At 38.3% G+C, this 288,358-nt stretch overlaps 14 protein-coding genes and 1 long non-coding RNA gene across 17 annotated transcripts in view; 8 read left to right on the top strand and 7 right to left on the bottom strand.

The window, feature by feature from the left end:
- Nucleotides 1–278, top strand: part of adra2db (adrenergic, alpha-2D-, receptor b) — a 1,571-nt gene extending 1,293 nt beyond the window's left edge. The window contains exon 1 of the mRNA XM_084386395.1: nucleotides 1–278. This exon is cut by the window's left edge and continues 1,293 nt beyond it. Within this exon, the coding sequence (XP_084242521.1) occupies nucleotides 1–244 (244 nt within the window). The 3' untranslated portion in view covers nucleotides 245–278.
- A 46,250-nt stretch (nucleotides 279–46,528) lies between these two features.
- Nucleotides 46,529–57,205, bottom strand: slc34a1b (solute carrier family 34 member 1b; the record flags this gene model as incomplete). Its single annotated transcript, XM_084386243.1, has 10 exons — nucleotides 46,529–47,095; nucleotides 48,398–48,522; nucleotides 50,568–50,684; nucleotides 51,719–51,886; nucleotides 52,631–52,709; nucleotides 52,790–52,882; nucleotides 54,958–55,153; nucleotides 55,251–55,362; nucleotides 56,744–56,887; nucleotides 57,085–57,205. 10 exons carry the CDS (start codon nucleotides 57,203–57,205, stop codon nucleotides 46,529–46,531), a joined length of 1,722 nt encoding a protein of 573 aa, XP_084242369.1.
- Nucleotides 57,206–70,544: 13,339 nt separating this feature from the next.
- Nucleotides 70,545–79,989, bottom strand: LOC311277504. The gene is made up of 5 exons (XR_014625269.1): nucleotides 79,637–79,989; nucleotides 72,076–72,153; nucleotides 71,863–71,940; nucleotides 70,984–71,040; nucleotides 70,545–70,799 (listed from the first exon to the last, which is right to left on the bottom strand). It is a non-coding gene; the product is annotated as an uncharacterized lncRNA (long non-coding RNA).
- A 2,089-nt stretch (nucleotides 79,990–82,078) lies between these two features.
- On the bottom strand, nucleotides 82,079–93,930 carry rgs14b (regulator of G protein signaling 14b). The gene is made up of 15 exons (XM_084387506.1): nucleotides 93,768–93,930; nucleotides 93,115–93,136; nucleotides 88,449–88,618; nucleotides 87,403–87,495; nucleotides 87,156–87,299; nucleotides 85,216–85,407; nucleotides 85,021–85,138; nucleotides 84,866–84,909; nucleotides 84,592–84,783; nucleotides 84,396–84,472; nucleotides 83,854–83,980; nucleotides 83,292–83,367; nucleotides 82,885–82,937; nucleotides 82,691–82,793; nucleotides 82,079–82,596 (listed from the first exon to the last, which is right to left on the bottom strand). Exons 1-15 carry the CDS (start codon nucleotides 93,810–93,812, stop codon nucleotides 82,340–82,342), a joined length of 1,713 nt encoding a protein of 570 aa, XP_084243632.1. The 5' UTR covers nucleotides 93,813–93,930; the 3' UTR covers nucleotides 82,079–82,339.
- A 6,684-nt stretch (nucleotides 93,931–100,614) lies between these two features.
- On the top strand, nucleotides 100,615–108,934 carry arl3l1 (ADP ribosylation factor like GTPase 3, like 1). The gene is made up of 6 exons (XM_084387342.1): nucleotides 100,615–100,837; nucleotides 100,988–101,131; nucleotides 104,228–104,344; nucleotides 104,471–104,521; nucleotides 106,314–106,499; nucleotides 106,742–108,934. Exons 1-6 carry the CDS (start codon nucleotides 100,820–100,822, stop codon nucleotides 106,787–106,789), a joined length of 564 nt encoding a protein of 187 aa, XP_084243468.1. The 5' UTR covers nucleotides 100,615–100,819; the 3' UTR covers nucleotides 106,790–108,934.
- A 1,996-nt stretch (nucleotides 108,935–110,930) lies between these two features.
- Nucleotides 110,931–114,417, top strand: LOC311276919 (myozenin-2). Of its 2 annotated transcripts, none has more exons than XM_084386933.1 (6): nucleotides 110,931–111,174; nucleotides 111,368–111,459; nucleotides 112,055–112,209; nucleotides 113,114–113,276; nucleotides 113,364–113,547; nucleotides 114,001–114,417. In XM_084386933.1, exons 2-6 carry the CDS (start codon nucleotides 111,390–111,392, stop codon nucleotides 114,182–114,184), a joined length of 756 nt encoding a protein of 251 aa, XP_084243059.1. In that variant the 5' UTR covers nucleotides 110,931–111,174; nucleotides 111,368–111,389; the 3' UTR covers nucleotides 114,185–114,417. The 2 variants fall into 2 exon arrangements, with proteins under 2 accessions (XP_084243059.1, XP_084243060.1); XM_084386934.1 differs by having other exon boundaries at nucleotides 111,104–111,174; nucleotides 111,318–111,459.
- Nucleotides 114,347–123,648, bottom strand: rbm22 (RNA binding motif protein 22). Its single transcript, XM_084386932.1, has 11 exons — nucleotides 123,532–123,648; nucleotides 122,898–122,951; nucleotides 122,757–122,786; nucleotides 122,191–122,323; nucleotides 119,972–120,072; nucleotides 119,634–119,806; nucleotides 119,189–119,389; nucleotides 116,207–116,371; nucleotides 116,039–116,121; nucleotides 115,124–115,255; nucleotides 114,347–115,018 (listed from the first exon to the last, which is right to left on the bottom strand). Exons 1-11 carry the CDS (start codon nucleotides 123,583–123,585, stop codon nucleotides 114,870–114,872), a joined length of 1,275 nt encoding a protein of 424 aa, XP_084243058.1. The 5' UTR covers nucleotides 123,586–123,648; the 3' UTR covers nucleotides 114,347–114,869.
- Nucleotides 123,649–126,074: 2,426 nt separating this feature from the next.
- Nucleotides 126,075–224,859, top strand: ndst1b (N-deacetylase/N-sulfotransferase (heparan glucosaminyl) 1b). The gene is made up of 16 exons (XM_084386931.1): nucleotides 126,075–126,332; nucleotides 164,493–164,594; nucleotides 194,588–195,536; nucleotides 198,280–198,753; nucleotides 200,321–200,408; nucleotides 200,624–200,778; nucleotides 202,607–202,792; nucleotides 203,799–203,927; nucleotides 204,861–205,043; nucleotides 207,792–207,888; nucleotides 211,144–211,267; nucleotides 215,420–215,594; nucleotides 219,135–219,305; nucleotides 219,396–219,505; nucleotides 220,003–220,105; nucleotides 222,095–224,859. Exons 3-16 carry the CDS (start codon nucleotides 194,991–194,993, stop codon nucleotides 222,212–222,214), a joined length of 2,661 nt encoding a protein of 886 aa, XP_084243057.1. The 5' UTR covers nucleotides 126,075–126,332; nucleotides 164,493–164,594; nucleotides 194,588–194,990; the 3' UTR covers nucleotides 222,215–224,859.
- Nucleotides 224,860–231,197: 6,338 nt separating this feature from the next.
- On the top strand, nucleotides 231,198–235,076 carry rps14 (ribosomal protein S14). Its single transcript, XM_084386930.1, has 5 exons — nucleotides 231,198–231,303; nucleotides 231,921–232,071; nucleotides 234,520–234,681; nucleotides 234,802–234,878; nucleotides 234,972–235,076. Exons 2-5 carry the CDS (start codon nucleotides 231,923–231,925, stop codon nucleotides 235,037–235,039), a joined length of 456 nt encoding a protein of 151 aa, XP_084243056.1. The 5' UTR covers nucleotides 231,198–231,303; nucleotides 231,921–231,922; the 3' UTR covers nucleotides 235,040–235,076.
- Nucleotides 235,077–236,343: 1,267 nt separating this feature from the next.
- On the top strand, nucleotides 236,344–239,600 carry cd74b (CD74 molecule, major histocompatibility complex, class II invariant chain b). 2 transcript variants are annotated; one of them, XM_084386717.1, is made up of 6 exons: nucleotides 236,344–236,580; nucleotides 237,344–237,504; nucleotides 237,620–237,705; nucleotides 238,627–238,654; nucleotides 238,767–238,967; nucleotides 239,147–239,600. In XM_084386717.1, exons 1-6 carry the CDS (start codon nucleotides 236,501–236,503, stop codon nucleotides 239,191–239,193), a joined length of 603 nt encoding a protein of 200 aa, XP_084242843.1. In that variant the 5' UTR covers nucleotides 236,344–236,500; the 3' UTR covers nucleotides 239,194–239,600. The 2 variants fall into 2 exon arrangements, with proteins under 2 accessions (XP_084242843.1, XP_084242842.1); XM_084386716.1 differs by having other exon boundaries at nucleotides 236,394–236,580; nucleotides 237,341–237,504.
- A 1,104-nt stretch (nucleotides 239,601–240,704) lies between these two features.
- On the bottom strand, nucleotides 240,705–243,264 carry LOC311276761 (SLC35A4 upstream microprotein). Its single transcript, XM_084386643.1, has 3 exons — nucleotides 243,071–243,264; nucleotides 242,543–242,641; nucleotides 240,705–241,595 (listed from the first exon to the last, which is right to left on the bottom strand). The coding sequence occupies exons 1-3, from the start codon at nucleotides 243,080–243,082 to the stop codon at nucleotides 241,404–241,406; spliced, it is 303 nt and encodes a 100-aa protein (XP_084242769.1). The 5' UTR covers nucleotides 243,083–243,264; the 3' UTR covers nucleotides 240,705–241,403.
- A 1,624-nt stretch (nucleotides 243,265–244,888) lies between these two features.
- On the top strand, nucleotides 244,889–273,387 carry apbb3 (amyloid beta (A4) precursor protein-binding, family B, member 3). Its single transcript, XM_084386442.1, has 12 exons — nucleotides 244,889–245,306; nucleotides 255,760–255,947; nucleotides 256,620–256,690; nucleotides 259,106–259,157; nucleotides 261,262–261,408; nucleotides 261,648–261,775; nucleotides 266,018–266,132; nucleotides 266,257–266,344; nucleotides 266,454–266,537; nucleotides 268,388–268,503; nucleotides 268,836–269,015; nucleotides 269,164–273,387. The coding sequence occupies exons 1-12, from the start codon at nucleotides 245,258–245,260 to the stop codon at nucleotides 269,386–269,388; spliced, it is 1,443 nt and encodes a 480-aa protein (XP_084242568.1). The 5' UTR covers nucleotides 244,889–245,257; the 3' UTR covers nucleotides 269,389–273,387.
- Nucleotides 273,388–276,487: 3,100 nt separating this feature from the next.
- Nucleotides 276,488–278,774, top strand: pomp (proteasome maturation protein). Its single transcript, XM_084388084.1, has 6 exons — nucleotides 276,488–276,541; nucleotides 277,053–277,153; nucleotides 277,236–277,296; nucleotides 278,163–278,264; nucleotides 278,356–278,449; nucleotides 278,615–278,774. The coding sequence occupies exons 1-6, from the start codon at nucleotides 276,539–276,541 to the stop codon at nucleotides 278,680–278,682; spliced, it is 429 nt and encodes a 142-aa protein (XP_084244210.1). The 5' UTR covers nucleotides 276,488–276,538; the 3' UTR covers nucleotides 278,683–278,774.
- A 37-nt stretch (nucleotides 278,775–278,811) lies between these two features.
- ccdc82 (coiled-coil domain containing 82) lies at nucleotides 278,812–284,454 on the bottom strand. Its single transcript, XM_084388082.1, has 7 exons — nucleotides 283,561–284,454; nucleotides 282,722–282,995; nucleotides 282,521–282,613; nucleotides 281,430–281,554; nucleotides 281,114–281,284; nucleotides 280,782–280,991; nucleotides 278,812–279,305 (listed from the first exon to the last, which is right to left on the bottom strand). Exons 1-7 carry the CDS (start codon nucleotides 284,113–284,115, stop codon nucleotides 279,240–279,242), a joined length of 1,494 nt encoding a protein of 497 aa, XP_084244208.1. The 5' UTR covers nucleotides 284,116–284,454; the 3' UTR covers nucleotides 278,812–279,239.
- A 3,666-nt stretch (nucleotides 284,455–288,120) lies between these two features.
- spag16 (sperm associated antigen 16) overlaps nucleotides 288,121–288,358 on the bottom strand; it is a 2,576-nt gene continuing 2,338 nt past the window's right edge. The window contains exon 1 of the mRNA XM_084386408.1: nucleotides 288,121–288,358. This exon is cut by the window's right edge and continues 2,338 nt beyond it. The gene's annotated coding sequence lies outside the window, so the exon portion shown is untranslated.

The following is a 288,358-nucleotide window of genomic DNA, read 5'->3' as shown; positions in this document are numbered from 1 at the left end:
CTTTACCTTCGTGCTGGCTGTGGTCATGGGGGTGTTCGTGCTCTGCTGGTTTCCATTCTTCTTCACGTACAGCCTTCATGCAGTATGTCGAGAAAGTTGCACGATACCGGATTCTCTATTCAATCTCTTTTTCTGGATTGGTTACTGCAACAGCTCTGTGAACCCCATTATTTATACCATTTTCAACAGAGACTTTAGGAAAGCGTTCAAGAAGATAATGTGTCAGCATTCTACACGCACGTAAATGTACATGTATATGGGTCAGTGACAAATAAGAGTCAGAGGGGCAATCTTTTGTAAATATAATACAATTGGTTATAATATAATATAATATAATATAATATAATATAATATAATATAATATAATATAATATAATATAACACATCTGCCTTAATGTCTTAAATTCTTTCCTTCACCAGTTTTCAAACAATATGTTATTATCATATCATGAATTGTGATTCATGAATATCAAGAAGTTTTCTTTGGCTGAACAAAACATGCCCTTTAATAACAAGCATTTTTTTATTTTTTAAACACACACACAGTAATATGGTTTAATGGCTTGTCACATGAAAACAAAATGGCTTTCTGCTTGTTAGTCACAATGATTTTGATTTGGTGGACTTTCTTCTTCAAATATTAATAATATTTTAAACCAAATTGCTTTACTGCATGTTTTGTAGTGAAAGATATAACGAATGCCAACTTTTCTCTTTTTTTATTTTACAAAAATGTAAGCCCAGTTTACAATCTCCAGCTATTACACTACCATGACATTTTTTTCCTTTATGCCACACAAAAGTGGCCTATTTTAGTAATCAAAAACCATTTCATCATAGAAAAGCTGTAGTTAAGTATAAATTGCTTTTTTGTTGTATATTTTTGATGAAGTACCTCAAAAATGAGCGTCATGTCATTGACCCATATATCGTCTGTGTTGCCTTGTGTTTGTTTGAGTTTGTCTGTGCTTTGCAAATAGTTTTACAGGATCTCTAAGCATTTCTCTTGCTCTTTGTGCACATATTTTGGAATGTAGTGTATTCATATTTGAGATTTTAATTTAAAATATACAGTATGTTTATTTCCTCCGAAAAACACAAGTGACCAGGTCAAATGTAAAAACTCCTTTAAAGACCATGCATAATGTGGCAGTCCACTTGAATTATGTATAATTCAGGAGTACATGTTCAAAATACTGCACAACTGGATCAAAAAATCTTAGATATGACAGACACTTTCCTGAAATTGTTTCCGTGTACAAAGACATTAATGTGAGACGTTTTAATAAAGTTTTTGAACCCGTGTTTATGAAATGAACTTACAAAAACGTTCAGCTGTTAAAATCTCTGAATATTTAATAGCCAATTACCAGATAGAACGATGCAACTGTTTGTTGATTAGAAGCACATGTTTTCCAGTCTTGTGATGACACTGCATACCTGACTTCTTGCCCCTGTCCTCGGTCCTGATGGGCTTCAAAGGCCTGCAAAGCAAACCTGGCTGTGAATTTGTCATCCAAAGGCCATTAAATACATGCAATATTATTTTTTTTCTCCCCCCAATCTGATGATGTAAAATTAACTAGATCAGTCAAAGGCTGTATAAGATGACAGGGATAACTGGGTTTTAAAGTATAAATTTGATTATCCTCATTTAAATGTAATTTATATGTTAATGCCACCCTAATTATGTAATGAAATGTCCATAGCGTTTACATCTCAGTTGGACAGATTATCTCAGTTAGAGTAGCTTATTCATATTATCATGTTTAAAATCAAAGATTAGGCTATATGCCAAGGCTGATAAGTCTGGGCCAAATAAGAATGATTCATTTATTATTTAGCTTGTTTCTCCTTATTTGGCAAATAATCATATCCTTATTGTTCCAAATCTTAACATTGTGATGTTAACTTATCATCACTATGTACAGGATCCGGTTACACTTTATTTTAAGGTGTCATTGTTACAGTGTAATTATATATTTAAGTACTGAGTGATATTAACTACATGTACTTACTATAGGGTTAGGGTAGGATTTGGTTGAGGGTTAGTTGCATGTAATTGTACATAATGTACTGTTATTACTATGGTAAGTACATGTAACTTATGTAACAAGGACACTGTAAAATAAAGTGTTACCCAGGATTCTATTTACAATGCACTCATGTAAAATCTCAGATCTGGATCAAAGGACAACAAGACCCTGTGGCACAAAAGCCACAGGTATAAAAAAGGAATATTAGGGATATTTTCAGGGTTATTATCATAAAACTAAAAGTCGAAACTATTATTTTTGTAATAAGTAATAATCAACAAAAATGGATAATCATTTGGTTAGTTGTCTTATCACAATATAAGAGCAGGTTAAGCAGGTTAATAGACCCTGGAGGATGTGTGAAAATTCTGCAGATGATGAAAGGATCCTGTTGTGATTTTAAGTTATTTGATGCATACTGTTTGTGATTGTGAATTGTTCAAGTCCAGGTGCCCCTGATTACACATTGGGCTCCAGTTCAGTTCATATGGATACTCTCTGCTTCGGGCCGCAGTGAGTCTGGGGCCCCAGGGCATGTACTCCACAAACCCATTCGGGTTATATTCTGGAACTAAAACCAAGTTCCCTAATAAGAGCGCTGACAGAACTGGTAGTTATAGCTAAAGCAATCCCGCTCTCCTACTTGAAAGCTATTGAAAAACTTCTCTGCAATTGGCTTCTGAGAACAGATACATCGTTTTCAATGACCAGAGACACACTTCAAAGAGAATAAAACAGAATAGCAAAAAGCAGAAGAGGAAAATCTTGCCGATCATGTGCACCACATTCCGCTCTTGACACACCTAACACAGAGGATGCAGCTGTTTTACAACAAATAGTGTGATGCTGTGGTGGACACAGTGTTTACAAGCTTTTAAGATGTCACTTTGGGAATGGTTAAACCATAAAAAAAAACCCGCTTAGAACTGCCTTTGGCAGAGATCCCCATCAGGACTCAAGCGAGAAGCTTAATACATGATTGCAGTCGGTTGTCAAAGAACGAAACAAGCCCTAAATGAACAGAGCTTTTGGTGAAGTGACTAAAAGCTGGGAGGCGTACACTTTGCATGCTCATTGATTACTGTTAGGAAAATGAGAGAAAGGAGTCACATGAGTCCTGCTTTCCCTGTGAGAGATGGAACAGGGTCAGATCGGGGGGAAACCGGGGGCGGATGGGCACTAATCTGATGAGGGGCAGCATTGTGTGCTGTGGCACAGAGGGAAACGATGAGAAGATGAAGCATTAAGTCCTTACTGGAATGTGTGCAACCTCTGAGCAAAACAACTCACGTCGTTGCAATAAAAAAAATTACACAGGGCAGGACATATCACATGACAACAAAGTGTTTCACTTAAAGAAATCATTGCATTATGTACGGTGGAGTCTAAAGTCTGAGATCACATTTAAAAAAAAAAAAAAACTAAAATCTTATTTAAGGTTTCAGAAGTTTGAAAAATGATAAACAAAGAAAAGTAAAATGTTAAAATGTTAAGATGTTATCTGATCTAATAAAAAATATACAAGACAAACTAAAATATTTTCTCCAAAAAAAAAAAAAAATTGCATGGCATTTTTTAATAATTAAAAATAAAAATTGTTTTGAGTTTGACAACAAACACACCACAAAATACAACTATACAGAATAGTTCAAAATACACTCACCTAAAGGATTATCAGGAACACCTGTTCAATTTCTCATTAATGCAATTATCTAATCAACCAATCACATGGCAGTTGCTTCAATGCATTTAGGGGTGTGGTCCTGGTCAAGACAATCTCCTGAACTCCAAACTGAATGTCAGAATGGGAAAGAAATGTGATTTAAGCAATTTTGAGCGTGGCATGGTTGTTGGTGCCAGACGGGCCGGTCTGAGTATTTCACAATCTGCTCAGTTACTGGGATTTTCACGCACAACCATTTCTAGGGTTTACAAAGAATGGTGTGAAAAGGAAAAAACATCCAGTATGCGGCAGTCCTGTGGGCGAAAATGCCTTGTTGATGCTAGAGGTCAGAGGAGAATGGGCCGACTGATTCAAGCTGATAGAAGAGCAACTTTGACTGAAATAACCACTCGTTACAACCGAGGTATGCAGCAAAGCATTTGTGAAGCCACAACACGCACAACCTTGAGGCGGATGGGCTACAACAGCAGAAGACTCCATCGGGTACCACTCATCTCCACTACAAATAGGAAAAAGAGGCTACAATTTGCACGAGCTCACCAAAATTGGACAGTTGAAGACTGGAAAAATGTTGCCTGGTCTGATGAGTCTCGATTTCTGTTGAGACATTCAGATGGTAGAGTCAGAATTTGGCGTAAACAGAATGAGAACATGGATCCATCATGCCTTGTTACCACTGTGCAGGCTGGTGGTGGTGGTGTAATGGTGTGGGGGATGTTTTCTTGGGACACTTTAGGCCCCTTAGTGCCAATTGGGCATCGTTTAAATGCCACGGCCTACCTGAGCATTGTTTCTGACCATGTCCATCCCTTTATGACCACCATACCCATCCTCTGATGGCTACTTCCAGCAGGATAATGCACCATGTCACAAAGCTCGAATCATTTCAAATTGGTTTCTTGAACATGACAATGAGTTCACTGTACTAAAATGGCCCCCACAGTCACCAGATCTCAACCCAATAGAGCATCTTTGGGATGTGGTGGAACGGAAGCTTCGTGCCCTGGATGTGCATCCCACAAATCTCCATCAACTGTAAGATGCTATCCTATCAATATGGGCCAACATTTCTAAAGAATGCTTTCAGCACCTTGTTGAATCAATGCCACGTAGAATTAAGGCAGTTCTGAAGGCGAAAGGGGGTCAAACACAGTATTAGTATGGTGTTCCTAATAATCCTTTAGGTGAGTGTATAATAATAATGAATAATTCCTGATCATTGACTCAGTCTTTATTCACCTTTTTCTCAATGGAATTCATAAAAGTAATAGAATAGCATATAGTTCTAATAGGCGCACATTGTAATGCAGTGTTACAATGTGGCCCACCTGCGTTTGGGATTTAACTGTTCAATAACAGATATAAGGTTAAAATAATATCAGATTTGACTAATTTTAAATAAACACAAAAAACAGTGATGAAAAAAATTACCATAAGTAAGAAATTTACTTTTGATGAAGTAAATGTTCAGTGATATCTTTCAAAGATTTCTGAATTTTGGTGCAATTTCTTCTCCATTGTTGATATGGCAACTAGTAAAAACTCTAAGTTTCTTCATGCTGGCATGTGTGGAAGTATTTAAAACAAGTGTGTTACAACTAGCCCTGCGTTAGGTTGTGCCCCGCTTACCCTTACTTTACAACCTTTAAGAAGTAAAAAACAAAAAAACAACAAAAAACAGTACCAAGTAAAAAATATATATATATCAAATTAAGTGCACATTACATATCTTTTTTGAGCATACTCTACAATATGGAGCTCAAAGAGTGAAAAGAATAATTTTGACTACTTCAGTTACGCAGCAATTTGAAGCTTTTGAAAGCTTTTGAAGTGGGTTGACATTGTGTACAGTGAGAAAGTATGTATCGGAAGAAAAAAGCTTTGAAGCACATGTGAGATAAACATATTCCTTATGAACTTTCATTTATGTTGAAAAGACTACCTGAGCAGATGTGTGCTACTTAAATCTAAATTGGCAGTTTTCCTCAGGGCAATCAGTTTTCCTTCTCTATAGGGCAATCACAAGTGTCAATGGGTTTGATGTATGAATTTCTCAGGGGTGAAATCAAGAAACATTTTATGCAGTTGCATATTCATTCAGAGTATGATTGTCTTTGTAGAAACCCTGTGGTCACCCATCACAGGTGTCAGCTGTTTGAGAAAGAGGTAAACACCAATAGCTTTGAGAGCTACTTGAGACATCATAAAAAGGCCGCACAGAAATAACATCTCTCCTCAGCTTTAATTAACTATTTTAAATAACAATTTAATTCACTCAAATCTCATGGAGATTTTATATTTATACTGTAGCGTCTGGACCAATCTATTATCCAAGTTGACAGTGTATTAAGGATATAAAATATTGGATGACCTGTCATTTTCTTCTATTAAATTCAGATAAGACTGATGTATTACTTATTGGACCAAAAGCCTGTACACAGAATCTCTTACAGTTTGCATTTAGAAGGATGTACTGTTACTTCATCCTCTACAGTAAAAAACCTGGGTGTTATATTAGACAGCAACTTCGAAAATCATATTTCATATGTTACAAAAACAGCCTTCTCCCACCTCATAAACACTGCTAAGCTACGGAACATGCTATCTGTTTCTGATGCATAGTTCACGCACTCATGACCTCTGGAGATTACTGTAATGCATTATAGCTGGTTGTCCTGCATCCTCAATAAACAAAGCTACATTTAGTGCAAAATGCAGCTGCTAGAGGTCTTACCAGGTCAAGAAAATATGATCAAATAATTCCAATTTTAGCATCTTTACACTGGTCTGTATCGATTACAAAGTATTTCTACTGACCTATAAGGCCCTAAATGGTTTAGCTCCTGTTTAGCCAATCTTCTATCGTCCTACAATCCAGAACGCTCTTTAAGGTCACAAAACTCTGGACTTCTGGTTGTAGCTAAGACCACTAAAGGAGGGAGAGCGTTTTTGCATTTGGCATCTAAACTCTGGAATAGCCTTCCTGATGATGTTCTGAGCTCGGACTCACTCTCCCAGCTTAAATCTAGACTAAAACACATCCAAGCATTCACATAATTGATCTCATATCCTTGTACTCCAGTTATATGAGATCAAATGCACAAGATTGTCTTAATCAGTGTTATGAACAGCAACTACGCTTATTATTTTCCATTTGCTTTTCTGCTTTATCTCAAGATGCCCATCCCTATAGGTAAATAGAAAGTACCTCAGCTTCAGTTTGGATCCAGTCTCTTAAAAGGTTAGTTCACCCAAAAAGGTCATTCTATTTAAAGGTCAATTTTTCTGTCCCTAGCCTTTACAGAAATATTACACCTAAAAAAAACACTTTAGGATTACAATTTCTTTACATTTTAAAATAAAACAATATGTTATTTGAACAATTACACCTTCTTGAGCCATCAATGTGGCAATATTAGATTTTTTTATTAATTATATAGAATTCCAAGCACCACAGAAGTGCTCGTCCCCACAGTCATGAAAATGCTTTATTTTGAGGGCAATAACAGGTTTTTACACCATTCAAAATACAATTATATATACATAACTATCAAATATATTATGTAAATGACATAAAAAAAACAAAATGCAGAATAAATATTGTAAAATTTATAATGAAAGTAGTGGTCCCCTGGAGTTGTGTCACTGGTGTTACCATTAAACAAAAATCTCTTATTTTGAAATAAAAGTCACACTGATGACATCACTTGACTTCCTTCTTCCAATTTCCTGAATATCTATGAAGAAAGGCCCATAGTGAATCCACTGTCTATTTTCAGTTATCAGAAATGTTCCCATTTATCTTATAATTTCGTATGAAGCTTTAGTTGAACTACTTTATTGTTAGGGAATTGTAAAAAAAAAAAAAAAAAAAAAAAAACCTGGGATACAAATGGATTAAACTAGGCTATATAATTTAGTTAGTATACCATGATTGACACCATGTGGTTTGATACCTTGCAGCAGCCATTTTGTAAAATGAATTTTTTCATGAAAATTGCCACTGGTGTTACTGTCACTGGTGTCACCTTTCTTATGGGTAACACCAGTAACACCAGTGACTCCCATTTATAGATACAATTTATTCAAAGCTATTCATTTAGATTGTGTGCCAAATGTAACAATTTAGTCTCATCTACTTAAATATAATTGAAGAATAATGATCTTTGGTCTTATGCATGTCATTGGTGATTCACTGTGTCACCGGTGTTTTCTGTCACATTAAATACAATGTCACATGTGACATTATAGTAATTGCATCATTACTTGATTTTAACTGGTTTTCAAATATTTTCATTGTTTTAGCAAATACATGAACTAACCTCATTCAAGCACACTTTTAACAAACCTGATTAAAATAAATAAAACATAATCTCCTTATTTGTTGCATTATTATTATTTTTTTGGTAACTCTGACTTCACGTAGTGTAACAGCAGCGCTTCTGTATTGTACGCCACTATTGGCCGACACGTTATTTTTGGGGGGGTTTGCGCACAAAAAGTATTCTCGTCGCTTGATAAACTTAAGGTTGAGCCACTGTAGTCACTTGGACTATTTTAACGATGTTTTTACTAACTATTCTGGGCCGGCAAGTTTCAATTACATAGAAGCTTATGGAGGAGAGATCCAGCTCTCAGATTTAATCAAAAGTATCTTAATTTGTGTTCCGAAGATCTTACGGGGTTGGAACAACATGAGGGTGAATAATTACTAACAGAATTTTCATTTTTGGGTGAACTAACCCTTTCGGAAGACTTCAGATGCCCCAACACCTGTGAAGAGATGACTCGAGAGGACTCCAAGTGCTGTGAGGACTTCAGATGATGCAAACTCTGAACCAACATGCACCAATGCAAAATTTTATGCAAAAACAATTAAATATATATATATTTGATAAAAAACCCTAAACAAAAAAATTGGAAATGTGAACACCCCAAAAAGGAAGAACAGGCCTCTGGTTACCATGGTTATCATCTGATAAGTTGTATTGCTCAAAAGAATGTGGACGTTGACCACATAAAAAAGCACAGGCCATAGAAAGACACATAAAGCCCATTAAAACAGACTTTTCTTCATTAATTTACAGACAAAATGAACATGCATATCCCCAGGACAGTGTATCCATTATTACTGTTTTGTATATTGTCTCTTGCATTGTATTTTGTTTTAGGCATGCTTTGTGATTGAAGCACTAGATAATGGAACCTGATTGGTATCATGCTTCCTATCAAATGAATCGTTGTGTGACGCCCTGCATATTGGTGTATATCACCTCCTTAGCATGCACTTTATGCTTGTTATATTAATGAGAGCATAAAGGGACAAAAACTGCTCCAATCATACAAATGAGTCAGCTTCCAAATAAAGGAACTTTTCCCGCTTGAAAATTACACCTTTCTCATTTTTCTTACACTTGAATGGCGATTTACACCTTTACAAATCTTCTCTTGGCAATGCAAATTTAATTTATGCTTGCAATCTTATGTACACTTTCACACATCTTGCCCTGCCATGCAATTCTATATGACATCATATTACCTTGTTATTTTCCTGTTCCACTGAAAATATTCTTTCTGAGAGTTGATAGACGATCTATGTGTTCAATGGTCGAACAGATTAATTGATTTTAACATTTATTTAGCTACTTCAAATTAATTCTATTAACTGATCCAAATATTTTTTATTTATTATAACAAGTAATGATTAATTTCCCTTTTGAGCTACTTTGCTACAACTCTTGAAAATATGAAATGATCTCGATAACCTAAGCCAGAGAATACAGCAGCCTTAGTTTGAAATATTTATTCACCAGCTTATATTTCATATTCTGCTCTCTGGTAATAAGGTATTCTGAGTAGCCGGAAAAGCTTCTGAGGTCTCTGAGCTCTTCTCAGCCTCAGAATCATCAATGGTGAATGAGTTAGGTGAAAAAATTTGCTGGAGATAACCTATGCACAAAAGCACCTGAAACCTTATCAAAAGAGAGTTTCTTTTCTTAGTCCTCTTGTTTCATTCTTTAAAAGACTCGGGCATCTGCAAATTATTGTCCTTTAAGATTTCAGAGGATGTGTCAAGACGAAATTGGAGTATCTCTGATATCCTCAAGCTTTGAAACACAGATGTAAGGAATGAATGCCGAGTGATGCAAGATGGCGTAATGTATGCACAGGAAGTGACTGGCTTAATTGCTCTGCTTGACAACATATAATGATGCTCACTAGTCTTAATTTTAGAACATTTAAGTTAATTTCCTCTTTTAAAGGTTTGAAAAAGATTCTTTTTGTAAAGGAATCAAACAGCAAATCAGACATCAAAATGACCAAGATGAAATACAAGTTCTTAAGACATTTCTGAATCGATAAAATTGTTCATCCAGGGTAGTGACTTAAAAACACCTTCTTAGTGGCCAATTGTTGTTTCTTATGTAGTCTGATTGGTGCATGTTTTGTGATCATTACCGGCCAGTAGGCCTACAGCCCGATCTCATGAGAAAACATAATTTTACAAGGTGCCAATTCAGTATGAATTTGTATGATGTGATTTGTACGGAAACTTACAATGTTTACAAAAATGCATGAAGGTCAACCCCTGAACCGTCAAAATTGTCTAAACCCCTAAACAGTCAAATGGGCATAAGCAGATCGCACAAAAACAGGAATAAGATCAGTTATCTGTATATCAACCTATTATCTGTTTCAATGAAAAAAGTATTTGAACACCACCGGGTATGCATAGGGCTTAAACCTAGTGTTTCATGTCTTTGTTTCTCATTTTGGTTTTCTAGTCACTTTGCAGTCCTATTGTTTCAATGGTTCCCTTTGATTGTATCCCCAGGTGTGTCTTGTTACCATGTTATCTTGCCTTTGCATAAATAGCCCCGTGTTTCAGTCAGTGTTTGTCAGTCATTGTCTTCGCATTGTAAAGCTGTTGCGTTCGTGTTTGCCTTGTTTTTCCCCCAAATGGGTTACTTTTTGTTTCTTTAATAAACACGGTTGTGAATAGATCCAAGCCTCTATTCTTCCCTGCTACAACTATGACAGAACAACTGACCATACAATGGATCTAGCAGCAGTCCGCTTCCTTCTGGAACAGATGGATCGATCCCTCAAGGACCATACGAGGGACTCTTAAAATCTGGCGTGCCTACCCAGACGACTCCCTCGGTGCATTCGTCCATGCAGAACTAAATTGGTTATCAAAGGCACGCTTGCCCAATGGAGGTCCTCGAGCCTTTGCTGAGTATGTGGAGTGGGAGCTCTGTCCGTACAGAGCCCATGCCCACCATGGACCTTGCGCATGAGCCCACTTCCACTACGGCGCTAGAGCCAGCCTTCATGTCCATCACAAGGCCAGAGCCTACAGCCAGATCCATCCTGGAGTCAGCGTCAGCTACCCAGCCCCTCCCAGAGCCAGGGAAGTTTCTTCTCTGTCGGTTTCATCTGGCTTTATGGATGATCCAATCCTATCCCTATCCCTATCCGCTGGTGCCAAATATCTAGCCCCTTGACCCTGCTCTCTTCACTGGTGACATCCAATACTTTGTCTCTGCCTTCTCCGCTGATCTGGCACAGCTCCTCGGCTCCACCTTCACTGCCGAATCCATCCAGTTCTTTGGTTCCGCCTCAGGCTTCTCCACCACCAGGACAGTTTTGTGACACAAATCCCCTGGCTGTACCTCGTGCCTCAGAGCACATAATTCTAACTCGGCCTGTCAGACCTGTCGGCTCCACGCTCCCTCTTCTCCACTGTGGTCCATCATCCCTTAGGCTCCACTGGGCTCCGTCGTTCCTCCACCTCCGCCTTGGTCCATTGTTGCATTGGTCTGCCTCACCCTGGAGGTCCTTTGCTCCACCGTGGAGATCCCTGGCTTTGTCTACTCCACCATGGGGATCTACGGTGTGTCTGCGTATAAATAGCCCAGTGTTCAGTCAGTGTTTGTCAGTAAAGCTGCTGCGCTCGTATTTGCCTTGATTTTCTACTGAATGGATTAAAGATGGGAGAAATGAAGCTTTTCAAAACTTTGAATCATTTAAACCAATTGCTTAGCGAAATGATTCACTGATTTAAAGTGTTCAAAATGCCACAAATTGGTGACTCCTGGTGTTCAGAACAGTGTAAATGCAGTGAAAATTCAACCCAAACATGCTTAAAGAACACTAAGCCACTTGCAAATATTTTGTAGGCCTAAGATGTAGGCTCAGTCTATTAAATACAATGAACAAATCATCTGAAGCTATTAAATATGAAGAGTTTTTATAACATGTTATTTTATTAAATTGTAGGGCTTGTTTTGATAGCTTGGTTAATCAGAGACTTCTAACCACAACTCTTTGTATTATACATGTGTCATTAAATCAATGTATAATTATAACTGATCCAAAATCAGACACCGGTTCAGGGGTTCACAGATCACCCCTAGCGGTGACCCATTGAAATTTCAAAACATTTCAAAACAGTTATGACTTCAGAAAGCATGTTTGAAAAGCGCCCGTCATTAGAATAGATTTTCTTTTTTCTTTGTAATAAATTCTGTTGCAAATAGATCCAAGCCTCTGCCCTTCCTTGCAACAACTGTGACAGAAGACTTATTTGCTGATGCTTTTTTGCTGTCATGTGTTTCAAATCACTCTCTTATGAGGTTTTATTTAAATTAGAATGCTGCCATAGAAGACGTATGGCAGTAGACAGTGAGGCAGCTGAGGACGTATTGTAAAGGAACCGGAGATATGCGAGAAAAGAGACCAAAGCAAAGAGAAGAAGAGCGAGGGGAAAAAAAAGACTTATGGCTGAACTTTCCCTCAAGTCTTCATTATGTGTATTGTAAGCAGACAACCCAGCACTGCCTCTTAGCATCTGAAAGTCTCATCAACAACATAAATAATATATTTGGCTTGCAGGACAACACATCTCCGATGAAACCTCAAACTGCTCATGATGAATAGACCTATATGCACACCTGCATTCAAATGAACAGAGGGGAAACAAGATGACAATGATTTGTCGGCACTTGCAAGATGCTTCTTAACAAGCCTTTGATGTAAGAGTAGCTTCTGAATGCAGCCTCTGTAAAATAGATGCAGGATTAGTTAACTTCAATGAAACGTGTTATGGACTGGCCATCCGTCCAGGTTGCCCAAGACACTGGGATAGCACTGGGAAAGTCTCCAGCATTCCCATTCCCGCCCTAACATGATAGGATAAACTGTTTACTGGTCAAATCTTTGGTAACATTATAAATGTGTTTTAAAATACATGTTGTTCATTTTTCACCATAAAGTTTTTATCTCTAAAAAGGAAAAATTTGACAGCATTGACAGTAAAACTTGACTACGTTTGATAGTAAAATGAAATATAATGCTATGTTAAACCATTTACCTTTTTTATTCAATTTACAAACCATTTAAAACATTTTTAGTGTGTACTCAAGGAATGTAGCATAGGATTATAAAAACAACTGCAAATCATTCTTTTATGACAAATCTGGTCAGCGGCAAATGCATGAAATTTCAGTGGTCTGAGGGGAATCGCTGACTGAAATTCGTTCACACTCAGGGCTAACAGGATATTTAGAAGCACAATTATATCTGATGACAATGAAAAGGGCTCAGCAGCAAACAATATTAGAAAAGTCAGAGGTGCTTGTGGGTCTTTGATGGGATCAGCAACAGAAGGAAGATTCATTTTTGTCTAAGAATTCAATCTAGAACAGCACAAAGACTATTGACAAACATTTACATACAGAGGTTTACCAGCAAAACGCTAAGAAAAACAGTTTACCATTTTTTATATGCTGACGTATTGCATACTAAAGTGCCATAGCCATTTTGGGGATTTGCCCCTTGATATGTTAAAATGCCCCTTGTAGGCCATTTCAAAGATTTTTTATTTTGTTTTGGAGGTTTTCTAGAGGTCATCAACTCTTTTCTCACAGTGTCTGAGTTTGATCAAGAATTCTGTCTCTCTAAGGCCTCATTAACACTTGATGCCCAGTTCTGATTTGTTGCCTGTATCCGAATTTTTTTGACCGTCCGTTTACACGTTCTTTCAATTGTGACCCATATCCGATTCATGTGTTTACACTTGACATACTATCTGAAACATCGCGCATGCTTAAAGGGGGTTCTTGCACAGATGGACGAACGCAAAATATGATTGATGCTGGCTTTGCGATATAGCTATGCGAAGTTCGCCAAACATTACCATCATTTTGAGGCGGAGGAGGATGGAAAGGGCCATCATTGCAGCCTGCGCATATTATTGTGTGCGAGAGAGATCTCAGGACTGGTGGGAACATACAACACGATCTCATGAAAATGCGTATATATACCACAAATTTTATTTCTCGTGCCATTTATATGCCAAAAAATAGTTTTTGCGTGCATGATATGCACTGTAAACCCCTTGGGTAGGATTAGGGGTGTGGAGTGCGTGTGTATTACTCGCCATTAAGTGCATATCATATGCACGCGAAAACAGCGTATCATATGCACGGAAAAACTATTTTGGGCGTAAATGGCACAAGAAATAAAATTTGTGCTATAGATACGCACTTTCATGAGATCGTGGCAGGAAAATCCGATCTGCCTGTTTACATGACAGTCGCATTGGCACATATCTGATTTATTTCCACATATGAACATAGCCTGACTACGTCAGACTTCCTACTTCCGCTCAATTTCATTTCGCTTCTGTACTCAGTCTGAGACAGCGTAATAGCTTTCCGTTTTCTCCGGCCTGAAAACAGCCGGCCAATCAACGAACAGAGGGCGGGCTGAGAGCCGTGACGTAGACACTGATTGGACCGTGGATGCGTAGATTTACTTCACATAATCTGCAAAAGTCGTTCACAGCCATGTTCACTCCGGTATTTCGCTTGATGGTTTTGTTTTCGCATCATACATGTTTTTACAGTGGAAGTTAGATGCGGCTAAGCATGCGCATAACACACGCCATAACCAAACGTTATGTGATTGGCTTACGGGAATCCCCCCCCCCCCCCCCCCCCCCCGCGAGAAAGAAAACGCTTTTCAATTATGATATGCCAGACTCTGTCTACGAAGCAAAGCGAAGTAGCAGAGTTTGGTATTACCAGGCTAATATGAACAAGGCCTGAAACCGATTTCGAAATATCCGAATGCATGCGTTTTTTTCCTGTTTACACTGTCACAGAACACATCCAATCTGTGTCACATATGAGCAAAAAATTGGAATTGGGTCACATTTCACTGACAGTGTAAACGAGGCCTAAAAGGCCCTGACACACCAAGCCCAGTTAGCCCATGTCAGGCTGTCGTTGAGCGTTCTGCACCTTCGGCACTACCTGGACATTGTAGGGGGTATTTTGGCCGTTTTCATGGTCCACACTGCAAATGCAAAACGGCATTTTCAAATGTATCCACTTGGGAACGTGTTTTCAAACAGCTCAGTTTTCGCAGGACAAAAACTTCAAACGCAAACATTAGTGTGGACAAGGCCTCAGTTCATTCATGTCTTTGTTTCGGGTTGTCTTTAGATGTTATGTAAAACTGTTGCGCATGATATTTGGATTATCTCTTTTGTAGATTACTCATGTTTGATTTGCTTGTTAAATTAAATTCGGAAGTCTGCTGCAGTGATCCTTCTGACTCACCAAATGTGATTCCCATCAATGTGATCAATCGCCAGAAAACATTCTATTTTGTGTCTAACTCTCCACAACAACTCAAATGTTCTCTAAATCACACTAGTTAAATGCAAGCATGCCCTATCCATTTGCACCACTCACCCCCTCACTGCTATTTTGAGTGGGGAAGAAATGCTCTAGATTACATATAGATTGCCAAAGAACAATGCTTCTGAAGATGGTTACTACAAAAAGTTGAAGTTAATTAGAGAAGCCATAGCCTGCAGAAAACTGCTTTAGCAAAAAAAAAAAAAAAGGCAGTTTCTGTGGGTGCGTTTTAATCTTGAAGCTGAGTCATTTAAGGCTAAATGAGATCAGCTCACTGTGTCCTCTTATGAAAAACAAAACAAAAAAACAGTTTTTTTGACTGCCTCTCTTTCGTAATATTTTATATGAGGGCAACATGACTGAGAACAGTGGATCTCAGCTATCAACATTATTGGAAGGTTGTCATTGAACAGAAGATTGCTAACACAGGTCAAATATGAAAGGAGTTTATCAAATGACCCAGCTGATTAGCAGGCGAGTCTCTTGATTTCAGATAGTTCTGGTAATACTGGCATATGAATGAAAGTCTTATCTTGTTGCAGGTAGTGAAGAGAAGTGGCTGGTGGGCTGAAGACTGGCAGAAGATGGGACTGGACTGGACTGGACTGAGGATTGTGACAAAGGTGTAGTGTCAGTGCAGTCCGCAGAGAGACCAGTAAATCAGACCAGTGTGTGTAAATGGGCCAATGACGTTATTTTTATTTTGTGTTATATATATATTTCTAGTAATCCTGCAGACCTGGATCAGATCTGTTTATTTAGTGTTGAAGCTAAACTCTGCAGGGCAGTTTGAGACCACTAGAAGGACGCTTTGACACGATTGCAGAGTACCAAATGAGTTCAGGTTTCGAGTTTTAATGAACAAAAATCAATGTGCCCACAAAGTGTGATTTTCAACCTTTCTGAGAGTTTATGATTAACTTTTCTCCACCTGTAGCATTCATGGATTTCATACCCTAATCTCTTATTTCTTACAGCCTTTATGTCTTTCATACCTGCAGAATCTCACACAAAGGGCCTTGACTCAGAAAAGCCCAAGTCAACCAGAGAATATGTTCCAGTTATTTTACCAGCCATATGAAATATTAATGGCTGCATTTGGCATCTGTCATCTTGGTTCTCACGGTCCTTCAGATGTGAGTTTTGAGTGGAGATGTGAATTTATGGCTTGAAATTCACACAAAACCACACAGCTTTAAAAAAAAATCTATTTATAACTGACTAGCAAGGCTGAATTTGAGGAGTTTTCTGTGAGTGCGATGCAATTCAACAACTTTTTATGTCCTAAGTAACAAACAATGTTTGTGTACTATTTAAAAGTGCAAAAATATCTCTGAACTGTCACACTTTTATTATGAGCCTACTGGAAAACTTAAAACCCTTAAAAAAAAAAAAAAAGCTTAAACTAGCCTAGGATGGTTATTTGGTCTCCCAGCAGCTTGCTGATTTTAGAAGGGTTTTGGACATTTGACCAGGCTTGAACAGAATAGCTAGACTAGCAAACTACCTTTTAGACTGGTTTATACTGGATTTTTAGTAGTATTATAAAAAATGTAAGAAAAAAATTAACTAACACTTAAACACATACCTCAAGTCTTTAGTGACCAGGGACGTCATTCACTACCCTTCTCCTCATTCATTTTTTAAAGTTAGACATCAACCTTATAGTATTCCTCAATCAATTAATTATAAACAATATCACAAGAAAGAAATAATGAAATTAAAAACGAATGCCTGTTTTCATTACATTTTTTGTACAAATTGTATAGGGTCGCTTACGACCCAAAGTGTGTAACAGTGTAAGTATATTTTTCTGCACAATAATAATTGAATCTTTGATGACTGAATAAGTGCAATTCACCTTTATTCCACAAGGTGTCAATGTCTGATACACAATGATGAAGTGACGTTTCACTCATAGTTACCGCAGGCAGAAAACAAAAGAATAGGAAGAATCATCAGCAAAACTTGAAATGGCTCAGCGATTTACTGCAAAGCAAGAACTGAACACAATCAGATATTAGTGTCACTGATGGTGGATCTGTTGAAGAATCTGTCAGCGATCAAAATATTGATTTTAAAGATGAATATTTGAAGTTGAAATATGAATGATAGTTTTGAGAATATGTTTGAGATCGTGAATATGAGCCAGATGCTGACTAAGACAGTAGTGATGGCATAAAACATCAAACTGAACATCTGCCCTTCCAAGCTCCAAAAGGTAACAAAATATGCTTTTTTTTTAAAATTCATCTGTAATTGTTACTCTAATATAAGGAGAGTTTTATATTATCGCAACAGGTAGAGATCCATCCGTGTTAGATATAGATCTGTGTCGCTAAATATTCTGTACCCGAATATGAAATAATGATTGGCAAAACATTCATGAATTTAAGGGTTAATCATCATTTAAAAATATGATTATGAACATGGAAAACAAATTCATGTATATATAACCTGTATGAATTTCTTTCTTCTGCTGAACACAAAGGAAGATATTTTGAAGAATGTCGGTAACCAGACAGTTGATGGACTCAATTTTCCATAGCAGGGAAATTAAATTATATGGAAGTCAGTGGGGTTTGGTTACAGACTTATTCTATATCTTCTTTTGTGTTCAGCAGAAGAAAGAAATGTATACAGGTTTGAAACAACTTGAGGGTGAGTAAATGATGACAGAATTTTATTTTTTTAAGTGAACTATTCCTTTAATTGCAATTCATCTAACTATCGTTTAACAGTGAACAATTAATTTTTCAATTGATTCTCTGTTTCATTTGTTCTACTGAGCCATCGTCAGTATTACATTCATACTTGTTACTCCAAATATTCATTAAAGGGTCGAATAAACATTGTCATTAATGAAAGGGCAAAAGTGCAAACGCTAGACTGAGGCTAAATGTCTGTGTTTTGCCAGCTAATTAATTCTGGAATAATTTAATAATTTAAGTTTCCATTAAAGCAGAGAAATCACTTGCTCTCACACAAATACACACTCAGGGACACAGATAAAAGTATTTTCAGCTAGGGCAGGGTGTGTGTGTGTGTGTGTGTGTGTGTGTGTGTGTGTGTGTGTGTGTGTGTGTGTGTGTGTGTGTGTGTGTGTGTGTGTGTGCATGTTTGTGTGAGCATATTTAGCTATATGTGCTGTGCAGTGTAGGTCTGTCTGTCCTATAGTGTAGGAAATACAAATAGGTATCATTAGTATAGTGAACACATGCACTCTGTTATGTATGTACCGACAGGAGGTGGGATGCTAGAAGGAATTTAATGTTCTGCTTGGACAGGGTTTCATGAAGAGACACATGAGACACTCTGAAAACCTGTTTGTGAGAGGAGGTGACTGAATTAGATTGAGAAACTCTCTCACGGACAGAGATGTTATTGAGCACAGGTTTCGCTTTTTTTAACAACAAATTGATTTTAGATACAGCGGGGGAAATAAGTATTGAACACGTCATCATTTTTCTCAGTAAATATATTTCCAAAGGTGCCATTGACATGAAATATTCACCAGATGTTGGTAACAACCCAAGTAAGCCATACAAAGAAACAAACAAAAATAAGTTCAGAAATTAAGTTATGTGTAATAATGTGAAATGACACAGGGAAAAAGTATTGAACACATGAAGAAAGGGAGGCGCAAAAAGGCATGGAAAGCCAAGACAACTGCTGAAAACTTACAGTAATTAAAAAGCAATCCAGCCCCCTGTCAGTGGAAATTAATAACAGCTGGTTCAGTCCCAAATGATGGCCTACAAAAAGGTCTCATTGCCAAGGTGTCACACAAGACACATCTCATGATGGGTAAAAGCAAAGAGCTGTCTCAAGACATTCGCAACCTAATTGTTGCAAAACATAATGATGGCATTGGTTATAGGCGCCATTCTAAGCTTCTGAATGGTCCAGTGAGCACTTTTGGGGCCATAATACGGAAGTGGAAAGACAATAATTTCACCATAAATGTGCCTCGACCAGTGCTCCTCGCAAGGTTTCTGATAGAGGAGTGAAAAGAATAATCAGAAGAGTTGTCCAAGAGCCAACACCAAGTTGTATGGTGTTTTTAGGGTAATGTGCACTGCCATTTCTCCTCCATATATGGTGTGTATTATGGCATCCAAACAGTTCAATTTTGCTCTCATGTGACCACACTAAATTCTCCCAGTATTTCCCTGGGTTTTCCAAATGTTGTGCAGCAAACTTTAAATGAGCTTCAACATGCTTTTTTTTTCAGTAATGGAGTCTTGCGTGGTGAGCGTGCATACAGGCCATGGCGGTGGAGTGCATTACTTACTGTTTTCTTTGAGACAACAGTACCTGCTATCTGCAGGTCTTTTTGAAGCCCTCCACAAGTGATCCTTGGCTCTTGGACAACTCTTCTGATTATTCTTTTCACTCCTCTATCAGAAATCTTGCGAGGAGCACTGGTCGAGGCAAATTTATGGTGAAATTATTGTCTTTCCACTTCCGTATTATGGCCCCAAAAGTGCTCACTGGACCATTCAGAAGCTTAGAATGGCGCCTATAACCAATGCCATCATTATGTTTTGCAACAATTAGGTTGCGAAGGTCTTGAGACAGCTCTTTGCTTTTACCCATCATGAGATGTGTCTTGTGTGACACCTTGGCAATGAGACCTTTTTGTAGGCCATCATTTGGGACTGAACCAGCTGTTATTAATTTCCACTGACAGGGGGCTGGATTGCTTTTTAATTACTGTAAGTTTTCAGCAGTTGTCTTGGCTTTCCATGCCTTTTTGCGCCTCCCTTTCTTCATGTGTTCAATACTTTTTTCCCTGTGTCATTTCACATTATTACACATAACTTAATTTCTGAACTTATTTTTGTTTGTTTCTTTGTATGTATGGCTTACTTGGGTTGTTACCAACATCTGGTGAATATTTCATGTCAATAGCACCTTTGGAAATATATTTACTGAGAAAAATGATGACGTGTTCAATACTTATTTCCCCCGCTGTATATATATTTTTTTAATATAAGTATCAGCTTAGATGTTTCTCTTGAAGATTCCCATAAAGAAATAATAAAAACAGACAACAGACAAATTTGGCAATTGGTCATTTTAGATTTTTTTTTTTCTCTCTTTTTTTCTGACTTACAAAATTCAGTTCAGTAAATGTGTAAATTAATTTCAAAATGGTGGGGAAATCATTGTGTGCATTTTCGACATCCTCTTCTTTCTCCGAACTTTGACCTTGCAAGCACTTTATCTTAAAAAAAAAAAAAAAAAATTATATTTGTAATATTTTATATGTATTCTGATTAACCCTGGAAAACAAATAATTAAAAAAATTATATATTTATTCAAACAAATAAATAACTCTAAATGACCTGAAGCAGTGTAACCTACAAGATGAATACTTAACAAAAAAAAAAAAAAAAGGAGGAGGACACAGTCTTTAGATTAATATCATTCAATGCAAGCTCTGTTATCAATTTGCGGTTATTAACTTAAGAAGTTATTGCCTGTCATTGAATGTTTGAAGATCTGTTTCTGATAATACCGTCTCTGTGAATTATGATACTGAATGCTCTCTGACACAATCTCTCTTTCTATTTAAGTAAATGTCGTTGTTTGAGAGCAGATGATTGGTGAGCGTTTGGCAGACTAGGTCTGAGTGATTTTCAATTCTCTGAGAGAAAGCAGACGGCTATGAGAATGCTTCACCACCTTGGTTTGTTTTCAATTTCCTGTTGGCAAATATAGATGATTGTCTCTGAACCAAACTAGATTTGAGCGGTAATTTAACACACATTCATTTTTATCAATTGGTGTAAGTGTATCAATTGTGTCGTTAAACCTCCATATAACAGACTACAGATCACAGGACATCAGCTGGAGGGACACAACCAGGAATGAATGCAGATGCAACACAATCTTACTCAATATTATATTGGTATGGTATAATAATCTATCCTTAGGACAAGAAAATCAACACATGATTAATCCGTCTGCGCTTATGGTGCCCTTCTTCCAACTTTAAGAATCACTTGATAAATAAATCTTTATCAGAACACTGATCACACTGCATCTGAAGTCTTTTAAAAACACACTTGAGTCAAATATATGATGCTGGTTTCTATTGTCTGTATCTATTAATTTATTTTAAAAAATGCAATTCATATTTTAATTTAGATATGAGGATTTCTGTTTTCTATGTAATGTATTTTTTTCTTTTCTTCTTTAACTTTTCTGTTTTGATATTGTTGATTGCAGTTCCCTTTCAAAGCCATTCTCCACCCTAGGTTTGTAGGCCTTCCAGAAGCTTTACTTGCCTATGGTATCTTTTAAAGCCCTGTTTTCAGGGATTTCCCTGCAGGAAGTCTGTGATGCGGCAGGCTGTGCTTGCGCACAAACGTTCATCAGATTTGACAGTCTGAATCTTCCATCCACACCCGGATCACAAGTGCTTTCGTCCTGAGTTGTGCCTGGACATCTTCAGGGCAGGCCAGGGCAGGCATATAGTGTGGTCATTCCCCATAGTGTCGTCTTTGACGCTGCACGGGTTCCCTCGAAAGGGAACGTCTCAGGTTACGACTGTAGAAGGGAACAAGAAGCTGCGTCACTTTGACACACCTCCTGAATGTCTGAGAGCGTCTTGCTTCATCTTATCAGAAGCTAACGCTGTTGTGTTCTGCTGTGCCTTTGTAAGCTTCCATGTAGACCGTCACACGCTACGTTACGACGTAGCACCAATCAGGATTGGTCTAGTTTCACACGTTCTTCAGGCGCTATAGTGTCTTCCCCATAGTGTCATCTTCGACGCAGCATCTTGTTACCTTCTCAAGGATCAAGGGTTACGTTTTTCTTTAATCATTGGGGAAAAAACATCTTCAAGGCTTATAAATACTTTAAAAACTTTTATCCGCGCATCAAAGTCATGTGGTGGCACCAATTTGCAGAAATAAGCAAATAATCATAAAACAGGAAAATATATCTCAACCTCTGCAGAGCCTCATGACTGTGAGCCAAGGTCAAAAAGTCTCTTAAAACATCATTTTCATTGAGCCACCTGCCACTAAACAATCCATGACACATACTGAAACATTCTTCAAGCAAGAATCACATCAAGCAAATCACTTTATTCACAGAGTTGTCGTCTTGTCAGGATAAGCTAGTGAACATGCCACATGGCTAATTCCCTTGACGCCTATTGCATACTGCAGTTATAGATAATTCATGTCAGCCTTGTGCAAAGCTCGGCTCTATAATTACTTCCCCACAATGCTTTATGTGTCAATGTTGTTGAATTAGGGTGAGAATTACCTCTTATCTGTATTCTGACTCTACAGCACCATTACTTTACATCTGGCAACTAATTCATGACCTCATTATGCACATGAGTGCATAGGATATGTTCAAATATTAAGTGGGCAGTATAACCAGGTTTATAGTCCCTCATGGTATCTGACATTGTGCAGCCAGTACATTTCTTTTACAAACAGCCGCTCCACTGCTACACTTTCAGGTTCTTTTGGCACCTTTGAAAAGAGCAGTTTTATATTAGAGCTTCATTCAAATTGAGTTAAAAGTGGCCAAAAAGAACTGTGGGGGGATATAAATGCTCCATCATTAACTCAAGATTTGATGCAAATTATGATTCAAGTTCACAGACCCTAGTTCACCATGCCCGCCTCTGCTTTAATGAGATTGAATGCTCTGTGGCTGCTGTTGGTAGAAACGTCTTGAAGCATCACACAATTCCCTCTTTAGCTTCCAAAGTGCAACTGCGGTAACAAATACAATATCATTGATTATCTACAGTGTATATTGGATCTTTATGAAAGAATATGCCAGTAAAAATCTTTCAATATAGACCAAAATCACCCTTGAATATATTTTGAATGCAGTAACTTGTGCTATTAAAACCACCTGTGATCAATGTTAAATATTTTCACTATTTTTATGCTGTAAAACTCTCAAAAACTCTCTTTTTAGAAGTAAAATAAAACCCAAAAATGAAACGTCATCATGCCGTTCCAAACCTGTATGACTTTCTTTCTTTTGTGGAAGACAAAGGAGATATTTTTAACAATTTACGATGAAAGTCACTGGGGTCCAAAACAACACACGTTTTTCAAAATATATATTTATGTTCCACAGAAGAGACAAAGTCATACAGGTTTGGAAATAAAGGTGAGTAAATGATACCATTTTAATTTTTGGATGCATACGCTTTCAAGACTGTATTTAGCAACTTGTTATACATCTTTCAAATTTGAATCAATGTTATTTTAGTATTATTTACATACTTTTATACAAGTTTTACCATTTTTTATTATATAAATTATATACTATTATATTGTCTTTATTAATATATTAATCTCATAATATATTCTTACATTTCTTTTTAATCACAGTTTTAGTTTAAAAAAAAAGGTGTGCTTTCATCATTTTTATTATTATTATTGATTTAATTTTTACTATCTGGGTTTAAATTATTTCAATTTTAGTTCAGTTTTAGTTAGTAATTTTTAGCGATTCAAGTCATCTTTATCTCAAGTAACAACAATTTTTAACTTTTGAGTTTACACTGATAGCCTACTAAATAATAGCCTACTAAATAAAGTTGAAAACGTATTTTGTCTGTAGTTCAAACGTTATAAATCATAACCGTCATTAACAGATGTTACATTATGCTATGAGATCATTTGAACTGCTCATATCCACCACTCAAAGCTCAAAGCTGAAGAACCACAGCTTTTGGTATCATTTCACACTGATGGCTTGTGGTGAACTTAGTCAAATATTTGTTAATTACTATAACAAGTTGGCTTTTTTGTAACTTCAATTAAAATGAACATAGGAGGAGGACACAGAAACAAAACTGGGATTTACTACAAACCAGATAGTAAACCAGAAACAGTAGAAACACGGTAAAAAGTCGCATTAAGATACATGAAATGTCATCGCCGAGATATCTTACAGATTGAATCGCATCCCTCTCGAAAAGAATCAGAGTGTATCATTATCTAGCAGATGACAGTAAGATGGAGCCAAAGCAGGCACAAGCCCATCCGTTTAGATGTGCATTCTAGTGGATGTGGATCGCTCTAGAATACCAAAACCGCTGCCTCTTATGATCTGCGGAGATAAGTACTTTACCAGAAGTTCTTCTTCAACTTCTGCTTCACATGGTCACTTGCATATATATTGCCCACTCATTTTTTATATGAGTCGCAGATATGAAAGACATATAAATCAAGGGAGCGATCCAGCACGAAGAAAAATAGTCCTCTTTTCAGACAAGATGGATTAGGCGGTGTTCCTGATGGATACCAATCTGCTGGTGACCATGGAAACTGCCGTGTTCCCTGTCCTGGCTTTCAGATCAGAGAGCAGCCGCCTTTACATACATCAGGATTTTACTTACGGAATGGAAGCCTTTTTCAGAATGAAAGTCTTAATAAGAGGAAAATGGTTCGAATTGGTACTAAACTTCTGTGGAAGTCACGGCTCCAGACCAACACTTGAGAGCAGTTGCACCGCTGTCACCAAGTTTTACAGATGTGGCAACAGCACCTGATCTGGCAGATGAAGGATAGCAGGCAGACTTTAATAATCCAAAGGTGAATCCATACACAGAGAACAGAAATCCAACACACGAGACACGACAGCAATTAATAGAAATAAAGGAACTTAACTACAGGCAAACAAGAATAATTAATCACACACACATGACGAACCAATCTAGCCAAAATAACCATGACAACAAACACAACAAACCAGGCTTTACGGCTGCGACACGGCTACCGGAGCTGATCGCGCCCATAATAGTCAATGCTTGTGTTTACACCGGCCGCGACGCGGCGCGTTTCAGAAGCTTCCCAGAAACGGCTCTCCGCACCGCTTCGCTAAATATAGGCGCCTAGTCTATTTTTGACGGACGCGCGTCCAAGTCGCACCGGAAATACAAAAGAAAAGTAAAAAAACACTGTCAATTTCAAAATAAACACCATGTGCAGACTCCCAATTGTATTGCACACCAATATATCCTTGGTAGAAAGCATAGACTGTAAGGTAGAAACCCCCAAAATCAAGAAAAACCACGTCGGACAGGCAAATCACGTGGTCTCGCGCATCCAGTCGCTCCGCTTCTGAAATGCTCCTGGTGTGAGTTGGCACCGCGTGGAGGACGGATTAAAACCTTGTCGCAGACGTAATGCACCGCACACGTGTGCAGTGTAAATGAGGGGTTAGGGAAACAGTGTGACTTAGTCCAAACAGTGTGAGATTGTGACAACATGGCACTTATGATGGTAAAAAGTAACAATTTAGTTTCTATGGTTTTTGTTATGAAATTACTGTAGTCTAAACACATTTACTATAAATACAAATGCACAAACACTGCTAAATCTAAAAAAAAACACTGTAGGCTAATCCCAGATAGCATGGTGACATTGAAACAATGTTGAGTTTTGATCCAAACTATAATTTTGGTTGAGATTGACATTTCAATGTTTAAAGTGTGTTGGATCAGCATTGAAATTTTGATGAAAGTCAACAGCACACATGGGTGGAGACAGTGACATTGAACTAACAGTGATTTGTAGTTGATGAGCACAAGATCGTTCAGGGATGTATCTCTGCAGAACACTAGTGGTGTTTCTCAATCAGTGGGGCGTTTTCAAACCACAATGGGCATTTTCAACCGCTTTACCCAATTTGCTCTAATCCACTGGGGGCTTGGTTTAGGGGTGGGCCTTCATTATTTTAGCAAGTCTGTTGAAAAATGGTTGAAAAACATTTATTAGGGGTTCAAGCATGAAATGCTGAAACCCTATTGTAATTGTAAGGATTCGTAAAACGCATCGTGCAGGCCAAACCGTAAGGCCTAGAGACGTGAAACCTGGCCAGATGGTAGGCCTCAATTTGGGGACAACCTATCAGAGTATGACCCCGATTGGCCCATAGGTGGCGCTACAGCAACCAAAAGTACAAAATCGATCATAACTCTTAGGCCGTTTGACCTAGACTCAAGTGCCTTACACCACTGTGATCCCTGGCTCAAGGCGGACAGAATTTTCTGCTATGTCGCATTTTGTCCAAAACCTACTTTTGCGAACTAGTCCCTGGTTTTTCGCTCGATCGGAACTAGACCAGTCTAGGACAATTCTCTGGACTCTCTAGATCAATAATTATCGAAAAAAAGTTGAACTTTTGCATTTGGGTGGCTGTAACAGGGTCATTTAGAAAAGGGGCGTGGCAAAATACACTAAAAAGCCTATAAATCCCAAATGAAAACTCAGAACTTCACCAAAATTGATGAGCATATGTGTCATAACATGGTGAAGAAGCATGCCAAGTTCCATGCAGACCGGACCAAAAGTGGCGCTATAAATGGCAAAAAGCTTCCATTCTTATTAGGGGTTCAAGCATGAAATGCTAAAACCCTATTGTAATTGTAAGGATTCGTAAAACGCATCGTGCAGGCCAAACCGTAAGGCCTAGAGACGTGAAACCTGGCCAGATGGTAGGCCTCAATTTGGGGACAACCTATCAGAGTATGACCCCGATTGGCCCATAGGTGGCGCTACAGCAACCAAAAGTACAAAATCGCTCATAACTCTTAGGCCGTTTGACCTAGACTCAAGTGCCTTACACCACTGTGATCCCTGTGAGAAATGGTCTTTTTCATCTATTATGTCAGTGGTTACATGCTTGCTAAATAAAACTTAATAACTTGTGATGCTTTTGTGCTTAAAGGCCTTAATTGCTTGAACCCCGATAAATGCTGCTTGCAGCTTTAATTGTAGTTTGAAATTGGCCACTGATTGGTAAACGCCCATTTTGGTTTTGCATGTGCACTTCTCAGTAATCTAATGCTTCCTCATTAGAGAGAAAACATAGGTGCATCCTATACAGAAGTCTTGTTTGTTGAAGCACCTGACATACTTACATGACTTCTCTAGCACGGTTTCGAACAATGGTGCATCTACCTTATTTCTCTGTTCCTTTGTTTTGCGTGCTTATTTGCTTTTGATTTGTGTTGTTACTCACTGTAATTAGATTAAAGTGTTTGAATAAAGCATCTATTTTTCTACATTCTTAATAAATGCACCTTGCTTTAGTAAAGTTTATTAGGAATTTCCTGAATAAAGTTCTAACGTCATTTAACAGATTTCTTGAAGTGCAGGAGACATGACCATGAGCAAGAATGTTACACTGCAAACATGTCTTGCATCCGTCAGTGCTTGCATGCAAAACACATTGCTCCTTTTGTAGGAGTGAAGCCAGATGAAGATGGACAAAAAAAAAGAAAAAAAAAGAGAAGCACCCTCCTGATAATGCTGACATTGATTATACACTGAGCTGTTGTCGACAGCATAATCACCTGACCTGGGACTTGATGATATCCTGTGCCTCATCACTGCTTAATCAGGTAATCATTCATATTCCTGAATCTGTATTAAATTTGAGACAAGTAGCCTAACTGATTTCCATTCAGTTTAGCTTGTTTCCACTGAAACACAATAACAAAAAACATCTTGTGTTTATTAAGAGTCAAGTCAAGTGACTGACATGGCTATTTTGTGATATTTAAAGAGATTAAGGTCTACATAAGGCGAATCTGCAGCTTCAAAGGGATAGTTCAGCCCGAAATAAAAAAAATTATGTCATCATTTATTCACCCTCAAGTTGTTCCAAACCTGTATGAATTTCTTTCTTCTGCTGCACACAAAAGAAGATAGAGTGAATAATGTTGGTAACCAGACAGTTGATGGTAGCCTTTGACTTCCATGGTATGTCCTACTCATACAGGCTTGGAACAACTTGAGAGTGAGTAAATGATGACTGAATTTTAATTTCGGGCTGAACCATCCCTTTAAAGAAGTTTCCATTGAAAAAACCTAAGCTCTTTTATTCTACAAGATAAACTTGTTACTTGAATGCTATGTAGTTTCACAGCAAATGAACTGAGATGTAGTTAATGGCTATAGCTCAGAGGTGTTTGTTCCTCTTCATGAAGAGTTTAGCTCCAACACCTGTCTGGAAGATTTCATTGATCCTAATGACCTTGATTAGCTGCTTCAGGTGTGTTTAATTAGGGCTGGAGATAAAATCAGACAGCCCTGCCATAGTGCTTTCTTTTGATGTTGAAGCATTAGTAGACTTTAGAAAAATAAATTAAATAAACAGAATTTAATGATTCTATAATCGTAGTTAAAATATTTTGTGTTCAGCGACTTTTTTAAAAAGTGAATGATATTGTGTTTAGTATATTAACATTCTTGAATGTGACTACAGGTGCTGGTCATAAAATTAGAATATCATCAAAAAGTTGATTTATTTCAAGAATTCAACTTAACAGGTGAAACTAATATATTATATAGACTTATTACATGCAAAGTGAGATATTTCAAGCCTTTATTTGTTATAATTTTGATGATTATGGCTTACAGCTTATGAAACCCACGAAATCAAAATCCCAGAAAATTAGAATATTACATGAAATCACACAGTAATTACACAGTAATACCATGGTCATTGAACCAGGTTTTGGTTATTTTGGCAGTGTGGGCAGGTGCAAATCCTGCTGGAAAATGAAGGAAGCATGAAGTGCTCTGAAAATGTCCTGGTAGACGGCTGCGTTGACTCTGGATTTAATAAAGCACAGTGGACCAAAGTCCTCTTTTCTGATGAGAGCAAATTTTGCATCGACCGGATTGCTTTCGGATTGTAAACGCTCATGTGGTCAAATGTATTCGAACAGCCACAAAAGACCGTCTTCTCTCCGTCTACTGACCTAATGTGTAAACATTATGGGAAGCACGCTAGCCAGACAGGATTTAATCTTTGTCGGCTGGAGCCCCAAGTTTGTTTTGAAGATGAGAAATGTGTATGTAAATTGTGCAAGCTTATTTTGTTCATTAGATCAAAACATCTGAGAAACGCCCATACATTTACTCGCCCATAGACCCTCCCCTCGAAGAAATCAGGACAGAAGGAGTTGAAAGTGGACAAAAGAGACGGATTAAAACACCAGGCATAAACGGGTATGTGTCTCCCTCATCAACTTGTGATCCGATCGACCAAAACGCATCTTAATAGCAGATGTGAACTTTTTTTTTAAACAATCTGAAGGGTTTGGGGTTTGACTATTGACTGTCGAGACATTCGACAAAGGCAGAGAGTAATGCTGAAAGCAAATCAATAAGTATACAAAGCTCAAGATGACGCAAGTATGCTCTAACCCGCTATCTGGAAAATAATTGAATATATAGATAAATAAATCAAATCAAATAAATGCTATGTAGCTCTTGTTCGTAAATTCAATCTTGCAATACGCAAGGGCATAAAAGCATGCATGATGTGTTTACATATGAGAGGTCTGTTGACTGCATGCTCTGGCATTTGTCAAACTATGAACTTAATGTGCCTTTGGAGGCTTTTATTAAGAGATACATGTTTTTTTTTTGTTAACTCTGATTACCCTGTGTGGAGGGTTATATCCTGAATATAGCCTGACAGTGTACAACCCCCTGGCAACAGATGAGAGGAATTACATATCCTATGGGTTGTTTATTGGCCGCTGGGAGCAGAAGTTGATCTGGGGGTCGGCGTCTAATAAGTGTGTTGACGTCTGTTCCTGCACACCACGCTCCGGCAATGTTAAGTGTGAGCCTGAAAGGACTGAGGAGCTCAACATATGACATTTGACGATTCGTTGGTCCCGACCTCTTAAAAGCACCAGAGAAATGTGAAGGGCCAAAGGGAGACACTGGAAAAAATGAAGAACTGTCCACAGGGGAAATTTAAGTCACAAAGCTCTGATTCCTCTTTTGTATGTCGCTTTGGATAAAGTGTCTGCTAAATGCATGAATGTAAATGTAAATAAAACAGCATTTTGTAATAGATTATTATGGTATGTGTGATACAGTTTATGATACTTTATGACACATATGGATTTGAAATGATCATTTTAGAATTTAAATAAAATTAAATAAATTAAAACATGAAACATAAAAAAAAAAAATCCAGCATCATGATGTCTTCAAGTGCACTTATAAAAATCATACTCATACCTCACAATTCATGTAACATCTAGAATTTCCCACACCTAAATATGACTCGGAACTCATAATTGCAATATTTACGATTCCACTTGAAGGGCACATAAATTACTCATAAACATTATCATAATTACAACATATGAAGCATGTCCAGAGACATTAGAAGATTATATATTAAATAATCGGTTTCAAAGTTCATTTGGACATGCTGTATTTCATTATATTTTATAAATTGACATTCATTTAATGGACCATGGTGAACAGACGCATCACTTACCAGAATCATTAGGTGGTTATAACTCACTATATAGGGTTACAACTCAAACCCAATTTCATTAATATTATATTGTGATTGATTTTGTGGTGCTGTTTTGGCAGTATTGGATTTAGATTAATCAAATGAATCAGCTGAGGAAGAATGTTAATGAATAAATAGATATAATTAGCCAACAGTGTTTGTGTACAGTAATTATTTATGTTTTTTGCAACACTTGTATTGGACTAATGAAGGGAACTGGTTAATTCAGGCAAATTCTGAACTGAAAACTGAACTGAAAGCCAATTCTTAAACTGAATATTGAACCCTATACTCAAGAAGACTACTGACACACATATTCATTCATTTGTTCGTTTAGCTTCATTTTCATGGACTTTTAGTTTTCTTTTCATTATTTATCAGATCATCACACCTGTTAGTCTTTACTTACATAGCGTAAGGATATTCTCAGTTTATTCTTTTATTAAATACCTTTGGATTAGAACTTTTGACTCATCTTTGTCTTTGGACTCTTTGAACTGTGACAACTACAACCTGTTCTCGGTTTAGTGTAAGTTTGCGATATTCAAATTTGACAGAATTAAGCATGACCCAACAGTTAATCCAAACAACAAGAAGCGTTCATCCTTCAGTAAGGAGGATGACAGTTCTCCCACTCGAGGGGGATTTCTGAGAGAGGCTGGTTCAACAGACTATGATTTCAGCAAAGAAATCCAGAAAAATGACAGCTTAGTGGCAGTAGTGGACACTCAAGACCATCCTAACAAAACATGAGTGCTTTATTTACACGCTGTCTCGCATTTTTCTGTCCGCCTTTCTAATTATCAGTGTTACAAGGAGAGTAATTAACAGCCCAGTGTAAAACTCATAAGAGTCTCACGAGTGTTGTTCTGCCTGTGTGGTGCAATCAAGATTTTACAGTCCATCAGAAATGTAGGTCCTGTATGGAAACCGTAAAAGGTGATAAAAATTGATGATCCTTAATTTTGCATGCTGGCATGTTTATCATTTTCATTTTCTAAGGGGAAATAATATGCTCCTGCAAGTGCTCTCAGGGAAGGACCAGGTGTGTTTGCTTGAGGAGAGAGGAGCACCTGGATTCTCTGGAGGAATGAATGTCTTAACATGAAAAGGAAGAGCACACGCTTTCTTCAATCTTTAATGCTACTCCAGAAGTGCATGTAATTATGAACATTTCAGAAAAACCTGAAATCTCCTGATGTCTACCTGTAAGTGTCTCATAATCATTTGTGTTATCGAATGGGATCTCAAATCAAGTAGCTTTTTGAAGAGAAGTAAATTACTTTTCCAAATGACTGCACGTACGATTTGTTTTGTCGATGGACGATGAAGCAGGCAGAAAAATGTATCTGATTTTTTTACTTGGTCTAAGCATCGCCCTATAGCAACCATGGGAAAAATCAACCAGAGTGCCTTAGCAACCGCATACCACTGCCCTAGCAACCACCCACAAGATCCTAAAGCACAGTGGGAATGACTTTTACACAGGGAAACACTGCTGACATTTTCACAAGCTTGTGGTCTTAAAAAATGAATCCCTCAGACTATTAGGCCAACAATGCAATCAATAATCATTTTCAGACCTCTAACCATTTTGTCCATGTATGTTCTAAGAAATATTTAAATAGATTTGTGACATATATATATATAATAAAATAAACATTTCTATAATACAACTCTGTAGCACAATGGAAAATGGTTCAAAAATAGTTTTTCTTTAAAAAAAAAAAAATCTCCTTGCAATTAATTTCTTTCATTTATTTTAATGAATGATTTATACACTTGGAGGTTCTACAAGGGTATGTTCGTCACCGTTTTCTACAAAAAAACGTAAAAATCTCTTACGCGTTTTGGCCGTTCATTTACATGACAACGGCTTTTGTCACGGTTTTGAAAACGGTCCCCATGTAAACAACAAAAACGTGAATTTCTGAAGACGATGACGTCATGCACATGCGTATTACGTGTTCAGTCTAATGTTTCAAACAAATCATAATAGAGTTAATTATACATAAATTTAATTATATAATGGTAAAGACTTCCAAACAATTGTGTAAATGTAATAATATAATTGATCACATTTGCGGAGCACTTAAGCATTGAAAATGTAAAGGTCGTGTGTAGCTTAAAAACAGCATTAAAGTCTGTCCTTTTATTTCCAGCATGAAAGCACAACGTGAGCCTGCTGAAATTATATTGAAGTGCCACTGACACGCTACTAATGTGTGAGCATGCGTGAAATCAACTTCACAAAGAGCTGATGTTCATTTACATCTTTTGTAAATGAAGTTGCTCATTAACTCGAGCTGAGAAACTTTGGTAAAGGCATATGTGATCTGCTGTTTACAAACATCACAATCTCTTTATTAACATCAATGGTTAAGAACTGGAATGCAAATTGTAAGGCTTCAACTTTATGAAGTGCTTTCAAGGTTGTTTGTTGTAAAGTATGTATCACTGAGTTTTTAGTGAGTCAGAAGGTCTTTCATAAAGTTTACTTAATAGCACTGTTTGCAGCACGGTAATTTAACTGTCATATTCAATAGTACAAAAGATCACAGTATCGTGATGAGAAGTGATAACACGTTCTTTAGACTGAACTAACTGAGGCTCAATTCCTGCTCATCAGGTGCGATGAATGAAGCAATGATAAATTAACAGAGCATATCTGATGGCTTTAATTCACTCACACTCAAGAAAAAGTCCCCATGGAGAAACCGACCTCAAGTGCCCTTCCTGTGAGAAATGAGTGGGAAGCACATCCTGAAGTTTAGGTTTCTCATAAACCATAACCTATAGCTGCCCATGTTCAGTTCACTTACATAAAAAACTTTAGTAAACCTGTTGCCTTAAAATTATTAAGTAAAAAATTAAGTTATGTGTAATTGAAAAAATTAAGTTATGTGAACTTCACAATTCCACATTATTATTATTATTATTATTATTATTTTTAAAAAATTGATTAAGCATGAAGTTTATTTACTTAATAATTTTAAGGCAACAGGTTTTTTAAGTTAAGTCAACTGATCACTTTTTACAGTGTACATACAATGTACGTAACAGGGAGGACCAAAAACCATTGTAAAGTGTGAACATTTAAAATTACATGTAACTTGCAGGGGCTTAACTTGCAGCAGGACACAGGCAGACCCTTCTCCTTTAATATATTATTTAATATAGTTATAACAAATAATTTATCAGGAGCGTTTGTGCTGGGGTGTGTGTGTTACTAGGCGATGCAACTATTTCATGACATTCTATTTAAATGTGTTTTTAATGAGGAAGTGTATCTAACCTTAACCAGGATTTGGTTCACCCTCCTACGCCTTTAAAGACGCCTTGTTTTTCTTTTCCAAAAGTTAGGCAGCACAGTTATGTTGCTCTCTAAGATACTTCATTTTGACTAAAATCTATGGTATCATCACATACATCCTCCAGATCAATTGTTTTGTTGCATTGTTTTAGGCTCAGAGAAATCATTCATCAAAGATAATAGACGTAGCCAAAAGCAATGCCAATTATAAACAGATTTTAACTATTTAACTCAATATATGTGTATATTATATATATTTTTTACTTATTAAAGGTGCAATAAGCAATAACCCAAACAAAAAAAACCTCCCTCCATTGCTTCGCCCCTCAAAATGCATGAACACGCAATGCAAGAGTGGATATCTCTTAATCACAGCAGAAACGAAGCAAAATAAAGCAAGGAAGAACAAAAAATGAACATACTGTACACAAGTATATACAAGCAAGAGTTCGTTGCTAGTCGTCAGCAGCACACACTCAAAACCAATGTTACTCACGTATGGAGCAGATACATCGCAACCTCAACATTCGTTTTCAGGCCTTCTGAAAACATATTAACGCGGGTCCTAAAGTGTTAATCCTCTGACCTTTTCTCTTTTGTATTGTCTCTTAGCCATCTCTCTTTCTACACAGACTTTCTTCAAATCTCTCTATTGCTCGCTCACTCTCCTTCCCCATCATGAGTGGACACCACTGTCCGACTCACTTTCAACAGCATTTTTTTTCAGAAATTGCTTACTGCACCTTTAATCATGCCATTATGCACTAATGCCAAACTATTGGTATCAATTGCCTGTTTTCTTCCTTCTAAAGTGTCCTGTGGAGTTTTCCCATAATGATTTTCTAACATGTAAGATTTGAAATTATAAATTTTTTAATATTGTGCGTAGCCTACGTTTGCTTTCACAGTCTCCCATGGGCTCTTTGGGGTCTGACACATGTATCGAGTCGGCTCTCTGCTCTCCCTTCAAGAAACACACTGGTCATTAGCTGCTATTATTTCTCAGATTAAATTTCAAATTGACATAGTCTGCCTGCTGTTTGTTTAAGGGCTGCCAGGATCGCACAGATATGAAGTTCATTAAATTTAATCCCTGTAGTAAACTCCATATGCGCCTATACTGTATTCATTAATTCCAGGAAGATTTGAGTGTATAGACTTTACATAGTGTTAGCAAAATAAAGCACGATCAGGTTGCTAGTACTGCAAACAAACATAGTCTGCATTTTTCTTTCAGGGTCGTAAACAATGGCCACATTTTACTGAGAAAAGCGCTCAGCTGCTACATTGTGGGTTTTTCTTAACACCTCTGAAATCACAATCTAAACTAAATGGAAGGCAAGCACAATGGAACAGGTGGACGCTGATTACAACACAGTAAGATGTGCACGACAACGTGCTTTGGAGATGAAAAGTTTTTTATTCAGTTTTATTTGTCTTTATGTATCCATCAAGATAGAAACACATTTGCACAGCATTGCTTAATCTTTAATGATATCATGGGCAGTACATGTTTTATTTCTTATTTCACCCTATAAGGGAAAACATTATTGGAAGTATGCTTTGAAAACATGCCAGATTTAAGTCAGGCTCAAAGTAATCACTGAGCAGAGGTGTAATTTCATTCATAGTCAGTCAAAATATCAGGTATATGTTATCAGGTATGATGTTTTAGTACTATAAAAAAAATAAAAAAATAAATTCTTAGAGATCATAATTTACTTGTGGGTTTTAAACCTTTCTTCCGTAGAGCACAAAAGAAGACATTTTCAGTATTGTCCTGGTTGCTCTTTTCCATGCAGTGGCAATGAATGAGTGTGGAGGTTTTCAAAAAGGTTAAAAAAGGATGCAAAAACACAATAAAAATCATTCCAAGTTTTCTGAAATCATATGAGGAACAGACCGTAATTCACAGATAATCTTGACATTTCCTTGCAAAGCAGCGATGTTTGATTCATGGACAAATTCATTCTTTTGAGTCAGATCATTTGATCCAGTACACACAACCAGTAATTCACAATTTATTTCTGACATACTTCAAGTCCTCGTGCTACTTCTCACACAAAGAACAAATGGATTTGCAATGGTCACTTTAGTGTAGACAGCCTCAAGCTGTTGCGGACAGTGTAGACATTGATATTACAGTTCTTCAAAACGTCAACCTTCAAAAGAGCATCATACGGGTTTGGAACATCATAAAGCTGATTAAATCATAATAGAACAGTCAATTTTAGGTCAATTATCCCTTTATTTAAATATTTTGTCAGCATCTCAACAGGAAGGGCTAACTGAGGTGTTAGAGACATTATGTAAAACAAAATAAATACTCTTTAAACATTGACATTCTCAAACTTATGAATATTCCCTGTTTAACTATCAGAACCTCAGGGGGGTTTCAAAACAAATTACTGTATGGTTAATGTTACCACATGTCTGGCAAATGACCTTCAGGGTGTTTCTAAAACCAGCAAAAAAAAAAAAAAAAAAGAGGCTTAATGTGCAATTCATGATCTTGCCAGTGTGGCTAAACACTTCCATACTCTCAACAATCAGTCACCGGGCCTTCTCATAAATAAGAAATGTGACATTTTCAGTATACATTTCTATTTCTCTGGGTGTATGAAAAACTCCAGGTGTGGGTGAATTATAAATGTGCAAGCAGGTTCGTTTGTTTAGTATCACAGGCAGCAGATTTCACTGTGTAGGCTGAAATGGTTTCTAGGTCCATTACACGTCTTGTAGTCCGATATGCATCCCCTAATGAAAAAACTTTCAATGACAACACAGTAGAAACTTTATGACTTAATGCTTTTTGAAATCAAATCAATGAGGTTTTCTAGAACATAGAAGTGCATCAAACCTGCAAACGGTTCTGCCCAGCCTCAGTGTATCAAAGCCACAATGTTGTGTGATGTGGAGCAGTTTGCTTCTTTCCCTATGGGCCTGCTGGTAACATACTCAGTGTAGGTGGCTGGAACACACGCTGCACTTTACATAAAAGTGAGGGGGAGGTGACTAGGATTGCAGCTCATTTAACTGTGTAGGTGACTCCATCAGTGAATTCACTGTCATAAGGACAGCAGTATGTTATTAAGATGCAGTAACGTATCTTCTAACACAAGGGAAGGATCTAATGTGGCTACTGTAATCAGGTTCGAACATAAAAGGTTGCTAACTAAATTTTGAGACACAAAATCACAAAGCTTACAGAAAGCCAAAAGAGATCAAGACGGGATACTGTGAATTTAGTGACTTTGCAACGCTGGGTGAATATGAACCTTCAATCTGAATGTTTAATGTTGCTACTGTACGTTGGCATAAACATGGAAATAAAAATAAAAGTGTATGCAGAGTTTAATCAAAGCGGATACTCTGTGATTTTTTCTTAATACTCTGTGACTGCAGTGTAGAGTGGTGAAAAGCCTTCAAACTAAATCAACTCATATGCCAACTCCTTGATGTTTCTTATGACTTTAGGGAAAGTTCACCCAAAAGTGAAAATTCTGTCCTCATTTCCTCACCCTCGTGTCAATCCAAACCATGACTTACTTTTTCTATCTTCTGTGGAACATAAAAGAAGACATTTTGAGAATTTTTATTTTTGTCCATACAATGGATATCAAAATATCTTCTTTTGTGTTCCATAAGTAAGTCAAACAGGTTTAGAACAATATGAGGGTGAGCAAACAATGACCAAATATTGATTTTTGTGTGAACCACCATTGTTCAGTTCATGGTTTATACTTGAGGCGACCACTTTAGTAACTTCAAGTTTAGTTGTGTCTTTGCAAGAATGGCTTTTATCTTTCTTACTAGTGGAAACTGAATTACTGTACTTTGAATAAAATAACACATGAGCAAGATTTGTCATGGACCCATTGAGACAAAATGCAAGCACAATGGGATAATTGTTAACTGTTGTTCGAACAAAAATCATGATTCTTTTACATCTTTAGTGCACTTACATAACCTCTTACATAATTTAATATTTTTTTGCTCCTCATGGTAAACGTGTTAAAGTGTCTAAAGCCATTTTTCAATCATGTCTCACCATAGGCTAGCCGTAAAAACAATTTCCCAGCTGTCACCTAAAAGCAACGCTCAATAATTTTTGACACTTTAATCATAAACTGAAATAAACCTCTACCACAGAGACACAGGGTACAACACATGGTACAACACGGCTAAACAAGACCCTGAGGTAAAATGTCTTCTTGATTTGAATTGCTCCTAAAACACCAAATAAAAACAAAAAATATCACCACAGGACTTTCCTAAACAAACTTTTTTCTTTTTTTATTAAATATCATGGAATGTAGAATCCACATGTCACAACTTGTATATGAGGTGAGGATCTAGTTGCAGCAGCTTATCCTTTATGTTCAAGAACACAGAAGAAACAAAACACTTATGAACAGAACAACCAAGCTAATACGCTACGACGACAGTCAACTGCTCTTAATTTGACTGCTTCATTAATTTGTGAAAAATGCCTGTACTAATATGCTATAGTATTTTCAAGACACTTTGCACTTACTAAAGGCAGAATAATGCTGGAGTTCTTATAATACATTTTGGTTCACTTGCAAAAAGGGCAGTATGAAAGCAAACCACACCAAACAAAAAAAATCAACATTGTATTTGGTCCGGACCAAAGCAAGTGAACTAGTGGACTTTCCTGGTGTGAATACGCTCTTACTCAAAAGAAAAGGCCTCCCTCTATCATCCACTGACAAATGAGATGCAAACAGGAGCTCTCTGAATATTCAACACTGTGATGAATTAACCATGAATTGGTTTTATGAGATTTTTATGAGAAAGTTTCCACTCCATTACCTCTTAAACTTATTTAAAAAAAAAAACCATACAATATTAATTATTATAACTTTATTTAAATCTGTGTAGAATAAATTACCATAGGGCACATCATGATCCCCTATATATAATTTTGTCACAAAAAGAACAGTCTTGACACAAGACTGCTAATGCTTTAAGGGTCCTATGACATGCTGCTTTTTGGATGCTTTTATATAGGCCTTAGTGGTCCCCTAATACTGTATCTGAAGTCTCTTTCCCAAAATTCAGCCTTGGTGCAGAATAACAGCCACTCACAATGAGGACGTGCCATTTCGTGCCATCACCACAAAACATTTTTTGGTTTCTGTCAAAAAACAAACAAACAAACAAAAAAACGGCATGTTATCCAAGGAAAATACACATCCACATATTTGGTACTAAGTAAGGTTGAGGTTCACAACTGTGGTAAATGTAATAATTGCCTTCCGGATATTTTAAAAAAGTGACAGCCTATGATATCTGAACTAAAAATTCTTCAAAGACAGGGTAGTAAAGACTTCATATTAATTAACTGCTGTGCTGCTTGATCTTCTCCAGTTTCTTCCATGCCGTGTTGCCCGTGGAACTTGTCACAGATACCCCTTTTCCACCGTCACTGTTCCAGTGTGGGTTCCCGGCCTTTATTCGTACCATTCTAACCATTCTGCTCATTTCCACTGCAGAAAAGGGGTTCCGGGCCGGAAAGATCGGTTCAACTCAGACCCTAAATCTTCCTGGGCTGTGTTCGAAATCACCCCCTTACACATTCACTATTCCCTACATTACTCCGTTGATATAGTTCACTTGAAGGAGTGAATGAAAACGAGTGAGTGAATTCGGACACTGAGTGTGCCGGAAGGGCTGCCGGTTTTTGCATAGTTTGTGCTTGCTGTTTAATGATAAAATAAATTTGAAACTTAGAAAACTAGCAGCCCTAGTAGTAATGAAAAGATTTATCTTGAACTCTGTCATGGAAACTAGCACGTATAAACCTTAAAGGGATAGTTCACCCAAAAATGAAAATAATCCCATGATTTACTCACCCTCAAGCCATAAGTGTATTGTGTATATGACTGTCTTCTTTCAGACGAACACAATAGAAGATATATGAAAAAATACCCTGGCTCTTCTAAGCTTTATAGTGAATGGGATCCAATATTTTGAAGCCCCCAAAAAATGCATGCCTTCATCATAAAAGTAATCCACACAGCTCCGGTGTGTTAATAAAGACCTTCTGAAGTGAAGCATAGGTTTTTGTAAGAAAAATGAACATATTTATAACTTGCATTTTTGGGTGAACTAACCCTTCAATTAAACAATGTAATAATCAATGAAAAAGGACTTTATACCTGTGTGATATTAAGCTGTAGCCCCGTTGGACCAGCGTTTTGGAAAATGGATGGATGGATGGATGATTCAGCTGCGGCCGGCATCTTCTAGAATTCATTTGGCGCGACCCTCACAGTGCATTATGGGTATTCTCCAGCTGTTGAGCGTACATAGGTTGTACACTCGTTATTGCGGTGCATTGTGGGATTGAATGAGTGCACTCGATAACATCCACTATGGTTCCAGGCACCACTACAAATGGCTGTCCCCTAAAATTTAAGGGTATGGGGGCGATTTCCGACATAGCCCTGGTCTCGAAGAGAGCCAGTTTGAGAAAAATACTGGTGCTGTCTCGTTGAACAATGTAATAATTCTGTGGAAAAACGCATCCGGTTCGCAACAGGCTGCAGTTTCCGCTTGGTCGAAAACGGGCTCTGGCTCCAGAACACGAACCATTCTTTTCCGGTTGTAAGCTCACGCTCGATCGGCCCAATGGAGGCATCCGACCAGTGCGGAAGGTCTTTACGTGTTACTGTCCTTTTCTCGAGGCAAAGTATTTTTTGATTAAATGCAATACATTTGAATATGTATTATCTCGTTATTTCATCTGACTCCATAAATGAAAAGGTTTTAATGATATCTGTGCATCATTAAATGTGAGCAAATGTTTGACTATTCCTTTTAACTCTTTAATGAAAATAATGCCAAAGTCGGTTAGAATAATCAAATGTAACAATTTATTATGCCAGGTAAATGTATCATGCCAATTTCATAATCAATTCAAAGATAATCGATACAAAACATCAAATGCTCTGGAATAGAGAGAATATGCAAACCCAACATTAAGATATACATGAGGCTGAGAGGTCTCACTCTCAGCCTCACAGGCTAATCTGAGGTACAGAAAGGCCCCGAATCCCCTGCTGCATTTCATTATATAGTCAGGACCTCTTTTACTTGGAAACATATTTTAACAATGGAAATTTGCATTCAGAAGTTACACCTTCCTTTGTGTGCCAGTTATCCCTAAACTCTTAAAAACCTTATTACCTTTTGTTTTACTTATTTGGAAATGAGACATTTGTACCAGTCGCACTGTGACATTTTAAATGATACCAAACATGAAAAATACTCTGTGATAATCATTCACATTACACTATACATTTTCTTGGGTGAATTCAGGTGATCTGAGTATGAGAAAGGGGGTGAGGGAAAAGGGAAAGAGATGTAGATTAGGATGACTCGGAGGTGAGACTTCCGTCTCGATAGTGCACGAGGGCTAGTTCAAATGTTAATTTCCAGAGAGACCTTTGTCCTATCAGGGTCTGGTCGCTCTTCAACCAGACTGTCCGCCATCTCCTAATTTCTCAATTCTTACACAGTTCTATGCCAGTTCCGCAAGGTCAACCAAGGTTAACCCTTCACCTGATAGGACAGCCAGGACCTGCCTGTTCCCATCAGTCCCTTTTAGAACACACTCTAGATTGCAAAGGCAGCAAACATTTGACAACATTTGACATTCTACACCTGAAGAAAATGGTTCAAATGCCAAATCTGACAACAAACATAATTAAAGCTGCAGTAAGGAACTTTTGCCTGTCTATCACCATCTCTGTTTGAACCATTCAATGGCAAGTTATTTGTGGAGTTATTTTTTATGACCCCTTATTTACACTGCACACGTCTGTGGTGCATCATGGCTCTGACACGGCCACCAGAGCTGATCACGGCCACACTAGTCAATGCTTGTGTTTACACCAGTTGCGCCGAAGCACGTTTCAGAAGCGGCTCTCTGCGCTGCTTCGCTAAAGATAGGTGTTTAGTCTAGACACCGCGTCCAAGCCATCCAAGCCAAGCACGGTTCAAATACAATATAAAGTCAAAATAAACACCCTGTCCAGATGATCGTATTTCACATCACTATATCCTTGGCAGGAGGCCAGAAATGGACGAGAGGTTCATTCTCGAAGATGAAAAACACACGGCCAACTTACCCATGGTTGAACCCCAAAAATCAAGAAAAACACAAAAAATCAGGAAAAACAACATTGGACAGGCAAATCTTGTGGTCTGGCGACCCTAGTTGCTTCTCTTCTGAAATGCTCCTGGTCTGAGTTGGAGCCGCTTGGAGGACGGAGCAAAACCTTGTCGGAGCCGTAATGCACCGCAGATGTGTGCAGTGTGAATAAGGGGTAAGGGTTGTGCTTCAGCACTGCTCCTCTGCACGGATTAATCTGTGATCAACACATCAGAGCAGACTCTTTCATTGTACATCGACATGACAATAAGAAGTACATCCTAGGCTCAAGTAAGTAACATATCTGCCACTTTTGTTCTGACCAAATGAAAACTTAAATGTTTTAAAAGAAATCACATTATGGAGTTGCAAAGACGATTTACCTCAAACTGGACTGACCTCAACATTTGAGAGTAGTTTAAAAATTTTTTTTTTTTTTTACAGCACCTTGTTTGTGTGGGTGGTCCTCAAAGCTCACACATACTTGCTGTCCATGGAATCATGGAACGTGACCAATACGCAACATCACATAATGAGACCACACAACATCATGTACAGTAGGCCTATCTTTCATTCAAATATTTTCCAGCTCTTTTAATGAGAACTGTCACTGAGAGGCTCTCAGTGAAGTCAGTCAGTTTAATTCCATGTGAAAATTACCGTTGTGAAAAGCATGTTGAAATTAGTCATATGCTTGACTATGCGTGTCATTGCTTCTGAGGACTGAATCTGAGCATTTTAAAATTGACTTGTCAGTAAAGTCACAGGATCCACTCAAGGAAGTCAATTTAAAAGTGTTCATTTATATAGCCGGACTGAGCTGGACTGAAAATGAGTCTTCAATTTATGACAGGCCATTAATTCAACCTTATTCATATTTGCAATGAAAATATATTATTTGCGGAATTCTCTGTCACATGCACCCAAATGTGTGGTGTTCCATGAAAATTGGGCCTATTTTTATTTTATTTTTTTCTTACATTTTGTCTGTTTTGTTTTTGATGTTTATTCTTTAAAAAAATTTAAATAAATGATAAAAAAAAAGATGTTTCAACAGCAGTTTCAGTTACTGCTAAGCATTCTTCAAGCCCAGACAATCTCATTTCTCTAATTAATTGTTCTTACTCAGATATCTTGGACTCTGTAGCACCTCTTAAATACAAATGTCCCAAATTTACTTCTCTGGAATAATCAGTAAATATTCTCATACCCTTAAAATCCTGTTCAGCACTATACATTCGATAATTAAACCTCATCTCTAATTAAGTAGAACCATCACTTTATATTTGTGAGAGATTTTTGAGTTTTTTTATTGAAAAGATTGATGGCGTTCGATCCTTCCTTATTCCTTCTCACTCTAATCAGTCCCTCCAGTTTTTTTGCGATTCCGCGATCGCTGAATACAACGCAAAAATTTTTTGCGATCCTGCATAATTCCTAATTTAACCGCAAAATAATCTCAAAAATGAAAAAGACCTCACAAAACATTAAATTATAATCACCCAATTGAAATATCTCTAGTTTAATTAAAGTTTCAATGCATTTTTACGTGGATACAGATGTTGCGGGAAAAGGGGAAACTCCTTTTCCTCGATTTACTGAAGCCTATAATGTAAAACGCATTTTGCAGCTGCACAGCTACCACAGTGAGTGTCTGGCTCACTCATTGGCTGTGCTGCGGCAACTGCACATCCATTGGCGCGGGCGCCTCTGACGTGTGCGCCAATGAGCTCGGCCCTTATCCTATATTAGTCCCCGAAAAACGCCGTTTTAGCAGGTTTAACGACTGAAGCGACAACTTGTCAGGTTACTATAGTGCGGCCGGCTACGCAATACTCGTTCCCTACTCTCAGGGAACTGAGGTTACGATAGTAACCGAGTAGTTCCCTTTCGAACGGTCACGTCGTATTGCGTAGCTATGCGCAGTGGGGACGCCATGTAAAACGCTGCACTATGTAACCGGTTGCCTACTGCAGCTCAGGACCCCTCAACTCAGGATTTACACACAGTTCTACAGTATAAATTACTACACCTGCTGTTAATATTTACATAGGTCAGGTAGAAAAATTGCCCATAGGTTGTTTTAAAAGTTAATTTGATTAGAATTTGATTAGACCAAAATAAACAGGCTTTATGCATTTTGTTTGTGATTTGTGTCATGTATGACTTGTGCATCTGACATAATACTATTATGGTAAATGTGATGTCCTAATTATAAAATATAAAAACCGCAAATTTTTTCACAAATTTCTGGAAATCTTGAAATCCTGGAGGGACTGTCTAATACTCTGGTTGACTGTTCAGGTAATACAACCAACTTGAACAGCTTTCAGCCGGTGTCTTTCTCTGACCTGAGGAACTTAGTGATGCAGATGAAATCTACAACTTCGCCCCACGATGTTGTTCCCTCTGACATCGTAAGTTACTTTGATACAAATGGTTCTAGCATTCAAGTAATTATTAATTCTTAGTCACTTGTACTGTCTCGATAGATCACAATATCCTTCTGATGTCATGCTTTGAACAGTGGGTAGGCATTAAGGACTGGTTTGAGTCATTTCTTAAATCTAGAACATTCTCAGTGGCTATTGGCCAGTTTTTCTCATCATCTGTCTCATTCTCTCATGTGGGGTTCCTCGAGGGTCCATTTTGGGGCCATAACTCTTGCTGCTCTGCAATATCATTAGGAAATATACAATTTCTTTTCATTTCTATGCCGATGAATCATAGCTGTTCCTTCCATTAAAATCTAGAGATTCCCTGCAGCCTCTCATGGACTGTCTTGGGGATATTACATGCTGGATGGCAAATCATTTTGAATAATAACAGGTAATAATTATACAGGTCTGCCAGTAAAGCACTCTTACATGTCCCACGGTCACGTCTTAAATCAAAAGGTGACAGAGCCTTTGTAGTTGCTGTTCCACGGTTATGGATTCAGTTGAGAGCTCCTTCTATTTCTGTTTTTCAATCTAGACTGAAGACTCATCTTTACTCTCTAAACTGTAGTTTTAAACTGTATTTAGACATGGTCACAGGGTTGAAAAAAATGGCCAACTTGATATAAAAGCTTATGTAATTCACTCAAGCTGATGATCAGCATTTTATTTGAATGTTACGCATCTCCTTTCACTGAACAAAGGGGGATTTTTTTTTTTACCCCATTGTTTGAATGAATTTCTGTGGCTGTGTCGAGTAGCTTTTGTTAGGGGTTAACAGTTTAGGACCCATGGACCAGATGTTTGAAAAGAAGACCCAGAGTCAGAATTATAAAAAATTGAAGAAAAGTTTTACTGAAGATAGTTTGCAGTTTCATCAGCAGAAGTCAGCTTCAAGACTCACACAGGAGCTCGTAGGCCGCCCCGCTTACAGTTACAAAGATCACAGCAGTTATACCATTTCCAAGGTCTAAGCTACGTCATTGCTTACAGGCTGAATGATTCTTATTGGCCAAGAAATTGATAAACATAGTAATTTTCCACACATATACAGATAGACAGAAGCATATCTCCATAGATTATGCCGCTGACACTCGGACCCTGAAGTTAGGCACGTCGTGACCTTCCAGGTCGCAAATTTGGGTTGCTGGGTGCCAGCATGTCTCGAACAACAACTCAGTCAATCTCCAACAATGCCAGTGGTTCCTTAACCTGTAAGCAAGAAGACTAACACACACACTTGGCACACATCTTTTCCAAGGTTGGATTTGGCCAGGCTCTAACTATAAACAGGAGTCCCGTCTCAAAACATCAAGATAACAAGTTCTTTCTCTCAGGATAGGACACTTTATCCTAAATGGAAACTATAGGCTTTAACTGACAAATGGTACCTTAAACTATAGACTTAAATGACCCCTATGTGTTTTAACATGTTGAAGACCTTTCTCAAACACAAAACAAGTCCCTATTTAATTTCTGGAAGCTGGGATAAATAGGCAAGCAATGTTACTGCATTCAAATATCAAATACTGACATTAATGAATACATGAAAAGAACATTTCAGTAATCACACTGGTAACTTCTATAACAAAGTAAAATCTCCAGAGAAGTCATTCAACTCATTTGATATTTAGAAGGAAAAGTATTGATTAATACCTTGATTATAATCACTCATTACATATACATTGAAGCAGCAGTGGATTCCAATCCACTCCCTTCACTTTGCTTCAGAAAAACTCACAGAAAGTGCAGAGAGGAAACCTGTTTAATCACAATATGAAAAGAGCAACTATTTTAAGAGCCAAAAAGCATTTAATGGACCACATGAAGTCTACAGCCTGCTGCTCTTGCCATCCAACGAGTCAAAAACAGCCCCCGTCTCAGTCTCATAATCATAAATCAAAGTTGGGCAATTTTGTGCCAGAGGGGCATGATTTTTTTCAGCTTCATATTGTGTCAATTGTGGCAGATCCTCGGGTGACGTGCGGCTCTGATCACTGTTCCGGGCTTTCCTGCAGCACAATGTGACTCTTGTGATGATGGTATCCAATGGTTTGAGTGAGTGCATCCAGAGAGGTAGGTGGTCCCAGGTTTGCAGCCACCCAGGCAGGAGGTGAGGCTTTTGCAATTGCAGTCTATTCACAACAACAATGCAGAGGAGGAGAGCAACACATGGCACACAGATCCCCAGCAGAACCTGCCATCCAGCCATGGAGAGGGCAAAGACAATGGATGGCAGAAGGAGGAAGCACAGAATCAGGTACAGCACAGCAAACCACCTATATTTTGCTGTCCGCTCACCCAAATATCGCGCCATGCGAATAGGGAGACGGCTAAGAGGAACTGGGTACCAAAGCAATATTCCCAGAATGTTGAAGATGAAATGACATAGAGCAACCTGAGAGAGACAATGTGCAGAGCATCATGAGGGATGGAACATGGTTTTATTTGCTTTACAAACAGACTATCTGAATAATAGGTCTCTAGGAATGAGCAATACAACTTATTTTCAAATTCCTTAAGGCCAATATCGCCTACTGATGCCAATATCTCTATTAAATATACAGTATATCTGTATTTTTTAAGGATGAAATGAATACAATTTTACCATTTATCAACTTAAAGAGATAATTTAGGATAAATTTGCAAGCCTGTTTCTCAGTTTTGTTTTGTATTTTCAAATACATTTAGTCTATTTAATGCTGATTCCTTGAAAATAACAAAATCAAGAATTTTTTTTGTGTAATTTTAGACAATTATCATTAAATTAGAAAGCCATCATTCATTATCAACATTAAAATAAAGTTTTATCATTTGGTAAAGGGATAGTTCACCCAAAAATGAAAATTCTTTCATCATTTACTCACCCTCAAGTTGTTCCAAACCTGTATGAATTTCTTTCATCTGCTGAACACACACACACACACACACACAAATATATATTTTGAAGAATATGGGTAACCAAACAGTTGATGGACCCCATTGACTTCCATAGTATGAAAAAAAGTCAATGGAGCTCATCAACTGTCTGGTTACCGACATTCTTCAGTTCAAAATATATTCTTTTGTGTTCAGCAGAAGAAAGAAATTCATACAGTTTGGAACAACTTGAGGTTGAGTAAATGATTACAGAATTATATCCCTTTTAAGACATGCTTTTTTTTTCGGTGGTAAAATAATGGCCCGAAGCAGTAAATTGGCCAGTGCAAACCTTAGTAAATCACCTTGCATAATTCATTTAAATACTTCTGAAAGGGAAACTCCTACAAAGGCATATGCAATAAGGTCAGCCGCAAAAAAATAACCCTGTCCATGCCTTTTCAGCACAAATTTTTCACTGCATGTCTATAGTAAATCCTGACAGTAGTTTTTTTAACGCCACAAAGAGGGTTTGCGCTGGCGCAATCTGGCCCAAAGGCTTCGATCGTCTTTTCTTCCCTATTGTGACATATATCTGAGTGACCTTCTTGAATGAGGAAATAAATGTAGGGTAGGACTTGATTTTGCCCATCAGGAATTGATTGAAAAGTTAGATTAACGTTGTTTGCTAATTACTATAATCTTATGTGAGTGACAGGATCTATACAACATTAAGTATTATCGGAAGCATCAATATTCTAAGATCAATCCACCATTCCTAGAGTGCTCTAACTCAGTCACTGATTAATCGAGACAATGTTCAGGTCTCAAATGTCATCACCTGAAAGGCCGCAGCTAGCTTGTCTCCTGGGCTGGCTAATGCAGCTAAGATGGCTGTAGTGGTTGTTCCGATATTGGAGCCTAGGGTCAGAGGGTAGGCCCGCTCGATACTTATAACACCAATACCTGAAAGCACATTGAACGTGAGAGACACCAGAGCAGATGATTTCTGTTACTAATGAGACCTTCCAGTAAGGTGAATCTAGCCTAATTAAGAGAAAATTGGATGACCGTATGACCATGATGGAACTGACATTTACCTTATGAAAATGGCCCTGTTCTAAATAGCACACTCAGCCCTCAGAGTCTTGAATGAAATTATTATATTATAATAAAGTAATATACTGTATGTATATACACTACCGTTCAAAAGTTTGGATCAGTAAGATTTTTTTTTTTTTAAGAAATTGATCATTTTATTCAGCAAGGACTCATTAAAGGTGCAGTATGTAATATTGATAGCTAGTGGTTGAAATGGGTACTGCAGTCTAAATTCTAAATATTTGAGAGGGTTTCCATACAGAGGGCACGCAACACTTTTTAGATGGATGCTGAGGCTTTTTTGGTCGGGTAGAATCTGCGATCTCTGACCTACTTTGTTTGCTGGCTTCTATGGCTAAAATACGCCAAATGGCAACCCTGGGTGTCGAAAATAATATTGGGTAAATTGTCAGCGGGTGGGATCTCACATACCAAAACAAAAACAGACATTCCGACACGGAAAGCACATTTCAAGGTAGAAAACCTGGCTGTAGCATTGTTTATTCAGAGAAACAAGTATGTGAACATGTTATGCTATTTTTGTGCTTTAGTACAGTCAAAAAGAATTACATACAGCACCTTTAAATTGATCAAAAGTGACAGTGAAGACTTTTGAAGATATTGCTACAAAAGATTTATATTTCAAGTAAATGCAGTTTCTTTGAGCCTTCTATTCATCTAAGCATCCTAGAAAAATAATTATTAGGATTTCCAAAAAAAACAAAAAAAAAACTATATAATAGCTAAAAAATGTCAGCATCAAGTCAGCATTTTAGAATGATTTCTGAAGGATCATGTGACACTGAAGACTGGGGTAATGATGCTGAAAATTCAGCTTTGCGTCACAGGAATAAATGTGTAAAATTACACGTTTAAAATTTAACTTGAAGTTACGTTTCTTGAAAATGGTATGAACGTTTTTTTTCTGTAAAAAAAAAATACAAAAAGTATGTTTCTAAGAAATTGGCACATGTATTTTAAACAAAATTTTGAAAAGATTTTTCCTTTTATCAATCATGACACTCTCTTTTATCATTAACCCCTAAAAGTCTTCACATTGTGAAAAATTATATGATCAATAAGTTATGACGACACGTTTTAAATTGCTTAAACTCATCAAAATAAGTTAAGCAATTTTCAAACTTTTTATACAAAGTTATAAAAGGATTCAACTTATTTTTTTTTTACAGTGCAGATGTTTGAAAAGACTACCTGAGTTTGCCTTTGAGAAGAAGAAATAATGTTTGGAAAAATATAGTCACTCTGCACACATTATGGCTTGTGTGGCAGCTCTAAAGCTCTGTGGGATTAGTGGTCTCCCAGGCAGTGTAATTAGGATGCTGTGGATCCATAATATGTCATGCCTCACTAGAAAGTCTAATCACTGTGTGGCTAATTACAATAAATCCAGGAACACAGTTAGACAATCACTCGTCTTTCAATCAGAAGGCCAGGTGGATTAGAGAGGGTTGAGATCTCTCTTCACTTGGCACTGTTTCTCCCATCCTCTAAATTTCATTTCTCTCTCCCTCGCTCTTATTTGTTGAAGCACAACAACTTATGTCTGTCATTTCTCTGGGAAATCGAGTGCATGAGTTACTGCATTGAGTAAAACCTTCACATTATTCATCGACCTGAACACACCATTTATTCCCAGAGCACAAAGCTCATAGTGAATACGAATGAGTGGAAGTCAACAGTCAACCCTGTGAGGGCTAAAGATTAACTCCTCTGAGGCTCAGTGGTGTCTAAATGCAAATACTAGTGCATTACTCAGAGGTGATCTTGGGTGAAATGAATTTCTCGGGTTATGTTGATGCACAGCTAAATTATACCGAAGAAATTCAAACTCTTTGCTGATATTCTTGGCCATAGGTTCAGCCTGGTCATCTTAGGGAGGAAGGACTCACCTATCAAAGGAGTGATGGCAGAAGTGAACACCGAACTGCTCTGAACAACAAACGTCATGCCGGCACCAACCAGAATGGCCAGGTAGCCAGTCAACCAGCCAAATGGAAAAGGAAAGTCTGCAAGAAAGTGATTTGTTTATCTCCTGAAAATGCTGGAAAAATGACAAGATAATTGAGGCTCCCTTCAGGGTTTCTCAGACTGAAACACTGGATGAACTTTGTAGCATGCTTTCGAAAAGGGAATCTGACAAAGTGCTTATTGGAGCCGATAAATTCTTTCAAAAACTCAATTTAGACACGTTCTTGGGTCAACATATTCTGTGTAATCTAATGTAATAAAATGCAATCCTACCCCTACTTTATCCCTAAAATCAGAGGGAAATGATAGGTGAATAACGCTGATAAGCACCTAACCCTGGTTGTAAGCCTAAAATTGGCATAAACTTGTCTCTCAAATCTGATTGGTTGATTGGAATGTTTTTCCAGGATCAACAGAGATTTTGATCCAGGAACATGTTGCTCTTGGTGAAATCAGGTTCTGCGTCAGGGGTGGTTCTGCCATTAACCCCATCATGATGGAAGTGTTTCAATAGGGCAGTGTGCATTTACTTGTACTGTAAATTATAACATATTTCGAGAGGAGTTAGTATGTACAGGATAATTATGCAGCATTCAATTATTAAGGGAAATAAACAGAAATATTTGCTAAAAGTTGCCAAGTTAAATTTACCCCAGGGTAAACTAATCCCAACTTTTATCTGAGTTTTATATATAGGCCTATATATATATATATATATATATATATTGCAAATAAGTGAATTATAATATTAATATGTGAGGATAATGTGTGAGCAGTATTATGAGAGTCTTAAAAATAAAAGTCACTAATGAATAAAAAGATTTTTTTTTTAAACAGACATCTTTTAATATCCGATAGATATATTATGACAATATAAAAAAATCTAAATTGTTCAGAATAAATCTCATAAATGTGCTGATCGGACCATCAAGATTCATAAGACTATATCAATGTGTTGAGATGCAATACAGTGACATATGTGGTCAAATAAGAAAAATAATATCTGAGAAATCTTTTAAAGCATTTCACACGGCTCCTGACAATCACATTAACTGTATAAACTGGCAGTTACCTGTGTTGATGATTTTCTGGATAGCTTTGGCCACTTGTCCCTGGAGGAGGGAGTTGAGAAGCTTAACCAGCAGCAGGAGGCAGGTGCAAAGCACCAGCAGTGAAGAAGACAGCAGAATCAAGCCCACAGCCAGATCAGACAATCCCGTCTCCACAAATAGATGAGTGCCTGCTCCAATACACACATGCATTTACATCTTCACTCTCCTGTGGAAATGTGCCCGTCAGTCACGCATTGACAGGCATGTGTTCATCTTAACAGTGATTAGCCCATCAGCTGCTGATTATGGGATGTGTTAGTAGAAAAAGGATTTCAGATTCTTACAAAAAAAGTGGCTTCTAGAAATGAGGCCCACGTTTATAATTAAGGGCTTGAGTCATAGACTGTCCCCTGATAAATATTACCTATTTTTTCTCATTATGATGGCTCATGAGATTATAAAATTTGATTGTCTCAAAGTCAATATGTGAGGCAGGATGACTCAAAAGCTCATTGAAAGTTTAAAAACATCTTGCTTCCTAAAGCAGCATGGACGCTGTTTGTTACTGTTGTTGATGTTGAATGTGTAATTAGTCTTTTACACAAGCATCTGACTCAGAGGCTTTCTATCGCAGGATGTGCTAATACAAAATAAATGACAGTTATTAGCCCAGACGGAGCTCTGATTAAATGCAGAAGAGCCAAACAGTCAACAGAGGGACTCAGAAATGAGTTTTTCTTCACATAAAAAAAAGGGTGCGTTGTTTGAATAAGGCATTTCTCTGTATTAAAGTTTGAAGCCAGATAGAATGGATAACAATACTGTTTTATTTAAAAAAAAGTATGCATGAAATGACTAAAGGCCGAGTGATCAAAGGAAGGCTCTTTGCTGTGTTCACTATCCCTTTGGAATTTTGAAGAGTTTTGACTCACATTTTTCGGCATTCATGTGTAGTGATGTGGTTGATACAGCTGAGGCTTCTGAATGCGCAAAAGAAACATTCTCTTGGATCTGTGGATACATTTTTTTTAGATAACATCATGTGCTGCATCAAAAATCTTCATCTGTAGGCAAACAGAAACATTGCTCACCGTGATCCGTGTCTGACACCAAACTTTTATCAGGCTCTTATTGCGCAGCACCTCTTGCCCTGTGGCTATACCTACGATTACAGTCTTATCCAGCTGAAAGGGAAAAATAACATTTTCTTTTAACTCTAAACTCTAAGATTAATGACAGACTGAAGAGTACCAGAGGGCGAACAGTGTGATATTTAATTAGGCTACACAAGTTTTAACAAGCTCCAAAGTATTTAACAAGAAAACTAATGACCAGTTTTCTTTTTATTTATAATGACACCCAATTGGCCACATACTTTAATAAATAAATCACCAAAAATTAAAAATCTTTCATTATTTAATTATACTCATTCCAACCTTTCTTCCTTCCATTGAAAACAAAAAGAGATGTTTTGAAGAACTTCGTCACGCTGCTCTTTTCCATACAATGAAAGTGGATGATTATGAAGGGCTGTCAAGCTCCAAAAAGGTAAAAAAACTAAATAAGAGCACAATAAAAGTTGCGAATAAGACTTGCGTGCCACATTCTAAAGGTGATGTCACAAAAAAGGTCCATTGTCTGTTGTCAATACTGAAGTCACTTTCAAACTGTAACAAGGTTTGTGTTAAGGGAAGGAGGAGGCGGGAACCAGCGAATGTTAAATGCAACTTTAATCACAAAATAAACAAAAAGAACAAAATGGAAGTAAAGCGTCAGCCTCTCACGGAAGACTGCAGCATAAACTAAAATAAAACCACTAAAATAAATGTCCCAGGCCTGGTCCTCTCTCATCCTTCACTGTCATCACTCCTCAGTGGGACTCGAGACCATTGTGGTTCTCATTAGCATTCGCGCCACTGGCCTCCCTCAGTTCCCACTGCTCTCTGCCCCGCCCCGCTTGCTACACAAACCAAGCAGCTTTATATTTATATTTACATATTATATTTATTTATATATATTTATATTACAATATAATATACATGAATTACCCATAGCAGATATATACAGGTGGAGCTGGGGAAGGTGGAGGGTTTCTGAAAGCTCGCTGCACTACTAATGCAATGCTAAACAAGTATTTGAGGGTTGAGAAGCGAGATCATTGGCTACTGATACTGCAGGAACCAATCAGCTGCTCCCTACAGATAATGATGTGATTGAAAGCAAGTTGAGCTAAGGCTCTATTAGCCTGTACCATCTAGAGTTCCACGACAGAACTTTGTATTAGAGTCCACACCAACACACTATAACATTCTGTTCTGCTTTGTGGTTTATGTTGTCTGCTGCTTTAAATGCTTAAGCTCTATATATTTGTGTGGATTCTGACTGTAAATGTTTTTTATCATTCATCATCTGGAAAATATAATTCTGAAAGTGATTGCAACTATGTTGTTCCTCTGTGTCTTTATAGTTATAGTTTTAGTGTGGACTTTCGTATTGTCATATAATTAGAATGATTATTAAACTTAATAAAGGTGCATTGCGCAAGTCTCTGAGTTTTTGCAGAACTATGCCCCCTTCTGGCGACACGCGAAACTGCAACCAGAGTTGTGCACGCGGTTACGTGGAGTTTGCGTTGGGGTTTGGGATGAACTAGAAGCCGGTCTCTTTGAATCCATCTTCTACTTTTGCAAAAGTCGCTTGAGTTGTCTTCGCTGATGCGGATAATGGCGGCGAATACACAAACCTGCTAGACATAGCCAGGTGAGCGTGAACGCGGATGACGTCACGCCCAGTCGATTCCGTCCCGAATCCCTCTTATTTATTTTACTGTACAGGATTATAGAGGCAATCGCAGTGATCATAGTGGGCATCATTCAGCCCATCAGGCAATTGTTTAAGCATGTATGGGTTAGAAAAACGGGTATTTTTAACATGAAAAGTTGCTTAATGCACCTTTAATAATTATAGTCATCGTCTTTTGGTGTGAATGGCCCTTAAGTCTTCTGAAGCCAGATTTATGTGAGGAACAGACCAAAATGTAGAACAATATTCTCTGAAACATTTATTGCATAGCTTGAGAAAAATTTTATATAAAGCATGAGTCACATGGCCCTCTTTTATGAGATGGTGATTTTGTCATTTTCAACTGTGTACTAAAACTTTTCTTTTGTTTTTCAGAAAAGAAAGAAAGGCATCCTGTTTGTCCTGGAACAAATATTTCTATCAACCAATCAGATTGTATTACAGAATAATGCTGCACCTGTATAATACTTTTGGTGAGGGGTTCTGTGATGACTTTCAGGAGCTCTGGACCATCCTCTCCGGTCACGATGTTGAAACTTTCAACCACCGCCTCCGACGCGAGCCTCATCACGCCAGTGACGGCTTCCAGCGGCAACAACACCAACACTGACAGCCAGTTAAAGCAATCGTGCACTGTGGCACCCGCAAAGGCTCTGAAACAGTCCCACGCAGAAAGTGTCATTAAAGAGCTCCAAACTTTTTATTGATGGTTGAATGCTGACAGTGTGAGGTAATGTATGCTCTCTCTACCGTTTGAACTCCTCTCTCTCCCCTGCCTGCATCAGAGCCACAATGGTATTGGTGACAGATGTGCCAATGTTTGAACCCATGATGATGGGAATGGCAGATCCAACATCCAACACTGCATGAAACACAGAATGTAGATACAAACCCGGTCGATAGATGTGAGTCACGTTTCAGTAACAATCATCCTTGGGCAGTTGAGAGAGAAAAAAACATCAGGAGGCTGCTATTGTGCACAAAATGTTAATTATCAGGAAGTGAGTAGGCCTATTAGACTGCTTTCCTCCAAATAAATAAAAATCGTAATTTATGTTAAATTATTTTATAATTTTACCTGTATACATAATCCTAAAGCTTCCACTAAAGAGAAAAATATGCCGCGTTCTCGCCATGTCGTAATTGCTGTAATTATGAGATGACAACATGTGACATTGTACTCTGAGTTGTTCGGAATTATATACTGTGGCAACAATATCAATGTCAAAATGAATCTGCGGTGCACAGGTGGTACAGTGTTCTCACATGGTACAAGTTGGAGCAGTTTACAAGTTGCAATTAAAAGTTCTACGAGAATGTGAACGCTTTTTTCAAGTCGTAATCTCGTAATTATGATAACTATGACATGCCGTGAACGCACATTGTCCAGTGCAATATAAATATAAAACAATCAGCATAGCAACAAGAAAAACATTAGGTTATAATAATACAATAATAGCCTATTAATCATTGTCACTGCAATCGATAACTGGGACACAAGAATAAGATGCCGCCATTTGTATGAAATAAGAGAGAACAATTTCACAGTGTGATATGAGAGACACGAAAGTAGCGAGAGTTGAGTGAGGCAGGATGCGATGCCATAAACGACACTGTCTTGACTGTCTTGACACTTACCGACCAATTTAAAAATACATTCTATATAGTATGAATGCGTGTATGAATGAAATTCAGACATACATTTAGAAGGGTCTATCTGCGTTCCTCAGTATTGCAAAACCCAACCTACAAGTTAGGCCTTCAAGTTATGCCTATTGATGAAATATAGGATGCCCCCCTTAAGAAAATTGTGGATTTACTTTTAAACGGTAACATATTTTGATATAAGTTTAGCATGTGCTGGATGATTATGCATCAGCCAATGTGTTATTACAGGAAATAAATAGTAGCCTAGCATTTAGCTAAATTAGTTGCTATAGCACAAAATGTCAAATATTAAAAGAGGGGAAAGATTGCCCCTACTGGGGTAAGAAGCCACGGATAAACTTTTACAGAATGTATAAATTCAATTTGATATAATTCCTATTTATATAAGTAAGCATATTCAATGCACAAACTGAATATTAAGAAATATCAGCCCGCTAGCAATTAACCAATGAGAATCGAGTATTCCAGAGTGCTGTGCTGTGCTGTGCTGTGCTGTGCTTTAGGAATGTTAATATTCTATATGGGTTTTTGGATTATGCAGAGTACTGGGTTTGTAACGACTGCATCTGACTTACATCCAGAGGAGACCAAACTGACAACAATGGAGGTGGAAGTGCTGGAACTTTGGACCAGGACAGTAACCAGTATTCCGACCACCAGTCCCGCCACAGGGTTAGAAAACACTTTGTTGTTTTTGAATATGTCCCCTGCAACCTTACCTATCCAAAAATACAACACATGCCAATCAAAGCTTTTTTTTCTCTCTCTCTCTCTGAGGATGTGATGTTGAGATTAGTAGTTAGTGGTCACAAAGTAACCAGCTTTTCACATTTCATTTGGAAGTATGGTGTTTACAATATAGTTACTATATCAGTGAACAGTGGAAAATGTAAAACAAAAAGATGTTAAAGTTTACCTCCAGCTAACTGAAAGGCTGAGCTCAGGATGTCCAGAGAACAGATGAACATGTACAACAAGAAGAGAAGAAGAGGTATCTTGCAAATATTGATGAAGATGTGTTTTCCCATCATCCCCATCATATATGGTTCTGGATAAAAAGTTTGTTTTAAAGAATTTTTTAGGGATTACAGTCTAATCAAGAATGTTTTATTTGTTTTATCATACTCACCTACTATTTAATGGACTGATCTGAGATCTTTGTTGTAAGACAGGTAAAATAGTCCTACTTTTATTCTTCTATAGCTCAGATGATGTTATGGGGCCCAGATCACCGCTGGGAAAAAAATATTTTATTGATTTATATTTATCTTAATAAAACATTTTTAATCTTATAATGAAGAAGCAAGAGAGTCAGTACAATGTGCACAATGTGACTTGTGAATTCAGTGAAAATATAAATCAGCTTTAATTTCATCCCTCCTCAGTGAGATCCATTTTCACTTATCCAGGATTCAGAAAGCAGAAACACATTTGATTTAATTCTCCTAATACAGTCATTCAACAAAAGCATCATTGTAAGAAAATGTCTCGGGTTTGCTTTATTACCATTCTGATGCATTTTACCACCATTTCATGTAGTGTCTGTTTATGTGTTACCAATTAGCAAGTTAGCATTTGTATGTATCTCACTCAGATCGTCATGACCGTTTGAAAACTGAACATTAATAACTATAAAGTTCAATCTGTTCCTGAACATTAAAAGCTCTAAAACGGTAAGTTGCTTAATTCTTTCTTAATTCTTCTTTTTGATTTAAGTATAATTCTGTTGATAACTACAATCTTGATTGTGAAGCAATTACGCACAACATATATAAGATAAAAAGAAAACGGCATGCTCAATACATACCTCATCATATAATGATGCTCTGCGCACCTGGCTGCATGTGTATTCATTTATCAGCCAGCATTTATACATGCTATCTCAGTTTGGGGGACAAAGTCACTCATTATGCAGTGCATAGTTAAAAAGTAAATAGAAAAACATGGGGAAATAAAAGTTGTACATTTACTAAAGCCTCAAATGATTTTATTCAGAATGATTTAGCTGTGACAGAGCACTTTGATAAGCAGAGCAATAACTGTGTTTCTCTGAGGGGACAAAGAATGGACAGTGGGACACCAAGTGGTGAGACACTGATGAATGGTTTGTATATTTCCAGACGCGCTATGCTTTCCAATTATTATCGTCTGATTGCAGTTACTAAAAATGACCTGTGCATAAAGCATAAAGAGACAAATTATTAATGTTCAGATTTATAGAAGGCATGCACAGTTAAGTGTCAAATAATAATTTACACAATAATTCACTGCATACTCTAAGATGCATGAATGAATAACATGCCTTCAAACTCTCATGAACTATAAAATCCCTGATGTATTCAATCCGGCCACTCACTGTTCTGGAATGAGCGACCCCGCAAATAAAATGATCTCACAGGTCATATTTAAACAGTACCATTAGTTAACATTAGTTAATGCATTACCTGACACTAACCCTTAAATGCATGAATTTTTCGCCAATCATTATTACATATTTCACACTGTCTTTAGTGACCCGGAAATATCTTACACGAATGGACTTCTACCTGTCGCAATAATATTGTGGCACTGACACTGTTTATTCTCCATTATAAATATGCTTACTTGATTCACCTGCTATTGGGGGGAGGTGTCCGGGAGGGAAATGGTTAAGAGGGAGGGGCTAAAGACGGAAGGGCAAAAAGAGAGGGGGCGGTGAAAAGTTAGTCTAACGTTACATCTCTTCTTGGGGCGTTCTTGTTGTTTTTGGGGACAGCCAAGAAACCTCCTGATACCCGTGTTTAGGTTGTACACATTCAGGAAATAAACCTCAGCCATTTGGTGCTTGTAAACCGGATCCTCGTCTCCTTTCTATTTCTCTGGGAAAGTGCATGATGTCACACTGGTGTCAGAAGTGGGATCTTAAAACCACAGTTTTCTAGTCGTGATTCCTAGAAGAAGATGGAGAATAAGCTGGTAAGATCGCTTCAATTATCTGCTGAGACGTTAAAGCAAAACAGGGGAGAGCCCCGGCATGGGAGTAATCCAGAGGGAGAGCGTGCACGAGAGGGAAGAAATGTGCTGATTAGCGCCCAATAATCATTTTCTGCCGCTTTTGCTGAACGAATATGATCAAGAATATTCCCTTAAAGCTAGACCACAGTCCCCCGCACCCTGTTTTAGCATGTTTCATGCTTTTGGTGAACATGATTTCATCGCGAGCACTCCGGTCTGGAACGCGGATCGCAACTAGAAACGCTGGTAAACAGAGATAATACTGTACATGGGTCAAGGCGGATGAAACCTTTTCTTTCTGTCCTGAAGATTCAAGCTACAGTTATAATCATACTCAAACGAGCCATATGCATGTCGAAGAGGGGCTTTTTGGCGAGCTGTACAGCTCCGTTGGCAGCCGAGCTAATCCATTTGTCTCACCAGAACAGATTAATAAACCTTATTCAATCGCCCCCTCTTACAACGTTCAGTGGCCAACTGCACTGCCATATAACTCCCCCCACCAAATGAGCTGTGTCCACAAGCACTCTGACTTACCAATGATGAGTAATATGAGACAAACAATGGAAACTCAGCCAGTGTGGGGCATGTGTCCGACCTTATCAGCTAAACATTCAGCGAAAGCGTGAGGGATGCCTTGGTTCTGGACTCGTTCGTACGGGGATTGACCCCAGGTTGGTTACGGCAGCAAGTACGAATAGCTCAGCCATCTAACTTTGATGAAGCCCTTGATCAAGCGCAGGTTATGGAAGGGATATTGGATTAACGGCTCAGCAGAATGTTAAGCAACAATAATATTGGCCGCCCCAGGGTTTTTGCTGCATACTCCGGGGAGCAGACTTAGTCGTAAACTGTTAAGGCGAGTACGTCCCAGAGGGAGCTTGTGGTTTGTTGGCGCTGTGGAAAAACAGGTGCAACCCTGGATGTGGCTCTGTCCACTCCGCCGTCGGGATATGGACAGGGGCCTGAGTAGAGGGAGAGGTAGCAGCCATTCGAGAACCTCCCTGTGGATCGTCTGTTGCTTTGGTTAGTCCAGTAGAGTGCTACCGAATAGAGGCCAAAGTGGATGGACAACTGGTGCGGGCCTTGTTGGATACTGGCTCTACAGTCACCATTATTCATCCTAAATTATTGACAAGGAGGGTCCTTCAGACCACTTGTTTTCCCCTGGTCACTGTCATGGGTGAGAAAGCAACTTTGATGGGCCGTGTGAGGTGGAAATCTGTGTGGAGGGACACAGTACAGTTATGTGGGTTTGGGCCGCTAAGATTCCAGAATATTGTCTCCTGGGTATCGACTTCCTACACCAGGCAGCTGCGGTTTTGGACTTGGGGGCAGTGACCCTAACGCTAGCTGGAAAATGTTCGGTGCAAAATCACTTTAATTCTATATGGCCGAGTCGTCTATATGGTCGTCTGAATCCTAGCTCACAAGCCCAGGGGGTTCCAGGTCTAAACTCTTCCATTTTGTCACCAACGTTACAGTCTGTAGAGACACCATTTTCTGGCTCTGAGGTCGGGCTTTCCACCGTTCCACCACAGGCCGTCTCTGATAGTGGGAACTGCAGTCAAGTTGGGGAGAGCCCAGTTTTGATGCAAGCGCGCAAAAGCTGTTTGGGAGAGAAGTAGTGAGGGTTTGGAGGAACTCCAGAAGCAGAAATTATGGCGAGTGATGGAAAGCCATGATAACCTCTTTGCCGCCTCAGCCAGTGATGTCAGGCAGACGAAGTTGGTACAGCATTGTGTAAACACGGGGGATGCACCACCCATCCGGCAACGTGCAGGTTACCTCCCATAAGGCAGTCGGCTGCAGATCACTGCCTAGAAGAGATGAATGCTTCGGGAATTATACAGCTTTTGGAAAGCCCGTGTGCCTCGCCAATGGTATTGGTCCTTAAGAAGGATGGCCGCTGGCGTTTCTGTGTCAACTTCAGACGCCTGAATGAGGTGACTGTCAAGGACTCCTACCCACTTCCGCGGGTTGATTAGTCTCTGGATCGGATCGCTGGGTCCAGGTGGTTCTCTTCGCTAGATCTGCGTAGCGGGTATTGGCAGGTCCCTCTCAGTGCTGACGTGAGACGAAATACTGCCTTCACGACAGGGACAGGCCTCTGGCAATTCAAGACCATGCCCTTTGGTCTGTGCAACGCTCCGGCAACCTTTGAGCGGCTGATGGAGCGGGTGCTCCAGGGTATTCCGAGAGAGGTGTGCCTGGTCTATTTGGACGACATTTTATTGCATGGAAAAGACATTGAATCGGCCCTGAGAGCTCTCGACCTTGTCATTACCAGAATAGCCCAGGCTGGTCTGAAATTGCATTTGGAGAAGTGCCAGTTGATGCAGAAAGCCGTGACCTTTTTGGGCCCCTACGTGAGCACGGCAGGGGTGGCCACTGATGAGCAGAAGATGGCAGCTGTTCGCGATTGGCCGGTCCCATGCAGGCTAAGGCAGTTGCGTGCGGGCTTTCCTAGGACTAGCATCGTATTATCGGAAATTCGTCCCTGGGTTCGCCACTGTTGCTGCTCCCCTCCATGAGTTGACAAAGAAACCACAGCGGTTCCAGTGGGGGCAAGAACAGCAGCAGGCTTTTGAAAGCCTGAAGGAGGCTTTGTGTCATACGCCAGTCTTGGCCACCCCAGACCCTAGATTGCTATTCATCCTGGACACAGATGCCAGCAATGTAGGTCTGGGTGCGGTTCTCTCCCAGGAGGGGGAAAAGGGAGAGAGGGTGATTGCCTACTACAGTCAGGCCTTCAACAGGGCAGAGCGTAATTACTGTGTGACCCGACGAGAACTCATAGCCGTGGTGGAGGCAGTCAGCCATTTCAGGCATCACCTCTGTGGGTCTTAATTTTGTGATCCGAACAGATCATGCCTCCCTATGTTGGTTGTTGTCTTTCCGGGAGCCAGAGGGACAGGTGCGCGGTGGATAGAACGCCTGCAGGAGTTTCAATTCACCATTCAGCATCGCAAGGGGGAAAGTCACCAGAATGCGGACGGGTTGTCAAGGCGCACCTGTATGGCATCCTGCCCACAATGTGAGCAACTGGCTGTATATGTGATGCAGGGACTGGCTGAAATGACCCCGGAGATGGGGATGGAGGCGTCTTGTTGTGCAGTGCTGCCTGATTCAAATGTAGCATGGGCCGTTGAGCAGCGCAAGGACCCTGAGCTCCAGGTAGTCATCGACTGGGTGGAAGCCGGGGGTAGGACATTTTGGAGTAAACAAAACATTAAAACGAGTTCGGCAAGAGTTCTATTGGCACACCTGCCGTAGGGATGTGGAGTCATTCTGTCATCGGTGTGCTGCTGCACTGCTAAAAAAACGGCCAACGGGCCGGTCTTATGCCCCGCTACAACAACGGCTGGTAGGGCTTTCCCATGGATCGTGTGGCCGTAGATGTACTAGGACCGTTCCCACAGACCCCTCGAGGAAATCGGTTTGTGGTGGTCGCGATGGACTACTTTACAAAATGGCCAGAGGCCTATGCTGTTCCCAACCAGGAGGCAGGGAGTGTGGCGGATGTCCTGTTGGAAGGTATGTTTTGCCTGCTTTGGGTTTACCTCTGAGATGCATACTGATCAGGGGAGGAACTTTGAGTCACATGTGTTCTCTGAGTTCTGCCGGCAGTTGGGCATCCGAAAGACAAGGACAACTCCCCTACACCCCCAGAGAGGTACAATCGAACACTGGCCACCCAGCTAACCCTGTGTGTGAGCCAGGATCAAAAGGACTGGGATCTTCAGTTGCCGATAGTCCTTGCTTGCAAGTCGGAGTGCGGTGCAGGAGACAAATGGATGTACGCCAGCTCTCCTCATGCTGGGCAGAGAACTACGAACCCCACCCTCCCTGTTGATGGGTCAACCGCCAGATGCACCAAAGGCCCCACCTGGGTTGGTGTATGCCCATCAGCTACAGGACCGGCTGCAGTCAGCCCATTAGTTTGCTCGTCATCAGGCTTTGCAGGCGAGTATACGCCAAAAACGGTCATATAACCATCATTGTACAGGACATGATTTTAATGCCGGAGAGCTGGTATGGGTATAGTATAGTCCGAAAAGGGAAAATGGGACGTTCACCTAAGCTGGATTGTGCCTGGGTAGGACCCTGTTACATAGTGAAGAGGCTTGGAGAGTCTGTTTATCGTGTTCGGAAGAGGCCTGGGGGACAGGCTGTGGTTTTACACCGGGACAGGATGGCTCCATATTTGGGAGAACGGCAACCCTTCAAGAGCAGAGGACAATGGCAGACCACTGGGACGACACACCCTGCAGACGGAGGAGCTGGAGACGCAGCGTCGGACAAAGGGTGGGAAACCTCAGCGGGCTGTGAAGAGGGTGACCCTTTGACCCAGACTCCTGGGGGCACTCTGGATACTCTCGGAGGAGCTGGAGACACAGCGCCGGGAGGGTCTGGGGGTCTTCTGGGTCGGTCTGGGTTGGGGGCGCCTGAAGATCGCACCATGAGCCCTGATCATTGTTCAACTGGCAACAGACATCGCAGTGGAGGCTGTCGTATCAGCCCGGAGGTGGAGTACCGGCCAACTACCCCCTTGAGGCATGGGCTGCCTGCCATTGGGCTGCAGCAGACCCCAAGAGCGAAAACTGGATCACGGTTTCAGCCCAGAGAGGCACTTCGGGTGCCCCGGCATTTCATGGATTTCACCTTTCCTCTGGGACGAGGGGGCAATTCGTCACTTATACTGTTTATTCTCTGTTATAAGTATGCTTACTTGATTCACCTGCTGGGGGCGGAAAGAGAGGAGACGGTGAGCAGTGCAGAGGAAAGTTAGTCTTACGTTACATCTCTTCTTGGGGCGTTCTTGTTGTTTTTGGGGACAGTTAAGACACCTCCTGATACCCGTGTTTAGGTTGTATAATAAACCTTAGCCATTTGGTGCTTGTAAACCGGATCCTCGTCTCCTGTCTGTTTCTCTGGGAAAGTGCACAACGTCACAATAACTCTCCTTATATTTGTCACGGTTCTAACCCAGCCATTAGGGAGGCACAAGCCAGTGCACTCTTAGTGCCGGTCCCAAGCCCGGATAAATGGGGAGGGTTGCGTTAGGAAGGGCATCCAGCGTAAAACATGTGCCAAATCAAATATGCGGGTCACGAATAAGAATTTCATACCGGATCGGTCGAGGCCCGGGTTAACAACGACCGCCTCAGGTATCGTTAGCCAACAGGGTACCGGTGGAAATTGGGCTACTGTCGGCCGAAGGAGGAGGAGGAGAGGAGGAAGACGTCTACAGAGGCGACGGGGAAAGGAGATGTGTAGGAGAGTGGAGGTTCGGGTTGGTACTTTAAATGTTGGCACTATGACTGGTAAAGGGAGAGAGTTAGCTGATATGATGGAGAGGAGAAGGGTAGATATGTTGTGTGTTCAGGAGACCAAGTGGAAAGGGAGTAAGGCCAGAAACATTGGAGGTGGGTTTAAACTGTTCTATCATGGTGTGGATGGAAAGAGAAATGGTGTAGGGGTGATTATGAAGGAAGAGTACAGTAAGAGTGTAGTGGAGGTGAAGAGAGTTTCTGATAGGGTGATGATCGTGAAGGTGGAAGTTGAAGGGATGATGATAAATGTCACCAGTGCCTATGCTCCACAAGTCGGCTGTGAGATGGAGGAGAAGGAAAGATTCTGGAGTGAATTAGATGAAGTGGTAGATGGTGTACCTAGAAATGAACGATTGGTGATTGGGGCAGACTTTAATGGACATGTAGGTGAGGGGAACAGAGGTGATGAGAAGGTTATGGGTAGGTATGGCCTAAAGGAGAGAAATGTGGAAGGGCAGATGGTGGTAGATTTTGCTAAAAGGATGGAAATGGCAGTGGTGAATACGTATTTTAAGAAGAAGGAGGATCATAGGGTGACCTATAAGAGTGGAGGAAGGTGCACACAGGTGGACTATGTTCTATGTAGGAGATGCAACCTGAAGGAGATTGGAGACTGTAAGGTGTTGGCAGGGGACAGTGTAGCTAGACAGCATCGGATGGTGGTCTGTAGGATGGTTTTAGAGACGAAGAAGAAGAGGAGGAGAGTAAGGACTGAAAGAAGAATAAGATGGTGGAAACTGAAGGAGGAAGACTGTAGTGTGAGGTTCAGGGAAGAGGTCAGACAGAGGCTAGGTGGTGGTGAAGAGGTGCTGGATGATTGGGAAACTTCCGCAGGAGTGATGAGGGAGGCAGCTAGAAAGGTACTTGGTGTGACATCTGGAAATAGAAAGGAAGACAAGGAGACGTGGTGGTGGAATGAGGAAGTGCAGGGGAGCATAAGGGGAAAGAGGTTAGCAAAACAGAAGTGGGATCGACAGGGTGATGAGAAAAGTAGGCAGGAGTACAAGGAGATGCGGCAACAGGTAAAGAGGGATGTGGCGAAAGCCAAGGAAAAGGCATACGAGGAGCTGTATGAGAGGTTGAACACTAAGGAAGGAGAAAAGGATTTGTACCGATTGGCCAGGCAGAGAGATCGAGCTGGGAAGGATGTGTTGCAAGTTAGAGCAATAAAGGATGGAGATGGAAATGTGTTGACTAGTGAGGAGAGTTTGTTGAGAAGATGGAGGGAGTATTTTGAGCAGCTGATGAACGAGGAAAATGAGAGAGAGAGAAGGTTGGATGATGTGGTGTTAGTAAAGCAGGAAGTGGATAGGATTAGTAAGGAGGAAGTGAGAGCAGCAATTAAGAGGATGAAGAGTGGAAAGTCAGTTGGACCAGATGACATACCGGTAGAAGCATTGAGATGTTTAGGAGAGATGGCAGTGGAGTTTTTAACCAGATTGTTTAACAAGATTTTGGAAGGTGAGAGGATGCCTGAGGAATGGAGAAGGAGTGTGCTGGTACCGATCTTTAAGCATAAGGGAGATGTGCAGAACTGCAGTAACTACAGGGGAATTAAGTTGATCAGTCACACCATGAAGTTATGGGAAAGAGTAGTGGAAGCCAGGCTGAGAGAAGAGGTGACCATCTGTGAGCAACAGTATGGTTTCATGCCGAGGAAGAGCACCACAGATGCCATATTTGCTTTGAGAACGTTGATGGAGAAGTATAGAGAAGGACAGAAGGAGCTGCATTGTGTATTTGTGGATCTAGAGAAAGCGTACGACAGAGTGCCAAGAGAGGAGTTGTGGTATTGTATGAGGAAGTCAGGTGTGTCAGAGAAGTATGTGAGGGTGGTGCAGGACATGTATGAGGACAGTGTGACTGCAGTGAAGTGTACAGTAGGAACGACAGACTGGTTCAAGGTGAAGGTTGGACTGCATCAAGGATCGGCCCTGAGCCCTTTCCTGTTTGCAGTGGTGATGGACAGGTTGACGGACGAGGTCAGACAAGAGTCTCCCTGGACTATGATGTTTGCGGATGATATTGTGATTTGTGGTGAGAGTAGTGAGCAGGTTGAGAAGAGCCTGGAGAGGTGGAGGTACGTGCTGGAGAGGAGGGGAATGAAAGTCAGTAGGAGTAAGACAGAGTACATGTGCGTAAATGAGAGGGAGGGCAGTGGAGTGGTGCGGTTACAGGGTGAAGAGGTGAAGAAGGTGGAGGAGTTCAGGTACCTGGGGTCAACAGTGCAAAGTAATGGTGAGTGTGTTAGGGAAGTGAAGAAAAGAGTGCAGGCAGGGTGGAGTGGGTGGAGAAGAGTGACAGGAGTGATTTGTGATAGTAAAGTATCTGCAAGAATGAAAGGAAAAGTTTATAGGACTGTGGTGAGACCTGCGATGTTGTATGGGTTAGAGACAGTGGCATTGAGTAAAAGGCAGGAGGCGGAGCTGGAGGTAGCAGAGCTGAAGATGTTAAGGTTTTCGTTGGGAGTGACGAGGATGGACAAGATTAGAAATGAGTTTATTAGAGGGACAGCGCATGTTGGACGTTTTGGTGACAAGGTGAGGGAGGCGAGATTGAGATGGTTTGGACATGTGCAGAGGAGGGACATGAATTATATTGGTAGGAGAATGCTGAGGATGGAGCCACCAGGAAGGAGGAAAAGAGGAAGACCAAGGAGGAGGTTCATGGATGTGGTGAGGGAAGACATGCAGGTAGTTGGTGTAAAAGAGGCAGATGTAGAGGACAAGGTGGTATGGAGACGGATGATCCGCTGTGGCGACCCCTAATGGGAGCAGCCGAAAGAAAAAGAAGAAGATATTTGTCACGGTTCTGTTAGTTTGGACTTTTTGTGTTTCACCACCTTCTGCCTGAGTTGGTCGTTTGTTGTCTTGATCACTCATTATGTTCAGCTGTGCACTCATTATCTACCTCGTTATCACATGTACTTAAGTTCAGTTCTGTTTGTGTTCATTGTCGGGTATTGTCTATGTTACGTGTGTGTGAGTGAGTAGCTCTCTCTCTGTTTTGGATTTATGACTGGATTAATTAAAGAGACTTTCCTCTTCATCATCTTGTTTATGTCGATCATCTACACAGCATATGTGACAATATTAGAGTAACAATTACAGAAGAATAAAATAAAAAGAAGGAGGGGGGTTCAGTTTAAGCAGATGTTTTATACCATCATCACTGTTCTTATCAGAGCTCATTTCCCAGTACATTCAGCATCTGGCTCATATTCACGATCTCAAACATATTCTCAAAACTATCATTTTCAACATCTTCAAAATCAATATTTTGATCGCTGACAGCTTTTTAGTTCATGACCTTTTGTATAAGAGCCAATTTAATATTTCAGTAATTTGTATATTAGTATTGTTTGTTTGGAGTGTTGAGTTTGCAATCACTAACTAAGGTATCATATTTGTATCTTTCTTTGAGAGGCAATTCTGATATTTCCTATGTTTATTTTTATATATGTATGTGTGTGTATGTATGTATATATATAACTCTCATTAGAATATTAGTTGACTGTCTGCTTAACACTAGAACTACCAAGGCAGTCATTTTGACTGTTTTAAAATTTTGCAATGTAATAACTTTGTTGAAATAAAACCCATGTAACTATAGGACCCTGACTTTTCCTAAATGTGTCTATATTTTATTCTATCATTGTTATTTTATTAAAATTACAAGACACAAAAGAGTTTTGAGTATTTCTACCTTGAATGGCCATAACAGGCATTTGCATACGACCGTATGACCGTATGCATACAATTTTCTTTGTAATTTTACAGCATGATATTTTTGCTCACTAAAACAAATATTGGTTACTAAATCAGTTCGTTTTCTCGCAGTTTTTCCCGTGACGGTCAGAATGACTGTTTTGGCCAGTTTGGGGCATATGCGTTTCATATGTGCCCATAAAGGTTTTACCTACGCATTGAAATGCATATTGGCGATGTTTTTGTAAATGATTGTATTCTAATATCCAAGGATGAATACATTTGTTTTCATTTTACAAAGAAAATAATAGAAAATGGATCACTTTCGACTTTGTATCTGTATAGCTGTTCTTTGGTTGTCGATTAACTTGGCCTACATTAGAATTAAAATGTAGTGTTCTGATGTTTATTATTACCTATCCTAACATTACAGATCCATTTATTCTTAGATTTGATATAGCTTATTGAAATGATATGCAAATAATCTATTAGCGGTCAGAATCACTGCTATTGCCATTATAGTAGTTATAGAATTCCGGTAGTTCTAGTGTTAAAGGGATAGTGATAATGAAAATGTAGTCATCATTTACGCTCCCTCATGTTGTTCCAAACCTGTGTGAGTTTCTTTCTTCTACTGAACACAAAAGAAGATATTTTAAAGACAGTTGACAACAACTGGTTACCGACATTCTTTAAAACATCAGGTTTGGAACAACTTGAGGATGAATAAGTAATGACAATGAACTATCCCTTTAATATCTGCTAATACTTTATTTTGATGAGATGGTGAGATGAGTAAATACATGCTCACATTTAGTCTAGAACTACAATAACCATCATGGTCACACACTCTGCACTTACTAATTTAATAATTACTTAATAATTACTAACCAATTTTTCTCAACATGAGGACAAGAGAGCTGTCAGTCAATGAATGGGAAAACAAAGTAACTTGCGTTACTTATTTGAAAAAGTAACTCAGATATTTTGCTGTAAATTTAAAAGTTAGTTACTTTAAAAAAGTAATCTGATTACATAACTCAAGTTACTTGTAATGAGTTACCCCCTACACTGCTATCTTCAGTCAACTACTAACCTGAACCCTAACCAAAACACTACTACAGTCTACTAATACTCTAATGAGAGTTAGTTGACATGTAGTTGCTAAGTTGCTTATAGTGGAATGTCTAAAGTGGGCCATCCAAATAAAGTGTAACCATACTGACTAAATAATATTAACAGATACATATTTAGTTTTTTAATAATGTATTAGTAAATGTTAAAATTAATATTAACTACGATTAATAAATGCTTTATCTGTATTTTTCATTGTTAGTTCATGTTAACTAATGTAGTTAACTAATGTTAACAAATGGAACCTTATTGAAAGTGTAACCTCACCAGACATTTAATCTTGCAATTAACTGTACAATTCTCATTTAATCTCTCAAGATGTTGCTCATCAGTTTTGTTTTATTTTTTTCCAATGTTTGTTTTCCCAGAAACTTGTCAGACATTCATAACAACAGAGGTGAGTTTGATAAAAATAACTTTCCCCCCCAAACATTCCTATAATTTACGTCTTAGCCAGCTGGCAAACATGAACACTCACGAACAATGAAATGAAAGCTTGACAGTATTGATTTGTTTCCTCATAAAGTGTCACCTCTGAGCACATTATTCATGAAACTCAAATTTTCTAACCCTGGTAATCTGCTTCGGGTAACCTGCCCTTCAGGATAATTCCGTACTGATGCCGGGAGCTCACTGTGGTGATGTGACAATGGAGCAACAGCACTAATGATCCGGCCCACAGTAATTTTCAGTGCCAAATAAGCAGAAATAAATTCGAGTGGGTGAAAGCTCATGATGTGAACTCTCGGCATCTGTCTGTCTGTTATCAGTTAGGGGACAGAGGCATGGTTGTTAGCAATAGATAGGAGGTGGTAGCCTTTGACTGCAATGGAAAAATTTGGAAACACAAAGCTGAAAATTTGATGCTGCTGCATCATAAACTGTAAGTAAATAATGTCATAATGCTTTGTGTCTGCTTTTTGTTAGCCAGTCATAACAGTGGCCGTTAGGATATTTAAAGGATATTTTGCCGGATTAGATAGTTTGTTATTTAAATATTTTAGATGTTTTTATTGGAACACAAGAAAAAAAAAATCAGATTAAGGAAATTTCCATTTTCAGTGCACTTCAAATGTAAAATATACTTTTTTTAATATTATGATAGTGTTTGTGAAAAGTTGCTTTTAAATCTATTTTATTTATATTTTACAAGCCACTACATCTGTGCATGTATTAACCTACTAATATGAATTGCACACACAAATCACTGTCATATCCATTTCTGCATTTATTTCACAAACAACATCAGGCTCATACAAATTCAAGAAGCTACACATGATTATTGTTGGTTTTCTTCTATGCTGACTAAACTAAAATCACAATTCCATAAACAGAGACATTGAATCATCTTCTTGTTATTACCCATAATTCCAGCTGATCTCTCTAAACCTCAAAGCCCTGAAGTTTGAATCCGGCAATCATTTGAACTCCTCCGATGAGGCACTCAGTTCTGAGGTCTCCTATAAAATATACAAACATTAGACACAATATAATCGAGGATATCAAACAACACAAAAATGAGACACATAATAAAGCAGCTCTGACAGAACAAGCAGTACTGACTGGTCTTGGGACTAATCTTTGATCTCATTTTTTTCAAAGTCAAGCTCTAAAGCGGCCCATAATCCATAATTTCATGTTTACCTCTAGTTGTTCGGTTTCTGGTTTAGCCGGAAGAGATTTTTGTGGTGTATGAAAGGCCTGTGGCAAGAGGGCAAAAACCAAAGACTTTAGAATGCAGTAAGAGGATTTCTGAACACATTTACTCCGCTATCTAAATGACGACATACACTGTCCAAAAATTACTTTTTGCTTGCGACTGGGGTAACATTTTAATACACATTTTAATAACCTATCTTCCCTTAGAGAGTGCATTACCTTGAGAAATGAATTGCATTTATAAAGATTTTATTTTATTTTTTTACACTCCTGTGAAAAAAATAAAAGGGGGATTTGTTGTCAATTGACCCAGTGACAAGCTAAAGGTACAATTTTGCACATATTTACTGACAGAGTTTAGCCCATAGAAATCACTTTACAAGTTAATTATTATTAGTATTAATTATTATTTTCTTTTTTTGAAATATTAAAAAAAATTATATGCGCTCAAAGAAAGCTATATACTTTGTACATTCCAAAAAAATTATTATAATAATAAAAGTGTTAAAATAAGTACTGTTATTATTATTATTGGGAAAATTTTCCAAATGAGGATGCCACTATGGATTCAAAAAAGGTACTTTGTCCCCAAGAAAATCCACAAACACACATTTAAAGATTATTCGACCATATCACTAGATGGTGCTGGACAGCTGCTGAAATCTTTAGTAGAGTGACACTGCATGCTTGTAAAAACTGAAAACTGACAATTCCCTGCCCATTTAATCATCTTATTTGATGTACAAATGCCACATTGTCATATACAGTACATGCACATAAGGCACATTAAAGATGTATATAAAGATGAGGTGAGCTTCAAATTAAATTGAAATGTGTTGGATATTAGCATTCTGCGGAGCCTACCTTTTTGGCTTGCTGTACCTCTTCTGTGGACTTGGATCTATTTTTCACTGTCTGTTTTTGTGGGGAGATGGTGGACACCTTGGAGAATGAAAATAAGATGGGCTCAGAACAGAAAATCATCAACTTTCACTTATGAAAAATCTGTTTTCTCTATTAGGACCATTTCCGCTCTCTTCAGTTGTGCTCTCAGCATTTGGCTCAGTCTCCACTCACTTTATTCTCTGTCCTTTCCATGTCTTGGCTTGAGGAAATCAGCTGTCTCTAGGTAATGTAGTCAATGCTTTTGGTTATCTGAAAATATGAAAGAGATGGAGAACAACATCATTAGCCGTGACAATACTTCACAAAGAGGAAATTTCATCTCTGAATGTCACTCATTAGTTTAATAGGATGATAACCGTAATTGGTCTAGAGAGATTATGGGTCTTCTTCTTTAGAAGCTTGCTTCACTTTCACACCTTTTTGTACCATGTCTCTGTGGAATATTTGTCACTGAACAAACTGATTCCAAATTGCTCCTGGCAGGAATCCCATGACAAGGTACTGTAGGCGTAGCTGAGAATGAGACATGGCTTTTGAGGTAAAGTGAAGCAAGAAAGGTACCATTGTCAACAAAAGCCTGAATTTGAATATCCCAAAACATCTAAATTTTTACGTGAGAGAACGTGAACGCTATGCAAAAGTCACTACCAGTCTGCTCATAATATAAAGATATCCTGTCTCTTCAGAAAATTTTTATTAAACTGCTCGATTCATATGGATTAGTTTTATGATCTATTTCTGAACTTTTTGAAGCGCCCAATTGGTAGTTGAGTGGACTGTCAATGGAAGGACAGAAATCTCTCAGATTACATTAAAAATTAATTTCTGTTTCGAAGATGAACGAAAGTCTTACGGGTTTGGAACGACATGAGAGTGAGTAAATGATGACAGAATTTAAATTTTTGGGTAAACTATCCCTTTAACTTTCCTTACTGCGTAATGTTGCTGTTTGAGCATGAAAAAAGGGTCTACAACGCACAAAGTTACTCCAAAGGTAGTAATTCTTTCTATCATTAAGCATTGTAAACTCCCTGAAACACCTTGATTATTGTCTTTCAGGGTTTTCTTCGGGTAACGTACGTCACAATATCCCTCATTTAAATATTCACCACTCAAAGCATACGCAAAAAAAGGGGTACGAGGCATGGTTAAGTTGCATTCATGTTACGTGCATTCACTTTGCGTGACACAAGATCGGACCTAAACTAGTGATTTCAAATAATTATCAATTTCTCCTTACCCCGCTGGTTCTGCCCAGCCCTGACTCTCGTTTCCCCGCTGGTTCCAGCCAGCCCTGACTCTCTTGTTTCCCTGCTGGTTCCAACCAGCCCTGACTCTCTTGTTTCCCCGCTGGTTCCAACCAGCCCTGACTCTCCTGTTTCCCCGCTGGTTCCAGCCAGCCCTGAATCTCCTGTTTCCCCGCTGGTTCCAGCCAGCCCTGACTCTCCTGTTTCCCCGCTGGTTCCAGCCAGCCCTGAATCTCCTGTTTCCCCGCTGGTTCCAACCAGCCCTGACTCTCTTGTTTCCCCGCTGGTTCCAACCAGCCCTGACTCTCCGGTTTCCCCGCTGGTTCCAACCAGCCCTGACTCTCCTGTTTCCCCGCTGGTTCCAACCAGCCCTGACTCTCCGGTTTCCCCGCTGGTTCCAACCAGCCCTGACTCTCTTGTTTCCCCGCTGGTTCCAACCAGCCCTGACTCTCCGGTTTCCCCGCTGGTTCCAACCAGCCCTGACTCTCTTGTTTCCCCGCTGGTTCCAACCAGCCCTGACTCTCTTGTTTCCCCGCTGGTTCCACCTAGCCCTGAATCTCCTGTTTCCCTGCTGGTTCCACCTAGCCCTAAATCTCCTGTTTCCCTGCTGGTTCCACCTAGCCCTAAATCTCATGTTTCCCTGATGGACACACCTAGCCCTGAATCTCCTGTTTCCCTGCTGGTTCCACCCAGCCTCATTTCGCTGTGATCCCTGTCAGGCTCTCTCTCCGACCTCCTCTGATAGCCAGATCCACAGCCCCACCTCCGCTGGTTACCTTCACCACACTTCACCTCCTACACTATATTGTGAGGATCTGCCTCTGAGCTTCAGGTCACCAGCTCCGCCCAGTAAGAAGGATCCCCTGGCTCCGCCTCCAGCTTCGGAACTCATCGCTCCACCACGGAATGTTGAACTGTTGGCTCCGCCTTGGCTGTTCCCTCCCTAGGCTCCACCAGAAACCATCATCCTTACGGCAGCACCGGGCTTCCTCGGTCCCATCGGCTCTGCCACGGTCAGACGTCGTCCTACCTGCACCTTTGGCTCCGTCTGGCTCTGTCTTCCCCTGGCTCCGCCTTCATCCTCAGTCCCACCGGCTCTGCCTCAGGCTTTAGACTTCTTGGTTCCACCTCGGACACTCGTCACTGCAGCTCCACCTTGGTCTCTAGTGCCAGCAATGTCGCGTGGGCTCTTCTGGTCGTCAGCTCCACCTGGGTCTCCATCTCCAGCTTGTCCTTCTCCATCGCTCGTCCCTAGGGTGTCGTCTGCACAGTTTCTCCCTTTGGCTCCTCCCACCCTCCACTCCCCCATCGACTTAGTTTTGTTTCGCCCCTCTCCAGTTCCACGTCCTCCTCCAGAGCCCCCTGCCCTTCCTCCTCAGTTAAGCAATTTATGGCGTGTAATGTCCGAGTTATGTTTTGTTTTGGCCATGTTTCTTTGTGTTTTGGTTCTGTCTTCCTTATCTGCCTGTTTAACTCAGTTTCCCAATGTGTTTGATTAGTTATCCCATTCACTTGTTCTGTTAATTAACTCATTAGTTCTCTCATTTGTTGTAGTATTTATACTCACTGTTTCTTTCAGTTAAGTTGTCCGATCTCGTCTATGGTTTACGTCAGTGTAAGCTGTTGAGTATTCTCTGTTTATCTCCTACGTTTCCCTGTGGATTTCTAAATAAAGTCTTTTTCGTTTGACTCTAATTCATCATGCGCTCCTTGCACTCATGTGACAGACCAAGAGGTCCTGTTTTTTCCAGCCTGGATCTAAGACGGCTATAGTAAGGGATGTAACATTTTCAAAACACGCTCAAAGCAGTTGACCAATCACAACACACTGGTCCAACCGACCAACTTTTTTGAAGGAGGGGCTTCATAGAGGCATAAACTAAATGGAGCGTAACTGACAGACTGGGAAGAGAGGTGCTGCAACAATCTAAAATATGTAGAAAAATAATGTGTGTTTTTTTACTTTCAAGTATTAAACCCCAAAATCAACACTTTGTAAAAGGGCATAATACGGACTCTTTAAGAAACCATTTGCTCAATTAAAGTCTCTGGAGCAGAGCAGTGAAGTCAATGTCTTCATACTGTGTCACTGAATCATCACAGCACAAAGGACCCACTTTACCAAAGCACCAAGCTTTTGAAGCAGAAATAAGCCTGGGACTGGCTTAGGTATTTCTCTTTCTGCACTCATCATATCTGAAACTGCTTGTGTAGAAATATTGATGTTTTCTAAATGCATTCATGAATGCCATCTCTGCTTCAAATAAATAATCTCTGTCCTTGTTCTGTTTATATGAAATTATTAAACCTCTATTGTTATTGGCTGCTCAGAACCTTGACTGCATAAATGCCTTTAATAATTCTCAGGATTTGGCAAACTAAGCCTAGACTGCATCTATTTGCTGTGTGATTAGTTTTCCTTTCACTGATATGACTCATCAACACCTTTCAAAGCTCTTAAATTACAAACACATCGTAGCTCAAATACTGACCAATGCATAGACGGAGACTGAACATGGAGGTACAATACAATACGACTTATAAACAAAGCAGTTTATAAAACAGCACAACATTAGTCTGCATCAGGTCAGTAGAGTTGGTCTGCCTTTATTTAGTTATGTTTGTTTTATGTTTGTTCTGAGAATAGAAATAATTTTCCCAACCAGAATTCTCACAACTTGTTGCTAACATTCTAAAACAACATTCTGAGGCAATAAGGCATTCTATGCATGCATGTCAATCATCATTAGAGCACCACTCTCAGGCTGAATAATGCAAGGACGTTAGACCTCTCCTATGCCAAAAGTTTTCTGCATGTGTTCAGTGATTAGAATATAAAGCTCACAAAATGTTTATTATAAATTAGGGCTAAGACTCAGAATCTAAATGTACGGTCAGGAGCCGCTACTGGTAGCCTACAATTTAGTATTGGTGTTATTGGATAAACATAATTTTAGAGGAACTAGTATGTCACCCAGCAGGACTCTTGAAAAGTCATGTCAGCTGGAAGAAGGCCACCAGCTGAGGCGAGTCTGAACTCAAACATGAGATTGGTGCAAATGTCAGCATCTAGAAGCCAGCAGACTGTGACTCATTAAACCCTCAACCCTGCATGCATGTGTATTAGCTGGCAGGAGAGAGACTATGAGGGCGAGATAGAGCTATAGAGATGGATAGATAATAGATAGACAGGGCGAGAGGGAAAGACGGTTTTAAAATGAGATGCAAATACTGAGCAAGAAGAAAGATATATAATTATAAAACAGGGCCTCCGTTTTCAGCCCTGCATCTTAGTTCAGTATTTTGTGAATGTCCGTAAAAGAGTATCCTTAATCAGTATTCAACAGTTCTAAATAAGAGCGAAGCATGGAAGCAGCCATTCAAAATCTCACCCAGGACTGAGTCCAATTAGGACTCTACAGCTCCAGACGCATTACCATGGCAACAAGCTAGTACCAGGAGCCTGACAGATGAACGAAAGAATGTGACGGGCGGTGTCCCTTCAGGGTGGGTTTAGATTACAGGGACCCTTGTCTCAAAATGAGATTTTTCATCTTTCAAAACAGAGAAGGGTACATTTTTATGCCTGTGCACAGTGTTCTGGAGAACATTAAGAACGGTTACAACAACGTTGTTGAGTTTGCTGTTGAGTGATGGAAAATGATTAGCTTGACCTCACCTTTTGATGACACTGAATCATTAGAACTGTTTAAAATTGTCTTTGTTGTGTATTTTACATCTTTGTGTTATGAACAATATACTGGATCAAGATGAGTCAAAATAATTATGTTCCATAAACCAAGCCAACTAAATCTACAGATTCATCTCAGATCATGTTGTGCATGATCTCTGAACTCTGAAAGCATTTAAAATGTTGTAAACAGATAATTGATATCTATTAAATATCATCGCAATCTAATACATCACAGGAAATCAGTTTGATGGGAGTCATTCCTTGAAATTGATCTCAATTCATGCAAAGCACTTTGGGCAGTGTCTTTAGTGTCAGTGTTTTTAGATTGTTCTATTTTCTAAATGCATGTTATAGATCGCATTATGAACAATTAATTAATTCATGCTATATATTTTCCTTCTTTCTTGTGACTGGTCATGCAGGACTGTCAGATATACTGTAACAACAACACCAAACATCTCTCTGCACAACTTATTCTAATAAGTTTCTTTTGACCACTTAACTACATATCAGCCAAGCCTTTGGTTGTTTATCAGATTCATATTTAAGAAAGAATTAAAACTAAGATAATTTTAACAAGCAAAATTATATAAATTCTGTAGTAATATATACACATCATATGATTAATTTGGCTAATGGCTAATTTGAATGAACACTGTGGGAAGTAGAGTGCAGCTGTGGTGTTTGGCTATATTGTAGGGCCAATTGTCGCCAAAGGGATAGTAAATCCTAAAATCAACTAAATTGTGAAGACTGACTAATGGTCCCCAAGACCCTGTTTATACCTGGTATTAAGCTACGTTTTGGTTGATCGGATGACAATTGGAAGACGCTAAATACAGACGTAAATAGTGTCTAAGGGTACACTTACACGACAGCGATAAACTAAACACTGAAGCTTTTAGCGCAAGTTCTACCACGAAGACTCTAATGCCACGTAATTCATTCATACTAATTGGCTTGGCCAATCACTGCTTGACACCTGGAGTATAAGCACTGAACTCTGTTTCATGTTCACAGTTGATGATGTTCATCCATCCATCAGGGGTAGGGGTAGGCCCCTGCCTTCATACATCTTCAGGCAGGATTAGCCGAATCTGCATCCCCAGGATTCGGACTAAGGATGGGGCCTACGCCAAATAACTTTTCTATACTACTAAACATGAATCATTGTAGCTCACTACCATCTGTTAATACTTTTTATGGAATAAATACCATGCAAACGTTCACCTGAACTCTAAATCTTTCTGGTAGAAAAGTATTTCCTTTGCTTTTTTCGCGCAGAGACGACAATGTTGTCAAAACGATCACCGTTAAAGGCACACTATGCAGTTACTGTTTTTCTCAAACAGCGACCCCTAGAGTCGCTGTAGAGTACTTGTATTTAACGTTACTGTCGTAAATACCACCGTCTGAAATGCGTGCTAGTGTCTTCCATAGAGGCTGCTTCATATGTTGTTGATGTATGTGACGTTGTGCCGTAAAGCAAGTCGTGATTCTCGCGAGATTTGTCGCGGCACCACCTCTCAAACCTGCATTGCTGGTTTTGCCAGCGGCGTTTTGCACATGACGCCACAGTTTTCACAAATTCACGTTTTTGTAGTTTACATGGAGACGATTACAGTATTGTCAAACACTTGCACTTTGAAACACCATTGTCATGTAAATGTCATCAAAACGCATAAAATGTTTTCCATTTTTAGTTGAAAACGGTGTTGTGTAAACGGCATGCAGATTACGTGTTCAGTCTATAGGTACGTAGTGTTTCCTGGCAGCAGAATACAGTGTTTTTAATCGTTTCGCATCATTTCGTCTCATTTTGAAAACATTGTCATCTGTATGCGAAAAACGCAAAGGAAAAACATTTCCATTTTTAGTAGGCCTGCATTGTTGTCATGTAAATGTACCAGTAGTGTAGAAGTTCACGTGGTTGAATGCCACAAAAGACCGCCTACTCTCCACCTACTGACCAAATTTGTAAACATTATGGGAAAAGCGCAATCCAGACGGGATTTAAACATTGTCGGCTGAAGACCTAAGTTTGGTTTGAAGAAGAAAAATGTACCAAGCACCATGTTCTCTCACCATTCCTGTTTTATAACACACACTCACAGCATTCGTCGTGTCTTGCGGCTGTTAGAGCAGAAATGAAAGCTGCTGCTCTCTGTCTGTTTTTCCTTCGTCTAAGGTCGCATTCATATGTAAATTGCGTGAGCTTATTTTGTCTATTAGATCAAAAGATCTGAAAAAAAAAACATACATTTACTCGCCCATAAACCCTTCCCTCTAAGAAATCAGGACATCAAGTGGTTGAAAGTGGACAAAAGAGATGGATTAAAACACCAGGTGTAAACGGGAATGTGTCTCGCTTGTCAACTTGTGATCCGATCAACCAAAACGCATCTTAATTCCAGGTGTAAACAGGGCCCCAGATGAAAAAAAACAAAAACAAAAAAAAAAACATGCAAAATAATGTCTTAATGAAACTGAAAAGGGTTACGTGTTGGGTTGGGGGATAGAAAATATCATTAGCTCAGTATTAAAAACAATAGAAGTTGATGGAAAGTTACCAACATGAAAAAAACAAGCGTGTGTGTGTGTAGACACACACACACACACACACACAGGGTTAAGATGACATCAACATCATCCCAGATTAAAATAATAATTACAATTCTTTAATGCATAAATTAATCTAAAAAGAAAAATACGGTGTGTATCCTGTAATTAGCATAACAAAAGATATTATAAAAGACACATTACGTATTGGAGTTTGTTAAAGTGGTCTTACCTGTTGATATTTCAGTGTTTACTCATTGAGGACAGACACAGTCTTGCAGCAGTTCTGTTTGAAACAACACAAAATGGACCTTTGCATACGAGTTAGAACAGTAACAATTGTATCCTCAGTAAGACACGCTCAGTGATGTAAGGCAGAATCCTCACCTCTCAGATTCTCCTCCCTCCCTTCACTCTTCTCTCACTCTCCCTGCCCTCCCATCCCTCCTCTCATTCTCTCTCTTTCTTTCTGTGCCTCAGCTTGGGGGCTGGTCATCTGATTGAGTCTGATTACCTCGCTACATGCTGTCCATTCAGAGAAGATAAATATAACGTCCCTGATGAAGACTTTCCCGAGGACAAGGTGCACTAGGGGGAAATGTGTGTGTGTTTGGCTCTGTGTGTTATTAAATTCTAGGGAACCATCAGCATCAAGGTTACGAGCAGAATACACTCCATGCATTAGCGCCATCTCTCTCCCTGCCTCTATTTAACCTCCTTCCATTTCTGTCATTGTCTCTTTATTCACCCCCGGGGCAGTTGCATGTCTTCGGAAGACACACCAGGAGTGAGCGAAACTCAAGTCTTGAATCTCCACACAGAACCCCAGTCATTATCAATCTTTTAGGCCATTGAAATCATCACGAAAATTAAAACTGATGGTATATCATGGTCTTAGTGTGGAAATTCATCCGTAGATGTTATTGTAAACAAAATAATATCTTCATAATATTTCAACAAAATGTAATCGCTTGAAACAACCTCTGAAATGTTTCACTTAAAGCCTCACAGGCTATTGGATAAAGGTCCACTATGGTTTTTTGGGGGGGTTTTTCAATACATCATCAATCCTTCTTCCAAAATGTGTTTTGTCCTACCCTGGTTCACTATCGTAAGCCTATTATAAATGTTTATATTTTAGACCTGATGGGATGTTTTTCACGAGTCTGCTGGCAAAAAGAGAATTCAACAGAGCTTGTAATAAAACAAGAATCAACATTGGCTTGGCTTTTCGGAGAGGGTGAGACCTGAGGGATTTGAAATGTTGCAAAAGCGATGCGGAGATGGTGGTTTTATTACTCAACAGGTCAGAAAGGTATTTTATTGAACAGATAAATTGTCATATGTAGCTCTCTAACAGAGTTCATTATAAAGCATCATCTATTGTGAAGGGTCATTTCATTATGGCGTAGCGCTGTGCTGGAATGTATTTTCAAGGAAGTACCGTGTCTATCAATGGGTATAGCTACAGTAACGTCTTCAGCTAGTCAGCATGAGATCCACTTCCATCTAAACTGGTTATATCTATTAAGCATAGTAGTAGTGAATGTTATATGAGCTGTAGGATAACCACATTCGTCCGCACAGTCAAGCAGAGCCAAAACACAACCAAAACAATGTTCTTCCACAAAATACATGCAGTTTTGTTTTTTAACCGCTAGAGGGCCAAAAGTTACACTGTGTACCTTTAAATAATCGCAAAATATCCATTCAAGCATTTAAGGCTATAGTCTGTAGCCTATAGTTGTAGAGTTATGCAACTTCTCTAAAACCATACTGCCTTAATTTAATTCCACTCAACGGTAAAGTAAAGGATGTTAGTTATTCTAAAACTTCCGCCAACTCATTTAAACATGTTTTACCTGTCTAGCAGGAAAAAAGCAAGCTCGGCATCTGTTTTCATGTGCTTAGATCCCTCCGGTGATTAAAAAAAAGTTTAACTCTTGCTTTTTGATTACTTGATTGTCTTCTTATTGCTGAAAAATATTGAAATATTGTGAATATTTTGCACCCTTCTAAAATGAAAACTGATCCAAGTTCATCTATCACGCGCTCAGCTTTCATTTTACCATATGAACTGCCCACTGAAAATGGGCAAAATGATTGACTGTCAAAAAATGTATACAAAGAAAGACCACTTTATATTATACGGTTTACAGAGTCTAGGTCTGACTGACTGTCACAGTTGCCGCAATATCTCAGGGCGGTTAATGCGGTTATGTATTTTACCGATAATTTACAAATTATTTAAAATATTTTATATTACCATAGATGAAAAAGAACCATTAGATGCACTCAAGGTGAACTTGAGCCTTCATACTCTAGTCACAAGTATTCACTAGAAGGTATTTCTTCAGGAGGTCTGACTTCATACTGGAATGGCGTCGTACTTTTATTATCCGATCAAGTCACAATGGAAAAAGTCTTGTTCTTTTTTTATTGAAAATATCCTGTTTCCCATTAATGGATTTGTTAAAGTCATTAAAGACCTGAAAAATAATGATGTTAACTTTTACATAAACTAATAGGTGCTTTAATTGCTCGTTCATGATAACTAACGCATCAACTCATTTTAATGTAGTAAAGTGTACATAATAAAGTGTTCCCAAATACCAATTTCGAATGGTTTTGAAAACCTCAATGAAACTTTTAAGGGAATTACGCAATGCATGTCTTCATTAAAACAGATAGAATGTATTTTTGTTATGTGAATCAATTTGAAATAAATACAAGCAGCTAGACATTAACGTGCAGAATCACATCTACTGTAAACAATATTTCGTAGCATCTGCATTTATCAAAAAAATTATAAACCTAATAACAAGTGTCCATCATTAAAGACCGTCACATTCACTTCCCTGAAACATTATTCTCTATTCTTCATGTTCCAGTGTGACTGATCATTGAAGCAAAGGATGTAACAGGTCCATTAAGCTCACACCACAGTTTCTCGGGCTGGGTTTGAGCACTGGCTCTCAGATGGTTCCTCCCCTAATGTGTCTGATTGTCCTGCAGGAGAATCCCCTTCAAGAGACCCCATACTGGAGCAGGACTCCTCCAGCGATCTGTTGTTCTCAGCCTCCTCCAGGGGTAACTGAAGGAACTGAGGCAGCATTAGATGTTCTTTCTTCAGGAGACCTCGCTGATCATCAGCACTGCAGGTCTGTGCTCGGTTTAACAACTCCACCAAACCTGAAAGTCCCGAGATAAGCACATTTAGATAAGCAGGTTGTGTTCTACGGTACTATAAAGACCAGCGAATAGAAACGAGGTAATCATCATTTACCCTCCATGTCATAGGTTCTCCTCAATCCAGGGTTCTTCTGTCTGGCATTTGATCGAGAATTCCCTGGAGGGAACATGTTCGCATCCACACCACCTCTCCGATCCTAGTGACAGATGCAGGAGAGGTTGTACCTCAGAGAAGGACTGGAGAATATCAAGATATTGAGATACGCTGTTCTAAAGCTGTAGACTCACTTGTAATGAAGGAGGTGATAAGCTCCCTTTTAAGCCGCTGGCTTGATCAACACCTGCAAGAGTGATTAGATTGATCAACAGCTTAGAATTTTTATTTTAGGGTGAACTGTATCTTTAAGAAGACTGATTCCAGAGAGTAAGAATAACTCAATCTGTCTATATATCTATATCTGTCTATATATCTATATCTGTCTGTCTGTCTGTCTGTCTGTCTATCTATCTATCTATCTATCTATCTATCTATCTATCTATCTATCTATCTATCTATCTATCTATCTATCTATCTATCAATCTATCTATCAACCCATCTATCCATGTGTCAGTCTTCCCACTCAGTGAATTCAGTTGTTCAGTAGTTCAAAATGAAACCTGCAAGATGTAGAATTTAAAATAGAATTTGTACATACGTTTATCTAGAATTAGTGTCTTATTGGCCAGAGAGGTGACAGCTGTGTTCATACTTATTATCTGTCCGCTTCCACTCTGAAAACAGAGGACAGAAAACATGTGAGCACATGGCTGATGTAATGCAAATGTAGATATAGACAGATCAATGTCATTTCTAATAATATTTAGTAATTAGGATTGTATGACAAGTAGATGTATTAGCATTTAGTATGTCTAAATAGCATGAAGTTTGGTCACTAGGGGTGTGAAGGCACAATTCTTTGTTACTTTGTTTTTTTCAGTTGATGTTACCGTAAATTACTATGAAGAATACTAAAGACCATGTGGAGGTTTTCCTCTGCATATTGACTGTATTGAGTTTTTCATGTTTCTGTGTGTAAGGGTTTTGATGAACATAAAACATTAAATGATTGTTTAGTACTGGCACTGTCCTACTTTTGCAGAAACAGGAAAATCTGTAAATGTCTCCCTGTAATCTTGTGGTCCATCAAAAAAGGTCAAACTGTTAGTTTCAACAAAGAACAAAATACTTGTTCTGGCCAATCTAGACCTCCCCCTCACCATGGTAACAGTGGCGTCCTGTGCCCTGAGGCGGTATTTGTTAAGCATCGTCGCAAGGGCGTCCTGCAGGGTCTTATTTGACTTCACCACAACAGCTACCGTCTTACCTGCGAATGCTACCTTTACCCTGTACGAGAAACACACAAGCACATATTAACACCTGGTGACAACAGGCAATTCAAACTGATTGTTTGCATTTAAAGGAACTGGCCATCCATAAATGAAAAGTCTGTGATCATTTACTCACCCTCATGTTGTATCAAATCTGATGTTTTTTCTTCTGTGGAACACATAAGAAGTATTTTTTTATTTTTTTTATGAATGCTGGTAACTAAACAATTTCGGTTCCCATTGACTTTAATTTTATGGACAAAAAACATAATGGAATCCAACCAAAACTGATTGGTTACCAACATTCTTCTAAATATCTTCTTTTGTGTCCCACAGAAGAAAGAAATGCATACAGGTTTGGAACGACATGAGGATGAGTAAATGATGTCAGAATTGTCATTTTTGGGTGACTTTTTTTGCACAACACTCACGCAAATGTGACCCTCAGTTCCAAAAACACCTGCTGATCCTTCAGCACAGAGCTGTCCTGGTCCAATGACAGCGGTTGCTATATGTGACACACAACGGGAGATCACAATAAAAAAAAAATCTAAATTGTTTTGTAAAGAGGTTCATATATAGACATTTTGTCTAGTAATGTACATGTAAATGTTTTGCACTTCTTACTTTGTCTTTGCCTTGTAGATAAATAATGATGTCTGACAGAGGAAGGCCTCTTTTTTCACACACGCCGGTGAGCATTTTGCGGACGGTGACACCAGGTCGGGCCGGGGTCAGAGATGCCGTACCATCGGGCAGGAAGACACAGCAATACTTATCAACCCCTCCGTCTGCAGAGCGTGCCACTAATTTCTCAACCTGCAACAACAGATATGTGTTGATACCAGTACTGGTATGGCATTGTATAATGCTGGTATCTACAGACTTTGCAGCAAGTTACCTCTGAACTCTTCACAAGTCCAGTCTTGAAGCTGATAGGTGATTCTGGAAATGGCCAATAGAGAACAGAGATTTTATTAGATGTCTAAAAACCTATTATTAGTTCAATTTGCCCTTTATTTAAACCCTGTGTGGGTTTTGACATCATAAAATCACCTCCCCAGGACCCTCTCTTCTCTTTGCGTTTGTCCTTTCCTATAATGCCTGGCAGATTGACCTTCCTTCTCTCTACCACATCATCAGCCTCTGCTGTACTTGTCTTCGCCTTTAACCTCTGGAAAACAACAAACTCATATAAATCTCTTATTAAGATCAAATACAGTCATATTTTACATTGAGATATCAAGTTACCTCCTTAGTTTTATCGAACTTGACTTGCTCTCTGGGTGAAGTGCTGCTGGTGTGTTTCGTTGACGTGAGGGGTTTGCCACGAGGGTCCAGCCCTGGCAGAGGCCTGCCCTCCACATTAGCTAGCATGCAGCTTTGATAGAGCTGTGAGCGCACGAAACGAGTGTAGCTGTCAAACTTCATCAGTTTAAAGATCTGAAAGGGGGAAGAGAGAATGGAGAGGTTAGGTAAGAAGGACGCTTCTGCTCAAGAGGGAGTCAAAGCAGGGTGGGCTCTTTGCTTTTGAGTTGATTGCTTTTAGTAGCTCTGGATAATTGAGTTATGATTGCTGTCTGGTCTTAAACTAAAGTGGTTTGCCTTACCACATGACACAACAAATACGTCTTCGTCACGAATGTAACAACTTATTCAATATGACACATATCTTTGTTTTTACACCACACAAATGGGCAAAACTACAATAGCATCCAGTGTCAGGTTTTTTCCCCTGCTTGTTTGACAGATGCAAAAATCAACTAATTTGTTGTTGAGGCTGAAAGCATTTGAAATTGATTGCAAAAAGACACTTAATACGGTGCCTTCTTGCAGTGAAGACAACTTTGCTGATTATAATGGGAATGCTCTAGTTTATATTATTGCATCACTAACCATTGTGATGCACTTGGGATGCAGTGTCATGAGCAGAGGCTCCTAAACTCTTTTTCTTGAAACCCTGTGATGAAATTAATTTTTTGCTTTTCATTTCTTAACAACATAATAGAGCATAATCTTAAAAAAAAAAAATAATAATAATTATATACAGTGCAATGCATAAGTGAATACGCCCATGCTAAAGTTGACTAAAAAGAGCAATAAAAAATCCAATTTTGGAAATTGAACTTAATGCCTTAATTTAAAAAATTAGGAAAAATCCAACCTTTAAGGACACCAATTTTCTTTGTGAATGAATAATGTATCGTAAATAAATAAATGTTCTTCCTTAAAATACATGGTGCATAAGTGAGTACACCCCTATGTTAAATTCCCATAGAGGCAGGCAGATTTTTTTTTTTAAGTATTTTTTTTTTTTTTTTTTTTAGGATACTATGCATCCTGATAAAGTTCCCTTGGCCTTTGGAATTAAAATAGCCCCACATCATCACATAGCCTTCACCATACCTAGAGATTGGCATGGGGTACTTTCCATAAGATCATCTCTCAATGCAAATCAAACTAGCTATTAGGCTAACTGAAATAAAACCATGCCAATCTCTAGGTATGGTGAAGGCTATGTGATGATGTGGGGCTATTTTAATTCCAAAGGCCAAGGGAACTTTATCAGGATGCATAGTATCCTAAAAATAAAAAAAATAAAAAAAAAAACTTAAAAAAAAAAATCTGCCTGCCTCTATGGGAATTTAACATAGGGGTGTACTCACTTATGCACCATGTATTTTAAGGAAGAACATTTATTTATTTACGATACATTATTCATTCACAAAGAAAATTGGTGTCCTTAAAGGTTGGATTTTTCCTAATTTTTTTTAATTAAGGCATTAAGTTCAATTTCCAAAATATGATTTTTTATTCCTCTTTTTAGTCAACTTTAGCATGGGTGTATTCACTTATGCATAGCACTGTATATATATATATATATATTTCTAATCTACACAACCTTTTATTCACATTCCACTCAGTAGCTTCTGTGCACAATGAGAATTCATTTTTTTGGCCCTCCTCCTCCCCAGAACCACCTGTCTAGATCTGCTACGGGGTTCTCTCAACCTTGAAGCGGCATGTATCCTAATATCTCTGTAATTCTGAGCATGTTTCAACATTAGGCCTTGTAGGCCTTGTACCTCAGACCTCATCAAGGTCAATCCTCCCTGCACTCTATTCTTATCAATGAAATGCTCTTGAAATCTATTTCAATTGACATTTCTACCTGATATGATGTCACATACCTGTTGTTGGGCTTTTTGAAAGATTTCAGCATGAGGGTTTTGAACATCTTTCTCCTCGACTCGTACCCTGTCATCTATGTTAATGGGAGAAGTTGCGTTGCTGGACAGGAAGCTGTTATAAATTGACAACGCCTCTCTCTTGAGCTAGGGTAAGAAAACAAATGTAAAATTGACATTTTCTGTAGGAATTAGAAAGGAAAAGAAACAGTGATAAAATAGTGGTTAGATATACAAAACGGAGATTTACCTGCTCTGATTGATAGGCAGGTATCTTGCGAAACTTTTCACACGCCAGCCAGAATAAGATGTTCTCAGCACTGACCTCAGATTTCAGAAATGCCTTTGGTGCATACAGACAAAATGTAACGCTAAGAATATGCCTCAAATCTGGATGAACTGCATGTGTCGGTGGGCATGATAATTGCTATCACCTGTATTATTATTAAAAACAGACAATTTAGACAATTACATTTCTGGTTCTGGCTGGTATCTCTGTTGGCCACCAAATGAGGAATTCACAGAGGTTTATCCATCTCAGAGCTCTCTCACCTAAACACCCAAATGTTTCCTTCCCCCCCCCACAAACTCTCTTCCAGCCTCCCTTCTGAAACATTCTCCACACCTCCTCGTTTACCTATAATTACAGTGACTCATACCGTGGGCTGGTTTCCTCCTCACGTCCTGTTTTTTTTTCTGATTTTACACATTTCACAATGAATTGGGGTTGAGTTGCTTGCTCTGCGTGGTCGGTAAACAAATGAGAGCGTCGAGCAACATGGCAGCATCTCTCTACGAAAATCTGTTTATTACGAAGTGAATAAGTGCAGAAGTGTATGACGTGTACACTGAGAAACTAGAAGCAAAGGCTTATTTCTAGGACACCGCTTCTGCTTTTCTCTGCTGAGAAAGACATTACCCGTTTTTAGGGCTGTCTATATTATATCTATATTAATCAAATTAATTGCATGATTTATTGCAATTAATCACACTTATATCAATATTACTTGAGTTGCCTGTAGGAGAAGTGGTGCTTTAACTTTGAATTGGTCCAATGCATTGCTTTTAAAGCACTAAACTGACAATATTAGAAGTTAGTAGATCATTCAGCAACCTTCCCACCCAGTAAACTCAAGTGCTTTTTAGAAGATTCATTAGTGAAAATAACCAACACAGTAAGCTAATCAATATCTTCCCCTAAAGCCCATTCATCTGTGTATTTGTTCAGATTTTGATGTGGTTCTTTATGTCCAGAAATATTCATTCTTTCGAATGACACTTGTTTAGTTCACTCACCGTGAAGTAGCGTACGCCCATGGGGTCCTCCAGCAGCCTCTCGAAGCTGACGGCCCAGCTGGCCACCTGACCCACACCTCTGGTCCCTTCACTGGGCACGGTGGGCAGACTGGAGTTACTGCTGGAGTACTGCGGCGTTGTGCGCTCATCGGTCTCCAGCACATTCAGTTCTAACACCCACGAGACGGAGAGGATGTTGAGAAGCACTGGCATTTGAACTTTAAGCATTTATGTGTATTGTGAGGGTCTGTTGACAGTTGTGTCCCAAATGACGCACTATACACTATGTACTTATGTACTCAGCTGTGTAGTGTATGAACTTTTTAAGGTTATTTTGTCATTCAACATCGGAATTGAATAGCCCCTCCCCCTACGCAATGTAATTAAAGCTGCAATGAGTTGAGTGCGTGAAGTGTCTAAGGCCCATTCCCAAATGACACCCAAAAAACTTGCTGTTTTCTTCTGAGTCTGCACTTTTGTGACGTAATGTCGCTTTGACTGTCGGGTAGACGTCTGCTGCAGAGTCGGCAAAAGTGCGCATCAAGGGCGCATATCGACCAAAAGGGGGCGCTCGTGAGCACCCTTCTGAAACCTAAAATGACTAAATGGGACACACTATGGTCTCATGGACTCGGCAGCCATTGTAAGTCCACAAGACTAAAAGTACATATGAAGTGTGCCATTTGGGACAGGGCCCAACATTCCACACTTCATTTTTTCGGTTAATCAAATGCATTATCCAGGTATTTAAAGTGCACTTTTTCTATTTGGAATTTTCAGTGTGAACACAATACTCTCTATATTTATACTACATGACATAAATGACATAGAATAGTGCATAAGTACGCAAATTTTGACCCACTTTACCTTAACATATTAGATGAAGTTTGACATGAACTTTTAGGTAAAGTGGCCTACATTAAATATAGCCTACTGTTGAGCAAACATGAACCATGCCACGCAGCACTAAGGGTTTGGATACTCTTGTGAAAAATAAGTGCACTTCATTTTATTTGTGTAGGCTACTTCAAATCTTAAAAGTAGCCTATATTTAAAAAAACTGTACTTGCAGGAAATTATATCAAGGAAATAAAAAGCCACTTAATAAAGAGAGTACACTTGTATGACTTCTTAACTTAAGAACACTTTTAAGTACTTTATATTCATCACAAATGAAAAGATTTACTTTACTTACTTTTCAAGAATGCTTTGGAATATAGACATATGGTTGGTCTTGTTTTAAAAAAGACATTTGCCAGATTATTGTAGAAGTGAAATACATTATGAAAGTGAAACAGAAAAAAAGTTATATAAGTTTGGGTTTATGAAAATGTACAATGTAAAAATATAATTATCTATATTATATAAAATATATATACAAAAAATATATTTTACTCTAAAACTGCAAGAAAATTAAAGCCAAAAATCTAAACAAGTTGTGTTCCAAATTTTAGGTTGATATCTCAAAAAATTAGCTTTCAGTAAGATTTTATTTGGGCGCAGTACCAAACTTTTTCACTAGATGGACAGCCAAGCTTCCTTACCTGACCATATAAGGGTGCCTCCATTATTATGTTTTGAGTGATCTGAACCATGTATTTCCATAATTTCATAAATTTAGAAATAGTATGGGTGGTTTGGCAGTATTTGATTTGATTTCAACCTCTAATAAACACAAAAAAAGAGCACATGTGCGTTATAGCTCGCTGCCGCATCACAAATCGAGAATCCATAATATTTTTGTATATATTCAAAACATTTTCAGACCTTTTTTTCTCATAAAATTGAATTGGTGTTATCTTTTGAACTCTTGGCATGAAAACAAACTGAGGTTTCTACCAATCTTTAATGATTTTTCATGTTTATTTCTATTTCAAAATAAAGGCCTAAACACGCCTAATGAATATGAAATATTCTTGTTGCAAATTGATAAATTACTGCTCCTCTGTAATTTATTTAAAAAAACAGCCACCAAATATGAAAACTAGAGATTGTAAGCTTTCAAATGATATATAGTTTGTCAAAATTACTTTAGGTTTTTACTAAGATATTATTGTTCTAAATATATATGGGCAACCGTCCCACCTGTGACACTTAAGGGGTTAATAAATAACTACACAGAAACAAATGAGTAACGCACTATTAACATTCTAGTAACTACTATTAACTAACAGGAAACTCTGATTAATGAATTAATAAGTCATTGCGCTCAGTCAAATGTGGTAGTTCACTATTAGCTAATCAGTAACTACTATTTTTTCCATTCCTCCCAGAGAACTACTAGGATCATAATTAACATGAATAATGCGTAATGGTAACCCATTAGTAATTAATCAAGTGTTGCTACATGCTTCTAAAGGAACTACTAATAATTTGGATCAGTATTCTAAAGTGAAAAGCTTGATAACTTCCTAATATTGACTGAAGTCATTGTAAGCTTTTGAGGTTTTTGTAAGGTTTTGGTAATGACTCAAGTGTGATCATTAGTTATAGTCATGACTCAAAGGAAGTATTTTAAAGTGAAGACCATGGGAACACACTAGTAATGACTAAAGTGTTACACCAAATCCATCGGAAGGAATTACTATTCAAAATCTTACAAAAATCTCAAAAGCTTACAATGACTTCAGTCAATATTAGGAAGTTATCATGTTTTTCACTTTAGAATACTGATCCAAATAATTAGTAGTTCCTTAAGAAGGATGTAGTAACACTTTAGTCATTACTGGTGGGTTACCGTTACCTTTTATTATAAATATGCATTATTCATGTTAATTATGAACCTGTATATAGTGCTCTGGGAGGTATGGAAAAAAATAGTAGTTACTGATTAGCTAATAGTGAACTACCACATTTGACTGATCGCTATGATTACTAATTTGTTAATCAGAGTTTCTTGTTAGTTAATAGTAGTTACTAGAATGGTAATAGTGTGTTACTCATTTGTTCCTGTGTAGTTAATCATAAATGAAGGAACAATATTCTAAAGTGTTACCGTATATTTTAAATTTGAATGATCTTTTGTTTAATAATCTTTTGTATAAGTACACTTATTCTGATGTGTTGACTAACATACTAAAGCACATGTAAAGTACTTGATTATCATTTTAATTGTAGTTTGTTATTCTATATTAGCCTATATTTAAAGTTAATATATTTTATGTATACATTATTTCAATTGTGTGATTACAAATATATTTAAATAGTTTTAATAGAAATTACATTAAAATATATTTTAGTTTACCATAAATGCTTTTCAGTACATTTGAAAGAACACTTGAACCACATTTCAATGATAATAGAAGAAATCACTTATATAAAGATAACTCTAATTGCATTTAATATCAATTTGAACTATAATAAATGTTAATTTAATTGCAATTAATATGCAATTAAGTGCTTAAAGACACTACAGTCATATTCTTTGAAATTATATAATAATTTTTGTAAACGTATGCTAACCTTTTCACAAATCTAGTTATTCATGAATGGTCTAATAGTAGTGGTGCTATAGCAGAGACATGACTTCATGGTAGTCTGTGTTTCTCCTTATGGTTGGTGTTTTTACATTGTTTCTAGGGTAACCATTTCGGTCATTAGTTGGATAAATGATGGATCAGATGGACTAGGTGGTGGGGCTGAGATTGAGCACCTTAGGTTTTCCAACAGGGCCACATTTTGTTACTTTTCAGAGATGACAAATGTTCTAAATATAAAATGTTTACATACATGCTACAAATTTAAATTCACAGCAATCCCATTTTTGCTGTTGATCTGTCCCATTTTATCAGAAAAAATATATTTGTTATATATTGCTGCAAATATTTTTTCGATATATTGCAAAAAAAACGAGTATCAGTGCCGAATTCAGGTCTTCGGGTCATCTTGTTTTAGGCTCTAACACTTTTCCAAAGTCAATTCAAAAGCACAGCACATGAAACCGTGAAAACAAAACCAGTGTACAAACATGTCAGTCAGCGAATCTCAATCTTTTGTCAAAGGATGCATGAGCTGATTTAGCCCTGTTTTGTCTTTCCTCATGCAGGCTGCGGGAATGTGTGAGACATGCTAAAGAAAGAGCTCGTCAATATGACACCATTAATGTTTGTGCGCTGCTAAACTGTCTCAACCCAAAATCTGTTGATGACACTTTTTACAGTTCTCTTCCTTTATTCCGACACTTCACTCGTCACTTGTTTTTGTGGCACTGATCTGCAGTAGAGGAATTTCCCAAGCATGAGTTCGAGTCACACTTTATGAATGACTAGCACCAGACGCTTGATGATTATACTGGTGCGATCGATGATTGTCTTCACTTCCAGACAGTCACATGACTTTCTATACCTCTGTCTGTCTGACTTTCTGCCTACCCACCTGTTTTTCTCTCCCAATCTCTCTGTCTCACAATGACACTTGAACAGAGAGAGAAACTCTTGTGGCTACACCCCCACCCCCAAAACCGGATGTAAACAGGTCACTGATAAAGTGATAAACCCGGCGGTATGACTGCATTAGAACCGTTCGCCGACCATGTGGATAAAGTATAAAAACACATGGCCGCAAGGACTGCTGACCTTTGTTTCCCCCTGATGCCGTAGATGGGGGAGAACATATCGTTCATCCTCCATCTCCTCTAAAAAAAAAACATTATTAATGAATAACTTACCTCCATCTGATACAGCCAGTGTCTGTAGGAGAAAATGAAATGATATCGATCAGAGTTAGAATTATACTAATCAAAAATATGCATGTTAGAACATGGCATATATTCATCTGTGGTATTAGTGACTCAGTTGAAGTACACATTTCTTGGTAATAAATGGTGTTTGATTCAATGCCTGCAGGCGATTGAGACACACACACAAGCACCAGAAAGGCTGAGTAAAAGAGCTCGCGAGCAACAAAATGAGAGACACAATTGGAATCGGAGATAAAATGGCTGGTCTTTTTCCCTCAAATTGGATATTAACTGATATTATTGTTCTCTGATCGTCTCATTCCCGGAGGGTAATGTAGTAGAGCTTACATCTTCAACGATCTGCAGGGAAAACAAATCAAGCACAAGTCCCTAAAACATTTATTTATTTATTTATTTTACCCCCTGTAAAAAGGAAAGTAGTTGCAACTCTACATTAGTTAGTTCAAGGGTACTTTTAACATTATAGTTTGACCTGATATGGTTAAAAAATACTCTGAGGAGAAAAAAAATGTAAACTCATTCTCAACAGATGCATTTTCATTTCCATATTCATATTCTGTGACAACGCTGTGTTTACACAGACATGCACATACATTTTTAGTCAGGCTCTTTGAACGTACCTTAAGTCCGTTGGATATCTCAATGTTATTCCCTTTCAGAGACATATCCTTGGAATCACATGTACTTTAGATTATTAAACGCATGAGTGAGTTGTTTCTGATGTGCGTTTGAGACAGCTCTGAACACAATATAACTTCCTGCTCGAGCAGGAAGTCTTACCATGGTAACATGCCGCAAGAGGAAGTGTGGGCATGTTTCAGACAGAGCTCTTTTTTGAACTTTTTTTTTACAGTGAAACCATGGCTGCAGTTCTTCCAACATTACATAGTGAATAAGGTCATTCGTGTATAAAAACATTCATTGGAATTAAATGATTGGGTATTTGTGACATTTAACATTTGTTTTGTTGTTATTGACATGTTTTAGCACTGTCCCCGTCAGATCCTGAAAGAGCACATGGCAATTAGATAAAACATTATCACTCAAGCAATCATGACCAGAATACCATATACCACTGCACTTCTGCTGGTGAACTTCAATCAGGTTTTCTTCAAACAGCAAATCTACCGTTTTGAGATGATTCAACATTTAAAGGTCATAACAGGATCTTTAGCTATTGGCTAGCATGGCAGTAACTTATGCCTAAAAACAGTAGACAGATGAGGAAATGAGGGCTCTTCTGAAATCAGTCAAAGCTTTTACCTTGTTGAGGCTGTGAGGCTGACTGTCTGACAGGGTGTTGTGTCTCCCAAGAGTCCTTCGTAAAGAGTTGCGTCGAGCGAGGTTTGAGAACCCTCTAGTGATTTCATTGAAACTCAAGGTCCTCTGACATAAAATTCACACAAAAAAAATGTTCACATATTACAACCTCACAATATAAAAGCTTTACTGTACAATAAAATACGAATTATCAATTTACGGTTTCATAAAAATATTCATGGAAAAATGTAACCGAAACAATTAAATCCTTGTATGAGGATATAACATCTATGTATATACAACATGTATCATGTATATAGAACATCTAGTCACTGGGGTGCCTCAGGGCTCAGTGCTTAGACCACTTCTTTTCTCCACATGTTATCACTAGGATCTGACAGACAGACAGAAAGACAGACAGACAGACAGACACATACATGCAAACATACATACACATACATAGATTTTTATGAAAAAGTAAATTGATTACTATTCAGATCAAGTAAACAGTTAAACATACACTCAAATGTTTTAATTTGGCCCAAATCCAAACTCGGAAAAAGCTACAAATATAGTTGTGAGAAGCAAAAAAAGAAGAAAAAATGAGTATTCATTTTGTATAACTGTACCCTGAACAGAAAAAAATTCCAATATCATAGTATCATGACCAGATGTTTCCACCTTACCAGTTGTATATCACAGGTAAGAAGTGAAGAGGAAATTTGGTACCTTTTCCCTTGACTGGACAGATGGTTTCTGTTGGTGGTGAGACAGAGAGATCTCCATGATGAAGCTGGCTGTGTGCTGGAGACCAGTGAGCTTACACAAAACCTGAGCTAGAACTTCTTGGCTCACAGAAACAACGTGTCACTGCGCAAACACCATAAAACACAATGGCGCTGGGTATAAAAGTCACTGAGAAGGAAAACTCACTGACGTACATTCAGGCAACAATCATCCAGAGAAACCTGAGGATGAATGACCTTCTAGACAGAAATTAAATTGACAATTATTATAAAAAAAAAAAAAGTGTTAGTGTTAGTCTCACCCGTTTGCATTTGATTATCTGCAGCACACCTTTCACATGTGATTTGTTGAAATTCTGTCATCATCTTTACCCTCATGTCTTTTTTTCCTGTGGTAGACAAAGACATTCATCAAAATGTGAAAACTGCTTTTTTATATTCAATGGCAATCTATGGTGATCATTTAATGTCAGATTCAACTGGTTTATTTTTCACATTTTTGTGAACTGGTGCTCTTCAAAAAAGGTCCCTCTTTATGTACAGTATCTCCTAAATGGAGACTGTGATTTGTGGGGAGCTTTATGAAGAAGTTTTTCTTCACAAACATGTCCAGTCAATCGTCCAAACTGCCCAAAGCAGGTCCGGACTGAAAAAACCATCCAGAACCAGTTCTGTTTTGCGTCACCAAAGCTCCTTCTGTTCTGCAATGGTCGACACCTGTTCCTCTTAATTCATCAGTGCAGCAGTCCGTGTGGCCATAAGCCCGTTCACCATCTCACTCTCCCTCGCTCTTACAGCTGGAGAGATGAGATGAGCTCAGCCAGCAACAAAGGCATTTGTGTTCCTGTGCGTCTGAGGAAAAAGCAAATGTAGTAATTAATGACCCTTAGCAAAAATGAAAGAAAGTGCTTATCATGATCTTCACAGATATGGTTCTCACATCTCCTCAAAAGAAATATCGAATAATGAGTATAAGTATGAAGGTAAAAGAGTAGCAAAACTCGAGAGCACGTAGATGTGAATTTGAGAACTTGTACAATAAATATTCGTACTTGTACGCGAACATTTACTCTCACAGCTCCAATGTGAAAACCTGTAAAATAAAAATCTGAAGTTAAATGTTGAAATTTGCTCTCACAGACAATATAGTCACAAAGAACTCTGTATTCTGAATTTGAAGTAGTCACAAATTTGTAAAATGCCATTCACAGAAATACAATGACAGACACAAACTTGTAATATATATTTGCATTTAATCTTACATTCACATTCACAGTAGCCTACAGCCTCAATTAGGCACTTAAATCTGTCACTGCAAATTCAAATTTCGCGCCTTGACTTTTGCTACTCTCTTCGCGACATATTAGGTGCAAAACTAACTTGTGCACTTGAAATATCAGTGGCGACGAGAGAGAAAGGGGGGCGGGAGCGGGGGTGTTCAAAGGAGCCGTTTTATTGGTTGGCGCCTAGCCATTGAAATGGGACGATGTCACGAAACCCGCGTCCTCGAGGACGCTCTGAAACGCTAAAATGGCTTAATGCATTAGACTGATATTACAAGAAATAAATTATATTATCAAACTCAGTAAACACCATACTAATAATGCATACTACAGAAAAGCAGATGAAAATGTCTCAAATTCACATCTACATGCTCTCGAGTTTTGCTACTCTTTTACCTTCATAATAAGTGTGTTGTTTTAGAATGACAGTGATGCCCTTAAATAGGATATAGTCACATGAGCTAACTGCTTAACATGTAAAATTAGTGGAGCTTGCAGAAATGTTTATATGAAGAATAACCATAGAGAAACATAGTCTAGTCTAGTTAATTTTATGAGAAATTTTGATTGTATCTTGTCACAAGTGTTTTCAAACTTTTTGATTCCACGGAACCCCAAATATTATGATTGTGAATGATTATCATGATTATATAATTATATAATGATTGCAAAATGTAAAATATAAAGCCTGCTATATGTTCCCTATCAAAAGCTACTCTCAATGCTGTGCTGGATCAGCGCTTTGGGAAAACATCTTTGTTTGACCGGTTGTGAACACGTGTGTCACAGTCACCAGCTCAGTCACCAACTCTGTAACCTGTCTGCACTACACTTCCCAGCATCCCTTTTGGTCCCCACCTGCACTCAGTCAGCCATCACCACACCTGCTGCTGATCATCACCAGATACTGATTCCCTGCACCAGCACTCCCTCATCAACACAGCCTATATCAACCTGCATCACCCTCACATCAGTGTCTGGTCTCATCAACGTTACTACGAACGAAAGACTTCTTACCTGTACACTCACCTGAGATCGTCAATTATCCTGTCTTCGATCCGTCTCCTGTCCGTCATCCCGATCCAGATCTCCAGTAATCGTGTTCATCCTTCACCTGCACAGAGAATCCACTTCAGTCATCACCAGCTAAGTCTCCATCAATATTCGTCAAGTCACCATCCTCTCACCATCATCTGGTTCCCGCTGTTGTCCCATCACTCTGCTCAATAATCTGTTTTCACCTTACCATCTGTCTGTTCCCTTCCGTGAGTGTGACAACGTGTGGCAAACGCATAGAATTTGGCTTAAATAACCTCTGATGATGACGTCATTGGAATGCGCACTTCAGAGGCTATAGACGTTTGACAGGTGTGCTTTCAGGTTCCTTTGTCTTCAGAACCGCATTGTGTGCCATGTGGGTTGAAAACTTTCTCTCTCATACTATACCCTTTGTTAGGAGTTAGTTTTGCCTGCAGGCAGGAAATAAAACCTTTTTTCACTCCTTTTCTGAGAGTTGAAAAAAAGAGAATCATGTCAAGTGAATCCAGTAAGAGATGCTCACAGCCCATCTCAGAGGATGATCTGCATGATTTCTGTATCTTGTGTCTGGGGGAACATCACGCTGTATCAGCCCTCGGGGTCGCAGAGTGTGAGCAAATTTATTCTCTGTCAAAGGGCTCCAGGCGTGCATTCTTGTGGGAAGAGCAAGCCTGCGTATCCTCGATGGCAAGATCATGGGGCTCGCGTGTCGATCTGGCTGAAGGGCAGGAGACAGGTCCTCCCATTTCTCTTGTTCTCTCACCAGATCGTGAGGTCCTCGAACCTGCTTCTGTGGCGGCGCCTCTTCAGACACTGGTTCTCGTGTGGAGATGGATTTCGAGTGTACTGCCTCCGAGCGCTCCTCTCGTGATGAGAGATCTTACGATGAGTTACTTGAGGTAGTCACTCGCACTGTGGACAGTCTTCATTTAGACTGGCCACAGGAACAAGAGACCCCCAAGACGATGCAAGTTAGACGACAGATTTCTGTCATGTGGCAAAGGGGAGGCTTTAGAGAGACAGACCCTCCTCTTCTTTCAAGATCTCCATGATGAATTACCTAAATCATGGAACAAAACGTATTCTTCCCGTGTCTTTGTGCCCGTGACGTTGGTATATTCAACTATTGTTGGTGCAAAGGCACAGGGTTATACGATGATGCCCCCAGGTGAAGAGATGTCCGTGGGCTATCTCTCCCCTGGCAGTGTATCATCACTCAAAAAGCCTGCGCTTCCCTCCAGATCATGCAGAATTACATCTACGCTGGTAGGGGAAGCTTTTCAGGTGGCAGGTCAGGCTGGTGCTGCCCTACACACCATGTTGCAGGCGTACCAGGCTGACCTGCTTAAAGAACTGGGCACGGGTGGGGGAAACGTCAGTGAGGAGGTCACAGATCTGTCTCTACCCGTGACTAAGCAAACGGCCCATGCCAACGGCCTTCCGGCCTATTCGGCGACTCAGTGAAATACTGTCGTCGGGGAGGTTCCGGGAGGTTAAAGGCACAAGGAGGCTTTTGACAAGCTCCTCCCGCGCCATGCCCAAGGTTTGGGGCTGTCGGCCACCCAGCCCCAACCAGATCCAGCTTCTCAAAAAACGCGTGTCGCGAAGCGCTCCACCAAAAAAGAAGCTGGACCTGAAAAGAAAAAGAAGTTCAGAGGCTTTTGCACCCAGGACCGAGAGGGTGTGCCCCCTGGGAAGGGGTGCGTAAAAATACAACATCAAAAACGAGCTCCTTCTCGACACCCTCACACCGCTGTTTCCTCCCCGCCACCTCCGGTGTTTTGGGGGGCAGCAGGTTTCCAGCGAAATGTTAAATGTTCAGTTGCTTCCTGCCTTGAATCTAATCTCTATGCTCTCCAGGAAAATTATATTAATGAGATCTCATTTATGATTTTGTTCTTTCCTAAGGGATCAATTAATATAAAATGAGTCTACACATATGTGACTAGTAGACTAATGTAATCACGAAGACTCAAAGTAATGTAATTATTGCTAATGATGTCGTAATTAACATGCTAGACAGTTTTGGAAATGACAGAGATATCATCATAGAATGAGTAATATCTCAACTCTCAAAGTTTTGTTGGAGTTTGTTGGTCATTCAGTAATTGGTTCCTAATCCCCCAAAATATTATGGAATCCCTGCAGGAGGAAACAGCCAACAATAGAGTGCAGTACGTCTGCAGAGCAATGATAAGGACCCTTGGGATGCACCAGGAAACTCACCATTGTGAGTCTGGATTCTGACTGCTCTGTGGATAGAGATGCTCCCCACTGCTTTCATTAACAGGGAGAAAGGAACATTGTGGCTTTTCAGCGTAATACAAAGGGAGGGAAGGACTGTTTTTAAACCCCAGAAAGTGATCCTTGCAGGGAATGATGAAGTCTTGATGTTGACATCTATTATAGGCTACTGCTACTGAATAAGATCTGAAGCCAGCTGGTATATACTGAGGTCTTATGCAGGAAGGTAAAGTAGCTTTAAAAATTCAATATGAAGTGGAATCTTGCACATAAAGACTCTATTTCAAGGTCTGCAGGAGAACCAAATATGCAGGGAGACAATAGTTTTTGACACTGGAAATATAGTGGAAATGTTTGTTGGTCTACTTCAATGCAGGATTATGATTTGACTGTTAACCGGAAACTTAAGACACAAAAATGGCATTAAATAACCTTTACACTAGTGTATTCGTAAGAATGGCAAGCTAATTGCCTTAGCTATAAATGTCAAGTGACATAACACTGATTGGCTGATAACATCATGAAGACACTCAAAAGTCTGAAACTCTTCACTAGCATCTGTCCTGAGTTATTTGCAAAAAGACAATAGACATAAAAAATAAGTCAGATTTACTTTATTATCTGCATCTTAAAACTGTTCCCTTATCTCACATTATAGCCTGTAGAACCCTAATTTCAACAGGGGGGAGCAACATACTGAAGACAAGAAGGGAGCAAAGAGAGTCTCAGAGGCCTATCCTAAAGCAGGTGGTGGTTAAGGATAATCCAGGTAAGTCTTTAATGCTGGAGATGTGCTGGAGGAGACGAGTGGAGGGGTGGCGGGCGGAGAGATTGCTAATTGTGTCCTACTAATCCAACCCCTCCCCCATCTTCACCCACCTCCACATCATCCCGTCACATATGAGGAAGGCCAGGAACGTAGAGAAACAAAGGTACTGCACACTTCGAAGTGAAGAACACGTATTCTGAGGGAAGAGGACTCAAGAAACAGTGGACCAATAAGAAAACATCAACGCTTACCTGGATATATCCCACATAGAATGTAGCTACACCTTTTCATCTCTTTCTGCATCCTCTTCCAACCACGAAATTCACGGCACTATGGGAGAAGTCCAAAAGGTAAATGTTTCGATCTGCTTGAAGGGCCTATTTAGAAATTCTTTCGAACAAAGAATAGGTTATGAATGTTATACACATCATTCTGATGGATTTACCTGAAACTTAAAATGAAACTATCAGATATTTTAGGCACAAATGTTTGTTTTCAAGGGTTTGTTTTCAGTCATTGAGAAGTTAAAGGGCACTACAGAGCAAGAGCTTCGGATAGTCCTTCTCGGTCTGGATAATGCCGGAAAAACCACTTTGTTAAAACAACTTGCCTCCGAAGATGTGAACACCATCACCCCGACTCAGGTGAGAAGGGCAGCTTTGAGGGGCTTTCAAAGCTTTGGATTTTTTACACTTTCTTAATATGCTAGATCAAAAAAAGTCTTACAACCTTTGACAATTAAGACACATGTGGTTATGAAAGCAGCGACAGCCCTGTGCGTTTACTGCTTATCAAACTATTAAAGGATGTGTTATGACTTGCAAACCATGAGTAATTCAGACTAATTTGTTGAGGTGTGAAGTTATTAATGAGGCAGGCTAACACATTTATTGTGCTTTTTTAGTGTTTAACAAATCCAGCAGAAATATTTTCAAAGCCTTTGACAGTTACGCTTCAGTTCAAATACGACAGTGAATTGGAAATGTTCATTCTAAAGTAATTCTTTGCCTAATGAATAAAACCAATGTGTATCTTTAGCTGCATCTTGGATAACACTAGACTGTAAAACCAAAATGGAGGAATCAGGTTAATCAGTAATAAAGAGGGCAGACTGTGGACAAATACTCCTGTAAAAAAAACCCTTCAAAGGTCTTTGACAATGGGGGTAACTTTTTGGTGGTTTAAGAAATGTGTGATTATGTAAATGAGTATACAGTGTGTGTGTGTGTGTGTGCGTGTGTGTGTATCTATATATATATATATACACACACACACACACTATATATATATATATATATATATATATATACATACACTGTTTAGAAATAAACTGACCATTATGAGAACAATGTACAATTTTTACAATTGCGAGATATAACATCACAACACAGACGTATCAAGTTAAATAGTGAGATTTAAAATCACAATTATGAAAAATAGTCTCATTTACCTTTGTTTTAGTCTAGGGTGCAAACAGACTTCCATTAAGAAAATATTATACAAGTTCTTATATACTATTGCTAATAATTGTTAGTAGTATTAAAATGTAAAAAAAAAAAAATGTATATAATTAATTAATTAGTAAATCATTAAATCCCTGGCAAAACACACAATAATATAATAAATATTTGCAATTTATCATTTGTAGAAAATGTATTTTGTCAGAATACACCGCTTCATTTAACACTATTGTTTTAGTCTGAGGTAAAAAAAAAACACTTTCATTTAGAAACTATGTACTAATTTAACCTTCACGAGTTTAACTGATGGCTAAATGTCAGTTGTTTCAGTTGTCATAAAAAAAAACCAATCTTGCCCTTTGTTCCCCTATATAGATATATGTGGTTCAACAATTGTGTGTCTTGTATAATACAACACTGCCGCATGACGAAAGCGACCCACTAGATGTTGAGGTCTACCTACAACCCTCAGAAACAAAACAAAAAAAACACCCATACAACTCCTGCTATAGGAAACCATTTGAAGGTGGTGACTGTCCTAGAAAGAACTACTATGCAAATACATGGTATGAATAGACATGATGGCATCTCAAACTTCCAAGAAAGTTTCAGTTAATAGGATCAAATGTGATCAGTCTGGTTTACTGTTGAGGGGTCAGAGACAGAGCATGCCATGACTGTGTGTATTAGTGCTGGTTATTCAAATGAAATCAGCCATAGAGCATCCATCTGACGTAAAAAAGAATTAATGTCAATTAGAATTTTTTTACTTTTATCTACCATTGACTGACAGTATTGTCAATCAGTGAATTTGTACAGTGGATGCAATTGATGGCTGTTAACACAACATTCAGCATGGATTATTTTGGACTCCGCTGTGCACAGCTTGATAACAGTTAAGATGTTGGCACACTGTTGCTTGATTACTTAAAATATCTTGGGACCTGAGTAATGTGAGACTATTTGCTGTTCAGCACGAGTTTTGTTAACAGCTATTATATGTTGCAGCCAGTTAAAGCTGTAAATAGCCGAGGCCTGTGGGGAGAGAAGATCCTCTCTAAGAATAGCACCATAACAGTGTCTTTAATCCCACGGTTAAAGATTACTTAACCATAAAGTCTCAGTAGTTGGAGGCTGCTTAAGGGCAGGATAAATTTAGACTAGGAGTTTAAATACATCGTGCCTTTATCTATGGCCTTATGATTTTGGCCCAATCAAACCAAAGAGTTTATTGACTAAGAAAGTCCCACATAAGGAAGCCAATTTCTGCCTCAAAGTAAAACATGAGAAGTTAAATGTTAGATTATTTCGGATAAGTATTTAAGTAATAAGTAATTACTTTGTCACAGCTAAAAAAAAATAAGTATGAATGAGTGTGGTATGAACGTAATCTGGACATCCGCCTTGTTGTCATTATCATGTGACCTACCGGCGTCAGTTACGTCGCTTCAGTGCCATTCACAAATCCTCTCCCGTGGCCTAATGGGATAGTAAAGTTTCCATCAAATGCACACTTCAGAATCTTCCCAGAATTAGTAGGTCATCCAGGTACTTTTAGCTATGAGTACTGTCTGTGAATCTTTTGTCACATACTGTTTTTCGCCTAGGATTTCGCCTTTGATTTCGGATGCAGACTCTTACTTCAGGAATAACAAATTTAAAAAGATACACAAATGTGATGTTTATCTTTATAATTTTTGCTTATTAGTGTGGTTGAATTGGACCATTGGAGGTCAGCAGCAGATGCCGTAGTGAATTAAATGAGTGAGATTAAATACATAAAGTATATTTGTGTGCATTACTTACTTTATAGTTGCTTGAAAAAGTAATCTGATTACGTAACTAGTGTTACTTGTAATGTATCACCCTCACAGTTGTGGGATATAGTCACATTATGAATGTATGCCAATGTGAGATATATGAAGTCATGATTGCGAGATTTAAAGTCACAAGTTTGAGATGTAAATTATTATTGTGTGATATATTAATTCATAATTGTGAGATTTAAAGTCACATTTGGAAAATGTCATTTATAATGTGAAATAAAGTCACAATTGTGATGTACAATCATTTTCAAGCGCCATTGTGAGATGTACCCCCGGTTTCACAGCTAGTCCTGGACTAAAATGCATGTTTGAGCTGTTTGAACTGAAATCAAGGCCATAAATTCATAATTGTGAGATTTTAATTCACAATTGTGATATAAAGTCACACTGACTGACAGAAAATCTACAAAACATGTCTCCACAGCTTTATCATGTGCTAATTTGGCTATTTCAGGGTTTCAACATAAAAAGTGTGTGCTGTGATAGCATGAAGCTGAATGTGTGGGACATCGGAGGACAGAGGAAGATTCGACCATTCTGGAAAAAGTACCTGGAGAACACCGATTTATTGGTATGACAGCAATGCTCAAGGGGGAAATTCTCAAGTTAGCATGTTGTGAGAGTATTTACTGTCTATTTTGTGAATCAGTCAAAAAATATTTTTCTCATTCTTTTTTTTTCTTCTTCTTTTTTTTAGATCTACGTGATTGACAGCGCAGACAAAAAGAGATTTGAGGAAACAGGACTGGTAAGACTAGACAGAATCAATCTGTGACAATCACAGCTTCTCATTTTCTTCCTGAAAAGCATTTTATCTAATATATTTATACGTCAAGCATTTTGCCCCAAATTTTGTTTACTTGTAATGTGCATAGGCTGGATATGTTTTGTCTCGAGGCTCAATTGAAGCAGCCGTCAGCACAAATAAAATAAAAAGAGATCCTATATGGGTTACTCCTAAATAAGATTAACCTTTCTGTCCGTTAAGACAATTTTCCAGAAGAAATGTTTTCAATACAATCTTTCTAGTTTCAAACAATACATGTTAATGGCTTTAAACTTTTTATTGTGTATCCTTAATTAGTTCTTCATTTTGAAGAGTGATGAAATGCCAGTTATTTGCCAGCGTTGCATTATTTTGGGCTTGACCACTAACAAGAGTTTAACTTCCCATCTATAAAAAATATACCTCAAGTGTTACAATCAGGGGAATTTTACATCGCTCTTGCGATTCAAAATATAATTAATTTGGCATTGTGTAAACAACAACAAGCATTACAGAGAACAATGTATTTGGTAATGGTGGAAATGAGAAGAGAAATATGAACACATTTGTATCATGCCAGGCAGTCTGAAGTTTAAAATGTTTATTTTAAGATAAACTATTAATATTATAATATATTAAATATAGTTTGAAGAATCTGAATTTAACCCTTAAACGCATACCTCTGGTCTTTAGAGACCCGGGACGTCATTCACTACCCTCCTCCACATTCATTTTTTAAAAATCAACCTTCTTAGTATTCCTCGATCAATTCATTATTATCAATATAACAAGATTTTATAATAACAAAATTGTAAAAGAATGCCTGTTTTCCCATTAATTTTTTGTAAAGACTGTATAGGGTTGCTAACAACCCGAGGTGTGTAACAGTGTAAGTATATTTTTACTGCACAACAATAATTGAATCTTTGATGACTAAATAAGTGCAATTCACCTTTATTCCACAAGGTGGCAATGTCTGATACACAATGATTTGTTTCAATGATACACAAACAATTTACTGCAGGCAGAAAACAACAGAATAGGAAGAATCATCAGCAAAACTTGAAATGGCTCAGCGATTTACTGCAGAGCAAGAACTGAACACATTCATATATTAGTGGATCTGGTGAAGAAGCTGTCAGCGATCAAAATATTGCTTTTGAAAATGATAGTTTGAGATTGCTAATTTAAGCCAGATGCTGAATGTACTGGGAAATGAGCTCTGATGAGAACAGTGATGATGGTATAAAACATCTGCTCAAACTGAACACTTCCAAGCTCCATTAGGTAACAAAATATGCTTTATTTTATCCTTCTGTAATTGTTACTCTATTATCAGGAAAGTTTTATATTATCACGACAGGTAGAGATCCATTCGTGTTAGATATAGATCTGTGTCTCTAAAGACCCGAATATGTAATAATGATTGGTGAAACATTCATGCGTTTAAGGGTTAAGATTCCAGGTAGCAAAAGGTCCTCACTCCTACAATGATCAAAATTCACTGCACTATGTACCACTCTGATGATGAATACAGTGTCTTTTCCAGTTTGTACATTAGGGATCCTACAGCTCAACTGATAAGTCTAAGTGTTAGCAATGCCATGATCTTTGGTTCAGTCCTTAGAGGACACACAAAAAATCTATAATGTGAATACGCTGTAAGTGTAAATCACTCTGGATTAAAGCATATACAAATAGTACATGAATTGGGATTGACCGTATGCTAACCTCTATTTGGTGCTGACTCCTCTGTGTTGACCTTCTTCCACAGGAGCTGTCGGAGCTCACCGATGAGGAGAACCTGAGGGGTGTGCCATTGCTCATCTTTGCCAATAAACAGGACCTGGCCACAGCTTCCCCTGCCAGTGAGATCGCAGAAGGCCTCAACCTGCACACATACCGGGACCGAGAGTGGCAGATCCAGGCCTGTTCTGCCGTATCTGGGGAAGGTGTACAGGTTTGTAAAGTGAATTTTAATTTGTATCAGCTTTTTAATAAAACCTTTGACATATATATATATATATATATATATATATATGTGTGTGTGTGTGTATATATATATATGTATGTATGTATGTATATATATATGTATATATGTGTGTGCGTGTGTGTGTGTGTGTGTATAATTTCTTTCTTTTTTTCTTATCTTTTTTTTATGATACCCATGATTAGTAATTAATTCATTATTTTGTCTTTCAGGATGGCATGAACTGGATCAGCAACAATATTGTAAATAAGAAGAAATGAATCTGCTTCCTCCCAAGTGTTATTTTGTACAATTGCTCTAATACTTCTGTTGATCTAAACCACATGTAAAATATTTACTTTTTGTAATACAAAGTTCTGTCATGAAACTCTAGATGGTGCAGGCTGACAGGCCCTTAACTCAATTTGGTAGCGATAGCATCGTTATCTACATAGCGCAGCTGATTGGTTGCTGTTGCATCAGTGGTCAAAGAGCTTGCCGCTCAACATACAAATACTGGTAGTGTTGCTGTTAGCAGTTTGCAGCGCGCTTCCAGAAACCCTCCTCCTTCCCCAGCTCCACCTGTATAGATCTGCTACAGGGGGTTATTTCATGTATGTTACATGTGCAGCGACAGCAATGTCTGTGAATGTATTAGCAGTAGCAAGTCTCGGTACTTGCTCTGCAGCAGTGTAGATCTGTTCCGCCGAGACCAAATGCATTAAAGCAGAACTCGGTAACTCTAGCGAACTCTACTCACTTCTTCGCTGATTTCCCTTTTGTTGTTGCATGTTTTCCCCAGGAGCTCCCCCTACAGCTTTGGGGGGGCATATATTTCACAACACGGTCGTAAAAAACTCACTTGCGGCGGCCTCCTCCCCCTCTCTACCGCTGCTCATGTGCGTTTGTTTTGATCAGAGCAAGCCAACTGTATCGTGTGGAGCTATGTCTACCGAGGTGGGTAATCTGGTAATTCATCATACATGCGTGTGTTTATGTTGAATTGCCGTAAAGCAATTCGTGTTTCGCGCTCGTTCTCGTTCTCGCTTCTCACGAGACTTCCAATTTCTATCTTGCCGGGACGGTAGTCCCCAAGTTGCAAGGTTGGTTTTCCGCCTGGGAACGCTGGGGGGAGCGGGGAAAGTCACCAATATCACCAGAACAGGTTGTTTAACCATCCAAATGATTTCTAGACAGTTTTATTACGTTAAAAAAGTTACCAAGTTCTGCTTTAACACTGCCATATCCATGACCATGCCAATCTCTCCGAGAGTTGTCATGACAGAAATAATATTAATGATCTTTCTTCCCGTTTGTAAATTAGCTGCCTAAAGAGACAAAGGAAAACAACAAAACAAATCATTTTCCCCTCTCTCATCTCTTATGCTCTTACAGAGAGTTTTTGTTTGACAAGACGAGTTTCGCTATCTTTTAATCAAGATGTTGCCGTTACATTTTTGAGGGAAATGACATACCAGGGCATGAATAATGCACACAAGCAAGATTTTCAGCCTAAAATAAGGATGAGACATTCAAGTATCTATTAAAAATATATATAGTCTTCTTCCGCTGTTTTGATAGTTGTCACACCAAAGAATTATCTGAAACTGAGCAAAACTCTTGTACTTTGTAAGGTGATATGTGAAACCCATGTTTATTTGTTTTTTGTCTCAGAATGACTGGATTTGGTAGTTTCTATATGATTACCCTGTGTGGGCATAATGTGTATGATTATGTGAAATGAAATTGTGACTATTTTCTAGTCATTTAAGATTATGATTTGAATTCTAAATCAAACAAGATACTGAAGTAGTCATGTTCATTTTATCCATGTTTTCCAACCTTTTTGGAAGATCTAAAATAGATATTCAATCAATAACACAAAGCAAAAGTGCTGTTGCTCTGAATAACATGTAATCACAGCCGTGGTGATGTTGGAATCAACAATAAGATTGTGAGTGTGATAATTGCTTTTGTACAGCACATTAATAAACAGAAAGTTAATATTGAATAACTTATTTTTAACTTAACATTTTAGACACAATATTGCTAGTTGCTTTGTTTTGCTAGTCCAGGTCCACCTCTGTAGACCTGATTGGTGGAGTTATGTAGCAACAACTAGTATTAGTAACAACTTTTTTTTGCATACATGTGGCTTTGGTTGTTATTAAAGTTATAACTAAAGTTATAGATGATTTAAAATTTGTTCGTGAAAACAAATTAATACTCAGATATGAAAAACAAATTTGTGCGCGCACACAATTAGTGAATGAGATCCAGTGTCTCTAAAACTTTTTGTATGGAATTTGGCTAGACTGATATTATTCAATGCAACTTGCATATTTGATAGCACAAACAATAAAGTGCTGCAGTGATGATGGTTGTAGGCCAACCCGGAAGTTAGCATCACCCTGGTTTCTCTTGACAAAAACAATAGCATTTTTCCATTGGCTTTTAGATTATTGCAGAAAACTAGATTTGTGTCCAACAAAATTTTTATTTTGGATAATCCAGGATAATCTTCACAACTTTGAACTTAAAGCTAAAAACAATCACCAGAAATAAATAGCTAAGCGTAGATTAAACTAACTACACCCCGGTCATATGACTTCAACATCACAACCATTACGCTTCCAACTTTTTCAGTCTTAACTAAAAAAAATGTAAAACAAATTCCCCTGAAAGTTTGGATTCGAATAGTTTAGCAAGAGCTCAATCACGAGGCTGGGAAAATGGATTAATGAGTAGTTTACCTGTTCGGCGTGATGCCGTTTAATGTCGCCAACAACCTCTGTAGTTCCAATTTAGCCACTTGTTAGCAATCGCCTTTAAGACAAGTGAAAGCACAGGGGTGGATTACTTATGTGTTTTATGTTGTAGAATAAAACATGAAAATATCTTGAGCTTGCGTTAACCATACCTTATTTCAGACATTAAAGGGTTACTTCAGGATTTAGCATTAAGCTTTGTATTAGTAGAAAACCTGTAGTATTTTCGAATTACCATGCTTTCCACCCTCATATGACCCTGAGACAAGAGATTTATGTATTTTTTGTCTGGAAAAAATCCTCCGATGACGCAAAAATCGTCATTTTGCGTCATCGGAGGATTTTCTGGACAGAGGCTAAAGACTACAGCCAGTAGATGGCGTCGTTCCGCATGTTTTCAGCCCGCCCATACAGGGTGGGATCTCACTCACAGAATGTACACACAGTCAGCCTTTCTTTGGAAGTTAAGCTATCAAGCTCTTGTTCTGTGGAGAAAGCTGAATAGTAGGAGAAAGCTGAGTAAGTAACCATCCTCCTTTTCCCGGACTTGTCCGGCGGACGAGATTGTTCAAAATGTCCGGGATTCAGCTTTTGCTTTCTGCAGTCGCCATTCATTGTTTACATACATGCACACCTTTCAATCTAACTGAATTCATTCCGATTGGTGAATTTGAATGTAGTGTTTACATGAACGCTAAACAAGTGATCGGTTGATGTGCGTTTTACCATTGCTAAGAAAAATTCACGCTCCTCCGTGAGAGATGGGAGACCGGCGCGTCTCAGTAATCTCGCCACCGGCCTCGCGCCGTTCTCCCGCGGCCGTCAGCCTCGTCCTGCTCGCCACAGTAAACATGATGAATGGCGACTGTAGAACGCAAAAGCCGAATCCCGGACATTTTGGACATCTCTAAATCCCTCGCAAACTCATCACGTAGGCTAGCTTTGTTGTTTTCAACAACTGCGCACTCTTACCGATAGGCGTGGCCTCCTAAGGCAGCGAAGCAAGTGCATTCTGGGAGTTGTTGTCTTTCATCCACATAAGCCAAAAATACATTTTCTGGCTTTTCTCAGTCTAGAAAGCTCCAAATGCAAAAATTTCTTCACATTTCTTCTACTTAAATGACCTATTTTAAATACACATTCATCTTCACAGAGGTGAAGTATCCCTTTAAACCAAAAACTCTGGACAAGACTTCTGGACATAAAAACCTGTTTCTGGGTTTTGGCCTAAACATATACGTCATCCCTGCAGCAGTCTATTTAGACAAACACTAAAAAAAATGGGTCACACTTTAGATTAGGGTCCAATTCTCACCATTAACTAACTATTAACTATGACTTTTACCTCAAACTCCTAATTAGGGCTTTTTATTAGTTTATTAGTAGTTGTTAAGTTTAGGTATAGGATAGAAATTGGGTGGGATTTTTAAGGATGCAGAATATGGTCATGTAGAATAAGGTATATTAGGCCTACTAATAAAGAGCCAATATACTAGTAATATGCATGCTAATAAGCAACTAATTAATAGTGAGAATTGGACGTGTCACCAAAAAATGAAGTCCCTTCTCAGGCCCATGGCATCCCTTCAGCAAAAGGTGTTGAACCCCAGAGGCAGACAGACTTGGGCATGACTCAGAGTATTGCCTTCCTCCCCCCGGTCACTAGTCTGAACGCTTAGTGTTATGGCCAGTGGATCAAATTTTCATTAGTGTGGATGCTGAAGCTCTACCGTGCTAATCCATGCCCATTAGATACCCACTTCACTTGCTATAATAAGACAGTGATCTAACCAGGGCAAAAAAGAAGGTCCACAGTGTATCTGACACACAAGCGTTTCTACCTCGGGACAGGATTCATCATAAACTGGCATCAGAGCAAAAACAGGATTTTAAAATTGGTAAGTTTTGCTATAATGAGAGGATTCGTTTGTTCCGTGATCTATGCGACTCGGTTTAAACAAGAGTTTTCAGGCATGATTTGAGATCAAAGGAGTACATATCAATCTATCACAATGAAAGGATAAAAATCTGATTATTTTAGTGGGGAAAAATCTCAAAATAAATGATTCTTCTGGGCTGATTTTATTGAAGACTGGACACTATTAATATCATCATGCCTGTGCCATACACTGACGTATCTAAGGAGAAAGATCAACAGGAGCTGTGCTCGGACACAGATGGAGGTAAGAAAGAAAAAAAAGCTGAGTTTCTTCAAACAGCATGCCATCTCAATGGATATGACTGATTCAATGAAAGCAGCTTGAAAGAAACAGCACTATGACGTGTGGGAAAATAATCAAACCAGTCTGTAAAGTGAAAACAGAGCCAAATTTTCACTTTCTTCTCTGGCATGTCTCAACTGCTTTGACTCGGTTCCCAAAACAGTAAGGGTATTTGTAATGTAATATGACAGCCGGAGACGAAATGCTTTACTCCAAGAGATCATGACTCATCCACGCCTGATTGGGAAAGATCTGAACCCTCTTAAACAGTACAGAACAAACAGCAGGCTGAGGTTACACCCAGACGCCTGTGTCAAATTTAATGATTTAATCAGCCGCACATATTGAGCTCATGCTTGGAGTCAAGATGGTGACATTAAGCAGGAATGATTACACAGTATTAAAGCAAACCTCTGAATGTCTATGAAAAATAACGTTTTTCATTAACATTTAAATGTGATGTAATTACTAGTTTATAACATTGTTATTTCATAATGGATCATAGTTCTGTGATTAATATAAAATGCGTTTCAATATATCTGTGCATGTAAATCAGCATGTCTGAACCTGGGAAAGAAGATCAGTGTTCCTCAGGACCTGATGATGGAGGAGCTCAATCTACTGTCAAACAGAGGATCCGTTATGTTTCACGAGAGACTCAAAAGAGTGGAGAGATTCACCTTGGAGAATATAGCAAACAGACAGATCAGTGTAAGATATCTTTCTGTGTTCACAAGGTTAAAGTCAACATGAAATCAGAATTGACCCTATTTACTCAAAGGAACATTCCTGGTTCAATACTGTTTACATTTATGAATTTGGTCCCAATGTTAACCAATAGTCAAATAGCCATGTTGTTTATTTGAGTGTAATGTGAATAATCAAATATTATTCCTATGCGGATTAACTTTAAGATTGCGGCGATAATAACAAATAATATATTTGAATAAATCATGTTACATTTGGGACTATCTTGAGGGTGACCTACGTCAAAAAGCCTCCTTAAAATTTTCAGAAGGAAACTCCACAATCAACTGCACACTCACATTTAGGTCCAGCTCCATTCTGGTATGCAATGCCCACTTTTCATGATCCAATCACACCCTGCCCTATTTTCTTCTCATTGAATATCCTGTTTCACTCAGAATTGCGAGAGTTTAACTTTACAGAAGTAAAATGTGTTGTGAAAGCTATTTGAATGTCAATCCTGCTCCTGGAGGGCCAGCGTCCTGAAGAGTTTATCTCCAACCTGCTGACTGGACGTTTCTAGTTGCCCTGAAGACTTTGATTAGCAGGTTTAGGTGTTTAAACCGTTAAGGCTAAACAGGATTGGAGACCCTGAGGTAAACCAACTAGGAAATAACTGGAGGACCTCCTTCCAGCAGCATTTAGCATTTACCTCAACCAGTTAATCAAGGTCTGCAGGATGACTAGAAACTTCAAGGCAGCGGGTGTTTTGGAGCTAAAGATATTAGACACCCCTGAGGTAACTTTTAATCCCATTCTCATAAAAATAAAGGTTCTTTTTGCGTCGCTGCAAAAACCCTCTTTTAGAAACTTTATCTTTAAGAGTGAGGTTCAGAAATAATGGATGATGTTTTAACACTATGCCTAGCACTTAGAGGAAAGCCTTCAAGGTCAGAACGACAAACAAGGAGAGAAAGGCGGCGAGTACTTCACCTCTGAAATCTACATCACCCAGCCTGGAAAAAATAACCTGGTCACCGCACTCAAGAGCACAGTCGCTAAGAAAGGAAACCCGAGCGTGCTTGCACCTGGTAAATACATGAACAATGTGTATCTTTAATTCTGTAGGAGTATGTTAAGTTCAAGTTTGTACCCAAAGTCACATTTCTTTCACACAGGTTATGGGGGGCACCTGAAAGAGGTTCCTCCTGAAAAGTTCAATGTCACTGTGATCCCCAAGTCTTACCAATCACCCTGGGAGGAAAAGCTCATTGACAGAGAAACACTTCTGGCTACTATAAGTACCAGCCTTCCTGAACCACCTTACAAACTCACCCCAGCCAACTACAAATGCTTCAACAGGTACCCATTAAGCACAACTACTGGCATCCTCATTAGTAAATTCAGCATTAAGGAAATTTAAGTAAAACTTAATTCCATTTACTATCTAAACATAAGTTACTGGTCTTATTGTAAATGCTTCATGTAATAATAAAAAAAATTGGTTATTGGTTAAAATGGGTTTCAAACAGCAATAGAGTGCAAAATTGCATTCCACTTTTTTAATTGCCTTGGTTTTGAAAGTATTTCTCCCAATAATTTCTCCTCGACAAAGGTATCTTTAAAAAGTCTTTAAGAGTTATAAGCCATACGAACCAAACCAACCAGCTATGTGGAGAATCACAACATAAAAAACTTTTATTTAAAGCTGAAGTAAAAATCGGGTACAAGACTGTGCACTTAATGGCTTCTTAGCACGTCCACTCGTCTGTTAGGAAAAATCGGATTATGTTTAATCACTGTTGTTCTTTACAGAGCTCCTACGCCATTTGGTGGGACAGCAGGTACCGCGAGGACTCTGCCGCTACCTGGTTTTGAGATGCTGCAGGCTCACACAGAGCCACACCTAACCTGGGACAGGATGTGCCACCGGCCCAATTTCAACCGTACGCCACAGGGCTGGAGAACCCAGTATTTTATAGAGTCTCCGGATTTGTGAAGCTGGTGAATTTTGGCAAAATATAAGTGAGGAATACGTTTCTGAGGGATGCCTAAGACGCCACTGTGAATTGTGAGCTGAGCCATCAAATACCAATTTAACGTTTACATACATTATCTGTTAATATGCTATGATACGGTTTACATAAACATTCACACAGTATTTCAAAATGTGAAGCATCTTTAATGTAAGCACAAACAGACAAGCTGTACATTAAAAAAAGTCTTAAAACCAATTCGGGATGACACACTTCATTCTTTTTACACTCAGAGGACATGAAATGGACACTAGTGGGAACTGAAATATCAACAATGGAATATTCTAGAGGTGTAGGATAATACAGTGTCAAAAACAAAAATGAAGATGTCAGGCATTTGAAATAGTCAATAGTGCCCCCATTTGGTAATTGTTGGTCACTGCAACCAATTCTTTGCCATTTGGCCGTAGAAAAGGCATGATATCTCTTTCATCAAGGGCCATTATAAAACAAAAGCTTAAAAAGAAAAGTTCTTCTCTCGTGGTTTAAATTCTAATGTTTTCGGTATGCATTTGCATTCCATCTTACTCACTTGCTCTGAAAATGAGTGACATAAACATTCCAAAAAAATGAGAGCAGAGATGACATCACTCTGGGTTCAGTTGTTCAGTGGACCTCACTGAACAGTGAGGTAAGCTCTATGACTATCTAGGGTCCTCCATGGCGACTTGCATGAGCGCCCATCCGCTGAGGATCCTGGGATGGGTAGTGGACCTGTCCAGGGGGCCTCATGCCCATTGGAGGGGGCATTGAAGGGGCCATGGGATCCATGGTGTGGAACATAGGAGGACCAAAACCTGGAGAGAACAGATTAGGTTAATGGGGATAAGTGAAGCGCTTCATCTTGGATTACTAACAGGCCAAAAAAACAGGAAAGGGGAAGTGAGTGGGGTGAAGCTTACCAGGTGGTGGGGGCATGGCAACCCCAGGTGGAGGAGGAAGTCCCAGGTTCATGACAGCAGGGGAGCTGGTTGGAGGCAGGTTGAAGTAATTGGTGGAGGCATCTTCATCAGACACAGGGGGTGGAGGCAGAGCTGTTGAAAAGATATACGAGAAAGGAAAAATTCACACACTGCTTCAACTTACGCAATATACGTAATTATATTTAATAATAATTAAAATACGTAATATAATATTAATATAAAATACATAATATTAAAAAAAAAACACCCCCAATTTATTTTGGAATAATCTTAAAAGTACAATTTAATTTACTAGTGTGACAAGTCAAGCTAAATAAATAAAATATAATAAAATATATACTGTTCAACAATAAAAAAAAAAATGTATTTAAATAAAAATCAAAACCTTTAAGCAGTACATTTAAGCTTAGTTTTATTTTAATTTTAATTTTAATTACTAAATCACTGTAAATTTAAATTTACTAGTGTGAGAGGTCAAGCTCCAAAATAAATAAATATTTAAAAGCAATCCATACAATTCTCAATAAGTAAATCAATTAATTTAACAAATAAATGTTATCAGTATTAATATTAAATTAACATTGTATTTAATTTACTAGTGAAATATCTAACTAAAATTTTTTTTTTAAATAATAATATTTAAAAGCAATCCATTCAATTCATCATAAATAAATGGATAAAAATAAAATACATTTAATCATACTTTTATTTTAATTTATTATTAAATTATCATTGTACATTTATTTAATTTACTAGAGTGACTGACAGGTCAAGCTCCAAAAATAAATCAAATAAATGAATTAATAACATGCATACATTTCAGTCAGAATCACTGACAAACTCATATTATTTTACTAAAACAAACATGTATGCATGAGAGACTTTAACACATACCACCAGGGAGCCCTGGCACTGGCTCCAGATGGATTCCACTCTCCGTCACCCCATCCTTCTCTTTCCCTCGAGCCGCCTGTGACCTAAAGACACACAGCAACATTCAGTACCGCTACCACATACATGAGACTGGGTGATTTTCAAGTTATTGCACCCTCAGTCACCGACCTGCCCCATTTAACATTGAGCCGGCGTCCATTAATGATGAGTTTATTAAAGGACTTCTCTGCAGCCGTCTCTGCGGCCTGCCGTGTGGCGAACTGGATGAAAGCACACTGCTGCCTTTGAACAATGGTGATGGTACGAATCTCCCCAAACTGGTAGAAGTGATTCCTTTGTGGAAAAAAGAAAACTGGAATCTTTAATCAAGAAATGACACAGAAGAGAAAAAGGATAGGATTTTTTGGCCTCAATATAATATAAAATATAAAATAAAACAGGCTACAGCACATTAATAAAATAATAATACTCTTTAAAATGGTTCCTAAATAAATTACATTTTGTTCAATTCCCTGTGGTGAAAATCAAGCTTTTGTGTTTTGTTGCAATGTTGTTTATATGTCTATGTGGTGTTTTTAATCTGCTTAAAGACAAACCATGTGCAAATTCATTCAAAGTCAACACCATTGCGGAGTATTATCATACACCATACAAAAATACAAAATATAGTACACCACATTTTCTCCTTAAAACTGCAGTGAAAAAAAGAGTGTCACAAAAACACGGTTTGAAGTCGCTGGTGTTTCTGATGTCTCAAACTACCTTGTAACCAATCACATCAACATATGATTGTCAACGAGTGGATCTCTGAGCTGGTGTGAGTGAGTGGAGGCGGGGCTCATTTACATATTCATAGAACCAAGTACACTAAATTAGGCAAGGGTGTAGTTACATTCAAGCTATTTTAAGGCATTAATAATTTTTGTTTTAAGGAAAAAAACATTTAAATATGTAATTTTGGTGATCAAAGATAAGTTTTTAGGGATAAAATTGACAACGAGGACTTTATTTTACAATTATTCATGCAGCTTTAGATTGATCATGTGGGACACGATATATAAACATTAACTTTTTTAAAATTCATGGTAACACTATTTTGATGGTCCCAAAACTTTGCAACTACATGTCAATGAACTCCCATTAGAGTATTAGTAGACTGTCTGCTTAATATCTGCTAACTCTTTATTGTGATGGTCCTCCAACAGACAGTCTACTGACTTATAGTGTAGTTTTGCAAGTACGTCAACTTATTCTAACCCTTATCCTACCAGTCTGCTCTAATGAGAGTTAGTAGACATGTAGGTGCAACGTCACTTATAGTCAACAGAATGTGTTAAAGGTAACATCAAAATAAAGTGAAACTAAATTCATGTCACCAATGGGCCACTTAATATTAACTTATAAAGGCAAAACAAATATCATTAAAAACTTGAAAGGGAGATACTTTCTGTATGCTGATTAAGATTGCATTTTATTTTACGGTGTTTGGTGTTTTTAGCCCCCAACAGCGCCTTCCAGGCAGCGAGGGGATGGGTAGGTTTAAGGTTGAGGTTAGGGTTAGCTGCCTGAAAGGAGCCATTGGGGGCTAAAAACACCAGAGCTTATTTTACAGTCAATGTACAGATAATAATAGCAATAACTGGGTAACAACTAGGTACTAACCCTGAACCTAACCTTAACCCATGTAGTTACCTTATATTACAGGGCTCCAGACTAACTTTTTGCCTTGGTTGCACTGGTGCGCCTAACTTTTTTATTTAGGTGCACCAGCACAAAATTTGGGTGCACCCAAATTTTTCCTCGGATGTATCACCTTTAACGCCACAATTTTAAGGTCACCTTTTTATCACGCTCTACACACATTCATATATATTATGTAAATGAATTTAAACAAGAAGGTGTAGGTAAAAACTTTTATTTATTTTTTGAAGCACAATTATTAACGGTATTCCTACTCTTACCGATACTGCTTATCGATACAGTACTTTAACTGTATTCTTATGGTTCTTTTTGTTTTATATATAATAAACAAAGATAAACAATAGATAAACAAAAGATAAACAATTAAACAAAGATACACTTTATATAGGCCTACACAGTGCTTTAATTTCAGGAAGGCCTACTACTGTTCAGGCATGGTCTAAAAAGAAATCTAATAAAGTAATAAAATGTAAAATAACACTGTAAAATTTATCATAAATAGATTAATGCTTATCAAAGCTGAAGTTATTCTTTCGAGAGCTGTGAGTGATTTTTCTCTTGTTGTTTGATTTGCAGTAATGGCGCAATCGTCAGCATGTTTATTAGACTGCGGCCCCTTTAAGACCGGGTGCAGATCTAATAGGCTATGATGCACCATATTCTCCCAACTATTTCCATAACTACGTCCATTTAAGACATAAACTGTTTTTAGTGAATCTCAAAGCCGGTAATTTTGACACGCTTTTGTGTACAATTGATCGTTTAGACGCGCACAATCTGCACATGAAACCGAAAGTATAATTTGCTTGTCTCGGACTGTTTCGGAGCGCGCGCCGCCATGCGAACAACATCTCTTGCGCAGATTTTTGTGTTTTTAATAGCTCTTTCAATTATTAAACGCATCCCGCAATTTAGCAACAGTAGCTAGACTGCATTTACAACAATCACCGATCGTGCTGATTCTGAATCTGAGTTTTAGGGAGAAATGACAGCGTAATGCTGCGAAGGGAAGAAGTTGCGCGTAGATAGTTTTTAATGGTTTTACCTCAATATATTATTTTTTATAATCTTTGGAAGCCGAAATTTAAAATAAAATCAGACTAATATAACAGACCTTAAGTGTAACCAGGCTACGTTTGAATGTTTAATTCTGTCCTCCGTCGTCACTCATTAAGCAGGGCTGTCGTGTTGTGCGAGCTGTGGCATCGCGTGAGAGAAGAGTGTGAGTTCCGTCAAAGAAGAACAAACGCCAACAAACGTTCGTGCAGAGGCAGCGGATGCGAGGACGTTAGGTGCACCGGTGCGACCTAGGAAAAATGTTAGTCGCACACTTACAAAATTTGGTCGCATATGCGTCCATGGGCAAGTTGCGTGTCCATGGGCAAGTCCATGGGCAAGTTGCGTGTCAACTAACCAAATATAGCTTTAAGAGCTCTAAAGTGCACTTACCTGAGCTCAGAATCTGTAACGTTTTCTCCCAGCCCCCCAATATAGAGCGTGGTGATGGACTTGTCCTCAGGTACGTCCAGTCTGGGCATAGTGGAGGCCCGCTTCAAGAGTTTATCAGCCACAGGATCATTAATGCCATAGTAACGGTCCTTAATGTTCTGATCAGCCAGCGGGTCATCTGGATCGGTGGGCTTTTCATGCCTGTGATATCAAAGCAATGCATTTCATCACAAATGTAATCAAAATTCATAATTGCTAATACAATAATTCACACCTTAAGCATATTTAATTAAAAAGCCACTCGAAAAAAAATGGACGAGTTTATCAAGCAAGCAATCTGATCCAAAAGACATGAAAATCATGACCAACACTGGGTGTTTTCAGACAATGGAGACCTTTGCGTCGTCATTTTACACCGATAAAAGACTGTTAAGGTGTTGCTCACCTGTACGGACACTCTTCCCCTCTCTTACACTCCCCTTTCACCCAAAAGGAACAGATGTGAGGTCTGTTCCTCTTGTAGTACGGTGTGGTACGAGCCAGTTTCAGCAGCATATCGCTGCTGCTCGGTGCCTTCCCAAGCAGCCCCACGGGTCTCGTGCCATCAGAGTTAGCGATCTACACACCAAAACATTACAATTATTTGACCCACAGACACTAAGAAGTATTTTCATTCACTATGCTATGTTATCATGTGGAAATCCTTAAAGATTTCTTTGATGTGCCAATGCAGACAGACGTCACAAAACACATGAATAAACGTGTAATATAAGGAAAATGTACCTCTCTCTCCATATTCTGAGTGTAATACTCCTTATTCACGTCCGATCTCGGTACTTCATCTTTAACGGACAGCCCAGTGTCACGAACCTGAATGGGCAAGCCTGTCCAAAGCAGAAAAATTATCTTGATTATTTAGGAATCTTTACAATACTATAATAATATTAAAACTCAAAATTGACTTTTTATCTCAATGACTTTTAAGCTTTAACTTTAAGTCATTATTTAGAATTTTTTTTTTTAAAGTGATGATAATTTTGACTATGAAGACATAATTTCAACTTGCCGGAGCATGACTTTTTTTTCTTATGTGGAAAAGTCTACCATGCTGCTTTCTCACTAAAAGTTCACAATGTGCAATGATGTGAAGCTACCAGCAAAAATATTTCTATACTAAAAGGTATAGAAATTTGTCAACAAGTGTTGTCAAAAATATATATTTTTCGATACAATTCTAAATATTGGAAATGGTTTTAGTTTTCCTCAGTATAACAGCTGTACCTCCTCACTAGCTATGTTTCCATCCACCTATTTTTATGCTAATTTTGGAATATTGCATTAAAAAAAGTTGGTTGGAAATGCCAAGATGCGCATAAATTCTAAAAATGTGCATAAACAAAACGTACACGCTCAATTGAGGTGGACACATTTTTTATCCGGTAAAATGACATCTACCAAATAAATCCCTCGACGTGCAACAAAAACTCACATGACTTTGCCTAAACAGTGGATGTGATTGGATAACCTGGCCTTCATGGCACAGCATCTCAAATGTTGGTTTGATTATTCTGAAATGCTTGAGCCAAACTCTGTCATCGAAATGATTTGGTATAATGACCTCGTGTAATGAGAAGTGTCTCGCATGATTGCGTTCCCAAACACTAGGCATCCAACTCAAGATAACATGACAGTGTTTGTTGTGTTTCGTCTCTGAGACTCAGTTGTGATGTAGGAAAATGAAGCCACAGTGACTTTCATTTTTGTTACAGATAATGGTCTCTTGAACACATGGAATAGAAACACTGCTCTATTCACAATTGTTTTACATGGTATTCCAACTTTGAATGGAAACAGTTACTGTGATAACACGCATCTAGCTCATGAGCCAGTGCTTTCAGCATCTCAGAGTGCATTCTCAATCTCTGCATGTGCTGTGAGTTTAAAGGGATACTCCACTTTTTTTGGAAATAGGCTCATTTTACAACTCCCCCAGAATTAAACAGTTGAGTTTTACCGTTTTCGAATCCATTCAGCCGAACTCCGGGTCTGGCGGTGGTCACTTTTAGCATAGCTTAGCATATATCATTGAATCGGACAAGACCATTAGCATCTCTCTCAAAAAAACGACCAAAGAGTCTTGATATTTTTCCTATTTAAAACTTGACTCTTCTGTAGTTACATCGTGTACTACTAAGACCGACGGAAAATGAAAAGTTGCAATTTTCTAGGCTGATATGGCTTAGGAACTATACTCTCATTCCTGCGTAATAACCAAGAAACTTTGCTGCCGTACCATGGGTATAGCAGGCGTAATGATATGACGCAGCGCCTGAAAATAGTCCCCAGCTCGGTAACTTCCAACGTGACCGGGACTAAGTTTGTGTAGTTTCAGCCGGCAAGCAGGTTGTCACGTTGGTTATGTTGACGGAAGTTAGCCTATTTTCAGGCGCAGGAATGAGAGTATAGTTCCTAGCCATATCAGCCTAGAAAATCGCAACTTTACATTTTCCGTCTGTCTTAGTACACGATGTAACTACAGAAGAGTCAAGTTTTAAATAGTAAAAATATCGAAACTCTTTGGTCATTTTTTTTTTTAGACAGATGCTAATGGTCTTGTCCGATTCAATGATCTATGCTAAGCTATGCTAAAAGTGGTACCGACAGACCCGGAGTTCGGCTGAATGGATTCCAAAACGGTAAAGCTCAACTGTTCAACTCTGGGGGAGTTGTAAAATGAGCCTATTTCCAAAAAAAGTGGAGTATCCCTTTAACATGCACTTGGGAACACAACATTCACCAGTGAACGAGCCTTTAAGGTTGTGGCAATTTTTCCAAGTGGTATCAAATAGTATTGAACATCGATTTTTAGCGGTATTGTAAGGCAAGTTAAAAATTTAGTTTTTAAGTGACCTATTCCTTAACAGATATTTACATATCCACAGTATAGCCACAAATTAGAATTTTATTAGCTGAAATTCTAAACCATAACAGTTCTGCATTACCATATTCCAGATCCAGGAGGCAGGTCTGACAGACATTCTTCATTTTACTGCAGGTCTGACACACTTCTGTCTTCTTAAAGCGCATCCTGACTCCAGGACACCAGCGGAACACCGTGAAGGGACGCGCACAGATCTAGAGGATAGGAAGAATAGAGAATAAAACAACATGCTGCACTTTCAAAATGTAGGGAAAAAAATATGGAGCATCATTTTTCAAGACCAATTTCTTTATTTATTCCAATGAAAATTCATGACTTTGTTGTGTATCATTGATTTTTGACAAATAATTCAAGCGATTGCTGGATTACTACAAGTTTCTACTTGTGTATTTGGGTACTATACGGTTATCCGGACCACACCTGACCACAACCGCTCTTGGTTGGTCGTAACCCCAGTGACGGGTAGGTTTAGGGGCGGGGTTGGGGTAGGTCATCACATGTGGTCCGGATAACCCTATAGTACCTAAATTTGAATTAATATATTAGTAAATAGAAACGTTCTGAGATGACTGTGGGAACACTGTCAGGAGCACATGTAGCATTTTGTGAGGATGAAAGCAGTAGTACCTTGCATTCCTTGCCAAATTTCTCTTTGGTCTGTTAAAAGAAATACATGTACAAAGTGAAAATGTGTTTAAATACAAACTAATACAACTATCATTGAATATACTAATAATTAACACATGAAACTGCACTAACTCTACTTACCATGCGGATATAAGGGTTTTCTCCCAAGCATGTTTGACAGAGGATGGGAAAATCCTGTTCAAATAAGTACAATTCAACAATTAGATAAATAAACTTATACGTTTTGAACTACTGTTATTATATACACATACACACACAACCATAGTTCAAAACAAAGTGCATCCAATATAGGATTTAACTGTAAACGTTATGAGCCAACAATATCACTATTATACATACTTAACTGCACACTTATAACTACTTAACTGTTAATGGTGATGTATAAACTCATTTGTTAACAGAACACTTTTCATTTTTAACGCATATAATAAGCCTTTCTCGTCATTTTACTTTCAATGAGAGGTTTATTTGCGTCTATACAATATCAGTTACAAAACAGTGACAGAAGAGAGGATGTTCACACTATTCTGTTAGCAAACACCGGTGATTCGTTGACGGTTTACAGTAAATGTATATAAAAACATTTTGACTATCGATAAGAATGGGGTTTCATTAGCCAAAAGCTAAGACACTACTACAGAAGGGGATCCTATTAGGAAAGGCTTTGATTTGGCGAGCTCAAAATAAAGAACGTAAATGCACCAGTCGCAACATGTAATACTTGTTAAATCTTCTTAAAATATTTTCTACTCACCGAATCCTCCCAGTTTTGCCTGTTGTAAGTGTTGGATCCTAACGACGTCGCCATTGCTACAGGCTAGCGCGAACGGAATCTTTACCTACAATGCTTTGCGTCTATAGGGCCGGGAGAGAATCGCAGCGCCACCTAAAGTCATGGAGGAATGTATACATTTCTCCTCATTCTGGATGGGAAAATTCTGCATAAGATATTTAGGCCTGGGGCTGGTTGCATAAACATTATCATATGTTAAAACAGTGTCTTGAGTTCTAGTATGACCCACTTGCAGTCAGTCAGTCTTACCTTTCGGTATCAGATTAGGCCAATCTATGTTTTATGTAACTGATTTAAAAAAGCTATGAACAGTCTTAAATATATATATTTTTTAATGTCTAACTTGTAAGACTAGACTTAGCGGTTTATGCAACCGGTTTCACAGACAGGGTTTAGATTAAGGATTATTTAGGATTTAGTTAAATTAGGACATTTAAGTCGTTTTTTTTAATGTGCCTTTGAAAAAAAACATTGGTTGTGCATCCTGAGGCAAAACAATGTCAGTGACATAGCTATTTTAAATATGTCAGTGCGTTACTTTCAGTTAAAACAGCTCAAACATGCATTTTAGTCTGGAACTAGGCTTAAGCCTTGTCCGTGAAACCGGACATTTTAATGTAACTTACTTGTAATTTACCCAACGTCTGTGGAATATCAGATACAATATTAAATTATGCAAACAAACATAATCAAAACATTTGAAATGTGCTCTACCCTCAACATTTTCAACATTTAAACTAATTTCTGTGGTGGTATTTGTTTTAGTATTCTTTACTTTGTGAATGTTTCCTTTCTTCTTATATCAGTGTTAAAGTTTAGGAAAGCTTGAATTCATGTTTTAAGTGTACAATTGGCTGTTTGTGAACAATTATTGTACCCAAATGTAGCCTATCACTTTCGTTTCAAAGTTTTTTTTATTATTGATTTTTACAGTACAAATCACATTTAACAATGCCCCAACCCTCACCATGAGGCTCCTATCACTTTCAACAAATGTAACAAATCTAATTGAAAGCTATTCGGTGGAAGTGTCTCTTATCTTTTTATCTGAAATGAGACTGTGGTGATGTTAATTGCAATTCAAAGATCCACTTTTAATATTTTGTCAATAACTCATCAAAACTGCGATTTGACTGCAATTTGGAGGGAGTCAACAAATGTGACATGATCTAGGATGTACAAAGGAATGTCGGATGAGCAATGGCATAATAACCAGTGTAATGTCATTACAGCCCCCTACACCATTACTGTCAAAGCATTGAAGGCCATGTGATGTAAAACACTGCAGCTTATAAATAAAGAGTGACCGAGATTGTGTAGACCGTCTCTCCACTATACAAATGACAAATGCATACCGACAAGGTCTGTCAGGCTCATACTTTTGATGTTAAAAGGCATTAATATTTTAGAAAAATATAAGTTTGGATGTCATGTGTGTAATTGTGCACTATATGAGTATGGAGAAACTTTAAATAACAAGAAATCACTATAGTGATATCTATCTATCTATCTATCTATCTATCTATCTATCTATCTATCTATCTATCTATCTATCTGTCCATCTAAACATCCATCCATCCATCTAAACATCTATCCATCCATCCATCCATCCATCCATCCATCTATCTATCTATCTATCTATCTATCTATCTATCTATCTATCTATCTATCTATCTATCTATCTATCTATCTATCTATCTATCTATCTATCTGTCCATCTAAACATCCATCCATCCATCTAAACATATATCCATCCATCCATCCATCCATCCATCCATCCATCTATCTATCTATCTATCTATCTATCTATCTATCTATCTATCTATCTATCTATCTATCTATCTATCTATCTATCTATCTATCTATCTATCTATCTATCTATCTATCTATCTATCTATCTATCTATCTATCTATCTTAGTTCACCCAAAAATGAAAATTCTGTCATTGATTACTCACCCTCATGTTGTTCCAAACTGAAACTCAACCGAACCTGCTTGACGCCTGAGAACAAACCTCATTGGTTCTTGCTGAAGCTCAAACGTGCTGCGTAACACGAGAAGGAACCTCATTGGTTCTCACATGTCAAGCAAACATGCTTGAGCTTGAGTTGATGAATGTTTATGTGAATAAAAGACTAAATACAATCTGTTCATCTTTATAAAGCGATTGAGTCTCTTTGGAAAATTTTGGACTAAACCGCTCAATTCATATGGATTCGTGTATCGATCTCTTAAAGAACTTTTTGAATCGCCAAAGTGGTAGTTGCGTAGGCTGACAATGGAGGGACAGAAATCTCTGATTTCTGGTTTGGAACTGTCATGGCATGTAATTGAACACATAGCCTACAAAACAATTTTAATACGGTTTGTACGAAATAGATTCAATGAACAAAGATTAAATAACTATGTGCATTAATTATCCATCATAACAGATCACCGTTGATCTTCATCAAATAGGTTAAATAATAAAGTCTGATTGTATCCCTCTACGTTGCTGCCCACTAGCGGCGAGTGTGTGCGCAGTAGCCTGTGGAGATTGAGAATAGTGAGTCCAGTGTGTGTGCGAGAGGGACAGTCAGGCTCGAAGCTCGAGTTCTGGTGGGTTCAGCCCAGCAGAGACACACCGCTCACTCTGTGCTCGGACCGGGACACTCGATTCTCCCTAAGGCTTACATGATCAGGCTCCAATCCTCCCATGCTTTATTCATATATCTGAATTGAAGACTGTCTCGCTGCAGCTGCCTCTGGCTGATATTAACTTGGTGAGTGGATCTTTCTTTGAATTCTGGACCAGCTAACTTGCTAACATGTAGATAAGACGTATTTTGTGAAATAGCGTCAGTAGTCCTAGGTTTTGTCTAGGTTGGCATACGCCCTGGAGGTGCCGAATTAGTATAACCGCTCATAGATAAAGGCTAGTGTTGGGAATGGGTAGCAGGCTAGGTTATAGGTGTCCGTCTTTAGCATAACAGCAGCCTCAAAAGGCTGTTCCAGTACACAGAGAGCTGTCTACACAGACAGCATTTTTGGGCGTGTTCGAACGACCCCCAAAAGCTGTCTAGGTAGGCAGCTCGCTAGTTTTGAAACACAGCTCAAAGTCTCTCTGGATCATGAACCTCATTTACCTTCTCCACTGTTTAGCCTAGCTTAGCCAGCCTGCTACTGATCTGGACCTGTTTTCTGTTATATAAACACCCACGTTGCCCCAGTGTTTTCCAAACGCGTCTATAAACATATAAACAGCGCTGGAAATGAAATTGTATGTGGTAACGTTAGTTCTATCCGTCCATCCCAACACAACTCGACATAACCCGTCGCGCTGAATTAAACGGGTCGACTAACTTAACGTTAGCTGTTAGCAAGCTAACAAGCCGGAGAAGAGAAAGAAGTTTGGACTGTTCAAGTTAATTGTCTCCTACGTTTGAATTGGATTATTTTGAGAGTCGTTTGGTTCTTTTAATGGTTCCAGGTCAGTAACGTTAACTCTTTCTCTTAAGAGCTGTGGTTAATGTTAAGTTATTGTTACTAATGTATTTGCCTGTGTGTTATTTGAAACAACACGACTGTGATTTTTATTTTATTTTTATATTTTGCTCAATTTGTAATTAAATGTTAATGCGTTCCAGAGCAGCCTGGTGTTGACCCATATCTAAAGATTATGTTTCTGTGTAAGCAAGTTAATAGAAGAAAAATGTCAGTATGGTATTTTACTGTATGTGCAAACACAGTGTATCATGGCATCATCGAGTGCTTATCAACACTAGGACAACATTTACTGATGATCAGATACTGTATCAGTATGTGTTTAGTTGATAGGATTGTGAAAAGGAATGTGCTTGTTAGTTTATAATTAGATTTGTGGCTTCATTTAAGCCTTTAATGTATTAAGGAGCTCATAAATGCATTATAGTGCTGACAAAGTAATTGGAGTCTTAAGGTTTCTCATTGAGGTTTAGATTAACCTTCATGTACCGTGAAATTCAGCCACCCCGGTCAAAGCAAGTTGCAAACCCACCAGGTAAACAAACAACATGCATGAGACCGGTCAACATTTGTCAAGTAGTATTTTGGCACATGCTTATTTATCTGTGGCACACTGACTGTCAGTCTGAGCAGATTCTTTGGGAAATATTGGCTGTGGGAAATCATCGGTGTTGTTGTGGAATATATAGTGCACAGCAAAACATGTTCAGGCAGCATGAGGCGTTCAGAGTGGTTTGTCTCTGGGATTAGGGTGAGAGGCTCTTGTTTTGCTATTTGAAAAGCTGCATCTGGGTGGAAAGGTTAGAAGATTCAATGATGAGAAATGACGGGGGTTTTTGAGCCTCCTCGCTGAATCACCGGCGACGTTAAATGTCTGTGGTCATGCAGGATTTTATCTCCTGTTTGAATGTGAATGAAGGAGTCAGATGGAAACCGGGGGCATGATAATAGGTGGCTCACAATTTGCGTGGCTCTGTGTGCAGCAAGATTATATCAAATTGAGTTTTTCATTAAAGAAAGGATGGGGACCTTGCCGGCAATGCAGAGAAAACCAGAGTATGACCTTGAGTCAATAAAGTACGATTTCAGACCGCCTCTGGCTAGCGGTGAAAAGCTGAGAGTCTTGAACGTTGAGTCAGCTAGTTGTGTGGCTCTCTTAACATCAGATTCGGTTGTTTGTCTTTGATTCATCATGCAGTGCATTTTGGCATGCACACTTTAAAGGGATGGATCACCCTAAAATTAAAATTCTGTCATCAATAACTCGCCCTCGTGTCGTTCCAAACCAGTAAGACTTTCTTTCATCTTTGGAATGCAAATGAAGATCTTTTTGATGAAATCTGAGCGCTTTCTGTCCCTCTACTGACAGCTACGCAACTACCACTTTGACGCTTCAAAAAGTTCTTAAAGAGATCGTAAAACTAATCCATATGAATTGAACGGTTTAGTCCAAACTTTCTGAAGAGACTCGATCGCTTTATATGAATAGATTGAATTTAGATTCACATATAAACATTGATCAGTGAACATAAACTGAAGCTCAAATGAACCTGCTTGACGCGTGAGAACAAACCTCATTGGTTCTTGCTGAAGCTCAAATGTGCTGCGTAACATGAGAATGAACCTCATTGGTTCTTGCTGAAGCTCAAATGTGCTGCGTAACATGAGAACAAACCTCATTGGCTCTTGCTGAAGTTCAAGCGTGCTGCGTAACATGAGAATGAACCTCATTGGTTCTTGCTGAAGCTCAAATGTGCTGCGTAACATGAGAATGAACCTCATTGGCTCTTCCTGAAGTTCAAGCGTGCTGCGTAACACAAGAATGAACTTCATTGGTTCTCGTTGAAGCTCAAACGTGCTGTGTAACAGGAATGAACCTCATTGGTTCTTGCTGAAGCTCAAATGTGCTGCGTAACACCAGAATGAACCTCATTGGTTCTCGCACGTCAAGCGAACATGCTTGAGCTTCCGGTTACCAGATCTGACGTGTTAATGAATGTTTATATGTGAATAAAAGCCTAAATTCAATCTGTTCATCATATAAAGCGATCATGTTTTTTCAGAAAATGTGGAATATCGCGCTATTTGTAATAAATCATTTATCTGTGCACATAAATTCATGCTAGTGTGAGGGCGGGACAACCTGTCACTCACATGACATCACAGCAACAGCAAACAACAATGGTCTAATCAATTCCAGATGGACAAAATCAAGTCCTTCCCTACATTTTTATATTGTCCTAGAAGCCGTTTTTCAATACGTCAAAATAGGGAAGAAAAGACTATCACGACTTCTGTTTCATGCCGAATTTGATGCGCCTTTTGTTTGTGATTCTTGTTACCCAGGGCTAAATGTTTCTCCAAAACGAGGCTAATAGCAGATCGTTTTCAAATGAGATTGTTCTTATAAGTTGGTATATTTGTGCAAACAGCAACAACGGCTGAGGCATTGCAAGTGCGGATATCCTCCTGACCCTCTCCCTTCAGGTTAAAACCCCCTTTAGAGGATTGGACCCGGGTGAGACTACAATCTGGAGCGCATCTGATGCTCTTGAGCTCTTGCCGCGCAGTGCCTTGGGTTCACCTCTCATGACTGGATAGAGTCGGCGGGGGTGGTCTCGTATTCCAGGAGCAATCAGGCAAATTAAGCAGGGCAGTGGGAAGCGGTGTGCGCTTAGAGCTCGGTTTTACTCCTGCAGCACATTAATAGCTCAGCTTTCTTCTCTCTTTCTCTGAATAGCAATGTTTCTGATTTATGAAACATTAGGACAAGTGGATTTATGTAACAATGAAAGAAATAGTTTTAAATCCCTATAGTCGCTGTTTACTGACATTTCAACAAAGCTTTCAATTTGAGGCATTACTAGTGATTGTTTCTTTTTTTTTTTGCGTAATGCTATCACTCGTTTGGTTTTGAAAGAATTATGGTGAGCAAAAGGGTAATATCCCAAATTGCATGAGAGCATTTGGTTTGATCAAAATGCCCTTGTGATCATTGACTCAAATGGTCTGATTTTAAAGACAGTTTGTCCCAAAATGTATTTATTCTTCCGTATGTTGCTCAAAACCTTTGACTTTCCAGTTTCCCTGCTGCTCTCAGCAGTGGCTTTCAAGCTATCACTATTGTATAATTGTGACTTTTTAATGTTATCAGTTAGCCTGACTTCGTCATACTCATATTCTAGTCAGAATGTGAGTCTGATACTGCTCCATAGGACTTTAATTATGGGGCGTGTCTCAACTGAACCAGGAAAAAAACAACAACTCTGCACTCAATTGGATAGACCTACAACCAATCAGAGCAACGGAGTAAATGTTCTTCATTCATATTTTCAATCAACAAAATGTTGCGGCTCTCTGTTCCTCTTTTAAAATGAATGCGCTGTGGATATCTTCTATAACAGACGCGATGGCGGAATCTACACATGATGTTTCATAAACAAAGTTCGGGAGGAACACGTACAAATAATCAATCCAATATCAACTTGTCATCAAACAATGCCATGTCTAACGTTACCCTATATCAGCATGAGGAAGCATATTCACTCTGTCAACTTACCTAACACTCCTTGACAGTTTTTCAGCATCCCTCCACCACCCCGAATCTTCACTCTTGTCTTGGCTTGTTCTCTCACAACCAGGAATACCGGGGAGAGTATGGCTACCGAGCCCACAGCCCTCCTCGGACAGCACGTCATATACGCATCTGACTTATTTGTGTGAACTCGTGAAATCTAATATACGCATTTATTCTATCTGACTTATTTGCAAGTGTGAACTCGTGAAATCTCAATTCTCCAGCGGCAGTCTTCTTTGTTGTAAACTAATTCAAATCAAGCGCTCTTTGGTGACGTGGGTGATTACGTAACCGCAGATCATCTGTCCATCATCGATTAAAGCCCGCCCTGGCAATTTGATTGGCCCGGCCTTCTGGGAGCCGAGCATAATTACTCCTCAACGGATCGAGTCCAGACCGAACTTCCCGACCAAAAAATGTTGTGGGTGGGGTTCGGGCTGGCACCCAGGCTAGTTATCAGTACCTTCGTTAAGTAAAATAGGCCAATATTTAATTTAATAAATATGTTACATTTTTGTGTGGCTTAAATTGTTAAACACAAATAAAATAAAATCATCCAATTTTCTTCAGAGCCTATAAGATTTCTTTTTTATCCATGGAATTTTGGTTCTTTGTTTTTGTTATATTTGCAAAAGTTATATTTTCTATTAAATTATTATGAAAGTTCATAAGCATGTACACTCACCTAAAGGATTATTAGGAACACCATACTAATACTGTGTTTGACCCCCTTTCGCCTTCAGAACTGCCTTAATTCTACGTGGCATTGATTCAACAAGGTGCTGAAAGCATTCTTTAGAAATGTTGGCCCATATTGATAGGATAGCATCTTGCAGTTGATGGAGATTTGTGGGATGCACATCCAGGGCACGAAGCTCCCGTTCCACCACATCCCAAAGATGCTCTATTGGGTTGAGATCTGGTGACTGTGGGGGCCATTTTAGTACAGTGAACTCATTGTCATGTTCAAGAAACCAATTTGAAATGATTCGAGCTTTGTGACATGGTGCATTATCCTGCTGGAAGTAGCCATCAGAGGATGGGTACATGGTGGTCATAAAGGGATGGACATGGTCAGAAACAATGCTCAGGTAGGCCGTGGCATTTAAACGATGCCCAATTGGCACTAAGGGGCCTAAAGTGTGCCAAGAAAACATCCCCCACACCATTACACCACCACCACCAGCCTGCACAGTGGTAACAAGGCATGATGGATCCATGTTCTCATTCTGTTTACGCCAAATTCTGACTCTACCATCTGAATGTCTCAACAGAAATCGAGACTCATCAGACCAGGCAACATTTTTCCAGTCTTCAACTGTCCAATTTTGGTGAGCTCGTGCAAATTTTAGCCTCTTTTTCCTATTTGTAGTGGAGATGAGTGGTACCCGGTGGGGTCTTCTGCTGTTGTAGCCCATCCGCCTCAAGATTGTGCGTGTTGTGGCTCCACAAATGCTTTGCTGCATACCTCGGTTGTAACGAGTGGTTATTTCAGTCAAATTTGCTCTTCTATCAGCTTGAATCAGTCGGCCCATTCTTCCTCTGACCTCTAGCATCAACAAGGCATTTTCGCCCACAGGACTGCCGCATACTGGATGTTTTTCCCTTTTCACACCATTCTTTGTAAACCCTAGAAATGGTTGTGCGTGAAAATCCCAGTAACTGAGTAGATTGAGAAATACTCAGACCGGCCCGTCTGGCACCAACAACCATGCCACGCTCAAAATTGCTTAAATTACCTTTCTTTCCCATTCTGACATTCAGTTTGGAGTTCAGGAGATTGTCTTGACCAGGACCACACCCCTAAATGCATTGAAGCAACTGCCATGTGATTGGTTGATTAGATAATTGCATTAATGAGAAATTGAACAGGTGTTCCTAATAATCCTTTAGGTGAGTGTATAATTGTAGTCAGTCTCATGCATGTGGATTGATTTAAAATATTATCCAATATATCAGTTGATTGTTTCAAAATATTAACAATTATTCAGGGCTCTACACGTACTTTTTGAACAAGGAGCACTGGTGCGCCTAAATAAAAAAATGTAGGAGCACAGAGAAATATTTGGGGGCACAGTCATTTTTGTTGTATAAGTTTATCATTATAGTTTTATTATTAGAATTATTCAACAATTAAATTTACAATGCTCATTGTAAGGTTAAGAACATCCAAAACTTTCAAACAAAAGATTTTCATTTAATTCTATTTTATCGTCATGTAGATTTCATTTATCATTGTATGTAGGCCCTATGTATGTTTCACATTTTATCTGAAATGAAGATCATGTCTGAGTCACTTGGCCAAGCTTTGTAGCCTGGTCGTCTTGACCTCTTTCCAGCAGACTTCAGCACATTTTGTAGGATCAAACAGTTCCAGGGAGGGCCCCTCTGTGCTGATCCGAATTAGTAGGGCCCTATAAAATCCGTTTTATTTTTTCCCAAATTCCGTTTTATTTTTTCCCAAATTCCGTTTTTTCCATTTTAATTTTTGCAAATTCCGTTTTTTCTGTTTTAATTTTTGGGAATTCGTTTTTTTTTTTACCCTTTACTGTAATTTTAGTCGTAAAAAGAGTGTTTTTAATGTTAATGATTAAAATGTACACAAATAAAATAGAAATGACCCTAAATTTATTGCGGTAACAAACAAAATTCTCATTTTAAGAGATGTTAAATGTGGTTTGGTTTGTTTACATTAGTGAATGTATTAGGCTAACTAACATGAACCACGAGCAATACATTTGTTACTGTATTTATTCATCTTTGTTAATCTTAGTTAACCCTAACCCTGTATTTTTAATGTTACTTCACACAGTGCATTAAGCTAACTAATGTTAACAAATACAACTTTTCATTTAAATAATATAGGCTACTAAATGGTGAAATTAACATTAATAAAGATTAATAAATGCTGTAGAAGTGCAGTTTATTAACTGATCTTAACTAGAGTTTAATAAATGGAACCTTATTGTAAAGTGTTACCGATTTTGTTATACACCGAACCGATTCAGTGTTGGACAGATCAGTTGTTTTAACCATTCATTAAAGTGAATCGGTTCAAAGGAGTCATTAGTTCGGGAATCGGACGTATCATTAGCAGACTTGTACGCGTTGTGTGATTATCCCGGCAGTTTTAGGACATCGCACAAGATTTGTCAACCCAGAAAACATTTCATCATTGGATAGGTTTTATTTAGTTTATTGAAAGTGTTTTTTATGTCAGCTGAATGGGCGGAACGCTTTTCAGAGAAGAAGGAAAGGTAAAAGATTTTTTTTTTTTTGCACAATTCACACACAGCGGTAGCCTAATTCAGGAAAAAAAATACCAATACGATCTTTTACCATTGTGTCAATTCTCAATTGATTTAGATTAATAAGCGCGAGGGAGTGAGAGAGAGAGAGCAAGACAGTTTGAAGACGCGCGCGCGACCGGGCCTCTCTCTCTGCTCATTCTTTCAGTAATATCAGAGCCCGTCTACGGAGAGCCTGCCCACTCCCTATTAAGCTCTATTGTACCGAATTTTGGTTGTAGTACCACCAGAGTTCCACTGGGGGCGATCGCCATGAGTGCAAAATGAATGGGAGTCAATGGGGCTAGACAGCTAAATTTGTCTCTTTCACCCGATTGCCGTTGAGAAATATCAGATCTGATTGTAGATTTTGCAAGTTCAACATGGGTTTTAGGTCGAAAGTTGAATGAACGAGTACTTATGTCCTTTCGATTTCTTACAGGTTGAGTTGTTGTTGCCCATAACACGCTAGCATTCTGCTAATGACGTCAGCATTCTGACGTCATTGACATTTTCAAAGACTTTTTAAAGCAAATAAGTGACTCTAAAAAATCTAACACCCAGCAATGTGTAATTTCTTTGCATCTCCTTTCGAATACAACATTCAAATTACTAGACAAAAAATTATATCCTGAGAAAAGTGGATTTTGAGGGGTATACCGCCATTGACCTCCATTCATTCTGCACTCGTCCTGTGAGCGCCCTCATATGGAATCAGAGTGGAACTGCAACCAGTTCAGAAGCCGGAAGTGTAGTGAGAGTGAAACTTCTCGCCATATTAGACATTCTCTGGTAATATGCGATTTTCCTCAGACATACGTTTTTCTCCCACACAAAAACAGAATTTTATTCCAAATATGTAAAATTCCGCGTTGACACTAGATTCCGCGTTAATTTGCCAATTCCGCGATTCTGTCCGCGATTGCGGAAATTATAGGGCCCTAAAATAGTTCGTGTGTGGGCACTGTAGTTTTTTTTTTTATGAGGCTACAGACTAGCTACTGAAGATTTAGGCCTAAATGACTGATCTCCCGGTAATATAGTGTCCTACTCTGCTCCTCCTCATGATGATGTATTTGCAGCTGTTTCTATAGAAAAATGCTGTGTCACTCGCACGAGTGCGCCCAAATATTGTTTCACGTTCGCACGCCGAAATATTTACTCGCATGTGCGAGTGAAATGGGCGCACTGTAGAGCCCTGTGGTTATTTTATCAGAAAAAATTCTAGATCGATGCATCCCGATACAAATGCTTTATTAGCGCACTAAAATGTGAAGTTAGCCTATTTAATATTCCCACCAGCGCAGATTGATTGCACATCTTGAAAAAAATGTTTGTTATTTTTTGGGGGAGTTTGACAGCCTCTAGTCAGTTAATGTACTATCTCTAATGATTTCCTAGAGAAGTCTTTTTAAGCATTTGTGTTGGTGTGAGTGATTTTTGTCTGTTCTGTTCTCATGAGTGTAGCTTCAGTACAAAATCTCTGAATCTTATAATTTGCTATTCCTTTCATTCTTGGTACATTTAAAATTTTCAGGTCAGGGTAATAAATTAATAAGAGATATAGACCATTCATTTTGTCAGAACCCTAATGGAGAGGTGTCAAGTGCCAGGTGTTGAAATGTGAAGTGTGTTACATAATAGCTGTGTATCAAATCAAATGATAAGGTATAGGCTACTCAAGAAAATTGTTAACGTATCATCATGTTAGTTTACTTCATGTCATTCACCACTGCACATGGACCTCTGGATGAGGTCAAGTGTTTGTTTTTCCAGGAGGAAGTTGATAAAAATGAAGATAAAATACATCAAAATATCTGCAAAATGAAGCTTAATGTCCTTCTTGGTTACAGACAGCCTGGAGCCGAGTTTTGCCATTCACCTTTGCTTTGAGTATTATAGAAATCAAGTTGTTTGCACTTTGCATGCTCTCACTCGTACTGAAATATTTCGATATTCCTGGCCTCCATCATTCAGGATGCGATCTCTTTTGTTGCATAACATAAGAGCCTGTGCTTACCTCCCCATGTTTGATTAATGTTCATATGTCTCATGGTTGATTAGTTGACATTAAACGCTCACACAAGTTAGCCTAATTGCTCGTCAGTAATTAAAGTCAGCGTCATTTGAAGAGCGACTCTTTGCCAAGGCTCAGCCACTGAAGCTTGAAGTGTAAGGCGGTGACCGATAATATATTGAACAGGCTCTGGAGTACATCCCTTTATCACTTCTTTCTTTTTCTTTTTTGTTGACAAGTGACCCAAGATAGTGATGGTTTCTGTTCTTGCGAAGTGTAAGTGCACTTTGGGCCATTGACCAAAAGTTGGTTGAGTTTGTGCTGAGTGCAAAAGTACAAATGATAACAACCGCAGTAATCTAAATGCTCAACTGCTGCCCTTGAACTGCCTGTTTCGTTTCATCTGCTGTTATCAGCCTTTTTAGGGATGTTCTGTTCATTTAACTTGCCTGGAATATTGTGAAATTGCATAGACTGAAAAACGTCAAATATTTTGTGTTACTTTATGCACTGAAATTAAGTTTATTTATTTATTTGAAGCCTGTGGCCCTATTAAATATGTTAATTTCCCCCCTTAATTATCCTTTTTTTTTTTCTGGATTCTGCGTTAATGGTTAAATTAAATGTAATTAATCAAAAAACATGTCTAATTAATTGAAAATATGAAGCATGATCTACAATTTAACAATAATTTATCAAAAGTTTTACGATTAAATGTTTTGGGTCCTACAAAATCAACTGAATCGGGAAGAAATAAAACCAATTTCGTAGAACCCCAAAAAAATTATTGTTAAGCTTTCATAAATTACTGTTAAATTGTATATATAGTTATCTGCTACATAGAACGTGAATACAGTGAATGGGTCATTGACGAATAAGGTTTTTAAAAGTGTAAAAAAAAGAATGGAGATATAACTATATTTGAAACCATTTTTTAGTTTACCTAGGTGTTAACAATAAGATTTTGTGCTTTGTACAATCAATTAACACTGTTTTTTGTCATTTTTTTACAAGATGGAAAAAATTTGTCACTAAAAAAGTAATTCAGTTTAACCACTGATTTGAAAGTTAAAAACTGATTTGACATTGATGTTGAGATAGTATATAGTGTGAACCACAGAAGATTATCACTGATCTCATAAATGTAATCATTTATTGGACTACTCTAAACACTCCAACATATTCAAGTAACACATTGCACAGGGAAAGGAGAAAAGGGGAAATGTAAAAGAAAAGAGCCTTATCTGCTTTATATTTGTATTATTGCAGTTCCTTTAGTTATTAAAAACAATATTATTCCATTTAAATATTTACTATATCGGTTTTACCGAATGAGCTTTTGACACTTCAAAATCTTTAAAATACCTTTTATATGTAGTAAAATATAATTAAAACCTTTTGGATTCAGTAAAAGAGATCAAGTTGTACTACCTTACATAGTTTGGATGTAATATATTTCTTTTTTTATTATTATTAAGGCCTTTGGACAAAGAAAATGACCCGTCACGTCATTGACCCGAATACAGTTTAATTTTTCCCAAGTTGTTTAAATTTCCTTTTAATAATCAAAAAGCATGTCAAATTAAGAATTCATAAAACTGTAATTTAAAAAAAAGTAATAATAATTTTTATTTTACAATAAAATAGTTAAATAAAAAGGCTAGTGTTGTAGTGTTTTATTTTTTAAATAAAAAAGTAAAGTGTCAGACGTTCTGTTTTGTCTGTTTTAATTTTTCAGAATTTCTGATTTAATACAATTTTATTATTGAAAAAACGCAGAAATCTATTGCCCTACTTTTTTCCGTGTTCAGAACTGGTGAAAGTCATTATAATATCTGGAGCTACCTTGGGTATGAATGTTGTTTTTGTCTTCTAAAGAGATCTATATTTTAAAAGAATGTTAACATACTGTACATGTCAGACAAGCTTTTTTTTTAAAGCAAATATTTAGTTAATATTCTTATTCTTTATAGTCTTCACCACTGACCAGTCTGTAAGATGTAGTAAATAGACATATGCACGGTCAGAAGATGTAAAACGTAAACATGTATCACAACACTGCATATATGCGAAAAGTTTTTTTTAATCTGATTGAGACATTTTTCCTATTACACCATCATTGACATTTTATTCGAATCAAACTTACTGGTGTTTTCATGAAAGCTTTTCAGATTGATTTAGCCATTAATCCAATTACTAACAGATTATGTATTTGCATGTAAACTAGGGCTGTGACGATAACCGCATTACCGCAGTAATGAGATGCCTACCGCGGGGTTGAGGTCATCACCGTCATAACCGCATTTTTTATTTTATTTTATTTTTTACATATAATGTTCTATTAAATACACACAAACACAGGCATAAAAGACAAAAACATAACGTAAACAATTGGAGTTAGATTTAAATTGCAAGTGCTTTTAGCGATACTTCTCTTATGCGGTATAAGTTACAGTTAACGGCGCTAGCGTTAACTGTAACGACTTTCTCGCAGAGCAGGCGAAAGCTGCAGAAAGAACAAGCCGAGCTCAACATGCCCACACATTGCTTAGTTCTGGTGAGTTGGGCTAAACTTCGATTCCTATTTCTTTAGACATTGTTTTTCGGGTAACAGTCCGTGGATATAAACGCACTCGTGCAAACGCAACTTGTTGAAACTTTGAATATTTTATTGTACAAAAAATGGGTTACAAACGATGACGACAACTGTTCCATAATTCGTATGAAACTTAAAAGATATTAAAAAAACAACAAAGTTATAGAAATGAATATTATTTCATGTTATTATTGTTAGTATGTTTATTAGCCTATGTTAATAATAAAAATGTTTCAAAGCAAAAACTAAATGAAATAGCCTGCATCATCCCGTAAATAATTGGGCAAAAATAATATTCGATGATCGCTGGGAATTATTAGATTATTATTCAGAAATCGCACCTATCCCTCACATGCTCACCGTTAAAACGGCGTTCGCTCGAACCCCGCGCCAACATTAAATTTCTCTGTACTGTACTATTGGCATACTACGCGTTATGGCCATTAAAGAAAACGCATTTAGTTTCATATTTACAGTACAGGCCAAAAGTTTGGAAACATTACTATTTTTAATGTTTTTGAAAGAAGTTTCTTCTGCTCATCAAGCCTGCATTTTATTTGATCAAAAATACAGAAAAAAATGTAATATTGTGATATATTATTACAATTTATTACATTTCTAAAGGATCATGTGATAGACTGGACACATGTGACACTGTGAAGACTGGAGTAATGATCCTGAAAATTCAGCTTTGCATCACAGAAATAAATGATAATTTAAAGTATAATACATTTAAATTGTAATAATAATATATCACAATATTAAATTTTTTTTCTAAATTTTTTTTACCAAATAAATGCAGGCTTGATGAGCAGAAGAAACTTATTTCAAAAACATTAAAAATAGTAATGTTTCCAAACTTTTGGCCTGTACTGTATGTTTAAATAATATAATGTTATTTTCTAATTTAATCTATGTTGATTATATGAAAAGTGAACAGCATGAGTAAGATAGGATCATAAGATGCGCACTATATCGGGAGACATGGAGTGGGTCAGATATGATTTTGACCACGTCATTAAGTTTTGTTTCATAGAAAGCCTTTCTTTAAAGTGAATTTCGTTTTGTATAAATTGTATCCTACCGCCAAACCGCGTGATTTATTGCTTCATCACGGCGGTAAGAAAAAATCCCATACCACAATTGAGAACCAGAAAGAATTCCTTTCATATAACATTATTTTTCCACTCTGTTTTTCACCATGGGAAGTCCGCACCTTGCACCAATGCTCTTCGCTACACTTCTGCGCCACCGGTCCAGATCATCTGTTCAGCACATTTATTGTTGTGTGGCATCACAACAGCGCCAGCAGCCAACAGCTGAGGAGCTCGCCGGTGTTCTGTAATGCAATCACTCTTTATGGCATTGAAATGTCTGGGATTCTCTCTAAATCCAATGCTGATACGTTTCAGATGCATGTTACAAGCAATTAACTCTATTGCTCTACTCCGCCGGTATTATCAAAATAATGGACACTTAGCAGAAACTCAACCAGCTGTTTTTCCTCTGCTAATCTTTTAATGTTGAAGGGAGTCGAGGTAAAGGCATTTATTTTTCCTGGAATCATCCTTTATTTTCTTTTCATAAAGCCCTCTTATCTTTAAAAGGTCCTGCAATCGTTCGGTATCCATTAAACGTGAGCGTAATTGTACTAATCTTTTGAGTCCAATCTGTAGTATATCACCGAGAGGATGGTTTTTCATTGGATAAGTCTGATCCAATCAGAGAGAATGTAATGTGCAATAGCAGCCAGGTCCCGTGTTTTATGTGCGACTGTTGCCTCATTCAACCCTAGTGACATTGGGGTGGTGAAACTTCGAAAATGAGATGTGAAAAAACAAATCAGCGCTGGAGTGATTTGTGAAGGCCCCAGAAGAGCACTCGAGTGTGATCAAATCCTGGCCTCGGTTTCAAAAAAACCACATTATCTGTACTCCCACAAACACAAATTATCGCTCCACCCTGAAATGAATTCTCTCATACACCCTTAAATCACGCTTTCCTCCCTCACTTTAGCTACTAAGCACCCTTCTCAAGTCCGCATACGTCCAGGTACATGGTCGGATTTCTTGTACCCTGTCATCCAGTTTAAGGAGTTAAGGAGACGTTCCCACAGATCGCTCCTCACCTGGGTCGTCCTCTGCCCCCTCCGACGCTGATTGTGTTGGTCGTGCAGGGAAGAGTAATTAATCTCCAGGAGGAGCGTGCCAGATCGGGGCACTGCATAACAATTTGTCTTCTTCGCCGGGAGTTGGCAAAAAATGTTGCACTCCCCCTGCTTCTCTTCCTGCTGGAACGTTACACTGAGCAAGCTGTCGCTTCACCTCTCCGTCAACAAGCCAGTGCTGTGTTGGTATCAGCTTCTCGTCATCTGAGCAGGGGTACATCAGCAGCTGGCTGCTTATCTTTTGGCCCGCCTGAGACACTTCACTTCATTAATAGAAGGCAGTGTTGCTATGATCGTGCCCAGAGGTCAGATCCGCATGCAGTCCTCTGCGCTCTGAGATGGAAATCTACTAACTAGAGTCAAGATCTAATCTTACAAAACCTGGAATGTTTTGATTCAAGCAGTTATTAAGTTTCCTACAACTTTATATATTTGAATGATTTATTCTTTATTTCTTTTATTTTTGTACTTTTTCATAAAATTTTTCATAAAAAGCTGGTGATTGCCAGACTTTAGCTTAACTAAAGAAACTCTGTTAAAGAAACCTTAAAGGAATAGTTAGTTCACCCCAAAAATAAAAACGGTCATCAATTGCTCACTCTCAAGTCATTCCAAACCCAGACTTTTGTTCATTTTCAAAACACATTCATATATTTTTACTGAAACCTGTGAGGTTTCTGCCTCTCCACTTCAAGTCAAGGTAACCACAATTTAAAAGGTTTTAAAGGTCCAACATGGTTATAAAGGCATTGTAAAACAAATCCATATGAATCAAGCGGTTTAATCCAAGTCTTGTGAAGAGATACAATCACTTTAATATGATGAAAAGATTTAATTTAGGCTTTTATTTACATCAAAATTAGGCCTGCACGATTATTCGCAATTAACATGAAATCACACTTAAACCGATTTGGCTAATTGCGATTATGAAATCGCCAAGGCTGTGAAATTTTTTTTTTTTGCACACAATTGTCACAATTGTCAGTGACATACGGCTCTCAGTAGTAAATGCTGCTCCATCTGAAAGCACTGTGAGTTTGGGTCGCCTAGGCCTCACGCATCAAACATGAGAAGCATTTATGAACCTCTTGTCCAACAAAAGACAACATTTAATAAATCAAAGCGTTTCAATCTTCTGTTTATTCAGCTACAGCGATAGTATGATGCATAGGGATTTCCTTGTCTACTTCTGCGGCGGGACATATTTGGCGTGTCTGTGTGAGAGCGCCCTCTGGCCTTCAGATGGAGCAGCATTTACTACTGATCTCAGAGCCGTGCTGCACTGACAAGCTGCGCATAAAATAATCGCAGCCCTAATCTAAACTATGACTATGTTTGCGTGTGCAACAATATCGCACACATTTGTTTCCTCACTGAAAAAAATTTGGAGTGATATATACTTAAAAAAAGCTAGGCAACTTTTTCCACTCAGAAAATGCTAGTAAATTTACAAAGCTTTGCCAAGTAAAAACCTAAACATATTTATCAGTAGCTTTAATTAGAAATCTTTAAGTAAAATTGACTTAATATGGAATTAAGTAAACTTTACTTAACCTAGTTAAGTGAACGTAACAAAGAAAATAAGTAACTTTAACTTGGCTAGTAAAAGGTTGATTAATATCGATTTAGTTGAAATTTTCTTTGCATTACATTTCACTCAAACAATAATATTGAATTATACCAGTCATTTAGTGCTTTACTTAGATTATCTAAGTAATTTATACTATAGCATGTCAGATGTTAAGCATCATGTGAATGCAAAGACCTCAATACTTGGTAGACAATACACAATGACGGTAACATTTGATGGATCGTTTTTGTGTTTGTGTCATTTTGAGCAGAAAATGTACTCAAAATGTCACAAAATGGCAAGTTACTAATCCTAACAACAAAAGCAATGATAAAACAGTGTAAATACAGCTGGAAACCAGTGAAAAATTAACCTCATTAATTATTCAAGGTCCAGTGCATGATGGGAACCCCAGTATCAGAAAAGTTGAGTAATTTTTACTTAATTTTATTGAGGTGATATTTACGCTTTAATTTCTACTCGCTTGAATTAAGTACTGATATGGAATTTACTTCGTTTTTTAAATTCTTGCCTGAACTAACTTTTTCATGTAAATTACATTGTTTTTTTTTTTCAGTAGTATTTACATCACCAAAAAATCATTTTTTACAGTGCTGTTTTTGTCGATACAGCAGAAGTCAATGGGTTCTAATGGGACCCCATTGACTTAAAACAGTCTTCAAAATATCATCTTTTGTGTTTCACTGAAGGAAAATGTCATACAGGTTTGGAAAGTCAAGTCAGTAGATGACAGATTTTTCATTTTTGGCTGAACTATCCCTTTAATACTGTGCAAAATAGTTGTTGTTGCTGTCTGACATTTCTTGATGAAATTGCTTAAACCCACTTCCATGTTTGAGAAGTATTAACTTTTCCATACAAATTCCTCTTAAATTATGCCATCTGGTCAAGTTTTTTTTTCTTTCCTCACTCCAACAAGCTTGCAGATTGAGTTCATTTGGAGAGATCAGACGAGATTCTCGGTAACCAGCCCATGCTGGGTTAAATTTGTCTTAAGAAGGCCTGCACATTTCCTGACAGATGGATGGCATTTGGAAGGAAAAACAACTGCTCTTGCTCTGAATTTTTATAAGCTGTTGGTTGTAGGCTGGGGTCTGGTAAAATGGCCACGACTGTTGTCTGAAATTTTATGGATCTTTACAGACAGCTTCACCGTGACCTGGCTTCCATCAAACCAAAACAAACTTGCAATGTTGAGGTGATGCAATTTGTGTGTTTCTTGCTCCTGAACTGACACCTGTATTGTGAGACGTGAGCCTGTAGTTGTGTTGGCATCTGTTTACATTCTCTGATCTGGTCACACTTGTTTTTGGCGGTGCTCCAGGAAGGCTTTGCTCCTCTGGCAGCGGCGGAAGCGGTTGGATGCCGAACCGTCTTTGTTACAAGCCTGTAAACAGCAATGCACAGAGAGGAATATAGTATCAAATGCACTGAGCTAAGAAAGCTGCAACGTTTCCAGCACAGCTGCTCACCCCGTTCATGGTTTCTCAGCGCGGTCTGATTGCCAGAATGCGACGGAGCCGCGAATGCTTTAATCTGTGCATGATCCTGTAATCCAGTAGACGTGAAGTGTGCAGTTCGGTGCCGCTGCAGGTGGGCTTTGCTGACAGCAGCGCTATTGCCACAGCATCTGTAATCACCACTGATACCAGCTAAACAATCTCAGCTGTGTTTAACATCCGACATGATAAATGAATCGACCTCATTCACCAGAGCCAGGTATAACAATGTCTCGTTAGTTGTGTTTGCTACGCCAAGCATAAGTGGTACTATTTCTCATACATGGGATTATGCTTTTTTCAAAACCCATAACTCTATATATTTAACGTCAGCACATAACTCATTCCGCACCATTTGTGCTACAGACGTGAATGAGCTGCTGTGTTTCTGAGCGATTAGTATGCAATAATTTTTGTGAGCTCATTTATTTAGTAAGCATGTTTCCATTATAGATTTTGCATGATAATTATGCATGCTGACTTAAACCTGTATCCAGGTCAAGTGAGTGTTTATTTTTTACATTGATTCACATCTTGGTTCTATTCCTTGCATAAAATTACAATGAGATGCACCATACAATTTTGGTAAATTTTTGATGTAATCTAAATACTCTAATACAAATAATCTAAATTTGAAATTGCTGTCAATGTTTTTATCCTTCATCATCTGGGGAAAAAATTCTGAAAGTGATTCTAACGATATTGTTCCTCTGTGTCGTTTGTTGTAGTTGTGGTGTGGACTTCTCTTTTCTCTTAGAATTATAGTGATTATGAAACCTTTATAGTTATGGTTATGTTTTTGTTATGGATATTTATTGTACTTTGTGTGAACAGGCCTTTAGGCTGCAAGGGTACCGTAGTTTATATTAGAGGTCGACCGATTGATTGTTTTCCGATTAATGCCTAGTTCACACTACACAACTTTAAACGTCGGCAGATAGCTGTGCTGTTTAGACTGCATGACTTGCTCTGGAGTCTTGAAGTCGTTGTGGTGTTCACACTATGTGACACTACGTAAATGATCTGCAACACGAGCTGACAACAGCTCTGTCACCCAACGACTCTATCCGGTCCCAAAACCACATTTTGTCACTAAAACATGCGCAAGAAGTGGAATGGGAAATGGCGCATTGTCTATTTGAATATGGAGGGCGGGACAAAATTGGCGGTAAAAAAATAAATAAAACAAAAAACATTTTATATATATATATAATATACAGTACCAGTCAAAAGTTTGGAAACACTACTATTTTTAATGCTTTTGCAAGAAGTCTCTTATGCTCATCAAGCCTGCAGTTAAAAAAAAAAAAAAACAGTAATATTATGAAATATTATTACAATTTAAAATAATGGTTCTCTTTTTTAATATACTTTAAAATGTAATTTATTTTTGTGATGCAAAGCTGAATTTTCATCAGCAAGTACTCCAGTCTTTGGTGTCTTATGATCCTTCAGAAATCATTCTAATATGATAATTTGATACTCAGTTATTATCAATGATGGAAACAGTTGTGCTGTTTAATATATTTTTTTGGAATACTTTTTTCAGGATTCATTGAGTAAAACGTTAACAGCATTTATTCATAAAATTTTCAAAATAAAAACATTTCTAACAATATAAATCGTTACCATCACCTTTTATCAATTTAACGCATCCTTGTTGAATTAAAGTACTAATTTCTTTAAAAAAAAAGTTATTGTTCCCAAACTTTTGAACGGTAGTGTATATTGTTACAAAAGATTTCTATTCTAAATAAATACAGTTCTTTTTAACTTTTTATTCATCAAATAATCCTGAAAAAAGTATCTCAGGTTATAAAAAAATATTAAGCAGCACAACTGTTTCCAACATTGATCATAAATCAGCATATTAGAATGATTTCTGAAGGATCATAAGACACCAAAGACTGGAGTACTTGCTGATGAAAATTCAGCTTTGCATCACAAAAATAAATTACATTTTAAAGTATATTAAAAAAGAGAACCATTATTTTAAATTGTAATAATATTTCATAATATTACTGTTTTTTTTTTTTTTTTTTTTTTTTACTGCAGGCTTGATGAGCATAAGAGACTTCTTTCAAAAGCATTAAAAATAGTAGTGTTTCCAAACTTTTGACTGGTACTGTATATATATATATATATATATATATATATTGTTTGCGCAATGATCTGTTTAGAACCCCCCCCCAAAAAAAGAATATGGGTGAAAGGATGGATAAGCACACGCGGGCAGCAGGGATTGTCTGTCAGAGAGAGTTGGAGGTGAGTAAAACATTATAATGAAAAAGCAGCTGCCTGTTGTGGTTTGGCAACGATGGTTACAAGTACAAAAGGCTTTTGTAATGTCATAACAAGCTGATCATTGGCTGTTGCTCGTCGCGACACGTGACACCACAGGCTATCGAGTCGGCCGACAGCTCCAGATATTTGTGGCATGCTAGATATTTGTCTGGCGTCGGCGACGTGTCAGCGAGCGTTTTTGATGCGTCGTTAAGTATTTCACACTTAAAGATTGGCGAGCGCGGATCACCCGCAGATTTGCACGCGATTACAGCCCGACCTGTCGGCGAGCTCGTTAACTTTCAAATCGGGCTTAAAATCCTGTAGAGTGAACTAGCCATAATCGGCACCGATAAACGATTTCTGCAGAATCGGTTCTTGGCAAAAATCCATACCGCTAGTTTTACTGGGTTGCATCCATTGCTGGAGCGACTGAGAAAGGTGCGCTGTCATTATACAGTACCAGAGCGGCCTGTAGAGGCGAAATAAAAACTATCACTGACACCTCGTGGAGTTTGTTTTGACGCATGAGACTGCACGCTGCGCTGAGCGAAACATGCGATTATATGGCGCTAAATGCAGCGATTTTTATGGAATAAATCTATTCGGGCTGTCAACGTTAACACGTCAAATTGATTAAATATTGATCAAATATTTAACCTAATCAACGCAGCATCAGTTAATTGTTGTCAATTATGTGCTGCCTGTGAATGTCCTGACTGCAGTATCGTGCGCACAGGCAGCACACCAGAATAGTACAGTTCTCTTCCGCGCAAGAACGAACAATAACACACATAATTTTACCAAAATGTCAGTTTTGTCGAGTATCTTCATAACATAAGAGCAGTGCAGACTGTTTGATAACCTGTTAGACAGGAAGGAAGGGCACAGGTAAATATGACATTTATTTTATACTATTGTACTATTGAGACAATAACAAGTTTGCAGTAATGCAAAGAAAGAAGTCACTATTTAATTTAGTAAAAAATAACACTGTGCATTTAGTTGTTGTTGCTAGTTTGAGTTGAGAAATACACATTTCAGCATTATCATTAATCTGTGTGTTCGTTTTACTTGAGAACCAGGGAAGTTGACTCATGAAACCATTTGTTTATCGCAATATGACATTTTCCCCAAATCGTCCAGCCCTAATGTATACAGTACACTATCATACGTGTTTTCATATCATTATGAAGTAATACGTTTGTGGACTAGATGCTGCATTAGTGGAGAACAGCAGTATGTTTGCCGTCGAGGCTGAGAGGACGCTAACATTAGTAGTGCCTCAAGCAGTTAAAACAATGTGACAAGATAAGAACATACGCTAGTCAGACCCAAATGTTTAATGTCACTATTGTTATCATCTATTTGCATTAGTTTATATCCAGCTGGTCGCTTTTATGCATTTGTTATCCAGGGAGATGACATATTTAAAGCTAGTGACATGGCTTGAAGCAAACTGTGTCATCATGCAGCTGACAGAAACAGAAACAAATCAGAAACGCATTCGATTTCAGTTCTTCTTTTTTTTTATCGTCACTGTAACATATTTTGTTATTTTGATTAGATAATCAAGTGTTCTAAAATAAAGCAAATAAAGCGTGAGAGAATGTGTCTGATTTCAATGCTATGGCCTTTATTGTGTAGATATAATGGCCATCTTTAAGCATGACTGGTTTGGATTTATATGAAATGGTAACACTTTAATTCAAGAGTCCATTTGCAACATTAAGGTTAATAAAACATATTGTTCATTTGTTGATTTCAACATTTTACTAATAAATGTTGTGTCTCTTAACATTAGTTAATGCACTATGAACTAACAAACTTTTTTAATATATTTAAAAAGACATTTTCATGGTTCAGTACTGTTTTTCAATATTTGTAATAAAGTTCAGTAGAGTTGCAGTCTTGATGGTCTTGTCAAAACTGATGAGTAAATAGACTGGTTTTCAAATATCAAGACAGGGTTGGGCTTCCACTCTCATGTCTGAACTTGTTTTTGTGTGTATGAAAGGGTAATAAATTGAATGCATCAGTCTTTGTAAATGGAAGATTGATGAAATGTCATTAGGTCATGCTTTAGCGGAGACACTGCGTGGTTTTGCTTTCCCTTCAGGCTGTTGTTGCCTTTTATCCCTGCTTACTTTGCTTGACTGTGTTTAGGCATCAGTGTCGTTTTTTTTGTTTGCGTCAGGCCTCTTGTGCGACGGGACACGATGGTTATTCACGGTTAAAGAGACACTCAAAGGGTTACAATGTGTGCCGAGACTGATCTTTACACTGTTAAAGGTAGAGTAGGCAATTTGTTTGATTAACTTTGTCATACCGGTTGAAACTCTGTTCACATCCTGATAGCAATCAGTTCGAATTTAATCGAGGAATCGTGACAGCCCTAGATTTACAAGTCAGCGCTTTGTAAGTTGTTTAGGTTCATTATTATTTTAATGTAATGTGTCTCTTGTGACGCATTGTAGAATCTGCTGTGTGCTTTCATGTGTTTTGAAGGAGTGCTCTGAAAGAAGTTTGGGATCTCATGCTTTCAAAGCTAACTTGCTATTGCTAGCCTCTCCGCTATACCTTACCGTTAAATTAACATTTTTATATTCCCTAATTCTGAGAGGTTAAATCATCTTTGTTCATAGCTTAGTTTAGTTAGTAGCTTAGTTAGTTATTACAATGTTTGTGTTTTAATTAAATAACATATATTTCTACATACAATTTCTATATATTGTAATCATTACGATCATAACTTGTAGTAATTGCTCGAATTGGCTAACTGCATGATTTATATTCTCTTAGAACAAATCTGACATATGGACATTACTTTGACAGTCACCTAGTCTAAATTGTAATGTAGGCATGCATCTTCTGTAAAGCTGCTTTGAAACTATATGTATTGTGAAAAGTGCTATACAAATACATGTGAATTGAATTGAGTTGAATTATATATTCATCATGGGCTTTGAGATAAGTTTGGGGTCAGTAGGATTTTAGTTTTTTGAAAGAAATGAATGTTTATTCAGCATGAACATAGTAAAAGTGACAGTAAAGACATTTATAATATTAAAAACTTAAATGTCTTAATTTAATAAACAAATAAACAATGTTCAATGTTGAACGTTTCTATTTATCAAAGAATCTTGAAAAAACAAATCATTGTCTCCACAAAAATATTAAGCAGCACAATGTTTTCAACATCGATGATAATCCGAAATGTTTCTTAAGCAGCAAATCAGCATATTATAATGATTTCTGAAGGATCATGTGACTGAAGACTGGAGTAATGATGCTGGAAATTCAGCTTTGCAAAACAGGAATAAATTACATTTTATAATGTATTAATATTTCACAATATTACAGTGTTTACTGTAGTTTTTATCAAATAAATGCTGCCTTGGTGAGCATAAGAGACTTCTTTGAAAAACATTTGACCCCAAACGTTTGTTAAAAATCCATTGTTCATAAGTGGTTCTTGATGCTTATTTGTTTGTTCAATTTAAATTGTATATATTAATTATTATAATATTTTAATTTTAATTTAATTTTGTTTATAAATATTTTATTATATTTTGAGTAAGCAAATCATTTTAAGGAGAAGGAAAATCTTTTGATACACCTATAGGTGTATCAATAGGTGTATCAAAAGATTTTCCTTCTCCTGCATTGTTTCTTTTTTTTTTTTTTTCTATTTGTAGACTTTATAATAAATCCTATAGATTTACATTAAAGGAGGGAACACAACAAAGCCATATCTTGGTATTAAAACATCAGAGAGTCTTGGGGTTTATTTATGTATTTATTTATTTATTGAGGCTAGTATGCAGCCATCTAGCAGTGCCCACAGCAACGCTTATGAATCAGAACAGCTTAGTACATGCATAACAACGCCCTGGCAACAACAGCATCTTGCATCGCCACGTATCCTAGTTCTATTTGCTCCATGAAGTTGCATCATTGTTTACAGATCTCTGAGACTGTGAAGAATTCGATTATCTTCAGCAAGTCTGGAAAGGCCAGCGACAAAAGCTCACATTAGTAATCTCAATCAAATGTCAGAGTGCCTGAGCCGCCGACAGAGCTTCTCGCCTCTGCAGAAACATTTTATTCGTAAGACGCGGATTATATGCATTATGACCCACGAGAAGTTCACTGAGCAACACTCTGATTTCGGGTATTGTGGCAGCGTTGTTTTCCTTAGCATTTGCTTGCTTGTATCAGCGGAGTTTGGAGGACTGTTACACCCTTCTGGCACTGAGGCAGTTTTGATTACTTTTGCAGAGGAGAGGAATTGAGTTCAGATGTCAAGAGCAGTGGCAAAATGACTGCCTTGTTTTTCTCCCCCATCCACGTTGTTTTGGTGGAGAGCCAACAAAAGGGTGCTTTGTCACGGAGAGCGGCTTTGAAACACGGAGCAGAGACGAGGGAATGGCAGAGGTTTGCCCAGCGAGTCCCTGAGCTCCAGTGATTCTGCCTTACTGGGAAAACCAAAGGGATCTACATGATCAAAGGTCTTTAGGATTAGATTAACACCACGTTTTCTATGATAATGAGAAGAAATGTTTCTTAAGCATCAAATTAGCATATTTGAATTATTTCTGAAGAATCGTGTGAATGAAGTAGGGATGCACCGATATGAACATTTTGCCCGATAACCGATAATTCTTTATATTTGAAAGCCGATAACCGATATGTTGGCCGATAAATATAATAAATCCAATTTTTTTTTTATAACTTGGGAGCCTGATAACAAGAAGAAAAGTCTCACAATCAAATCCATGTCCCAAGCACACAATTATGATGTTCTCATCATAATTGTATGTTGCCTATATGACTTTCATTGCATTCAAGTGATTCCAGTCATATTTCATGCAATTCAAAACCATCATGGCAAACAAGTATGCATCTGAAGTGTCTCAGCTGAAGGAAATAATCAATTTTTATCGGCTTTAATATATCGGACAAATTGTCTTATTGGACAGATAATGATGTACATTAAAATGAACAGATATAGGCCGATGCTGATATATATGTGAATGAAGACTAGGGTGGTCCTTATCAAGTCCAATTTTTTTTTTTTTTTGCAAAATGTTAGTGTCTTAACCTCTTAAACTGTTCCTTTTAACTTCAAAATTGGAAATATGCAAAAATGTTGACAAAAAAAATGATATTTAGAGGTAGCTCAATCATGTGGAAGATTGCCTATGTTAAGCTGTGCGGCGTTATTGTGATATGCAAGTAATATTAAAAGTTGCTGCAAATGAACTACATTTTATTGAAATCAGAGCAACACTGATATGACAACAATGACAACAATATTTAAAAAAAGCACAAAGTTTTCAACAATCCCTAATTTCTGATGCTCAGCAGCCAGTGTTGACTTTCTGCAGTCTGGATAGATCCGTCGGTGATCTTCCACCACATGAAGGAGAAACTGCAATTGTTCTTCAGAGTGTGTGAGATAGCCATTGTATTCTTGAATCAGAGCCACTCCTCTCTCGGCGTGATCATTGACTACTTTCATGTATGGTTGCCTGTGCCTCCTGATAATCTGCTTGATTCGGCCAAAGTTCCGGGTCAATTTCAAGGAAAGTAATGTAATTTTCTAAACCAAAAAATGTGCTCTAAACCCAAACAATAACCAAGGTGATCATCAATAGAAATATGTATAGAAATATGTTACTGCCATAAAAATTGGCATGCTGTATTTTCTTATATAAAGGAACAATTTGAAGGGTTAAGAGCATGACAATTGGAGACTTTAAAAATAAGGACCACCCTAATGAAGACTGCTGAAACTTCAGCTTTGCCATCAAAGCAATAAATTACTTTTTAAAATATATACATAGAAAACAGTTATTTTAAATTGTAATATTTCACTATATTACTGTTAGTGAAAAAATCAATGCAGCCTTGGTGGACATAAGACACTTCTTAATTGTTTAATTCTTAATTATTCCAAACTTTTGATCTGTAATATACATTAAATATTACACGGTCATTGAATGGAGTTGATTTTGTGATCTTTAGCAAAGCCCTCAACTTCACATCGCTTCAAGGGATCTCTGAGGTTGGACCATCATTGTGTCTCTTCCTCTGATCTCTTCATTAGCTCTATATAATTATCACTAGTGGCATCTCATGAGACTCATGTTTATGCATATTCAAAATTGATTAGCACTTAATTAAGTCCCCCGGTCCAAACACGTTTCAATTCACGTGATTCAGCTTCCTATAGAACGCAACTTCCACCAAGGCATCTGCATCTTAAAAAATTAAATTATACGGAATAGCTAAGTGCGTTTTTACCACTAACCTTTCCCTTACCAACATGTGCTGATGAAATGCTGACATACTCTGCTTTCATTATCTGAATTTTTTACATGCTCGCCTTTGTTGTTCCAGTTTCTTTACTGAACGGCACCCAGAGGCATATCCGATATGTAGCATCAACCTCGTGTGGGTAATTTTTCCTTTCCTCTGCTTGTCTGTATTTGTTAGGATAAATGTAGGCCGAGAGGAAGGGAACAAACCCGCGTGTCTCTTTGTAGACGGCTCTGTTAGCCCGTGAAGATGACAAGCAGCATTTCTCACGATATCTTTTACTCTGTCAAGCGCTCGCTGTCCTGGGCACAGATGGTGCTGGGAATGTAGGCGGTCAGTCATTTTACTCCCCGTTGAAAGATTAGTTTAATATAAATGAGGACTACGGGATTTGATATGAAGAAGATTTGGATAAGATTAAATTTATGTTGGACTGTAGCATCAATATATAATATCCAAAAGCACAAATGTTTTTTTCTTCTTTTTTTCTCTTCTTTGCTATTTGCTGAATTACCATAGGTCAGAGGTGATCACCTGATAAACCAGATCGCCGGAGTGGATAATACAGGCTCCATTGGAAGATCAGATTGAGATGACCTGCTTACGGTCATCAGCAGGCCAGTTCCCATAATTCCTCCATGAGCCGCTGCCATTAGCTAATAGAAATGGAGGATAGTTTGTCAAGGAGGCTGTTCAATGCAACATGGAGTTCTCGTTTAGTGGACTATAACCCTGTTCGGGCGGTAATTGTTTCTCATGGGGATGTCTGTAAAAATACATTTGCATGGCTCCTCGGTGCTAAAACTCCTGCTTTCAGATGACGATTTATTCACGTTGGAAGAGCGAGCCTGGAAATGTGCTTCTCACATGATCACATGTTTAACATTTAATTATCCTATTTAATAATAGGAAAATTCCTATGGTTTAAATGGTTTTCTGTCCTGCATTTTATCTCTACAAATTATGGACGTCAACTTAAATATGTGGAAATTTAGTACAAACTAAAAACATCCAATCTGGCTACTTGCTTGACTAGTAAAATGCATAGTCGTGCAAGTTCTAATTTATATAAATGTAGGCTCTGGTTTAAATAACTGTTTGCTCCATTCACTCTGGTAGAGCAGTGATATAATATTATTCTTGTAAACAGCTTCTAGCATTTTTCAGTAGGGCTGTAATCTCCCAGTCGATTAGTTGATTATTTGGTCGATACGTTCTTGCTCGACCAAAATTCTGATTGGTCGATTTTTTGCCGCGGTCATTTCATCAGTTTTGCCGCGGTCATTTCATCAGGTGGAAAGCACTAATTGCTAATGGGGGTGTTTTCAGAGCACCGCTGTTTCACAGGTAACAGTCTGTCTTCAGAACACCCCCCTTGTTTTCACTTCTTTTGGATTAGCCCAACCCACTGGAGAAGAGAGACAGATTGAAGAAAGTAGGCTACTAGAAGGTTTGCTGAATATTATTTATTTAATTGTGAGAGCGTTTAATTCATAGTCAGTCAGACCTCTTCTACCATGTCAACAAAGACATCGGCAGTGTGGCAGCATTTTTTTTAAAGTTAATAGTCTATATTCATGTCTCAGCTGCGAAGCTGAGCTCCACAGAGCGGCTGAAATGATAGTGTCAGTCAGTTATTATTATACAAAAACAATTGTCTAAATTATGTTGCATATTCCTCAAAAGTTCTTGTGATGATATCACTAGTTGACAACATAGTTACTATTTTCGGAAATCATAGGCTATGATATTGCGCAGGTGCACGTGATGCAACGCTGTCAGAGCCGACAGACTCGTGTGTCAGACTCATTTCAGTGCAAAATAATTACGTCAAAAACTATTTCATATACTGCAAATAGCCTACTAGTTTTTTTATGTTTATTTATAATTCATTAGGCGGACAACAAGGCTACCAAGTAGTGCGCACAGTGCGCAGCTAATTAATTTAACGTTTTTTTTTTCCTAACGTAATTTTTAGTCGAAAATTTCAGGACTTCAGTCGACCAACATTTTCTTTGGTTGATTACTTACAGCCCTATTTTTCAGAAATAAAAGCCTATTTTTAAGGATGCACCTATATGAAAGTTTTGGCCGAAACTGATAATTCTTTATATTTGAAAGCAAATCCAAATCCAAATCTGTATATAATTTTTGAGAGCCAGATTATAAAAACAAAAGTCTCACCATTAAATATGACAGACTTATATTGCACATGTTGCACTTAACTGTATTTTCCATTTTGAAGTGATTCCAATCATATTTCAAGCAAAAACCATCATGGCATCTGAAGTGTCTCAGCTGAAGGAAATAATGCATTATTTATGGGCTTAATATATTGGCCGAATTTCAGTTTCAATAACGATAACATCAAAAATGAACATGTATCGGCCGATGCTGATATATCCTGCATCCCTGCCTATTTTTACTGTGAACAGTTACCGTTCAGTGTTTGGCAGTGGTCAAAAACCACAAGATCCCTTCTTGTAAACTCAGAGATGTGAATTCGAAACGCAGTTAAATTACCCAGGCGATTTATTTACAAATGTAATCAAAATATAAAAATAGAGGAAATGAACATTGACAATTAATACAGATCAACCGATACAGATAATTTAAAAAAAAAGCTCTGAAAAATTAGCTGATAACAGATATGATATTGATGTATCATGCATCCCTAGACTATACTCTTGTGCAAAGTGTGCTGCATATTTATGTATGTATGCATATATGCATGTCTCAGAAATCCTGCTGGAACTCATGCTCTTCAAATATGCTTTGAGAAGCTGTGGTTTGAAGTTCATGCCATCGCTGGGCATGCATTACTGTCTGGTGTGCAATTGATTAAAATCTGTTGGGCTATTATCATCACTCCATTTAGGATGCATGAGGGAATGTAATGGAGGCAAGCATTTACTGTTATAGCTTTATTTTTCACCACCCACTAGTCAGGTGCCTGCTGTTTGTGAATGCCAGCAATGATGGGTGATTCTTGAGAGCTTTAGCCAAAGTACTTTCGGCAAAAACATTTGTGATTCTTAAAAGCCTTTGGTTTATAAAAAAAAAAAAAAATCAAAATTGAGGGGCGATCTGTGAAAGAAATAAAGCAAGCACTCGCGTACCACGTTTTAGCCTGGGGAGGTTTTATTCATGGCATTCTGGAGGTGGTTCTTCAGTTGAGTTCCTCTCCAGAGATGTGCACCTACCTACACAAAACCCTCCTACTGAGAAACTGTTATTGGGTGATGATAATTATTGAGCATTTTTAGCCTTGATTCTCATGTGTGGGACCCAGCAGAGAGTCCTTCTTGTCTTTTATTGTCTTCTACTCAGTTCATTTGAAATAATTCTACATGTTTTAAAAGCGTGGAACGACGGTAGATGATTGAATCAAGCCAAAGAGCTAAATATAACTTTTCTTTAAATGTTATACAGGTGCTGGTCATAAAATTTGAATATCATCAAAAAGTTGATTTATTTCAAGAATTCAACTTAACAGGTGAAACTAATATATTATATAGACTCATTACATGCAAAGTGAGATATTTCAAGCCTTTATTTGTTATAATTTTGATGATTATGGCTTACAGCTTATGAAACCCACGAAATCAAAATCCCAGAAAATTAGAATATTACATGAAATCGCACAGTAATTACACCGTAATACAATGGTCATTGAACCAGGTTTTGGTTCTTTTGGCAGTGTGGGCAGGTGCAAATCCTGCTGGAAAATGAAGGAAGCATGAAGTGCTCTGCAAATGTCCTGGTAGACGGCTGCGTTGAGTGGACAGCACAGTGGACCAACACCAGCCGATGACATGGCTCCCCAAACCAACACAGACTGTGGAAACTTCACACTGGACTTCAAGCATCTTGGATTGTGTGCCTCTCCATTCTTCCTCCAGACTCTGGGACCTTGGTTTCCAAATGAGATGCAAAATTTGCTCTCATCAGAAAAGAGGACTTTGGTCCACTGTGCTTTATTAAATCCAGAGTCAACGCAGCTGTCTACCAGGACATTTTCAGAGCACTTCATGCTTCCTTTCAGCAGACAAGCTTTATGGAGATGCTGACTTCATTTTCCAGCAGGATTTGCACCTGCCCACACTGCCAAAAGAACCAAAACCTGGTTCAATGACCATGGTATTACTGTGTAATTACTGTGTGATTTCATGTAATATTCTAATTTTCTGGGATTTTGATTTCGTGGGTTTCATAAGCTGTAAGCCATAATCATCAAAATTATAACAAATAAAGGCCTGAAATATCTCACTTTGCATGTAATGAGTCTATATAATATATTAGTTTCACCTGTTAAGTTGAATTCTTGAAATAAATCAACTTTTTGATGATATTCTAATTTTATGACCAGCACCTGTATGTTGGCAACCAGAAGATGGAACTTATCCATGACATTCCCATAGTAGTTGCTTCTTTTTTTTTTAGATCAACTTGACTTGACTTCACCACAATATTATAAATACCTACATAATAGAACATTAATAAGTCTCCCCATTATTTTTGATGCATAAAATAACACTTTATTTTAACATTTCCTCTTCCTATCCTGCCCCATGCAAAGCATAATGGGAAATTGAATCATGATGCTATCGTGTTTGAATTGGGAAACCTGATAGAAATGTGTTAAATCAAAATAAATTATTAAAATAAAGTGAACAGCATCAGTGAATAATTTTGAGTGTATGTCCTCTATCTACTGTAGGCCTACATATCAAAGTTGGGAAAATTAAAATCAGTTTGTTTCTTGGCTTGTTTATCTGCTTTTGATCTCTAATTAAAATTCATCTGCATGTGGTAATTCAATCTCATTGATATAATTACAAAGAATGGCTCTGGTTTTGTACAATAATCTAATCAGAAAGGCGTTCCAGATGTGTTAAACGGATTGTAATTCGAAATCCACTTGCTTTCATTCATGGTGCATAAAAGGAAAAATTAGGTAATGTCAAGCCCCTTAAGAGTAGTCTTATATGACTTCCAAGTTTTCTACATCTGTATGATAGCTTTGTGTGAGTCATATAAAACATTTTTGAATAATATATAAGGTATTGTAAAAACGTTTTGCACAGTTCCATGACACACAAGTACCACTGGCATTCGCCACTGTTGGTGTCACACTTGGCACGATGCGTCTTCACATGGCATATCTGAATAGCCTACACACTCAAATGAGAGATTATCAGGGAATAATGATTGTATTTCAGTCTTTTCGGGCCACAAAGCTGTTGCATGGATTCAGAGGACTTGTTGTATATCACACAAAGTTATTCAATAATAGATTTGAATTTTGATGTTGTTGTGTCGTTGTTGTTGTTTTTTTTCCAGAATGTCGGTAACCAAACAGTTGACGGTAGCCTTTGACTTCCATAGTATTTTTTTTTTTTCCTACTATGAAAGTCAATGGCTACTGTCAACTGTTTGGTTACCGACATTCTTCAAAATATCTTCTTTTGTGTTCAACAGAAGAGAGAAACTCATACAGGTTTGGAACAACTTGAGGGTGTGTGTAAATGATGACAAAAATTTAAGTGGCACTTATAATCCCTGCATATTATGGAACAGCTCAAACATTATATCTGAGAATCATGACTGAACTTTAACATTTGAGTGAAGGGTAAGGATGTCCCAATGGCCCTGATCCGGTGTGAGAAAGTTACGGTTTAGCTGACAGTCTGTCACTTTCAGGATACACTTTCACTACATCTTGCGTTCATTGATCATGCACATGTGTTTTATTTTGTTGTTGTGAATTGCGTTATCCAACTGGCTAACGTAGATAAGGTTTGGCTTTGAATGACTTGTTATGGTCTTGAATGAAATGAGAATAGATGGAACATAATATATATCATAATGCAGAGGTTTTCTTAGGGTGGGTTTCTTTGCATAAGGCTCAGGCAGGGAGCTGTCTCGGTGTGCTCATAAGCCACCACCTGGGTTTGGGAAAGGACCTGGAGTCGTGCCAGGGTCCGCTGTGGAGAAGGCCAAGTCAGCGACGCATGGATCCAGAGCTGTCAGGGCTCCAGCTCCTCCCGCTTCAGCTGCTGATCCAGCCAGACAGCTGTGAGCTGCATTCCTTCCTGGATTTAGGGGGTGAAAAACCATTACTTCACTGATATCTAAGATGGGTATCTTGCACCGGGGAATGATTGGACCAGCTCTGTGCAGTGACCCAAGACATAATGTTTATAAAATGTATTCATTCCTTCTGTTCGCACTGCTAGGAATGAACGCGAAACGGTTATTATCACATGCTGCCGAGTGAGAGATACCTCATGAAATCGAAGTTTTGGGGATTTTAGTCCATGTCTGTTTACTCCGAGGTGTCTATATGCTAGTGTACTACTGCAAAAGTTGACAAAATAAACTTTTATCAGACACATTTAAAAGGTATAGTTTTTCTCTTTCTGGAAAATGGGTGAAAAAATATTTAAATACTCTTCTTATTAATTTTATGGGATCTTTAAATTTCAAACCATGATCGTTGGTTTTAATTTTTTTATTGTTGTGCTTTTAGTTTGTGTTTTTGACTGTGTGCAAAATCGCTGAGGCTACTCTCTTAAAGGGATACTCCACTTTTTTTGGAAATAGGCTCATTTTACAACTCCCCCAGAGTTAAACAGTTGAGTTTTACCGTTTTCGAATCCATTTAGCCGATCTCTGGGTCTGGGGGTCCCACTTTTAGCATAGCTTAGCATAATGAATTGAACCGGACAAGACCATTAGCATCTCTCTCAAAAAAATGAACAAAGAGTTTCGATATTTTTCCTATTTAAAACTTGACTCTTCTGTAGTTACATCGTGTACTAAGACCGACAGAAAATGTAAAGTTGCGATTTTCTAGGCTGATATGGCTAGGAACTATACTCTCATTCCTGCGTAATAATCAAGAAACTTTGCTGCAGTAATACTCCACTATGTTGAGCCTTCGTCCTCCATCGCACCATTAATAAGTCATGTGATCGCAGTTGGTGTCCACCTGAGTTGACGTCCCTTTTTTAATGACGTATGACTCGCATTGACTGGGGAATATCCGATTTGTCTGCTTACATGGCAGACGCAAATGCACGTATCCAATTCATATCCGATTTATTACCACATGAGTGAGGCCTAAATCCGATCTGAGAAAATCGGAATCCATGCGTTTTTTTTCCTGCTTACACGTTCACCGGTCATATCCGATATGTGCCACATGAGAGGAAAAAATTTGGTCACTTGAACCATGCAGTGTAAATGGGGCCTTAAAGAGCTTTTACGTGTACCACCTGACTGCTACAGATTAATTGGCATTGATAGTGTTGACATAGAAACGCATAAATCTGAGTCTGAGGATGTGAACATCATGGGTTTCTGTCTCTAAGTTACAGTTATGACATGGCGTGAACTAAGCTTGTTGTTTTGGTTCAGGAGGAACTGTGAAATTGCGCTCTGTGACTGGTGTGTGCGCAAGCAGTGTACGCAGAGGTATGGAAGTACATGCTGACAGGCAAGTAGGACTTCAAATTATTGCATTTGGACCAAATGCAATGATTGGACGAACTTTTTTTTTTTTTTTCCTGAGACTTCCACAGAAGTTTTTATTTTATTTTATTTAGACCACTTCTTTTATTGATTGCTATCAGGATGTGAAGAGTTTCAATCAGAATAGCAAAGTGTTTATGAAAAAAATGCCTACCCTACCTTTAAATTCAGTATGGCTGCCTGCATACCTCAGACTCTTTAAAAAACACTCAAACTCACCTCAAACTCTGACACAAACCTTTTGAATGCAAAGTATTGAGTGTTGTAGAAATTGGTTGCCTCAAGTTCCTGTCAACTGTCCCTTGGTCACAGTATAATGAAGCGTAATGGAAATCTAGCCGCACTGTTGATGGAATATCGAAGTCATAGCCCAGGGACAATGTTTGTGACATTTTGTCAGTTTTTAAATGATTTTCTGTCTGAAGCAGAAAAGCATAAATGCCTTTTGCTGAAGGTAATACTTCACTGTTGTCATTGTAAAGAAAGGGCTTTAGATAACACAACCACCCCAAAAGTTTTGAGCAGCTGTTTAGTGAATGCTTTTTCTGTAACATCTTGGCTTGGCATTTGCACACGCGGGGGAGCAGGGGAAATGGCTATATTGAGGTATGTGGTTCTGTAGTGATATTCTGGCTTCAGGGATATGAACTGTGATAAAGAGCAAAGCAACTTCTGTTTTGGCAAGAGGCACAGGAAAAGAGATGACAGGCCGAAGGCATGAATTTGATAAATTTACCTTAAATGTGCAGACAATTTAAGAAAGTTTTGTACTCCTCTCCCTGTCCTAATCTCAGTTCTGTCTAAACTATGACAACAAATCATATTTAGAAAATGGGGAGATGTTCGGCGTAGTAAATTGAGAGGAGTGACAAACAATAAAGATGTTAAAAAGATAAAGTTTAGCCTAACTCCTTAAGCCCTGAAGGCATTTTCAGAGTTGTTTTTAGTTACATACACAAGTAAAGACTTATGACTCCAAAACTATAGAAAGGAGAGTCAAAAGTTGGGTATTGTTTGATAGAAAACGTTTTACTAATTAGTTTAATTAATTAGGCTACATTTGGACATATTTTGTGATCGACGCAACGCATTAGGTTGATTTTTGGACTAATTTTAATCGTGAGAATCTGCTTTAAATAACAATCGGAGCATGTTTCATAAAGTTAAGAGCGAAAACGTGACATAAATGCTGCTTCCGTATATTATTTACACGTAGGTCTTGCAGGGCTTCATGTACAAAAACTCACTCAAGTTTAGTCGAAGCCCAAAACAAGTATGCTTGTATTCTTCTCTGTGAGACCTTTCAAATATGATGCATGACTATATGAACTGTATGATGTTTTTGAAATATTACAGTGCATAGCTCAAAAAAAGTATAAATTATGAAACCTTTTTAGCAAATAACTCCTACTTAATCAAATTAGCTACATGCATTGTAAAGTTCAGACTCTTGAGCTTTCAAATCTCTGCATTCATGTCAAACTTTTTATACAATTTTATTTTTATACAAAAAACTTAGTCGGACTTAGTTTACTTGGATTTTAGAGTATAATGATTAAGGTGTATACAGTCACATGTATTCAAGGTGTTATTGGAAATGTTATTCGTCGTTTTCCTTACACCCTGAATACATGCGACTGTACTTAAATCTTTAATCTTTTAAATACAGTTATTAATTCATAAATAGGTTTTTGGCGAGGCACACCACAGGGCATTTTTGAAACCTGAACTTTCCTTGTCATAAAAAGTTAAATTATTTGATATTAAGAGACTGTCTGGGGTCAAGGGTCTCTGTAATATAATTTCCTGTTTGTCCTCCCTATGCGTCTGCACAATGGTCACACTGCATGACTGATTTGGCAGACTTTTTTTTTTTTTAAATACTAAGATAACACAAAATGTCAGAAAGCTTTCTTCAGATGGTATAGCTTCATGTAGACGTTTCTAATTCTGAACTAGGATTTTGAATGTTGTTTTGTTATTGATATCGCCTTCAATAATACTTCATGAAGTTCATTGTTCAGTCTGTGAGGATTCAGGAAGTCCCGTAATAACACGCAGATTTGCATTTGTCCAGAAAGCGAGCCTGCAGCAGTTGTGTGAGCCGGCGAGGAACGGCCTCAGCTGTTCAGACAGGCACCAGTGAAGTGAGAAGTTGTTATTTTTGGCTCCGTTCCTTGTGCTCACCTACACTGTGTTTTGATGCTCTTTTAAAGTGGCTCTTGCCAGCCGGATATATGAGGGGTCTTGGCCCCGAACAGCTGCAATAACCATTCTTTCTGCCTGTCACTCCTCAGGACTGATGACGGCACCCGGTGCAGATTTCATGCACGTCTGATTGTAATCTGCCACTCAAGACCTCTCCATGCGAGGCTCTTGATTAGAGAGCAGTCATTAGAGCAGAGAACGATACCCTACGCTTGAGCACTTGTGCGTCGGCATTTATGGCGTTCTACTGGATATCTCGCGTCCTGCTTGGACAGATCGCCGTTACATTAACCCTTTTGGAACATAGATGTAAGAGCATGTTGGTGCTCTTGCCTCTTTGCCAGTATGACAGACTGCAAGATATGACTTCTTTTTTTTTTTGGAGGAACCAGTTGGCGCTGATCCAGAGCTGCCGCAGTGTCATTGCCAATCCCTCAGTGGCTTCAATCCAACTGCTCGGATTCAGCACTTTTCCCCTCCCGCTGCTGTAATATGTGGCCTTTCTAAGATAATGTATCTTTTTGGAAATAAAATGCACATCTCAGCATTGATATTAAAGTGGATTTTACTCCATTTGCGAGAGTTCCTTGTTCACGTTTTCTCCTGTCAGGGGCAACAATGCGTACTGTAGCTCATGCATGAAAGCTCAATTTAAAGAGTTTTTGCAGGCTGAGAGTTCCCTGACTGCACCGGTAGGAACCGGATAAATTGACCTGTGGTTGCCGGAGCTGTGTAGCATCAAAACGGGGCAAATACTGCTTGAATTATTCATATAATATATCTTGCAGCACGCTGACTTGCTTTTGAGGGCAGTAACTGGATTTAGATACTCCAAATGATCTCTTGATGCAGCTTCTGCAAGCTATTAAACAGTAGTGACTCAACCATTGCTGTCTTTTAGTTAGTTAGTTAATCTTCTTATAGAGTAGTATGGTTATTTAAAGGGATATGAAAATTGTCGACATTTAATCACCCTGATGTCGGTCCAAACCTGTATGGTTTTCTTTATTCTGTGGATCATTAAATAAGTTATTTTTAATAATGTTGGTTACCATTAACAAAAAACTAAAATTCTCAACCACTAAAAAAGTATCTTCATCTTCTCAAAGTATCTTCTTCCACAGTTCCATAAAACTTCCACAGATGTTTGGATTGATGTGTGGATGAGTAAATGATGACACTTTTCATTTTTGGGTAAACTACCCTTTTAACTCCAGATTAACATGCTTTCTGCCCCACTTTTTAAAATATGTTATATGTGTAATGGTACACGTATTGTTACCCAAAAATTTTCAGCATGGGTCTTTTGGTTTGGCATGCATGTTACCGCACAAATGCAGCGTTGTTTTAACCACTGAATATGCAGAACATAATTTGAAACTGAGTTTCCCACCTAGGATGGGACATTTGCATTTATATTGATATACTTTGTTGCTAACACATCAGATGTCAGATGCATGTGCTGTTTAATGCATTTGAGACCTGTTTTCTTCAGTGCTTAACTTACATTTTATCGTTGTATTCTTATCTGTAAATGTTAGAAAGTCACACGAGTATTTCCATTTTGCGTGAAGAACATCACAGACTTGAATGGAGCGTCTGTGTGTGCATTAGGGGTGGAATCTTTAGGTACCTCAGGATTCGATTCTTGAGGTCATGATTCGATTAAAAATCGATTCTCAATTTTGAATCAAATTTAGGTCCGATATATGCATAGATTTGATTGTAGTTTTGTGTTACTTTTTTATTTGACTGCGGTAGATAGTTGAAGAGGTCTAGAAGAAAAAATGTATTTTCTTTTTTCTTCCCGTTTTATTCAACCCAGTATTATAAAACAAATCCCATTTAAATCTGACTGCCGTGCTTGTATATTAAATGAATGGCACACAATAGAAGGGGAGTGCAATAATTCTGACTAAAATATATATTTTTAAAAATGTAAAAAAAGCATCCAAAAGTGGAAAAACTTCAAATCTCTTCCCCCATTTACAAAGCATCATAAACTGAGTGTGTTGCAGCCGGTTGCAGTAGTACAGACTTTTTTGTTTAAAAACAGAGCCATAGTTTGTTCAGTAAACCACTACTTATAAAAAAAAAACCGAAAAAAAAAGCTATTTTATACCTTCAAAACCAAGGTACATACTGAACCGTAATTTTTGTGTACCGTTACACCCCATTTAATACATTTTAAATCCGTCCAGCTACTTTAATTGAATGAATCTAAGAAAGGACTGTTTTTCCACAGAAAGCCTGGGTGGTATACTGTCTGAAGCCCACCAGCGTGTCCCTTATATTCTCCCCTGCTTGCTCCTGTTATTGCTTTGTTAATCGATGTGCTCTGATTCGTTTCGCAGGAATGCCTGCAGCGTCTCGGAAGACTCACCTGCAGATCCCGAGCTCAGGCGAGCAGAGCCACTTTTGATGAGATTCTGGGAGGACCACACTGTCAAACAGAGGTAGGAACGGAGCCGGTCAGGGTTTATTGCTTTACCAGTTGGAACGTTGTTGTGTGGCCTTGTTGTTTCTTGTAGTGTGCTTGCACCAGGTGTATGCCTGTCAAAGGACAGAACACTGAGTAAACAGAATTTACAAAGTCCTTAAATGGGCACATTGTTGCCGTAGTCACAAATAGTCATAGCATTTACTTCTGACATGATAGTGTGTGTTAATATACTCTCCTAAATAGTCAGAAACTGCCTAATAGAGTCCTGCGGGGATGACATATTTTTGAAAGCCAAAACCTGGAAACTAGCATTTTAGCACTTGTGGCTCCGTCTTTACCGTGGACATTAAACATCATCACACCGAACATTGTGCTCTTGCAAACTATTCTAACTCAAACTTTCAAGGAAAATATCACAGAGCTTATTTTATGCAATAATCCAAATGCCAATGGAAAAAAATCCTATTGGGTTTTTGACATGGGAACAATGGTGATCCTAACTTCCAGGTTGGCCAACAAAAATACATCACTGCAGCACTCCATTGACAACTTTTATGGCCCAGTGTGTAGTTTTTAGGCTGTCATTACTTACTCAACCTCATGTCGTTTCAAACATGACTTCCTTTCTTCTGTGGAACAAAAAATATTTTGAGATATTTTTTAGATATTTTGAAGGTTTCAACTGTTTTGTCCATACAATGAAAGTCAATGTGGTCTAAAACAACATTAACATCTGAATTGAGTTGGTCCTCCTAATACTGTAGAAAGTCTTTATAATCGCAGTAGCGCCTGGTCATCCATGATTTTTTGGCCCCTCTCTATTGTTCTATTATTAAAAAGTGGCAAAAGCCCAATAAAAGCCTCATTCAGTCTACAATTTGTTAACACCTGAGTAGGCCTGTAGAGTCTGTAAAGCCCCGTATCAAATCTTCATCGTTGGAACTGGGATTCGTCACCATGTATAAAGCATTTCCCTTCTGGTTTCAGAGACCGAAAGGCACATGAGTCAGGTACCAGTGTTTCTGATCTGCCAAAGATCTAGACCTTGACTGTATCTCTCACACGGTTCACATTCCTGCCCGTGGGAATGCATGAAAAATGAAACCTTGGATTCCTTAACAAATTGAAATTCTGCCAGTCTGTTGTTTCGCTGTGAGCTGTATTTGATCATTTAACATGCCTCAAATAGTCTCTACTAAAAAATTGTCAGATGAATATTTATTATGTTGTAATTCGCATTCATGTCAGATACAGCCGAGTACAGGCCTGATGATGGTGTGATGCTCACAGGCATCATTGATCTTTACATTAACCCCTCTTTTTGTTTTTCACCTTATGGAAGTGAAGGTGGAAGATGAATTATAAACTTTCATAAATAATTTAGAGCCATCGGCAGAAGTGAATTATTAATAGGTGAAAAAGGCATCTCTTTTGATGCGTAAGGATGGGCTAACATGAGCACAGACATGTTATTTCCTTTCATTAAGGAAAAGCGTGATTCTGCTAGATAGAGCAACTGGAGTTTTTGTAATTTTTGTGCTTTATCCTCTTTTATAATGTTCAAAATTATGATCTGAAATCTGATATTCCATCTCCAAAAGAAAATGAAACTGTGCTAAATGCATTAAATAGCATTACGCATACGTACAGAAATGTGGCTGCATTTACACTGCAAGGCGTAATGTTCCATTCACTTCCAATTCCATTCAGGTGATGCATGAACCATTTTAAAAGAGGTTTCCTGGACAGGCCCCTTCCTTACATTGAAGGAACAGCCAGATAGTCCCGCCCCCAAAGTAACGCCATTGGTCCAGCCAATGGTGAGTCAGAGTGTGTACACTTTTCAGGGGAATCAGCCTAAAGATGTCTTACTACTTATTGAACTCAAACACAAAAGTATTTTACAAACAAAATTACACACTTTAGTTTTAAAAACATTACAGATTATTTACACAATAATACTGGCAATAATGCCAGACGTTGAAGCGCCTCATTGTTGAAACTGGTCTGCACAGTGCATGTAATCGTTTCCAATTGCCACTGTCCAGTGGGTTGTGAGAATGTTGGTGTGTGCTGTGCGGTTTCGTTGAGTAACACAACTTTGTCCCTGTTTTGGATATTTGGCTTCCTAAATGGCTTTATAATTAAATAAAACAGGCTCCGCAATGAAGGACTGTAATAGGCAATCTGACATATATTATAGGGACATATACTGTATGTCAACATTTCATAAGAAACTACATCACATAAAATTAAAGGGATAGTTCACCCAAAAATGAAAATACTGTCCTCATTTACTCACCCTCATGTTGTTCCAAACCTGTATGACTTTCTTTTTTCTGCTGAACACAAAAGAAGATATTTTGAAGAAAGTCGGTAACCAAATGACTGATGGACCCCATTGACTTCCATAGTAGGAAAAAAAATACTATGGAAGTCAATGGGAACCAGCAACTGTTTAATTACCAACCTCCTTTAAAATATCTTCTTTTGTGTTCAGCAGAAGAAGGAAAGTCATACAGGTTTGGAACAACTTGAGGGTGAGTAAATGAGGACAGCATTTTCATTTTTGGGTGAACTATCCCTTTAATAGATGTTAACACTTCCATGCCATCGGTGGCACAGGAGCACTTCCTCCATAGCCTCATTTCCACTGTCGGGCCAGTGCGAGCCAGTGCTTTTAACGGGCCTGGCTGGGCTAATAGCCTCGGACCTGTAGCACCGAGCCCAAAACATACTGCGTTTCCAGTGTCGGACCAGAAGCTCCGCAACGCTTGATTAAAACCCGCCCGTAACACGCCTCTCTGGAACAACGTCATACAAACCCATCATTTCACCAACAGATGAAAGTTTTATCAAAAAAATTATCAGAAAGAAGTCACTGGAAACTAGCAAGATTGCAAAACGAACATATAAAAGTAGCCGTTTGTTGGCATTTTTGTTGTTTACTTATAGATTTTAAACCTAAGCGTCGATGTTTTACAATAATAAGTGATACATTGATCATGATGATGTAATTTGTGTCAAGATTGCACATTAGTCACACACAAATAAAGTGGTATTTACCGTTATATCACAAAAGAAAGGATACGCGTAGTTAATTCAGTCGTGTCGGGTTCTGTTTATTTGTAGTCACAGGACAGTATGTGTACATCACATTTAGAAAGAATGATATTTTCCACCAAAAATACGACCTGAGGAGCTTTAGCACTCACTCCAGTGACAGTCCCAATTCAGTTATATTCTCAGTCAGAGAAACAGAGAAAGCTCCCGAAAAACTGGAGTTGCTTTATTTTATGACACATGCAGAGCTAAATATGGATATCAGACAGTATAAAGAGACGAGACGTACTGACAGATAAAATAAATACATGATTGTGATAACCTATATGATTTATCTGATTTCTTCAAGCGGTCGTATTGACCATGTTTACTATGGTAATGGTTTTCATATAAATATTTATGCCTTATACGGTGATCAGAATCCATCGGATCACAAGCAAGTTATTTCAAACACTCACTGCTGTCTGAAAGTGAGTTTTGAGCTAAAATGATTTTAAAAGTCTTTAATGCTGATGCCCTGGTATATGAAGTCATCTCTGGCACTGCTGTCTCCAGACTCCGCCTTTGTTTGTAACCACTCCTCAAGCCCCAGTTGGCCCGCTTTTGGACCAAGGTATTCGGCGGCCCAAAAAACCCTGGCCGTTGGCCCCAAGGAAGCCCCGACAAGGCCCGATCAAGCCCCGGGAGTGACAGTGGAAACTCGACTGGCCCTGGCACACACTAGCATGCCCGCTTTTGGCCCGACAGTGGAAACGCGGCTCATGATTAATTTATCCTCATATGTTTACTAACCTTTCACATCAGACCAATCTTATCTAGCCTAAGAAGATGGTTGAATATGAATGTTGAAATACAGGTACAATAAACAGATATCATACTTAGAACCACATTTGAAAGTGAAATCAAATCAGAATTTCTGTTTACACGCATGCATCAAGATCTTGCACTGCGTTTCCAAAAAGCATCATAAGCCTAAGTAGACCATAGAAACGTTTGGCACCAAAGGTCTCTGATCTACCTACAGGCCTACAATGCCTTTGGGAAATGCAGCCCTAGTCTGTGCCAGTTACCAAGTAGTGGCTTGACTTTGACTCGATGTGAAATGACTCTGGAATAGAAGTGAATGACTTGGCATGGTCTGGAGATTTTCTTTGTGAAAACTAATTTTACCTAATGAAAACTTATTTATGAATCAGTGACTAAAAACTTCATCCAGCTGGAGCTCAACTCCACTTGCTTGATGTGAAACACTGACTTCATTTTGGTCTGGATTCTGTGCTTTGTCACACTCTTGTGCTTATTGTCCTTGTTTTGCAAGTAAAAAAAAATACAATAATGAAAAAATAGGATTTGCATTTTTTAAATTTTATCCAAAGCGACTTACAAATGAGAAATACAAGTGATTCAGCTGGAAATAAGAAATAGTGAAAGTATTGAGAAGGTTAGGTTTTATAGAATTAGTGCATAGTGTAATTGTATAGAAATATACACACTACCATTCAAAAGTTTGGGGTCAGTAAGATTTTTATGTACATTTTTTAATTTGAAAGAAAGAAATAGTTTTATTCAGCAAGAATGCATTAAATTGTAAATCTAAAGTGAAGACATTTATAATGTTACAAAAGATTTCTATTCAAAACAAATGCTGTTCTTTTGAACTTTCTGTACGTCAAAGAATCCTGAAAAATTGCATGATGGTTTCCACAAAAATATTTAAGTTTAATAAATATTGAAAATCCAGATTCGCCATCACAAGAATAAATTGCGTGCTTTCGTCCGACTCCCTATTCTTGCAAAATTAAGCAGTGTCCGGCATTTTAATTGTCTATTGTTTTTTTTCTTACATGACATTACAATACCACAATAAAAAAATATGATTGTTAAAAAAAAAAAAAAAAAGGCATTTAAAAATCCATTTGGGGAGAATAACCAGTCATTGCAATCTTAGAGAGGGATTTTTGATGACTGGACGGAGCAAAGGAAAAAAGAAATCAAAAGTCGTTAAATAGACAGGACTTCATCCAGACACATACTGGTTAAGAACATCCTAAACAAACCGACCAGATCTAACAAAAATGACAACTTCAGGATGCACTTATCTTCAAGACGTGCCCCTCCTAAATAAGCTATCCAGTACTCTAAAGGAAAAATTGAGGGCTCCTGGATCATGTTTATGAATACGAATGAAACCGTGGTGCCTAAACAGTACTGGATTACTCGTTTTCGCTCTCTCTCTCACCGCTACACTTTCTCTCCTGTTGTATCATTATGTTTTGTGATTGTATCAGCAGTGGTCAAGGTGAAGTTTGGGTCTATTCCAATTTTCAAAATGATTCTCTGTGGATGTAACACTGTCTGGGCTCAGTATATGGCCTGTGCTGCTTTGTCAAAGGAAATGAAGGTGAGATCTCAAACAGCTGACAGCTGCATATTGGCCGGGACCTCTGATGACTGTACCCGACACACTCGAGAGTCGTCCTGCCCTGCGAAATCATCACAATCCACACTTGAAAGAGATTTTTCTGACAAAGCAGTGTCCGCACATGGCCCAGGTGGTCGTGAGTCCTGCGCTTAGTTGAGTTTCGGAGTGCAGGAACCGGTGGGATCGCTCACGCCGGCAGCTTGGCGTCTGGCATAAACATTCACACTGAGCCATATGGAAAAGTGAGATAACCAACCATGCTTTTGTTGTCCTTTATCTGTGTGTAGCATTAATCTTACACAAACGTCATTACTGAAGAGAGTCTACCTACAGAAATGTGTATTAAACCAGTGCCTATATTCTAAAGTGCAGAGTGGAAAGAGAATGGATTAGAGTAAACATGCATGTGCTTGCAATACTGTATTTTATGAATATAAGCATAGCAATTATAGTTGGGTTTTTTTTTGCCAATGAGTGTTGCCAATGGAGATTCTATTCTATTCTATTTGCTGTCCATTACAATGTTAAGATGATTATAATGATGATTAGTTATGAATAGTTGTTTAATTTTTTTTGGATTATTTTATAAATTATTATTGCTACTAATTGTTTTATATCTACGTTATTATAGTTGTTGTTGTTGTGGTTGTTATTATATTATTAGCCCCTTTCACACATGCAGTCTTTACTGGTAAATTACTGTTACGGTATCATGTGTGAACAGGACCTTTTCAAAAATAGCGGTAAATCGGTTCTGGCAATTTACCAGAATGAGAAGTTGTAACATTACCAGTAAATTATCGGTATGATGCTGTGTGTGAACAGAGAATGCTGATTATTGGTATGAACACGTTCGAGGTCCAAATGCGCTGACAAAAGAAGCCTACTTTCGACCAATCATAAAGTTCTTATGATGTCCTTTTGGTAATATGACATCGAATTTGGTCTAATAAGGTGTAGTGGGGCTTGATATGTCACCAAAGTGGGAATATCATTTATATTTAAGCATTTAAGCATCTTGGACTAAAAAATGTTTAATGGCTCTTTGTCCCTTTAGGATTTCTATGTGTAAATGAACTCTTATATATAGGCTACTAGCGTTGTTCCCATTGTTGACATCAGCATTCTCCGTATCCTACTTCAGCTTCAGCGCAATGTTTCGATTTTTTTGCACCCTCAGATTTCAGATTTTCAAATAGTTGTACCAAACCATACACCAATGGAAAGCTCCGTATCCTACTTCAGCCGAATGCCAACTGGTGTTTTTTTTTGTGTGTGTGTGTATATGTGTACACATGCCCGTCTTCGCTCAATCCTGTTCCCTACTCGCCCCTCTGTGTGTCTTGCGCCACGGCCCTCTAACTGCTGATTGATCGAATCTGCCTGGAGACCAACACCCTTCTTTCATTTGCCAGCACCTTGGGAGGCAAGAAGCAGGTTGCCTGCCAGCTCCACACAGCCTCCTTTGACCCACAGGGTAGGCACGGATGCAGCACAGCAACAAGAGTGCTACCTTGACCCACTTTAGCAGACACAGAAGTGCTTTAACTTGAGCTCATGTCCTTTTTGGGCGGCCTAAATGGAACAAGCACCTGGTATCGATCAGTCTCTCTCATGGGCTCCACATGCTTGCACTTTGTTTCTCGGTGCAGTCGTAATGCTACTAACATTCTCAGACATACACACTCATTCACAATTAGACATCCCCCTGTTTTCCTGGCAGGCCCTCATGTTCCTTTTGCTGTCCCTGAACAATAAGTCGTCTCAACAATCTGAGTGCGCTCTCTTCACGATCCAGGGCAATCACTAGTAGGCCACATGTGCTAGCATGCTTCAACTGCTCGAATGTTCTCCTAGTAGGGTGGAGACCGAGAAAAGAGCTGTCAACTGGGATGCTGGGTGGAAATGTATTCCCCCCTGTAACGTTCAGCGGAGATGCTACCTCTTCTCTCTCGCTCTTTTCCTCCCCAGCTGCTGTTCAACTCAATTATATGATTCGCTGAGTAGTCTGTTCCGCTCTCTTAATGTGCGGTACTATTAGGAATTCTCTGCATGCTGTGGGGGGAATGAGGCCTACAGGCCTTGCCCCCAGGATCCATCCTTCAACTGAGAGAGCTCAGAGCTGACGCAAAACAAAAAAGAATCCCTGCTTTTTCCACTTAATCCTCTAGAATTTCTTCCATTGATTCACTTTACACGTAGTTTCTTCCAGAGAATTATTATGAGAGATGAGCTTTAGGATTTCTGACTATAATTAACTTGCTTCCTTGTGCTTCTAGTCTCACATAGCCAGACCTTCAGACTGACGGCAGAAGGTCAGCTTTCACTGGGTAAGGACTGTGCAGAGGCAGTCTTACTGGCATGTAAAACAACCAATCAGAGTTCGTTTTGTTCTGCGTCATGTTAAGGGGCGTGAAAATGTAATGTCGATGTCCCTACAATAACAGGCCGGTGTGTGAATCTCTTGGACGAATTGTAAAGAGTCTATGCTAGGGTGACCATACGTCCTGTTTAACCAGGACATGTCTGGCCAGGATTTTGAGATCGCCCAAAATGCCCGGGATTCGGCTTTTGCTTTGTACAGTCACCATTCATTATGTTTACATTATTACATTATTTGACACTGACACGTACGTGCCAGCTTTGTAGGTCATGCATTCTGCTTCACACGGATCCCGATCGAGACGAAAACACAGGAATTTTCTGAGCAATGCTAAAACGCACATCAACCGATCACTTGTTTAGCGTTCATGTAAACACTACATTCAGATTCACCAATCGGAATTAATTCAGTCCTACTGAATCAAAAGGTGTGCATGTAAACAAAATGAATGGCGACGAGAAAGCAAAAGCCATATCCCGGATATTTTGGGCGATCTCGAAATCCCGGCCGGACATGTCCTGGAATATGGTCACCCTAGTCTATGCCGCAAATTTTACATACTTCAAAATCCTCGTTTAGTTGATCCTGATAATCACTCATTGTCACAGTTGTAAATACGCCGGCATTCTGCTTCCATGAAGGGGGTTTTGGCGTCACGTCATCTTTGTTTCCAGGCGGGCCATTAAAGAACTCGACACACACGTCTGCCGGACATCCTGTAGAATTCACCCAATCAGATGATGACTTTGAAAATCCTGAAGTGTTTCCAACGGTCCGTTGTGGCTGAGACTATTATGCATCATCCTGAAACCCTCAGCTTAAGGTTATTTGTGTTTGTCTAAAGAGGAACCTCTGTTTTTGGATAACTAACAATTGGGTCAATGACATGATTCCTTTTTGTTGTCCTAATATATTTAAAAATAATCTAATTTCTCTATTTTCATTAACTTTTCGTAATCTTATTTTTAAAAAAAAATGTATTATTACTGTTAAAAAATCTAAATTTGCAGAGGTCACTATCCATTGGCGAGTCATATGAATTATGAATTGATGATATTTGTAAAAAAAAAAATAATAATTTTTAACATGAATACACATTGTCAATTTCTAAGAACTTGACAAAAAAAATTTAAACTATATTTTTCAAAGATTTTTCCTTTTCTTTATTGTGGACACCCTTATAATTCATTGACCCAATTGCTCTTGCTTTCGCTCCAGAATATGGTCATCTTCTCCATTTGCTTGTTCCAGAAGGGTTATCATCCACCTCCTTCCCTACTCCCCTGTTTTCTAAGGGAGTGGAAATGGTCCTCAGCTGGAACCACATCCAGTAATTGTCCATCATCTCTCCCTCTCCATCATGTGAGACCTGGACCCTGATGTATAAACAGCGAATACGCACAAAAAGTGTGAATACATTGAAATGTGTGCACATATCGGGATTTATAAAAAATAAAGTAGGCGTAAATATGTGAATGACTTCATAAAAGTAAAAAATTATTAATTATTATTAATTAATCACTTTTAGGATGAAATCAATGGAAGGAGGCCCCTGGTCTGGTACATTTAGACCATTCCCAACCGACCTGCTCATGGGCTGACTCCATTTAAGCATGCTGTGCCGATGAAAGTGACAGTGATGTCTCCTCTGTGTATACATTCCCCCTCGCAGAGAGAACGTTTCCTCCACAGTAGCCTGAAAGCTGGACTCGACTTAGCACCCTGACGGTGGAACCACTTAGTGGATTTTAGCCTCAAATGTCAGGCCGATACCCCTGGGACGTGTTGCACTGATGGGATTTTATAAATAACATTATTCAGCACTTTATTCTTCCTAAGGTGGAAATCTGCACAAAAGAACTAGCACATACACTACTGAAGAAGCAATAATATGTGATCTCAGTAATGTCTGAAATTTGATGAAAGTTGAGTTGAAGACTGACCTTTCGCTCTAAAATTGTAGAGCTTATTATCGATCGGCGAGCCACATGCTCATCTGTCAACACGAGTGAGATTTTCTGCAGATTCCTGCAGTGATCCTTGAGCCAAGTATCACTGATGACTCACTGTGTCACTGTGATTTAAACTAGCTGGACTTGAAGTCCTACTGTGCAAAGAGGCTATGACAATTCCAAAGTGGCTTTTGCTGACTTTTCAACAACAAAAAAAGCAAATAACTTTTTTGAAAAATTATGTTTTGAGCCGTTCCAACAACGTTGACATTTTAAGATGGTCTTCTCTGCGAGAGTCGTTCCCTGCGTCTGACAAATAGCGCTGCCAATTTCAGAAGAGATGCCAGCCAGAATTCCCCACTGAGAGCTTGGACACACACGCTGATGATCAAGGCAGTGCAAATGCTACACCTCGCCTTCAAATGGCACCCGGCTCTCTGGCAGTTGGGTAGATGAGCAAAAAAGAATAAAGCAGGATGGTTTCAGGGTGTTTCAGGTGGGTGGATGTGGATTGACGTGCATCTTTGTTCCGACTTATTCCAGCATGAGTCAATGCTCTGGCAGTCAAAGCGGATATCTTAGGGGCTGACCATAAAAAGGTAGACGCCGCAAGTCTTTTACACTCACCAAGGCGGTGTAAAATATAGTAAAATATATTAAAATAAATTAAAAACATTATTTAAATTATAATATTTTACAATCTTAGTATTTTACTGTATTTTTGATCAAATAAATTCAACCTTAGTGACTTCTTTGTCCACTTTGCACTGTCCATCAGTTCTCTGTGCATAAAATCAAGTCGCATCCTGCTTTATTTTTCTAATTAAATATCCTGTTTCACATGGAAATGGGTTACGAACACAATTTCAAAATGTCTTTTAATGATTTGTTGTTCTCCATCTCATAAGGTTGCATTTACCAAAATACTTAGCGTTGTTTAATGTGACAGCTGTATATTGCTATTACCGCTTTTAATCTAGCACTGTGGTTTAGTGAAGCAAAGATGCATATATTAGCACTCATCATTAGCACTATCCCACATTACTCGCACACAAAGCTAACTCTGTGGCCAAGCTTATACCTGTGACTTTCACCACCTGGCTTACTTAGCAGGATTTGGCGTCAGAAACGGGATGCAGAGGATGGCAGGTGCCAATGGAGTTGTGTGGGGCGCTGCCCTCTGAACTGATTGCTGCACCTGTGGTGAAAAGGAAGACCTGTGGACTGAATAAACTTCAGAAGTCATTTGTTCAGTTCTAGGGTTAGGACGGGTTACTCCTTGGAGTGTCTAAATGTAGCTGGACCAACCCCTAGTGCAGATGTAATTTAGGCCACGAGTCCTTTGAGGTCAGAACTGTAGTTTTTGTCTAAAGACGAGGCTGGTTTCAGATATTTATACATGTTGGTCAGTTAGTCTTTGGTGCCCAGAGTTTCGAGTCATGAGTTTACATTAAAGATGCACCGAAATTTGGGCCAAAACCGAAAATTCAGGATGCACTTGGCTGAAAATCGAAGAATAAATAATAAATTAATAATCAATGAATTAATCAAAATAATTTAATAATCAACTCAAATATCTACAACAGAGATGTACAAACATTTAAATTGCACATAAGGCAGTTTTTAATTACATTTTTTAATCACAAAATTGTTTCTACTCCAGTTTGTTGAAGTATAAACATTTAAATGATAATAAACTGTAATAACTTGTTTTCATGACAGATTTATTTAAATAATGAAGCCGTCACTAACATGTTAAGTACAAATATAATGAATATGTAATACAGTGCATATATTTAGCAAAATGCTCTTTTATCAAGATATTTTTCCTAGCTAACTTATGAATTTATGGACATTGAATCGCTTTCTTTAGGTAAATGTAACGTTAAGTAACATTGTCTACAATCTGTTTTATTGATGTCCCGATTGAGCGCTTTCATGTTTACATGTTCACCCATGTTTATTTCATGCTGTAACTAGTAGTAAAGAGAAAGAGATGATCTGTTCTGGTGCGCTTGATCCATGCTGCCACTTGAACTGAGGCGGCTAGTGATCTGCCACACCGTATTAAAGAGTGGCCAAAACAACATTTATTGTTTAAAGTTTGTACTTGATCCTTTGCTTCATATTAAAACGAACAAAACACAAAGCTTTTTGCGATGGATGACAGGCTCACTACAAATGTTTAGTGAAGTTTTCTTCACAATTCAACAGAAAACAGCACGGACTAAAAGATAATAGAAACCATGTCCTTATCAATTCAAATCGAGCTAGTGTCCACATAGCTAACATGTTTAACTGTTGTAGCTTATCCACGTTGTGTGCACGAAATAGACTCTGAACAATATATATATATTGAACATATGACTATGTATATGTCTGTATATAAGGTTTAGGCCATGTGTGTCAGGTAAATAAAAAATCTGACCCTAAATGGTTGCATCAAATGTGTTCTTATATATGGTTCTTGTATATAAAATATATATATGAAATATTGATTTTTACATTCATATTTTAACAATAATATTGTTAGCTCAATATATTTTATATAAAATTAAAATTGCATACATAATTGTACAGATTGATCTTGAAATCGATTAGTAGGGCTGTAGTACTCGAGTCCGGTCTTGGACTCGAGTCCGGACTCGAGACCGTTTTTCTATGGTCTCGGACTTGTCTCGGACTCGCTGGTATTCGGACTCGGACTTGTCTCGGTCTCGGCCACTGGTCTTGCCAAATATGACTTTTGGTCTCGACCGAGTCCAGGAGTCTTTATTATGTTCCCAGTAATCACACATACGTCGCCGCGATATTAAAACAAAATATTATTGGAGGGAAAGTGAAACACTGGCCACTTAATAACTATGGGCATTTCGGGTCTTTTTCGTGAGCCGGCTCGTTTCACTCAGCTCACTGAAAAGAGCCGGCTCTTTTGACTCACAAACGGCTCTTTAAAAAATAAATGTTTAAATAAACTCGCTGAAAGTCCACCGCTAGTGCAACGTGAATATTCACATTTTTGATTGTCCATAACACCCCGAAAACTAGCCTGCTTGCCTTGCACATCTAATTAATGGGCAAAGGTTTCCGACTTTTTTTCTTACCTTTCTTTCTTTGCCTATTCCACGAGTGGTAACGTTAGGCTCCAATGACTGGCTGTTTTAAAATATAGCTAATATCGAAACAAAATAACCCAGCTCATAACTTGCAGGTTTGCTTAGTGGCAAACTTTTTTCATTTGATTGCTTCAGCCGCCACCCGCCTGAATTTAATTAAAATATTATTTTTCGTCACGTCATCCGCCCGATCCGCGGTTTATCCGCATCTCTAGTGTGTGTGTGTGTGTGTGTGTGTGTCTGTGAGTTGGCTCGGCCTTCCCTCATGCAGTTTAATTGGTTGACATCGCGTGTATGATTGACAGGAACAGAATGTGAGGCTGATCAGAGTCAGACAGTCGAAACGAATGTGTGTGCTCCTTTAGGCCTATATAATTTTTTTTTTTTTTTGAATTTGAATTTGAATTTGTCAATTATTTTAAATAAAATTAAAATTATTCATTATTTCATTATTACATAGTGATTTAATTTCTATAGGCTATAGCCTATATTTTTTTAGCAGACTTTTTTTTTTCCTGTCCTGGACTCGGTCTTGACTCGGACTCGAACCTCTTTGGACTCGGTCTTGACTTGGACTCGACTAGTCCTGGTCTTGGACTTGTCTTGGACTCGACAAAGGTGGTCTTGACTACAGCCCTATCGATTAGTCAATTACTTGTTCAGGCAACCCACCAAATATTTCATTTTAATATTGTGGTTATTAACAAACCGCTGATCAACACACCAAAATGCGACTGGTGCACACACAGTGAATGAAGTTTTTTGTTTTGTTTTTTTTTACAGCTCAGACAAAGTACAAAGCCAGTAACACACACACATAATCACACTCACAAACACATATACTCCTCCTTTTTTCAGCAGTTAATCTCAGCAGTGTGATTATACAGTTGTTGCTCAGTTTTTGCCAAGCTGCAGCCGTGCGAGCGTCAATTAAGGTGTAACGTAAGGCTTGACCTCTCAGAAATCGATGGCTGCTTCTGCTCTGCCCGTCTAATTGGTAGTCAATGTGATGAATCTTGAGGGTGGCCAATCGTATTTGTTTCCACTGAAATCCAATAGAGTAAATTCACTCTCCCTCTGTTCCTCGTTCATGTCAGCATGATGCATTGCTTCTGGCTGTGCTATAACTTCTAAAGCAACATCCTCTCGCTTTCTCCCTCCTCTCGCCTCTCTTAACCTAAATCCCTCCTTCTCTCTCTCAAAGTGAAAGAGGAAATCTTCTCGTTCCCTAAAGCCGTGGGGCATATAGAATATGCCAAAAAGATTAAGGCACTGGGTTTTTTACCCGCCTGTTGCAAGGACCCTACACAATAGCATTTGCTCTCATTTCTGCTTATTACAAAGTAGATTCAGCCTGCAGTTTTATGTAGGCTACATATTCGTCTTTGAGCCAGTGACATGTTTGTCCTCAGTGGAATGGTTTCTTACATTAATAGTGGGAAAGTTGTTTCAGTAAGGTGTTACGCCGCCTTTCTTTATAAGAAGGTTGAGGTGGAATAGTCGGTTACGGCCTTGATAGTGGATGCATTATATCTAATCTTGCATATATCCTTATGGCGTTAGCTTATTACTTTTTCTGTACATGGATTATTGTACCAAACCCACTTCACTGGGAGTTTTTGCACTGACTCTTGAGCACTGAGCCGTCCTCTCAACCACTCCGCCTGTAATCATGTGGCTGTTGTGTACTTTTATTTGGACTCGAAGAACTGGCTGCACTTGTAAATAATTGATATGATCAGTAAGTCATAGCAACATATGTTTTCCCATTACTTCAACTCATCAAAATGAATTAACCAGTTTCAACTGATTTTGAAAGTTAAACAAGGTTCATGTAGACATAAATGAGTTGAAAGGACTTTTACTGCCGATCTGATTTGGGATTTTTTTTTTTTTTAATGCCAAATCCTTCTTGTTGTTGAATAGATCATGAATATGTGCTGTACACCACAATCATGCTTGATCAATAGGAGTTAAATTCTTGAATATACTTTTAAGATTGTAATCTTTTTGTAATAAAAAAAAAAATCCAAAAAATGTATGGCAAACATGTTACAAATGTACACTCACATAAAACACACACTGCATCCAAATATGCCTACTTCCATACTATATAGTTTGCGAAAAACAGTATGCGAGGAGATGCATTTCCAAACTCATAGTATTCATAAAACAGTAGGCGAAAACCTTGAAGACCTGCTGCTTCCGGCGAGATTCTGAAGTGCGCATTTGACGGACACTTTACTGTCCCATGAGGCCACTGGACAGGATTTGTGAATAGAAGTAAAGCGACGCAACTGACGCCTTAAGTCACATGACAATGACAACATGGCGGATGTAGTACATCCAAAATTCATTCTACATAGAACATTCTTTTTAATGGTCTCAAAGCAAATTTCAGACCGAATGTTGTACCTACTGTACAGTATGCAATTTCGGACGCAGCAACAGACTCCAGTCATATTTTATTTTTATTTAACCTTTATTTATCCAGGTAAACTGTTTGAGAACCACTTCTCATTTACAATATCAGTGGTCTAGGAAAAGCGGCTCTCATGGTGGCCGCCATGTTGCGATCACATGGTCTTACAATTTTATTGAGTTAATAATATAAATAATAATTAGGCTTGGGATTAATAACTTATGGGCTAATTATTATTTTAATTTTTTGTGAATCAAACATACAGCTTGCAACGCATTGTTTATTTTTTGCTTAAGACTTGAATCACTGTAGTTTCTTGTTCATATGACAATGATTACATGAAGATACACTTCATGTGTGTATGAGTAATGAGTTTTGTCAGGAGAATTGTGTAAACATTTTTATGAAATTTATGAATAAATTGTTATGATTTGTTTTAGTATTTTTGTCTACTGTATAATGGATTGCATTTTTATTGAATGTGGCAATTATTGGATTATATTCATTTTCTTTAAAAAACAAATCAACATCTTAATTTTAAATGTTTATTATCAAAATTTCAGTACTGTTCAAAAGTTTGGGGTCAGTAATATATATATATATATATATATATATATATTTTTTTTTTTTTTTATGCATAAAATACTTTTATTCATCAAGGATGCATTGAATTGATCAAACATGACCGTTAATACATTTCTTCTTCTTGTTCTTTAGAACCTTTATATTCATCAAAGAATCCTGAAAAAAATGCTTTACAGTTTCCAAAAAATATATTAAGCAGCTCAACTGTTTTCAACATTGATAAGAAATGTTTCTTAATCAAGAAAAGATTTTTAATTATTATATTAAAATATATAGATCACATTCATTTTAAAATAGAAAAGTTGTTTTTGGTGCAAAAAGAATCATCAATGAATTAGGGAACAGGAATCATTAGGAAGAATCAGAATAATTAAATTCTTTAAGATTCCTGATAATAAAAATGTCTATAATATGTAGGACTTTTTCAGTTCTCAAGGCTCTTTACAAAACATAAACCTCTCAAAGTACATGTGGCCTAATCCAAACAATTTATCGCAAGCAATATACATATTAAAAACCCAGCAAAATGGAGCAAGAGTCAGTGCTGTAGTCCAATAGGGTGTTGTCTGTCCCGGTGGGATTAGAATGATATTGGAAGCAGATGATATTAGGATTTATTTTTCCAATTACACAATGTACACCATGTCTGTTCCACATTTCAGTTGCTTAACAGATATTTATTTTCTTTACGCCTGTACATTCAAGTGCCTTGCTTGATTGCATGTGATTTAAATTATTATTTTTTGTGAATGCTGTCTAGAAGAACAGACCATTGCCATTGTTTGCAGTCGTATCAGTCAAAATGTCTGTTTCTACCAGTAACCTGAAGTTTATAAATGAGAAACAGAAAGCACTGTGGCCTTATCAGAGAGTTGTTTTTTTCCCCCTCCTTCAGTGAAACCTGAAGCGTCTTTTGTCCTGCCTCAGCAAAAATGGAGCCTGGATAACAAGAGAAATGTACGAACTGACACGGCCACTTCATTGTTGTTTGTCTCTTAAGAGGAGCCTTACATAGACGTCTCATTGTGTTTCAGACACAGGACCCCAATGCAGAACTGCACACCCGCGCTGATGGCGATCCATTATGCTCTAGCATATTAAACCCGATCTAATCACAGCTAATAAAACAGCTTTGCCACAGTTCTCTTTTAAACAACGGGTTAAAAAAAAGACGTGTAAGCGGTTTGTGCAGCTGTCCTGGATCAATCGAGCGTGAGCCGTAGGAGATTAGACAGCCTGTTATATCCTTCTTTATGGCATTGTAGTATTGTGTCTCTGCTGAGTTTGATGGACAGAATAGTATATGGCATTGGCCTCAGGACAGCAGTCGAAGCTGAGAATTGAATCTTTTTGAAGATATTGAAGAAGCTGTTTTTTTTTTACTAGCCACAGTATTACTATAGGCTATATCATGTCTGGAGGTGTTATACAATGTGAAGCACACCTTAACTCCTTTTAAATATGTTTGTTAATTTAATTTCCGATAAAAAAAAAAAGAGGATATAATGAAATGTTGTATTTAAATCAGATTCGAATTAAATGTAAATTAGATTAAAATTAGAATTACAACATGGCAGATTTAAAGTCTAAACATTTACTCATTTTGCGATTAAACACAAGAAATTTGTTAACTGGTTTTTACAGAGAAAATGATGACATTTTCAACAAAGTCAAGACTATAAACTCAAAGCTTCCGCAAACAAAAATAGTTCCTAGAATGCGGCTTTGAGCCAATACAAATGGAAAAGATCCAACAAGACAAACATTTAAGGGATCATGTACAGTCATAACACTCGTTACTCTGCTTTTCTCCAAATAAATGATTATGTGGACATGAAATATTGATGTGAGTTGAAACGGTTTTAAATCGTACCTGTTCATTATCTTATAATCCACTACAGTATACAAAAACAACAGTCATTCTGGCAACAAAACGACTCTACAACAATATTACAGTCCCCTGATTGATTTTCAATATGCAAGATATCACTTATGAAACAAAAGAGAGCGATATGTATGCATGGTCACTGTGTGAACTTGTGTTTGGAAAGTAGCTGGTTTAACATTTTCCTGTGGTAAAGGGTAAAATCAACAGTGTGTGGATTTGTATCGGCATGAGTACATACATTTACATTTTTAGATGAACCAACCCTTTAAACGTCTGTAATGTGACCCATTTCTGAGTACGACAGGATAGCAGGAAGTACTGTAGAGCGAGACTTGATTTATCCACTAGCATTTGATTAGCTTGTGAAAGTGGGCCGTGATTATAATTTTTAGCGATGCTTCCTAAGGCAGTCATAAACCGCGGGGTGCAACTCTCACCATTTGAGCTATCGACATGAATGATCCCTAAAATTGTGCTACTTGTTGCCGTTACTTTTAACCACATGGACCTGCCAACTGGACCTACAAATAAAGCAGGTGAAACAGAATAAAGGCAACATTTATTGTCGTTGATTATGTAAAAACCTTTTATTAAGGGAATCTGAAAACATAATAGTTTATGATAATACGCTAATAATATTACTGTTATGAGGGCGAGTGAGTTATGCTTTTTATGTTGTGAACTAGAAGGAATGTGGGATATTTGATTTAGTTACTCGCTCTTTTAAAATTGATTTTGTGTGACTGGCCTTCAGCGTAATCTCATTCGCAAACTGCTCCCAACATCCTGAAGATGAATTCACTGTTATCGTTGGAGGTAATTTCAGGGTCAAGTCAAAATTTTCTGGCCTGAGATAACAAGCTGATATTTATTTTTGTAACCTTTTTGTGGCTCCAGTGTCCTCTGAAATAAAGGTGACATTTCTGTTTCTCTCTCTCTCGCTCCTCTTGTTTCTACTCTCTCCTGGTCTTTGAGAGCCCTCGGTAGTTAAAGGGGCTAAAAATAGCCTAGTTCCCTTCGTGTTGTGCAACCTAATTAAGAGGAGAGGGACGGAGGTGCTTCTGAGCATCTGGGCTCGGCATGTAATGGCTGCCCTTGTTTTTATTTGCTAGTGGATGCACACCGCTACCAATTATCCCCTGTAGCATTGGCTAACCACCGAAGACATCCTTAAAGAAGCTGACGGGAGTTTTTCTGCACCCGTTCCCAGCACGCTTCTTCACACGGGCTTCAGTATAAGCAGTTTCCTCTAGCACACTGAATGTCATTCAGAATCTGAACAAGTCAAGTTACTTTATTTTGGGAATTCGAGATGTTTGGTTGTCCTTATCGGTGTGCAGCTTCACAGGTGGAGACATACAAAGTGTGTGGTTGCTTCCACCCTGAAATTTCTTCAAGGCATCCCTGAGGTTAGCGTCCACATGGGCCTTAAAAGCTGGTTAAACCCAAATATCTCTGTGCTTTTAACCCTGCGTTTTGTCATTTAAAGTGAAATCGAAGCTGGGATGACTTTATAAGTGATGGGGTCAGGCTTGGACTGTCTTTTTTCGTCTGAGCCATTAAGGTGCACTGAGGGAAGAGATTGAGCTGACAGCTCATTGATTTCTTTCTGTGCCTGTGTCAAACATGTTTCTGAAATGCTTCTTTGTCTGAGAGGTATTTGGATATCAGCGACACAAGAAGAGAGTGGAGCTGCACTGATGCACCTCGCGGTTAGCTTTGATTCGTTGGCACGTCTCACGGATAAGAGGACCCCTGTTGGTGCGGCTCCTTCTACTGTGATTCATCATTGTGCACTGTCTGATTGGTCTCGGAAAAACATCCATCTGCCTAGTTGCTCTTTATATTCTGCTCACTTTTTTTGTTTACCATCAGGATTGCCTAGACACTGTGTAATTAGCTAATTTTGTGTGATTGTGGGCTCATTTGGGTGACACCTGCTAAATGATTGCTCATGGAATGTTAATAATGATGGTAATTTCATTCTTTTCAGGGGGGGGAAAAAACCTTTTCTGTCACAGCAACATTTTAATCAACAGTTGAAGGACTAAAGTACTCAAAAAAAAAAAGTTAAATCAATAAATCAATATTTCTATTGTTTTATTTTATTGATTTATATTTTAATCATTTATGTATTTTAATATGTGGTACAATTATAGGTACAGAAGTTTGGAGAAATTAATGTATTCTGCAAGGATGCATTAAGTTGATCAAATGTGACTGTAAAGACATTCATAAACTTAATTATATTTACATATTATTACTTATTTACAACTAAATTAATATAAAAAATAGCGTCATATTATACACTTACAAAACTAGCACTGGATTTCATAATAAATTTGTAATAAAATTTAGAATGTGTGCACAATAATTTTAACCTTATTTTAAATTATTAAGCACTTCCTATTTACAGCAGTGCCATAAACTTTATATCATAATAAATAAATATTGTTGCATCAATATTGATAATTTTTTTTTATGTAAATACATAGTTTTTTCAGTAAGCCAGTGTTTATTTGGGAGAGAAAAAACCATTTAGATACCCAAGGTACTTACCGAACCGTCGTTTCTGTGTACCGTTAAACCCCTAGCTTTTACATAATAATAACTTTGATTTTGTTTATTCATTTTAATTTTGTTTTTTGGTCCCATACAGTCAGCTCGTGTTGTTTTAATCTCAGAGTCCACGCCGTTCCCCTAACAGCCTGCGGCCCCCACTGTTCACCCTCATTTTATGAGACAAGCCTCCTCCCTACCCATAATCCCATTTCCCCTGTGGTAAAGACGGTCAGTTGGGCACACGATTGCGTGTCTTTTTTGTTTTTGTCCAGTTTCTCGGGGTCAGCACGGTCCCAGTGAAACAGGAGATTACCCCCACTGATTATGACGGACATTAGATCAGCAGTGCGGTGGATGCAGATACAGCAGCGGCCCATGTTGTGCGTAGGGTGGGGAAGGATCTTTTGGCAAGTCAGCCCGTCCTCGAGCTTGGCACCGGCAGCAGAACGGTGGCAGCACACTGTGTGCAGACAGACTGGAGTGTTTACCAGTACAGTTGTATCAAAACTGGTGTGTGTGTGGATGCCGGGTGTGAGAGCGCACAGGATGGAGCTCAGCACACACACCGTCTGGCCTGGCAAGGGCAAATGCAGTCTTCTGATGGAGACTGAGTGCCCTTGAGATTGGAGCCGCCAGCAGGGAAGATTGATTTGTTGCTCTCTGCAGCTTCCATTGTGCCTTCATACATAATAGTGACTTTGAGTGTCCCCTCCATATCTGCCACAGAGGAAGTCCTTACATCTCAAGTATTTCGAATCTGTAAAGATGTCTTGAGCTGCTGTCGCTTCTCAGACTTCACACTTGTTTATTCATGGATATCAACCCATTAAAACTTATTTTTGGGGGGGCGATTGCCTTTTAAACTGAAGTCCGGCTATGGGGATACCTGTGCTTGAGGTGTAATTGCATCGCTTGGCTGTGTAGCTTCTGTATTCTCATATTGTCGTGCCCTGCTTTGTAATGGCCTCTAATTGATTTGAACTGTGAACTGATCTGCAGAGCTGATCTTTTTTTGCTGTCGGCAATGAAGTTTCAGGTTACACTTAGTCCACTCGATGTGCATTCATCTGCCATTTTCATCGGCACATTTGGTCCAGCCCAGATAAACAGGATTAGGGATTTAGGATTACACTTCCCCGACCTTCTCCAGATTGTGCTGCGTCTAGGCCCTTTGGGTATCTAATGTTGTTTGTCAGTTCAGTGTTTGAAGCCCTGAGGAGTTTACCAACCGTTTGTCCCAATGGCATCTTTACCCTTTGAACCAAGCAATCTGGTGAAGCCTTTTTTATGTAGCTCTTGTTTGCTCTCATCCTATCAGCCCCTTTATCTCTTGCTCTGTTTCTCTGACTGCCCATTTCTCTCTCTCTCTCTCTCTCTCTCTCTCTCTCTCTCTCTCTCTCTCTCTCTCTCTCTCTCTCTCTCTCTCTCTCTCTCTCTCCATCCACCTTATCCAGTTTCATTCCATCTCTGACAAAGCACTATTAGAATCTATTAACACATTCACTAAATACTTAAAGGAGACATACACATTTGTAGCATTTTTATTTATTAAATCATGAAATAATTGAATTATATTAATTTCATTCATTTATATTGTAATAATGTGTGTATATATGTGTGTATATATATATATATATATACGTAAATAATCTATTTTAATAATTATTTCAATATGTAATATAATTATAGGTAGATTTCTTAGTCCTTGAAATATCTAATAAATTAATTACATTTTAAAATAATTTTTTTTTTTTTTTTTTTTTTTTTTTAAATAACAATAATAATAATAGTAGGTTTAATTTCCAAGTCATGAATTTTCAGTTTTTACCTAATAATAAGAGTATACTACGGGTTTAAGGTTAATAAGGTTCCTTGCAACCAAAACAGTTGTCGTCTAATTTTCCGTCATAATTTTCCATCCTATTAGACCCTTATAATTACTGTTTTTTTCTATTGTACCTTTAAAACATCTATATGTTAATGAGATCTGTTATGATTGGGTTGCCTTTATTTTGCATGATGTTTCACAAAAAAATTATTTGAAATGCTACAAATGGATTCAGGCATCACAACATTATAATGTACAGTATAAAAAAATATATATGGATCTATGATATGGATATATTGCACATAGTTTATATAAACATGGCCATTCCTGTGCTCTGTCCTATGACTTCATAACCTTAACTATTTCAGAACGTCCTTTTTCTTCTTCTTCTTTTGTGTGTGTGTGTTTGTTAGTGTGAACTGGGTAGGATTTGCATTGTGGATGCTGAAGTATGTTTATGTATTAAATCAAATTCAGATTTTGACGATATGGCCCCTTTAAAACTACCATTAGCTAAATTAATTTCTTCTGTGGGATTATTGCACGTTATTATATCAATATTCAGGCCAACATCACAGTTTTTGAGACCTGAGACCAATTTCAGATGGGTTTACATCAAGCCCAAAGCCCATAAAGGCAAAAATATGTCCTTTTCTGCTCGTGTGGCATCCCATATTCATTATTATTAGCTATTTATTAACTATAAAAGCAAAATTTTGCTTTGAACACACTGGCAGTGGGAATCGCTGGCGCTCCCTTTCAGACAGATTTAGATATTTATCACTGAACATGGTCTTTGAACTTTAAAGCTTTTGTTTGTAGCCCATTGCTTTTGAAAATTTGAGATTTCAGCAAATTGTCTCCTCACATCTTCAGTTTTGGGTTTAAGATTAGAAGCACATTATCCAGTTAACCCTAAAAATAAGCGCTGCATGTTTTTGAGGCAAAAGCAAGAAACCAAAACAAATGAAAAATGTACAATACATTTAGCTCCTCACTGTGCACACTTGATAAGTCAAGTCACTGATCTGTATGACTGTAGACTTTAATGTGTTACTTAATTGTGGTCAAGACTAGGGCTGTGTATTGGCAAGAATCTGGCGATACGATACGTATCACGATACATGGGTCACGATTCAATATATTGCAATATATTTCGATACTGTGCATAAGGCGATATATTGGGATTTTTTTAAAGTAGGACTATAATTTTAGAAAAAATTATATTTAAAAAAAGACATGATGTGCATAAAAGTCAAAGAAGTTTACTTTAGGTTAACAATTCAGTTCACAGAAAATCAGACTGCCAGTTTGGTATTGTGGTTCACAGGTTCTTAGTGAGCAAATTTTTATATTTCTCAAGTAGGCCATAATAAAAGAAAATACATAGCCCCTGTCACAATACAAAACAACAACGTGAACTGGACGAAAATGAATGAAAGTGAACAAAATGAATGTGTCATATAGGCCTATTGAAATCAAGTTATCAAGTGATAAAAGATTTTAAAAGAACTGGACGCGCGAATGAGGCAAATTAACGTCTGCCGCGCTAAACGCCTCATTCGCACCACAGGACCTCCAGACGCGCGTAAACGCGTCATTGCATTAACTTAACATTGAAATCACTCGCGCCAGACACTCTATTCGCGTTTGGTGTGAACGCACGTCCACTACAGCGGCAAAACTACGCTCGGTGCCGCTGGCAACGCTGTAACGTCTCCGCTTTGGGGTGTGTCTGTTACGAGTGTGTTTGTTTTTTTCAACACACGGACAGTATAATCATCATGCACGCGATTACATTTAGAAATAGACAAGCTTTGTTTCCAAATGCACCAAGCAAAGATCCTTTCAATTTTATAAACCCAGCCAATATAATAACAATAAACACATCCAAAATACAATCTTTAACATATATAAACAACTGCAAAGCGTCTAATTTGTAAACAAAATGATTTACGCACTAAATCCATCATAAACTGCCGACCGCGTTTTTCGCTTGATATTTGCATAAAGTCGAGAACTGCCCAACCTTTTGACGCTCTCAGTCGCTCTCAACGCTTTCTCCGGTCCGCTGTCAATCCCAAAATGCACTGCTGAGCGTGAAGCTCGACTTCTATGGAATGAATTGAAAACGCTTGCTCCGCTCGCTCCGTGCCAGTGGACACGCACCGTTCGGCGAGCCTTTTAAACAACATAAACGTGAACCACCGTCTTACCATGAATATTTTTGGACGTAAAAAAAAAAAAATCGATATTGCGTTTTTGAAAATCGATACAGTATTGCAAAATAAAATATCGCGATACTCATGTGTATCGATTTTTTCTTACACCCCTAGTCAAGACTAGGGTTGTCAAAAATACCAGTACTTCGGTACCAAATGTTAAAAAATGTGATGATACCAGCATTTCTGCAGTACCGTTAGTACCGAGAACCAGGTGGCTGCTTTCAAACACTCCCGTGTGTATCTGTTAGACTGTGACAAACCAAACCGACATCAAAGAACTTGCGTCGGCTCCGTCTGGGCCAAAAAGCGGCACTTGAACACACCACAAAGACTACAGCCGACTGTCAACTAGCATAGGCTATGCGTTCTGCGCCTGCGTGGAAGGAAATAACTGTCTATATCAGCAGGTATCAGAAGTCAATATTTGTCATTTGTCAAAAAGGGAAACCGAAACTAGGACTGCAGATATACAAACCATAAAACAAAGCAGCAAAATGTTGCGCCTCCATCTTGAAAATACATTAGCCAAAGAGGGACATACCTGCAAATTCAAGCTTCGCCTTTCGCGCTTTTACACTCAGTGGCACCGTGACGAATGCGAGGGGGAGATTACTCGCGACTGCCGGCAGGTTTGAAAGCCTGTTGAAGATGGAGGATCACGCCTGTTCTCGAGGGCATGTAACAGAGTCGATAACGACAGCACTGATACTTTTACTAAGATTAGCTTGCATTCGTTTGGGAACCTGATAGCTGATGTTAGCAATGACGAACGAAAACGTAAAACTATCATTCGTTTTACATGGAGGTCATAACCTACCTGTTAACTGACTAAATAACTAAATGCAATTTGTAATAGTTTTCTAAAGTAACCTCATCACTTAAAGGAACACTCATGGACGAAGTCGAACTGGAAGCCATGTTAATCTTGGAATAATACGGCCACCGTAGGAGTTAAAACGCCCTCGGAAATGGGAGGGGCTAGAAAGTAATATTCAGTTGTTAGTCATAGACAATTTCACCGCTAGATGGGAGAAAATCGTACACCGTGTAGCTTTAATTTAATTAATATTTTTATTTTCAAATAGTTAAATGGTAAAATAGTTCCAACAGTTTTTGCTATGGTACCGGAATTGGTACAGAAAACCGTGAAATTTTACTGGTATTAGTACCGACTACTGGAATTGTGTAATTTAAGTAACCCTAGTCGAGACAGATAACATGGCATCTTTCTGTCATGGTAATTGTCACTAATGTGATTGTGTTGATGGCTTTGTTCATAAAGAAAGTTGTTTGTTGGGTTAGTGGCCATTTCTGAGGAAAATGTTCTGAGATATGTGGCTGGCCGTCTGCAGGTCACGTTCGTTTTGATAGCTGTGTTTTTGGCTAGGTAGGGGTTGTTTTGGCTCCATGTTGAGAGACTTGAAAGGTGCTACCTAAACAAAGAAGATGCAAGCTGAGCAGATGATTAGTTTGTATAATGAAGTCTTGGAAATCTACCAGCCTTTCTAACAAGAAAAATGCTTTTGAATAACGCTGCTTTTTTTTAAACAACTCTCTCACTTTTTACAGACGCAATCATCCTGAAGTCAACAACGTTTTGAATGTTGCTCATCTGGCTGAGTTCATTCCCAGTGACCTGCAGCTGGTGATTTGTCTCTCTAACAAATTAGACTATTTAGCTTTTTCCCTCGGGTATGTTTTTTTGCGCTGTGCATTGACACATCATGAATTAACAGGCACATATTAACGGCACAAATTTGTTTTCAGCGTCAGCTGAGCGTAATAAGAAGTATATGTTTTGTTATTTATTCTTTTTATAAAATACACATATTTTACTGACAGGCAAACTCAGGCTTTGGAATGTTCTTATTGTCGGTTTAGGCCGAACTTGTAACAGAACAGGGGTGGTCAGTGCCAGCATTAGTCTCAGTCTGACTACTTCCATTCATGAGCATGAACGGACCCCACAGCAGCCGTCGCCGTCATCATCATGTGCTGTGAACAATGTCCGGCATTGTGAACGTTGAATGGCACTGTACCGATTTGGGTGGGGTTCTTTTGATTTTTAGGTCTGCCTGTGGTTTAAGCTCGGTAGAAACTAGTCCTGCGAGGCGAGCTGTCCAGGGCGAGCGGCCAGCTATTGTCCCGCTGTCCTGGCACGCAGATGCACAACTCTTGCTCCAGGAAGTGTCCTGTGTCTCTGAGCGGCAGTGAATGTGGCCTCGGTGTTCAGAGCTGTTCAAGCATGCCATCCTTTTTTATCGCAGCAGCAAATCTATACCATCACTTTGCCTTGAAATAAAACAAGAAAGTGGAGACAGTGCAGATAAACATTTGATGGCTTCATATCTTCTTACCTGTCAGTAGATCCCTCAAAAACACATGTGCATATGGATATCCTCTGCCTTTTCCATTTTTATTGCTTTTTTTTTTCCTTTTTTTGTTTGTTTGTTTTGTGCCGTTTCCAGATATCATGTAGATGTCGCTGTTCTGATGTGTTTTCCAGTCTCTTGGTTTTATTGCACTCGTAACTGGGAGCACATAAATCTTAAACATTTGAACACTCTGGCAGCATTCGGTAGCTTTATCATGTCTAATCTAACTTTAGTTAAAATTTTGTATCTGTGTTTTGAAATATAATATTGTTGAGCATTGTCTAGGCTCATGATTCTACCAACACTCGAAGGGATTTGAAAGAGCCAGAGCTGACAAAACGGTGCAAGCTGTTGGGAATGAAGGTATGCTGTGCCCTTGAGATAGGGAGTGTTATGGAAGCTATCCTACCATCAGAAAATGGCTTTTGTGACTCCCAGGCAGGGTGCATTTTTTCACACGTCTGTTGGGCTTTGAGACCGTGAAAAGGGAAGATCTGGGACAGAAGAAACTTGCTGGCGTGGGTGAGATGGTGACAGGTTTCTAAATGTCAAGGTCCTTATTTTTCCACGTCTTGACACTTTTGTTTCAACACTTTTTTTTTTTTTTTTTGCTTCAACCTATCAGCTTTTAGTTTATTTGTGCAATGATAACGGCAGTTATCTCTGTTTTTAGACCTTTAACGTAACTCTAATCTAGATATGTATATGTACACATCACGTTTATCTAAGTCTTCATCTACAATATGACCATTAGTCTAGCCTAATTAAAAGGAATGTTCACCCACAAATAAATAAATCAAAATTTAAACCTGTATGACATTCTTCTGTGGAATATAAAATATTTTTGAGAGCATATTTTAAAGTGTTTGCATTTGTCCATACTCGTACAATGGTTGGACCTCAGTATTCTTCAATATTCATAAAGAAAATGATGACAGATTTTCATTACCCCTTTTATATTCTAATAATATTAATTACAATTAATAATTGAATAGTTGTATAATAATATTGCTATTTATTAGTAGTAATATTTTTATTATGAATATTATTAATAAAGACTTTTATTTATTAAATATTGTTCTTTTGAACAATGTTTGTTGTTGCCGTTCACGGAAAACTGACTCGAATAAATAACTCAAAACAACCATTTAACATTCTTTCACTTAACGCACAACCTTGATTTTGTAGATTTATGTGTGTAAAAGCATCTGAATAATCAGAGAGTGTACAGTTCTGCAATTCGCTTTTTCATATTTGTATTGATGAAATATTGTACTTGTACTGTATTTATTTTCACTCGTACACAGTGTTTATTTTACAGTGAACATTTTATTACCTTCGTTCAAGTGAAACAATATTGTATGCCACAAAGCCATTTCGTGTCCTTAGACTTTTGTTCTGGGTGTGGGATATCATGCTTCATGTCATCCGAGTCATACTGTTCAGAGTATGCATTACACAGTGAGCTGCTTCAGCCGACTCTTGTCAGAACTTTTGCATATTAAAGAACCAGGCTCTGAATAGGGAAGCTTTAAAGACTGTAATCCGACCTCTGACGACACGCTGATGGCTGTTCACGTTTCTCTGCTGGACACAATGAGAGCCCAGTGACAGGTATTGTGGCCTGAGTGTAATCCTGGTGTAAAGGGAAGGAGATGTGAAGCTATTGGGTGCAAAATCATTATTCTTGAGTGTCCCTTGTGGAATGCAGCCTAGATTTGGTTTATAAAACCCAATGCCTCCCCATTATTCAGCTCAAACACTTCATGTTCTTCTCTTAACGTCACCAGCCCCTAAAATTCCTGATGAGAATTTTGGATCACGAGCAGACAGGAGAATCAACAGCTGTGTTTCAGGATTGTGAATGTGAGAGGATTGTTACATGCTGTACTCCCAGCAACCTTTTGAAGAGATAAAATGATCTTCTCTAAGGCTCTTTTATTTCTCTGGCAAGATTTTCTTTTCCCCTTCATCCTCTTATTAGAGGCATACTCTTGTGCCTTTTGCCTTTTTTTCGGTATTCATGCATTTTTTTTTTTATCCCAGAACCCCTGCAAGGCTTTGATTCTTTGTTCTACTCTCCCTTTTCACATAACCCATACATGAAGTAGGTCTGTGATGCCTTTGAAAATGGACCTGTATTGCTTCTCAGACACGTTGTGTCTTGTTGATTCACTTCAGTTTTTCCTCAGACGCCCTGTGTGCCATTGTATGATCCTCCCTTTAGTTAAATGACATGTGGGCTAATGATAATGGCATGTCTATAAACTCTGCATCTTTTGAAAAGATTTTATTGAAAGTGAACAAAAACCTAAAACCACTGTGTACGTCAACATAGTTGAACGTCTGTAAAAGTCAAAGTTGTTTTATTTGTTTAGGTGTCTACCTAATGTGAATGGCTTTAAATCAGCTGCTGACTGCTATGTTTGCTGACTTTTCAAACTTTCTACCGTCCTTTTGTCTGAAACAAGATTTTATGTAGTTCAAAATGTATTTGAAATTTACATAAGGAATATTTGAAAGGTTTAGGTAGCCTAAACACCTGAAATTACACTTGCATGAACCCTCTTGCAAGATCCTTTCACACTTGCCAGCAATTTAATGGCTTCCCTCACCTTTTGTCTTCGATACTACAACCTGCAATCACCATTGGTTCTCTCCTCATTCTGCAGAGGTCTTTACTTGGTTAGTGCTAATCTGAATCATATTCAGCTCATTCACCTGTGCCACACTTTGCACTAAACCCTTCATTTAAGATGAAAAGATTTAATGACTTTTGCCCTTTTGAAGTGCATGAAGGATAGTGAGGATCACTTTTTAAAGCCCTCACTAATCAATACAAGCCGCCTCCATTATCCCATAATCTTTGCATTGCCTTTGTAAATGCCTCTCTAGACGTTCTTGGTATTCAGTGAAAAGAAACCCAGGTTGTAGGGCTCCCACGGCATCATGTGGGTTTGGCATTTGCAGCCCACATTCAGAGAGCGGTAATACAAGTTGCTTGTGTGGTCTAGTCAAAATGCATTGCCCTTGAATACACAGTTGCACCTTAGAGTTAATTTAAAGGATTGTTCTGTCCAGAAGTAAAATAATTTATTACTAAAATGGTGCAGAGTTGATATTTTTGCAAAAATTGCATTGAGTTAAGGTGTACTTTTGTTAAATTAATCCTGTTTTCTTTTTAGGTAAACTCGAGGAGGCCAGAATGCTCTGGGCATGATCTGTCTAGAGCATCCAGTGACGAAAAACAAGAAGCCACCTTCACCAAGTCTGAAACCCAGATCTTCTCTACACTGGATCAGGAGATAAGGACTCAGAGAGGGTAGAGAAGGGGCATAAAGGTGTTGGGCAGGGGGCCGCTGGTGCATGTGGGGGCAGTGCACATCCCTTGCTGGAGAGTGGAAGCCCACCTCGCCCATGCAGTCCCCTGCCCAACCCAGTCTCGCCACCCTCTGCAATGGTGACATGAGCAAATGCATTAAGGAGAAGCCCAATTTTGACTTATCTTTTTTGACTCATTGGAAAAACCATACAATAGATTTGTAAATAGAGGACTGTGTCTATCCTAATTGGTGTGGTTGCAAGGTGATGATGCTGATGTGTGGACGTGTAAGGCGGCTCTTCCGTCAGCTCACGCTGCAGACCAGCCTGTTGCTGCTCTTCCTTTTTTGCATGGTCAGTGTCCTCATCTCAGCCTATTTCCTGTATGGCGTCAAACGGGAGCTCGAACCAGCAGGAGTCGGAGGTATGGTGGTCCCAGAAGAAGGTACTGCCGATTGGGAAGATCCCAGAGCGACTCCTTCCCCTCCGTCGGCAAGGGTGCTGCCTGCCAGAACCGCCAAACCGGCAGACATGTCTCGAACTGACCCTGTTGTGCTGGTGTTTGTGGAGAGCTTGTATTCTCAGTTGGGCCAGGACATTGTGGCCATCTTGGAATCTGGGAGATTTCGGTACCAGACTGAGATTGCACCAGGGAAGGGCGATATGCCCACACTCACAGACAAGAACCGGGGTCGATTCACACTGGTCATCTATGAGAACATCCTCAAATATGTCAACCTGGATGCCTGGAACAGAGAGTTGCTGGACAAATACTGTGTGGAGTATGGCGTTGGAATCATCGGCTTTTTCAAGGTAAGCCATTTTGTTTTGTACAGTGTGACCTTTCACAGAAAATTGTGTCACTAATGGATGTTAATGTGACTCTTAATTCCGGTGGGTCAATCACCTTGCACTTAACGATCTCATGACTGACATTTCACGGTCTGATTCTTATGTTAGTTTGCAGAAATATTTGCAACAGAGGGAGGTTGGGGCATTATGCTAAACATTGCAGTAATAGCACATTTCTGAATATCTTTGTTGATTGTCTTGGCTCTTGTTCTATAAGGGAGCTGCTCTTCGAAATCAGTATGAGAAAATAATAGGCCCTAGAGCCACATTTGACTATTGCTCATTGCTGTCTGTCATTACCGTCTTGTAAACCTCCTCTCCCAGTTTCATATTGTTTGCCGAAGGCCAGGCCTGCTTTTATTACCCTCACATGCTTAAGTGCTGCACACTAATTGTTAGTGGAGGTTAACTCAGTTGATGAGACTGTTTGAGTCTCGCTCGCCTGCAGCAGAAGGGCAAGGACATCAACACATCTTAAAAGGAACCGCACAAAATTTGCGCTCGTTAAGTTTTATTGACTCAGGCTGCTCCTATTCTCCTCGAAGCTGTTTTTACCCCAGGCTTTGCGGGTTTACACAATAACTGGAGCAGTTCGATCCCTGATTGGCTGGAAATGTTGTTTTCTTGTCCAGGCAGTTAACATCCTTTCCTTGCTGGATTTCATTGATTTAGAACCTTGAGCATGTCTGATAACAGGCCCTGTAGGTAAAGGCAGACCAAACCTTTTTCCCCCTTGAAGGAAAAAGTGCTGCCACTAGTAATGGAACATGCATAATTCCCTTCGCATCAAGCCTTGACTTGCACCTGTCGATGCCAAATGCATTTATCTCTCACGAATTGGAGTATGTCTGAACGCACTTATAGAAACATCACGGTGGACACCAGCGCTTCTTTTAGTTATGCTTGCATGCATCAATGGGTTCAGGCTTTTGTTTGCCCTCCTATTAGTCTTCTGACAAAATCCCATATCCATAGTCAATGTGTAATTGGAATAAACCCTTTCGGTTTCCTAACCAGCACTTGAGTTGGCATAATCTCTAGGGACCATATTAAGTCTCCGGCTGCAACCGAACACACTAGCTCTGTTCTAAAACATAGTGAGCTACCTTCTAAAACTACCTAGCATTTTAAGAGATCATAAGATGCCTGACATGAAGGTTGTTAACTTTTTTTTTTTTGGTAAACGACGGTAAACTATTCCTCCTTTTTACCAAATTTAAAGGCAGCATCACATGTATCCTATGTAGAAAAGCAAACCCCAGCTCAGTAGTAAAATAAAGAATGATTGAACTTTCAAACAAGACCAGAGTTTTTGATTTTAAGTATGCTTATATTTAGTACAATGCCAAAAAAATTATAAAAATAGTAACCAATATTTGTTTACTGTGTGTTTTTGTTAGAGAAGTGTGTTGTTAGCTTAGCAACATGCTAACATCAAACTATTGTAATCAACTTCTTAGAGTTACTACATGTATAGTGTTTCAAATCAGTCACTTAGGAAATTCCAAGTGACTCCCTTAGAAAGGAGTTGCTTATGTTGGCAGTAGATAACAAGGTGGCTTACAAGTCTTTTAACAGCTTTTTGGAAATGGACTAATTATCTAACACGGTTCAAGAATTGTTCAGTGTCAATGAAAGTTAAATGCTGATAAGCTTCGAAAGAGCCTTTGGCTTGGAAGTGTTGCTGTAACAATGGAGACAGGAATATGGAATTAGGAGGAGAAGGAGAGGCTCAGGGAAGTTATTGACTTAGGCCTCTGATATGGGGAAAATCTCCCATCCACCCTTATTCTCCTCGTGCTGCTGAGTGACATCACCACCTCTTGTTTCAGTGTGTTGCCATTAAAAGAAACAGATCAAATGTGCATGATTCATCAGACATGTCATATGGACTATGCATCTCTCCAGAGGGGTCCCATTGCTACCTCTGGTGGCAGAATAATGGCTGTGTTTGGAGATGAGCAGGATACAGGCCTCTCTCCAAATTGTAAGGCTCATTGTGTTTGTTCCACTCAGTGTGCAGTTTATCACCAATTGATCCAGCTTCACAGGGTCAGCTGGCCTGAGAGGAGAGTGGGCTGCATGCAGATGAGTGCGGATGGTGTTTAAACAAACTGGCACCCATAGTACTACAGGGCATCTCATTCACGAAAAGAAGTACATGAGCAATACATTACTGATATATTAAAGGGGAACAAACAAATAAAAAAATCGGTTCGCAAAGCAAATGTCCTTCACAGTACATCTAGTTTTTTTCTAACTACAGAAGGCCTGCATTGCTGCACATTAGCATTGCAGGTGTTTGATTTCTCAACAGTTTTCTCTTAGCAACCAAATTGAGCATATGAGATGCTCTACTAGCTTCTGAAAATCAGATTTCTGAGTTTGAACATATTTTTACAAGTTAGAAATCTCACTTCAAGTGGAGTTCCATTGCCATGAGTTGGAAACTCATGCTGAATGTAATTCAGCTCAGTCTAAGCTGTTAAAAAATGGTTTTAACATCACAGCCATGAGCACATTAAATATGAATAATGGTCTTGTAATACAAAATTATGACTATGACTAAAAGTATGAATGGAGGAAAAATAAAATGCTAAAAACCTGAATGTGAATATGACCCCTTTTGAAGTGGATTTTGATCTTCCTCTCTTTTACCAATAATTTCTCATTTGCTCTCTTTTCTTCCGACACTTCATGAAAGGCTAATGAGAACAGTTTGCAGAGTGCCCAGCTCAAGGGTTTTCCTCTCTTCCTGCACTCCAATCTGGGTTTAAGGGACTGTAGCATCAACCCCAAGTCTCCACTGCTGCTCATAACCAAGGCCCGGGAAGTGGAACATGGCCCCTTACCTGGAGATGACTGGACTGTCTTCCAGTCTAACCACACCACCTATGAGCCTGTGCTGTTAGCTCGGGGACGGAGTACGGAGGCTAGTGGAGCGCCCGGACCCCTTCATGCAGCCGTGGTTCAGGATTTGGGTCTTCATGATGGCATCCAGCGGGTACTCTTCGGGAACAACCTGAACTTTTGGCTGCACAAACTGGTGCTGGTGGACGCAGTGAGTTTCTTGACTGGCAAACGTCTCTCACTGGCTCTTGAGCGCTACATACTGGTGGATGTCGATGACATCTTTGTTGGGAAGGAGGGCACACGGATGAAGGTTTCTGACGTCAAGGTGGGTGCCTTTTTGTTTGAAAATTCGCTTTGTGCAGTTTTTCTTTGATAAATAGCAATTGGTTTGCTAGTTTATTATCAGTTCCATCACATTTATACATTTCAAATGTGAATCGAGTGTAACTATATTAAGCCTAGCTATGATTGGATGTCTTGGATTATGGGCCGTATATCCATGCAGTATACGTCCACTTAAAAATGATGCTCCCCTCCTATTTTCTTTATCTCTCTCTCACCCACTCCTTTAACCTTCCAGGGATCCAGACATATGCATAGAGCAAAAGCAGGGCTCAACAGTAAGAATGGATAAGGACCCATGTGAGAGATTTTCGGGCCAATTGACAGAATAGTCCTACTCTATTGCCCACTACGTCCTATGCTTTTTGATCAAGTATATTTATTTTGATGCTTCGAGATATTTCTGTGATGTACAGAAATACATTAATACATACATTAAGGCCAAAGTATACTTCGACCGTCCGCGCACTGTCCGTGTGCGCGCAGCCTAATTTTTGTGTCCGTGCAGTTGGTGCGCGTACAACCGCGCATGTGCGATGATTTGAGCCCTTCTGTGCGCGAGATGGAGCGGGACACAGAAAAAGTATATGAAGTTTTATGAACTATTATGATTTATATTTTCCATTATTAATCAATTATTTGATTTATTAAATGTATTCAAAAACCTAATATTCATCTATTTAAATATAATATGTTGCCAAAAATATAATCTTTTGGACAGAATGAAATATGTACAGAAGGGAATTAATTTAAACTGAGGGAAATATGCATTGAGGAAAAGCAGCAGCAGCCACGAAAAAGACATGGATGAAGACTTATATGATGCTAATCTGTCTAAAGCACCTCAGAAACAGAACATGGAGAAACTGGTTTGGTAGATCCATATAATTCATCAACTTTTCAGGGTATGAGAGCACTTTTCCTATTACCAGTGTTTCTTTTTTTTTTTTTTTCAGTACTCCAACCTCTGCTGTTCTTTTCCCAAATCTCTCCTCTTCTTTCCATTTCGCTTTTTTATTTTATTATTTTTTCACGACTCACTGTTCAAAGGGCATCCAAAGACTCGCCACAAGCATGAATATTTCAAATGCAGTTTTCTGCATCCTTCTTGTGAATCTTTCATCTTCGGGGCGCCCCGATGCAGATGTTCAGCCGAGGGAAAGGATAGAAAGCAAACATAATCAAAGTCTTGTCTGTCTGCGGACCTCTGTGCAGTTAAATATGAATCAGGCTTTTGATTGAGTCACACTGGAGAGACAGGCAGTCAAAAACAAGCACAGTAAACAAATCAAATGAGAGGCAGATGTAGAGCTAAATCTGAGAAGGGTAATGAAGCAAACAGAGGAGACGAACAGACAGTAGACATGCTCGTGCTGTCCCTCTAGCGCTGTTACGGTTGTGCGCATACGTGCGTTGGCGTGTGTTAAGCTATGTATCTCTTTTGTGTTCTCATCTGCTGTCTTTGTACTTTTTGAATGTGTTTTGTGCGTTTACTGACCTAGGGGTGTTTAGGCAAGTTTTATTAAATTGCTAAACTCCGTGTTTCAAAGGCACTTCTAGAGACGCAGAATGAACTCCGAACCCACGTGCCCAATTTCACTTTCAACTTGGGATTCTCTGGAAAGTTCTTCCATGCGGGTAAGTAAATATCACGTTGTTCGCTTAGCAATATGCTGACAACATACTCTTTTGGGATCTGTGAGTGTTAGTCAGGTGTCCTATGTGTGAGTTGCTGCTCATGTAGAGCGTTCTTAATCAGTCACTTATGAGCTGGTTAGGATGCTGTTTTATAAGGCAGCTTTTGGAATAGAGTCAAGATGTTCACCGTTTGTGTCTGTGTAATTACTTTCCAGGCACAGATGAGGAGGATCTTGGAGATGACCTGCTTCTGTCCTACAGTAAAGAGTTCTGGTGGTTTCCCCACATGTGGAGTCACATGCAGCCACACCTCTTCCACAACCAGTCTGTGCTGGCTGAACAAATGCTGCTCAACCGCAAGTTTGCGGAGGTAAGCTCTAGCTGATATAATCAGAGATGTGATCAGATTTTTCTGGAATATTAAGTCTGTATATTATTTATTTTAATGTTGTTGTTTTAAAAAAAAAATGAGATAAAACCTTTTTAGGGCTTTTAATTTGATTTATTTGATGTCTGTAGATGATATTTACAATTTGTGTATATTTTGAGTGTGTGTACACACACACACACACACATATATATATATATATATATATATATATATATATATATATATATATACACACACCTTTATTTTATAGATCAGATCATTTGTCTGAAAGAAAATTGTGATTGATATTTCATTCTAACATAACAGTTCCATTATACAGTCCATGTTGGATTTCGCAGAGATTTTTTTTCAATTTATGTTGCTTATTTGCAAATTTGGCGATATATATTGCGAGGCGTTTTTTCTCTTCTTTTTTTGGGGTGGAAAACTACTTGAATTGGCATTTTTACTCATCTAAATACAAATTATTTAATCACTTTCTATGCACACCGCAGACAACATTAAATACACATTTTTATTACTTTTCTGGCATGAAGAACCATTCGTCTCTTAAATTTCTAAAAAGAAAATCCTGAAAATAACAATTCATAACAATGCAATCTCTACGTCTCATTTCAAACAAATTTAACACGAAATCAAAAACATTGAAATTTAAATTTTATAGTGCCCATTGTTTGTTTGAACTAGTTTTGTTAATCTGTCTTTTTGCAGTTTAACAGAACACAGTGATGATAGATAGATAGATAGATAGATAGATAGATAGATAGATAGATAGATAGATAGATAGATAGATAGATAGATAGATAGATAGATAGATAGATAGATAGATAGATAGAGATAATTTATTGATCCCGAAGGAAATTAAGGTATCCAATAGCTTATACATATCATACATACACATAGACTCACAGACAAGACCTCCACATAGACATACATACTACAAAAATACAAAGGAAGATAGTCAATAGTGTGCCATTACCGTAAGGTTAGATTAGTAACATGTTTGTTATACTCATTGTAGAAGATGGTGTGAGTAAAGAGACCACAGGTCTGCCTGGGTAACACCTAAAAAACAAAGATTTTTCTTTCAGTATGTAATCTCTTTAAATGAGAAATTTTAGCTGGGCTCGTCGCACTTTGGCTGAATACGCAATGACAAGTAATGACATCACACGACATGTCTTAAGTCAAATTCTGTGGAAAATCCACAATATTTTCAAAAAATTGCAAGCTTTATTGCGGAGTTTGCTTGCTTTTGCGTTAAAATCTGTGCTCGCAAAATTGCGAAATCCTGGATGGACTGACTGACTATATATGCAAGATTAGAATTAGCATGGCTTAAATACATGATGTCCCACAGTACATTGAAAGTGCCTGGATGAAATTTTTTTTTTTTTTTGTGCATCCATGGATGTGCGTCCAAGCATGGCGTTTTAGCTAATATTGCCTACAAGCCCTGTGGAGGAGTTTGTGACTCATTTTTTCTCTCATTTGTTGTAAAGATTAGCAAGATTTTGTAGGCAGTAGCTGTCTCAGCACTTTTGAAATGCACAAACTTCAAAGTTAAGGTGTAATTTATTTTAAATGAACAAATCACATTAAAATGCACATAGAATGTGGCATCAAAGCACAATTTAACACCATGAAATTATAATAAAAAAAAACTTTTTTTCTCTTCACCGGAGATGTACATTGAGTACATATATAAATTGGAATGAAGTTATGCACAATTATTAGTGCATATCCTGAAGTACACTATTTTTGACCATTACTGTGTTGTGTTTGTGTGTTTGCTGTTCCCTTACAGGAGCATGGCATTCCCACAAACATGGGTTATGCAGTGGCTCCCCATCACTCTGGAGTGTATCCCATCCATTTGCAGCTGTACGAGGCCTGGAAGAAAGTGTGGGGCATCAAAGTGACCAGTACAGAGGAGTATCCCCACCTCAAACCTGCACGCTTTCGCAGGGGCTTCGCGCACAGTGGCATCAGTGTAAGAATGCTAAGCTTTTATGCCTTTAATGGATAAAGTGAAGATGATAATGTGGGAGAAATAGGGAGAAAGGGTTTGAGAAATAACATAGACTTGAACCTGCATCCCTGGGGCTAACATGTTGCAAAACATATGCACTACCAATGCACCAAGGCATAAATTTATGTAGATAAAAACAGATTGCACATTTTTGTTGAGACTGTAGCCTGTAGCCTGTGCCCTGTACAGCTATATAGTTGAACGATAGTATGTTGAATTCTTATCCGGGCTGGAATCAGTACAATAAACCCCAGGATATTTTGTGTACGGTTTGAGCTTTGAATCCCAGTAGGGGGTTAATGGCAAACTGTTTGTGGAAGTACAATTTTTTTATATATATAAAAAGAATTATCATTTGTGTATCGCTTTAGGGGACAACAGAGAGAGAGGTTGACAAAAGCTTGCTGAATCATGACAGAGCAGTTTCTGTGTGTGTGTAAGAATGCATTGGCCACGATGGGTAAAAAAAAAAATCATCTTGGGATTCATAAACTGCAGCTATTTTTAATTTGTTTTCTAAAGACACACATCTTACATTTCCTCAAGCTGACATACAGTTATTATCCAGTGTTCATATCAGGGAACGATAAACGCGCATGAGGAAACAAAGACAGCGGTCTCATCGTACATGTATGATGTAAGCTTTCAGAATGGCGGAAGAATTACTAAAAAAGCACATTTAGTGTAAATCATCTCCATTCTACCATCATTGGCTGTCAAATAAGATCATGTGTGGGCCACGTCATTCGTCGTCCTTCAACTCATTTAACTCTGGTGGAACGTCCATTTTTCAACACTGAGGTCATCCAGTCATTCAGTTCGTTCCATTCCAGTCTAAAGTGACTCAAATGTGGAAATTGAATTTGACATCAGATGTGTATATATGGCTTTTTTTATAAATACAATTGAAAATCGATTATTTTAAATAAAGAGATTACATACTGAAAGAAAAATCTTTGTTTTTTAGGTGTTACCCAGGCAGACCTGTGGTCTCTTTACTCACACCATCTTCTACAATGAGTATCCTGGAGGCTCTAAAGAGCTGGACAAACTCATAAATGGAGGAGAGCTTTTCCTCACTGTCCTCCTCAACCCAGTGAGTATTGACACTTGTATTCTTTATCATGTCTAATCCAGTGTGTGAATCACACAATGACTGTTGGGGAATGGTCTGTTGGGGTTGATTAGAAAAATCTTTAAAAAAACATTCTTCACTGAAAATCTTTCCTGCAAATGTAGCTCTCAGATCTCATTTGCATATGCACAATATGCCTGATTTCTATTGAGGATTGCGAGTAGCATATTCATTATTAAACTTAAAAATATCTGAAATTAACTTTTTTTTTATGCTTTAAATGAAAGATCAATTGATTTATATAGTACTTTTATTCAGCATGGATGCATTAAATTGTTCAAAAGTGACAGTAAAGACATTTATAATGTTACAAAAGATTTCTATTTTAAATTATGCCATTTTTTAAAAACCTTTTAATTCATCAAAGAACCCTGAAAAACATGGTTTCCCTAAAAATATTAAGCAGCACAACTGAAGAAACGTTTATTGAGCAGCAAATCAGCATATTTGAATGAATTCTGAAATATCACGTGACACTAAATACTGGAATAATGATGCTGAAAATTCAGCTTGGACACAAATTACATTTGAAAATATATTACAAAAGAAAACTGTATAGAAAAATAATTTTCTGTAAACAGACAATTTTAATATTTCACAATATGACTGGTTTAACTGTATTTCCTTTTTTTTCCAAATAAATGCAGCATTGGTGAGCACAAGACCCTCCCCCAACATTTTAACTACCTTTGGGGGTCAGTCCCAATGTAATTTTCACCCTCACATCAGATGCTCAATAGGAGAATCTTAAACATCGTCCTTCAAAAGAAGCACAATAAGAGGCTATAAAAGATCCATTGAATTAAGAGTAGTTTTGAAGTCAACTGTTCATAGGATGGGACATTAATCTGTGGATTGGGCCTTCATGACTTCTTGCGCTTTATTTTGAACCAGATCAGCATCTTCATGACCCACCTGTCCAACTACGGGAATGATCGTCTTGGCCTGTACACTTTTAAGAACTTGGTGAAGTTCATACAGATGTGGACCAACCTGAAACTGCAGACCCTCCCACCTGTACAGCTGGCACAGAGATATTTCCAAATCTTCCCTGAAGAGAGGGACCCCATCTGGCAGGTAACAAAGGAGCACTGTTGGGGGTCTGTTCTGTCCTGGGATCATAATGGGAAACAAATACAACTTTATTTAGTGGGAGTGGATCAGCGGAGGTTGACAGTGTTGAGCGCTTTTGCCGTAATATGTGGCGAAAGGTTTCGTATGGCTGTCTGCACATTTACTCTGATGTACAAAGAGTGAAAATGGTTTTCCGTGTAGCCTGCCAGGAAATCAGAGAATGCTATTTTTGAAATTGGTTCCTATAATTCAGTTGAAAGTTGGAGGCAATGCAGAAGATCTGTCTTTCTCTTTGTATCTCCCCCCTCCACCCGCTCTCCCCATTTCAATTTATCCAGCTTCTTTATTTCTTGTCTCACTCTTTCTAACTCTGTTGTTTTGTTTCACCCTTAAAGAAAGAGAAAATGGGTGCCTGAAAGCTTTAAATCCCTCTTTTGATCTCTCTCGTTTCCTGTCAAGGTTGAGGTCCCATCTTTTCTGTCGGCTCTCCAGCGTTCCACAGCTTGCCCTGCTCTGAATAATCTTCTTTCTTCTGCAGTTGTTTTCCCAAGAAATCTGCTAGCTGCTAATACATGCAGAGGAAAGATACAACTTGGAAAGAGTTTAGTTTTTTATTTTAGACTTAATACAGCATGCCCATGGCTCTGGTCCAAAATCTAGTGAGCTGCCTTTGTGTACGTCCCACATGGGCACCTAAGGTAGTAACTAGGGTGGCAAATTAACATCTTGCACTACAGGTAATTTTGCTTGTGACCCGTTTTGGTTAGAACATGAGACTCTCCTTAACGCCCGTTCACACCAAGGACTACAACTACGAAGATAACAATAAAGATATAGTTCTTAAAATAGTTCTCAATATTAAAGAATAGTAGAGTTCACACCACAGCTATAACGATAACGGCATCGAGAAACGATATCGTTGGATTCACTTTCAGAACGATTTTATTCAGCTGATGAACGATAAAAACAATGACAGCCAATCAGAATCCATCCTGCTGTAATGAGCTTAAGCATTTAAAGTGACAGAGGAGCACCCGCTTACAATGAACAGAACAACATCGTCCGCTGGTGTGGACGCTAATAAAGTTATCTTTATAGTTAGTGTTAGTGTGGTGTAAACAGACCTTTACAATTGATTCCAAGAGAGTTAGCATGTTGCTAAACTAACAACACAATACTCATAATAAGCCTAAAAATACTAAAACATTTTAATATATTGAATGAATTGGTTCTCTACCGTTCAAAAGTTTTGGGTCTGTACGATTATTTTTAATGTTTTTGAGAAGTCTCCTATGTACACCAAGGCTGCATTTGTTTGATCATAAATATAATAAAAATATAGTTTTGCAAAATATTATGAATAAAATTAGTAATTTCTTTCAAAAAACTTTTGAATGGTAGTGCATAGTGTTGTCACGATACCAAAATTATGACTTCGATACCTGACTAAAATACCTCGATACGGATACTGAATCGATAACACAGCAAAAAAACACTGTAAGTAATTGAATAATATGACAGAACTTAAAATGTATTGTTTTATAACTTGAATTTCTTGTTTTATAAACTGAACTCACATGACTCGCATGTCTAATAAATTGTGGTATCGTACCGTTTTAATAGCAGGGTATTGCGCTAACTTTCTAGTACCGCTGTATCGTGCAACACTAGTAGTGTATATTTATAAATCGCATTCCATTCACAGTCCACCAGTTTCTTACTGAACAAGTCGCAGTTTATTTCGGGATTTTGGAACAGCCTTCGCATCGTGCCTACAATGGCTTGCGGTGCTGTCTAGGTAGGATTTGGAACAGAGCTCACGTTTACTGTTATCATAAACTGTGATCCCATGAGTACATTAGTAATAAATTCACAAATGTGTTAAGTAATGTTGCTTTTAGCACTGGCGTGTACTCAAGCAAGACTCTTCGGTCATTAGTGCGGGGCGCTAGCCGTTAATCTCCTCATTAGGACGGACAGGTGTTGGATTGCTAGTGGTTTTTCAGTGTTGGTGCACCGTTTAACCATCTTGCATTCGTGCCAGATTTTAATTTAGAGGCAAGGGTTAAAACTATTAATTTATTACCGCCGTTTCCTGCATCTTCGGCTGTGATGGATGAAGGGCTCAAAATGTCTGCTGCAGGACATCTTTCTCTTGAGATGCTTCAAAGCTCTGGACTGGGGTTGGTTTATGCCTCTGATTTTTATCTGGTGAATCCCATAAAACTGGGAGGCTACCTCTGGGATGATGTTGTGGCGAGTTTAAAGGCTAAGTCTGAATTAATATCAAATCTGCTTGTTATTGGACTCTGCTGATGTGTTGTAAGATATTTGACATGCTTGACTAATTTGTTTTAGTTTGGCTGGATAACAGCCTTCCCTCCATAATGCACTTTTCCGGCTGATGATAAATCCAAGTCAAAGCGCTCAGGCTGCATCCTAATTCCTATATTTCCTGAGCATGTCCTGAACTTTTGGACATCCTACTAATCTGACTTAATATTTTTTTTTGCAGGGAAGTATGTATATTCAGACATAGGTTACATCTTGCCCTGAATAATTTGGTAAAACTCCCAAGTTTTTCATATTCTTGCTAGCTGGAATGAGAACAATTTCTCCAGTTTCTTCATAATTTCCCGCTGGTTATTGAGGCACAACGATAGACTCGCTGGAGGGTTTTTTATTGTGAAGGTGCTCATTTCAGTGATATATGGGTACCATTTCACATCAGCTTATTTCTTACCGTTACAGGACCCCTGTGAGGACAAAAGACATAAAGACATCTGGTCTAAGGAGAAGACCTGTGACCGTTTCCCCAAGCTGCTTATCATCGGCCCTCAGAAGACTGGTGAGTGTTTTCTGCTCGCTACACATCCACACGTGTGTGTGTACTTGCACCATCTAGCTGTGTTGGCCAGATATGTTATCTTATTAAAATCAGTCCAATGTATACTTATTATTCTAACAAGAAGAACTCTCTCTCTCTCTCTCTCTCTCTCTCTCACAGTAATACCATGGTCATTGAACCAGGTTTTGGTTCTTTTGGCAGTGTGGGCAGGTGCAAATCCTGCTGGAAAATGAAGGAAGCATGAAGTGCTCTGAAAATGTCCTGGTGGACGGCTGCGTTGACTCTGGATTTAATAAAGCACAGTGGACCAAAGTCCTCTTTTCTGATGAGAGCAAATTTTGCATCTCATTTGGAAACCAAGGTCCCAGAGTCTGGAGGAAGAATGGAGAGGCACACAATCCAAGATGCTTGAAGTCCAGTGTGAAGTTTCCACAGTCTGTGTTGGTTTGGGGAGCCATGTCATCGGCTGGTGTTGGTCCACTGTGCTGTCCACTCAACGCAGCCGTCTACCAGGACATTTTCAGAGCGCTTCATGCTTCCTTCAGCAGACAAGCTTTATGGAGATGCTGACTTCATTTTCCAGCAGGATTTGCACCTGCCCACACTGCCAAAATAACCAAAACCTGGTTCAATGACCATGGTATTACTGTGTAATTACTGTGTGATTTCATGTAATATTCTCATTTTCTGGGATTTTGATTTCGTGGGTTTCATAAGCTGTAAGCCATAATCATCAAAATTATAACAAATAAAGGCTTGAAATATCTCACTTTGCATGTAATGAGTCTGGGCGTGATGTGCTGGGGGGATGGGGGGGATTTAAATAAAAAAAAATATTTTTTATATAAAAAAATGGGGAACGAATTCTTAATTCATGGCTACAACATAAACCTACAAGTGAAGTTAAGTCAAATTTATTTGTATAGCGCTTTTCACTATAAACATTGTTTCAAAGCAGCTTTACACAAAGTTATATAATGCCTTAATGCTTTGATATGACAAGATGTGTTTCTGATATAAATGATCCACTGTTTGAGATTCAGCTATTGCATTTAATAATTTATCCAGTAGATAAAGCAGATAAATCATTGCCACTTTTAGTGAGCAGGTCTGCATGAAATTTACTGGCAGTGGAGTGCGTCGGAGAGATATTTTCTATAAGCTGATATAGTAGACGCTATTTTCTCATGCAGGGCTCAGTAATTTTGCACCAGCACTTCATTCATTTAGGCTTCTTCATATTTTTGTCAGAATCAGTGGATAAGCACAAACTTGGGATCTTGAGATGAGAATTCACTTTATTTCATTATGCCTAAATTTAATCTGTTCATCATATATAAGCCACAGGAATCACTGTAAAATAGAACTATATACTTTACTGAATACCCTTTTTAGCTTTTTTTGTAGTTAATTATAGTCATCACTTGATAAATACTGTAGTATTAATCACAATCAAGGTCTATTTTACTCACCTTAGTGATTTTTTTTATTTATTTTTATTTGCTAGTTATGCATCTATATGGCTATACAATGAGTGCTGATAATTGAAACTAATTTCATCCCATACATAAGCAGATAATAACACGCGCACACACAATGAGGGGGTGGATACATAAATAATTGTATTTTTACATTCACATGTATTTACTATAAAATAGTAAGCTTTGAAAGCTATAACTTACAGAATTAATATATAGGCCCAATTTTTTTTATTATGATGAAGAAAAAAAAAGAAACTTGTGTAGTGAAGTAAAGTGAAGTGAAAGTGACATGTGAAAGTGAAGTATGGTAACCCATACTTAGAATTTGTCCTCTGCATAACCCATACACTTTAGTCCACACACATTAGTAGCAGCGAGTAGTGGACACACACACTGCAAACCGTGGACACACACAGCCATTTTGCTGTGGCGCCCGGGGAGCGATTGGGGGTTAGGTGCCGTTATTGAGAATTGAACCCACAAAGTTATGGGTTACCAGTGTGACTCTCTAACCATTAGGCCATGACTGTATAAAAACAGCTGAGTTCAGCCTGAAGGTCCCGTCACCAAACGTTCTTTTGTAAACCATAAAACATAAGCCAATAGATCCAAACTAAAATTACCATGGATACGATTCTAGAGTTAGCACTCAATATTTCTGAAATGCGGCCAAATCATTCACAAAATTGCACACAAAGCAACGGGCATGCTCAGGCTTCAAGCGTCAAGATTTGCTGTATAATAAAGCAGTGAGATTGGGTCCTGACTGTGTCTAGACTGCACTCTGGAGGAATAGATTAATGACGGTGCATACCACCACCTACTGCACGACACCTGCGTGACAGCTGACGATACCGATCAGTTCAAACAATTCTTAATCGGTCCTTGAGATCGGCTTGGGACATCCCTAATTTTTGTTATTGTAAACTTTTTTTAATGACTATTGTTTTGGTTACCAAAAGGTTACCAGTGATAATGATTCAATATTTGGCCATTTTAAGATTATCAATATTTGATATGATAAAATAATATAGATATAGATTATATAAAGAATATTATGTTATAAATACATTTTTCAATAAACAAACAACCATTATGTTTCATTTTTGGTTACTAAATTCTATTATATGTACTTGTATCTGTGCGTGTGTATATGGGTTTTTACCCTGTACAGGCTCGTAGCTTTTCTACTGCAACCCTGGCTGCTCCTCAGTAAATGTGAATTTGAGTTTTACAGCGTTGACTAATTAAACTTCTAAAGATGTCTTCAGGGAGCAATAGCCCACTCTTAGAGTGGGTAGTAAAATGGCTGTGTTAATCCTCTCAATAAAATTTAGATTAGGGGGTTGGGCCTTAGAGTGACTTTATTTTATTTGTTCAGTTATTATTCTTTTTTGTACTGTTATTACTTCCTCTCAGACTTGTCAATTTAGTAAACAGCATAATTTCAGTGAACCTTTATTATCACATCTTACACAAGACATTTCCTGCCTTTTGCCCAATTTAACTATTAACTCATGTAACTCATGTAATTACTCCTCTAGCTCAATAACAGAATGAGACACAGTGAGGTCCAAAGGTCTGAGACCACAAGTAAAGACCTCTTTTTATTAAAAATAAATAGTTACAAATTATATAATCAATATAACAATTTGAGTGAAACTTTGTATAAAAAATGGATGTGAATGTGAGAATGTTTTGCTTTAATGAGTGTGTAAAACCTGATCATGTGACAGTAGACCTGTTCACTCACTGCTGTCTTGTGTTTGTTCAGGAACTACCGCTCTCTATCTGTTTCTGGGCATGCATTCCGATTTGACCAGTAACTACCCCAGTAAGGAGACCTTTGAAGAAATCCAGTTCTTCAACGGCCGAAACTACCACAAAGGCATTGACTGGTATGTGGTGATATTTTGAACATTAACGTTCCCGCCATACTTTTAACTTTGCCTTGACTACCAGGTTGCCTATATGCTAGTGTACATGTAAAAGTTGACTAAGAAGTAAATGTTTAGGAGATTGAAGGCCTGTTCACACCAAGGATGATAACTATAATGCTAACTATAACTATAAAGTTTTAATAATCGTTCTAATTCTATGAGAATAGGGAAGTCCACACCACAACTGTAGTGATTATGACACAGAAGCCCTGTTTACACCTGGTATTAAGATGTGTTTTGGTCGATCGGATGTGACCTGGTGTTTTAATCCGTCTCTTTTGTCCACTTTCAACTACTTGCGTCCTGACTTCTTAGAGGGAAGGGTTTATGGGCGAGTAAATGTATGGGCTTTTTCAGATCTTTCGATCTAATGGACAAAATAAGCTTGCGCAATTTAGATATGAATGCGACCGGGAACGACAGAAAAACAGACAGAGAGCAGCAGCTTTCATTTCTGCTCTAACAGCCGCAAGACACGACGAATGCTGTGAGTGTGTGTTAGAAAATAGGAATGGTGAGAGAACATTGGTACGTTTTTCAAACCAAACTCGGGTCTCCAGCCGACAAAGTTTAAACCTCGTCTGGCTAGCGCGCTTCCCATAATGTTTACACATTAGGTCAGTAGGCGGAGAGAAGACGGTCTTTTGTGGCTGTTCGACCACATGAGCGTTTACACAAAAGCAATCTGGTCGAATACGTTTTTGACTACCTCTGGAAGTACCTTGTCCACTTGTGATCTGATCGACCAAAACGCATCTTAATACCAGGTGTAAACAGGACCTAAGGAACGATATCGATGGAATTACATTCCGAATAAATTTTTTTCCAGCTTTTCCACCATTCTTGGTGTGAACATGCCTTGACATGTTTGACCTAAATGATTAATTTTAAATAATGAATTATATTGCACTCATGGGCGTGTCCACAACTGTGTCCAGTCAAGTGCTTTCTAGAATGAGAAGGTCCCCTCCCCCTAAACCGACTCATTTTTGCTGCACCCTTGCTTCTTGTTTTCCCTTCCCCTTGTACGTCAGCACAGGCAAGACAACCACATGTTTTCATGGGTTCTTTATAGTAAATAGCTCTTGTAAACTGCTGTGAAGTATATCAATTGTAAAGGTCTGGCATGCTTTGAAGTTAAGAGTATTAGGAGACATGAAGGCTAATGTTCCCATGAGAGGAAAGTGTTATGGGTCATTTCAAAACACAGCACTGCCTTGACTACCAGCTTTTTCTTTTCCTTTCAGTAGTCTGAAATGTAACTAATAGAAAGCAGGTGTCTGATGTACATCTAGTGCCTCTCTCTCTCTCTTCCTGCCTTTCTTTTTCTCTTTAATCAGTTTGTGGAAAAAGGATGGTAGGTGATGGTTCATGTGGTGGTTTGATCGCAAAAACAAGAGACGAAAACAATGCTGATTATAAAGAGGGAGATTCATTTCACCAAACAGAGAAAAACAATGGTGCCGCAACAATAGCGTGCCGCACGAGTGCTATTTTTAGACCGCAAGGCCGCGTGACGTCAGCAACGTAAACCGGAAGGGGGTCAACATAGAAGCGCGCTCGCTTATGATTCATGCTAGTACTGCTTGTTTTCTGCCGGTTATCCCTCAAATAAGAACATGCCGAGTAAACACTGCTGCTATGGAACTTGCAGAAACGACTCCAGACACTATGACCGTCCACATATGAAGGATGTATTCTTTATTCGTTTCCCGAAGCCAAAAACCCAGAGGGATAAATGTGAACTACTTTTTCTGTAGTAAGGAAACAGCCTTAGGGGGGAGGGTAAAATAATTGAGAGAATTTAGATTTGATATTAATTAAAAATTAAGTGTTGTTGGTTGTGACCAAGTAGCATTAGCGATCGCTAAACAAAAAATAAATACATTAATAATAATAATAATATAAATTACCCCCAACAACTATCAGACGTAAGACAACCAGAGGACATAGTATATATGACAGACATAGGGTTGCCAACTGTCCCAAATTAGGCGGGACGTCCCGTATTTTGGGCTTAATTTATTTGTCCCGTGCGTGACCTCCCGTGTCCCGACACTTGAGAATGATCACCGACACCTGTCATCATCCAATCACAGCTTTTTTTAATCACTGTTTTGAGACAAATCATTGTTTGATTTGCGAACATAATCCTCTGCCGTCTGGTTGCTTCCTCTTCAAGCCGGACTCGTCTCGCGCTAACTGTCCACGTTTTGATTTCGGCAAAACAATTTTGGCGAATGCAAACAACGTGATTATTGTTCATGAGTCGAACATCCAGCCACGCAAGAAAAAATTTAATCTACCTGAAGGAATAATATGCTCAAAAAACATTTCTGATTATTATTAATGTTAAAAAAAGCCTTAGAAAGTAAATAGAAAGCTTTTGTAACATTATAAATGTCTTTACTGTCACTTTTGATTAATGTAATGCATCCTTGCTGAATAAAAGTAGGCAATTACTTTCTTTAATTTTCTTCCCAAAAGAATAATCTCCCAAACTTTTGAACTGTAAGCCTATATAATGTTAAAAAGCTTTCTATTTTAGATAAATGCTGCTATTTTGAATGATGGTTTGTTTGTAATGTGACATTTTTTTATGTATGACATTAAAATTATTTTTATAATTAAATACATAAATAGGTAAAGCAATACTAATGTGTTTATGTCTGATAACCTTTTAAACACATATTTAACTGCAGACACTGAAATGACGTACAGTTTTGAGTGTCCCTCATTTTCCTATAAATAACCACGATTGTCCCGTATTTTCCTTTTCTGAAGTTGGCAACCCTAGACAGACAGGACATAGGGTGGTAAAAGAAAGCTTGTTGAAACTGCAAAATGTCACTGTCAGTGGCGTAAGGCGATGTTTTTTGGGGGAGAAATTCTGTCGATAACAATCTACCTCTGGATCAGGTCGGCTCTTTTTCCCGTCTTTTTCAGCCCTCTACACTCAAGCCATCTCTTCAATTGAATATTTGTATGTTCTTCTACTTCTATACCAGTGAATTTGGCACCGGGGACATCATTCTCGGACAGAGTTAGCAGGTTTAGCTCAGTAGACATCTCGTCCGTAAACTGTTTACATGCGTCTAGCATGAGTGACACGCGCGAGTTTGACCCCCCTAGCAACCGTCGCTAGCTTAATGAATATTAATGAGAAAAGGTGACGTATATCGTGCGGTACGCTATTAAACAATTTTTTTTACAGGTGCTGACATGTCTCTCCCATCTGGTTTCCTTCAGAAGTGTTTACTAAATCCTCTCCTTGTATTCTGTAACAAATCCTTCCCTCATGGGTCAAAATGACCCGAAGCCCTAAAATTATATATATATATATAAAAAAAAAAACATTTTTCTTTTTTTCAAAAATCTTTGACAATAATTTGTTTAATTTTTTAATGCAGTTTTTTGGGGGATTATTTTTATTATTTTTATTTATTTATTTATTTATTTATTTATTTATTTTTTAAGTACCTTTTAATGACTATATTTTATCTATAAATAATATAATTTAAGCACATTCCTCACATTCTTTCAACTTAAATTCAAAATAACTCCAATACATGCAATAACCAGCTCAAAATATCTCACATTGGCTTAATTTGGGTGTCTCTGCCGACCTCTTGTGGGAAAAAAATTTTTTTTCATGATTCTTGCCTCTAGATGGCCTTATAGCTCTAAATGGAGCAAATGAGCTGTTCCGCTGGGTCCTAAATCAGTTCTTGAGTTTCTCTCTTCAGTATGTATTCACATACACATGTAGACATTATAATATATTTTGTGGTAAAGTTTTAGCTTTTTTTGTTTTCATTGTGAGCATTTCTTTAGGTTTTTCTATGTGTACTGAAGCATTACTCGCATTCCATTCATTCCTAAGGGGATCAAATTGACCCTGAAGGAAGGATTTGTTACTTTTTTTATTACAACCACATAAACCTCCTCGAATCCAGTCAAATTTGTGTGTGTGTATTCGTGGTTCAAGGTCTTGAACCCCTCCGATGAACACTTCACTTAAAAAAAAAAAGAAAAAAAAGAAGAGTTTCAGGTCAAAATGACCTGAGGGAAGGATGAAATGATATGCTAATTGTTTGTTTTTAATGATAGGTACATGGAGTATTTCCCTCTACCCTCCAACACTAGCTCAGATTTCTACTTCGAGAAAAGTGCCAACTACTTTGACTCTGAGGTCGCGGCCCGGCGAGCTGCTGCTCTTCTGCCCAAAGCCAAAATCATCACCATTCTTATCAACCCAGCTGACAGAGCCTATTCCTGGTATCAGGTCTGTATCTAACTGCTCATGTGTCATCCAGGGTTAGCCATGGCCATGATGCCTGCTCTGGACAGTAGATTAGATCTGCAGAAAATGGAAAAAATATATAATTCGGAGATTATTGTAAATGGCATCATTCTGCTGGGTCCTACAGAGCCCATATTTTACACATGTGTAGCTTATAAATTTTTTCCCAGAAGTCCACCTGTAATGTTAGACACAGTAAGCTGTTTTTGCAGCAGATTTGATTGCATGCTTTGATTCATTGTCATGTTGAAATGTGCACTTCAGCTCCAACTTATGATTTGTTATTCTTAGTTGCCGTTATGATGGCAATCTGTTGCTAGAAATCATTACAAAATTTACATTACATTAAGTGTCATTTGTTAAATTACACTGCCTTTTATCTATTAACACTGGTAAAATACTAATATAGGAAAAATACAGGGCAATGAATACCGTACATTTATGTATTTTATATGATCTATTGTTGATGGGTTATGACAATGATTATTTTATGGTTTTTATTTTGTAATGTGTAGATGGTTAGTACTTAAAGGGCACCTATTATGCCCCCTTTTCACAAGATGTAAAATAAGTCTCTGATGTCCCCTGAGTGTGTATGTGAAGTTTTAGCTCAAAATACCCAACAGATCATTTTTTACAGCATGTTTAAATTGTTACTTTTTGTGGCTCAGAAAAACGCGCCGTTTTAGTGTTTATCCCTTTAAATGCAAATGAGCTGCTGCCGCCGCACAGAGGGCGGAGCTTCACAAGCTCGCGCTCAGAGTCAGGACATTCTCATCTAATGATATCAAAACAGAAACTCGCAGTAGAAGTGTTCATTTTGACCCGGAGTCGGACAATAATGCCCACAGAATCAGACAATATATGCTGTATGGAAATAGAACAGGCATAGTCTAGTTTAATTACAGTTATAACTTATTTTTCATCTTGCTTTTATCCACTATTAATACAAGCCTGTTGTAGCGGACCGCGTCCAAGTGATGGCCAAAAATGTACTGATGAGTTTTATGAAGTTTATTGTACATCACACAAAAGATCAGTTTTACTCCAGAAAATCACCGTAAGAGCTGAATAAACACAGTATAAGAAGTGAGCATTAAAGTCTTATCCATAAAAACTGTACACAAAACACTCGTTACAACTAACAGTAAACAAACATATACACACCTTTTCAGTGGGTGCTTAATAAACTGGTAAACTTTATATCCGTAAAACGACTCGATGAGCTGTCATAAAGTGCGCCCTCTCACTTTCATTTCTGCCATGATCAGTAACGTTAGGCCTGTCGCTCCGGAGACTTTAAGCTGGATCACAAACAGCTGTACTGATCCATCCTCGAGTAACAAGGAGAGCAAATGAAGACTGCTATGTTCATTCTTACATCTTATAGCAAAACACCTCAATCGCTTAGAAGACATTCTTGTCTACAGCTGCTCAAGCGTCGAAACAATGGCGGACTGTGTTTAGCTCACTCAGGGTGGGTCTATGCTAAAACTGCAGTGTCCATCAACAGCGGTGGGAGGGGCTTGTGCAAAAGTACGTCACATTGCCCCGAATCTGAGAATGGGTTGTTCTGAGACAGTGCTTATGATTTGTAGGGATTAAAAAAAAAAAAGTATTTGTATCATTATAGGGTGGTTGTGTACACACACTGCCAACACACATTTATGTTCAAACGCCATGTAAAAGTGAATTTTGCGTAATAGGTGCCCTTTTAGAGTGCATATTATCTCCCTCACCTTTTTGAATGAGCAGCTGAAAGTAGTAAAGCATAGACATTTCGAGATGAAAGTAAAGTTGAATTTCCAGCTTGTTTATAATTAAAATCAGGCATTTAATTCAACTCTTCTTATCTTTCTCCTGCCCATAACAGGAGAAAAAGTCTAAGAACATTAACACATTCAGTATATAGATATAGCTAGTATTGGCACAATAATCCGTTTTTGCCTTTCATTAAACACTGTCATCAGATAAGCAAAATCCAGTATAATTCCGAGTTGCATGATTTATTTTGAGATTTTTTGGGTTTATTCTATATAGACTAGAGCTTTAATTCTCTGCCCGAGCCCGGACATTTCCGATATTTCCCGCCACTGTCCTCGGGCCGGGTCGGGTCGGGCCCTTGATAAAGCACGTCACGTGTCATGCGCAGCGTCTCGTACTCGCACTCGCAGTCTCGCACGCGTGACGCATCACACCTGCTGTGCGTGCTGTAGGCTATTCTGTTGCTATTCTAAGTGCGACATGGATCTTGAAGAAGAAAAGAAAAAAATTAAAACAGGATAATTAACTTTGAGCAAGTTTGGAGGAAAATCGGAGGTATGGACACATTTTAAACTAGTCTTGGGGAGTGACAACATATGTGTTGGCTTTGTCTCGTGCATTAAATGCGCACGCTGCTCAACCTAAAAAAAACGGGGACTTCGACGATGAACAGACAAGCAGTCTTGCCATGACAGAAATTATTATAGTAGTCAGCCTCAGGCCTCAATATCCGCTTTTGTTACTTTTCCAATCCATTCAACTATTTCTGAATAAACAAACAACGCAGTTTGCATGCTTCTTCCTTGTCGCATTAGGTCTATTCATTAAGATAATAATGAATGAATGCACGCACAATTATGAACTTGATAAATGTTACAGATATGTTTTACTATGCACAAACAAATGCCTTTCAACTTACATGTGCAAAATTCAGAATTAAATGAACGTGCTGCAATTTGTACAAAAAGAGAGTCAGTAGCCTAGCCTATACGTGTTTTAGCCATTAAATAAGCACATAGTTTCAAGTTTTGTTTTGAAGAAAGCTTTTCTTTAAAGTGAATTTCGTTTAGTATAAATTGTATCTTAATTTTAATACATTTTTCATCAACCAATTGCCTGGATTTAATACATAAAAAGCAATATAGCAGACATTATAATCATGACATGTAGTCGCCGGCGTGCCGCGGTCACTTACACCATTTGAAACTCGTAACACACGCTGTCACCGAATTTACAAATGTACATCTTGCTTGTTGCTCACACTCATATTATGTTGAAATAACAATATGTTGAAGTAACATTATTAATAATAATAAATCTTTAAGAATATTTGATTGAATGTTGTGCTTGTTCAATTTAATAAAATTAAAACTTTAATTTTGATAATTAAAATAATTGAATATTGAGTGGCCAATTTTTGCTCATTTATTAATAGTATTTATATAATATATATAACTGCGCAGCTCCCCCCTGTAGCCTAAATGAGCACAGCAGCACCTGCTTAAAAACATTCTGGCGCGGCCTGGTTATAACGGCCCACATATTAAAAATGGTCGGGTTTAAATCGGGCTCGGCCTCATTGGCCCGGGGGGCCCGATTTAAGCTCTAATATAGACATGTGATATTAATTCTATTTGTGCAAAAAAAAGGTATAAGTTATAAATTCGATTTTACGTTCATGGGGTGTACTTTCTTTTCCACAGCACTATATTTGTATTATGAATTTGTATATTCATTGCTGTTTTTGCTGTTTTCCAGCACCAGAGGGCCCATGATGATCCTGTGGCTCAGAAATATACATTCCATGATGTCATCACTGCTGGCCGGGACGCGCCCATCAAACTGAGGGTCCTGCAGAGCCGATGTCTGTTGCCCGGACTTTACTCCACACACCTTCAGCGTTGGCTCACACACTATCACCCCAGTCAGGTATTTTGCTAAATGCACGTATGTCCATCAGTACGTTGTGCTTTTTAGAATATTTCTATGACTTACATTAACCTGTTTCTTTCTTCTCAGATCCTGGTCCTGGATGGACAGATGCTGAGGACAGAACCAGCTTCAGTGATGGACAAAATCCAGAAGTTTCTAGGCCTGACAAACACGCTCAACTACCACAAGATCCTTGCGTAAGAAGCTTGTCCTCAAAAGCTCCAAGTTTCTCATTTCTCTTTTATGATTGACAATTAATAGTCATTAATATGCTGTACATTATTGAGCACCTGAAGTGTTTTGTTTGAAGCTGCTTTGAAGTGTTTCACAGTAGTCTCCTCATCTTGATGGATCCCATTAGTCTGACAGGATCACAAGAGCGCTTGTTAATTCCCAGCCTTCTCTACCACCTCATGTACACTCTTTCTTTTCACTCCACCCCTACCACTTGTCTCTCTTTCTCTCTCTATCTGTCCTCTGTCTTTTCATGCTGTATCACATAATCTCATAAGCAGTAACATCTGCCAGCCACATCTCCCACTGGACAATAAAGATGGTTTGTCCTGTGGCAGCCTCTCTGGAGGCCTTGCTGTGCTCCATCTGTCTGTTATGTTCCCTTCTGATTAGGCTGATGTTGAAACATTGCCGTTTTTAGCTGCCTGTCCTCCATTTTGTCCCTTCTTTCTTGCTGCAGGTTCGACCCGAAGAAGGGCTTCTGGTGTCAGCTGCTAGATGGAGGGAAGACCAAATGCCTGGGGAAGAGTAAGGGTAGAAGATATCCTGACATGGACATTGATGTGAGATTATGATTCTAGTTCATATTCCTGTTTTGGTTAAAAAACAAATCTAGTCTTTTTCGGGTTTGATTGACATTGCAAAGAGAAAAAAGCTTGTTCATACAGGTGACAAACATGTTTTGGCATATTTTACTCTGATCTCTTTAGTTGTTTAATATCTCAATAGCAAAAATTGCATGAAACATGATTTTTAAAAATATACTACTGTACAAAAGTTTGGGGTCGGTTAGATTTTTTTTTTTTTTTTTTTAAAGAAGTCTCTTATGTTCACCAAGGCTGCATGTATTTTATCAAAATTACAATGAAAACACAAATATAGTGAAATATTATTGCCATTTAAAATAACTATTTGTCTAATTGAATATATTTGAAATATGTCATTTTCAGCATCATTACTCCAGTCTTCAGTCACATGGTCCTTTAGAAATCATTATAATAGGCTGATTTGGTGCTCAAGAAACATTTATTATTATCAATGTTGAAAACAGTTGTGCTGCTTAATATTTTTATGGAGAAGCCTTTGATACCTTTTGTTCAGGATTCTAAGATGGATAAAAGGTTTACAAAAAAAACAGCATTTATTCGAAATAGAAATCTTTTGTAACTTTAAAAATGCCTTTACTATTTTTTTGTGTCCTTGCTGAATAAAAGTATTAATAGAAAAAAAAAAAATGTATCAACCCGGTTGTCTAAATGGTCATATCAGATTTTAAAATAAAGATTAATAACCAATACAATCATATAGATTAACATCTAAAATCCAGTTAAATCCAGATAATTAGAATCGTGCCCTACAGTATTTCCTGTTGAATATTCAGTTTTATTCAGAAATGTCACATTACAGAAATTAAATTTATTTTGAATGATGTTTTAATACAACATTTTTAGTTTTCAGTAAGACTATTTGCAGCCACTGAATTCTTCTCATTACTTCAGGGTCATTCAGACTGGTGTATTTTCTAGAAGGGCCCAGCTTCAGTCAGTATCTTTTAACAGAGTATGATAAAGAGAGGCTCAGTCGAATGCCGAAGACCTTGATGTTACCTTGAGGCTTCTTGGCAGACACATCAAAGTTAATGAGGGGTGAAAGAACAGGCTGATGTGTCGTGGCTTTGCAGACGCAGTCGCAGCAGCAGCACTCCTGGAAAAAAAGAGCTTTCGTTTGAGTTGTTATTTAACACACACACACACACACACACACACACACACAGCAGTGGCTAAAGGTTCATGACCTTTTCTAGGCCAGAGGCGTTTGGTCTAATATCCAGTCAAAAATATTTAGCTGTTTAGCATGAGGGTATAATAAGCCATTTTAAAAGTAGATTATGATGATGTTTGAATAAATGAAAATCAGTTCCTGCTCGTTTCACATTTACACCATCATTTCCTCTCCACTATATATTGTTCCTGTCAATAAGTGACAAAAGTCAAAAATAAAATAGTGTACTATATTAATCAATCAGTATGTATTCAATATGTATTCATGTGGTCAGTAAATGATTTGTGATTAAAAAATCTGTCCGATATAAAAGTCCAGTAATGATTTCCATATGATTGCTGATAAATGGCTGAGATTAAAATTCTAATCTGTTTAGGCTAAATAAATTTATAATAATACACTGACTAATAACTCAAAATAATGTGTGAAAGAATAAGTGAATTTTGACATCACACCATTATAATGTACTAAAGTGTTAAAATTGATATTTATTTTGACATTTGCCAAAGATTACATTTTTTTAAAATGTATTAAATGATTAGTGTTTTTAAAGATTAATTTTAACTGAATGTCCGATAATAGCATAGCTAATCTAAATGTAAAAATGATAACAGACATGCACACATGTAGATATGCATGTGTGTGTATATATGCATGTATGTCTATTGACCTTTCATGCTAGACACAATAAAAAAGCCCACACATAGCTTTAGCATGACATGTACATTACATGTTGGTAGAGAAACTGACCCCATCCTCTTCCTCCACAGTCTCGGACCTTCCTGAGAGAGTATTACCATGAGCACAACATTGAGCTCTCCAAGCTGCTGTACAAAATGGGCCAGCCGTTGCCTAGCTGGCTGAGGGAGGAGCTACTCCAAAGCAGGTAACCTGAGGAGGGGGGTGGGGACACAATGGTCAGACTCGGACACCCCTCCTTCTGCTCTTAAGGGGACTTGCCCTCTTGTCCACCCCTGTCAGCCGCCGGCCACGGTCGGTCAAGTCTTCTTCAGCGGCTTCGAGGACCTTCAGAACTGAGCTTCTAGAGGACACGACGGAGCGGTAAAGAAAGATGGGCTTGGATGCGCTAGTGGCTCTGTTCCGTTTTGGAGAACAGTGATGTGCCCAGGATATAGCCTTGAGGTACACCTGCCACAAATCTTGTCTCAAACATGGGATCACAACGGGAGGCTTCCAAAAGACATTCTACTTCTCTGGTGTGTTGAAGTACCAGAGAGACGTAGTGTCAGAACAAATGGACATGCAATATGGGAGAGGAGGCACATATCTCTTTTGACAGAGCCGTAGGACACACACAAGTCCACAACAGATAAATAAGTGCCAGGGTGGTACCTTAAAGTCAGACTTTCTTTGTTTTCTTGGTTAAATCTTATTTTAACACTCATTTCATGTGTTGTGTTGCACAACACAAGGCTGTTCGCCTTGTAGTTTCATTCTTCTGTTTTAAAAGTTTTTTTTATTTCATGGATATTGAGCCCATTCGTTACAGCTGCACCCTCCGGGCTTAAAATGTGACATTTAAAGGTGAAATTTCATTACAATGTATTTATGGCTATTAGTTGCGAATCCACAGGACAGCTTAATAATGCGTGATAAATTGTGGTACTAAAACACAGATAAGCTACATCCATAATCAATGTGACTGTAAATATGAAACTGTAAAAAATCTGGGTATTTTGTTGGCCCGTTATATGTGCAGTAACTGCCTTAATGCAGCTTTATCAAGCCAATTACGGTTAAATTCACTAAAGTATACAAGCTTGATGTGTTCTGATCGCCCTCGAGGGGTGGATCTTTTTAATCGTAATTCGAATGATGAATGTCCCTGTGAGAACTGGACCCATGTGTTATTTTAGCATTATATCACAAATCTCACCGGAGCATTAAGTAAGGGTATTGCCGTTTTAATAGTGATTCATAAAACCTGCCCGCCAGTAATCTTTTATCACCTGTATTTTTTTATCTTTTTTTTTTTAATGAATGTTTTACCCATTTTTCCGTTTTTTTTATTTTTTTTATGTGATTGTTTTAGCATATCACAACATCTAATCACTTTTCATTCAGGGTTGTCATCAGAATGTGTCCTGGAATGTATTCCCTCTGCCAAGAGACCATTTTAAAAGGCCATTTTATATGACTTGTGTTCTGTAGGAACTGTTGACTGCTACTGAACCGTAGGAATTACACCCATGAATGTAAGCAAGGAATTAGGATGCTATATAATAGACACGATGCCTTTTCAGTGGCAGGCATGGCGATCCATGGAAAGCTCCACAAAGCCCCTTAACCCAGTCCCTGGGGCTGAATTAAACCACTGCGCTAATGGATTTCATTTCTCTTGCTGCCGAAATGAGAAGTCATGGAACGGACCCAAATCTCATTTTATGTATAACATAAAATTAATTGGTTTTAATTTTGCTCCCTTCTGTTTTTTATTTGTCTTTGAAAGGTTTTTGTGCACTTTCATTCGTACTTCCATGCACAATTACATCAGACTCACTTTGCGCAGCATATATCAGTCTCCTCTAACAGCTGTGTGCCTCTATAGACGTTTGGCGTTCCGATTCAAGTGCGTCCTTCGGTCAAGTATTTCATGATGAGAAGGCGCCAAAAAGTACAATGTCTGATGAGAAATCACCCCTGATATTCCCTGCTTTAGGATGGAAGGGGTCTGGCAATATTACAGTTGGAGAAGTGACAGTATCTCAGAGCGTTTATTTTCTATAATATAGATCTTATTTGTAAAAAAAAAAGAAAAAACTGTACAACCCTTCAATTTCTTCATTGACCTCAAAGTATGATGCTTGAGAAGCACAATATTTGTGTTGTTGACCAAGGAGTGGAAAAGCGTACAATGCCAGGATATCACTTCCCACAAAGGTTTTGCAACAGTCCACAGGAAGACGTTTGGGTGCACAGAGCATTTTTGTATTACCAGTAGCTTTTACAGGTAGTTTTACTGGGTCTTGGTTAAAATATAAGTAGTTTACAACTGTCTGCGGTACAGAATCATGCACCTTACATGCTGCTTTCGTATTCTTCATAATCACACACACGTAAACGTTCATTTTCTCTATATCATTTGGTATTTCTGCTCCCAAACCCACAACTGACGTCTAATAATGCAATATCGTGTGTCCTGGTAAAATGGGATGTTTTGTACCAAGCACAAATTATGTTTAAATAAAATTTCTGTCAGAGTGTACAGAACCTGTTTTTTTTTTTTTTTTTTTATGAATGGAACAGAGAAATTATAAAATATGAATGAACTAGTTATAATTTGTTTTTATACATCGACACACTCACAGACGTGCAGAGGGTCCCAATGACCTTCACACTGCCAATATTGTGCTTTCTGTATCATAATGTAGGGTATCAATAGGTAGAATAAAGTAACTGTAAGGAAATAATCATCTGGACTGTACAATCAAACCTACTGTTGTTAATATTTTTTATTGTTGGTAGCCAATATTTTTGTGATTAATTTGCAAATAAAGAAACCACTGTCTTTTTAGTTCTTTGTCTTTTTTTATGTTATTAAGTACAAATATACAGTAGGTTTCATATGTACATATGGATACTGGGATGGGATAGGCTCCAGCCATATGATTTTTCATAGGTTATATATATATATATATATATATATATATATATATATATATATACACTCACCTAAAGGATTATTAGGAACACCTGTTCAATTTCTCATTAATGCAATTATCTAATCAACCAATCACATGGCAGTTGCTTCAATGCATTTAGGGGTGTAGTCCTGGTCAAGACAATCTCCTGAACTCCAAACTGAATGTCAGAATGGGAAAGAAAGGTGATTTAAGCAATTTTGAGCGTGGCATGGTTGTTGGTGCCAGACGGGCCGATCTGAGTATTTCACAATCTGCTCAGTTACTGGGATTTTCACGCACAACCATTTCTAGGGTTTACAAAGAATGGTGTGAAAAGGGAAAAACATCCAGCATGCGGCAGTCCTGTGGGCGAAAATGCCTTGTTGATGCTAGAGGTCAGAGGAGAATGGGCCGACTGATTCAAGCTGATAGAAGAGCAACTTTGACTGAAATAACCACTCGTTACAACCGAGGTATGCAGCAAAGCATTTGTGAAGCCACAACACGCACAACCTTGAGGCGGATGGGCTACAACAGCAGAAGACCCCACCGGGTACCACTCATCTCCACTACAAATAGGAAAAAGAGGCTACAATTTGCACGAGCTCACCAAAATTGGACAGTTGAAGACTGGAAAAATGTTGCCTGGTCTGATGAGTCTCGATTTCTGTTGAGACATTCAGATGGTAGAGTCAGAATTTGGCGTAAACAGAATGAGAACATGGATCCATCATGCCTTGTTACCACTCTGCAGACTGGTGGTGGTGGTGTAATGGTGTGGGGGATGTTTTCTTGGCACACTTTAGGCCCCTTAGTGCCAATTGGGCATCGTTTAAATGCCACGGCCTACCTGAGCATTGTTTCTGACAATGTCCATCCCTTTATGACCACTATGTACCCATCCTCTGATGGCTACTTCCAGCAGGATAATGCACCATGTCACAAAGCTCGAATCATTTCAAATTGGTTACTTGAACATGACAATGAGTTCACTGTACTAAAATGGCCCCCACAGTCACCAGATCTTAACCCAATAGAGCATCTTTGGGATGTGGTGGAACGGGAGCTTCGTGCCCTGGATGTGCATCCCACAAATCTCCATCAACTGCAAGATGCTATCCTATCAATATGGGCCAACATTTCTAAAGAATGCTTTCAGCACCTTGTTGAATCAATGCCACGTAGAATTAAGGCAGTTCTGAAGGCAAAAGGGGGTCAAACACAGTATTAGTATGGTGTTCCTAATAATCCTTTAGGTGAGTGTGTGTGTGTGTGTATATATATATATATATATATATATACACACACACACACACTCTTACACACAACACACACTCGGGTTGGACAATGAAACTGAAATGCCTGGTTTTAGTCTACAATAATTTATTATTAGTATGGTGTTTGGCCTCCTTTTGATACAAGATACAATTCCTTCACAGTGGCCAGAGTGATTCTGAGCCATTCCTCTTCCAGAACAGTGGCCAGGTCACTATGTGATGCTGCTGGAGGGAAACGTTTTCTGACTTGTTCCTCCAAATTATCCCAAAGTTGCTCAAAAATATTTAGATCTGGTGACTGTGCAGGCCATGGGAGATGTTCAACTTCGTATTATCATGCTGACACTCAGCACCCCCTTCAGGGTACAATGTTTGAACCATTAGGTGCACATGGTCCTCCAGAATGGTTTGGTAGTCCTTGGCAGTGCCCATCAAGCACAGTAGGGAATGCCATGATATTGCAGCCCAAACCATCACTGATCCACCCCTGTGCTTCACTCTGGGCAGCGACAGTCCTGGTGTTAAGCCTCTTTAGGGCTTCTCCACACCGTAACTCCCACGGATGTGGGAAAGACAGTGAAGGTGGACTCATCAGAGAACAACACATGTTTCACATTGTCCACAGTCCAAGATTTGCAATGTTTGTACCAATGAAAGCAACATTTGGCATTGGCACAAGTGACCAAAGTTTGGCTATAGCAGCCCGACCATGAATATGGAGTTCCTGATGAACCGTTTGGTGGAAACAGGAGAGTTGAGGTGCGCATTTGATCCTGCAGAGAGTTGGGCAGCTGTGGTTTTATGTTTTTTTGGATACAATCCAGGTTAGTACCTGGACATCACTTTCAGACAGCTTCCTCTTGCGTCGACAGTTACTCTGTTGGATGTGGTATGTCCTCGTGTGGTGGCATGCTAACATTGGATACCATAGCTCTTGATACACCAAAGACGGTCACATATGAGCCACCAACAATTTGTCCTCTTTTGAACTCTGATATGTCTCCCATTATGTTGTGTGGATTGCAATATTTTATGTACAGCTGTGCTATTGCTCTGCTAATTCAACCTTCACACTCTGCTCTGACTGATGGAATGTAAAATCAGTGAAGATTGGTCACCAGGCGGCGCATATATAGGTGTGAAACCTCCAACACTGAGCAATTTTGAAGTGAATTGTTATCTAGTGCGGGTAAGGAAAGAGAAGAGAGCAATAATGAGTAATGACACTTTATAAATAATAGGACTTAATGTAGAATTTTGTGATTATCACCACCTTCTCCTCTAAGGTGATTTTAATCCTTTATTTCATTTTTTATTGTTTATTTGGAAAAGCTAAACAATAAAAAAAAATGAAATAAAGGATTCGAATCACCTTGAAATTATGAAATTAACACGCATCAGCACCATTATTTTTTACAATTATTTTTATTATATATTTTATGTTAAGAATAATGACCAATTACAGCCTGACATTTCTCTTTAACCCAAAACAGGCAACGTGACCTGGGAGTCACATAGTTTTTATTGTCTTTTTTGGGGCATAAGAACGAATTTTTCATCAAATCCTTTTATCATTTATCACAGCCAAAGTTTTTTGTGATAAATTAGTCAGCCTGACCTAAATCCAACATGGCTACCGGTGGTGCAGGACATTCAGATTTTGAGGAAAGTAAATATTTATAGAAAGAAAAATATTAATAATACTGCTAACATTAATTGTGAACATTGTCTTAAGGTGCTGAAGAAGAAAATGTATTATTATGTTGTTCATGTTGTTATTTAGCACGTTTTGAAATATATGTGACTCCTGAGTCACGTTGCCTGTTTAGGGTATAAAAAAGGGATTAACCCTAATTTTGACCATCTTTGTATTTTGGGGTTTTAATTCACTATATTACAATTAAATCCTAATCTAATCATGACAAACTATATATCGTTGGAAAGGTCTAAGACTCCTAAATAGATATTTCAGCACTGTTTTTTGTTGTTTGGAGTTCTGGCGTTTGTCACAAAAAGTCGACGCACACACTTTTAATAATTTAAACTTTGGCTTTCATGCTAAAAGTTCACAATAAAACATATAATCTAGTATTTGTCAATAAAAAATAAAATTATATTATCCTCTAAAAAGTATAATAATATATATTATCCTCTAAAATATATTATCTTTTTTATTACATCACATATTTTAGTAGTTATCATAAATTAGGTATCATTTGAAAGCTTACAAACTCAGAATTCATCCTGTGAAAACCGTTTTGAAATTGGACGTTGCGTTACCATAGAAAGGTTTTTTTTTTTTTTTACCATAGAAATCATGTTTCATAATTTATGATCAAAACCTTTTCTAATCTTGACAAAATGTTGTCAGAAAGGTCTGAGTCTCAAGGTTCGATATTTTGTGACAGAAGTGATATTTGGACAGAAATGTATTAATTAGTTACGGCAGAATGCATACAATTAAATTTAATGGAACGTATGTCACCCGGTGGCTATTTTTGGTATTACGCCTAAACAAAATCTCATGGGAACTTCAAGTTTTGTGACATCAACTTTTGGAACACAACATGGTTAGATATATGGCTTTGATTTTATATTAATTTTAGAGTAAAAAATATTTTGTAAAATAGATATTTTATATAAACGAATATTAAGTACAGTATATTTGATTTACTGTAAATTTAAACTTCCGTAACTTTTTCATACTTTAAATTTTTTTTTTTAAGTGCTTTCACTTCAGCAATAATCTGCTGAGTGTTTTCTTTAAAACAAGACCAAACTTAGGTCTATACCCAAAAGCATTTTTGAATTGCAACCATTTAAGTTTGAATAGTGCATTTTAATATCCATTCTCAAAAAGGGGGTGACAGTTAAGGGGTTAAAGTAGCCTACCATTTTGATGGTATTTTTCACAGGCTGAATCTTGAGTTCGTAAGCTTTCGAATGATATATAATTTGTCAACATTAGATCAGACGAAGTATAGGATATAATTGTTTTAAACATGCAGTGGAAAGTGGGCCAGTAACAGTTAACAAATTAATGACTTAACTTGGTCCTTTTTTTATACCCTAATCAGGCAACGTGACCTGGGCGTCACAACTCATAAAATCCAAAATATATCAAATATTTTAAAAATTATTTTGGATATGTTTTACTTAAGTCCAGATGATATAAAAAATGACATGAAATTATTTTTTGCTTATCATTTTCCACTCTTGCCTGTTTAAGGGTTAAAACGGAACAAATATAGCCTACGATATTTTGGATACAAATTCTAGGGCTTTGGATGCCAAAATAGCCTTTTGTATACCTTCACATGGATGTAATTTTATGTCACCGAAAATGTTTATCTTCATTCTCAAAAGAAGCCTCTTTCCATGCGGATTAGCAGACTTACAGCTGATCCTTGTCCCATGAAACATTGGCGTGTCGCTGGTTGGTTTGATATTTAAAACAAACATAAACTACAGCTGCATCTCAATCTGTCAGCAGCGGCAGGGCATCTGTGAGCATGGCTTGCATCCACATCACACACTCATCAAAGCAGAGTGCATATTGGCCAGAGCTGTACACTCCATCATTCTGACACTGCCAATGAGCCGCTACATTAACCACAGACTGTTCATTTACATTTGGAAGGCTGAACACTGTATGGCCACAGTATATATGGCTTGTGTGATTTGTTTTAGTACATGAACGTGCAATATAGATGCATGTGCTGTCCTAGAAGACATTCGTCATTTTAATGAAGTCTCTTACTTTTTGGAGTATTAAACCATACGGTCAGAAGGGTGTAGCCTATGGATGGTGAAATTGGTTGTTAGCTGTGATTTAATGTTGGGGAAGTTTCCAATAACAGCGTAATATGTATCATATACATACTTGTTGCAACATGACACTGGGAAAAAAGAAACTGAAAAGAAATATCTCTTGCTGCTTACAAACAGTATTTTTGTTGACTCTTACAAAAAAAAAAAAATTATTTCATGACATTGCAGTAAATTATTGTATGGGTTGAAATGTGCTGCAATATAAATGTCTGTATCAGCAAATTAATAAAAATGTACTTTATTAAATGATTATTAATACGTGGATATGTGTAAAGTCATGGCTTTTACAATGTTGCATGAGGGAACTGTTAAGATGTTTAATAATTTGTCATCGTACAAAAAACTAGATTTATTCTTACCAGATAAAAGCAGTAAAGCGAGCAAGAGTTAATGACTTAGAAAAATAACTTGAATAAATTAAGCAAAATAAATCATAAGCATGCAAAAATAAATAACTGAGGCGTAAATGAGGTTATACGGACAGCACCTATCTATCTATCTATCTATCTATCTATCTATCTATCTATCTATCTATCTATCTATCTATCTATCTATCTATCTATCTATCTATTTTTTTTTTTTTTTGAGAACCATACATATATAAAAAAAATTACAAACAAGAGTTTGTAAAAAACCAGTCACATGGGTTTTTTTTTTTTTTTTTTTTTTTTAATTGGGATTTATGTATCATCTGAAAGCTGGAAAAATAAGCTTTCCATTGATGTAAGGTTTAGGACAATATTTGGCCGAGATACAACTATTTGAAAATCTGGAATCTGAGGGAACAAAAAATAAAATATCTAAACATTGATTAAATCGCCTTTAAAGTTGGTCATTTATGTTCACGATTTTGCTGCATTCACTCACAAAAATAAATGTTTTATATATTTACGGTAGGAAATTTACAAAATATATTCATGGAACATGATCTTTACTTAATATCCTAATGATTTTTGGCATAAAAGAAAAATCGATCATTTTGACCCATACAAAACTGGGTATTTTTTGGCTATTGTACAATTTGGCTATTGCCGCAAATATACCCGTGCGACTTGTGACTGGTTTGGTTTTGTTATCCAGGGTCACATATATCCGAGCATGTGAGGACTATACATAGGGGACTTTTATTCTATGTACTTTTACTTCCGCTTGTAGAGGTTGAACTTTCAACCCGGCAGCGATTTCTCTTTCCTTTCCTGTTTCGGCCTCGATTAGAGACACACATAGGTAAGAGAACACTGTTACAATCCGTTTAAATCCTACCTTTATAAAAAGTATGAAATACAAAATCGAACTTCTATAACGTCCCCAATCATCTCAAGCACCAGTAAAACGTGATATTACTTCCATAAATGGTGATAAATGCAGTATTTTAAGCGGATTATCAGTGTTGCTGTAGCGGGGTCCTGCACCATACTGGTCTGTCCAGCGCCGCTGCACGAGCCGCTACAGTTACAGATATACTCGACTGCTTTACAGTGTGTGTGGGGAAATAAGCTTGGTTTCTCGCACAAATCAAACGTCTTCGTTAAAAATATCTTAAACGTTTTAATGCTAGGTTTGTTAACGCAGCTTTGACGTCTAAATGCACGTCGGTGGATCCTTTGGCCTTTCTAGATTTTTTCCCTTAGTATTTCGTGATAATAGTCAGCAGTTAACGTTAAATTAAGTCAGTTTATAATGCTATGACTAACTAGTTTAAACGCGCAGTCCTTCACCAGCAGGTCTTTACGAAAGCATTAGAAGAGCATGTCAATAAGAGAGACCTTGTTTAACTTTATTATGAGACGCTGGGAGTTTTTCATATGATGTTGACCTGACTGTTTAATATTGATGTTTTTCAGCTATGGCACCTCGCAAGGGTAAGGAAAAGAAGGAAGAGCAGGTCATCAGCCTGGGACCTCAGGTTGCCGAAGGCGAGAATGTTTTTGGAGTCTGCCACATTTTCGCATCCTTCAACGACACCTTTGTGCATGTCACTGACCTCTCCGGCAAGTAAGTAACCCTAAAATGTGGAATAAAATCTGTATGCAAATTAAAAGCACAAATACCAGCAAAACAATTGTTTTTTATAAATGCGCAGGGAAATGTACGTTGAAAACTATATTGATATGTTAAACTATTTAGTTAATTTCTCAACCCTTATCGTAGTTCACCCAAAATGAATGTTTTAACTTGGTCACCCTCTCATTTCAAAGCTGTATGAGTTTCACCACAAATTGTATATTTATTCTGTGTAATAAGTGAAAGTAGACTGGGACTGTCAAGCTCCAAAATTAGGCATCATAATCATATGTATTCATATCATATGTATGTTAAGCCCTTCGTTTTAGCTTTGTGTGATGAACAAACCAAAATGTTAACCATTAAAGAGGGCAACTGTTCCTGTCCACTTTTTAAGTCTTAGTTTCAGAAATGTGTCCATTCATTTATCTCATAGGGTTTAAAAAAAAAAAAAAGTATTCTTAAAAGCGTTATAAGCCATGAACCAGCTTACGAGGTGAAGCGGAATATTCAATTTTAATTTGAAGCTAAAAGTATTTGAAAATCGGACGGAAATACAAAGGAGCAAGACTTTTACATTAGTGTACCGCTTTAGTGAGGAAAAGAACTACAATCCCATGAAGCATTGCAAAATCAAATTAAACGCAGAAATATAAAACTACTAATTTAAACATTTTGACATATATATATATATAGTTTTGCAAAATGTGTATATACAAACAAGAATTTTGAGTGTAGGGTGACTCTTACATTATTTGCAGTGCTTCATGGGAGTGGGAGGAGATAAAGGACTTTTTTTGTGTATTTTGATTGTGGTGACTCTGATTGGTGGATTTTTCTGTACTACATCATGGGTAATATAGTTTTTCAAAAGTTAAATTGAAAATTTTGGGGCTAACGGCTTCAGCAGAAGCGAATATTATGGTGTAACAGCCTCGTAGCCACATTAGACTGACTGGTAATGAGCGAGTGGACACGGCTGCCAGCAGGGATGAAGAATCTGACTGCCAAATACCACCTAATTTCAGACCGATAATTATCTTACACATCACTAGCAAGTGGCAGAAGGAATGGGACGAATATAAAATAATAAACCGTGTTAAAAAATAAACCCCAGTATAAAGTGTCTTCCATAACTTCAAATCAACACATGACCAAGTTGTCTTCACTAGGTGCCGACTGGGTCACTCAAGACTTACACATGGGTTTCTAATGATTGGAGAAGTTCCTTTGACTGTTAAACATATTCTGTTGGTCTGTAATTTTTATGGTACTGCTAGAAAATGCTTTTTTAAAAACATGTTTACATGGAATATTTCGGAATGTATAACCCGAATGTTCTATAATTTTAGATTTTCTATATTGTCAAGTTTAAATGTTTTCTATAATTATTTAAATTAAGGATTGTTTGCCATGTAGCGTCGATGCTAACATGGTGTTAAAAATTTAATAAACAACCTCGTAGCTCACAGTAGCTCTGTCTTTAACTCGTTCCCTGACAGCGTTTTAAGTCGCCAGCCACTGCCAGTTTTAAAAAAAAAATCATTTTCACAATTGTCATGACCCCCCCCCCCCCATTTTGTTGCATGAATATCTGAACATGCAATATGTCTATAGTTTAATTTTTTTTTAAACAACATTTTGAACAAAAAAAAATCGCATTTGCCTAAAATACTACATGCATAAGTAATGTTCATAAAGTTTGTTTCTACTTATTCTTCACCTGTGTTTTGATCAGGAGATTCAGTAATCTTGTGTTCAGTAATCAAGAAGATGTGATAGCGCCCCCTACGGTATAACAGTGAGAACATGCATTGCCAGAAAGTTGTCCATGGCAGGGAAGTGTTCTCATAAATGATGGAAAACTTTGTGAATTTTGCAGAAAAGGGTGGGGAAAGAGTTAGGAATTTAAGTGTTTGTTAAAAATCAACATTCCTATTGAGAATGAATGTTTTGTGTTCCGGAACCTGACTGTTGACACAAGATTTATATATAAATAAATAAATAAATATGTTGCAATAATGCAGGCTGATACTGTATATTGCTAAGAAACATTTGTTCCCGTTTGGAGAAAATGAATGGGTTGATTTTTACTTCCAGAACTGGCTGTTGCACTCCGTTCACTAACAATTTTGCCTTTTCCTTTAGTTCTCAAATATTTGATATCCTAAATATGGCCATTAGATTCATCACACAAGGCTTTATATCGATGCCGATGGCATGTGGACATGAGATGAAGTTACATTAAACATCTATGGTTCTTGCACATTTCGCCATAAAAACCCTGGTCTTCAGTGACTTTAATTTTGGTCTTCCTCTTACACAGGCCTATTGTTTTTTTTAGTTTTTTTTTTACAATGTGATGTTGACTTTGGGTGAACGAATGTTGCATTCTGGTGATACTCTTCTGATTAAGTTTTCCTTTCTCTTGATCTTCAGAGAAACAATCTGCCGCGTTACTGGTGGGATGAAGGTGAAGGCCGACAGAGACGAGTCCTCCCCTTATGCTGCTATGTTGGCGGCTCAGGATGTGGCTCAGAGGTGCAAGGAGCTGGGGATTACTGCCCTGCACATCAAGCTGAGGGCCACTGGTGGAAACAGGTGAGACCTTTACCGACAGGGACTGACGAGAAATGTCATGGTGTGAGTGTGGGGTTATGGGAATGAGGAACATGGGCTTGCATCATGATTTACTTGCTCCTTTTCCCCCTTCCCCTTAAGAACCAAGACACCTGGACCAGGGGCACAGTCTGCCCTGAGGGCTCTGGCTCGTTCTGGCATGAAGATCGGCCGTATCGGTACGTTTATCTAATGAAGGCTGATCTCTGTTCAGTGGGTTATAAAGTAGTTCTCCATGAGGAAGTCTCACTCACTTTCACTTTCTTTTCCAGAGGACGTCACCCCCATTCCATCAGACAGCACCCGCAGAAAGGGAGGTCGTCGTGGACGTCGTCTGTAAACTATTGGATTTTTTCAGAATAAAGTGTCAAATAATACTTTTGCCTCCTGTCTTCACTGAAGCACAAGTTGAGTTCTTGATTGCATTGATTCCCGTGTTTGGCTTCCTTTAGCTGATTATACATGTCTAACCGGTTTAATGGATAATGTTCTGGTGTGTTTTGAAACCAAATGAATGAATGCTAGGGGAATACCAAGAAAATATCCTTATTCAGATTATGCCGGAACATTTAATTTCCTCATTGCAGAAAGTATTTTAAGATGCGCAGAGACTGAAGGTGTGATTCGAACTGCAAAAAGTTTAAAACTAAAATGTTTTTTTAAATTTGAGACTCGTCTACAAGTAATATCAGACTGCAAAGTATGACCACCTGACCATGCAGACTTGCATAAAACCTGTATTGTGCTCTAATTGAGTGGTTTTAAATGTCCTTGGGTACATCTGTACCAAGTTGGGAGACAAACTGTTGGGTGTATTTACTGTAATTTAATTTTTTTGAAAAAGTAAAGCAAGGGATTACTCTTAATTTTTATGTAATTTAATTAGTTGCTTCTGATGTAGTTGCATTAAATACTGTATATAGACTATAGATCAATTCTATATAAAACAGTGGATTAAACATAAAAATTCAACGTCAAATGTTAAAATGTATGTTTTGTTTATATATATATATATATATAAACCTTAAAGAATAATTTATGCAATAGTTTATTTGAAAGAATTAAAAGAGGAGTTGCATCTTTTCCTGTATTGTTCAACTGGTCGGGGTTGATGTGGGATTTAGAAAAAAAATAATGCAATACTTTTTAGAGTAGTTAGTACAGTAATCTAATTAAACTGTTGAAGATATAATTAATGGCCAGTAATTCATTAGTTTTTTAGAGTAACTTACCGAACACTGGGGACAAACAAGATGAGTGAAAGTGAAAGTTGCACTTTAATATGTAATTTTAATCATTTAAAATAGAAAAATAACTATATCTGATATGATGGTCCGTGTCAGACATTAACAAAAGATAAGTACTGTCATCATTTAACTTATGGCGTTATTGTACATTTATATTTGGTAAGTATGTTTCAAACGTGTTTTTTTTTTTTTTTTTTTTGTGCAAGAGGCACTTTTATAGGATAAATCTCACGAAATCGATTGCGCTTCGAAAATTACTGACAGATTTCCTTAAAATGTTGAAAATCGCACTTCGAAATTCGCAAAATGAATGCATGAGGCTGGTATGAGAGACAGGAGGAACAGTATATTCAAGTTCACGTTTGTCTGACAACTGATGATGCAGCGCGTCTTATCCAATGAAATAATGACCTCAATCTGCTCTGTAGACACTTTCATCCGAGTGTCACACTGCAAGACTCTCAGTTCTCACTTTTTCATATTAGAGAGCTGTTATAAAAAATCCCCTGATCAAATTACCAACATTTTGAGAAGTTCCTGACAGTAAATCAGCAATGTCCACCGACAGCACCGACGGACCGCTTCTCAGATCTCCGAGTGAGCAAACTTCAATCAACATGGGACCTCAGGGAGGGTGAGGAAACTTTGGGGGTTTATTTCTTTTATAAACAAATCTTGGTTTCTCTCAATTATACATGCTAAATGTACGTCAACTAAATTTGCTAAGTGGTTGAAAATACCTTGATTGGCAGAGAGCTTTTTTTTTTTTTTTACTTATTTCTTCCATAAATAAGCAGAAAATTTGTGTAAAAACATAAAACCTCGCTGTACATTTGAAGTCCTCACTCGCAGTGCTTCATAAAAAATATGCTATAATGTGTTGTGTAAGAAATATAGGCGTTTTTTGTCATCGCAATGTTTTTGTTTCTGCGTATCACATCATTGCACACATTGCGTATTCATAATTCAATACAACTTAAAATTATATTTCACCCCAGCAAAAAAAAAAAAAAATTGTTATCATTTACTCACCCACAAGTTTTTCCAAACCTGTATAAGTTTCTTTCTTCTGTTGAACACAAAAGCAGATATTTTGAAGAATGTCGGTAACAGTTGACGGCACCCATTGACTTCCCTAGTAAATGTCCATCGACTGTTTGGTTACCGACGTTCTTCATCTTCTTTTGTGTTCAACAGAAGAAAGAAACTCATACAGGTTTGGAATAACTTGTGGGTGAGCAAGTAATGACAAAACTTTCATTTTTGGTTGGACTATCCCTTTAAATGACCAAGCTGTATTATTCTGTTTTCTAGACTGTTTTTTGTTTGGAATAATGTAAACTCAGAATATAACCATGTCGCTCGTATGAATCCACTGGTTCCCTGTTTGCCAGCAGATCTAACAGTCAGGCCCTGAAGGTGGCAGGAGTGACCCTGCTGGCTGGAATACTGATCGCAGGTCAGGCCTTCACCGCTTACATGGTGTACAACCACAGAGAGCAGCTCAACACCCTCGAGAGACGCAACGACCGCCTTCATGAGCTCAGCCAAAAGTTTGGTCAGAGAACTATTACCATCTTATGGGCTTCCGTTCATACTACCATTTCAATCACCATTAACTCATTACCATAGATGTCCTATTAACTCTGGCTTTCTTCCCTTTTTTTGTGCAGTCATGCGCAATCAAGGGGTTCCCATGAAAATGCAGCTCCCTATGAGCTCCCTCGCTCTGACTCTTGACGACTCGACCAAAGAGAAGGTAAAACTCATTTCCTCTTGATCTTGTTGTAATGTGAACCGGCGGCCACGTGGTGTCAGGATCGAGTCCGAAAATCAAATCAAGTTTTAGGGCTGCGTTTCTCAGACGGGTTTGCTTTAGAAATTGTGACGCTATCGGTCAAAAGTTTGGGATAATTAATTTTTTTTAATGTTTTTGAAATATTATTGAATCTATTATTCTCACCATTATTTGATCAAAATACAGTAAAACAGTAAAATTGGGAAATTTTATTAAAATGTAACTTTCTAATTTAATATTATTTTAAAGTGTCATTTATTCCTGTGATGCATCATTACTCCAGTCTTCAGTGTCACATGAGCCTTCAGAAATCATTCTAATATGCTGATTTAAAATGTACTCAGTTATTAATAATACTTCTTATTATCAATGTTGAAAAAAAAAATTTGTGGAATTTTTTGAGGTAAGCAAGATTATTTAAATGAGAAAATTAAGAAATTAAATAAAATATTAGGAAATTAATATACTTTTATTCAGCAACGACATATTGAAAAGACATTAATAGCATTTATATGTTAAAAAGACATTTCTATTTTAAATAAATGCTATTCTTTTGAACTTTCTTTTCATCAAAGAATCCTGAAAAAATAGGAATTAATATTAATAACTGAGCACCAATAACAATTGACAGTAAATGAGCTGCAAATCAGCATATTAGAATGATTGAAGGATCATGAAAATTTCTTTAAAATTTCACACAACTGTTTTTACCGTATTTTTGATCAGATAAATGCATTCTTGGAATTATAAGAGAAACATTTAAATTACAAACTTTTGACCGGTAGTGTTGAAACAGGAAATGATAAATAAAAAATATAAAAACATACAATATATAAATCCTGCCATCTACAGCTCTCATGTGTTGTTTTTTCTATATTTCAGGATTCCCCTTCCTCATCTGCCAAACCAGGTATCAAGATCTTGTCATTGTCAAACACCAGATTTAGTTCTCAGTAACTGTATGTCCTCTGCTCACACACACACACACACTCATGTATGCTCTGTTCATTTGTGTCCCACAGAGCCCAGTGTCCTGTCCCAGTGCCTGAAGGAGGCCGCCGGGGTGGCCAAGAGCCCCCTGCCGTCCTTCCGCCCCAGGTGTGATGAGAACGGGGACTACCAGCTCCAGCAGTGCTGGGATGAGACTGACTGGTGCTGGTGTGTGGACAAGAGCGGCGTTCAGACTCCTGGTTCTCTGACCAACGGTCCTGTTCAGTGCCCCGGTATGAGCTGAATACTGTGGCATAGATGAGAAAAATGACCCAAAAATGACAATTCTGTCACTCACCCTCAAGTTGTTCCAAACCTGTCTGAATTTCTTGTTTCTGCTGAACACAAAAGCAGATTCATATTTTAAATGCACTCAGCTCTGATATTAAAGCATCACTGTTCTTTATTTTAGCTGAGGAAAAGGTGATGGAGCCTCTGCTGGGAGAGGATGGCCAATGAAGAAGAGCAGTGAAGACTTCTTAAATATCATATTCTGGTGTCTTTATCTTTAACTTTAACAGCTGAACTTTCACATTTACTTTAGATTCATAGCTTGGTTTGAGGTAAGCAGCTTAGCTAGATATTTTGCTGTCATGAAAATCTAAAAGTTCATTGTGTTTCGTATTGTACTGGTAATAATTACAGACTTTAATCTGTAGCAGTGTTGACCTTTTATAAAAATCTTTCACTTTAATTATAAAATTGTACTATTGTTTTTGTTTTTTAACTTACAACTAAACTAACATTTAATGATCTTTTATTGAATATTTGTAGACTCGATGATGCGAGATAACTATTATATGGAAGGATAGAGAATGGATGATGGATAGCTCACAAAGATGGCTAATAAACTTAATTGCTAACCATTTGTGTGATCTGTTTGTTTTGGAGAAATACTTGTACTGTCAAGTTGTATGGCAAAGGCTACGTTTGATGTGAATTTCCATGACCAAATGGATACTTGCAAATATTTTGGGATCTTTAAATTAGCAAGCATAATTTAAGGCTAGAGCAAACACACACACACACACGATTTTATCATATGTTCAAATTCTGGGTATGATTTTTATGTTGTGGGTCAAATTGTTCCTAAGTGGATACAATACAATTCACGAAAAAACTGATTTTTTTTTTTTTGGTAAAAACATTTCATGTTAACACTTCTCAAACATTACAAAAAAATAATAATTGTTTTTACATTTGTACTTAACTATTTAATTTAACCATTTGTTTTAAAAAAATGAATCTTACGAACAGAATTGTAACTATTTTTGTTGATTTAAAATTTTGATCTTTTTTAAAAGTTTTACTTTATTTGTGTGTGCTTTCCTGAAGCTGAAACAGAAGAGCATGGCTCCAGAAACGGTAAAATCATGCGTTCAATTTCCAGTGAAATGAACAATCTTGAACTGATAAAAATTTACACCTTCAACGCAGTGTACATTTCTTTAGATAAAAGTGTCTGCCAGATGCATAAATGTACATTTAAACACCTTCAGAGGGTTAGGTGAGAAACTGACATAAATATATATATATTTTTTTTTTACATTTGGGGTCTGTGCAGCTGTGAATAACCATGAAGTTGTGTATCAAATTGACCCGTGAACATAAAAATCGGCAGAAATATTGTACATGCCTTCCACAACACCTCAATGTCAAAACATTTAAAAAAAATCATATATATATATAATTGGATTGTATATCATGGCCCCAGAATTCCAAAACATTTTTAAAGATTTAACTCTTTTCTACAAAAATAAATGAACTTTTCGCATGCATTTTTCTATAGAGAGCAATTGAGATTTTATTCATTAAAATAGAACATTTTCATAAATTCTTGGAAAAAATAGCTTGCATGCAAAGTATGTAAAAGGATCTCTTCAAAAACAGATCATGCATCATGGTAACAAGCGCAAAGTCAAAACAAAAGAACATCAAGCAAAGAAAAGAAAAAACTCAATATTGATAACTACTGTTTTTAAATAATTCTTTACATAGACAAATTATGCATTACAATATGGATTACACTTTAAAAACATACCACTTGAATTCAAAACTGCATCTGAAAACCAACTGCGTGCGAATTAGTTTTCATGCTCTCGTTGGGCTACTTCCTGTTTTCTATTTCACTTCCATTGGCTGACTTCCATTATTATTCATTACAAGCAGAAGTGGTAGAGTTGAGAGTGGTAAAGTGCGACATATTTATTCAAAAAAAAACTATATCAAACATTTCAGCAACTCAAGTCCAGCAACATCTGATATTTGACAGGTACAGGAATTGTTCAATGCCAGACATTATTTACAGAGTGTGTTGGGCCTGATTGTTCACCGGTTTTAGTGCATATTTGGCAAAAAAAAATATTCATGTAACAGACAGAACATTAACACCAGAAGCATTATAAGGACTGATAAAAGTTTTGGCCATTTGCATCATCATGAGGAATTTGGGTTTATATAAAAACACAGCACTCATCAATTATAAATAGAAAACAGCCTAAAACTGCAAACCAGAGAAGCTCAATTATTTTATATACACAAAGTGTCAATGAAATATATCCAGTTATTCTGTGGTCTGATGAGTGGCACCCTCAGTTGAGGAGGTAGGCTACATGTTGAAGTTCTTGAAAGAGGCATTGTTTTTCTGAGATTGTTTTATATGGCTCCCTCTATCTCTTCTTAAATGAGCTGAAGTAGTTTTTGATGGTCTGCTCGATGTTAGGCACTTGATAGCTCTGAGCGGCATACATGCCTGTACAGGTTCCTACAAGAACTCCCAGGATCGCAGAGGAGCGGAGCTTCGCCACCACATACCCAGCCAAAAAGCCCTTGAGGAAGGGAGAACTGAGCACACTTCCACCCTAGATTGAGGAAGAGGGCAAGAGACGGAGAGGGAGAGAGAAAACAAAGAACTTCATTAAGCCAAGTGATCATACAGACCCTTTTCACATTTACAGGGTTAACTTACATTTACTATTGCATTTCCACAACTTTCCAACAGAGGCAATCTAGAAAGTAGAGCAGCTGTATAATGCGGCTTCCAGAAGTAAAAATACCATTCATTTTCTCCATAAGAGAATTAAGCAATAAGACCCGCGAAGAACAGCTAAGGGACGTTGTTAAAACCCCCTTAGCTGTTCTAAATCCACTGTAAAACACGGCTTCAAGGGGCTTATTGCTTCATAAAATAAACACCAGCAACAAAAACATATAACGTTATAACACATTTATTCCTCCGCCAAGCAGTGTAGTTCCGAAGAGGTTGCTACGCAACACATGCAGCAACAAAGTATCACAAACGGCACTTGCGCAGTAATACCAATACTAATGTAATGCGGTCACAGGCGTATATTTGTTGAGTAATTTACAACGGCTTCGAACGCGGCTCAACCAATCAGAATCAAGGACTGGAACTATCCGTTTTATAATTGATTTTTTTTAGCAATAAAGTATAAACCTTTAAAAGACAGACCAACTGTAAACTACGAGGTTGCTAATCGATGGTTTATGCTTTTATTGAAGCCACTATTTTCACTTTTTTATTTTAGTGATTTAATGCCAGGGTAAGTTAGAGAATTGTGAATTTTCATTTGAATTATTATTATTTTAATTAAATATAACCACGCTACATTAAAAATGTTCATTGTTGCGACAATGGTTTAAAATGTACCTTAACACTATTTCATCCTCCGTAAATAACAAAGCAAGTAAAACAACCTCAATTTGTAATTACTTTAATTTGTACACTCTGATGTATAAAATAATATGACAAAAAAAAAATGTGTTTGACAAAAATATAAAGTCCTGCCTGTGGAATTCCAACCCCAACTTCATCCTCCATCCGACGCTGAATGTCTTCGAGCTGGCCTTTCAGCAGAGACAGGTCTTTCAGCTGCCGGAATGGATCCTGTTCAAGACACATAAAGACTGAGATATGTACAGCAAACAAACAAACCCATCATCATCATAGTTGTGGTTGATGGGACCGTCAGCAGAATGAGTCATCGCGGGTGTGCCAGCTGAAAGGGATTGCAATTTTATCTTACATGTTTCGTTAAAATATATATATTTCGGGATAGGGATCAAATGCAGGTTCTATAATAACTGACAGATACGTGACAGGGAAAACACATGTAACATGTAGTGATGTCTGCTGAACTGGACAGGGTCGCTAACTCAAACACTGAACTGAACTGCAGAATTTGTTTTCTTTCCGTTGTTTCGCGGACACTAAATGCCATGACTAAGTAGCTAAACAGTAATCGAGAACAGTATCAAATATACAGAACTTAAAGTGACTTGTAAAAACTCGAATTAAATTTGGTGGCACACCAACCTTGTCCGCCATGACTGCTTGTGCGGGATCAGCGATTCTGAGCTCGATTGAGCAACCTAAAACCTATATAGATCGCGCTCTAAGTTTGATTACATTGGTCTGTCTCATTCTCTTGTTTTTTTGAGGTTTTAATGGCGGTTGACAAACAACGAAATGGTGAATTACCGCCACCGATTGGTATGGAGTGCGGATTCGAATGTCATGTTCTCCTTCCCTTTTTATATCCTCTCCCACAAATTAAGATATTGAAAAGGACAGACAATTATAACACCGATTTTGTTGAATATCTTGTTACCTTGTGTTTTGTTCAGCACTTTGGTCAGCCATGTTTGCTGTTTTTAAATGTGCTATATAAATAAAAACAAACTTGAATATCTGCTATCTTTGCATACATTTTGTTTCAGGATCCTTCTTTCTGACGCTGGCCACAGTATTCACTCCTTCATGTATTATGTTTCCCCATTTTATAAAGTGTACCGTTTAGTCTTGTGTATACAAATCTTAACCTTGATATTATTATCTCATCTCTCCTGTTTATGCCTGCACATCTAATCTCTTCCGTCATTTCCTCCCGTTGTTTTAGCCACCTTTTCTTCAACCTTTTACTCAATATTTCAAAATAAGTGTGCTTTAAAGCATGACATAAGATTTGGCCTATTAAAACATAATCATTTAATACTTGACATTATTACAAAGTGTACTTTTTAATAGTGTGCTGAAGCGGACTATCCCTTTAAGATTTGAAGTACACTACAAGTTCACGCTCACTACATTTAAGCGCAATTCATATTCAAAAGACAATTGAGCCTGGGACGGTTATGCTTTATTTTCAGAATGTATGAAATTATTTTCATATTTCAACATAAACTACATCAACTGTGGCTTAGACATAGCCCTGCAATGTACATAAAATATAATTATGCACCTATGCTATCGTTACAGGCAGCAGCCTATTCCACTCTGATTATAAACGCGCGCGCCCGTGTCCATTTGTGACTGCAGAAGCAGACAGACGCTCGCGACAGAGAAGTCGTTGCCGTGGCAACCAGTCCAGAGTGATGATGCAAACGGAGCCTGGACGATGACGGACTTCGCTTGAATTCATGACGGGAGGAATTAAGGTGGACCAACACAACGCAACCAACCTTTACACCCCACAGCTCTTTACTGACCACGACCATTTCTTAAAGAATATTTCATGTGCGGGTCATATGTTTATATCATTGTGTTTACAACACGCGCTCGGTATTTAGTAACATTAGCTTGCTAATCTCATTCAATCACATCTTAAGATGTTTCCCAGAAACGTTTTATGAAGTCTAATAAAGCTGTTAGATTACAAATGAATAAAAAATTCCTCGCATAACATAATACCATAAACTCTAATAGCATATTTCGATATTGAAACAATACAATATAGGGGTTTTAAATGTACGGAAAGTTACCCAGTGTCAAAAAATGAGAATTTGTTGCACTCTTCACATTACAGATGGTGATTCTCTGCCTCATTGTGTGGAACAGATTGGAGACACTAATTCTTCTCAGGAACACACGTCACAGTTTGTGCCCTGTATGATTAATGAAGAAGAAAAAAAAAATACTACAACCCTTTTTGCTGTATATAGCCTATATTTCCGTATGTATCTTCTCCATTTAAAATATTTACACCTAACGTTACATTATTATCAGCTATGTTCAGCCATCCTTAAGGCACTACCATGAGCTTAGGGGGGCAACGAGAGCTAGCGAGAGAGGGATGGGAAGGAGGGGGAATAGCTGCAGGCATTACTGAATTACAGAATCCACAGACACACACACACACACACTGACAGAGAGAGAGAGCGAGAGAGAGAGAGAGAGGCAATCTCACAAACAGCATCACTCTCAGCTTGACGGAACGCCAGTGAACAGAATAGGGAAGAGAACAGAAGAGCAGCATTAGGCAACAAGACAAAGATGAGGTTGATTAGACAGCAGTGAAATTACCTGAGCGGGAAATTAAAGAGGGGATAGACGGAGAGAGGAAAAGAGGAGTGTGGGTTTTAATCCTTTTGGCATGTGAGCGTATCTCTGAGTGCAGTGGTCACCCTGTGTGTGAGTGTGTGCTGCAGAGTTTGTTGGTGGTGTTGGGACGCTTTGAACTGGAATGTATCTGAACTAACCTCAGGGGACTTTCGGGAAGACACCATGCTGGGCAAGGATTACATGCTCGCCATCATCATCGTCAACTATGACGGTAGGTACACGGATGCATCTGCACTTTCCCCTCCTCTTTGTTATCTCTCTGCTTAGTGCACTCTCTACTACTTAGGTGTCGAAGTGAGCGGAAGAGTTTCTCTTCATCTGCAGACATTGTCTGTTGTTCAACGCTCCGCCGCTCACTTATGACTTTAACCACAGGTGCTGTGTCATACTAGACCCACCCGACTTTTTGAAGACCCTGTTTTTGAGACGTTTAGTCAAACGAACTTGATTTTGCTGGAATTAATTACAAGGAGTTTTGCATCGATTGATTTTCTCACTCGAGACCAACACAATCTAAAAAAGTTGAAATTGAGAGGTTTGCCTGTTGATATTGTTGAGGGCCAGGCGTACAAGCGTTCATGGACAATGTCACCTGTGCGGTTTTGTTGGGATTATGCATCTGTTGGAGGATTAGATTATGGAAACACAGAAGCATAATTTGCCCACACAACATGAAGCATTATATAGACCAGTAAGCTTTCCATTCATGAGTTTGTGTGGTAGAGCTTGATATCGTTACACTTAGGAGTGCAATCCTTTTGAATGATTTATACAAAGAGCTCCAACTGAAAATATTTTATGTTTATTAATAATTGTTACAGCCACCTGAGGTAGTGTCAAAGGTGATACATACTGTATAACTATTATAGTCAAAACAGAGCCTTGATGCTAAAAGTTGCTTCCAAAAGTGTTCAAATGAAACTTCCTAGATGATGAAGTGATAGTGGGCTGATATGTTGAGTTTTGCTTTCAGAAGATGATATTAACGGGATCTTAGATGGTTGTTGACCAGTAAGCCATCACGTTACATGATATAATATTCATATTCTGTTCACAGAGGGGATTGTGATGAAAACGTTTCAGTTGAAAAAAAGTAGACGTCCTGTGGCGTGACATGCTAAAACTCCATATAAAACTCTATTGATGAAAATATTATTGACATGTCTATGTAAAAATTATTTATTCAGAGATTACATGGAATATGTCACAACAACAACAAAATAATGTCACACCACAGGACCATTTAGTATGAACTGCTGAAGGAATAAAGTTGATTATAATGGTGAGCCTGAAGTATACACCTAAAATATCAGAGGACCCAAAATATACACTTTGTTTTATAGACTAGATATAAATTTAACTTAAAACCTTGGTGTTTATAATAAAAAAGGACACATTATGTGTCAAGTACCCAGTATCTGTACAAAGGGAGAAACTGTCCTCGCCGCGTCCTACCCACGTCATCACTCTTAAAATAACTTCTGTTAAACACACAGAGAGGAGGTGTGTGTGAGAATGAATGTTTGTCTGTTGTCTCTGTATGAGAGACATTGAATGATGGAATAGCTTCTCCAAAAGCAAAGGCATGGACACTAAGGCACTTAGACACAATGCTGAATGGTGCTGAGTGAACGCTGATGGCAGGAGCTCCTGTAGATGTGCAGGAATCGATTGCATTTGCTGCAAATTTTCTTTACTTAATCAATTTTGTTGGACTTTCATTTACTGAAATGCTGCCTACCTCCACGTGAGGATGTCTTCATAAGGGCGTCCTAAATAAAATGCTGTGTCTTGCTTCTTGATTTATTGAAGGCCCAAGGATTAAGTCCCAGATGGATTTTTAGATCCACCTCTAGTCTTAATCTTCCCGGTCTGACCTCACACGGACATAACCGAACTGGGATTATCTGACCACTGACATAACGCCATCGGGATTATTTATCCCCCAGATGTAGCTACAATTCTCTCTTTCTGCTTCTCTCTTTCTCTCACTTGTCCTGACAGATTTCAAAACTGGACATATTGGAGCTTTGTCCTTTTCTTGGCTTTTCGCAATATTCCCCATTTTCTTCCAATAGTGACTCTTGGGTTTTTAAAACCAGTTCATAATTGGTTATTAAACAATTGTTTTTGCATATCAATGCAACTGCTAATACAGTGCTAATGCTAATACAGCGTTAGCACTGTGTTGTTTGGTACCACAAAAACTTGGCTAAAGGTATGATATGAAATTCAAAATTCAGTCATTTCAGTAGGAATCCATGCAGTTGGGAATTTTACATGCGGGTAAATGATTTTGTAATGATTACAAGTTGTCCACGTGGATTCACCGCACTGACCTACAGAAAGCTGCTTGGTTTGAAAGAGACTTTTCTGACTGAAAGCAGAAAAAAAAAACTGAGGGCTGTATATACACAGGACAAACTAAGCGGACTAGAAACAGGTGTGCAACTAAATCAGTTGCCATGGTAACAAATGAAAAGCGGGGAAGTGGGGAACAAAGGAAACAGGAACAGAACACAGAAAAACAAAATTGCCATGATGACCAATAGAAAGCTTCTTGGTTTAAAAGTGACTGCTGTGTGAGATGTGCATCATACATTTCTATACAGAATTAACATTACACAATGGACCAATTTTGCCCCCAAAAAATGTACTGAAATTTTTGGTAATGTGTTGCATCTTAAGCCTGTAGTGTAGAAGGGTTATAACCCAGGGTGACAGCAACCCTAACCAAGGCAGGTTTTTTCTAAAAAACTTTTTCCCAAATTTGTTTAAACTGTCTATATACCAAAACATAATTAAAATGTAAGTACTCTGAAAAAGAGAGTATAAAAATCGAGTGTCTGTAGTCCTCTCAGGCCAGCAATAAACACAGCTACTTATTCCATTCACTCCCACCCCCTCCCTTCTGGGCTCCTTCCAAAGCCACGCCCCAAAACACATGAACGCGTGATGCCGACCGCTCAGCTTGGAGGACGCGTTTGCCAGCGCCGAGCGGAGAGGAGCGCAGTGCATGTAGTGACATCATGTCAGAGTCACATGTAATAAAATACCTAACTTTATCATTATGACCCTTGAGGTCCCTCAGTTGTCGCCACCGCTGGAAAGTCACGCCGATGTTGACTCTCGTCTGACTTCTTGCTTTATCCAAAGACTTTTTGGTCATAGCCTTTTCGAATACGGTCTTCCTTTTTTTGCCTTGTTTGCCTTCGCTGACTGTATATGCAGGTACTGGGAATTTTGACTGCTCTTTCTCTGCCATAATTGTGATTCTTCCTAGCTTCCTTGCCTCTTCGAGTCAAACGGGTGCGCGCATGTGGGCAGCTCCTGTGGCAGCAGGGGTGGTAGCCATGGTAGCGAGGGAGAGTGACAGTCGCCCAGCCAATCATTTTATTCGTTCTGAATGGAAATAAGTAGCTGTGTTTATTGCAGCCCTGAGAGGACTACAGACACTCGATTTTTATACTCTCCTTTTCAGAGTACTTACATTTTAATTATGTATTGGTATATAAATACAGTTTAAACAAATTTGGGAAAATGTTTTTTAGAAAAAACCTGCCTACCCTGCCTTTAAGAGTAAAGTAAACACTTTTTGGTACTCTCTCTCTCTCTCTTTATTTTACATTCGTCTCAGTGTTCTTTACCTCATACTTCAGCTTTACTTTGAAAGTGGTTGAAAAATCTATTGATTGCAATCAGTGCCTTTTATTACAGTTGTTTCAGTGGCTCATGGGAGTCAGGAGTGGTCAGTTCTGATTGGCCACATGAGAGTTCTCTGGTAAAAGGCACAATTCAGGCATATTGTTTTTTTAGACTCTTTAGTTGCCTGTGGTTACTCTCAAATGTATCTGGGTGTCGAGTTATGTGTCCTGTTTACTATTCAAGTAGTTTTCCGGAATAATTTTAAACATTTGTGGTGCTTGAATTGCAAGTATCAGTGTTAATATTGCTTAAACAGGTTTAACGCCAACTCATATGTCTTGTTGAGGAGAGGTGCTATTACTTTTCTAAGACTTTATGCATACTATAGGGAAAATAAGACCATTTTTGTAAGCAGCCACTTTGCAACACCCAAGCAATCACCCAGAACACCCTAGCAACTGCATAACATGATAGCAATATGCTTTAAACTATTCAGACTGTATAGCAATGGCCTGGCAACCACCCACAAGCATTGTGCGCAGGCAAGCACTCTTCAGGAGATGTACTCGAACATTAAACTCTGAGATGCAGAGTGCCAAGTAATGAACATGTATTAATGTCAGACTTTGTCAGCATGGTCCCACTAACAGTGAGGTTTTCTTGCACCAAATTGGACACAATTGGACACAATCATTATATAACAGTTGCTAAAGGGACTTATCAGGCAGTGCAGTTTTTCTCAGGAGATCATCAATAATTCACAAACATCCTCTTCTCAACCCCTCCACCCCCCAATCTGTTGTCATCCTCATAGCCTTGAAGTTGTTAGTGGGTGCGTGATGGGAACTGCGGCACCACCTACGTGCGAAAAGCTGTGATACCACAATTACAGGAAGTGATGCCTTGTCTCACTGTAGCTGCTCCACAATACCCTTAAGAGTTCATAACCCACACTTTTTCTTGAAACCACAGACTTGCATTTGAGATTCGTATGTCTGCAGGCAGTATCACATGATGTATCATGTAATATAACGTGCATTATGCTGATGGTAGCATGGGTGTCATTTGAAGTAAATTGGCGTCAGAATAACAGATGAGTTGTATATTAGCAACTTATTCCTTCTTGTAATATCCATCAATATTCATCTATCTGCCCCTGAGCCTGAAAAAAGTGATAACCAATGAGGCATCCGTGTTTCAGCATGCATCCACTCATTGCACTTTTATTAAAACTGCCTTCAGCTCCAAACACAGACAGTCAGAAGACAGCATTTCAGGTGCACCGAATGGGGACCAGAATTAGACTGAGAATAACCTTTATTCTTCCTTCAGCCTTCTTCTCCCTGTGTTTTATTTCAGCTGACAGCACAGCTAGCCAGCCCAAAACACTAAAAATGTCATGGTAACACAGTGCGATTATTAAGGCCCTGTCAGGAGCGGAGACGAGGGGTGGCTTGTGAAAAAGAGGAGTTCGATCTGGACGTGATTGATGATCTCTTGGGAGGGCCTGAGACGCACAAACATTCACAGAGACGTTTATATGCTGCCACTGCTTGAAAACGCTGGAAAACTACTTGAATTTCACTCGAAAAAATCTGTACGAACCCCGATAACAGTCCAAGCCATTTGATAAATCAGCTTATAAGTGTAAAAATGGTCAGCTAGTAAGCCTCAGGACTGCAACAAGTTTAATTGGACTGAAGCAGATTTGAGGTGTTGGTTTAGAGGTTAAACCCACAGTCCTCTGTGTTGTAAGATTATTGTGGCTTTAACAGGATTCTCCAAGCTCTCAAATCTGTTGAAAGCAAAGGTAAGTGAAAGCACATCCTCTCCTCTTCACTTAGTGCCCTGTCAGGCCTGTTTATATCGCACACTCTCAGAAAACATACACTACCGTTCAGTTGTTTGCAGTCAGTCATTTTTGAGTTTATTTTTAAACAAATTCATACTTTTTTTCAGAAAGAATGAAAAAGGTAAGTATGGATACACATTACATTTTTGTAAGTTCAGGAAGACACTAATGTGGTACAGTATCAATGTTTGGACATCATAGGTTCTAAAATGTAACTATTTTTTACATATATGTACGATAAAATCATAACTGTGTGCATTGTAAAAAGATAAGTTCTTAATATAACTTCACAAATACAAACAAGTCACGAACTGTGATGATAAAAACAACAACAGCTGCATAAATAAAGTCAGTAAACAACAAAACAATAAGCCTGTAGCGCTATCCACATAATTTATTCATGTTGCAGTGCATGCTGAGAGCTCACAGATCAGCTGTTCAGCATAATGTGGGTAAAAAGGTCCAATATCTATTGTCAAGCACAGCTCACAAGAAATCATTTAAAAAATCAAACACTCGTACTGATCATAGACTGTAAAAAATATGGACAAAGCGTCTGTGACGTCACCCATAGACTTTCTGAAGAACGGTTTTGAAGCCGTTTATGGGGGGTATGGGCGGCGCCATCTTGGAAAATCTTGGGAAATCCTAACCCCGCCCACCTTCTGGCCAATCCATATATGGGTAAAGGACGCGAGTCCGGTTATTCCGAGTACAGAACAGCGCGCGTCACTCAGCTCGCTCTGCTACTCCGGTTATCTTTGTATGTATATTTTAGGCAACGAAATATGTTATAAAACACCATACTAACTCTTTTCGTTTTCATTTAAAGAAATCTTAAACATTATAGCCACACAAATGTGGTTCAGGCAACGCGTATTGATTATATTCACTGCATAAAACGTTTGCCTAACAAAACGAAATATAAAACACAAACCTGCCTCTTTTCGTTTAAATATAATATAAAAATATTAAACATTTTAATATGGTCCAGGCAATATGTGCATTTGTACTAAACAAAAGATGTTGCAGTAAACAACATTATACAGATCATCTTCGTTGTATTAAAATTTAAAATGACAAAACTCAACCCAGTCTCTTTTTGTTAAATTTCAGTTTTATCAATATTAGCCATTATAAAAGTATAAGTAAATGGTACCAAGAAGCTATACAAATAAAGCAAACAATTCAGTCAAACATACAAAGTCAGCGCTCTCTAACCATACAACGGTAAAGTTAAATACCTTATAAAGTTATGAAACTTCCCCTCAGCCAAAACGATTTGCCAGGGAACAAATTATAGATTCACGAGACCAAAGATCGCCCGTTAGATCTACACAAGACGAATTATATCTCATGTTTAACCACTACAGAGACGCCAGAGTCAGCGGCAAATGTCAGAACGACCAGCCGAGGAAAGACTGTTCCAGGCGGGGTACATGAGCGCCCGGTGACCGTCTGGATCTCACAACCTGGATACAATTTTCATAAATCTTTATAAATAAACCACAGATTTGAGCTTTAAACAACTACATTCTCGCCTGAAAAACTCTTAAAACTACATTTCATGATACAAAAACAGTAGTATTATATTGCAACTGTATATTAAAAAAATGGGGCTTCTTATGTTGTCATTCTCCTTGGAGCAGCCTATGCTCTTTATCAGCGGTCAATCAAAGTTAACCACGCCCTTATTTGTCATACATTTTATATCTAAATACGATCTAAACGAATGAGTTAGAAAAAAATTCACCCCCCTCACAGTTGTCAGGCACTCGGAACCTATCGATTTATGATCTATAATTTATGCTGTGAAAACGGACATTTTAACATGGTGGTCTATGGACATTTGCTCCCTTTTGGGACCTCCCTCTAGCGGATTTTCGATGTATTGCAGTTTTTCGCACTTCCGGGTAGGCTTCATTTTTCAGATTAGAATGTTGCCGCTTGGTACTGATGTGTAAAAATCTACACTCACCTAAAGGATTATTAGGAACACCATACTAATACTGTGTTTGACCCCCTTTCGCCTTCAGAACTGCCTTAATTCTACGTGGCATTGATTCAACAAGGTGCTGAAAGCATTCTTTAGAAATGTTGGCCCATATTGATAGGATAGCATCTTGCAGTTGATGGAGATTTGTGGGATGCACATCCAGGGTACGAAGCTCCCGTTCCACCACATCCCAAAGATGCTCTATTGGGTTGAGATCTGGTGACTGTGGGGGCCATTTTAGTACAGTGAACTCATTGTCATGTTCAAGAAACCAATTTGAAATGATTCGAGCTTTGTGACATGGTGCATTATCCTGCTGGAAGTAGCCATCAGAGGATGGGTACATGGTGGTCATAAAGGGATGGACATGGTCAGAAACAATGCTCAGGTAGGCCGTGGCATTTAAACGATGCCCAATTGGCACTAAGGGGCCTAAAGTGTGCCAAGAAAACATCCCCCACACCATTACACCACCACCACCAGCCTGCACAGTGGTAACAAGGCATGATGGATCCATGTTCTCATTCTGTTTACGCCAAATTCTGACTCTACCATCTGAATGTCTCAACAGAAATCGAGACTCATCAGACCTGGCAACATTTTTCCAGTCTTCAACTGTCCAATTTTGGTGAGCTCGTGCAAATTTTAGCCTCTTTTTCCTATTTGTAGTGGAGATGAGTGGTACCCGGTGTGGTCTTCTGCTGTTGTAGCCCATCCGCCTCAAGGTTGTGCGTGTTGTGGCTTCACAAATGCTTTGCTGCATACCTCGGTTGTAACGAGTGGTTATTTCAGTCAAAGTTGCTCTTCTATCAGCTTGAATAAGTCGGCCCATTCTCCTCTGACCTCTAGCATCAACAAGGCATTTTCGCCCACAGGACTGCCGCATACTGGATGTTTTTCCCTTTTCACACCATTCTTTGTAAACCCTAGAAATGGTTGTGCGTGAAAATCCCAGTAACTGAGCAGATTGTGAAATACTCAGACCGGCCCGTCTGGCACCAACAACCATGCCACGCTCAAAATTGCTTAAATCACCTTTCTTTCCCATTCTGACATTCAGTTTGGAGTTCAGGAGATTGTCTTGACCAGGACCACACCCCTAAATGCATTGAAGCAACTGCCATGTGATTGGTTGATTAGATAATTGCATTAATGAGAAATTGAACAGGTGTTCCTAATAATCCTTTAGGTGAGTGTATTCTGACTAGTGTATATAAAGCCATAAGGGCTTTCTCAACAAATCAACAATTTACATGTATGTGCAAATGTCATTTGTGAAATGTCACACTATGAGACTGTCATTGAATGTCAGAGGCAACTCTTATACCCGTGCTCAGGCAATCTCGTGTCACTACTGACCCAGTTCTAGTACCACACACACGCACACACACACACGCTTACAGTCTTGTTTTCTCCCCAAACGTCCCCTCCAGCCTCCTGCATTGTGTTTTTTGTGAGAGTGGACAGGGCTCTCCAGATGCATTGTGTTAAATGATTCTCTCAGGCTAGAGATAAATTCAGGCACATATAATTCAGCAGACAGAGCTGCTCTTTCCTGCTTGCTGTTCTGCCAGAAGCCCTATGCACTAAATCAGAGACGTGACAGGATGACTTTGACACACATAAACACTGTAAAAATGCTGTCATTTACCAAGAAAAGAATATGAAAATGCTACAGTTAAAACCTGCCAATTGGTTCTAACAGTACTGTAAAATGTTTGGTTGATGAATTGCTATATAATGTATACAATTTATTAAATTATGTAATATTCAACATGAAAATACATTTACAATAAAATATTGTTGAGTTTTTTTTTGTTAGTCGCCTTATATTTTACAGTGAAAAACAACACAAGGACATTCCTTGAGGTCCCTACATGATGCATCACATCTGATTATATTTTATTTACATAGTTTTGTTTTTGCTATTTATGTAGATTAGGGTCTTTAGTGTTACATTTTATGTTGTTTAGGTCATTAATTTCATTATTTTAGGTACCCGATGGTGGTTTGACTTTGTGTGACACTGTGCATGTACACAGTGTGATGATGATATGATAATGAACAGGTGTGATGATCTAATGCGTGTCCATGACAACTGATGACTGGCGGGAAACAAAGAAATACATGTGACTGATGAACACATGCTGAAAGTCCAAGAAGACAGAAACTAAGAACAAGCAAAACTGTGTGTGTGTGTGACAGATACTACACACATATTGTTAGCTGAAAACATAATACATTATTTAATTCTATTTAATAAAATAAAATGCTTTACAAATGACAGTCATTCCAGTTCTGTGAAAATGTGTTTTTTGCTGAGTTTTACATGCACAATTTCCATGTAAACCTGTATAATAGGTTTATTAACAAAATAACAAAATGTAGATTAACAAAAATAATCTGTAACACTTTACAATAAGGTCTCATTTGTTAACATTAGTTAACATGAACCAACTCTGAACAATATATTTTTACAGCATCTATTAACCTTTGCTGATATTAGTTAATAATTGAATTAATAATCTCATAAAATCTAATTGTTCATTGTTTGTTCATGTTAGTTTACAGTGCATTAACTAATGTTAACAGATACAACTTTTGATTTTAATAATGTATTAGTAAATGTTGAAAGTAACATTACCTAAGATTAATAAACCCTGTATGTGTATCGTTTATCGTTAGTTCATGTGAATAACATATGAAACCTTATTGTAAAGTGTTACCAAATTATAAATACAATTTTAATAATATTAAAATCAATAAAAAAGCATGCCATAATAAAGTCCAATAACAGATACAGAAGTTACATATAGGAAATGTTTGTGTGAGAGGGACGGGGTGATAGAGTGAGAGATAATACAAATGAACATTAGTCCAGCTCTTTTTTAATAAGACAGAGCTGCTTTTAGATTTGACCTCATTTTGGCTTGTGTCATGTGGGCAGATTAGGGCCCGGTCTGTCTCTTATGAGTAGATCTGAGCCCATCACTGCAGTGACCTCACCCCAGTGTGTGTGTGTGTGTGTGTGAGGGCTGCTGGCTCTGTGTTGGGAACTGTAACATGGCACAATTACAAGATTCTTGCATGCTGCACTCAAACTAGCATGTGAAATGTTTATAGCATTTTATTTCAGGTACGGATTAATCCAGTAATCCATTCTCTTTGCAGATAACATCTGGAATGATCAGAGTCTGGAGCTGGATTCGGATCTGCCTCCAGGATGGCGCACTATACGTGACAGCACTGGCACCTATTACTGGCACGTGCCCACGGGCACCACTCAGTGGCAGCATCCCTCCTACAGCGCAGAGGAGGAACAAAACACCATTAACGGCATCACTGCCAGCCAGATCAAGGTGAGATACTCTGATCTGTGTGTGTGTGTTAGAGGATGGATACCCGACCCGAGCCCGACGGGACCCGTCGGTACCCGACGGGCCGGGCCGGGTTCGGACAGATATTTAGAAATTATGTTCGGGTTCGGGTCGGGCTCGGTCACATCAGCGCGATATTGAACATTTTAAATTTAAAACAGCTTATTATGTAGGTAGCCAATGTGATGCTTTCATTTGATGCAAACGTTCGTTTTTGTGATTAAAATGCATGTGAAATTTTACCATAACATCTGTCATCCTGTGTGCGCAAATTTCAAATTTGTTTATGTAGCCGTGACAACCAAACACGTGCATGCGCGCCAGCGCGCTTGTTTCTCCGTGCGCGCTGATGCACTCATCCTGTTGACATTTCCGAATGCCTTCCTACAGTTGCTTAATAAAAGCGGGCTTTCCACACAAACGTACATGTGTCATTAGTATGAGAAAAAAAATGGGATTTTAACTGTCGGTCTCGGGTCGGGCTCGGACATAAATATCTTTATGCCTGTCGGGCTCGGGTCGGGTTCGGTTACTGCTCTGTCGGACGCGGGCCGGGCTCGGACAGAAAAATTCGGCCCGATCCGCACTCTAGTGTGTGTGTGTGTGTGTGTGTGTTTCTGTCAGTCATCACATCTCCACTCTTGATTTCTTCAGACTGCAGTGGATGGTAGGCGGGATTCAAGAGGAAGACTGACTGAAAACCCGCTACCCTCGCTGAGCGAAAGGTGAGGGAATCACACATTCGCTGAAGGTCGTACGACTGAGGAAAGCTTACAGATGTTTCTTTGAAACTAGACATTAAAACATGCAAACCAAAGTGTGTGAAGCTCAATATGATTTAACCAAGTTGGAGATGCTCTTGGATGTTCTTTGAACATCCTTGTTGAAATAAAATGATTTCATTAGGATTAGGATAATAGGCTTGTTGTCAGCTATTTCCCTATACTTTTAGGGTTAGGAATATTCCAGGTTCGATACAAGGGGTTGTTTGACTGAAATGTTGTTCCAGAACAATGACTGGCTGATTATATAATATTCCACTTATTACACAGCAACTTGACTATTTTTATTTTCACTGTCTTTGTCCCAGGCACCTTTTTTTTGATAGCCTGTAGTAAAAGAAAATCACTAATGAGATCTTAAAAAAACCTCAGTTGTTTCTCAGACAGCAAAGAAAGTAAATCGAGAGCAGTTTTTTAATAAAATCTCCTGCTTCTCAGATTTTTCTTGTGAAAAAATACCCCAGTAATTAATGCTAACTGTCTCATTCATGTCCATTTTTATGTCTCCTAAGGAATTTGAGGAGAAACATCTGAACCGAAGTTTACACTTAAATTAGAAAAAAAACGGAAGTATGAACGATAAGCTATATCGTTTCCCTCTGGGCAGTTATACAGTTCATCAGTCCGTTTTTTGTAATCACACCATGTTTTCAAGTATTCCATTGCACAGTGCGATAATCAATTTCCATTTATGTGCACACATTTGATAAAAGTCATTATAGGAACATGTCTCCCCGAGAAGACATTCACCAAGCCACAAAATATTTTATTAACCCTTAAATACATGTTTTGCCAATCATCGACACCGGATCTATATCTAACACGGATGGATCTCTAACTACCGCAATAGTATAAAACTCTCCTGATATTTTAACAACAATTACAAAAGAATAAAATAAAGAGTATTTCGTTACCTTTTGGAACTTGTAAGAGTTCAATCTGAGCAGTCATCAGATTAAATTATTGTTGCGCAGAAAAACTATACTTACACTATTACATAGGTCACTAGCTACCCTATACACATTTACAGACTATTAATTAGATTTAATTAGACATTTTCTTTAAAAAAAGATAAAATACTAATTATAAGAAGGTTGATGTCTAAAAAATTTAATAAAATAATGAGTGGGGAGGGTAGTAAATAACGTTCCAGGTCACGTAAGGGTTAAAAATGTGTCTTCAACTAATTTATCGCGATTGTTTTTAATGTGTTGGGTGTAGTAACACATTACCCATGGACTGTGTCAATTTGCATTCTTGGTGCAAATGAAACTCTGGCACAGCTTAACACACACACAAACAAGTTAAGCCAAATTCTCCTTCTGATGCTCTGGAGATAAAAAAGCACCTTTTCTTTCCCTCATTTGTTTACCCCACTATTGAAGCCTGTAGACATCTAATTGAACAAACACATTCCTATACCTGAAGGTGGTATTACCTGAACAGATGTCTTCTCCGCTGAAAGAGGCTGAATTGTTCTTCAGACAGCCAGTCAGGTGTAGCCTTTACAACTGTGGGACGGAGAGTAAAACTTTAACTTTGGCTAACCTCCAAACACTCTGATATCAGGCCATGAGGCCCCAGTCACGCTAATGCTTGAACATAAGCGAGCACTCACCTGGGGAATTATGAACGCTGAGAAGAATTTTTTGTAGTGCAAAACATGGTCTTTGCCAGTGAAGGACAAAATACTGTACACACATTTATGTAACAGGCTGGAACGTGCCTTTATTTAGCGCCATGTTCGTCATTGACTGACCTTTCCAATGACTTTGTTCAGAGAGCTGTGATTGGCTGCCGCTAAGTTGTTTGGGAATTGTTGACAGCTACAGGGATTGCAATTACCTTCACATATATTGTCAGCACCTTGAGGCGGCATAACACAACAGAGCGCAAAATTATGCTCTGGCATGTTAAGTTCAGATACCATTGATTGCAATATTTTATGTATTAATTAGTGTAATGAATTATTATTTTATTTATTTGGTTTCTACCGAGACAACGTCCTCAATAAAGGACTTTCTATTTTATAGCTCTGTTCTATATCATTTTCCTCTGCAGGACCTCTGTTTATTACAGGGAGGAAAGTATGCTCAAAATGCTCTGGACAAAGCTGAGTGTGATAATTATAGGGGCTGTTTCTTGTTTATAGGACAAACTAACCCAGCGGTCTAAATGGGCTTTTCTAGAGCATAAATGAAAGTGCTTTCAGTAGAACTCCAAACAGGAAAATAAGTGTTCAGCATCTCAAGACTTAATCTGTATTCCTAATTTATTTATTTTTTTGTCTGCTGAAATGAGCCCAGTATTTAATTATGGGTCATTATCATAATGATGTGCTCTCTTGCTCTGCTTCAGGCCCTCCTGGCAGGAAGAGTATTTCTGTGCCAACATGGATCCCGACTCCAAGGTAGAATCATGCTGTGTGCTGCCCTAATACTGTTCAACATGTACAATTTATGACTGTTTTCTCTGCTGTTAGTCACTGTGACCCACAAATATCACGCTTAATGCTGAGGTAACCACTGAGGGTCAGAGTTGGAAAGCAGCATTAATCAGAGCATGTTTAGTGATTCAGTAGTGTGTATATGTGCGTGTGCATGTAGCAGGTGGGGGTGCAGGGCTATGACCTCTAAAAGCTCAAGGGATGCTATTTTAAGACACAGCTTTATTGAGTCTGTGTAAAATGATCCTAGGCAGGGTCATAGATGTATGCTCTGTACAAAACATTTTGACTTTCATCAGTCACCAGGCTGGTAAACAGTAGCTTACTGGTTTGATTTCCTACAGGAGTAAAAAAAACTAAACTAAACTAAACCCCAGGATGCTTCAGGGGGCTTGTTGTTATAATATGTGTACTGTGAGTCATATTTGATAAAAGCAAGAAACACTGAGGTACGACAACATAAAACATCCTACCTGTAATCACTGTAATATAAATTTGGATGTTATCCAGAATGTCAACATGAACTGCATGCCAAATGTATGCAACGCGCCTACTAATTAAATTATAAAATTAAAACAATTTTGATAAATATCACTAAATGCCTTAATTGAAACCAATTGTGACCTTATTTATTGTAATTGTGTGACTAGATGGCTCACATTTGGCACTTTATATTTAGACTTTAAAATATGTCATATAAATGAAGAGTTCAGATGCAAAAGCCTCTAAGTGCCATCTGAAATTTTCTTCTAGAATGATCATTTTTATCAAGCTCGTATATTTAAGTTCAGTAATTTCACTTAAATGACAATTCATATGTAATTTTTTGCCATTTAAGTGAAATTACTGAACTTAAATATACGAGCTTGATAAAAATGATAATTCTAGAAGAAAATTCCTGATGGCACTTAGAGGCTTTTGCATCTGAACTCTTCAAATATAAATATAACTTTATTTCTTGTGTTTGTGACCATTTAGTTGTGACTTTTTATCTTGCCATTGTGACTAATTCTTTTAATGGCAACATTATTTCTTTTAATTGTGTGACTACATACAGTAGTGGCCAAAAGTGATGTCTGGAGGGGATATTTAATTTTAATGACCCTACAAAGTCTGATTAAACCATAAAAAATATGAGGAAAATATTTTAAATATGAGGGAAGAACAACACTAAACTTGGTTAAAGTGTTTATCTGAAAAAAATATTTGGCAAAAAAGGCAAATATGTGTATACATATATATGCTTGGAAATTTTTTTAAAAAGCTCACACGAAAAAGCATATTTTGACTACAACAATCAGTTATTGATATTTAATTGATTCTCTCTTTTTTTGTTGTTGTTGTCGTCGCATGTTTTTATATATATTCCCCTTTAAATGACATCCTGGCAAAAAATGAAGTCTGCAGAATTTAGCATGTTTAATTGTGTTATCATTTATCAAAAATAAAACTGACTCCAAGCACAACTACACAAACAAAATCTTTAACATTTTTTTTAATAATATTTGAATAAAAGGTGAAGATTCCTAGACCGGACATCACTTTTGTCCACTACTGTATCTCTCAATTGCCACTATATTTCACAGTAACTTTAAATGCTTTAATTTCTAGTGACTTTTTTCCCCCTCATAATTCTAACTTTATGGCCCGGTATCACAGACAAGGCTTAGAATAAGCCAGGATTAGGCCTTAGTTCAGTTAGGACATTTAAGTAGCTTTTTAAAACGTGCCTTAGAAAACAAGAGCAGTGACATATTTTAAGATATGTCAGAGCAAGTTGCTTTCAGATAAAACAGCTCAAACATTTAAGCCTTGTCTGTGAAACCGGGCACATTTCTCACAGTTGCAACTAGTGTGAGAAAATGTGACTTTAAATCTCACAATATACCTTATTACCTTTTTTTTTTTTTACTTATACAAAGAGTGGAAAGGTTTCTCTGAAGGATTAGGGAGATCCAACTCACTATTAATGCCAATGGATTTAGCAACAAGTGTCAACATATTTTGCGTCACATTTTATCTATCTGAAGTAAGTACTGTTAGGAGAATCTCTTCATTTGTCTTGCAGTGTTTTGCTGTGCGTTCTCTGGGTTGGGTTGAGATCCCCGAGGAGGAACTGACCCCCGGCAAGAGCAGTCTGGCGGTGAACAACTGCATCCAGCAGCTCTCTCACAGTAAAGCAGAGGGCCGGGACGCAGTTGGCGCCTGGGGAGAGGTGAGAACAGCCTGGACTCATACACACGTGACCTAGAATAGATGAGATGTGCTTAGCTGGGGCCCACCAATGTCCTTGGAGGTCCGTTGAATTCATTCAGACAGGCGTAATAGCTGTACTAGCGTGCTAGCCCTGTAATAGCACAAACCATTGTTGCTACCTACTGCTGCTGAGTGTTGCAGGATATATTTTGGTCTGTCCATTAGCTATTTTTTTTTATTGTGTGTGTGTGTGTTCAGGGTCAGGATATGATGATGGTGCTCAAGAAGGACACTCTCAGTCTAATGGACCCTGTGGACCGCAGCCTCATCCATTGTCAGCCCCTAATCAACATCCGTGTGTGGGGGGTGGGCTGCAACAATGGCAGGTAGACTGGCCTGTACCATTCTTCTATTTCTGTGTCTAAAATTCCTCAGTTTTTCTCCTTTTCAATGCTATCACACAGAATAAATATGGATTTCTGCAGAGACTCTATTCACTACAGTTTAACAGAAAATGTATGAGCCCGCTAAATGAAAAATGGCCTGTACAGCCCTTCAGTTCATCATATTTCCTCATGCAGTGACAGGCAGTGGCAGGTTTTTGAACACAGAGTGCTTTTTTTAATTTACGCCTAGCGACGCCCAGTGTAGCTCCAGTTTCGGCTTTCCTGTGAAACGCAGAGCCTCTGATGATGAGTATTTGCAAACCAAGCTATAATAGGAAATGTTTTGCATGGACTGTGTTGCTTTTGTTTTTGATTTGTGTGTTGTTGAAAGCTTTAATTACTAAATAAAAAATTACTATAAAATTGCTGGCTTACGCTGAGAAAGAAGAGTAGCTCCCCTTGTGAAAAACAAGTGCACTTAAATGTATTGAATGTGCACTTGTAGTGTACTTCAAAGTACACTTTTAAAAAGTAAAAGTATAAAACTGTACTTGCAGATAATATAATATTAATGAAATAAAAGAGGCTTAAAGAGAGTACACTTTCATGACAGTGTTTTTTTAACAAGTTTAAAGCGCCAGTCTGTAACTTTTTTGGGGTTAAAAATTATCCAAAATAAATATTTGAGCAGGTACATAACCAGCCAGTGTTCAAAACTATCTGCTTGCCTTAGCTCGATTCAAAACGGTAAGCTTGTAATAATGCTTGTAGTAATTCCAGTGGTACTGGTGGATTTCCGTGGGAAATTCGAGCATGTCTTTGCGTCATTACGTCACATCTGCACACATAAAGAAGGTGTCTCGGCTAGTAAGCTATATTGCGTGTCAGGATGTTGGAGGTGGAGATTTATAGCCTTTTCTCACAGCACTTGATATAATTAAACTTAGCAATTTGATGGCGGATCCAGAAAGGTTCAAACGACAACTGGAGATTCACCCGTTGTAAAATGCAAAAGACTTCGGACTTCGGAGTGGCTACCGAAAAAAAGAGACTGCAACCGGCCCATGGGAAAACAAGGATAAATATCGGAAGGGCATTAAATGTAGTCACGCAATGCTGATGTTGTTAACATTAACAATTTGAGAAAAATTATAATTTCTACGGTTTGACGTGATATGATAAGCGATCGTTAGATTTAATCAGCGCGATTTACCTGCTTTTTGCCCTTTTTTACCCTCAGTTGGTCAGAACAAAAGTGGATGTTACTTACTTGTTCAGACGACATTTTCCGGTGAAAATTCTTATGTTGGTCATACTTCCAAAAAGTAGAATCTGTGATTCCGAATGACAGTATCCACACCGGCGCGGTGACTGACAGCCGCACATTCTGTGCTGTGGCACAACTCACATAAAGTTGATAATTCCGCGAATAACTGCAATTGCAGATTTCGAACAGAGATGGCGACAAAGAGGAAAAACATACGGACTGCAGCTTTAAGTACTTTATGATAATGCCACCTTAAAAAATACATTTTAAATACATTTATTTTGATGTGTTGACTCACATACTAAAGAACATGGAAAGTACTTGACTATAATTTTAACTGTAGTGTTATTCGATTTTGCATTTAAAGTTAATGTATTTTAAATGATTCAGTATGCTCTTTTAAAGTATATTATTTCTGTAATAAGTACTGTTTTTAAAAGTATGCTAAAATTAAGCGTAGCGTCAGTTCTGGCAGGTCACGTTAGTCAAGCTCGCATCAGCTGACACATCTACCTATAGGAATACGACGCCTATCACTGTATACATATATAAGCTCCTTCAGTAATATCAGCAGCTATCACGTTTACCCGCGTTACCCTCCACCATCCCCAGCTCCACCTCTCATCAGTCAGGATTTGGCATTGTGATTCCCCTTGAATCAGAATAAATTCTTGAATTATGTTGTACATTAAAATCTTTATTAATGAATGATATCTGCAACACATTCATGTTGGTTCTGTTGTTTACCCTTAGGGGGGTTATTGCTACTCTCTCTGCTCTTATCCATGCTAGGCTGCATGGATGCGCTGGGAGTTTTTGCCCCGAACAGAACCATACCGCCAATCCAAATTGTATGCTAATTGTCAATCGTATTTGACGATAGTGGTCCTGACAGAAGTGTACTTCTTTTTCACAAGGGTCTATAGCTTAATATTCCTCGCTTCTTTTGCATTATTTGAACTATTATTAACCTTTGTTTCCTTTTTCTTTTTTAAACCACCACTCGTGAAAACAGAGACAGGTAATAACTGCACTTGTTTTCTTTTTTCAATTAGACCTAGAAAACAGTGATGTCTCGTGATGTTGTGAAGTAGTGCTCCTCAGTAGCCATGTTTTCTTTCATTTCTTTACTGTCATGCATCTCAGGTTGTGCAAATTGTACTAAATGCAAAAAGTATAATAAAATTACACGTGTACAAGTTTTTTTTTTATTAACCGATGATGATACATTTATTTAAATGTTTGCTTTCCTTCGCATGTTTTAGAAATACCCTCCCCTGTGTTCAAACAAACATTAAATGCAGATGATTCTGCCATGATGGACCAATCAGAGTCACAGTATTCATGACGTTGTGGGGTTTGTCAAAATTGTTTGGACATGGGGGAACAGATTAGTTTGCAATGGGACCATCACTAGAGCATGTTGGCATCATCTTTACGCCTTATTCATATTGTGAAAATGAGCTCAGATCGTAAATCCAAAAATAGACCCTGACTAAGTATAAAAGTGGAACCCTGAGCTCTTTCATCACTGAGATCTGCAGGGGCTGCTATACGATGACTCTATATTAACACAATGAAGGTTTCCATCTGTCTCTTTTCTAACCAGATGAACTCATCTGTTATTCTGTTTGACTCACATGTCCTCCTTTAATAGTTGAGAGTAAACGAGTGCTGGATTTCACAAGCATCAGTATTCTGTGCGAGCTTGAGCTGCACGCCGTACGAAGCACCGCTGCTCTACATTTCTCCAATGTAATATTCATGAATAAAACATTCTCTTTGAAGAAGCCAGAGCATGCAGCTTTTGGTGTTGAAGAATCAGAGGGCCTGAACCGTTGCATTGCATATAGAATTGGAAAATCATACTGCCCAGAAATGCCGATCGATCTGTATTTATAGAACATTGACATCTGATATTGCCGCGAACAGTCAGCTAAGAGAGACTTTCTAAGGTTAATGTGAGGAGATTTAGTGAATAACAATTAAGGTTGAGAGATTAGAGTTGGTTTAGCATCACTTTGTGATGAATACCCAGCTGGCCGATGTCATTTTCTGCTTGCAAGGGTTTTTGTCCAATTTTTATTTTAGCCCTATTCTTAGAAGGGTTGCTTCCTACTGTGGCCATCCAGCATGTTTATGGCAAAGTCATCATGATGCCATAGCATGGATATATATATATGTATCATGCTTTCCACAGAAATGTTCAACATTGATAATAATAAGAAATGTTTCTTGAGCAGCAAATCAGCATATTGTTGGATCATGTGACACTGAAAATAAAATAACATTTAATTTTACATTGTAATAATATTTCACAATATTACTGTTTCGAGCCAGGAGGCCTTCCTGTGTGGAGTTTGCATGTTAGCCCTGTTACTGTGTTGGTTTCTTTTGGGTGCTCTGGTTTCTCACACAATCCAAAAACATGCAGCATAGTTGAATTGGAGACACTAAATTGTCCATAGGTGTAAGTGAGAGTGTGAATGTTTGTGATGGACTGTCCACTTTAGACATTCAACTAACAATAAGTAACTTTGCAACTACGTCAACTGCCAGTCATTAGTAAACTGTCTACTTAATATCTGCCAACACTGAATTTTGATGGTCCCCCAACAGACATTCTACTAACTAACTTTGCAAGTACATGTTCACTTATTCTAACCCTAACCTTGATTCTTTAAATCTACTAATACTCTAATGACTGGTAGTTGACATGTAGTTGCAAAGTTACTTATAGTTAGTAGAATGTCTAACATGGTTTATTGAAATAAAGTGTAACCTAAAAATTTAATTATTTTAAAACAAAATACCATTAACCACTATTTTCATGACCATATATGACTACATGATGTGACTGATTATATATATAACATTTTAATGTGGATATTATGTTTAGTGTTTCTATCAGGCTGTTAGAATAAGCATGAAAGTCACTGTGATGAGTATTTACTCCGTTCTCCTGGTATCCGTAGGGACTTTGCCTTTGTGGCCAGTGATAAAGACACCTGCATGCTCAAGTGCCACGTGTTCCGCTGCAACGCTCCAGCCAAGACCATCGCATCTGCCCTGCATGAGATGTGCTCCAAGGTAAGATCACATGATCCTGATAAATCTATTGTCATCATTAACATTAGCATTAATATCATTTCATGGTCAAAAATGTCCATATTTCAAAGATGGTGGTTTGTTTGTGATCGGTCTGTTTCCACAGATCATGGCAGAGAAGGCGGTGCAGCAGCCCTCTATGGCCCGTTCTCTCACCATGGAGAGTATCTCCCCAGAGGACTTGCCCCTCCAAGGTAAAACAACTGCCTTTTTGAGAAAGTGGCGTCTTTTAAAGCAAATTGATTGGTTGACTCAACTGCAAATTGTATTCTTTCATGAGACTGTTTGATGTGTGCTTTCCAGTTGACTTCTTGGAATCAGTGAGGCAGAGGGTGCAGAAGTTTGAGGTGGAGTACATTGGAAACCTGCCTGTATCCAGAGCAATGGGTGAGTGTGATTTGGGCCATTCAGATATCTAATTGTAGAAGGCTGAGAGCCGTGGGAACGGAGCGAGGTCTCGAGTCCCACGGAGGAGCTTTGGGAGGATAAAAGGAGGAGTGATGGCAGTGAAGGACAAGAGAGGACCAGGCATAAACTGGACTTTATGTTGTGTTTTGTTATGTTTATATGCGGAAGTCGTCCATGAGGGGTTGCCCCTTTGCTTTCTTTTTCTTTCACTTACTTTTGGATTAAAGTGTATGTTGAACGTTTGTCGGTTCCCGCCTCCTTCTTCCCTGAACACCACTTGTTACACTAATAAACCACTTTCACACGTTTTTATTTTATTTTTTTATATTCTCTGAAATACTCTTAAAGGGTTAGTTCACCCAAAAATGAAAATTCTGTCAGTAATTACTCACCCTCATGTTGTTCCAACCCCGTAAGACCTACGTTCATCTTCGGAACACAAATTAAAATATTTTTGATTAAATCTGAGAGCTGGCTCACTCCTCCATAGGCTTCTAAGGGACTGAAACTTGCTGGCCCAGAAAAGTTATTAAAGAGATCACTAATATAGTCCAAGTGACTCCAGTGGCTCAACCTTAAGTTTATAAAGCGACGAGAATACTTTTTGTGCGCAAAAACAAACAAAAATAACGACTTTATTCCACTATTAATTTCCTTCTCTCTGGGCCTCGAGTTGGTTCACGTAGTGTTTAAGCGTAGCGCGTCTGTGTTGCACGTCACCACGCATCACACACATGACCAGCGTCGACCAATAGTGAGCCTACGTGGTGACGTGTAACACAGACGCGCTGCGCAAAAACACTACGTGAACCAACTTGAGGCCCAGAGAGAAGGAAATGAATAGTGGAATAAAGTCGTTATTTTTGTTGTTTTTTGCGCACAAAAAGTATTCTCGTCGCTTGATATACTTAAGATTGAGCCACTGTAGTCACTTGGACTATATTAGCGATCTCTTTAATAACTTTTCTGGGCCAGCAAGTTTCAGTCCCTTAGAAGCCTATGGAGGAGTGATCCAGCGCTCAGATTTCATCAAAAATATCTTAATTTGTGTTCCGAAGATGAACGAAGGTCTTACGGGGTTAGAACATGAGGGTGAGTAATTACTGACAGAATTTTCATTTTTGGGTGAACTTACCCTTTAAACCTCAGTGCCAAACACTTCATTTTTGGCAAATGCAAGTATTCCTGCTCTCAAGTTTGAATTAAAATGTCACATTTAAAACATTTTCAGTGTCAAATATGAGTACAACATATTGTGGATCCAATTTGGACCTGTTTCAAACAGTTTTAAGAGATCAGACTTTCTCAATGAAGACAAAAAGCTTAAGGTTATAAAGATTTGGCCATTAAGATTAAGATCTAAAACCAGGTTAATTATTACTTTAGTGGCAGATTAGAGACCTAGAAACCCTAGCTTAAACATCAAAGAAAGTCATGTATATCACCTGAGTGAATGTGATACCACCAAGTACAAAATGTTCTTGACTGAATCAACCATCTTTGTTGATCCTGGAACAACATTCCAATCAACCAATCAGATTTGATGGACAAGTTTACAGTTTATGTCAAGTTTAGGCTTACAACTAGGGTTAGGTGCTTCTACATCAGTGTTATTCACCTGTCATTTCCCTCTGATTTTAGGGATAACTAGGGTTAGATTTAGGGGTAGGGATAGGGTTAGGACTACATTTTCGGACAGGAATGTTGTTCCAGGATCAATCAAATATGTTGATCCATGAACATGTCTTACTTAGCAAAATCACAGGGACCTGCTAGTGATGTTTTGTATGGGTTTGTGGTTAATGTGTTTTTCATGTATATTCTGACAGGAATGGAAGTGTTGAACAGAGCTATTGAGAGTATCATGCACTCCAGAGACAGAGATGAGTGGGAGCCGATAGTCATCCATGTGTCTGATAAAATTCTGTCTTTATGGAGAGGAGAGGTGAGAGTATATACTAACTGACATTGAGGTTTTGACTGTACTCCATTTGCATACTAACAGGCTATGCTATAGAATACTTGTGTACTTCATACTGTATGAGTTGTACTGTATACTGCTTAATGTTTAATAACAGTTCACAAGTTTTATATTAGTATGTTTGATGCTGCACTCCTAAATATACATATATATACAGTATATACTGTATACTGTGCGTAAGGATACTTTACATACTTCTCATAGTACGCTATTTACTACAGTAATAGTATGAGTAGCATGTTTTCTTCACTCATACTACTGTTTTCTTCACTTTTTCCCCTCTTGCTTTATTTCAGGATGGAGATGACCCATTTTGGGAATGCCAAGTACGTTACTTAACTTTCCTAGGTGTGGGTCATGACACACACACTTTTGCAGTCATAGTGGATGCTGGAACCCAGCGCTTTGAGTGCCATGTGTTCTGGTGTGAGCCCGATGCTGGGATCATCTCTGAGGCAGTTCAGGCTGCATGCATGGTGAGGCAATACTAAATTTATTTTCAACCCTACATAACTGACAAAATATCCCACACTTAAGTCATAGTTTCATAGCATCGATACAGAATTCAATGCATAATCTGTCACGTCTTCTTAAGTATTTCTAAATGTCTGCTGCCCCCTTCAGGTCCAATACCAGAAGTGTTTGGTTGCGCAGACTCCTCCTGTGAGGCCCAAAATGTGGCGGGCCGGCTCCAAAGTCAAACGAGCCAACTCCATGGACGGCTCCAGCTTCCCGCTCCGACACCAAGGACACACATCTTCCAAAATGGCCTCTCCCAGCGTGAAGAAGGGCATGTTGGCATTTTTTGAGACATTCCGTAACAAACAGTCTGCCGTACCCACACCCTAACAACAGCGGTTCTGGGAGGGGAATGGGGCCTGATGGGCTTTGAAGGGGGGGGGGGGGGGGTGGAAGATGAAAGGAATGAAGAAACATGAAGTTTAAGAAAGCTCAAGATATACAAGTATCCTTTGCCTTTGGCATTTTAAAAAAACTATTTAACTTAAAAACTGAAGTTCCCCAGTACGACCTCACAAAAAACAGCCCACCTAATTGCCCTTAATAACAGTGTTTTTGAGGATTGACATATCTGAATGTAGGTGTGCAGAACAGTGTTTAAATGACATTGAGGTGCTGTGCTCTCACATTCCAAAAACTGAAAGAACACCAAATGCTCTGCAGTTCAAATGCTGTTATACAAAAGTTAGTTCCTGTCCTAAAATTTGATTGGTATAACACTGACAGACACCAACCAACACCAACAGACATGCTTGTCTGGTTTTGACCACCTGCTGTTGGTCGACACTAGTTTTGGACGTTCAATCGGCATTTGTCGGGTCATGGAATGTCCGAGATGTGACTTAACTGTAAACTAGTGATTGTCTGTGTTGGTCGGTGTTTGTCAGATTAGTCTATTCAACTTATTTTTGATGTAAGAGCGGACATGGCCATTTGTAAATTGAATGCGAGAGTTACCACGCTTCCAGTTATTTTAGCTGTTCAAAAGCAGTTCATTATGCTGCTTGAAATTGCAATATACTATCAATCATCAACACAATGGTTTGCAGAGCCGTTTACTACACTTTATTATTCTTCAAGTTATTTACCTATAAATTGGAAGTCTTGCACATTCACAAGAAATAGTGAGTACAGATTAACCTATAGAGTACAAATGCTCTGGGACTTTGCTTCACTTTGCTTGTTTGTTTGTTCCAGACAATCTGTCAGTCTGCGTGCATCTTCAGTGACTTCTCTGCAGATTACACCATTCTTTATGAGTCAGGTGGACCTTAAGCCAAAAGTATACTTATGCTGTGCACTTTCCTCAAGCTCAGGACAGTCTACGTGATGTAATTGTCGTGATTATCAGCACCGTCCTCTGATGTTACCACCCAATTTTGTGTCCGTGCAGACTTGTGCGCAGACAACAGCACCTGTGTGAGGGATTTTTCAAAGGCTTGCGCAATTGTGTGCAAGATGGAGCAGAACACAGAAAAAGAAGTATACCTGGGCATTTATTTTTACTTTAACCTTTACTTTGTCCACACAGACCATGGTGTAGACCAGTGGTTCTCAAACTTTTTAGAGTGGCGTACCCCCTGAGGCTTTTCACATCCTTCTGCGTACCCCCTCTCTGCAGTCGCACCTTTTTCAGTAAGGGACAATATTTGCACCCTTAAATCGATTTTTAAATCGACCTTTACAAATACCTTTATAAAAGAAATAATGCTCTAAATAAAATAAAAAGTTCAATAGAGGAATATGCAGTGATGGTAAAAAGAACTGATGCTTTGAAATATTAAATTAAAACCGCCAGTAGGTGGCGGAAAGTCACTGTCTTTATGAGTGAGTCATCGAGTCATTCATTCATTCATTCATTCATTCATTCAAGCACGCTGCTTGTGTGAATGCAGTCAGTTTTGACCGCAAAAGCAGGTGTCATGTATTTAACGCATTTTACCTGATAGAAATACATGCTCAGTTTTAATGTTATTTTTAAGGTGGGGTAGAATTAAATGAATGGCAAAACTCAGTATTTTGTTTGCGTACCCCCTTCTGGTACGTGTACCCCAGTTTGAGAACCACTGGTGTAGACTGTAGACATCAGCAAATGACAAATCACCATGTGGACTGTCCTCGAACTAGAGCGGAATTTGGAAAAGGGCACTATACTTTTGGCTTAAGTCATTGCATCACTGACTCAACTGTATTGCTCAGAAACACAATGGTTTGTTTTTCATTGGCGGAGCAAGAAAAGACAAAGTAACCGGCAATATTGTGTATAAAATGTTTATTGAACTGTGTATAAAAGCAGTATCACACACGCTAAAGTTCAGCTCTATTGGTTGAGTGATATTGCTGAAATAGGATCCATTTTTGAAGGAACAATAACTCGAATCCAGCAACTGTGTGATTGAGTAACATCTAATAACCCTGGACTCTGTACAACCTCAGACTCAGAAGTCAGAGCATCTCAAATTTTCTAATCTTATTTCCATTTTATTGCACAAACCAAAATGTTGTTCAATAAGATGTATATCGCAGTTGAATCGCAATGTGTGATATATTTTGATAACAAGTATCGATGTACAGTGACCTAATTCTTGTATGACTAATATGTAGACAGTAGAGATGTTCCCTTAGGTCACATTTATGTTCAAAAAGTAAATTTAGCTTCAAACCTACTAGGAGCATATCCGTATATTAGCAGATGGATGTTGTTTGCTGTTCTAATACACCTTTAGAATCAATTTAAGCTCAGAATATTCAAGGTCGTTATTCAACTTGAGCAAACGGAGCAATCTTCACACACAACAGAAAGACCTCAATTAACGTAGTGCTGTCAGTGCAAGAGTCGTGCTTTAGATAGACCCTGCTTTTGTCACTTTCACTCTTTCTATATTGTGAGCTCAGAAAAGCAGACGAGGAGATATCAGTGGCCCCTATTAAAGACTCACAATGCTGGTTTGTGGAGCCCTCAGTTAATGCCACCGTTGCATGGTTTTGCACATGCTTGGAAATTCGAGGCTTCGCTTGGGTACTTGCGAAGAGGCTTTAGAGCTTTCAAAATGAACTAAGTATGTACTTGGATAATTCAAGAACATTTTAAAAGACACAGTAAAGATGCTTCATGCATGGCTCCCCTATTGACAACTGCACGTGAAAACTCACTAACGTGACCGTGCCTGCAGAACATGTGATTTGCTCAAAAGTCTGTGCGGATCTTCACGATACTATCCACAGGAACAGACCCTTGAGCCCTTTTATTCGCATTTGAATGTAATAAGCTCTTTAAAAAAGCTCTTTGAAACTCGATCTCAGCGCATGTTGATCTGAGAAGCCCACGGGCACTTGAGCACCCACATGAATGCCACTGAAGGAAGTTATGTGATACTATATCTAATATGCAACTGCTCCTTCCCTTACTAAAAAAAAACTCACATGTATTATATCACAAATTAACTCAGGTCTCCTTAATGCTAAAATAAAGGGGGGAAGTATAGAAGGGGACGACTCTTCAGCATGTAAAATCATTGATTAAAAGCCTTGAGAAGTGAGTTTAACTGATAGTCTTGGGCCCTGTTTACTCCTGCTGTTAAGATGCGTTAAAATGCAGACCAGGGAGACACATTCCCATTTACACCTGGTGTTTTAATCCGTCTCTTTTGTCCACTTTCAACCACTTCTGTCTTGGTTTCTTCGAGGGGAGGGGATTCTTTTCCAGATCTTTCGATCTAATGGACAAATTAAGCTCGCGCAATTTACGTTAACTCGTCCGGAGCGGACGCAGAATGCGGTGAGCGCGTTAGAAATCAGGAATGGTGCGAGAACATTGTGCTTGGTAGGCTACGCTTTTCGTCTTCAAACCAAAATTGGGTCCTTTTGTGGCTGTTCGAACACATCCGACCACATGATTGTTCACACTACAAAAGCAATCCGGTCGAATGCGTTTCGACTACCTCTGGAAGTGGTCGAAAGTGGACAAGCTCAAAACGTTTTAGACTGCGTTTACACCTGTATTTAGCGCCGTCCACTTGTGATCTGATCGCCCAAAACGCATTTTAATACCAGATGTAAACAGGGCATTAGTTAATGCTCATGTAGCACCTGTTAGTTAATGGTCATGTAGCACCTGTTTCTTAATTTTTTTTCCTGTTTATACTCTCTGTAAAGAAATATCTCTATATATATTTGCAGTATTTCAGTACAAAACTAGGATGTCATGTAAATGGTTTTGTATTATTCTTTGTGTTTGTTATTATTGTTGTTGTTAATCAGAATGACATCGACCTGAATCCACCATTTGGTGGACATTAAACTGCTTCAGTCTCTGGCTCTGTTCTCGTTTATTTTTGCGTCAGTGTCTTCTTATACACCCACTTTTCCAAATCCCTCTTCTCCTTCCATTTGCTGTGTCCAGAACAATGTTATTGTGTGTATTATTCCATTGAGTTCTTTCAAGTTAAAGGTCTTTGGCATGGATAGGATCCTTCTTTTCTAAACTGGGCTCCTGTTGTTTTGTGTACAGACTCTGGTAATCTTTAAAATGGAGAAAAGACATTTATTTGTCAGACATAACAGCATCATTTCGAACATAGCAACTTTAGTGGGCTGACTTCCTCAGGAAACACTGCTAGCAAAAGTGTCAAGACCTTTGGTTTATATTATCTTTGATGTGAGAGATTTGAGACCAGTGCACAGATGCAAATGTATAAAATGCATCTAAAGGTCCCAGATAGACAGCACGTCTTTGTATTTGCTCTATCGGGTTATTTATCTCAGATTATGTGCGCTTACCCTCATTTTGGTTGGTACATCCTTTAAGAGATTCATACTGTTCTGTTTCGCTTTGTTCAAGATCTGTGACACATAAAACAAAATACACCATGAAAGAATTACATTTTATAACTTAAATGAAATAAAATATAACAGACTAAAACTGTTTAACAACATGCAGCATAAAATTACAGCTTGAAATATACTTTTAATGACCATCATTAACTTATGCAATATTATTGCTTGCCTTTTTCGACTCTAAGATCAGTAGTTTTTCCGGAATGTAAATCGGTCTCTTGCATCTCTGCATTATGTCGGTATGAAACATGGAAACTGGAAAATTGGGTTGATATGTAAATGCTGAAACATATTTATATGACTGGAATTTTTCTTGATGGCAATGTAAAACAAATGAAGCAAATGAATAATACCTTGATTTAAGATGAATGTGTCTCCAGTACAGACAGAGAAAAAACACTGATGCAATGACAGCGATCCACATTGCTATAGCAATACTGATGAGAGGATCTTTGCCTGAGCAATTCTTCTCAAACGTTGCATTTTCTTCAATGCCAGAAACATTCACTGGGGCAATTGGGCAAAAATGTAATTAAATTAATGTTGCTCTGAATATTACCTTATGCAGCTCTGTTTTATGTCAAAAAAACCAAAAAAAAAAACCATAAAAGATCTAAAATATACATATAAATATTGAATTGGAATCAAATTGTATGCAAGAAATGAAATCAGTCTTACCTTGGGCATCATGAGACATTGTTCCTGGTTTTATCAAAAAATTTATTTGATAATTTGATAGATTGATACAACAAATGATAGAATTTTGATTTGCACATCAAAGTGTCTTGTTAAAAGTGTGTGGGCGAGGGGCGTTAATCTCCTTTTTTAACTGAAGTCAAAACCTCAGTTTCCTGGGTTTACTTCAATGTCCATAGCAAAAAGTGACAATGATTGCCTCGTGACCACATGTTTGACTCTAGTCAATGTCATGGGCAATGGTAATTGAAATGAATTAACTGTAAAATGACATATACTTAACACAATCTGTGTGTTGTTCCTCTTAACACTGACAGTAGTCTGTGATCAGCTTTCTTTTTTTCTTTTTTTTATTTAACAAAGAGTATGCAATAAAAAAGCACATGCATATAGTTCAAATTTATTACATTTAATTTCTACATTGACAAAGTCAATATTCCCAGTCATTTGAAAGACTTCCACAACAATCTATGACTATACATTCTTCATCTCTGCCATCACCCTCACTGATTCAATCCTCCTTGATCCTCATTTTCTTCCTTTCTTACTGCGACCTCATTTTTCTGATGCACTATCATCAATACTTTCTGGAAAGGGTACAGCTTTTCCTCTCTGTCTTCTATAAAACGTATCTTTCTAAAACACAGGCAAAAAGGCTATTATACTGCCTGCCAGTACTGAACAATAGTGCCAGATACACAGACAATATGTACACAGAAAGAAATGACCAAAAACTTGCATTTAGATGTACAATAATATTTTTTTAATGGAATTTATATGGATTTTCTAGTCTGAAATGAACTGACTGTGGTGCCTTGACAGCATGTGACCTAATAAGCAAATGTTTTAACTTCCTTGTTGCTAAAAATGTCAGGCACATTGCAAATAGATTGTAATTTTACTGGCTGAAGGGGATGTCATAGCCTATAATATTACTAAAATGTTTTTTTTTTTTTTTTTTGTTGAACATTATTATTATTATATTTTAAATGTAATTTTCTTCACTTCATTTATAAATGATGACGTCCCATAGAGGGTTAAACAAGTTTATACGTTGGCTGTACAAAAAAAATTGTTCTTTAAAAGAAATGAAGTGGTCTTATATCAACAGCATCTATAACATTAATAAAGTTGTATTCTTTTGTTTTTTGGACTGCGTAGGCATTCAAGTGAGGGTGAAAATAAATCCGTGATAAGATTCTAAGAAACAACCCTTTTCACATTGTGGAACTTTGATAAGTCTGACCAAACACGCTAACAGATCGAGCGGAGTCGATACCATGCAAATATCCGACTCTTAAAACACGTGGACTGCCAAATTCGCAGCGAAACGGTATTAATCTGATTCTTGTAATCGAATGTAATCTTGGAAATACTTAGGAAATGAAACAGCCTGAGCGAGTCTTTTCACATGCAGTTTCATTCAACAACTGAAAAGGTGTCTTCAAACAGCTGATCTCGGCTCAGTCACATAGATGCACACGCCACTGCTCAGCTCTGTCTTTTGTCTGGCTTTCGTTGAGTGCATAATTTTATGTCGACAAATGTATTATACACATTCTGTTTACTTGCTATGCCAAAAAAGCATAAAAAGTGTCTTACGTGAGGGGGCACCCGGATTTGAACCGGGGACCTCTTGATCTGCAGTCAAATGCTCTACCACTGAGCTATACCCCCATCCGTACCACAGCATTGCACGGTAACATACTTAAACATCACCCATTGCACTAGAATCAGGTTTTCGCAGTTTACATAATATGCTTAATACATTCATTTTTTAAATAAACATTGCCCCAATATATATGTTGTCATAAACAATAACATAACAATAACCTTGTATTAAACAACGACCAAAAAATATTGCCGCAATCACATGATAAAAGTATTTCCGGAGATTGACAGGAAGTGCATTTATGCTGATAATCGTCAAGACTGAAGTCGCTAGAAGATGGTAATGTGGAGCTCCATTTTGTTATTTCGTTATTGATTTAATTATTTTGTTTAATTTAATAAGGTTATGGTGTGTGTTATTTCCTTGCTCCGCATACAGTGTGAAAGTGTGTGCATTTGCTGTTAATAAAGCGCTTGTTTGTGTTGTGCAGGCGTTCAAGCTAGCTAGTTAGCTAGTGTAGCATAGCACAATGGTTCGTGTTTGTTTATTTATATTCAAGGAAAGATTACGCGGGCATAATTTCCTTTTAAAAGTCTCGACCTTTTATTATTTGCCGCGACAGAAATGAATAATATCAGAATTAATTGTGCCACTAAGTTGTTAGCTTCTAAATGAATTGTGATGTGTCATGGCCTTACTTTCACTTTGTATTAGCCTTTTCAGTTAAGACTGACAACCTTAATGTAGCGTGGTAACTGTCAAACACTCATTCAGGACACTTTTTTTTAATTTCCACATCAGGTTTATTTTCTGCATGATTCTATGATAATAATACTGTGTGTTTCTGCAGAATACTCGTGGCCTGCGCTCTCAGCTGAAGGACAGTGTTCCTGTCACGGGTCTGTGTCCACAGGCTGGTCCTTATGGGGTCCAAGACTCTCTGCGCAGAGGGTGAGTTTCTGCCCTTATAAACCTGGAAATATTTCTTTATGCGTATATATATTCTAAAGATCTCATTTATCTGTGATCGCAGGTTCTCTAGTGTAAAAAATGAGCTTCTACCGAGTCATCCATTGGAGCTCTCTGAGAAAAATGTAAGTAGAAAAGTAGTGCCAATATGCATTACCATAATAAGCCTCTGAAACGTTTAAAATGGTCATTAGCTCGATAAGAGAGTATTCAATCCACCAGTGCTTATTAGTGTTGGAATGTATTTTTCCAAAATACATGTAGGCTTGTCACAATTAATCATCTAATCATGGTTATTTGATGAAATAACCGCAATAATTTCAATCACATTTTGCCAAAGAATATAAAAACACTTGTAAAGTACAGTCTAATGTCTTCCTTCATACACAATGAAGGTTTGTGCGTTTAATCGTACTGCATTGTTATATTACAATTTAATATTTACATTTTTATTATATATGATTCCAAGAAATAAAAAACAACACATTAGGCTTAACACTGTAAGTGGCCTGAACAAAACTGAATTAAATTGTGCCAGTTTCTGACAGGTAATCATCATGATTGTGATTTATAACCAGCGAGGGCAACACTTAATTTTATTTTACATCGTCTTTGTTACACATTACATGTACTTTCTATAGTAACAGGAAATTATGCATAATTACAAGCATCTTACCCTATAGTAAATATGTGGGTTACACTTTATTGTAAGGTGTCCTTGTTACAGTGTAATTACTCAACTAAGTACTGAGTAATAGCAATTTACTACATGTACTTACTATATAATTAGGGTTATGGTTTGGTTTAGTTCTACGTAACTAATGGACTGTTTTTTTTTTTGCTATAGGAACTACATGTAAAATGTGTAACAGACACTTAAAAATAAGTGTTACCAATGTGTTATTCACTTTTACTCCTTACTTATTTGTGTAAGTACACTGTAACAAGGACACCTCTGAACAAAGTGTAACAGCTTGTACTGTGAAACCAGTTTCAGCTTAACCAGGACAAGATGAATTTCAACACACTAAGGAACATCCAGGGTCTCCACGCACCCCTCAAACTACAGATGGAGTACAGAGCGGCTAGACAGGTATTGTTTGACACTCGCTCACATGTGAGTTATACCGTAAACACCCTATGCTCGTCGTGTTTAAACGTTGCACTTGCCTTGTCTCGTTCAGATTCAGCGTTTGCCCTTCCTGCCCAGCTCAAATCTGGCCCTGGATACCCTCAGAGGTAGCGATGACACCATTGGCTTTGAGGACATCCTCAACGGTACGAAGAAACATTCGACACGTTACCTGTCACGATCTCAGAGTTTTATGAGCCGTTTAGTTCCTTGAGTTTACTTTGTAAAAATATGATACTGATGATTGCTGGTTGTATTAGTTGATTTTTGTGTAGTATACTTGGTCATATGTAAACATTTCTCCCCCTCAGATCCTATCCAGTGCGAGATGATGGGCGATCCTCACATCATGACCGAATACAAGCTTGGCATCCTGTGAGGATGGCGATTCAGCACAAGCCTGTAGATTGTGTTATTATATGCATTGTTTGACTGCTGTTTCTAATAAAATGTAAAATTTGAAAGCAGAAATAGTTTCTGTGATGCAAAACATGACATTTAGCTGGACCTGGTTATGAATCTTGTTTATTAGAAGAACATTGAAACACTGTAAAATGGCTTAGATGCATTTACACAGAAGTGTTAATATGAGGAGAATACTTGCAAATGAAAGCATAAAAACAGCATACATATCTTTGAGAGCACAATGATCAGGTAAAATACAGATTTTTTTTTTTTTTTAAATCCTCAGGATTTGGACAAAACTGTTAGGGTTACAGCTTGTAATGGTGTTTTTATATGTTGAATATTGTGTACTCCGTACTGAATTTGTTACAATCATGCAGAAGCAATTTACACAGCAGTGCGATTATAAAATTATGAAATTATAATGCTAAATCTTCAGGGCACACACTTTAACAACTCAAAAGTTAGCCATGCTTTATGATGCCAAAAATAAAAGGGCAGATTGATGACATTAGGAAACGTTCAATCCTTTCAGTCCAGCTTTTCTTCCTGGAAGAAATCGGCAGAATTGAGATGTTCCTGAAACTTCTCGTATTGCTAAACGGAAAGAAAGAAAAAAGAAATCAGTGTGTTCATACACTTTTAAAGGAATAGTTCACCCAAAAATTTGAATTCTCTCATCATTTACTCACCCTTATGCCATCCCTGGTGTATATGACTTTCTTTCCTCAGATAAACACAAAGAAGATTTGTAGGAAAATAATAAATCTCTTGAGAGTCCATATAATGCAAGTGAATTGGTGCTTTGGTTGACGCTTGATCACCCACACAGCGATCGTGATGTTCATTCATATAACCCCAGTGTCTTCCGAAGCGAAATGATAGATGTCCCCCTCACGATCCCTTGTATAAACAGTAGACCGGATGCAACGCTTTATAGTTAAAAAGTTTCTCACCTATCGTTTCACTTCAGAAGACACTGGGTCTCATTCACCAAGCATGCGTACGCAAACATTTGTGTGTGAAATCTGTTTATGAACATTTTCACAAACAAATCATGATTACCTTTTATCTTAAATATATTAAGAAAAGCTGCGTTATAGCTTCAGCTGTGAATAGCTTCTCTGAATAACGCAGAGATACAGCTGTCTAATGAAAGGTCTGTAATCTGGGTCTATATAAAAGGTGTTTGAACTGGTTTTGAGAATGATACTTGGCATTGCTTGAGGATCCGGCAAGAGCTAAAATATGTTTGACAAGAGTGACGACAGGCTGTAAAGTAAAGCGTGTGCGGAAAGCCTTTATTTCACATCACTATATCCTTGGCAGGAGGCCAGAAATGGAGCACTAGAGGTTCATCCGTGAAGTTGAAAAACACACGGCCAACTTACCCATGGTAGAACCCCAAAAAACACGAAAAATCAAGAAAAACATCGGAACAACTGGCGACCCCAGTTGCTTCTCTTCTGAAATGCTCCTGGTCTGAGTTGGAGCCGCGTGGGGGACGGAGCAAAACCTCGTCGGAGCCGTAATGCACCGCAGACGTGTGCAGTGTGAATAAGGGGTTATGTGGAGATGGTTTGAGCGTGTTTTATGCAAATTTAGGATACTCCAAATTCACTAACAATAGAACGAGATTAAGAACAAACTCATGCGCGTACGCACGTGTTGTGAATTAGGCAGAGATATTTCGTGAGAAGTTCTCCTGTGCTAACAAATACGAAATAATCCACGCAATTATTAGTGAATGAGACCTGTTGATTCATCCACTGGGTTCGTACGGATTACTGTCACGACTGATGCGTGTGGTTTTTCAAGCGTCAACCGAGCAGCACCCATTCAGTGCCATTTTAAGGACTCGGAGTCAGGGGTGTCCAAACTCGGTCCACAACACACAACTTGCCTCAACCTGCCTGGAAGTTTCTACTAGAATGCCTTGTAAGACCTTGAGTAGCTGGTTCAGGTGTGTTTAATTGGGATAGGAGCTGAACTCTGCATGACAGTGGCCCTTGGGTGAACTATCCCTTCAAATAGCTTTTAAAGGCACATAAAGAGCAGGTTCCATATTCCCACCTCACTGATCCAGCCTCCATCCTGCAGTTTGGTAAACACCTTGTTGACTGTCTCCTTAACTGGTTCGTCGTCCTCTCCTGTTTCCCCTTCCTGTATTTCCTTCTGAGCTTCTAATGCTGTACGACACCTCTCAAACAGATGGTATTTAAAGTGCTTCAGGGCATGGTAGACCTCAGTACGACTGGCACAGACAGAGCCAACAAAGAAACTCTGCAATTGTTAACATAAACATTAGATCAAGAAGCATTATAAATATATTATATATTTATATATATAAATATCTTCGGACAATTTATGACCAAATTGTACAAGTGAGTTGCATGGAAAACCACCTGGGCATCATCGGGCATGAACTGGTCCTCCTGCAGGGTGTTGTTGTGGTACAACTGGCCAGAGAGTCGCACGGTGAAGCGCCCCGTTCTGTGAAGCTCACAGGCTTCACATCCCTTCGACTGGGTCCTTGTCGTCATAACCCGCAATTTAGGATAACACTCCACCCTTTCCTTTTCATAAATAAAAACGATAAATAAACATGAAAGTATGTATATTAATCTACACCACACGACAACTTTCAATCTTCATATTAAAGAGAATAACAGTAAAGCAAGCAATTATACATCTTTTCATGAAAAAGGGCTTTTATCTTACTTTGTAACGTTCTTTCCAGCGGCTCCTTTGCTTCAGGTTCTCCAGGCGAGGAAGAACCAATCGCTCATCAAAATGAAGCAATGATGATTTCATCTCCTGGGCGTATCGCTTCGTTCGTTCACCACCTGTAGTCATCGATACAAAGTGAAATTGTTTGTGGTCTGTCTCTACGATTTTTTTAAATGTACTTTAACCACTTATTTGATCAAAAATACGAACATTTTGGTATTTTAATATATTTTAAAATGTAATTTATTCCTGTTATGTCACATTCTGGCTTCCCAATACGTTCCAACAGCGATGATCAAAAAACGCGGACAAAAGAGTCACTCTTTCTGTAAACTTTGTTTACCAGTCATTTATGCCGTCATCTCCCGGGTGTTGATAATGCACTAATGAGAGCCGGTGACAACTAAACAACATACATTGCTATCTGTGTTTAAACTAAACTCATTTAAGCCATGCTAATTTAAACATTTGAGTACAAGACGAAAGAAAACTTGTATACTCTAAGAAGATTTGTGTGTACACTCATCCGAAGCACGCACACGGAAAGCGTGTGTATAGCGTGCAAATATTAAGTCTTGCACTTATATGCCTAATATTCTTGCTGTCTGTTTTTAATGTTAATCAAACAACAAATGACAAATAAATCACTCACTGCTCTTGATTGAATAGCTTTCGTAACTTTGATAATGATTCATCTTTATTTAATTTATACAGTGAAGATTGTTTTCCATTTGATTACTTTATAGATAATTTCTGTACCTGAAAACTACTGTTTGATACCTGAAAAACCTGAAAGGCACTGTTTATTTTATTTGTATCTTTGCTTTATTGTATTTATTTGTGCTGTTGCTTTAAGTTTGATTATTTGTTCTTATTTTCTTCATTTCTATTTGACAGTAGTCCTATATTCGCTGAACATAGCACATAACAAACCGTACCAAACCCATGACCCTAAAACCGTGATAAAAACCGAACCATGAGTAATTTTAACCATTATGCCCCAAATATATTATAAATATATACACACACACACACATGTATATTCAGTGCTAAGAAGAGAAGGAATAAATTGACGAACATACTGTAAAGTGAACTGAGGAAAGTTGAGTCCAGTACATTGATCAGCAAGGCTTTGACCACCACCTGAAAGTGGGTGAGCTGCGATCCTGTGATAACTGTAACGAGAATAGAGATTTTAGAATTCATTTAAATTAAATGTTAAAGACACATCTACACGTTTCCAAACTGCAAATAAAAAACAAAAGCCACAACCACAGTCTTACACTGGCGTGGAAGGTGAGAGAGAAAGTCCTTGTCTTTGTCCTTCCCCTCTTCCCCCTGCTCCCCCTGCTCTTTGTCATTTTTCTGTTCATCTTCCTCCACAATAAAATCCTTCAGACTGTCATTACTATCAGCAAGTTTTTCCTCCTCGCTGCTGTCCAGAGGGCCGCCGTTCTCTTCCACACTAGATTCATCACCAGTATCGTCTGCTTTACTTTTCTCTTCAACTTTGTCCTTCTTGATCTCCTCTTTTTCCTCTTCCTCTTCTTCTGAACCCTGCAGGAAAAAAATAGGCAAGGTATCCAGTTAACCAATACTTTTTAAAGCAACGCTGTTGTTTTTGTCACCATTACTATTATCATTGAAGACGATACATTATTATTATTAAAGTGTCGACAGTGGAAATTATAAATTGTTAAGAGTGAGAGATTTTAATTAGCATAGAAGCTACTCAGTGAATAAAAAAAGTTACATGAATTGGATAATGATGCTATAGAATAGAAGTTTTATAGAAGAATTTTTCCTGAACAAATTACAGTACTGTGCAAATGTCTAATGTGCATTGTGCAAAAGGCACATTAGTATTTTCACCACAAAAAAAATGGTTTAAGCCAGTTATTTATATCTTTTGTTGAAGTGTGTCAGTAGGAAATATCATTTTACATTTCCAAACAATCCTTTTGCCATTAATTGTAATAATCTAGTGAGATTTTTGTATGCACAAGGAGTCTGACAACAGCCTGTATGGTTGAGTTTTTTTTTTTTAAGGACTAAAGAGGTTATGGTGGTTTAACCCGTGAACGTTTAACTACTGTTTCTTTCTCATTCCTGGTCAACTTACCAACGTCCTGCGCCTGCGCCGCGGGGTGCCTGACTTTCTTCTCTTTGACAGCTCCATGAGTTTATTCTTTCTCTCTTTTCTCTTGGCAGCAGCTTCTTTTACCTCTGCCTCTCTCTCCTTCTTCCGCAGAGCCTCGTCCTCGGAGTCCTCCGGCAGCCTGAGCCGTTTTCTCTGCAACGCTCTCCTGAGCGGCTCTCCGCCGACGTCGCTCGACGACTCGCTAGAATCGCTGGAACTGTCGTCGAGCGCAACAGGAGCGCAGGCGGGTCTCTTCCTCGGTCTACGGGACGCGGCGCGTTTCTCGTCCGTGTCGCTGCTGTCATCCCCGTCACTCTCGCGTGCTCGGTACGAGCTGTCGGAGGAACCGGACTGCTCTTCGGAGTTCTGGTATTCGCTCCCTGAACTGACGCTGGTCGTGCTGCCGTACGAGCCCTCGTCGCTGTCTTCCAGCATTTCATCAACGGGGTTCACGCGCGTCTTTTTCTTGTCAATGCGAGACTTTGGGGGCGCGCATTTTCGCCTTAACCCAAAGAGCTTTCCTACGCTTTTCATCATATTGACGGAGAAAAAGTGACACTTGGTTTAACTATAAAAAAATATATTGTTGTTGTTTTTTAACTTAATCTATTTTAAGCCAGCTGTTATGTATCTACAGACACATGATGAGCAACAGGATGCTGCGTGAGCGTGCTGTCAAATTACATTCCGTCTCGTGAATGATTTTTAGCTATTTTTTTCTTATATTAAATCATTGATCCGAGCTTGCAGTTGCAGATAAAGCCCAGTATATCGTTGTAATCAATATTTGACGAGTGATTTGAATAAATATGCTTATCAGCATGTATCATTCTTCTCCAGTCCGCTGCACGCGCCATAACATGAGGGGGCGTGTCTGTGTTTTTGTAGATACGCACTTCCGGTGCTCGCTTCACATCAGCTCGGACACTCGCGCCACCCAAAGACCAGGAGAATAGTTATATCAGATTTCTATTCGCAAAAATAGGGGTTTATATTTTTAATAGGTTGAATTTAAACATTGATAACAATATGAGAAAATGACTTAAAAGTGTTTCAGAATAGTATAGTTTTCTATAAAAGCTTCAAGAATCTTTCCTTTTATCACTGATAGTGATAACAAACTTTAGTTATCTAAACGTTCTGATTAAATCCTATTTTAAATATCGGTTAAATAATAACAACTTTAATGGAGTCAGATTAACAATAGAATTATGCTTGTCATCCTTTTTGTTCAGATTATTGGATGGAAATAGCAGCGTAGGCCTCCAGCCTTACACAACCAAACTGTTACAGTAATTCAAATGAAAGGCTGCACTGAAGACTTTTAAATACTCTTAAAATGACATGACACCTACAATGACCAATGGACTCGGGACTCTCAAACCCGGTGGTCTTTAAAGGGGTGGCAGTGATGAATGGTGTCCCCAAAGAGCAGGAGCACAAAGTCCTTAAAAGGTTAGTTCACCCAAAAATGAAAATTCTTTCAGTAATTACTCACCCTCATGTTGTTCCAACCCCGTAAGACTTTCGTTCATCTTCGGAAAACAAATTAATGAGAGCTGTCTCACTCCTTCATCGGCTGCTAGGTAATCGAAATCTGGCATCCCAGAAAAGTTAGTAAAGACATCGTTAAAATAGTCCAAGTGACTCGCACTTTTTTTTCGCACAAAAAGTATTATCATTGCGTGATAAACTTAAGGTTGAGCCACTGTAGTCACTTGGACTATTTTAACAATGTCTTTACTAACTTTTCTGGGCTGGCAGATGTCAGTTACCTTGCAGCCTATGAAGGAGTGAGCCAGCTCTCAGATTTCATCAAAAATATCTTAATTTGTGCTCCGAAGATGAAAGAAAGTCTTACGGGGTTGGAACAACATGAGGGTGAGTAATTACTGACAGAATTTTCATTTTTGGGTGAACTAACCTTTTAAGCGTCGGGGCCCGGGTGAAAGACACTCGATGTAGCTATTTGGCATATTTGAAGATGACATACTGTCTCAGACCTGCGCTCCTGTCATACTTTAAGTGTGAGAAACACAAAGCACATGTAAACTTTAATGCCAAAATTCTTCAATTCAAGAATGCCTTTCTTATTTACAGTGAGGAAAATAAGTATTTGAACACCCTGCTATTTTGCAAGTTCTCCCACTTAAAAATCATGGAGGGGTCTGAAATTGTCGTCGTAGGTGCATGTCCACTGTGAGAGACATAATCTAAAAAAAAAAAAATCCAGAAATCACAATGTATGATTTTTTAACTATTTATTTGTATGATACAGCTGCAAATAAGTATTTGAACACCTGAGAAAATCAATGTTAATATTTGGTACAGTAGCCTTTGTTTGCAATTACAGAGGTCAAACGTTTCCTGTAGTTTTTCACCAGGTTTGCACACACTGCAGGAGGGATTTTGGCCCACTCCTCCACACAGATCTTCTCTAGATCAGTTAGGTTTCTGGGCTGTCGCTGAGAAACACGGAGTTTGAGCTCCCTCCAAAGATTCTCTATTGGGTTTAGGTCTGGAGACTGGCTAGGCCACGCCAGAACCTTGATATGCTTCTTACAGAGCCACTCCTTGGTTATCCTGGCTGTGTGCTTCGGGTCATTGTCATGTTGGAAGACCCAGCCTCGACCCATCTTCAATGCTCTAACTGAGGGAAGGAGGTTGTTCCCCAAAATCTCGCAATACATGGCCCCGGTCATCCTCTCCTTAATACAGTGCAGTCGCCCTGTCCCATGTGCAGAAAAACACCCCCAAAGCATGATGCTACCACCCCCATGCTTCACAGTAGGGATGGTGTTCTTGGGATGGTACTCATCATTCTTCTTCCTCCAAACACGTTTAGTGGAATTATGACCAAAAAGTTATATTTTGGTCTCATCTGACCACATGACTTTCTCCCATGACTCCTCTGGATCATCCAAATGGTCATTGGCAAACTTAAGACGGGCCTTGACATGTGCTGGTTTAAGCAGGGGAACCTTCCGTGCCATGCATGATTGCAAACCTTGACGTCTTAGTGTATTACCAACAGTAACCTTGGAAACGGTGGTCCCAGCTCTTTTCAGGTCATTGACCAGCTCCTCCCGTGTAGTTCTGGGCTGATTTCTCACCTTTCTTAGGATCATTGAGACCCCACGAGGCGAGATCTTGCATGGAGCCCCAGTCCGAGGGAGATTGACAGTCATGTTTAGCTTCTTCCATTTTCTAATGATTGCTCCAACAGTGGACCTTTTTTCACCAAGCTGCTTGGCAATTTCCCCATAGCCCTTTCCAGCCTTGTGGAGGTGTACAATTTTGTCTCTAGTGCCTTTGGACAGCTCTTTGGTCTTGGCCATGTTAGTAGTTGGATTCTTACTGATTGTATGGGGTGGACAGGTGTCTTTATGCAGCTAACGACCTCAAACAGGTGCATCTAATTTAGGATAATAAATGGAGTGGAGGTGGACATTTTAAAGGCAGACTAACAGGTCTTTGAGGGTCAGAATTCTAGCTGATAGACAGGTGTTCAAATACTTATTTGCAGCTGTATCATACAAATAAATAGTAAAAAAATCATATATTGTGATTTCTGGATTTTTTTTTTTTTAGATTATGTCTCTCACAGTGGACATGCACCTACGATGACTATTTCAGACCCCTCCATGATTTCCAAGTGGGAGAACTTGCAAAATAGCAGGGTGTTCAAATACTTATTTTCCTCACTGTATTTCATTTGTCATTCTTCTGTGATGCAGATGACCATATGGTTAGGAGGAAGAGCAGGGAATGATCCGATTTTAATATTTTTAGTAATATTATTTTAATATTAGAAGAAAAGGAATATCATATACATTTTCCTGTATGTTTTATGTTCCAATCAATTTATATCTGACAGATAGGCTGGAAGGGGGGTGCAGACATAAATTTTCATGAGGAAAGCGATGTCTAACGGTCCTCATGTGCATGGCTGTGAGAGGAAACACAATCACTTCCCTCCAGCCACTTCTGCAGGCGAATCAATAACCCGAATGGCCACTGACCAGTGAGTTTCAATGAGAGAATAAGGAATTGGGAAATTCAAACCTAAAATATGAATATGATCTCAGATTTCTGAAGATTGTTAGAAACATTCAATTTGAATTATGAGTCTAGTTGTGAAGTTGTCACAAGGGCAATATCTCTCCAACTATAAGGTTTTGAGAAAAAAAAAAAGTCTAACAACAGAAACGATTGGTTTTTACTCGAATGGTTGAAGCATGTTCTAATGAAGGACTTTTTTTCTGGTAGTTGCACTTGTCTTTTACGTTTGCCAGTAAGCATTTACTTGGTTGTTTTCTCATTCGATATGCAAATGTTAACGTGTAACTCACGCAATATTTACAAAACACATTGATAGCATATAAAAATTAAAAAACATTTACAATAATTTAGGAATAAAGGTGGAAAATGAAAAATGTAAATAAATTCCATTTCTTTTAGTCATGCAGTTAAACTTTATCTAAAAGAAGAAAGAAAAGTCTAAGCTACCAAATTGAATAGTTGTATCAGATTTTTATTTGCTATAGGGGTTTTACATCGTATTAACTGATTGAGTTAAAACATTGAAAACAATATAACAAAAGAAAGAGGAAAATATGTGTCATTACAGACTGAGAGCAAGTTATAAAGTGTGTAGACATGCAAATTTAATAAGAACATGTAATAAAACGTTGCCTGTTACTATGTAAAAGTAAATATTCCCTTATGCTTGTCAATGTAAAGTGCCAAAGCGCAAAAAAATGAAATTGTATTAAATTAT

This window comes from Rutilus rutilus, assembly GCF_951802725.1.
Source record: "Rutilus rutilus genome assembly, chromosome: 18".
Lineage (NCBI taxonomy): Eukaryota > Metazoa > Chordata > Actinopteri > Cypriniformes > Leuciscidae > Rutilus > Rutilus rutilus.
The sequence above is the reverse complement of the archived record's forward strand: the minus strand, read 5'-3'. Positions and strand labels throughout refer to the sequence as shown.

Coding starts and splice junctions, on each gene's coding strand:
- ccdc82 (XM_084388082.1), bottom strand. CDS start 284,115: ATGATGAAAAGCGTAGGAAAGCTCTTTGGGTTAAGGCGAAAATGCGCG. Junction 281,555..282,520: donor TTTCCTCAGTTCACTTTACA/GTATGTTCGTCA, acceptor CGATGACTACAG/GTGGTGAACGAACGAAGCGA. Junction 280,992..281,113: donor TCATGCCCGATGATGCCCAG/GTGGTTTTCCAT, acceptor TAACAATTGCAG/AGTTTCTTTGTTGGCTCTGT.
- ndst1b (XM_084386931.1), top strand. CDS start 194,991: ATGATGCTGATGTGTGGACGTGTAAGGCGGCTCTTCCGTCAGCTCACG. Junction 211,268..215,419: donor TACCACAAAGGCATTGACTG/GTATGTGGTGAT, acceptor TTTTAATGATAG/GTACATGGAGTATTTCCCTC. Junction 219,306..219,395: donor CACACTATCACCCCAGTCAG/GTATTTTGCTAA, acceptor CTTTCTTCTCAG/ATCCTGGTCCTGGATGGACA.
- pomp (XM_084388084.1), top strand. Junction 278,265..278,355: donor AGTACAGAGCGGCTAGACAG/GTATTGTTTGAC, acceptor TGTCTCGTTCAG/ATTCAGCGTTTGCCCTTCCT. Junction 278,450..278,614: donor CTTTGAGGACATCCTCAACG/GTACGAAGAAAC, acceptor TCTCCCCCTCAG/ATCCTATCCAGTGCGAGATG.
- rgs14b (XM_084387506.1), bottom strand. CDS start 93,812: ATGTCTCTGAAAGGGAATAACATTGAGATATCCAACGGACTTAAG. Junction 87,300..87,402: donor CTGCCTATCAATCAGAGCAG/GTAAATCTCCGT, acceptor TTCTTACCCTAG/CTCAAGAGAGAGGCGTTGTC. Junction 84,473..84,591: donor ATCTACAAGGCAAAGACAAA/GTAAGAAGTGCA, acceptor TGTCACATATAG/CAACCGCTGTCATTGGACCA.
- rps14 (XM_084386930.1), top strand. CDS start 231,923: ATGGCACCTCGCAAGGGTAAGGAAAAGAAGGAAGAGCAGGTCATCAGC. Junction 232,072..234,519: donor GTCACTGACCTCTCCGGCAA/GTAAGTAACCCT, acceptor CTTGATCTTCAG/AGAAACAATCTGCCGCGTTA. Junction 234,879..234,971: donor CATGAAGATCGGCCGTATCG/GTACGTTTATCT, acceptor TTTCTTTTCCAG/AGGACGTCACCCCCATTCCA.
- apbb3 (XM_084386442.1), top strand. CDS start 245,258: ATGCTGGGCAAGGATTACATGCTCGCCATCATCATCGTCAACTATGAC. Junction 245,307..255,759: donor CATCATCGTCAACTATGACG/GTAGGTACACGG, acceptor TTCTCTTTGCAG/ATAACATCTGGAATGATCAG. Junction 259,158..261,261: donor ACATGGATCCCGACTCCAAG/GTAGAATCATGC, acceptor TTTGTCTTGCAG/TGTTTTGCTGTGCGTTCTCT.
- cd74b (XM_084386716.1), top strand. CDS start 236,501: ATGTCCACCGACAGCACCGACGGACCGCTTCTCAGATCTCCGAGTGAG. Junction 238,655..238,766: donor TTCCTCATCTGCCAAACCAG/GTATCAAGATCT, acceptor TGTGTCCCACAG/AGCCCAGTGTCCTGTCCCAG. Junction 238,968..239,146: donor CGGTCCTGTTCAGTGCCCCG/GTATGAGCTGAA, acceptor TCTTTATTTTAG/CTGAGGAAAAGGTGATGGAG.
- LOC311276919 (XM_084386933.1), top strand. CDS start 111,390: ATGCCTGTGCCATACACTGACGTATCTAAGGAGAAAGATCAACAGGAG. Junction 112,210..113,113: donor TAGCAAACAGACAGATCAGT/GTAAGATATCTT, acceptor CACTATGCCTAG/CACTTAGAGGAAAGCCTTCA. Junction 113,277..113,363: donor CCCGAGCGTGCTTGCACCTG/GTAAATACATGA, acceptor TCTTTCACACAG/GTTATGGGGGGCACCTGAAA.
- LOC311276761 (XM_084386643.1), bottom strand. Junction 241,596..242,542: donor TTGGGGTTGGAATTCCACAG/GCAGGACTTTAT, acceptor TCCTCAATCTAG/GGTGGAAGTGTGCTCAGTTC.
- rbm22 (XM_084386932.1), bottom strand. CDS start 123,585: ATGGCGACGTCGTTAGGATCCAACACTTACAACAGGCAAAACTGGGAG. Junction 122,324..122,756: donor AATTTGGCAAGGAATGCAAG/GTACTACTGCTT, acceptor CCTATCCTCTAG/ATCTGTGCGCGTCCCTTCAC. Junction 116,122..116,206: donor CTCAATGTTAAATGGGGCAG/GTCGGTGACTGA, acceptor GTGTGTCTTTAG/GTCACAGGCGGCTCGAGGGA.
- arl3l1 (XM_084387342.1), top strand. Junction 104,345..104,470: donor TGGAGAACACCGATTTATTG/GTATGACAGCAA, acceptor TCTTTTTTTTAG/ATCTACGTGATTGACAGCGC. Junction 106,500..106,741: donor TATCTGGGGAAGGTGTACAG/GTTTGTAAAGTG, acceptor TTTGTCTTTCAG/GATGGCATGAACTGGATCAG.